Source organism: Choloepus didactylus, chromosome 8 (assembly GCF_015220235.1).
Source record: "Choloepus didactylus isolate mChoDid1 chromosome 8, mChoDid1.pri, whole genome shotgun sequence".
NCBI classification, from domain to species: domain Eukaryota; kingdom Metazoa; phylum Chordata; class Mammalia; order Pilosa; family Megalonychidae; genus Choloepus; species Choloepus didactylus.
Genome location: NC_051314.1, coordinates 49,890,627 through 50,134,918, shown reverse-complemented (window position 1 = coordinate 50,134,918; position 244,292 = coordinate 49,890,627). Strand labels below are relative to the sequence as shown.

The 244,292-nt window shown below is 34.4% G+C and overlaps 1 protein-coding gene across 3 annotated transcripts; it reads left to right on the top strand.

The window, feature by feature from the left end:
* Nucleotides 1-9,989: 9,989 nt before the first annotated feature.
* Nucleotides 9,990-227,488, top strand: PTPRQ (protein tyrosine phosphatase receptor type Q). Of its 3 annotated transcripts, XM_037845991.1 has the most exons (45): nucleotides 13,862-13,941; nucleotides 14,272-14,383; nucleotides 15,061-15,287; nucleotides 19,130-19,199; nucleotides 24,147-24,346; nucleotides 27,435-27,684; nucleotides 29,254-29,382; nucleotides 32,204-32,350; nucleotides 37,847-38,019; nucleotides 49,043-49,223; nucleotides 50,650-50,811; nucleotides 50,916-51,095; nucleotides 51,687-51,794; nucleotides 51,943-52,224; nucleotides 66,906-67,088; nucleotides 67,500-67,601; nucleotides 70,616-70,736; nucleotides 85,736-85,896; nucleotides 86,626-86,771; nucleotides 90,830-90,998; nucleotides 92,565-92,855; nucleotides 93,126-93,401; nucleotides 93,761-93,912; nucleotides 97,044-97,185; nucleotides 99,718-99,987; nucleotides 126,698-127,021; nucleotides 141,654-141,775; nucleotides 147,594-147,780; nucleotides 150,645-150,889; nucleotides 153,794-153,860; nucleotides 156,937-157,095; nucleotides 157,628-157,850; nucleotides 159,513-159,586; nucleotides 180,438-180,537; nucleotides 182,830-182,958; nucleotides 195,032-195,058; nucleotides 195,694-195,775; nucleotides 199,275-199,365; nucleotides 204,803-204,879; nucleotides 214,209-214,343; nucleotides 214,536-214,661; nucleotides 215,486-215,634; nucleotides 220,080-220,215; nucleotides 225,823-225,946; nucleotides 226,192-227,488. In XM_037845991.1, the coding sequence occupies exons 1-45, from the start codon at nucleotides 13,885-13,887 to the stop codon at nucleotides 226,227-226,229; spliced, it is 6,906 nt and encodes a 2,301-aa protein (XP_037701919.1). In that variant the 5' UTR covers nucleotides 13,862-13,884; the 3' UTR covers nucleotides 226,230-227,488. The 3 variants fall into 3 exon arrangements, with proteins under 3 accessions (XP_037701918.1, XP_037701919.1, XP_037701917.1); XM_037845990.1 differs by lacking the exons at nucleotides 13,862-13,941; nucleotides 92,565-92,855; nucleotides 93,126-93,401 and adding exons at nucleotides 9,990-10,038; nucleotides 187,882-187,926 and having other exon boundaries at nucleotides 14,346-14,383; XM_037845989.1 differs by lacking the exons at nucleotides 92,565-92,855; nucleotides 93,126-93,401 and adding an exon at nucleotides 187,882-187,926.
* Nucleotides 227,489-244,292: the final 16,804 nt, after the last annotated feature.

Here is a 244,292-nt window from a genome sequence, read left to right as displayed (position 1 = left end):
GGGACATATGGAGTCCCTCAAAAATCGCTCCACTGGATCCGAACCCTTTTTCCCCTCTCTGTCTGATTCTGCTTGGAAAGACTGCATGTAAGCTGGGTAAGAGCAGGAGCTGCGCCAGCTTATCACCTTCTGCAATGACTAAGGTGCCCCGCTGAGATTGAACCATAACTTGGGCACGGCCTGTGAAATCTGAATCTACAAGTCCTGGTATAACTGTTAATCCTTTCAGGGCCGTGGATGCTCTTCCCAATATGAGCCCTACAGTACCAGCCGGTAAGGGCCCCTTGAAGGAGGTCCCTACTAACTGGACACCCATGGAGGGGGTTAGTACGAGTCTGGAGGTGGCACAGAGGTCCAGTCCTGCTGAGCCGGGGGACGCACGAATTTGATCGGATCCTGTGTTGTCGAATGGCATGCAAGGGGGTCCGTCGAAAGGGCGGACCCCCTCTTCCCGTTTTTTGGAATCTGCTCGGGGCGGCCAGAGAGGCGTCTACCCTGCGCATCGAAAACCGATTTACAGTCTTCTGCGCGGTGGGGGCCTTTGTGGCAACGGCCACACGGCCTGGTTGCTGCACCTGGTTCGCCAAACCGTTGAGTGGCAGGGGGTTGACGTCTATTGGGACAATCTCTCTTAAAGTGCCCTGATTGGCCACAGCCATAGCACCCGTTAGACTTTGCCCCTAAGGTTCTCGGGCTTTTTGTAGCCACCTGTAGGGAGCTGGCTAGCATGGCAGCTAGACCTGCATTAGTTAAAGGGCTGCCAGCATCTCTACAGAGCCTGACCCACTCTGTCAAATTTTTTGCTCTGTTTTGTGCCAGGATAACTTTGCACTCCTTGTTGCACTGCTCAAAAATCATTTGCTTAACCACAGTCTCTGCTACTCCTGGATCTGAGAAGATTCTCTCAGCTGCGGTTTGCATCCTGGCTACAAAATCCGCAAATGGTTCTGTGGGGCCTTGGTGTATATTGCTGAGTGAGGCCTGAGCCTCTCCCTCACCTGTTAGCTTTTTCCAGGCACCCACAAAACAGCGGAAGATCTGGGCATAGACCTCTTGTGGGAAACCCGTTTGGTTCTGGGCATGGGCGCCTCTCCCCAACAGCATGTCAGCATTCCACCCGCCACGTCTCCCCGCCGCATTCCTTGCGGCCTGCTCTTCAGCTAACTCCTCAAACCATGCTTTCCAATCTATGAATCGGCCTGACGGCAAGCAAGCACGGGCTAGCTGAAAAATATCTGCGGGTGTATGATTTAGAGCAGAGAGGTTCTCGATCATGTTCAAGGTATAAGGGGCATTGGGGCCGTACTGATGGACGGCCTGCCTCAATTCCCTCAATAGTTTGTAATCATATGATTCGTGCCGATTGCCACCTTGGGGATTGATAATAACCGGGTACATTTCTGAGACTGGCTGCGGCTCAAGTGGCTGGTAGCCACCCAGCATGCCAAAAGGTCTAAATGTTGTGAAAGGGTTCCATCTCCAGAAATGTCTCCCACCACTACCTAATGGCAAAGGGTCCTGAGGGCCTGTATACTCGGGCGGGGGGTACGGCAAAGGTTGCCCCTCCCCTGACCGACCCATCGGGGTTTCCGGGTCTGGCAGCAAAGGATAATTACATTTACTGGGCATGGCCACTAGAGGGAGCTCTCGGCAAGGTCCTTTGGTGGGACCGCCCAAGGCGTCAGTTGGGAGCTGGGGTGTCCCTGGGGGTGCAGCGGTAGACATTGGCGGGGCGGAAGGCCGCACGGGTGTGGCGGGAGGCTCCTCCCACTCAATTAGCGGGGATGCTTCCGCCTTCTCGCTATCTGACTCTGAGTCAGAGTCACTGGACTCCGGCGGTTTGCCCTTACAGGAGCCGTCCGCTGACGAAACTGACTGGGTTTCTTGGAGCGCGCACCGTGCTTCTTGCAAGACAGAGGACGGGCTTAGGCCGGTAGCCGATTCTAGTTCAAGGACCGCACGGACGGTCTCCCATACGGGTACTAGAATCGGGTCCATACACACGCCCGTCTGGCGCGCTCGGTCTATGTCGCGACCGAGCTTCATCCAAGAGGGTAGGCTAAGGCTGCCGGTGCAGGCAAACCAAGGGGCAAAAGTATCAACATCATCAAGAAAACGCTGAAGGGAGCTTTTCCTGACCGAGATACCCCGTTGTTTCAAAAGGTTCTTTAAGGGAGCTAAGAGAGGTGAACTTCCAGACTGCCCCATGATTGCAGTCGGCACTATACTTCAGTCACTCGGAGAGCTCTTCCGAGTCCCCCGGGGTCACCTGAAAACCCACGGGCCCTAACTATCATGTAATAAGACGCACTCACCTTCTCGCGTTGATCAGGCGCGGGAAGTCCGCCGTAAGCTCGACGCGCAGCGCTGCTCTCCTCACAGAGGGACCGTCGAGAGCGAGGCAGGAGGAGGAGCTTCCCCGTACGGGCCACCACTTGTCCGGTGCTGCCCCGCTCGGTCCCCGGTTCCCGGCCGGCGAGGGGAAACAGGGAAGGAGAGAGAGAGATGCAGACTGCGCAAACTAACCTGGTCATGAATCACGACTCGAACCACACGGCAGTTGTGAAAGCAAGCCCTTTACTACAGCTAGATGAACATTCTGTGTTACTGGTTCCCACACGGGGCACGGCGCCTCGTGGGAGAGCAGCCTCGATGTGGCCGTCAGGCACGGCTCCTTGTGGGCTGTCTCACCCTACCCCGTCCGGGTAAGACCTTTTATACACAATTAACAACCAATAAGCTTCTAGGCTAGTATCGCGTATACAGGATTTCGATTGGTAGGAGCGGGTGGCGGATACATGCGTCACTATGCGGAAACAGGATGCAGGCGCCATCTTGGCTCACTCGATGGGCGGGGGTAACTCTAGAGCAGGCTGCAGCGCATACGCTAGGCCCGATTCGGGAGGCGGCTTTCCACACATATCTAACTACTCTCTGTAGTCACCCTTGACCCACAGGAGACCCTGGCATCTTTATCAGGACAAAAGTGGGTGTACAGATTGTTCCACAGTTTAGATCAGAACAGTAAACTTTCTTTGCTCTGGTCTTTCTTTCCAGTTTTCTTTTTCTCTATTCGTCTAGGCACAGGAGCAGAGCAGGAAGTCTGCTGCCTAAGTACATGTCCAACTGAGAGGTGCCAGTCACTTTAGCAGGAACTGTCAATTTATGGTACTGATACACTTGAGCCCTTCTCCTTTAGCTGGAGTGTGGGGTGTGGGCAGAAGCACCGTATTTCCCATACCTTGGCAAGCAAGGATAAAGCAGTGGTATTTTCTAATAGGCCAGGAACTTGGGACTCCAATGATCCCTTCTTTCCCCTCTCTCTCCCTCCCCGAGTCTTCTGCTTACATGGAATTGGGAGAGTAGGTAGTAGGTACTGGCCCTAATTAGCTATCTCTAAAATGCAACTTTACATTTTTTTTTTTTTTTTACGTAAGCAAGAAAATACCACTCATGTAGTATATATAATTATTTACATATCTATACATAATGTAAATTATATATAATATATATAAAAGAAAATTATAAAATTTTGAGACTATTGGTCTTTTAATGCCTAAGCCTGTGAATCAGCATGCCCTGCTTATTACTATGTAAACTTCACTAAGTAATTCAGTCTCTCTTAGCCCTAAATTCTTCCTTGGTGAAAACAGGAAAAATCAAACCATAACCTTACAGTGTTATTTTTTGTGACCATGTTTAGTTCAGAATTTGTGCTCAGTAAATCCTTTTAAGTTTTTTAAAAATTATGTTTTTAAATTAATACATTTTTTTGTTAGAGAAGTTGTAGGTTTACAGAAATATCAAGCATAAAATATATAAAATACAGAATTCCTGTATACCCCACCCTATTATTAACACCTTGCATTAGTGTGGTACATATAATTCATGAAAGAATATTTTTATAATTGTACTATTAACTATAGTCCATTGTTTACAATAGGATTCTCTGTGTTATACAGTCCTGTGTTTTTTCTTTTAATTTTTATTCTAGTAACATACATACAACCTAAGATTTTCCCCTTTTAACCACTTTCTCATATATAATTCAGTGCTGTTACCTTCACAATGTTGTGCTACCTTCACCACCATTCAGTACAAAGACTTTACAGTCAACCCAAACGAAATTCTGTGCAATTTAAGCATTAGCTCCCCATTCCCTACCCCCAACCCAGCCCCTGGTAACCTGTATTTTAGATTCTGACTCTATGGATTTGCTTACTTTATTTGTTTTATATCAGTGAGATCATACAATATTTGTCCTCTTGTGTCTGGCTTATTTTACTCAACGTGGTATCTTCAAGGTTCATTCATGTTGTCATATGAATCAGAACTTCATTCCTTTTTATGGCTGAATAATGTTCCATTGTATGAATATACCACATTTTGTTTATCCATTCATCAGTAGATGGATAATTGCGTTTCTTCCAACCTTTAGCAATTGTGAATAATGCTGCTATGAACATCGGTGTGCAAAAATCTGTTCAAGTCCCTACTTTCAACTCTTTTGAATATATACCTAGTAGTGGGATTGCTGGGTCATATGATAATTCTATACTTAGCTTTCTGAGGAACTGCCAAACTGTCTTCCTCAGTGGCTACACCATTTTACATATCCACCAGCAATGAATGAGTGTTCCTATTTCTCCATAGCTTCTCCAACACTTGTAATTTTTTGTTTTTTAATAGTAGCCATTCTAGTGGGTGTGAAATGGTATCTCATTGGGGTTTTGATTTGCATTTCCATAATAGCTACTTATGTTGAGTATCTTTTCATATGCCTTTTAGCCATTTGTGTATACTCTTAGGAGAAATTAGTATTTAAGTCTTTTACCCATTTTTGAATTAGGTTTTTTGTCTTTTTGTTGTTAAATTGAAGTATTTCTTCATATTTTCTGGATATTATACCTTTATTGGATATGTGGTTTCCAAATATGTTCTCCCATTAAGTATGTTGTCTTTTCACTTTCATGTCACTAAATCCTTTTCAAACTGTGAAAAACAAATTTATTTTTCTTTCTCTAGATATCCTATCATACACTATCTAAAAAGGAAAAGCTACTTCAAGTATTTGTTTTTGGCAACAAGGCCAAAATAAAAGATTTGACTCCAGGTGTGGACTATATGTTTCAAGTGAAGACACTTAGAGGCAAAGATTACAGTGTATCAGTAATGGAAAAAGTGACTACAAGTAAGGAAATATCATTAAAAAATGCTTTGTAGTTTTATAAATCTTGAAAGTATTTTGAATCAACATAATTAAAACTATTTTAAACACAAAGCCTCATAATTAAAGGAAAATGATAAGAATATAATTAAAAGAACTCAAAAAATATGTGAGCATTTTTTAAAGGCTTTGTATGTCTAAATGTGTTGGGAAGTACACATTTAAAAAAAAATTCTGAAGCCAACATGTATGCATATATAAATGTCAGAATACTTTTTATAAGTAAGATATATGAAATATATAATACATATCAATATAAATATATATTATATGTCATAATGACAAAGACAATTCATTTTCTACTGAGCCTAGAGGCTTTATAAACAGAACCTTTTTATAGTCTCTTCTCTGATGCTTGTAAATCAGTTTTATAATGTGTTGGAGTGGAGTGGAGCAAGAGAAGTTGTTAGTAATTGTTGTGAAAATTTGTGAGATCTATGGGATTCCTCTCAGTTTGAAGAGAACCTATGGTGTAATGTAAGGATAGTATTAACTCCATCAATAAGTGGATGAAAAATGCAGGGAAATAGGAATGCTGAGAACTTTGTTGTAACCACAAGGGCCCCAGAAAGTAACCTTACTCCTGGTCTTTTCTCTCTCTTGAATTTATTTTTTGGATCTACCTTCATTTAGCATCTAGTTATCTATCAGGTGGTGCCCAGCCAAACCTGTGATTATACTGTATAAAGATACTCTGGTTCCAAACACTCAGAAGGCACAAGTCTAAAGGAATGACTTTATTTGGGGTGATTTATGATTGATTAAGGGGAGGACTTTGTGGGGTACGGAAGATGTTATGGTGCCACTTAAAACCCACACATGATGTCCTATTCCTCTATTTTCAGAGCTGAGCATGTAGAACATTATACATCAGTAAATTCAAGGATTATTACATTGGTGTTAAATTTATGTTATTCATGTTTTACTTTATTTTCACACATATATATGTGCTGTTTTTATTTGCATATAATTTATCTTTTCAATAGAACCATCCAGGATATGTGGCTTAACCTTAAAAGCTGTGAATACCTCTTCTGCAACTTTAATGTGGAATCCGACAGAAACCAACTTCACTCATTACAAAATTTATATATCAAACAGAACATTTACAAAAGAATATCTTCTTTTGGGAATGATGACTGAGCACACAATTACAGATATGACTCCTGGTGGAATATATAATATCACAGTACATAGAGTGAGAGGCAATGTTGAAGGATCTGGCACGTTTATCAGAGTTGTTGCAGGTATGCAAATGCTTCTTGATGTTTTAAAATTGACATTTATATTGCATACAGTACTGTCCAAGATACAATTTCAATGAATCTTAGAGTCCATAGAATATTTGAGAGGATAAAAATATTCATCTTAATGGGATATTCTGAGGACTATTGTGATAATGTATATAAAATACAAATTAGGTAGAACTGTACCTGGCTAATAGTCAGTGCTCAATAAATGTAGCTAATACTATATTCAGTTTCACATCAAATTACGTGTCCAGTTAGTGGAAAATTAAATGGAAGGTTTTCTGATCATCCATTCTCCAAAAAACTATGTTCAATACACTGGGGCTATACACATGGAAAACTGTAGGGAATCCAGAGAGTAATAAAGAATATAAGCATGGAAATGCATTTAGTATAAATAAAAGCAGTTGGTGGAGCAGTGTTCAAGCTTGCTGTGGCAGCACAAAAGAAGAAATTTAACTCTGTGGTGTGATAGAGAAGGCTCTCTGGGACTGATAATATCTTAAACAGGAGTAGGAGTTTCCTAATCAGACTAGAGGTCATGTAAGGTATGGAAAAAGGATCATGGAAAGAAGGAACCACCTATGTAACATTGTGAAGTTACGGTGACTAAGTATGATGTATTTGTGGAACTACAAGCAATTCAGTATTGTAAGATTTTTTGTTTTGTTTTGTTTTTTTAATATCGGAAAAGAATAAAATTCTATTCTGTGTAATGCAAAGCATAATTTTTAAATCCAGATGAAGCTGAGAGGCATTTAAACATGATCACAACATGATTGCCAATAATTTAAATATGATTGCAACAATAACACATGAGAATTACTCTTAAGTGATCTGTAAGACCATGGATTCTACAGATGACCAAAGCAGACATATGATGATAAATCAGTCTATAGCTGTGTTCTATGTGGTTGTTACACCCTATATTAGTTTTTTATTGCCGCTGTAAAAAATTACCATAAACTTGTTGGCTTAAAATAATGCAAATTTATTATCTCACAGTAATAAATCCAACATGGATCTCACAGGGCTAAATTCAAGGTGTTGGCAGTACTGTGTTCCTTTCTGGAGGCTATAAGGGAGAATCCATTTACTTGCTTGCCTCAGTTGATGGCAGAATTCACTTCCTTGTGTTTGTAGGACTGAGGTCACCATTTCCTTACTGGTATCAGCAGAGGGCTGTTCCCAGCTTCTAAAGGCTGCTTCATTCCTTGGCCTGTGATCCTCTTTGTCCAGCTTTAAAGCCAGCAAAGGCAGGTTGAGTCCCACTCACCCTTCTAATCTCTCTTGCCTTTTTTCCTGTCACAACTCTGACACTTTTGCCTTCCTCTTCCACTTTTAAAGGCCCATGTGATTAAAGAAGGCTCACTTGGATAACCCAGAATAATCTTCCTATTTTAAAATTCATAACCTTAATTCAACCTGCAGTGTCCCCTTTGCCATGCAATGTAGCATACTCACAAGTTCTAGGGTATGTCCAGATATGTGGACGTCTTTGGAGGGCCCTTATCCTGCCCAACACACACTATTATTCTTCTAAGTGTGATATGCATATCTTAATGGGAAAAAATGCATTTAGAGTTCATATGCCTGCTTTAATCCTGCACTTGATACTTATTAACTGAATCCTATTGGGTAAGTTACCTAATATCTTTGGGCATCAAGTTTCTGAGAAATTTAGATTAGATGATTTCTGAGAGTCCTTTGAGGTCTTAAAGATTGTATTGTACTTTGTAGTTATGTATAGACACTATATATCTTTTCTGTTTTTTAAAAAAACACCTATCTTTAATAATATGAACGTCTTTTTCTTCGCGTTGTTATGATAATTAAAGTACACAAACACATTAAAATTGCACCCACTCTACAAGTTTTAGTCCCTGGGAAGGTTTCTAAACCTCAGCACTACTGACATTTTGGGCCACGTGATTCTCTGTTGTAGATGGCTGTTCTCTGCCTGTAGGATATTTAGCAGCATCCCTGGCTTCTATTCACTAAATGCCAGTACCATTTCCCAGTTGTGACAATCATTTTCCCCAGAAATTGCCAAATGTCCTCTAGGAGGCAAAAATCACCAGTGGTTCTTACTAAACACTGGTCTGTGTAGATGGATACAAAGATCAAATAGACCACTGAGAAAAGACTGAGAAAAAATATGACAAATAAAATGATTTGCTTATGCACAGGTACAGACTATAGAGTAGTCAGTATGAGTGACCAGATTTGCTCATTTAGACAGAATTGGGTGGGGGGAAAGTAACCATGGTAATGTCAATATCAGGAAAGTTTCATAGAAGATATGGAATAGCAGTGGTTATTTTAATTAAAGAAAAGAGAGTTTTATGAAATAGTAGGAACCTACTATTCTATGTTTAATTGATTTAGGTGAAGGTTTTAAGAGAATTGGTAGGTAAATAAAGTCACTGTGGGAGTTGAGCAGAGAATTGGCAAATGAATATGATAAAAGGAAGTGGGAAAACATGCTGACATGATGGTTTTACTAACTGATGACTGGGGTTTATAAAGAAAGATAATAAAAATAACAATAGCTATTAAGCTATGTAAATAGCTTACATTGACTAAGCTCGTGCTATGTACCACGTGGTCTTCTAGACACTTTACACGTCTTAACTTTTATTCTTGAATTTTATTCTCATGATACATGAGGTAGCAATATTACTACCCCTACATAGAGGAGGTCAGTAATGTACAGAGAGGTTAAATATTTTGTGTAAGTTTTATTTATGTGGTAGAGCTGGATTTGCACCTCAGTAGTCTATCTCCAGAGCCTGTGCCCAGTTCCTCTACTAGAAACTGACTTTTTTTAGATCCTTGTGGCACCCAATATAATGATGACTTCTTAGAGTACGTTTCGTTTATTTATAATTTATACCTATCCTATTTAGAAAAGGCAAATGAGGAAGCTATAGGCACTTGATAAGTATATGTTGCCTTGACATAGGACATATTTAGATAAACTCATGCTTAAATTCGGGTTACTTCAAATCATAATCTTAGACTTGACAGGAAAATTATAGATTATCTGTTTAGTGCTAGAATCCCTGCTAACATGTTAATTCATTCATTCATTCAGGTTTTTTTTTTTTTTAATCAATTGTTATTTGTAGGCCACTTTGTGAGGGTTAGAATTGCACACAGTTATTGTAGTCATTGAAGCTTGAGCTCTGAGGACAGTGCATCTCTGTTCACATCCCGGCTCTACCCCCCATTAGCTATGAGGCCTTGGTGAGATTACTGAAAGTCCTTGTTCCTCTTTTTTATCATTTTTAAATGGAAATACTAGTAACCAAATTGTGGAATTGTTGTGAATGATACATAAATTAATACTTGAAAGTGCTTAGCAAGTGAATAGTATATCATAAACTTGCCAAGAGTTAGTTCTCATTATTTTGTATCTTATGTTTGAGTGTCTCATTTTCAGATATACCAAATATTATGTCCAACCTCTGATATAATCACAGAAAGATTTACATGAAATATTCGAAGCTTAGCAGATACAACGTTGACACACAGGAGATATAAATAAAATTAAGAATGGTAATGAAACTTTTTTTTTAAGTCTTAGCATTTAATTTTAAAATATCTGTCCATCGTAGGTTTCTGTTTTCTTGATACTGTTTTGATAGATATGTGCCACTTATTTGGGGATATTCTGAGGCATGTGACATTTTTGTCTAGCTTTATATATAACCTTTTGAGAGTCAGAATGTTCTTCCATTTTGGATCTCTTCTTATTCTCATTCTCAAAAAATAATGTAATGTAGTTTGTATCAGAATTCTGTTTTTGAGGTCCTCCCAACTCTTTTGAGCTATTTTCTTTAAATACACTAACCATGGGATCATATTTTTGTTTTTTTTTTCTTTCAGCTTCTCAAAATACAATTTATGTAAGCTAAGTGAAATGCCAAGGAAAAAAGTTAGGAAATGCTCTAGATCTGCACTGTCTAGTATATAGCAACCAGCAACATTTTGCTATTGGGACTTGAAATGTGGCTGGTCTAAATTAAGATATGCTAAAAGCATAAATTTCACACCAGATTTCAAAGATATAGTGTGAAAAAAATATGAACTACTTAAATAACATTTTTCTATTGATTACATGTTGAATAATAAGGTTTTTATATATTGGTTAAATAAGATAGATATTAAAATTAATTTCAATTATTTCCTTTTTTTACTTTTTAAAATCTGATTATTAGAAAATTTAAAGTTACATATGTGGCTCACATTATATTTCTGTTGGACACCAATATTTTAAGAAATCACAAGTACGTTTTTATATTTAAGGCTCTGAGAAATCTTGCACAAAAGCTGTTTAACTTAAAAAAAATTGACAAAGTGGTTTGATCAGAAAACATCTATTAAATGTTCAAGATTTAGGGTTCTAAGATTAGCTTTTGGGAAATTCAGGTCTTGAGTAAACATCTAACTAAGACTTTTGTTAGTCCTACTGAAATTGAAGTACTGTGATATTTTTTCTCTTATAACTCCAGAAATTTCCTCTTCAGATCTGATTTTTATTGGTTGATAAGAATTAGGTTGAGATTAGTATTTTTGTCTTATATTTCCCTAACTTCTGAGAGGTTAAACTCCATGGAGTGTAAATCATATGTCTATCATGGACTCTGTTTTTAGCCAGTTGAGTCTCCCAGCTCATGTCCAGAAAGCTGCACTTTTCTGTAAGGATCTAAGCATCATTCATCTCCACCACCTTCATCTGAGGCCAAGTTTCCCTCCTCTCTGCCCAGACTCCCACCGTATCCTACCAAAGAACCTTCCCACTGACATTATTATCTCCCTTCAATTCATTTACCATATTCCAGAATGATCATTTAAAACAAAAATCCAAGTCAGACTTCTTTCCTGCTTAAAATACTTCCATGGCTTCCCACTGCATTTAGGAGAAAAAGAATCTACAATCTTTATTTTGGCTTTTGTGATCATCAGACTATTCTCCCTCTTTTTCATTGGACCCTGGAAACTCATTTTGGCTTTTCTCACATCCTCCAGATTATTTCCATTTCCAAAACTTTCATCCACTCTGCTTTGAAAGATCTTGACCAAATAAATTCTCCTGAAGCTGCTTTCTGTTCATCCTTTCATGTCTTTCCTTACCCATCATTTTCTCACAGAGACTTTCCTCTTGATCAAATTGGCAAATTTTCAGACAAATACATTCTTCTGCCTCTTGGTGAGACATACTCCTCCCCACCCCACCAGCTGAGAGTCCTTCAGTGTGTGATCCCAAACCACAGTCCAGGAAACCACATCCCACATTAACCACTGATTTGGTTACCAGCCCTTCATTTCTCACATCTTCCTTTTTCTTCCAAACTCTCACCCCAGGTCTTTGTAGATTTTAGTCATTTCCCAGGATTTCCTGGTTAATCTTATCAATCGTCACATAAATCAGCCCATGTGAATAGTTGTTGGTTGGGCTGATGAGTCATAGTAGACTTTTGTCTATTTTAACATGGGCTGGTGAGGAGAATCAAACTCTTTTCTCTCAAGCTTGAGAATGCAGAGCACATAGATATTTGTATAGAATAATCCAGGAAAAATGCTAGCAGCTACATACAATAATTCCACCCTTCTTAACCTGGGTATTTCTTTTATCTTTTACTTTGGGTTTACAATATTTGTAAAGAGTTATAAACAAACTTCAGTGTTTGCTACATGGACAATTTGGTAGTGATGCCAGGGAAATGTTTGTATTTAGAGGATGTTTGGGTGGAAACTGATCAAAGGATACCAGGTTAGAGTACTGAATAAAAGGTTGCATATTATAAACAATAAAGAACACTCTCAAAGGAGGTAAAGAAAAAACAGTTTGAATACCCGCTCCCAACAAATACTAAGAAATAGACCTGTTACAAGATTTCTATTTATGCACTACACTCTATTAATTTTGTTAGGAAATGTATTTTTTGTTTTTTACTATATCCTCTTTCAAATCATCCCTGGTAATGAGGTTTTAAAATGTTAAAGAGAGTTCAGTGATTAATGCCAGACTCTTTTCGTTTGGGAATAGTGTTAGATTATTGTAAAAGGTATGTTGTTCCCTGCTTGGCTCTGCAGTCTCTCCCCCTGCTCATATATTCTTTGTCTGGAATCTGCAATGAAGATAAGGACGAGTAAAAATCTGGCTTATTGGCCACCAATCAGAAGAACTTTATGTGGAAAACTCCCTTCCCGGAGGTACAGGCAACATAAACAAAACCTTAGAAAAGCAAAAAACCTTAGAAAAGGTAGAAAAATGGTTGTGATGGCCGGGACAATCAGTGCTTCTTTTAAATCAATCATATTTCATTTCCAATATACAAACTTATCTTTTTTACTAGAGAAACATCTAGCCAACTATTTTTTCAGGAATGTTTACCCTTTAGATAATTTGACAGATTTTGGTTACACTTTTTGTTTTAATTATCTTCTTCTGTTTGGCGAATGTCTGAATAATAAGATAAATCGTTTGTACTTTGTTTTCAAAAAAATTACTTTTTCAGTAAGAAGCTTTCAAAAAAAAAAAAACAACTAGTCGACCAACAGATTTTTGCAGATAAGAAATATCCTAGAAACAGATACATAAATTGATATATTATTTCTGATAATCATACTTAAAAACTCGGCATTGTTAAAGACATATATGGTTAACACCTGCATGTAGTTAGAGATCATTTAAGGGACTCAATGCTTTCTAACAATGAGGTTATTTTGTAACCTAACCGTTAGAGTATTGGTTTTCATTTTCTCTTTGAAACTTTAGAAGAATAATTATATTTTAAACCTCTATTTTCCAATATCAGAACCGGAAAAACCTGAGAAACTTAAAGCCTTCAATATTTCCGCACATTTCTTTTCTCTGCATTGGAGCCTGTCCTCTGGTCATGTGGAAAGGTATCATGTAGATCTTGTTCCTGACAGTGGCTTTGTTACTATCAAAGATCTTGGAGGTGGAGAGTATCAGGTATAGTTTTCATTATATCATACTTTCCAAGCCAGCTTGTTAGTTATATTTGGTCCTAAGAGGAAATTTCTTTATGAAATTCATCCACCATGAAAACATACTCCTTTAAGTTTTTTTTAAAGCACAAGATGAAGGCAAAAACATTGGTGCCAAATTGATGAGTGTAGGTTTCAGCCATCATTGGACTGTTACCTTAGCAACGTCTATGCCTTTTTTTTTTTTTTTTTAAATCTACCCTGAACCTACAGCCAGCCATCCAAGGGTTCATGAATAGTTTAACAAAGAAAGGGCAGAGCTATTGAGTAATCCAGGCTCATTAATTGTGAACTTGCCAGGAGGATCTGTCTTTAAATCATTAATGCAGGCAACATTTCTCTCCAGAGCCATCAACGTGATTCTACTGCCTGAAAAATGTAATAATGATGGATTTTCTTATCATTTTTCTTTTACTTTTTATTGGAACTTCAGAGACACAGGTATTTCAAATACTCTCTTAAAAGTAAGGGATTAGCAATGGGCTGTAGACTTCTTAAGACTCAGCTGTTTCTTAGACAATGAACTAGGCTCATTAGAAATATTAATTTAGTCATTGATAAAGCTGTTTTGTAATTTTTTATTACATAAAATTTGTTAGTTATATGATATAATATATTTATATTTTACAATAATATGGATTTTATTATATTTTAAACAGTTCAGAGCTATATGATTGTTACTTAACCTTTTAATAGTGATAGATTGATCATTTTAGCCCTTTTGCTATCTAGAAAGAGTTTTAACACACCTGATTATTTTTGGTGTTCTAGGTTGATATTTCCAATGCTATTCCTGGCACTAGGTACAATGTAACCATTTCTTCTGTTTCTGCTACAACGTACAGTTTACCTGTTAGTAGAGCAGTGACAACAAATACAACAAGTAAGTATGCTTTAAATTATTTTAAAAAATGAAGTATTTTGAGTCAGAATAAAGCTATTGGATGGAAATACTTGTTGGCAATATGTGCATTATATGCATGGGAAACAGTTTAGTAATTGAAGCAGAATGGAAACTTAAGAAAGTGATCTGTTCAGAACCTCTGCTCTACTTGTTCTTTAGCTTCCTTTATTTTGGAAGAGTAAAGATAATTACTCTATACCTGTTTGTGAAATGGATCAGAGAGTCCATTAATGTTAGTATTTATATAATATTATATAATACAGACTTATGAAAATATTAAGCTTGCTACACTTGCTTAGGAAGAATTACTCAATTCATAAGGCTGTTTCTTATTTTCTTAGCTTTTGTGTGTAAGCCTGGCATGAAATGAGTTTCTTTTAAAAAAATTATTTGGCATCAAAAGTTTATTTGGTATGTAGTATTTCATAGCATTCCATTTTTTACATTCTTACAAAAGAATGTTTCTGGTATTCCCCAAAATATTTACTCTTTTTGTTTTTTTAGTAGCAGAAATCCAGGGAGGATAAACTCACAATAAGAGATCTATAGAGTTTGGGAATTTCAAAAGTCTACATTTGAAAATACTTTTCTTGCATATAATTGTGAAAGTACAACAATCTTTTTTACCTTTCTACAAAGGAATTTTGTTTTTATAGAACCAGGGCCTCCAGTCTTCCTAGCAGGGGAAAGAGTCGGATCTGCTGGGATTCTTCTCTCTTGGAATACACCACCTAACCCAAATGGAAGGATTATATCTTACATTGTTAAATATAAGGAAGTTTGCCCATGGATGCAAACAGTGTATACACAAGTTAGAGCAAAGCCAGACAGTCTGGAAGTTCTTCTTACCAATCTTAATCCTGGAACGACGTATGAAATCAAGGTAACTATTTCGTAAATAATTACATAGTATGGAAATATTTCATCCATTTTCAAAGTAAAGGTGCTTTTCATACCTGGTCAAGCCTTTACAGCTGAATGCAGAAAGTGACAAATGATTTTCTGAGTCACGGCCTTAACTCCTACCTGGACTCATAAAAATGATCAAATGTAATCTCTTCTCATTGCAATTTTTATGTTTATATAATTTATTTTAGAAAGCTTTAGCTTAGTGACTTTTTAAATGTCTTTAGGCTTTATAAGTGAAAGTATTCCACTTTTTGATTAATCTTGCAGTTAGCCTTGTTATTTTTCTTTTAACCCTGTTGCATTTGCAAACCTATTACTGGAATTTTGGATGTTGGTTTGAAAGTTTCTAAAGAATCAGTTTCTGTAAGAATCATGAATTCAATTCAACCAATATTATTGAGCACTTACTGTACTTTTTTGTTTACAATTTTTTTTAGTCCTTCACAAAATATTAAATAGGCAAAATATCAAGATATCATGTTTGAAAATTAAGTGAAGAAAAGCCCATCTAAAAACTCCTTAATCAATTAGGCCATATGAAAATATATACAATTAAGATATAATTATGATATTTCTAGGGAGTGATAAGGAATTTAGATTTATTTCTGGCCTCTACCTCTTTCAACATAATATCAATGTGTTCTTTGAACCTTGAATATACAGAGTATAGAGAAGAAAATCTGTAATATCAGTGTACCTGTGTTCATACAAACCTGGGATGGCTTTCTACCGTAGAAATGGTGACAAAGAAAGACTTTCTAGGGAGATTTTTGTTATGGGAAATACAACTATTTGCTGAATCAAAGAACATGAGCTGAACCAGGGAGCATATGCCAATAGTACAGATCCTCCAAATGAGGAAAGAAAATACAACTTTTACTTAGGCGAAGGTCAAGATCAAAGATCTGTGATGGCCATTTCATTGTAGAAACATGGGTTAAAGAGTAGGCAACCTTTCTCTAACTTTGCCTTATCTAAAAAGTCTTAAGTGTAAATATTTTATATCATATGCACATAATCAAATTTATTTATAGGATAAAATAGGCTATAAGAGGGTAATAAGTAAAAATTACATTTTAATGTGATTTAAGAAGCTATTGCTGATAGAAAGGTGGCTTAGCCAACCTGGTTCTGCTTATATCTATCTTTATGGAGTTTATTTTTTTCATTTGAATTCTCTTATTTCAGGCCTATTGGGAAGTCCCTATTCTCCTTTTTCATCCCACAGCTTATAAATCATTGTTGTGACCTTTACTCTGTTCAAATAAATGTTAGACCACATAGAATTCCAAAGGGTTTTTGGTGTGTGGCATTTGATATCTTCAGTATAAGTAACACTGGAGGGGAAATCCTGTTATGTACTTTACATGTGTTATTTCACTTAGTCCCCCAAACAATCCTATGATATAGATACATTATTCCCATTTTAAAGACAAAGAAAATGCGATTCAGCACAGTTAGGTAAATTACCCAAATCTCAGTTAAATTGCTAAATTGCAATTTAAACTCAGTTTGTCTGATTCCAGTCATGGCACTTGCAAGAGCTTAAGATTCTTGACTGTGACTTATAGTGCTAAGGTCTAAGTGTGCCTTAACGTTTTCACCAGTAGGTCATCACCAAATGCTTTTATCACTCTGGGTGGAGATGTTCTCCAAGTTTCCTCCAGAGCTAAAATTCTAGATTTTATGAATACAGATTTATTGAACACAATCTTTGGCTATCTTTGGCATAGTACCACTGTATCAGCAAAGTTGGAATAAGGAAAATGTCGGAGAGTACCTGGGACAAGAACATTATGAGAAGGTGATAAAGCCTAAAAATATACAGGATGTTATTAGAAGGTTGGATTAGTGTAGGGTGGTGTAGACTTTCAACTGTGTTAGGTATTTTTAAGTAAAATAAGTCTTAGGTAGTAAGACTGGCTATTGTTTGATAAGAAGGTGAATTATAAAGAGAACTGACAAAGGCAGTCTCTCAGTGAGTAACTTAATTTTGTAGTAATGTCAGGGATAAGATAACCTTGTCTATTTTGTTCAGAAACTCTCCAGAGTCCTAAAATATCCATTTGCTTTTCCCAGAAAGTCTTCCATCCAAAACGAGACCCCTTTCAGCAAGATGACTTGAAGGTTTTATTTGTTTACATGCCTGTGTCTTTTGTCAGACTATGATCCTCAGACATAGATGCTCAAATACCCAGAACTTTCACATGGTCTGTAACACAAGAGATTTTGCAAATATGTGTTTGCTAGATGAATTAACTATATTAGGTAGTATGTCCAGAGGTTTTCCACTCTGTCAAGTGATGGCAACCTTTGCGTGTTTCTCCTAATTGTGACCATATTGGATTTTCCTCTTATTTTTGCCTTTTCCCTTCTCTCTGTGTGCAAGGAAAAGAATCCAGCCCAAAGGAAAGGATCCCTTTATATTCGTTTAGGGTGATAAGGGTTCTATATCAGCAATCTTAATTTCTGAGAAAGAGATGCTAAATAGAAAGAGACAAAGGAAGAAGTTACATATTCACATTCTTCCATTTATTTGAGTGTGAAAAAATTCGTGTTAAGAATACTAGACATTTTTTTAAATGGAGGGGAGGGTTAGGGGAATGACATAAAAAATGGGAAACCTGTAGAAATCTGACTGGGACCTAGAAATACTTGGTACTTTACTACAGCTATTCAATGATAGGACTAGAAATAGAGCCTTTATCTCATGATTGCACATTTTAGTACTTTCATTTTCAGTAAGTTAATTTCTAAAGAGAAAAATTTGCTTTTTTGTCTTCATAGGTAAGGACTTCCATGCTCCTGAAACAGTTGTACACATTTTACCTTCCATTACTCCATTGCTGGACATTGAGACAGTATTGGGAATTTTTTCCCCTATTCTCAAGAACAACAGTCTAACACGAGATACAGTCAGGGCATTGCATTTCACTTAAATTTACCAAAACATAGTTTGCACATTTGTGACCTCTGTGTTCATCTTCCACACTGCCCTTTTCTCTCCTCTTAAAGCTAGGTCATCTCAGTCTGAATTAGGAAATCAGAGCCCAATTCCCACTTTTTCTCATTTATAACACTTCCTTTGCCTGTTTCAGTAGTTTGACTAGACTATTCTAGTAAAAAAAAGAATTTTTGCATTTTTAAAATTCCAGAATACTTAGTTTAAATTATTAATTAGACCTACCTAATGTTTTAAAATAGTTTTCTCAAATATTTATTTGCCTGATTAAATTGTAAACTCTGAAGACAAACATTTGTATGGTCTCCTGTATTTATTGCAGAAATAATTATAATGTCTTACACATATGGATATAGTAGGAAGAGATTGATTTTTGGAAATAATCCCAACGTCAACTGAATTCTGTTTCTACTTCTTATTTTTACGTCATCTTGAGCAAGTTCATAACCTCTCTCAACTGATCTCTTATCTGTAAGGTGTTGATAATAATACCTCATTTATTGGTTATAGGCATAAAATGAGATGCGTTAATGTCCCCAGTAGATTGCCTGGTACACAGAAGTTGCCAAGTTAATAGTTATTGTTATTATTATAATTATTAATAGACTATAAATACCTGATTATTAATTTCTCCATTAGGAATCTGGGGAAATCTGTTGAATCAAACTGTGCTGCAAATATATCCTTAGGGAAAACGGAAATGTGTATCTCCATTTTACCTTGGGAGTATTTTAGGCATTAGTGGAAAAAGTAGCCTTAGTATACACCTTACAAACAAGTCAAGTTTTATTATTTCAGATTCTGTGTATTTAGAGAGTACAGTGCTTGAATTTAACCGTTTTTGCTTATTCTAGGTTGCTGCTGAAAACAGTGCTGGCATTGGAATGTTTAGTGAGCCATTTCTCTTCCAAACTGCAGAAAGTGGTAATTTTCCTAAATCATTTATTCTAAATTAACTTAGTCATGAGTTTTTCTTAGATAAAATAGATGGGTATACAAACAAAATTTAATATTAAAATGCATAAAATTCCTTTCCTCTTCAATGACATGGCCACTCAATTACTTGTAGCATCTTCTTGGATAGTCAATTTATTCATTAAAATATTTATTTTTTCTGTCTATGAATGTGTTGTTACATTAGAAAACAATAATGAAAGTAACACAGTGAAAATTATTCATGGCCCTATTATGTAAAAAATCCTGTTACCATTTGGAACCATTTCTGCCTGTATGTCTATTTGACTACATATTAACGCAGATAAGCTTATACCAGGTACACAAGTTTATATCCTGCCTTTTCATTTCATGCCTTAACTTTAAATCAGAAGCATTTTATGACATTGGCCTTTTGGAAAAATGGTTTTTAATGGGTCATTGTGTTATTCTGTAACATATAGTCATCCTAAAGCAATTTAAGGCACTTCCATTCTTCCAGTGAGTAAGAAGAAAAAGCTTGATGTCATCCTAGATTCCTGTCTCTCACAGGCCACATCCCTCCATCATTATCATCAAAATATGTCCCAAATCTCACCACTTCTTATGACTCCTATTACTAAACACCCTATCTAAGCTCTCTTAGTTTCCTAGAGCTGCCTTAACAAAGTATCACAAATGGGGTGTCTCATGGTTCTGAAGGCTAGAAGTCTGAAACCAAGGTGTCAGCAGTGCCATGCTTCCTCTGAAAGCTGTAGGAGGAAATCCTTCCTTTTCTCTTCTAGCATCTGCTGGTTGCTGTAATCCTTGGTGCTTGGCTGCAGCTCCAGCACTTCAGTCTCTGCCTCTGCTGTCACATGGCCTTCTTCTTTCTGTGTTTATCTCTCTCCTTCCCTTCTAATAGGACACTAGTCATATTGGATTAAGGTCCAGCCTACTCCAGTAAGAATTTGTGTTAACTGTAATTCCATCTCTGATGACCCTATTTCCAAATAAGGCCACATTCATAGGTACCAGGAGTTAGGACTTTGACATATCTTTTTGGGGAACATAATTCAACCCATAATATAGCCCTTACCATTTTTTGCCTGAACTACTGAAAAAGTCTCCTTGCTGGATTCCCTATTTGCCACTTGCCTTCCTACAGTGTACGTTCCCCGCAAGAGCTACATCATCCTCTGAAACATAAGTCAGACTGTGTCACTTCCCCATTCCTTTCAGGGCCTTTGCACTTGCTATTTCCCCTGCCTGGAATGATCTTTCACTAAATAACCATAGAACTCTCTCCCCCACTTAATTCAGGGCTTACATGCTTCCTTTCCTGACAGCACCATCTAAAATATCCCCTACCTCCTCCTGACACTCTGTATTTTCAACTCAGTTATTTTCTTCATTGGATTTATCACCAACCTGACATATTACACAGTTACTTGCTTATTTTTTATTGTATATATTAGCCTACTAGAATATAAGCTTCATGATAAATGCTCTCAAATGAAGGTGTTTTTACCTGTTTAATAATTGTGCTGTTTATTTATAATAGCAAAAAATTAGAACCAACAAATAGAAAATGGTTATATAAATAGTGGAATTTCATTCAACAACAAATATTTACCGTAGAGCTTATATTCCAGTGGTATAAGATAAACTGATAGGTGAGTTAATAAGTAATATTTCAGGTTGGTGATAAGTGCTATGGAAACAATTTCTATAATTTTTTTCAAATTTAAATAGTGTATGTATAAAGATAAAAATCTTCTGTTGGTCTACTTCCAAAGGGATAAATTGAAACGGACCCTGTATATTTACAGAGGATGATGAAATGCTCAGTGTTTGAAAAATAGCATATAGCTTTATGTACCAGCTAGTAGATGGGACCTCATGAGAGAAGCTTGCAAATAAATGCTTTATTTATTCCATAGAAGAAAGAAAGAGAAAATACTATGTTTAAGAATCTGGAGTTTATCTAAAAACAGAAGTGAGTGATACATGAGGTCTACTTACTCTTGTGGATTTTAAATATATTGACTTTTAAATTATTAAAACAACTAATAATCAAATGGGGAAATTATCTTTTTAAAATTAAATATTTAGTAGGATATAAAAGAAAAAAGGATTACTTATGTTAAGTTTCAAGTTTTAGGGAAAAATATTTTTGATGATATAGCAAATAGTTTTGATTTGTTTTAATCTTGATTTTGATTCAGCTTCTGATAAAGCATGGTACATGCAGATTCTATTTTCAATTTGACAGTTTTTTGAACTTTATGTATTTAATATTTCTGCTAACTGGCATACTTTCTAGAGTTTATTAACTCTCTTGGCAAATGATGATTGGGAGAAATGAGGAAAACTCTAGGATGTAGTAAAAATAATACTGGAGCTTCACTTTATTACTGACTTGATGTGTGTTCTTGCACAAGTTGCATAATCCTTCTTGTCCTGTCTTTCTATATTTTTGTTGTTGTTGGGTTTTTTTTTTCCCCATAAATTTAAAGAGGTTCAATTAGAGAAGCAATTCCTAATCTTTTTTTTTCCCACCAAAGGCATGGTTTTTTCATTTATGCTCCATAAAAGGCAAGTTTAAGAGAGATTTCTGTGGAATAAATGGGCTGCATTTAGTATTACTAAATCAGAAGTAATTTGTTTTCATATGAATAAAAATACTCCTAAGAAGAGTATACAAGATAATCAGTGACACCATCAGTGATACCATACTGTTTATATTACCCATAAGCCCCCAAATTTCAACATTTTAACTTTCCATGCCGCGTTGTTATAGGTAAATGTAGAATTTATTTTAGCCTTTAATTTATTAGCTATACCACTTGAACTTTCATTTCTAACATTATGGATCCCTGGAAATGCAGAAAAATAATTTTGAAAATATCTGTTTTAGATATATAAAGTTCTTTCTGGCTTAAGTATGTATTCTTTGTATATTGTATACTTTGTATACTGTACACTTTGAAAAGTTGTAGGTCCTTTCACATACTTATGTATTTATGTATATCACTGGTCTAGACACACCTTCAAAGTGTGTGCTAAGACACCTGCCTGAAAGATTAAATGAATTTATAAAAACAGAACTTTTTGCTACTTCAGTATTGAATCTTTACTTGGATCAAGAAGGATAAATTCACTCAAAAAAAAAAATCAAGAGCCAAAGAGATTCTGGTGTAAAAAAGTCCAGAAGTAGAAACTAGAATATTTAGGACAATGAAAGAACTGCCAATTACTGAAAAGAGCTAGACTTAGTCTTCAAACACAATGGAGTCAGACAAGGAAAAAAAGACATGGACTTTTACTGAGTCCAAAAATAATTCAAAATGAGTTAATAAAAATATTCCATTTTTCAGTAAATGTTTTTAACAGATTTAATTGATTTCCATCTATCTAATGTTTATGGTCTACATTTAATTGTTTGAAAACTTGCTTTGGAATTTAATAAATGTTTAATTACCTTATAAATTCCAAATTTCTCTGCACTTGACCATTGTTAAGGCCCATTTGGAAATGTGTCAGCTTATATATAATTTTTATATGTATTTAAATGTTTTGCATAATTTTATATGTATGGTACATAAATTTGATATTCCAGGCATTCTTATAAAAATTTGTATAGCATACCCAAATATGAAATTTAAAAGGATGAATAAGGTTCATGATATAAGTTTTGTTTCTTATAATTCCATGCCATCATATATTTAATAAACATTTTCCTTTTTTTATAGTGTATCTATTCATAAGAAATTCAAGTATTAAATATATAGTATTAGAGAATAATCATGTTGACATTATCTTTCTTAAACTTTAATTAATTCCATTGTTTTTTGCAGAAAAAATATTTTCCTTCCATTATTTCATACATTATTAATAATTAATCATTCCCAATAATTATTTAATTTTTATTTTTGCCCTCAAATGTACAAACCCTGAAGTTTCTTTCTTACAGCTGTCTAAATAACATCACTGACACATAACCCTCCTTCTCAGGACCTAACTTTCTTATATAATTTACATGACTTTTACTTAATAAATCATATTTTGGCATTTTCCATACAATGTGCACCTAAAGTCTAGTTGCTTGGCATCTTAATACTAGGAACCTTTATCGTGAATTACATTGCCTTATTGTAAACATTTTGTTTTGCTTTCCTTTGATTTATTTCAACAGTGAGCTCATATTTTCCTGTATTCGGGAAGATTTTGACTATTTATGCAAACTTTGTCAGTTACCCTGAAACTTTGTTACCCTGAAATTAATAGACATACTTTTCCTTCATTCTAGCTCCATGTTGGTCTCATTCCATCTAAAGGAATATTCAAGTGACTTTTTTTAGGGTATTGATTGATTGATAGCAAAATATCATAAAAATCTGAAGAAAGTTGATTGTGAGGGTGTATAAAACTCAAAAATGCAGCAACTACAGCCTGTTGGGTGGGTGCCCACTTGATACTAGGCAAAACGTATTTACAAACATTCCAGAGATGTGCTTTTTGGTGCACATGATTTGGTAATTGTTTTAATTTTCTACTTTGTTCATTATCTGAGATTTTAATCTACAGAATTCCAAAATATATCCAGAAATAAGAAATTTATTATTCAGACATCTGTTTAGTCACAACAACTAATGATTGAATATTTTTTCATAATTATTTGAAACTTTTCATCAATGCATGTATTTACCCAATAATCCTGAGATAAAGCCGATTTCCCTCTTAAACTCCTATGGCCTAGATTTCAAGTTTTTGTTTTGGTCAAAAGAATTAAAAGTGTCTATACAAAGACACTTCAAAGTAGATTTTATCCAAATATTGTATATCTGATTTCAAATAACATGCAAAATTTAACATTCCCAAATTATATAAATGCCATTCTAAGTTTTAAGTTTTATAATGGTGTTTTCCACCTCTCAATCCCTTTTACTGCTGCAGCTCCAGGAAAAGTAGCAAATCTCACAGTTGAGGCCTTCAATTACTCAGCAGTAAACCTGATTTGGTATTTACCTCGACAACCAAATGGCAAAATTACTGGCTTCAAGATAAGTGTCAAGCATGCCAGAAGTGGGACAGTAGTGAAAGATGTCTCAATCAGAGTAGAGGACATTTTGACCGGGAAATTGCCGGAATGTAATGTAAGTATCATGAGACATTTTCTAAGCCTTAGAGATTTTAGGTAAATTTGTATCTTGAAGTTGCTAGCATCTAGGGGCCATACATGTTACCAAATTTCTTACTAGCTATTCAGGTACTTATATTATTGGGTTATAGTATCATGGTATAATAAATGGCTTTAGTCAAGGTGGAATCAAAGGGTGGGGGTTGGGAATTCAAGAGTGAGTGATCAAAATCACAATGGAGTTTCTGGAAAAGCTTTATGAAAGAAATAGCATGTGCAGTAGGCCTTGAAGGAAAGAGGAAAGGAAGGATAGATAGGGATTTTGTGAGGGGGACCTTCAGATGGAGGGTACTCTATAAAGACCAAAGGTGGAAAAGCCTAGAATATAATTGGAGAAAAGATAATCCATCCATGTGACAGAAGGGGAGTGTTCCAGTTTGCTAATGCTGCTATTACACAAAATACCAGAAATGGATTGGCTTTTATAAAGGGGGTTTATTTGGTACAAAGTTACAGTCTTAAGGCCATAAAATGTCCAAGGTAAGTTATCAACAATTTGGTACCTTCACTGGAGGAAGGCATGTGGCTGGCATCTGCTTGCTCCCAGGTTGCATTCAAAATGGTGCTCTCCAAAATGTCTGTATCAGCTTCCAATGGCCATCTTCAAAATATCTGTCTTTCAGCTTCAGCTACTCTCTCAGCTTCTGTGCGTTCTTCAAAGTGTCCCTCTTGGCTGTAGCAAGCTCGCTTCTTCTGTCTGAGCTTTTATAGGGCTCCAGTGAACTAATCAAGGCCCATGCTGAATGGGTGGGGCCATGCTTCCATGGAAATTATCTAATCAGAGTTATCACCTACAGTTGGGTGGGTCACATCTCCATGGAAACACTCAATCAAAGAATTGCAATCTAATCAACACCAATACGTTCGCCCACATAAGAATGCATCAAAGATGATGGTGTTTGGGGGGACAGAATACATTCAAACTGGCACACAAAGCTTACATAAATACACACGTGCAACATGTGCATACAACTTTATATTTATATGGGATTGCCTCCTGTTGCATTAATTTTTTAGATATGTAAATTTAGAATTATTTGCTGTATGTTTAAATGTATTTAAAATCAACTAACACTCTGAATATGGCTGATAAAATTGTTATATATATTGTTCTTATCATTTATTTCAACAATATTGTCTATAATGGCTGGTTCTATGGACTCAAGATTTTAGTTATCCTCCAACTGCCTGCTTCTTCCATCTGTGTAGGATTGATACTATTGACTATATGTTTTATACACTTTGCAGATATATCTTCAACTTTGGACTTTGTACAAAATAATTAAATAAGACAGCACAAGCATTTCATATACTGTAAAGTTCCTCTTAGGAAGTAAAGGAAATCTGGCTATGAGTCATCCAATTACTCACAACAGTAAAACAATAGACAAATAACTTTCAATATATTCTAGATAGATGAAAGTGATAGATATTTTTAAAAGTCATCACCTTCTGTTAAAGAAATGAGATTTTTAAATTTAAAATGATTCATCATTTATGGGTTTTATTAAGAAGATATCAATTTTAATGAGGTAATTTATATAAAATAACTATACATGAGGAAGAAATAAATATCTCATATGCTTCTGCCTTCTCTTCAAATTTTCCAGTTGAATGTCTATTAACATTCACAGGGACTAGTTTGGTGGAATGACACAACTGTCTGTCTGTTAACAGTATTTCCTCCTCCTCCTCTTCTATTTCTTGACCTATTCTCACACATTAGGCACTGTACGATGGGATTTACCTGACTGTTCTGGTTTGCTAATGCTGCCATTATGCAAAATACCAGAAATGAACTGGCTTTTATAAAGGGGGCTTATTTGGTTACAAAGTTACAGTCTGAAGGCCTTGAAAATGTCCAAATGAAGGCATCAACACAAGTATGGAAGGAAGGCCAATGGCATCCAGAAAACCTCTGTTAGCTGGGAAGGCATGTGGCTGGTGTCTGCTTTCAATGGCTGTCTTCAAAATGTCTCTCTAAGTTGCAGCTCCTCTCTCAGTTCCTGTGCATTCTTCAAAGTGTCCCTCTTGGCTGTAGCAAGCTTGCTCCTTCTGTCTGAGCTTTTATAGGGCTCCAGTGAACTAATCAAGGCCCACACTGAATGAGCAGAGCCACACCTCCATGGAAATTATCCATTCAGTGTTATCACCTACAGTTGGGTGGGTTTCATCTCCATGGAAACATTCAATCAAAGAATTACAATCTAATCAACACTAATACAACTGCCCACACAAGATTGCATCAAAGATAATGGTGTTTTGGGGGACATAATACATTCAAACTGGCACAGGGAGCATACGTGTAGAAAAAATATTCAAGACTAAGTTTGCAAAGATAAATTGTTTTGGTTGTGCATATCCATGGTGAAGGACTTGTTACTCCAGTCGTTAATGGAAAACTGCTGGAAGTACTCCAATAGTGCTTTTTCAAAAGCCATTTTGATGATCTTTGTGGTATAATTGATAAAGAAACAATCAAAGTTAGTTGTAAGTGCTTTAATTTATAGATGTCTCAAAGTCCTCTTTTTCAAATAGGATATATTTGTTTTACACACACACAAATACACATTGTACTTAATACATGTGCTATTGGGTTTATCTTTTGAGTACTTATGAGAAAAAAATAAAATAGTAAGAAAATGAGATATGCTTGACATTTCACAAATGTGAGATATTGCAGCTCTTTGGTTCTTACTCTTTTAAGATGAACATTTTAAATTCTTACTTTAATGATTTTTCTGTATTTTTACCTTTATCCTATGCCATTTGAAATCCTTTTCATAAGATTGAGGTATAAAGAATACAGTAAACATATCCTTCCTGAACTGTTGAAATAAGTGGGTACAATTAAGATCTAGCAGAATGGTCCATGATTTGAATGGATAAATTTGTTAAAATTGTATAGCAATAAAGTAAAAATGGCATGTAAGGAATAATATTTATAATATAAGGAAAAATAAATGAATTATACTTCTCATGTTCACCAAAAGATATGACAACATTTTTCCATTAATTTATCTTGTTCCTTTTTTTTTCACTAGGAGAATACTGAATCATTTTTATGGAGTACAACCAGTCCTTCATCAACCCTTGGTAGAATTACGTCTCCATCACGTACCACTTACTCGTTGAGCACGCTGGCACACAGTAAGATAAGCTCTGTGTGGAAAGAGCCTATCAGTTTTGTAGTGACACGTTTGAGACCTTATACAACGTATCTATTTGAAGTTTCGGCTGTTACAACTGAAGCAGGTTATATTGATAGTACAATCGTCAGAACACCAGAATCAGGTATGAGTTCAATTTGGTAGGAAAGAAGTTAAATTATTTACAGAATAACTGTTCAGTTTGTTTTCTTCATATAGATCTTTTTTTAACATTCCTTCTTTTTCAAGAACTCTGTTTTTGCTTTGTTTTGTTTTGCTAATTACAGATAATGGGCGTCTCACCTGGGGCATCTTCAAATTGCTACACTCTTACTAAAATAAGCATCTGAAAAGAGGGGGGATTTGAAAGAAAGGATTTTTGATCTGATAACCATGATCCTAGAATCAGCTTTAATCATTCTGTGATCTCAGCAGTTTCTTTTATGATCATCTGTGCCCTCCTACATCTTCCCTAATTATCTATACCCTTCTCTTACTGATATTCCTATTACCAAGTATGAACGTAACACCTGCAATACTAGATCTATTATGTGATTGACATTTCAGTTATCAGATATAAACAATACTTAAAAATTTTCCTACCTATATCTCCTTTGCACTGTAGTTTCCTCATCTGAGAAATAGAGATAGTAATTGTACTTCTCATGGGGATTTTAGGATTAAATTAGTATAATTAGCTAGTATTATCATTATTACTAAATTATAAACACACATATGTCTAGGTGTGGGAATTAATGTATTTCATTATGTGCTATGTCAGTATACATCCAAATTTTATACATATATATATTAGATATTCATTTGTGAATGATAGCTTTTGATTTTACTGGAAATTATAAGTGAGAGGTTAATTTCACTAAACTACTGTTCATTTTTCCTAATGACATAGCTGTAAGCTATTACTATATGACATTACCTATATGTTTGATATTTGTTTTGTTTTATTTAAATAGCCATCTTTGAATCATACCCTTTCCTTCCTCTATACTTACTTCTTATGCAATAGATAAAGAAATAATTTCATGTTATACAAAGTCAAATTCAGTAGAGAAGAAATTTTTTTTAAAAAATGGAATTGCTTCATTTCAATTAGAAGAAAAATTAAAATATAGAAACACATCCATAAAAGTAGTCTTTAAAAAATGTCTATTATTTTATATGCTACTAAAGTCACATTAGAAACTTTTAACTGTAGGTTACAAGTTTCTTCTCAGAAAGAAATACAAATAATGATACAAAATGTAAAGGACGCTGCCAGTAGATATACTGAGGGTTGTTTTAAATCCCTGACCCTTCCACCTATGCCTAACAGAGAGAAAAAGTTTATCAAACTGGATAGCCAGACCTTGTTGAAATCAATATATATGCAGGTATAAATGCTTTTAAAAAATGTGATAGTATAATGAACTATATAATAATGAAATTTGCACTGTGCAATCATGTACAACAATAATAAAATTAGGTAATTATTGCAAATACGAAGCTCACTTGATGATCCAGGATGTCTTACTCAGATTTTTCAGATACATGCTTTTTTTCCTTTAAGCTAATAAATACTTTGCTATTCTGTTACTGTGACATTTTACTTTCTTTTTCTGACTTTGTGTTTTATTATGTGTATTAAATAGGATGATATTTTGTTTTAGATCTATCTCTATTATATATTCATTTTTTTTTTCTATAATTATTTCAGTGCCTGAAGGACCACCACAAAATTGTAGAACAGTCAACATCACAGGGAAGTCTTTTTCAATTTCATGGGACCCGCCAACTATAATAACAGGAAAATTTAGCTATAGAGTTGAATTATATGGACCATCAGGTAAGTATTAATCAGCTTTGTTTTACCTTTTGGGGTAAGGATAATATAAAATGTTACTAGTAGCAAACTCTTTCTTAAAGACCCTACAATGGAAGCAAATTATAGAAAAGAAATGATGTTCTTTGAACTTCTTGTAGAAGACAATGAATGGGTATGAGGACAACCAAAACACTATTTTCATATCTCATGAGGAAGAGCTGGAAGAACTAGAGATGGTCCCTTGAGGAGGGAAGTATTAGAGGAGATAAATTTCTTCAAATATTTGAATAAGGAAAAGGACCTTGACTTTGCCTGACGGCAAATATATTCATGAAGAAAAATGGGCCAACATTGTATTAAATCATATTTCCACTTTGAACTAGGAAAAATTTTTAATAATAGCTTTGTGAAATAATATGGGCAGCTTTATAAGATGACAAGTTCTCTATCTTTGTAAACAAGCTGAAGCTTGGCATTCGACTGTCAGACATATTTGGGGGGGATTTAAGTACTATAATGTTGGGAGTGAATTAAACAAACTCTAAAATTCTTCCCAAATCTGAGATGATATGGTTGTACAAAAAAAGTTTAATTCAAATAATAATGAGATAACAAAAACCAGTAAATGTCATGCATTTGAAAGAATGGGAAAAGATAAAAAAATTCCAAATCACTCCATTTAGATAGAACTACATTATGAGTCACATCAGTAATGCCTTTCTCTCTCATCACTAAGTGAGTCATAATATTTTCAGTTCTTAAAAATGGTAGGCTCCATCCCCCCAACACCACAATTTACAGAGATACTACATAGATGCACAGACACATTTTTTCTATCTGATAATATTTTCCAAGACTTGGCTGAGGCACTCTTTCTTCCATGAGGCTGACAGATCAAGTAAGATGAGAATTGAGAATCAACAATTGCATTTTGCTTCATGACAGTAGCTGGGATCTTAACAAGAGCAGTTAAGGTGGACGCCGATCGGAATGAATTTAAGATAGAATGAGAGAAGAGCACTGGGGCAATGAGTACAGACAGCTCATTGAAGTTTCACTTAAAGGGGAAGCAGGCTGGGACTGGTGGGCTTAGCAGAGTCAACAGGTTTCTTTTCAGTGGGAACAAATAAAGCATGTTTGTTTGCTAATGAGAATGATCCAATAGAGAGGGAAAAAAAGGAAAAAAAGATATAAGAAAGGTGAGAATTACTAGATGGGTTTATTGTATAGGTTAGGGGATCTTTGGTACGCATGTAGACATTTGTTTGAGATAAGAGCCCAGATGGTATGTTCATAGTAATTGGTATGAAAGCAGAGCATATGGTACAGATGCTCATAAATAAGTAGTTGTGATCTTGGGAGTCTGGCAGATCTTTTCTGATTGATATAATTTTTTCTTTGTAATGGTAAGCAGGACCATCATCTGGGAATGATGATGGGGCAGGAAGTGTTGAAAGTCTGAGGAGGGAAGAGAAAGCATGAAAAATCATGTAGAAAAAAAGAGTGACTAGGCCAGGGAAGGCAAGTAAGAAGGCTAGTAAGATGCTCATTGTGGTCATGAATTTAAAGTGATAGCAGTCAGAGTGGTTTTGTGCTTTTCTCTAGCTCCCTTCAACAAGAGAAGAGCAAGGGAATTGAAGGCATGATTAAGGCAGTGATTATGATAATTGACAATGACATTGAGGCTGGATAAAGAATGAAGAGTGGAAATCAAAGAGTGAGGGAGGGAAAAACAAAAAAAAAGGTTGTTTAAGAATAGAGTATTGTACTGATTCTGTTGGAGATTCCAATGGAGTTAATAAGTTGTTGATTCAGGGCTCTAGAGTAAGTAAACAGGAGAGGAGTGAGTGGTCAGAGAGAGCTACATGAAATTGAGATGTTGGAGGAGATTGGTAATAGTGAGGTCTAAGCTCTGATCATGAGGGCATGGCTGAGATGGAGTGGAGAACTAAATGTCTGATGTAGAGGTCAGCGTGATTTAAGGATTATCTCCAGGGATATTGTAATCGCTACAAATTAAGAACGTAAAGTTGAAGAGTGACATTAAGTCAGTAGCTAAACCGTCAAAAATGAGGGAGAATAGCATCTTGGGTTAGAAGTTCTCTACAACAATAAGGCTAGTGGATGGCATTGTCTCATGACATGGTTTTAAAGCTGTGGGCTTTTATAAGAAAGAGGGAGAATAGCCAAAGATGGGACAGTGAGGTGCAGGAACACCTACCATACCTGACTGCCTAGTGATGGGAAAACTAGGGGGTGGGGTGGGAAGTAGAGAGAGCCACTGTTTGCAAGGCTGCGGGAGAACAGAAACAGTGTTCTTAGTGGAGGGCCAGGTTTCAGTTAAAGCAAAAAGGTGAGGGAAATTTCAGAAGTAAAGTTGAAATTTTAAGGAATTTTGCTGATGGAGTATTTAAGGAATTTTGCTCAGAAGCTAAACAGAAAATATTTTCCTATCTTTTTATAGAAGATAATGAGAATATATAACATTATAATCAAATATATTTGAGTATAAAATAGTGTCACTAGCTTTCTACTGGTAAAATCTGATGTTTTCCTTTTAAATAGGTCAAAAATAACATGACAGCTTAGAGGGCTTTGTGATTTGTAAAAATCATTTTAGACATTGGGAAATGGCTATGTTCTTTGCATTGTTTTAAGTAAATTGGTATCGGTGTACTGCTAAGTCAAATATTTAAAATATATTCACTTTTAAAATTATAATGACAAATTTTAGTGCATTGGTTAGCACTTTAATTGCTGTCCTTGGCTCTGTATTTAAATGTGACAATGAATACATGCTTAGGGAGAGAATAATCCACAGGTGTCTTCTGTTTTCTTGTAGGTCGGATTTTGGATAATAGCACAAAAGACCTTAAGTTTGCATTCACTAACCTAACACCATTTACAATGTATGATGTGTATGTTGTGGCTGAAACCAGTGCAGGGATTGGACCAAAGTCGAATATTTCAGTATTCACTCCTCCAGATGGTGAGAACCTCTCCTTTGGATTGTCAATGTGATATTTTTCTGTGCTTGGGAAGTTTGTTGAATTGACTAAATGTATTAAAAGCAATTCACTTTATATTTACTTATGTTATTTCCTCACCAATTTCCTTATTAAATTGTTTCCATTATGCTTCTTAGTAAAAGGGGTGTAAGATCAAGCAGGATTAGGAAACACTACATGCATTAGAGCCTGTTAGAGATTCACAATGAATATTAGCAAAAGTTCAAGAAGTCTTCAAATAAACTTATTTACTAACCCAGAATATTTGTTTTTTCATATATCTAGTATTCAGAGGAATCCATATATTCCCAATGCCTATTACAAAATATGTTTATAATCAGAAGGATATTCTAAACAAGTGCAATTCCCAAAGGGTGCATAATACAAATTAACCAGCATTTACTGAAATTATTAAGACAGTATTTCTCCCTAAGAATCTTTTTATTTGTATACATTAAACATCACATTTTTGAGTGAACTGTATGTTTTAAAAAAAATTTTACCATATAATTTCATAACATATTCTCCTGGCTGAAACCAGATTTTGAAATGTCTTTATTTCTATTTAGGGACTGCAGTTATTGAGAAGAATATAATAAATTTTTACAACACATTAACACTTGAAGACTTTTCCAAATTTTATTTGTTTGGTAGTTAGCATCCAGTAACCATAAATCAAACACACACACAAAGATTGGGCTTTATTTTCATTAGACACAGTATTCAAGTATTTGACCATTAGAGGGCAGCAACTATTAGGAAATTGTATGCTTCTTCATCAAGCACAATTAACCTTTGATAATGGTTTGCTGTCGAAAGAATGTAGAAACGATGTTTTGAATCTATTTCAAATGGAAATTCTAATGTGCATATAATTTCAATATACAGATTATGAAAGAGATGCATACTCATTAGCAAATATCCTCATTTTTCATATTAAATTATGCCATTGTGTTTCTATTAAAATAGCCTTAGCTTTGTGTGGCTTCTCCATTAGATTTTTAAGTTTTCTCCTATCCCCACCTAAAAACCACTTGCTCTTAAGCATTTCCAAGAAAACTACACAGATTGATGAATGACTTTCAAACACAGCCTAGGGACCTGGCTGTTATCAGACTGAAACCCTTGACTTTGGCCTTAACAGCATTTTACCAACCAACCCAACTGACTAACCGCATTCTATTCTTATGGAATAAAATTAAGTAATATCTTAACTTTTAGTCTTCACATTGTTTATTTTGGATATCACTTAAACATTCATTTCTCTTTATTTCTGTTTTTCTTCATTCACAAAATTAAAGATAGAATTTTAAGGGCGCTGTTCAATGCAGTTCACATGGGTTATTTTTCACACCCAATTGTTTTGAATGGATGACTATATTTGTCAAGTATAAAAAGCTGTTTATCCTGGGTTTCACCCTCCTACCTGCCTGGGCTTCTATGAACATGCCCAGTGGGCGATTGGTGGGTTCCACCCAGGGCAGGAGTGGCATTGTCCTTACCCCCGTGTGCCAGCCTCCCTCCATGGAGTTCTCTGGGGATAGTGAAGCCACAAGAGGTGCTTCCATGGATTTTTTTGGTAAATGAAGTGAGTGCAGTTTTCCATTTCTGTCAACACTAATTAATCCTGGTCCCACTAATTAAAATTTTGCAGTAAAGGAATCTTTGAACTATAAGAAAACAGCCTAATAACTCATTAGAATGTTCTACTTCCAATTAAAAATTGGTATGTTTATATTATTCTTTCTTATTTATTAATCCACCATGTTTCTTTGGCATTTTAATCAAGGATACTAGTATTTCTTTTCTTCTTTATAGATTTAAAAGTAATCTGTAGGCTATTTAAAAATTAATTTGGACTAGCTGGCTTCTTTTAAATCAATGCCTTAAAAGAACAATCAGCATTCTAATAAATGTCCAGATACTCATAGAAAAATGTTGGTTTGAGTTCTTATAGAGAGTGATTTGTGCTGTCCCATTGTAGAGGGCTGATGTCATTGACACTGAGGATGTTATGGTCAAAGTCTACTGCTGCTCATCAAAGAAAATGAACATTGTATTGTTATGGCAGCTCTCCTACTTATTTCATAGGGTTCCTATATATTCCTTAATATTTTACTGAGCAGGTTTCTACATTGGCGCGAATAAGGAATGATTTGGGGAAAAAATTGATAATCTAATAATCTCCAGTGTTAGAAGATGACATAGAGTTACCTCTTCCATAATTAAACAATGCTGATGAATGTAACATAGGCAACAACATTTTATTATTTATATGGAGGATTAAAAACAAACAGTCTTAAAACTTTGTTGCTTCAATATGCCCTAAAAGCATTTCTGTCACCAGATATCTCACAAGGACAGTAGCAACACAACTTTTTAAAGAGCAAACAAAGTGTTGAAATCCACATTTACTTCCCCTTAAATAGTCTATAGAAAGTGAGGATTTCTGTCCTCCATGATTTCAACTTGTTACTCTGCAAATAGTAATAAAATCTTCGTAGGAAAACCACAGAGAACTTGCTAACTTTGTGTTTTTTTTGGAATTCTCAATGGCTTTTGTGTTTTTAAATACATATTTTCAAAATGCACTTCTAAGGGAAGTTTAATTTACAAGATAATGACAAAAATTATTTTATTTTTTACCATGATGCCATTTGTCTCCATTTCATTTCTTCTAAAATTTTTCATTCGAAAGCATCAAACCATTTGTATTATTTTTTTTTACCCATTGTGTGTTTACTCTTTCTCACTTATTAGTAAAATTTATAAATGTATTTGTCTTAAGAATGACTCTTAGACTACTGCTGTTGACAACATCTTAAGAATTGCTGCTGAACCATGAATAATTGCCCAATTTAATTTTCTTTCATTAATTGCCTATCAGTATTAAAGGATTTGATCTAATCCACATTTCTCTGGTTTCCTCATAAGAATTTGTGATGTAACCAGATCAAGTATATTTCTAAAGAGAAGATACAGTGCTTTCTACTCTATTTCCCTAAGATTTTTCTTCTTTCATAGAAAAAAAAATATAGATATACAGTCATTATTCTTGTACAACTTTGGGGCACGTTTTTAGGGTAATACAGAACCACTTAATCTTTCCTTGGATTGTAATTCAAGTATCAGTGTCATGGAGCAAGATTAATTACCTTATATTGAAAAGTATCTTACAAGGTAAAAGATAAAGAAACAGGATCTGCTTTTACTCTTAGGTTTGGTTAGCAAAATAATAGACTGTAAAATATATTTTTTTCTGCTTTACTGAGCAATTTGTAGCACCCTGCTACATTAAAGTATTGCATTAGCCTAAACTGAGCATTTGACTTATTTCCCAATAGGCAGGGTTTGGTTGCCTGATTAATCTGAGTCATTAAATTTGCTTCTTCAATTGAGAGTCTACATCAGTCAAATTAAATGAGAGAGATGCCAGATTTCTTCTACGATTTATGTTATACACTATTGGCTAAGGTTTTGTCTAGTGACCTCTAATAAAATTTAAAACAAAGGTGGAATGGGGGCTTTGCTATTCAAGTGACAATGTTATTTTCACACTACACAGTTAAGTAGAAAAAAAAATTTCTCTTTCCTTGAAAATGTATATTGGTGAATATGATAATAGAAATATTATCTATTGGACAACAGGGACAATATATTGTGATGAAGTAAACTTGCACAAGAGATGAACTATGCAATTGTCTTATCCCTCCCTCTGTTCTCAGTGCCTAGAACGGTGACCTTATGATGAGCGCTGGATGTGTTGCATGATGAGTGAATGAATCAGTCAATGATTGCAGGATCCTATCTGGGCCTCTTTCCCCTTCCTTCTAAGGTCAAAGTGTTTTTCCTTCAATTTAGGAGACTTGCGGGGAGATAAATCTAAAGAGTTATCCTTCTATTTAGAAATATCCAAAATGTTTTTACAAAAGTAGATTTGAAGAATTAGCAATTTACAGGTGTTTCCATGTTCTGTTTATGTCCCAGTTTGAGCACAGTACTTGAATTTTGACAGCAACAATCAGATAATGTACTCTCAGGCCAGCATGATTTATTAATTGATATAATATTCAACAAATATTTATAAATATTTCTATTGTTACAATACCCAGGGGGCTCTCTACTGGTAACTTTATGGAGACAAAGCAAAACAAACTCTTTATCTATTGGATGAAAATGCTATCCATTTTACTATATGGTTAAGTTAATCAAAACATGCTAAATATATATTAATATTTACATTAATATTTACATTAGCAATTAATTATATGCCAACAGTCAATCATTGTTAATAATTATGTTCCTCATAATTATAAATAACATTTGTGGGAGTTGTGCTATTAATTTTCATTTCCTTTCTGTTGCCTTAAAAGGGAGGCAGGGTCTCTCTCCATTTTTTTATATCTCTAGTGCCTCTCTCTTCTAACAGGAATTTGCTAATCCTGTTCTACTGCCAAATGTCTGTTTCGGGAAATGAATTTAATGTGTTACTCCACCCTGATCATAAGAGACAGTGTTTTTATGTCACGTTCTGTATTCTTTCTTTAACTTATGTTTTATAAATTCTCCTCACTTCTATGTATATGTTATATTCCACAATAAAAAAAATATAATAAAAAAAATTATTTTCAAAAATTTGCTCCTCAATTAGCCTTTTGTAGTGGTAGGACAGATATAATTCCACTCATTTTATAGATGAAGAAAATTAGGGTTGGTAGGGTGAATTGGCTATTTATAATCACACAATGAGCCAAAAACAAAAAGTAGACCAAAGCCCAGGTCATGTTTATTCTTGGTCCATTACTCCTGTAGCACTGGGAGATTTCCTAGAAGTCAGTCTTGGTAACTTTATAACTAGCACTTGCATTAAGATCTCAGTGCCTTATCTTAACCAATTGTTAGTTTTTCCCTGTTTTTCTTTGCTGCTACAAAAAGAGAAGGCCCCTGAAATTTGAGACTCACATAATTAATTTTAAAAGTCAGCAGACAAAAATCAATCAATGGTTCAAATAATTTCATTTAATGAGTTAAAAGATGGACTAATTGAATTTACTAACTACATTTCATTGCATCCAAAGTCCTCTGGATATTTTTGCGGGGATATGTTGTTATAATTTTTATGCAGCTTTCAAGATTTCAACTGGATATTAATCATCCACAAACAGCTTCTATAGGAATTTATCTTTATTAATTAATTTGTTCTGAACAAGGGCTTCAGTGACATGTTGTGACATTTTGATTTTGGAATATTATTCCATGTTATCCTATTACTAACTTAAGTTTTGAGAAAAATATATAGAAATTAAAATTTAAATATCCTTGTATGTAAACCATCTTATATTTAGTTTTAAATAAATTAGTAAATTGTTTTAGTCTATTTCCTAAGAGTTGTTTACACATTTAAATCATCTCAAGAATTTAGGGAATTTTTTCATTTGAAAATGTATTTTTAAACACCCTCTTTATTCTTTTTTTAGTTCCAGGCACAATATTTGATTTACAACTTGCAGAAGTAGAAGCCACACAAATAAGAATTACTTGGAAGAAACCACGGCAACCAAATGGAATCATTAACCAATACCGAGTGAAAGTACTGGTTTCAGAGACAGGAGTAATTTTAGAAAATACTTTGCTCACAGAAAAAGATGAGGTACTGCCCTTTTCATTTCACATCTTAGTGAGCCCTTCTTGCTTGGTTCTGGCACTAACTTTGAAGATTTACCAGCACTCAAACAAAAAATCTTTGAGAAGCTTTATAGTACCAAGTGAAGAAAATTTAGACCCCGTTGATCATTTAGCTAGATCATATTTCATTCTAGGCTATATATTATTAGTTAAGTGCTATTATTCGTTTCTAGTTTATGAAAAATGTTAATTTAACAATTAAGCAAGATTAAAAGTACCTCCACAAGTGAATATTATTATGGTAATTCAGTTGATGAATTGTTTGGAAACCTCTTTTATGATTTAAACATGTCTAAGGCTGTGCTTGTAATTTGGAACAGTTGCCATTGAAAGGCGCAGTGATTTTTTGTAGCCATTGTTGACAAATGATTATGCCCTATTTGGTCCTGGAAAGCTAAATTTCTCAGAGCTGCCTCATTAAAAAAAATAAATTTGATTAAAGGAGTAAAATGGCTAAATGAAGGATTTAAACCATTTCTTAAATGTAAAATAAGGGGTCCTGGATCCTTTGACAATGTATTTGCTTCTACTCATACTGGAAGTCTAGCTTTTGCCCCCTTTGCTCTACTAGGAAGCATAGGCAGCACTGATTTCACTGTCTTCTTCATTGCACCGAGCGAGCTCTTCACATTTGAGGGCTATCTAGGCTCCAGACTACTCATATCCAGATATTGGTCCTCCCTGAGTCACAGAAAGAATAAATATACTTAGGACCAGTGCAACCGTAACTAGGCCTTTGGAGATGTTACCTAAGGGTTATTCAACAACTGGTTTCTGCTGTTTTGGTTCAGAATGATTGCTGCTTCTGGCTGTGCTCATATTTTCCCCCATGGATACTATCCACTCTATTTCTAGTCCCAATTTTCCTCTACTTCTGGAATCTTCTTGCAAGTTGACCTTTCCATGTTCTCAGTGCACTTTGGCCACCCAGGACTTATCATTTCAAGTTGTTCACCATCTCCAGTCTAGGGTTAAATTATAATCCTATATTTACTCTTTTTCTCTTGCAAACAATGTTGAATTATGCTTTATTTGATACTCTAGTTGACAACTCAGGCAAAGGGCAGAAGCTTAACCCTTGTTCCTGCTGAGAAGGTCTTAAATTAGATACTTAGCTTTCTTAGGACTAGGTGACAGGTCTTCCACTTCTGCTAATGATGTCTGCTGAATGACTAGCCACACTTGTTTTTATCTTTATGCTGAGACAGTCTAGAAAGGCTTCCTTGTGGATCTGCCTCTGTCTCTATGGTCTGAAATCCTTATGACATAGTAGAAAGAGCATGAGCTTTGGAACCACACAGATCTGTGTTTAAATCCTGACTTGGTTGTTCACTAAGCTATACAGCAGAGAGGAGAAGAGTGTGGACCCAGGAGACAGAATGCATGGGTTTAAACCCTGGTTCTACTGTCAATGACTGCATGCACATGGGAAATTCAGCCTAAGCTCTCTGAATCTCAGTTTCTTCTTCTGTAAGATAAGGATTATAATAGTTTCTAAGGCAGAGGGTTGTTGATGAGGATTTCATGGGTCAATGTGTGATAAAATACTTAGAATGATACTTGGTATATAATAAATGTTGTGCTGCATAATTATGAGCTGTTGGATTATCAGTCCTAGCATTGGGACTTTCTTCCTATTTGGCACTCGATACTGGTTGCCTCATTGTTCTGGTTTGCTAATGCTGCCATTATGCAAAATACCAGAATTGGATTGGCTTTTACAAAGGGAGTTTTTTTGGTTGCAGATTAGCAGTCCTAAGGCCATAAAAGTGACTAGACTAAGGCATCAATAAGAGAATACCTTCACTGAAGAACGCCCAATGGTGTTTGGAACACCTCTGTCAGCTGGGAAGGCACGTGGCTGACATCTGCTGTTCCTTTGCTTCCGGGTTGCATTTCAAAATTGGTTTCTCCCAAATGTCTCTGGGGTTTGCTTAGCTCCTCTCTCTTAGCTCCTCTGTGTCCTTGCTTCTTTCTCCCAGGATGTTTCTCTCTAAGCATCTGGGGGTCCTCTCAGCTTCTCTGGGGCAAACTGTGGGCTTCATCTCTTAGCTTAGCATCTCCAAACATCCTTCTGTCTGCAACTCCAAGCATCTCTAAGCAATTAGCAAGCATCTGTGTCAGCTCTTGGGTTCTCTTAAGTACACCAGTGAACTAATCAAGACCCACCCTGAATTATTTCCTCCATGGAAATAATTTAATCAAAGGTATCACCCACAGTTGATTGAGTCACATCTCCATGGAAACCATCAAAAGTTCCACCCAGCAAGACTGGATTAAAGGATCATGGCTCCTCTGGGATCCATAGCAGTTGCAAACCAGCATTCTCATCTTCTTTCAATAAGAAGAGATATTATTCTTCTCTGTATTTCTGTGATCGTATCTTTCTGCTTTAGAATGGTCCAGTTCTGAGGTTTGGGTTTGCCTTTTAGGAGGCTGATGTGGGAATACAGAAATGGCAAAGGCTCTAAATCCAAATAGACCTGGGTCTCAAGCCTGGTTCTCCCATATTCTAAATTTATGACCTTGGACAAGTCAGCTTTTGGAGACTCAGTCACGTCATATTTATGATAGGGTTTACATTCTCACTGTTTGAGGTGGGGAATAAATGAGATAATATATAAAACATCTTTCTTATTGTATTCATTTATGACTCCTTTCCTTGAGCTTCATGCTCCTCTCAAGGTAAGGACTCTCCTCTTTCATTCACTCTTAAACTTCTCAAAGAGTAGTCTCCACTCCATGTCTCAAGTACTCTTTAAATCCTTGAAATCTTGTCATAAGTCACCAATGACCTCCAAGTGTCAAATTCAATGGCTGTATATTTTTAGCCATACTCATCTTCCTTATCCTTTCTCAAATCCCTTCCTCTGCCTCCCTCTCCAACTTTTGACACAACTGACTGTCTGTTTCTTAGTATTTCCTCTACTTTACATACTATGACTTGCAGTACTTTGACCTTCACTCCATTAAAAATAAATTTATAAAAAACTACCTAGCTCTCTCTTATTATTCTAACTCTTTCTGTATGAAGTTTTGCCAGAGAATTCTGTTTTCAACCATTTCCTAACATTCTCTTTTTCTGATCTCAGTTTCAATCACTGCTTTCTATTTGCATGGCTCTCTTGCCTTGCTTTCCACTCTTTCTGACACACCAGATTCCCAATTACAGCCTTTTGTGGAAAAGTTCTTCCAGAGTTGATCACATCTAAGCTCATCTTCCCCCATATTACAAAACAAAATAAAACAAAGATTCTCCTCATGTCATCAGGGCCTGGTTCATGATGAAAAGGTAGAGGTAAAATTGGGATGAGGAATAGGACACTAGAAAGAGATCCTGGCACCATGGTGAAGGTCCCACAGAGCACACAAGAAGGATGTCTGTCTAGGCAAGAATTTCATTGTTTTAAAAGCAGCGTCTGAAGAGTGGCTGACTAAGAGGCCTAGGTACCAAGTAACAGGTTAAAATTCCCTAATCCCTTGGACTGGGTATACCAAGACTCCAAATAAGAGTATGGTTAATCTAAAGGCCAATGTCTAAGCAGCAGTTGTTTGGAAGGTTTTGAGGGTGAGCTTCATGGCTCTTGTTATTCTCTTTTTGGATAATGATGACATCATCTTCTTTCTCATGAAGGCTTGAAACTTTGAAGTCACTGCTGACTCTTGTTTCTATTTAGCTCACCATAATGATTCAGTGTTATAGCCAGTCATTTCTGCCTTCACAGTGTAACTTTCACATATCTTTATTCTATTTTGGCTGTGCCCGCACCAGCTTACTATTGCACAATCTCTTGCCTAGAGTACTGTCATTATCCCACTGTATTAGTGTCTCTTGCTGTGTAACAAATTGGCATACATTTAAATGACCCACCTTTATCTTCTTACAGTTTATGTGGGTCACAGTCCATGCACAGCTTAGATGGATTCTCTGTTTAGTGATTCATAAGACTGTAATCGTGGTGCTGGCTGAGCTGTGTTCTCATATGGGGGCTTGACTGGGAGGAATTAGATTTCAGCCTCACTCAGTTTTCTGGCAGGATTCATTTCATTGTAGCTGTAGGAACTGAGTGCTATAGTTTCCTGCTAGCTGTTGGCTGGAGGCTGCTCTCAGCTCCTAGAGGCATCCCACAGCTTCTTGTTGCATGGGCTTTCCTAAATGGCCATATACTGCATCAAGCCAGTAAGGAAAATCTATAATCTGCATAATGTAATATAATCATGGAAGTAACCCATCACTTTTGTTTTTTCTGTTGGTTAGAAGCAAGTCACAATCCCACTCATACTCTACTGGAAGAGATTGCACAAAAGCATGAACACCAGGAGGTGGGGTTAGAGTGGGACTTCCTTAGACATAGCCCACCACATTCTCCCAGCTCACTATTTTATGTTTTACCCACCTACAAAAATAATACTACTAGGTTTAAATGTGTTATTTAAATTATAAAAATAACCAAACAATTAAAAATAGGTGGGAGGGTATTTTTGTGTATATGTTAGTAATTAACTCCTTACTATCATAGCATAAATTAACATAGATACTGTCCAAAATGAGTAGGTCATAACAGAGCAGTGTGCCAGTTTGGATATAGTATGTCATCCCAGAAAAGTCATATTCTTTAATGCAATCTTGTGGGGGCAAACTGATTAGTCTGTTGATTAGGGTGGAACCTCTGATTAAATTATTTCCATGGAGGTGTGGACCCCACCCATTGAGGGTGGGTCTTGATTAGTTCACTGGACTACTTAAGAGAGCTCCAGAGCTGGAACGGACAGAGAGGCTTAGAGATACTTAGAGATGCTTGCTGATGCTTAGAGATGCTTGGAGTGGCAAACAGAAGGATGTTTGGAGATGCTAAGCTAAGAGATGAAGCCCAGAGTGTGCCCCGGAGAAACTAAGAGAGGACCCCCAGTTGCTTAGAGAGAAATTTCCTGGGAGAAAGAAGCAAGAACACACAGGAGCTGAGAGAGAGGATCTGAAACACAACCCGGGACCAGCAGATACCAGCCACATGACTTTCAAGCTGACACAGGTGTTCTGGATGCCATCGGCTTTCTTTCAGTGAAGGTATCCTCTTGATGCCTTAGTTTGGACACTTTTATGTCATTAGACCTGTAAACTTTTTACCTAATAAATCCCCTTTATAAAAGCTGATATTTTGCATAATGGCAGTATTAGCAAACCAGAACAAGCAGTATAAGGCATATTTTTAGCAATTTAGAGGTAAACATCATAATAACTGAAAACAAAAGAGATTAAAAGTGTTATTTCTGGGGAGTAAGGCATGGAATAGGGAAGATATGGACAGGGGCCTATTTTCATTGTAAATCCTTCATTTGCCTTATTATTTTTTTCTTTTGGTAACCTTGTGTATGTTTTATGATGATGAAACTTTTAATGTTTTTTTATAAATATTAAAGTATCATCTTCCTGTCTTAGTCTTGATCTGAGTTCATCACTCTTATTGATTTTTTTTTTTCAGTAGACCCTCATGGTCTGTTATGTAAAGTTCAAATTCCTTGCATCATACATGATCTGATCTGCCCACAACTTACTTTAGACTATTATCTACAAAATTTATCTTTCTGTGGATAAGAATTTTGTTCCCTGTTGCTTATTAAGTAGTAAATAAGAGTAAAATAAAATTCTGGATAGTTAACTCTATAAATTAATCCCATCAGTAGTGGTAAGAGTATTAACTGAATGTGTGAATAGATTTAGATTTTGATAATTTACCATAAAAGATTAGAGAGATGCACACATATTCTTACACAGATTAAAAACTTAAATTTCATTAGACTATGAAAATTCTGATAGGTCTTTCTCAGATTTTCACCTATATCACTTTCTTAATATATTAGGGTTATTTAATTAAGTTAAAACATGTATAAGATTTTAACTTCAGTATTTAAACAAATATTTGAAAAATGCATTAGAAAATTGAATCTCAAGATTTAAAGAATTTTATTTCAACTTTCAATCATATATGCATCTCATCTATAACATTCTTGATGAATGATTTAGAATCCAACCTCTGCTAAAATATTTGCTCTATTCCAGCAGCAGGATATCCACTGCCACAAAAGCATCTCTGATTCTATAAGGTTTTTAAAAAAAATTTATCACAGCAGAAAAAAGTCATGCAAAAAGTGTAGTGTTTCCATACACTTCCCCCTGCACACACACAGTTTCCCTACTGCTAACATTTTGCATTAGTGTGGTATTCTTCAAGCTTCGAAACAGTCTTCTTTGTCATCACACAAGCATGTAATTATGAAGTCCCATGCACTCTGTGTTTCAGTTTGCTAAAGCTGCAAGAATGCAATATATCAGAAATGGGTCATCTTTTTCAATGGGGATTCATTATGTTGCAAATTTACAGTTCCGAGGCCATGAAATGTCCAAATTAAGATATCAAGAGGTAGCTACCTTCTCTGAGGAAAGGCTGATAGCATCTGGGTTTCCTCTGTCACATGGGAAGGCACATGATGACGTCTGCTGGTCCTTCTTCTCTTGGGTTCTGGTTTCAAAATGGCTTTCTCCAAAATGTCTTTGAGCTTCAAAGTATCTCTGAGCTCTCTCAATTTCATCCATCCTTTATCCTCTCATAGAGGACTCCAGCAAGGGGATTAGACCCATCTTGAATGGGCTGAGTTATATCTCCGTGGGAACAACATAATCAAAAGCCTACCCACAATAGGTCTGCCCCTACAAGATTGTATTAAAAGCATAGACTTTTCTGGCCTACATAATAGATTCAAACCAGCACATTCTGTTAGGCCTAGAATACATAAAGATGAATAAGAAACCACCCACACTGTCCTTTAATTGTATTGATCTGAAATATTTGCCCTCTAATGTTTACCAGTTTGTCCCATCTCTTCCCTCTAGACCTGCATGATAGATTATAGTGGCTGAGAGTACGAGTTTTGGAACTAGGAAAATGTGTTCCAATCCTACCTCTGCTATCACTAGTTTTGTGAAATTGGACGAGGTAATAATGGATGATATTAAAATTGATAGTGAAGTGGAGATATATATTTCTTTGGGCTATAATTTTATAATTATAATTTTTAAAAATTTTGCATAGGTAAAAGCGTTTAGCCTTGTGTTTAACATGTAGTAGTTCAAAACATTAGTACTTATGGTAATAATAATAATAATGCACACCTATTTAATTTCTGTTTATCATTTGAAGACGATGGTTATGATTTCTTGCTGGGTTAACATCCTCAGTTTCTTATCAGTCACGGTTTCCAGGTCCTTTATATTACTAATTACTCTCTGCGTATATTTCAGTTTGCCAATGATCCTTTTACTCAGCTGAAGACAATCTACCATATGTAATTTGACCAAAGCCAAATTGATAAGAATTATTTTATCCTTTATTGTAACTTTTTAATTTATATCAATGTCATCAAAGAATAAAATTGATTTCTTAAATTAATTACCAATTAATTTAAATCAATTATTTCTTTAAAAGATATTTTATTACCTCATTCCATTAAGAATGAAGTCTGAAAATCCTAAAGTCATCTCTTTATGGACTGTTCTTTAGTTGAATTTCACACCCAGATTTCATTCTCTACTCATTCTTCTATTGCAAGCCTGGGACATTTTTCTGTAACAGACTAACTTGCTGCCTAGTGTTACAAACTTCTGAGATTTTTAAAGATCCATCTTTTCATCCAATGTATTTCTCAGGTGTATCAGTGTTTGTTACTGGTGAACATAAGAGCAGACAGCTAAGGGTTTGACTAACTGCTATGGAATGAAGCTGAGGACAGGAGTAGTTTAGGATTAAATTTTCTTTATTGAGCATTAGGAACACAAGTGATCTGTTCACACAAATAATGTATGGAATGGTATAGTATCCATTAAGAGCTTTCCAACCATATATTCATTGCAAACTTTCATTTTACTAGTTTCCAAGTACTACTACTTGATAACCACATAAATCGTGTTATCATCTATAATAAAATGTAGAAGCATTTCTTAAGAATTAGTCAAACTTTTCAGTAATTCAATTCACGAAATCCCCAGCAAATCTAAATTGATCACTATAATAGAGTTACTTAAAAAGATAAAGTCACATTAAGTATAATGAGGATTATTACATGTAAAGTCAACTTGGTTTATACAGGTGGATTAAGAATGTAACTCTGAAGACTTCTAATTCTTTCCCATCTAAATTCCAAGGATTCCTCTGCAGCATATGAGAGGCCTTTCATGTTGATGAATTGTGACATTCCTGAACTCAGTGGTTCTCAACTGAGTGAGGTTTTTTGGCACTCCGAGGACATTTGCCAATCTCAGGCAGTTTTAGCTGTCACAACTGGCTTCTACTGGGTAGAGGAGAGGGATGCTGCTAAACACCATGCAATGCGCAGGACAGCCCTGCACAACAAAAAATCATCCAACCCAGAATGTCGATAGTGCTGAAGTTGAGAACCCTGGGCTAATTCAATGAAATTTTTAGGAGTTGCAATGGGCCTTTTCCCCTTCTGTTTTCTCCATTTCCACTCCAGCTTCTCTCTGCCTCCTCCCGTTATTCTCTTAAATCCTATCTCTTTCCCAACATTTTTCTTCTAAAATTATTTCATTTTCATCCTTTGAAAAACCTGACTAATATATAATGCCTTTTTTAAAGAGGTAAAGAGTAAGGAATATTCACAGCAAGGCACATCTGGTGATAATTAGTAGCATTCTGGGTTGTTACGAAACTAAGGTTGGAATAATTACCATAGTTATGGAGGGTTTCACCAGTGAGTATCAGAATGTGAGAGGAATTCAGATAGTCCAAAGTGTTCAGGGCAGTACTCTGTTTGTCAACAATAATGCCTAATCTGTTAATTGATGAGTTGTGATGGTTTAATTTGCAGTAACTTATCTGACATGGGGTAGAAAATATTGAGAGATGTGGTGCAAAATCATAGTTCATGGGGGAAATTCTATGTACTACTCTATAGTACCTTCTGTAGAGCTTTATAAACAGATTCTCAAAGGGTGACTGATTGGTAGTAGAACCAGCTGTGTTGTTCAGGCATAAAAGATTGTCTGGAATACCAGAGCATCTCTGAATTATGTGTTTGTGATTCACAGCCCCTTGATTTCGTTGTGGAGGCTGGGCTGATGTGAGCTGTTGGAAGATGGAAGACCTTTAACTGTCCTATATAAGTTTCTCTCACTAAACTTCTTTGTCACAAAGCTTTCTAGAGTAGACCTGATGGGTATTCCCCTGCTTTTCACCCAACATTTTTCTGGCTATAGGTGTACAAAAGTTTAGGTAGTTCTATTTTATAAATATCATTTGGAGGACTGGAGGTTTTCTTGAATCATTTGGTTGTTCTTTTCTCTCTTAGGAAAGTTAATATTTAAATGAACTACCTTTACTGATTGTTAAAATAACTGAATTGCCCTAAAATTTCTTGTCTTCCTGAACTTTTCTAGTGCATCTGCTGTTTTATTTGAAAATACTAAGGGCTTTGATAGTAAAAAGCATTAGAAAATCTGTTTTAGGCACTATGTGTGAAGACAACCCAAACACATGTAAGATAATTAAAAGACAGGTGTATAGAAAGTTATAAACAGATAATAAGTATGTTATGAATTAATTATAAATTCTCAGGATATAAGGGCATAGAATTGATGAATAATAGAAGAATAGTTTTTTTAAAAAGAGGGCTTTGAGGTAAGTTTTGAAGCAGAATTTTAAAAAGCATTACCTAAAGGAGAAAAATTTGATTTTGCAACATTTTCTCTTCTTCAAAAATTACTTTATTTCTTAAAATTTTAAACAGGTACAAAAGTAGAGAAAAAGAGAGTAAAATGGACCGCCAGATTCAATAATTATCAACATTTCCCCTCTTGCCTCATTTCTTTCTTATTATTGCTGCTGCAGAATTATTTCAAAATTAATTCCATACCTCACCTCATTTTGCTTCTACCTGCCTAAGCATGCATCTCAAATTATAGCCAGTTTTACCCACTCTGTAATGCCATTACCATAACTAATAAAATTATTAATATTTTCCTGGTACCCTCTAATATATAGACTATATTAAAATTCCCCTGGTCTTCTCCAAAGTCTACCTACATTGATAGGTTTGTTTTAATTAGAATCCATACATTGTATTTGGTTTTTAAGTCTCTTAAGGCAACATTTTCTATGATTAATGTTCAGTCTTATTTCCAAGTCCACATTTTACACAAAATTATCTAGTATTGTTATTTTCCCACTCTCTTCGAATCAGTTATACTGTGTGGAAAGGGGAAAGGAGGAGAGTCATCTTGTTATCCCAACAAAAATTTCTGCTGTATACATTTGTAATCTGCTCCTGATGTTTTCTCTACAGTATATGCCACTTTGGTGAACTTGGCATATGTGAGGTACATATGGGTTGTAGGAACAGATGGAGCCAACATATTCCTTAGGTCCAGGTCCTTGGATAGATCTGCCATGAATCCTGTTTGAAAAACTTGTCACCATGCAGTTTTGTTCACGTGTGTAACTTCACTCCGTTACAGATAAATTACTATCAATGATATGTATCAAGAAGGCATACAGGCTTCTCAAACATGGAATACAAATAAGGATGCATACGTAGGGAAACAAGACATGTTTTACTAAGGCAGTATGTCTAGAGCGCTTACATTTTGGGGGTGAACAACTAAAATTACTTCAGTCATGCTTAATTTTACCATTAAGAAACTAAATCAAGTCAGAAACAAACAAGTCTGGTTCTTCCCCCGATACAATGTTGGTTTCTTAGGGTATAGTAATCATCACAATGTGTTACAAGAATGCAGAATTTTAGTAGATTGAGAATGCAGTCTTGGAATGTGAAGGAGGCAAAAGTTGTGTAAATAATATTATCATTTAAAAAGCGTGATTCCTACATCACAACTTTGTAATCTAATAGTTGATTTAAGCCACTATTAAGTATAACTATCACAAGGAGTATTTGTAAATATCTATTTTTGCTTACAGTACATAAATGACCCCATTGCTCTAGAAACTGTGAACATAGTAGAGTCAATGGCAGGATTATACGAGGGTTCAGCAGAGATATCTTCTGACCTGCACTCATTTGCTTCAGTTGTGTATAACAGACTTCCACATAAGAGTTTTCCTGCAAGAAATAGAGCTGAAGGACAGCATACAACAGCTGGTAGGTAAAAGTTTTATTTTCTATAAAGTACATCTAAACCACCAGTACTTCTAGCACATACATGAACTTTAGCTTAAAGTTCAGCCAAATTATTAATGGTTCATAGGCTGGAGTCAGATTATTTTAACTGTCGGGTAACCTCGAGCAGCAAATGGAAATGCCACACAAGCAGGAGCTGGCCCCTTCTAACCCATTTGACCTTCCTCCTAGAGAAAGTAGCACCCTAGAGTCTCTGGCCAAGCTGCATAGACAATCAGTTATTACAGTTGCCAAAGCAGGTGTGATGGGTAGGGATTAACATATCTTCAAATCATTTACAGGCCCCATGCTCTCTGCAGCTTTTGACTAATAGGTTTTCAAATGTCAGTAAAGGCAAATAGGTCAGAAAGTTACAACTCTAGTGCGTGGGTGATAAACAGGTGTAGGTGACCCATTGATGTGGTGATGTCATTAGTGTATACACTTGTGCTTCAGGGTCAGCGGACCTTATTGTTTCTCAAAGAAGAATGGTCATTTATAGCAAATGAAAATACTTTGTTAGCTGACACAGATCTAACTTCTCTCTCTGGTTTTCCTAAAATGTTGTGAGAGAAAGATTATATTTCATTGCCTTTTCTCTAAGTCATATTTGCCACATTCAAAATTAAAAATGTTATTTTATTTTTGGTCGTCTTAATCCAAATGGTGTATAATAACTAGAATTTGTTAATTTAATACATTGATCCTTTTCTATTGTGAACAGTACAGTGGGAGCAAAATTAAAAACTAAGAGGCCTAAGGTTTTTGATGCAGATGTTTTCTTAAATACTTTGATGGTCTAAAAAGCTAATTGACATTTTTTCAGAAGTATAAGTTCTAAATAAAGTAAAAATACTGATATTATTTGAAATCTTGGTTCAGATATGTGTGTGTGTGTCTGTCAGTTATCCAAGCTTTCTTGCTTTAAAGCATTATTAGGTTTAATGAAGGCATGCTAAATTTTGAATCCAAATAAAAGTCTTATATCTATAACTCAATTAATTAGAATATATATGATTTATTTCTATAATTTGATTGGCTATTATTGCCTACTCCATCTTTTCAGAAATAATTCTTACAAATCTCTTCTAGAATGTTATGTTTACTAAAAAACTATTCTTGTGTTCAGGAATAGTGTTTAAGAATTAGCAGAACTATATTATGAGCACAAAGTATTTATAGGTATTGTTGAGGAGGTATTCAGAATTCATCACAATATTCAGTATAATCTCTGAGTGCAAACAATGCTTTTATAATTATTATTAATTATGCACTTTTTTCATATAAAGGAATGTATACAGAGATTAACGAATAATGTGAAGTCAGGTTTAAGATATCACTGTGTGGGCAAAAAATAGTTTTGATTATAGATCCAAACATATTTTTTGTTTTCTCTGATTTCAAATAGTAGCTACAAGAACTCAGTATATCACTGACATTGCTGCTGAACAGCTGTCCTATGTTATCAGGAGACTTATACCTTTCACTGAGCACATGATTAGTGTATCTGCTTTCACCATCATGGGAGAAGGACCACCAACTGTTATCAATGTTAGGACACATGAGCAAGGTAAGAATGTATTTTCTTTGAAATAATCACCTGAAACTATTGCTCCTGAAATTGTAATACTTTTTTCTTTTCATTCCTATTAATTGTTCATTCTTCTTTTCAAGTGCCAAGCTCCATTCAAATTATAAACTATAAAAATATTAGTTCTTCATCTATTTTATTATATTGGGATCCTCCAGAATATCCCAATGGAAAAATAACTCATTATACAATTTATGCAATGGAACTGGATACAAACAGAGCATTCCAAATGACTACTCTAGTTAACAGCTTTCTCATAACAGGTAGAGCAAAGTTTTATTTGCTATTGTTTTTTAACATTTCTAATGAAAAAATATGCATCTCTCTATTGTCAAGCACTGCAGAACATGTGCTGCATCATTCCAATTCTGCGGTGCTATGCTGCCATGGATATCTTGAATAATTCCTTCAGAAATATCTTTATTAACTGTGTTTTCCTTTAACCATGTTTATCCACAAAGAAATTAAAATCATCATCAGAACACAAGTTTCATAGGAATATACTTAACCTAGGGGATTTTATGCCTGGTACATCAAGAGAACTCAATATTGAAGGCCTGAATGAATGAGTGTAAATATAAATTGAAGTAATTCAGCTGAATGGTGTTTGTCAAGTCAACTATACCCCTTGCAGTGTGCCAAACATTATTTGAATATTTTTAGAATATTGTCTTAATATTTTAGGAAATAACTAAAACTTCATCAACATGGAAAGACTCTCAAGCCCAAGGAATTTGGGGAGATTGAATAGCCAGTTCCCAAAATAAATTATTTTCACTAGGCTGATGTTAAATGGCACTCATCCTGGACTGTTATTTTAAGAATTTTAAACAAATTTCCTGTTGTCCTTATAGGATTAAAGAAATACACAAAATACAAAATGAGAGTAGCTGCTTCAACCCATGTTGGAGAGAGTTCTTTGTCCGAGGAAAATGACATCTTTGTGAGAACTGCAGAAGATGGTAAGAATATCAGGTTCAGTTTTAATACATAGAAACAAGTGATGTTGAGTGCTTGTGCCATTTTTCCTTATGCTGTGTTTAGTGCCAGAAGCAACAAGCATGGAAAAAAAAACCCATATGTATTTAAAATTTAGTTTTCTTCCCCCAGAGCCAGAGTCACCACCTCAAGATGTTGAAGTAATTGATGTTACTGCAAGTGAAATAAGGTTGAAGTGGACACCACCTGAGAAACCCAATGGGATTATTGTTGTTTATGAAGTGCTCTGTGAAAATATAGATACTTTATTTATTAAGAACACCTCAACAACGAACATAATTTTAAGGGACTTAAAACCTTACACCCTGTATAACATTTCTGTAAGGCCATATACCAGATTTGGTCACGGCAACCAGTTATCTTCTTTACTTTCTGTAAGGACTTCTGAGACTGGTAAGTTGTTTGTTTGTTTAATAATTTACAGTAACACACAGTAAAAACAGCTGACAGTTGGCATATTGTTCATATTTCACATTACCTGAAAGCCCTCATTATTCCCTTTTGTATAATCCAGAAATTTAATTGCTTTTTCTGGTAAAAGTGTAGGAAAAGGCTTGCTCTGCAAAGTTTAAAAGTTTGATGTACATGTAAGGGGGCTCCAAAATAAAAGTCAGTGAATTTTTCAAATAAAGGAACTTGAGAAACCAAAAATTCCTTCAGACGGAGTACCTGTAAGTTTTGGGTTAAATAACTGCTTGCTTTCAAATCAGGTGAAAACAGCATAAGAATAGATGCTTCTACTCTAGTGAGGTACGTACATAAATAGAAGTGTAGAGTGGGAACACAGACAAGGGCATGTGTGGGAAAGCCTAATGAAGGAGGTAGCACTTCAGCTAGATCGTAATGAGAAGGACAGAGTGGGCAGGAAGGTGTCATAGAAGTTATGGGGTCAGGGTAAAAGAGAATATCCAATCTAGAGGAAATAATACAAGTGAAGAATTTCTCATACTTCAGTTTCAGTGGAGCTGGAGCATACAACACAAGGCAAGGGATTCTTCCTGATGATCTTAGTTTATTGTTTATATTATGTTTAAAATCATATATTGGGGGCACAACTCTTAGGCCAATTCTCTAATAAATTCTAAGAATTAGTATCCAAATGTAAAGTTACTATTTTATTTCTAAATTTAAAAGAATAAATGTAAAGAGTGTGGGAAGATGGCAGAGTAGGGAGCTCTAGGACTCAATCCTTTGACCAGAACAACTATAAAAAGGCAGAAACATCTGTTTTGAAACTCTGGAGGCCAGAAAAGCTCTGTACATCCGAAGAAAAGTAGAAGGAAAAGGCTGATAAATTATGGTAAAGAATAGCAAATTACTCTCTCTACGTGGCAGCTACAGGTGCTCATACGCCCCTCACCCCCCAACTCTTGCACAGGCCATTGTGGAGTCCAGCCCCTGGCTAGCTGCTGGTGACAGAAAGGGATGTAAAAATCTTCTTCCCAAAGAACAGAAGTGGGCACAGTGGATCACCGATCATAGCTTTTAACTGCAAATTCTGATTGCTGGGAACCTGGCTCTGAGGGGAGCCATTGCTTCAACCTATCCTAATAAGAGTGGTGGCAGCCATTGTTTCAACCCACTGTTTCACATTGGGGTGGTAGCAGTGGAGATTTAAAGATGCTGTACTTCTTCAGGTGGCAGGGGACAGTTAGCTGAAGGGCTACATATGCTGGGAAGGCCAGGGAAGCTCAGCTTTAGGGATCTATCAGAGAACCTCTTGATCCCTTTTCTGATCCCCTCCTAGTGTACTCTGGAGTTGGTCTGCAGCCCCTTTCTGGGTCTCTGGCCTGTTTTGGCTGGGAAAGACTGACTTGGGAAAGGCCTCTCCATTGTGTCCTCCTCCCAGAACTTGCCCTCCAGGCAAAGCAGTTAGACAATGAAAGGAGAGTAAAAAGCTATAAAGGTAGACTGTCTGGCACAAGGGCCTGCTGGCTTCAGACACCCTGGAGAAGGAGATCTGTCTCCTGTGAAACAGAGGAGACAACCAAACTTCTGTAAACAGGGGAACTCTGAAACAACTAACAAGCAAAAGACCAGAACAAAATAGAGCCCCAGAAAGACATGGAAAACTCTGCACACTACATTTGCCTTGAGCAGACCTTCCTGATAGGAGGGCTGAAGCTCCAGAAAATCTCTGTCTTATCACCAGCTGGTTTCAAAACCAATGAACAGACAACTCGGGGAGTAAGTCCCAGAGTTAATGGTTTAAAATATTGACAAGTCCAATGTGCAACAAAATAGTGCAAGACAAAGAAAGAAAGAGGAAGTGATGAACCACCCAAAGAAAAAAGATAAAAATCCAGAAAATACCAATAAAGAAGAAGAGAATGTGGACATACCAAGCAAAGCTTTTAAAAAATGATCTTAAAAATGCTTAAGGAGATGAAGGAAAATGCAGAGAAAGAAATAAAGGATATCAGGAGAAAAACAATGAGCAATATGAGAGTCTTAATAAAGAGATAGATATTTTAAAATGGAATCAAACAGAACTACTGGAGTTGAAGACTATAATAACTGAAATGAAAAACACCCAGGAGGGTTTCAAGAACAGATTGGACCTGGCAGAAGAAAGAATCAGTGAATTTGAAGACAAAACACTTGAAATGAGTCAGGCTGAGAAGCAGAAAGTAAAATGAAAATTAAAAATGAAAGTAGCTTAAGATGCCTTCCATATGCATACCAATATATGCATTATAGAAGACCCAGAAGGAGAAGAAAGAGAAAAGGGCAGAAGGAATATTCAAAGAAATAATGACAGAGAATTTATTTCCCAAACTTAGCAAAAGATGTGACTATGCATATCTAAGAAGCCTAGAGAACACCAAACGGGATAGACATGGAGAAAAATACACCCCAAAATATATTGATCACACTGTCAAATTCAGAGGACAAGGAGAGAGTTCTGAAAGCTGCAACATACAAGGGAACCCATGGGAGCAAGAATGCAGTGGGTTGAAAAACTTAAACTGCTGAAGGAAAACAACTGCCAACCAAGAATCTTATGCCCAGTGAGACTTTCTTTCAAAAATGAGGGTGAGATATAGACATTCTCAGATAAACGAAAGCTGAGGGAGTTCAGCATCACCACTAGCAGTACTAAATAGAGTTCTTCAGACTGAAAGAAAAGGACCCTAGACAGTGGTTCAAAGCAGCATAAAGAGATAAAGAACTGAAGTAAAGACAACCATTAGGGTAATCATACGTGCCAGTATTATTGTAGTGTATTGTTTGGTATGTAACTCCACTTCTTCCTACAAGTGCTAAAATGCAAATGCATTAGAAGTAATGGTAAATCTATGTTTTTTGAATATGCAATATACAAAGATATTGGTGGTACCAAGTACAAAAAAAAAATGTTGGGGAAACAGAGAGGTATAGGAAAAGTATATGTGCATGGTATTGAAGTTAAGTTAGTATCAAAACAAATTTGATTGTTTTATATTTAGGATGCTGAATTTTAACCCCATGGTAAACACAAAGAAAACACCTAGAAAATATATCCAGATAGAAATGAGAAGGCACTCAGTATGGTACAACACACAGTATCAAATAAATTTAAAATAGGCATTAACAGAAGTGAGGGACAAAAAGAGATGTGACTTACAATGGATAAACAGCAAAATGGCAGAAGAAAATTCTGTATTATCAGTAATAACTTTAAATGTAAATGGATTGATCTCTCCAGTAAAAGGCAGAGAGTTTCAGAATGGATAAAAAAGCATGCCCCTACTGTATGCTATTTGCAAGAGACTCACCTTAAATTCAAATATACAAATAGGTTGAGGGTGAAAGGCTGGAAAAAATATATACCATGAAAATAGTAACCAAAAGAGAGCTGGGTTTGCTGTATTTATATTGGATAAAGCAGACATTAAGTAAAAAGCAGTTACAAGGGAAAAAGATGGTCATTAAATACTGATAAAAGGGACAATTCAGCAGGAAGATGCAATAATTATAAATATATATGTACCTAATAGTAAAGCCACAAAATATTTGAAGCAAATACTGACAGATATGAGGATAAAAATTAATAATTCTACATTAAAAGTACCACTCTCAATAATAGATAGAACATCTAGTTTGAAGAGGAATATGGAAGTACAAGACTTGAATGATACTCTAAACCAACTAGATCTAACAGAATATATGGAACATTTCACCCAACAAGAACACAGAATATACATTCTTCTCATTTGCTCATGGATCATTCTCCAGGACAGACTATATATTGAGTCACAAAACAAGTCTCAATAAATTAAAAAATATTGAAATCATACAATGTGCTTTCTCCAACCACAACAAAAATCAGTAATACAGGGAGCAGTGGAAAACTCACAAATATGTGGAAGTTAAACAACATACTCTTAAACAATCAGTGGGTTAAAGAGGAAATCAGAAGTAAAATTAAGAAACATCTTAATGCTTAATGAAAAATGAAATAAAATTACAAAATTTATGGGCTGCAATTAAGGCAGTGCTGAAAGGGAAATTTATAGCTCTACATGTTTACATTAAAAAAAAAGAAAGACTTCCAATTAGAGACCTAACTTCAAAACTGGAAGAACTAGAAGAAGAAGAGCAAACTAATCCCAAAGTGAACAGAAGATAAATGAATTAGAAAACAAACAAACCCAATAGAAAGAATCAACAAAAACAAAAGTTGGTTCTTTGAAAAACCAATAAAATTGACAGATATTTAGCTAGACTGACAAAGAAAAAAAGAGAGAGGATACAAATATCTAAAATCAGAAATGAAAAGGGTGACATTGCTACCAATCTTGCAGAAATAAAAGGACTATCTATAAGAGAATACTATGAATAACTATATGCCAATAAATTAGATAACCTAGATGAAATGGAGAAATTCTTAGAAACACACAAACTACCTACATTGACTCAAGAAGAAATAGAAGATCATGAAAAACCAATTACTAGAAAAGAGAATTAATAAGTAATCAAAAACTTCCCAACAAAGAAAGCCCAGGACCAGATGGCTTCACAGGGGAATTCTACCAAACATTCCAAGAAGACTTAACTCACATTCTGCTCAAACTCATCCAAAAAGTTGAAGAGGAGAGAACACTTCCTAATTCATTCTACAAGGCCAACATCACATTCATACCAAAGCCAGATAAAGACACTATAAGAAGAGAAAACTACAGACCAATATGTCTTACTATTAGTTACAAAAGTCCTCCATGAAGTAGTAGAACCAAATATAATAGCATGTTAAAAGAATTATACACCATGATCAAGTTGGATTTATCCCTGGTATACAAGGATGGTTCAACATCAGAAAATCAATTAATGTAATAGACCTCATTAACAGAAAGAAGAAAAAAAAACACATGATCATCTCAATTGATGCAGAAAAGGCATTTGACAAAATCCAGCACCTCTTCATCATAAAAACACTTAATAGGAATAGAAGGAAACTTCCTCAGTGTGATAAAGGACATAGATTAAAAGCCCACAACTGACTTCCTATGTAAGGGTGAAAGTCTGAAAGCTTTCCTTTTAAGGTCAGGAACAAAACAAAGTGCCCACTGTCACCACTGTTATTCAAAATTATACTAGAAATTCTAGCCAGAGCAATTAAGCAAGAAAAAGAAATAAAAAGCTTTCCAAATTCAAAGGAAGAAGTAATATTTTCCCTATTTGCAGATGATATGATCCTATATAGAGAAAATCCTAAAAAAATCCACAATAATACTCCTAGAAATAATAAATGAATTCAGCAAAGTGGTGGGATACCAGATCAACACCCAAAACTAAGTGGTGTTTCTATACACAAGCAATAAACAATCAGAAGAAATCAAGAACAAAATTCCATTCACAATAGCAACTAAAAACATCAAATACCTAGGAATACATCTAACCAAGGATGTAAAGGACTTGTACACAGAAACTAGAAAACATTGCTAAAAGAAATCAAAGAAGACCTAAACAAGTGGAAGTACATTCTGTGTTCCTGGATTGGAAAACTAAATATCATTAAGATGTCAGTATTACCCAAAGCAATTTATATGTTTCATGCAATCAAAATAAAATTTCCAACAATTTTCTTTGCAGAAATGGAAAAGCCAATCATCAAATTTATATGGAAGAGACAGGGGCCCCAAATAGCTAAAACCATCTTGAAAAAGAAGAATGAAGCAAGAGGACTAACACTTCCCTATCTTAAACTTATTACAAAGCCACAGTAATCCAAACAGCATGGTACTGGCACAAAGACAGACATATAGACCACTGGCATCAAACTGAGAGCTCAGAAATCCATCCTCACTCTTATGGCCAACTGATTGTTCATAGGTTGGTAAAGACCACCCAATTGGGAAAGAACAGTCTCTTTAGCAAATGATGCTATGAAAAATTGGATCTCCATTTGCAAAAAAAAAAAAAAGAATGAGGGCCCCTACCTCACATCATATACAAAAGTCAATTCAAAATGTAGCAAAATCTTAATATAATAGCCAGCAGGCTATCAAACTCCTAGAAGAGAACATAGGGAAGCATCTTCAGGACCTTGTGTTAGGCAGTGGTTTCTTAGCCTTTACATGCAAAGCACAAGCAGCAAAAGAAAGAAAATAGATAAATGGGATCTCATCAAAATTAAAAACTTTTCCATCTCAAAGGACTTCATCATGAAAGTAAAATGACAACCTATACAATGGAAAAAATATTTGGAAGCTACATATCTCCAGAGTATAACTAGAAATTCTTCAACTTAACAACAAAAAGACAACCCAATTAAAAAATAGGCAAAAGACTTGAATAGACATCTCTCTAAAGAAGATATTCAGATGACCAGAAAGCACATGGAAGCATGCTTAACATCCTTACCCGCCAGGGAAATGCAAATCAAAACTACAGTTGAGAAACCATTATGCACCCATTAGAATGGAGAAGATGTGGAGAAACAGGAACACTCACTCATTTCTGGTGGCAATGTAAACCTGAGAATTGCTGTGGAAGAGTTTGGCTGTTCCTCAGAAAGCTAATTATAGAACTACCATATGATCCCACAATCCCACTGCTAGGTATATACCCAGAAAAATTGAAAGCAGGGACTCGAACAGATATCTGCACACTGATATTCATAGCACCAATTTCTTACAATTGCCACAAGATGGAAGCAACTCAAGTGCCCATCAACCAATGACTGGATAAATAAAACGTGGTATATATACATATGATGGAATATTATTAAGCCATAAAAATGATTGAAGTCCTGATACATGTGACAACCTGGATGAATCTTGGAGACATGTTGAGTGAAATAAGTCAGACACAAAACACATATTGTATGATCTCACTGATTTGAAACAATTAGAATAAGCAACTCGCAGAGGGAGAATCTAGAAATAAGTTAAAAGGGGACAGATTGGAGATAGGGAATGGGAAGTTAAGGCTTAAAATGCACAGAGTTCCTATTTAGAATGATGGAAATGCTTAAGTAATCTGTGGTGGTGGTGGTAGCACAGTATTGTGAATGCAGTTAACAGCTCTGAAATATATATCTGAATATACTTAAAAGGGGATAGATATGTTAGATTGTATATTTGGTAACAGAATAATTTTTTTTTAAATGCATGGAACTACACCTCAAAGTGAACCCTATGTTAAACCATGGACTTTAATTAATAGTGCAATTATAACAACATGCTAGCATCAATTGTTTGAAATGTTCTACACCAATGTAAGTTGTTGGTGTTGGGGTAGTGTATGGGATACTGTATTTTATGCACGATTGTTTGGTAAGCTCACAACTTCTCCAATCAAAAGGAAAATTTTTAAGTGTAAAAAATGAATAAATATATATTGACCAGCTGGCTGAATTATACACAATTGCCATTATTATAGGTCATAAACAAATATAGGCAATTTCATGTGGTTCAACCAGACACCAAACGTGAGGCTCCTTTGACCTTGAGGATGCAGTAGTCTATTGAGGTCTACTAAAGCAATTCACCTTTGAGTGAAGTTGTTCTCTTGAGGCTTTTCACAGAAGTTAATACAATAAGATGCCAAAAAAGTACTCCTAGAGAGTGGCTAATACTCTTAATTTCAGGAATAAGAGAGTGATGAAAGGAGCTTCAAGAGTTACCCCTCAAAGTGGAACATAATTGATATGAAACTATACATTTGCATGTTTCTTTGATTTTATAGATATTGTATTTTACATAAGTATTTTTTGAGAATATGCTTACTCTTTACCTGATCCAGTTTTATTTTACACCACTGCAAGGAAGGGTAAAATTGTATTTTGAATACCTGCTAAATGCCATGATCTCTGCTAATGGCTTTCAAACAAACTGCCTTGTTAATTCTAGAGTAAAGCATTAAGATATTATCTCCATTTTCTTTAATGAAAAACCCTGGCTCTGAGAGTTTTATCCTTCAACAAATATTCAACGGAATATTTATAACATACCAGAATCTACTGGGAATACAATAGCATAGAAGAAAACAAATTCTCTGCCCTCCTAAACTTTGTATTCATTGAGGGTGGTGTTTAATACGCTCTAGGTCATTTAGCTGGTAAGTGCTGAAGCTGGAATTGGAACCCAAATCTATCTGACTGCAAAGCTCATTTCCTTTCCACAATACTATGCTGTTTGGACTCCATTAATAAAGCTGGTAAATTATAAAATATATCTAGGATCTTTCTGTTCACTATCTGTTGCAATGATATTTTGCTGTTGGACTAATTTACAGCAAGGGAAAAGAAATTGATAACTTTCAAAGACACTGTTATGAAATTAAACACCATCATATTAATTGGTGCTTATCAAGAATTTCATTTCTTAAGTGGTCACAGCGTCAAGAGCAATTTATCTTTAATGATCATTTGTAAAAGTCTTTTTTTTGTAGTCATCAATTGTAATGATTATATCCATGTAATCTTTGCTTAATATTGAAAAAGTAAATTTACTGTCTGTTCCATTATTAGTTAGGTGAGTCTAATTCTAAACCAGGATAATAAACCCTAAGTGAATAGAAGAATTTAACTTGAGAGGTGATTTAAAATAAGAATTTTATTTTTGGATGGTATCTTTAAAAATGTAAATGTCCCTTCATTTTACAGATGAGGAGACCTCAGACTATTTGAGTAAAATGACTCATAAGTCATAATAGTTAAGAAATAAAGTTGAGATATGGCTGTAAGCTTCCTGATCCCTTTTCAGGGTTTGTTTTAGAGGCCACTGGGTTAGCGAGGAAAAAAAAGAGAAGGGGGAAACAACTTATCTCAGAGCTTACTAACCCGTACCTATAGGCAGGCATATTGGGCAGTGTTGACACTAGACTCTTTAGAAGAAAAAGAGGTCTGTTAACATATATTATTCAATATTCATCCTCCTTATTTCCTGCTCTCTGCCCTAACTTAGGGTACTCACAAGGTCTTTGCATTTTCCATGGGAATAGAAATACTGTGCAATAGAATCTACTTTACTGACTTTTCCTAGATCGCATTTGCCAGCACTGAGCCACCAATGTTAGCCCCTCTTGCTACAGGAGGAAGCTAGACTTTATATAGGGTCTCAAGTTGTCATCTGAAGCGGGATGTGCTCAAGAGCAACTAGCTGACATCTGTGACCAGGGCTCAATTTTCTTATTGTATTTACCCTCTACTCTTGTGATAGTAACAAGGGTCTACTCCTCAATATTGTAACATGAAAAAATGATGTTTAGTTCTCAGTAAAGTTTCAGTACTGCTAATTACAATATGGGAATAAATTATTTATTCAGTGCTTTATCTTCTTTAGGGAGTCAGAGCTTACTAATGCTTGGAAGTAAACCAGTCTTGTGTTAAGACAGCAAAAATCAATACCAAATTGATCCTGTGTGTGTGTGTTTAAATCATAAGGTGTACAAAGGTTTACAAACAAACTTGTTAATAGTTTTTTTTCTTTTCTCATTTTTAGTGTGTAATAATCACACAAGGAGCTTTAAGAAATTCTCATGCAAATCACCTCTTGATGCTCTATGCCTGTTCCCTTTTCTTTTAAGATTTAACTTTCTTAGAGCAAGCCTTTATCAAAATGCTTTGAACAGGTCTGATTTTGGGCACCAACCACTAGTGGATAGTAACTTGGATGTTAAACAAAATTTTGTGCAGGATTCCAAATTTATTTGTATTAACAAATAACATTTCTTAGTTTCTTTATATAACCTTAAAACAACGTATGCCAAACAACGTATTTTGGCATATTCAAAGTTAACTTCCCTTTTTAGTATCATCATGAGCTACATTAATTTTTAAATTTTATCAATTTTACTTTTTTAAATTGTACTTATTAAATAGATTCCAACTGATTACAATGATTCATTTTTATTTGAGTTATTGATTTTACAAAATGCTTCTATAATTGGAAACACTCTTATGCCATTTCAATAAGTCATTCAAGTCTGTCTTGCTTTATCTTCCTGAAAATCCAGCACTGGTTATCCCCTGAGGATAAGTGAATAAGAATACAAAATCTAGCAGCCTGGAACCGGGGAAGTTTATTTATATCCTGACTACTGGTGGTAAACAAGAAACTCAAGAAGGACAACTCAGTAAATTCCAATGATAGAATTTTTCAAAATAAGAAGTTATGCTGACTTAGGAAATTCAAACATGGCATCACTAGTTTTTTTTTCTTTTCTTACAATTCCAGAGATTTTCAATCCGATCTTCTTTTCCCTAGCTGTAAATTTCTCCCTTGTTTTTAATATATTCTACACAGAAGATTTGTATGACATTCATACTCTGCTACCATTGTTCTAGGCACTTGGATACAGCAGTAAAAAAGGCAAAATTAACATTCTAGAAGCGTAATAGAAAATAAATCAGGAAACAAATAACATGATATATGATTTTTTATTGCTTTCAGTTCTATAAAGAAAAAAATAGCAAGGAAAGAAGTGGGGACGTTGCTATTTGAGATAGAGGAGTGGGAAACGGCCTGTGGAGGTTGTATTTGTGTAACGATATTAATGATATATAGGATTGAATTAGATGAAGATCTGAGAGAAAAGTGCTTCAGAAAGAGAAATAGTAATTTTCAAATTCCTGAAGTGGGAAGACACTTGATGTGGTCAAGAAAAGAAGAACATTTCTGTCATTTGAGCAAAAAATAGCAGATGAGGAAAGGCAGGCATGCGGGGACCATGCTGATTCTTGAGTGCCATTCCAAAGAGTGTGGTGTTTAATTGAATTATAATGAGAAGCCATTGGAGAATTATGAAACAAGAACAGGATATATTTTACATTTTTAGAAGGAAAAACAAGATTGACTTACTAGGTTTTTGCTCTAGGATCCTGGTAAATGGAGGTGCCATTTATTTAGATGGGGAAGAGATAAGTTTGGAGGAAATTCAGGAGTTCTCTTTCAAAGTTGTTTGAGATATCCAAGTTACTGTCATGAAGGCAATTGTATATAAGTCTGAAGCTAAGAGAAAAGATCCAGAATTGAAGGCATCTTAATTTGTAGGCAACTCTATAGCTCTGGTATTCAAAGTCAAAAAACAAGAGATATTCATATACGAGTGAATGTAGACAGAGATGAGAAAAAGGAAATAACTATATTCATGGGGCAAAATGACATGTGGCGCTTGGGAAGTCAAGGGCTAAGTGGAAGTGGCCAGTGAGGTATGAGGAAAATCAGATCATCTCTTGGAAGTCAAGGAAAGAAAGATTTTCAGGTAGAAGGAATTTATTTCCTTTGTCAATTGCTGCTGATGAGTGAAGTAACATGAAGGCATGCAATTGATTAGTGCTTTGGCAAGATGTAGGTTGTTGAGGAGTTTACAAGAGTAGGTTACATAGGAAAAAAATGGGGGGAAATGCCCAATTGAAATGGGTTTAAGAAGAATGATAGATAAGAAAGTGGGAAAACTTGGATAAAGACAAATCTTATTTCAGAATTTTTATATAAAGTGGAAGATAGAATGGGCCAGTAGCTAAAGAGACAAGTGGAATCAAAAGAGATCTTTATTTTTAAAATGGTAGATATTATATTATGTATGTATCATGCATAAAGATAGAACTAAGTCTATGAAGAGAGAAAAAACTAATAGTACAGCAGAGAGAAGAAAACTTCAAATGTAAATTCTTTGGATAGACAGGAGGAATGGAATTCAGTGCAGAAGTAGAGGGCTAGGCCTTGGAAAGGTGTAAGGAGGACACACAGTTAAAGGAAAATTGGTGGTAGGGAGATACAGGAGTTCCCTTCTGATTGTTTTTATTTTCTGAATGAAATGAGAAGTAAGGTGATCAGCTTAGAATAAGGAGAGGGAGGGATTGAGATTTGTGGAGAGAGAAAGTTGTGAAAACACACATAAAAGTGTGGGAGAGTGAAGTAACTGAGAAAATATATAGGCTTCCAGGCAGTGCAAAACATCCACTTGAGATTTGAGGTTATAAATTTAAGTGAGACTAGTCAGCATGAAGTGTTTTATTTAATTATTTCCAGCTGTTTTATTGCAGCTGCAGAACCAGCACATATTTGGTTTAACTGAAATTTGGATTTTGCAAGAAAGTAGGATAGAAAGAGAAGGAATTGATGGGGATTTCTAGGAAGTGATCATAGTGATAGACTACAGACTCTAACCTGGGTAAGTAGGGAAATGAGGACATAAGAGAAGTGATGGATGGTGTGATTTTGATGAGGGTCAAAGGATTTTTGAGTTAGGAGTACAAGGGTCAGTGAGCTGGAAATACAGGAGGTAGCTACCAAAAAGAGGGAAACTTGAAGTTACTGGTAATGACAAGGTCTTAGGTGTAGCCAGTGATTAAAATGATATAGAGGAAAAGATTGTTGGAATTATGGCGATATTATATTGCTATATATAGAACAATGCAAAACTAGACATTGAATTACAATCCTTCCCACGTCTTCAAAAGTATCATTCCAATGTCAGTTTTTGTCCTATTAAGTTTGCCTTAGATGCTACGTACCTATCACTGGTAACAATTTAAGTGGTCACTGCATCAGTACTTTCAAGGCTTCTGAATTTTACTTCTCTACTAAATTTATTAGTAGCAATTTTTATATATCCAATGTATTTAGAATACTAATAGCAAGGTTTGATTATTTCCTTTTGAAAATAAAGAATCTTATCCAATCAAGACTCTGTAAGGCAATAATGTTTACACTTATAGCTCATATTGTTCAACCCTCTGTATTAGTTATTAATGTTATTGTTCTATGCAGGCTATTTTTTTAAACTGATTATCTTTTCACCTGTAGCTTTTCTTCTCTGGTAATTATTTTTCTGCCTAAAGTGAATTTCATTTATTGAAGATGCAATGGTGGTATTCACTTGTCTTCTGATTGTCTGAAAATTATTGTTATTTTTCTCTTGTTAATTTTTTGGGGAATAGAATTCCAGTTGCTTTCCAATGATGTCGTTTGTCAGTCTAATTGTCATTCCTGTGTAGATTATCTGTCTTTTTCTGTCTGCTATAAAGATCTTTTCTTGTTTGGTAGATTCCTTGAACTGAAGTTTGTGCCTTTAATTCCATAAGTTTCAGCCATAATCTCTTCAAATATTTCTTCTTTCTTATTCTCTTGATTTTCTTAATCTAGAAGCCAATTTTAGATGTGCATATTCATGTCTTTTGCTGAGTTTGGGATATTTTCTGTCATTATTTCTTTGAATATTCTTTCTGCTCCTTTCTTTCTTATCCTTCCTGGACTCCCATAATGCATATATTGGTAAGCTTGATGGAGTCCCAGAGACCTCTGAGACTAGTTTTGCTTTTTCTAATTTATTTTTCTTTCTGCTCCTCAGCTTGACTCATTTCAATCATCTTGTCTTTGAGTTCACTGATTCTTTCTTCTGTCAGCTCTAGTCTGCTGTTGAAACCCTCCTGGAATTTTTCATTTCAGTTATTATGGTCTTCAAATCCAGTAGTTTTGTTTGGTTCATTTTAAAAATGAATGTCTCTTTAATGAGATTCCTGTATTGCTCATTCGTTGTTTTCCTATCCTTTAGCTCTTTCTCTGTATTTTCCTTCATTTCCTGGAGCATATTGAAGACATTTTTTAGAGGTCTTTGTCCAGTATGTTCTCAGTCTGGTCTTCTTTGTTGCTTTTTTTTCTTATTTTTATAATAATGGATGGGCCATTATTTCCTGTTTCTTTGTTTGTCTTATAATCTTGCACATTGAATGTTGTAGTATTTTAAAATGTTCACTCTGGGATTTAGTCCCTGACCTCTCTGATTCTTGAATTTGTATCTAGATAGTGATATGACAGAGATTTTCTTGAATGACAAGAGTTAAGAAAACCAAACAAAGCAATGCAAAGAACAATTTTCACAGTCTTTGCAAACTGGCTTTGCATTGGCCTGTGGGGTGTTCACCTTCAGAGTTCAGCCCAAGGTGAATATAAAGTACAGTGTCCTCCTTGTCTTTTCTGAGCCTGTGTCTAGCCCAGGGCTTGTGCTTGCTAGTGGCCTTAGGAATTCCGTTTACAGGAATTTGACTACCCCTTTACTCCCTATGAAATAAACTTTCTCTCCCTCCCAGGTGTTCTATCGCATGATTTAAAGCTGGCAATCCTTTGTCATGGGCCACTTTTGACTTCATTGTTTCATACACTGCTTTGGCTGTTTGCAAGCTGCTTTTGTTTGTAGGACAGGTTCTGGGAAGATGAGCCAGAGAGATGTTCCTTGTTACAGTCTTTTAGCCTGCAACTTGATAGATTGGTGCTGTATATCCATGGGCACCCAGTATGCACATAGAGGTCACTCTCCCTCTGGAATTGGGCCAGAGACCCACAATGGATGCATAGACTAACTCACACTGGATGGGGGAGGGAGAAAGAGAGGTGATAGCAATTGTGCCAGGAACTTCTACCATTTTTCAAGCTGCAATTTTTTTTTTTTTTTGTTAATTTGGCCTTCTCTCATACCTTTACGCAACCCTGTTTTCTGGAGTTTTGAGTAAGATGGCTCTGCCAGTTTTTGCTAGTTGTTCAGATTCTGTGGGGGAACAGCACCCTGGAGCATCTTATGTCATCATCTTGATCAACCAGAGGGTGGGATTGTTTTATACATTTATATTTTTGTTTTTTTTTCAGTGCCTGAGAGTGCACCAGAAAATATTACTTACAAAAATATTTCTTCTGGAGAAATTGAGCTATCATTTCTTCCTCCAACTAGTCCCAATGGAGTCATACAAAAATATACAATTTATCTCAAGAGAAATAATGAAAATGAGGAAAGAGCTATAAATACAACCTCTTTGACCCAGAGCATTAGAGGTAAAAAAGAACATCTAGTGTTGGGTATTTATATTTAAATTGTCAGTGTCCTTTAACCCATGCAAGTATATTCACACAATGGTCATAAATTATTAGGTTGCTGTTAGGTTATTATAAATGTTAAGTGAAATCATTTTATAAAGACTATGACAAATTCGGCTTTTTATTTAAATAAGCTAAGAGACTATTGCAGGTCACGTAAAAGAATATTCTAGGTCATTTGTCTTCCATATTACCCTACATTATCTGTCTTCATAATAGGAGCTTCCATTGCCAAAGACCTACATTTCCATTTAGTTTTCACTTTTGGAAGATTGTTGAGTTGAAGGTCATTTCACAGCTTATCACTGTATATGTATAAGATAACAGATATTTTGTGAGCTTCAATATATCTATTTTATTTCTACTTAGGGCTGAAGAAATATACCAAATATATGATTGAGGTGTCTGCTAGTACAATCAAAGGTGAAGGAGTTCGTAGTGCACCCATAAGTATAATGACTGAAGAAGATGGTAAATATATACATCAGTGTATTGATTCTGTCACACTCCAAAAAATGTGTATATAGAATGAATACCTAACATAAAAATTCCACTAGCCTCGGGTATCAGTTTTCTGCCATATTAGCATTACCCATAGATTGCGGTGTCATGGTGTAAAAGAAGCTAGCAGTCAGATTTACATTCATTAGAATCATGTATAAAATACTTTTCTTGCATCTTATATCATCAGTACTCCATAAATATCAGTAATATTTTTGCCATGGGAATTTTTAAGGCAAAAAATGTCATTTGAACATTGATATTTGTTATGACTTTGCTTTTCAACTTTTACATTCATAAAAATAGCCACTTAATATAAGTTTTGTATTAGATTCTGTTATGTCACCTTTCATCATTTTTTTTTAATGGTATTAGGATTAACATGATAATGAATTCAGGCTCCTTTCCAGGGCTCTCTGATTGGCCTGGATGCTATTGCTGAATGTTAATAGACTTCATATTGAATATTTAAGCATACCTTTCCCTAAACTGAACAAAATCAACTTTATTACTAAGACCGCTTTACACTGTTTCCTTACCAATTTATAGCATGTATCATATAGCATATATCATAAAAACATTGGCTTTTGAGATATATACATTTGGGATTCATATTTTATGTTTTATAAATCTTATATTATGAGAGCAATTATTATTCTTCTGTAAAAGTATATCATATTGCCACAATAGGTAAGCTCAAATGTATGATGAGTGTCTATAGGGTATCTTTTTTTTTTTTTTCTCTCTCTCCCTTTCTCTCAAGTTTCCCCACCTTCAAGTTAGGTTGCACCTGTAAATGTTTAGAGTACAGAGTCATTCACCAGGACTAGACAGTTCTAGAAGAAGGAAGTCTTTTCTCTGGATTGCTCTTATTTAGTTCAAAATAATAAAGTCATTGGAAACCTCTTCCTCTTTTTCAGACCACTCCTTATTTTCAACCTCCACACCTTTTTGTAGGGGTTCTGGGTTGCTCTAACTCCAGATGTCTCTTATGGGTTAGTCTTCCCTAGTCATTGCCTATTTACAATTCTTGCTCCCCATCACAACATATCTGTCCTAATTTTCATAATTAGATTATTCCTGCTCAGAAAGTGAAAATTAACTTAATAAATAAATGGATAAAAGGTAGGGGAGAAGATTATCTCTCCTTTCTAACATGGGTAATAACTAAGATAATATCTATTAAATCATTTCAGCAAAGCCCTTCTGGAAATAGTGCCTACTTCTTTATATTCTAATCTAGTGAAATAGTCCTAATGTTGAGAATTTGAAATCTGATATGAAGTTTTAGATATAAAGAAAATAGCCAAAGGTATACTAAGGTTTAAACATAAAAATGCTAGGAATTATCTGATATTTTGTGCAACATCTTTTTTTTTAATGTAATTTTATTGAGATATCTTCACATACCATACAGTCATTCAAAGTGTACAACAGTTGTTCACAGTTTCATCACATAGTTGTGCATTCAACACCACAATCAAGTTTTGAACATTTTCATTACTCCAAAAAATAAAAATGAAAAATAATAAAAATAAAAATAGAAGAGAACACTCAAAACCTCCCATACCCCTCACCGTATAACATCTTAAGCATATAATAAAATAGAAATGCTTAATGACAAGATACGATGTTCCAAATCAATGCTATTTTTTATTAAAATCCTTTTGCCTTTTCAATAATAAAAACAAGTTATGTTTTACAGAAATATTAGGAAAAAAATTCATTCATTTATGTCTTGACAAATGAAAGAAAGTTGTCAGAGGTAATTCATATTCTAGGAAGCCCACATCTCAAAATGATAAATGGATTCTTATGATAATCAATATTTGATAGCATTATGCTTTTAGTACCAGTGAGGATAACAACAAGGAAAGTAATAAATACAGCTGTCACCATTATTCCTGAGAACTCATCTCATAAACCTTTCTTCAGTTCAATAAACTTTTTCTGGAAGAATGTTGTTACCAAAATAATTAACACACACACACATAAGTGCATGTGCATGAGTACACACAACCGTATCTGAGTTTATCCAGGGAAACAAAAATAAATTAAAATAATTCAGCTGGCATTTTCTCCAAATTGTTGGAATTACTGATTTATGCATATATGGTTCTATAAATTAACATAGCTCAAAAATCTGAGCAAATTCTCAGGATTTCTATTAGCCACTTTCCATGCATAACTGTGCCTATGAATTTAAATTTTAGTAAGTTATGTTTTTTATATGCATGAAATTGTATTTTAATAGTCTAAGACATTAATATGCTATTATACTGAGAAAATATCATTTTAATTATTTTATAAATGGAAATATAAATGTGGCTAATTAGTTTACAGTAATTTTTACTCTTTTTCAATGTGAATTGGCTAATGTATTTTAATCTTTACAGTAGAATAGCAGAATTAGAAGTAGATCCTAAACCGTCCATTTTCTGTTTTTGTCTGCATGGTGTTTCTTTTGTAATCCGTTAAATTTTGAATACTCAGTAGAGGGATTTTGATATTATCTTACGGTTTAATGACACAATTGAATTTGAGGAATGTAGTCTTCATTTGTGAGGTCAGTCATTTTAACTGATCTTCCAGTGTTATGCTTATCACTTTCCCACTTCTTTTTATTGTCTGGAGAATATTTCACTGTATGTTGTATTTCTTCACCCCAATAAAGCCTTTATTTTTATATGACAAGTTACCAAGATGTATTTGAACAGTAGGTGAATCACTGGTGACATACCCCTTGCTCTATTTTCTCATGAAATAATTTTTCCATGGATCACAGAAACAGATGTTCTAACACCACCATGCAAAATCTTCTTTTATCATCTCATTTTGAGAGTAAACAATACCTCCTGGAGAAAGGCACTATGCCTGAGTCATTTATCAGAAAGTTTATAAGAAAGGTTTTGGTAAATTTCCATTTGAACCTTTTCTTATATATGTTTAATAAAACTCATTAATCTGCACTCTTAACTTTTCAGCTCCTGATTCTCCCCCCCAAGACTTCTCTGTAAAACAGTTGTCTGGTGTCATGGTGAAGTTGTCATGGCAACCACCCCTGGAGCCAAATGGAATTATCCTCTATTACACAGTTTATGTCTGGTAAGAATTTTTTTTTTTTTTTGGAAATGGTTCTGAGAACAAGTATTAATCTGCAACATAATAGGAATGTAGGTTGTTTCTTTTAATTTCAAAATGTGATGCTACATTAGGAACCTGATTATTAATATAATTATTAATATGCCTTTATTAAAAAACAAGTTTTCCCCATATTATATAGAGGTCCAAGTACAGTCAAAATATAATTTTTATAATTAAAATTAAAACATAATTAGGTATTATGAATAATAATTTCTGCTCTTGAAAGTCATTGACTTATCAACTTATATAATGCAAACATATTATTTTTAAACTCCAGTAAATCTTTACACAAATACTTCATATCACTGTCTTTTTAAAAGTTTCCTTGAGCAGAGTAATTTTAACTACATGTAGAATAAAAAGACATTTCAGAAGTTCCCTTATTTAAGTTCAAATTTCCATTCTAGTGTAAGCAGTATATATTTTTATCACTTTTTCACCGAATACCTACTTATGCTTCAGTTGTGAATAAGATGAAATCCTGTGATGCATATTTCATTTAACAACATGGCTATGTCCTGCTTCATGAAAATTCAGTAGATAAAAATCCTCCCTTTGATCTAATTTAAGCCCTTTAAAAAACTTTCAACAAATATGTAACACATTTCCTAGTAGATTTTAAATAACTCAGAAAATAACAGTTTGTGCACTATTTTATAACAGTTTCTTACTTTTGTATTCCTGACTTTGAGGGTCTGGCACTGAGTAGAATCTTGAAGCCTTTACCTCCTGCTATTTAATGTTATACTTCCCTGTGTTCTCCATTGCCTGTTTGCTTAAACTAGGCCATGGTGTATTTGGGAGTGTCATAAGTGATACAAGTATAAAGGAGCAGTGGGAAAAAGGTTAACCTTTTCATTCATTCATTCATTCATTCACTTGACAGTATTGCTAGGGTATTTATATACCTGTGGACAAGACACACATAAGACCCCTACCCTCAAGGAACTTATATTCTCAAAGGCTAACTGAATCATATCCCCATAATCCAAAAAATAAGACAAAGTCAGTAAGGAGGGCTATTTTTGATGGAGTGCTCAAGGAAGTCCTCTTTGAAGTGGCATTTATCTGAACTCTGTATGACAAGAAGGAGCTTCTTGTCATGTAAAGATCTGCAAGGCTGAACTTTCCAGGAGGTGGGAACATCAACTTCAAAGGCTCTGGGGGAAACACAGCTTAGCATTTTGAAGACAGGAATGAATGAAGCCCAATGTTGCTGAAGGGTGGGGAACCAGAGAGTAATCCTGGGATCCAGATAAAGGTCAGGTGCCAAGCCACAGCAAGGATTTGCTTTTCATTTAAAATATAATGGGAGACATTGGAGGACTTTAAGTATATTGGCCTCTCATGGAGAATTAATTGTAGGGTACAAGGATGTTAGCAGGGGTACTAAATAGGAGGCTGTTTTAATAGTTTGGGCAAGAGATGATACTGACAATAGAGATTGGGAAGTAGGCAGCTTTGAGTTACATTTAGAGTACTTGAGTTAAATTTTATCTGACTGGACTTACTGATGGGTTGTCTGTGGGGATAAGAAACAGGAATGAATCAGGCGTGATTTCTAGATGTTTGAATCAAGGATAATGACTCCTAAATTTTTTGCCATCATTTACTAAGTTAGAAAAAAATTGAAAGTGAAAAAGGTTGAAGACTACGAGAATCAAGATTTCTCTGGTTAGGGTTTCCAGCTCCAAATTGTGAAAACAATCTTGCTCCTTTATACAGTGATCATACTTCTCTTCTTAGAGCCTCATGATAATTTTAGCATAATGTGAAGCACTCCAAGAGAGAAACACACATTAGGTAGCATTCTGTAAAGGATCTGTAGAAAAAAAATCTAGTTTTTTAATTCTGAACTTTATAAAGTACAGGATTTGTTGAGACGAAATAATGGAATTTGTATACATTGACTACATGTTAAGAGTATAGCAAGTTCTGAATGTTAAGTGCCATTCAGATGTGATATAAAACATGAACTTTTATTTTCTGTAATAAGTTCCTTGTTGTGTCCCCCATTTCAGTGATGGTGGGGTTTATAAAAGCACTGATTCAAGGTAGCTCATCTCTTTTCAAACTCTCGAGGTTTGGTTCAGTCTATTTTGGGTAATATTTTGTCAATTCAGATTTCAAGTCCCCAAGAGTCCTATTTATCTTCTCTTTCAAGGGGTATTCTCTTCCCTGTCTTTCTTCTTAAGTTGGCTTCTAGATGCAACAAAAGTCCCAACAAAGTGGAGTGAAGGAATCTCAAGTCTGTGATATTGTGGCTAATTCCTCCTGGCTCTTTTGGGAATCATTATGGCACCAACCTGCAATCATAGCTCCTAATTTCAAGATTCTTATTTTGTTTCATCTGTAATCCAACCCCAAGACTTATTCTAGCCCCCTGATTTACTTAGCACATCTGTCTCAACTCCCAGGTGTGTAGACAATGTTGACTTTCTCTGCACCAGTGTTTGGTGTGCCAGATTTGGGAAGATGACTTCCTCACCCTTTTCTTGTTCTGGCCTGCTAAAGGAGCCTGTCTATCTTGCTGGACATGGTGCCATACCGAACACAGAGATTTTACAAGCAGCTTGCCATTTTTCTCTCTATCCTGAGAAAAAGGAGCAAGCTCTCTTGCACTGGGATTTCCCTCCCAAAGCTCTCGGGTGTTTCCATCACTCCACCCTCACCCTAGTATCTCAGGACACAAGTCTGACTGCTTTGCCCTTTTCTTCTTCTCACTTTCTTGATGGTGCAAAAGCTTTTTCCTTTTCGTGACTGAGAATTTTCCTTTACTTCATGTAATCCTTCCTGCCTATACCTATGACATTGTAAAATTCTGTGGTCTGAAATCATACATGGTTAACTCTTGATGTGTAAAGGAAATATCGAAGCACTTCTCTTTCAACAAACTAGGCTTCCTTTTACACACACGTGTGCATGCACGCACACAAGTACATGCTATCTGCTTCAAGATCTAGTTTTTTCACTGCTGTATCTGGAACAACTACTTAAACCTAATCAAAATTTAATTAATATATGTTGAATGTATGAATAAATGAGGAATATATTTTAAGAGCTAAAAACTTAAAATTGACTTTTTCTCTTTGAATTTCTACCATAAGAGTAGCAGTAGTGTTTTTCCAGAAAATGGTTGCCTCAGGCTGAGGAGGGTAAGATCACAGGAAAACACCTTAACATGTTTAAAGAATATTATCTGTGATATGCTTAAATATATATAAATGATAAGGAGGTATATTCAGAGTTTTTTCTAAATCATTTTTTTACATTGTTGGAAGCTTAGGCATTTTAGTTAAGGGAATGGCCATAATTCTGGGCCCTTTGAGAATAACTAGTGCTTTTTAAAGAACTCTTAACATAATCAGTTTTATTGGAGGGATGAGTTTTGAGTTTGAGAGACATTTGAATTCTGGCTCTGCCACTTACTGTCTATGTGGAACCTTTAAAATGCTGACTAAATAGTGGCTGTCATTCTTGGCAGATCCTGGTTTCTGGGGTCCTGGTGCCTTGTGATTCTTAGTTTCCCTAAATTTGTTTTCTCCAATAATTACCAAGTTTTTAAGAACAATTTCTATGGATATTTGCTCTTTTTAATATGTCTGCAAAATGCAGGCTGCCTATCATATTTGTTAAACTGGGATCACTTCTGTCTTTGCCATGAATGCTTCTTTACAAAAGTAAAATGATCACAAATATGTATAATCATTTTATATCCACTTCTGTGTGAGCTACTTTTGGTGGTAGGCAATGTGGTCATAAATCTGCTTTAATCCACTGCATTTCAAAATAATTTGCCTCCTAAAGTATACTTTGTGAAGTAACTTTTTGTCACCTATCAAGATGATAAAGTAGCATTTTCTCTCTGTTATATTGATGGATTATACTCATATGCTTTGAAATAATACAGGGTCTTTGCATTCCTAGGACAACCACCATTTAATAAGTGGGTTTCTATTGGAACACTATAAGCTTATTCTTTTAATACCGTGTGGTATTGAGGAGAAGTGTGCTAGTAGATTGATGTAAAGCTTATTCATTTGTTGTATCATTGAATTCAACTTGGATTTGTTTAGCAATGTTGCTTTTATGTGTCAGTAAAATTTAACAGTAGTTTTCTGTTTATTGTACTTCTAAATTAATACCTTATATGTTGTAGCTAAAAGACCGTGGAATAAAAGTGATGCTGAAAATTCTTACTTATATATGGATATTGGCTTTTAAACCACTGCTCAATTTTCTAAGTAATAATTAATGGCAACTGTTTCTGAATTAGTCTGACAAATGTTTATACTCTGTGGGAAGATACAAAATACATAGAACTTTAAAGAGAACATACACAAATAGGAGTAAAATATGCACATGTGAAATAACTGAATGCTTAGCAATATATTAGGAAGTCAAAACAATTCTAATGCATCTCTCTAATAGATGTTATTGATCAAATAATCCTCTCCTGTAACGTAAAAGCTTACCTTTGGAATGGACATCTATATAGTCCTGTTTCTTCCAGTTATAAATGATTTTCACTCTATTAAAAACTGATGGTTGGAGCATATAAAATGTATCAGTAATCGTAGTAAGATGGAGGACATTTCAGATTTTCTGAATCTGCCTCCCATTTAGACTGAAGGTGGTAAGGTGATGAGTCAAGAAAGCATTATCAGTGGAAGCAATACTTGAAGGCTTGGAGGCAGCATGAGTTAATTGTGTCAAGAGGTTGATAAATAGCACTGTAGAAATGGAATATTGGGGCTAGGTTGGGGTGATTAAAGAAACAAAGACAAATGAGTGTTTGAGTACAAGGTGCACTTTATGGTTTAATACGGTGTTTCTAATGGGCTGCTCAGCCTCAGCTTTCTACTGCTGGTCATTTCTATGGATGGCTTACATGAAGCTTGAGGTAAAAAAAAACAGGGTACTATTGGCCCTGGTATCATGGAATTGAGAGTGCCGTCTTGACCAAAAGGGGAAAAGAAATGTAACAAAATAAGGTTTCAGGGGCTAAGAGATTTCAAATGGAGTCGAGAGGCTATCCTGGGGATTACTCTTGTGGAAGCCTCAGCTAGATATTACAAATGGCCACAGTAAGCCCAGCCCAAACCAGCAGTATTCCCAGAAATCCTAAAGAATACCCAGGTCCCTATCTGAAACTCTATAAAATTTCACTCACTAAGTTTATTTTTCAGAAACTTAAAAACTCCAGATTGTTCCTATGCCAGATAAGTCCCCAAACCCAGAGGCACCAGTCTCTTCAAGATCATCAACCAGCTGTATCCTCCTTCCCCCTAATATTGACATTGTCAGCATCTAAAATTGAGGAGATATCTGGTAAATTTTTAGATTCCTTTGTTTCTTATAAAAATCTGAATACTTTGCCACATCCCTCATGGCAAAAATCAGCCAGAGCTGAATAGTGGCTGTCTTCTTTCGATTGGGGCATTTGCTCAGCAGTTTACCTCAATTCCTGCCATACCTTGTCTTAAACCCAGTCTTTGTACTCATTAATTTTATTTGTCTGGATCTTGAGTCTTCAACCTTGATTTCACGATCTGTTCATCATGTTTGTGAAATGCACAAAGCTGGGAGAAATTGTGACTTCCTTGCATTACAGGCTTGTGGAGCAAAACATTTTGGAGCGCTAAGGCAAAGGACTCAAAAGGGATGATGTCATAGTTACCATTTGGGAGCAAGTGGTGCACTAGGTTTTTTTTTTTTACATGTATTGTCATTTATTGTTCACAACAATTCCACAAAAAGAAGAAGACTATCCCCATATTATAGTTATGGAAACCAGGTGTTGATGAGGTTAAGGGCTTGCTTAAGATCATAGAGCTACAAGGTGACAGAGTCAGAATGCTTACTCCCAAATTATGTTTTCTCCCACCACCACTAGGAATAAGTTATAATCAGCCTTTGTTCTAAACACTCAACAACACAATTATAGGGGAGTCTCGGTTTGACGACAACATGTGTAATAACATTAAGCTTGTTACATCAACTCATATGGAATATCTCTACCAAAAATCACTGGCTTGATATTGGTCTGTATTAGTTGATTGTACTGTATCCATCATGAGAGAATGATAATTATACTATTGTTACAGGTTCACCTCTTTACACCTCAAACCCATGATCTCCATTAGAAAAGACCTGAGCCTTATCAGGTTGTGATTCAATCAGTTTGGGTTTCATCAAGTAACCTCCTGCTTAAATAAGAGTATAGGGACAGACAATAGTTTAAAAGTAAAGAGCACTCCATACAAGAATTCAAATTCAACACATATTTACTAAAGGAGCGCTTAAGGTAAAAGGAACAAGTTTACAATGCAAAAATAAATTAATATGTTACCAAGCCTGGGGACTTCTGTCCCTTCCAGATGTAGTTGGATATGAGATCAGAAGAGCCCTCCAGTCTAAGTTACAGCATATTTATAGAGCCTTCAATTTAGGATACATTCAATTAAATTATATTCTATTGAACCATGGGTGGTGAACTATAGGTGGTAAACCATGGGTGAGTCAAAAACAAAGAGGTTATTCACAGCATTATCAGAGATTCAAATTTAACTTTGAATGTCTGCAAAACTTTACTGAAAATATTTATATTAATTAAGCTATGGCTTTTGTTAAGAGTAATATAACACACCTTTTACTTACATAAAAACTAAAAATTAGAAGAGAGATTTCTTTTACTATTTCTAACTTATTAGTATAGTTTCTCCTTATTTCATTCTATAGTTTAACCATTACATCATGTTGATAAGCATACATTTGATTCAAACTGTATTCAGCCTTGTTACATTACTTATGATTTATCTGTGATTGAAGTAAGAGCTACAGGTTTGTCCTGTTTTCTTTTTACACAGAGGAAAGATAGTTACAGTTATCTGTATTTAAGAAGATTGAGAGGGCTTTTTGCTTTCTTGAAAATATTCACAGCAATTACCAGGCTCTGCAAGACTGTCTTTCACTTTTCCTTTTCTTGCTTGGCCCTGCTTAGCTTCTCCTGTAGTTACGATTTTCTACTATAGGACTTGAAGGATGTGAATCATCTGTCCCAGTTATTACATAAGGCCTTTCCACTTTCTATCATTTGGAAATTGTACTTGAGTATTTTTGGGTAAAAGTTCTGTTAAAATATGCTTTGCTTCTGTGTCAGAAGGAATAACTGGCTCCTCACTCTCAGAACAGAAGGCATCAGGTTGTGTATGAGAGAGCAAGGCTCCTCAGCTGATCCTTACGTAGAGAGAGGGAGACAAAGTCCTCCTTATCAGATTCCTCAGTAGAGATATTACCCTGCAACACTATGTGTTCATATGTTAAACCAACCAGATTACTAGGAACAACAGTTTAAATAATACATGGACAGAGTAGAGCTTGTTTAGGAAGGAGTGATCAGGAACTGTTGAAAGAATTGGAATAGGTATTAGTCAAGATTCTTTTAGTTTCAATAGATTGGAACCCAACCTAAGTTGGCTTAAGCAAAAATGGAAATTTTTTGACCCATGTAGTTTCAAGGGTTATACTGGCTGGATGTAGGAGCTCAAATAATTTTACCAGGTGTGATGAACAGCAAAAGCTTGGTGTGGCCAACAATAAAAAGGCCCTTGTGTCTGGAGTATAATGGTAAGCAGGAGGAGATGAAGCTAGAGAGGACGGAAGACAGATACATGGAGTCTTGAAGCCATGACAGAGAGTTTGGATTTTATTCCAAATGCAGTGGAAACCCTTGGGGTATTTAGAAAGGGTGTGACCTTTGCATAATATAGTTACAACAAAAATTTTAAACCCTGTACAATACTGATACAATATTGATATTACAATTACATTTTTCAGATAATATAATTATTTACCAGCAAATTTTTAACTGAATTGGTGGTGTTACTTCTTTCCTAAATAAGGTGGATGCTACACAGACAATGGGATCATACTACTGGTATTACTAGACTAGAACAAAATCCTGACCCCCTTATTCAGTACAATTTTTAAATGAGAGCATGAACAATCTGGAAAAGAAAAAAATCACAAGGACACATTTCATGATATTGGGGGTCAATTTTAATTTAATCTTTCTAATGCTTTTGATTACTGCAACTCTATGCTGCCTCTGTGCTTTCTATGATATCTGGATCTCCACATGAAAAATAAAAATCTCTGGAGAGAGGATATGAACTTTGTCACCTCAGGGAAGCAGAGTCTTTACAGGAGGTATTAATTATGAAAAGCTTGGCTTTGAGAGTTAAAGTTTTGGTTGTAGGAAACTAGGTTGGAAAACCAGTCCAGAACTTTGGAATACCGGAATCTTTCAAAAGATTTAACTGGACATATGCCCAAGTGCTTTTAATGTACCTTTTGCATAGAGATGTAGGGACCAAAACAGGAAGTGATAGGCATTTCCCCTCAGAATATATAGTTTGGTGAGAGTGATTTCACAGAAAATGAAGCCAAGTACATAATATACATTGCTCTCTGTAGCTCCTGCTCATTTGGAGGCTAGAATAATAAATTAATTTAGAGGTTTGCTTATCCTTCAAATCTTTCATAAGCAAAATAAAAATATCCTCAGTTTTTTGTAGGAACTGAAGAGCAGACAGTTGGAAATTCTGCTCTTTGGTGATTAACATTATTGTAAGTTTCAGGCTAAGACAAAATTCATGTGTTTTAAAAATTAAAAAAAAAGCACGGGCTAAGGTTGATATCATTTGGTTAAATTTAGGAATCCTAACCAGGATTCACTGTGAGAAATGGAAAATGATGAGCACTTGCATTTTTATGTTGCCTCATTATGAAAAATGAATGTGGTGACCAGGTATTTGGAACTGTTGAAGAAAGAATGGAAGAAAATGGCTTTAATACCATGCAGGGCACCAGTTTATGTGAAAAGATTTTGATTTAGGTAATTTCTTTTCAGACTTTTCAGCTTTATGATTATAATTTTAAATTCTTTACTAACACGCAATCCACTACTGATTTTATTTTAAGGCTTGCTATTTTGGATCACTTTAGCATTTTAAAGAACATTTATCTCTAAAGTGCTTGGCAAATCGAGGGAGGAAAGGTCAAATCGTTCTTCTTTCTTGATTAAATACGTAAAAACACACTTTCATTCATGAGATCAATGAATTTTATTATATTTGTAGGACCTACACAATTCTTTATTTCCCAGTAGAAAAGTATTTTCAGAAAAATTTACTCTAAGCTCTGCCAAGTAATTGTTGACCTTCTGCTCATTTGGACTCCATTACATTTACATCAAATGTACATTTTAAATCACTATTATGTTATACTATTACATATACTAAAAATGACTCTAATCTGAAAAAATTATGTTCCAACATTTAGTGCATGATACCATAAATTATCAAGTATTATGCTTTGTTCTCTGTTTTTACAATGGGTAGATACATTCTCAAGTGGATAGGAGAGACAAGTCTCATAATTATCCATTTCATTATTATCTTTAATAATCACATATAACAATTTTCATGTTTGCAAACACTTCCAAAATTGAAAAGCTTATAAAGGGATAAGTCAAACTAATAACTTAACAAGTGAAATTAGGAAAAAATTGGGAAGATTAATTCAGAAAAAATAGAAAAGGCATAAATTAATCTTAGAAATGGAAAAGGAGACATAACTATAACTGAAAAAATTAAAAGATAAGATATTTTGAACAACTTTATGGTGGTACATTTGAAAGCTTGGGTGATATCATAAATTCTTAATAAAACATAGCTTACAAACTGACTAGAAAGGAATAGAAAACCTAAACAGTTTATCATAATTAAAGGAAAGGAATGAGTAGTTAATAACTCTGTATTTATCCTACACTCCATTCACATAAGTCTTTTACCCGGATTTCTGAGCCCTGATGGGGTTATCAACCTTTAACTACATGTATATAAACTATTTAGAGCTAGAGTGTGTCTTTTTACTATTTTATTGACATCATAATGCTTAGTACCTGATATATTTTAGGCTCTCAGTAAGGATTTATTGATATAATGATAGAAACAATAAACTGCACATTAAAAATCCTTGCTTTTCCCAACTTCACTTAGCTTTGAGTATCTCTAGGCTGTCATTTTACTTGTTCTTAATTATTTCCCCTTCCTATTATCCTCAGAAATGATTCCAAATTGTCTTCCCTGTCCTCAAGCCCCACACACCTCAATCACAGTAAATGAACTCAGCTTCCATTCTATACTGAAAATTGAGGTGACCAGGTAGGAACTACCTCAACTTCCTATTTCTGGAACCTGTCAATTCATTTACTTCCATAACCTTTGTGTCCATTCTCAGGGGACAAAAGATCTCTCCTCCATCTCAAGCAAATTCCTCTGTCCATCTTCTGGACCCCAATACCTTTTACTTGCTCCAAGACCATGGCTTATAAGTGTATGCTTCTTTAGCTTCAACTTCATTTTCATAAGTGGCTTTCCTCCTAAGTTTGTAAATGTGTCCTTCCTGCTGAAAGCAAGTAAACAAAACAAAGCCAGACCAAATCAAACCAAACCAACCAGCTAGCCAAATGACAACAGTAACAACAAATGAACACCCTCCTTTGACTCAGACTCTTTCTGACACTCTAGAATAACTTTAGAATCATAAATGGTACAACAGTTTACTCCTTGCTAGTTTTGGGTTGCTTAAAACATAATTGCTAGCATACTGATATTATGGAGCTGTGCAGAGTTCTTGTTCTAGAGTGAGATGCCATATAGTTTCTTATAGTGTGAAAGTTAGTGAAAATCAGTTTCATCTGAGGAAGAAAATGATTTGATAAAGAGTTAGTCCAGTGAATGGATGTTGCTATTCTTTATTTTTGGAAGCAGTAGTTGGTGAACACAAAGAATAATCTAGAATGTTTAGATATCAGCATATTGAAGGTTTGGGAAAAAATTCATAGTGACAGATAGAGATGGATGTATCATCAGGTTAGATTACCCTCATGGTACAAAATATCAAATGATGAAAATAAGAATTAAGATAATGACTTGTAGAAGTGTCTCCATCCTTGTCCAGAAAATCATTCATATGTATGCTTAAGGAAACAGACAAATTTGTTTAAGTCTTTCAGGTGTTTTCTGGAATTCAAGATTCCTTCATAGCTGGTTGGTTCTTGGTATGGTCTTGATGTGATAAGACTTGTTCTTATGTTCTAAAATTCCTGTCTTTTGAAAAAATAATAATAAATTAACTAGGAAATAACTATGTCTTAAAGACTCCATTAATCCTAATTCAAGACATCTTTTGGCATTACCAAAGAGAGAAAGGAGATAGACAAATTGCATCTTCTATTTTTTGAGAATAATTTCAAAGGAATTCTTTTTTCGTTTCCTAAATTAAAAAAAAAAAATCCTTTTAAAATGTTGTAATAGGTTTGAAGAATTAAATCAATAAAATGATTGCACTGAGGACACTTCTCAAGTTTTTTTCTCAGTTTGAAAATTTGTACTGATTGAGAGGTTTGGCTGATGTTGGAAAGTTATCTGTACTATAGATTAATTATTGTGTGACATTTATATTCCTTCCGTTTCCACACAATTTATTACTTATGATGAGTAAGAGTTAGACCTACCTTGTCAGGTAGACCTCCTCTCTTCCCCTCCCCAACCCCCAACTACCCATTCTACACTCAAACCTTACAAACAAGCCTTCTAGTGAGCAATTTCTTGAAACTTTGGGGCTAACCCTTATTCTCTGTTCCTTCACTTTGGTCACCAATTTCTTTGCTCATCTCTTTTTTTTTCTCTGCTTTTAGACACTGAAATGAAAGTTATTGTCTTTGTCGTTAAGGAGACTGTATTGTTATTACTGAGTTATTCTATAATGATTTACTGATTTGTCTCTCTGTTTTCATGGCAGGGGTTGTGTCTTCTTCATGTCTATGTCTAACATAGTACCCAATACAAAGTGAATGCTTAATTAGGTCTGTTGATTGATTGTGTGCATATCTTCTCCAAACAGAGAGACAGTGGGAAAAGTATCTACCTTTGTTTGATGGCAGTAACTAAAAGAACAATGCCCCCAGCCCCATCCCTGACATACAGTGCTTCCCATTTAAAACACTAAATAAATACAAAAGTAAATGTGTGAAGAATTTATTCAAAATAATGTATTGCAAATGACAAATAAACATTTAAGAAGACATTCAGTCTCATTTGTGGTCAGAGAAGTGCAAATTAAAATGAAATATTTTGGGTCAATTAGATTTGAAGAAATTAAAGAGAATAATAAAATACAAATTACTCATGAGAGTTTAGGGAAATGGGTACTTCCATATACTGTTTGCATGACTCTAAATTATAATAAATTACAATTTGAAATAGTAACCATTTTGAAGATTAATCATTAAAATGTAAAAAATTTAAGTTATTTGACTCAACAATCACACTACTTGGAATTTACCTAAGAGATATAAAAAGTACCATTTTCAAAAGATAATTTGTGTCAGGATGATTGTTACACTGTTATTAAAAAAAGAAAAGAAATGGCCTAAGTGTTAACTCATAGAGGAATGGTTGAATAACCATCATACATCCAAATTATGAAGCTACAAAAATGATATATATCATTATCATTAACTTGATAAGAGGAAGAAAAAATGAATTAACAAAGAAATACTTTTATAAATAAAAACAAAACACTATAATAGAACACATAAGAATTCTATTTTTTTTAAGCTGATAAGAACAAAACATTAATTTTTAATGTAAACAAGCTAAAACCATCAGTACTCATTACAGCATTGTCAGGGCTGAGTTTCTCATGTGTGGAAGGGAGCAAACCCTCTGAAATGCCGGATTGCTCACGGAGAACAATCCTTGGAGAATAGAGAGCTCACACCTAGAGGTACATGTGTGTTGCCTCCAATCTGTTGAAAACAATGAGAAGCAAAGAAGATCAAGTCAGATCCTTAGGGATATCACTTATCTCTTCTTTGCTTCTCTCTCAATTCTCAGTTTTATGGCAAACCACTTCTGGTTCACTTTCTGAACTATTTCAATTGAAGTTTATTTATACCCAAATATTATATTTTTCTACCCCAGTCATTAAAATATTGGCCACAATTCTATACTCCTAAAGAAAAACAAATTCCAAGCAGTCAAAACACATCAGTATTTGTCAATATTTTTCTGTAGCATTGTTCTGTCTTGGGAAGTAAACCAAAGGAGATACAGATATATAAGCATGCTGACAGAAATGGATAATTGAGTCTCTTATTCAGATCATTTATAAGGAATGACTTCTTTTATTGAAATATCCAAAATTTATTTTGGACTTGCACCATCCAGGTGATTGCCTTGATTCTGGGTTTTTCTTACAGTAGGCAGATACTTATCTGCAGCATTTTGCTGTGAAGATTAGAGAAAATAAGTAGTGATGTGAGGTGGCAGACAACATTGGAATGTGTTTGAAATGTATTTTTAAACTAGTTGTAAAGTAATTAGTAATTATTGCTAATTTCCTATCTTTAGAGATTGGATTAGCTTATCAATAGTATTCTGATGACCTGTGACCAATGAGGGAGTATGGAATTGGATAATTTCTATGACAGGGCATCTTGCTCTGGAACTGATAGCCACAGTATTAAGTGTTTTAAAAGCCTTTCTCCTTTGAATCCCTTCTCAGTGATCTCAAAGAAAACTCCCCCTACTGCTTCTGAAAGATGATGTCAATGAAACTGTTTCAAATTGCTGAATAGCCTGGCTAATCCTTCCTGTCTCCAATCACATATTCTAAATCCTTATATATATATATATATATTGTACCATGGTAAGCTTTCCCGCTATTTTTCAGATAACAATACTTATGTTTGGCATGAATGGATGCTTGTGTAGTGGTAGCACACTGGCTGAAACTTCTCTTTGGTTACCCTTAGTTCACTTAAAATCTATTATTCCTCTTAAAGATAAAAGGATTTAAATATTTCCATAGCATAGAAAGAACATTTTCGATACAGAGAGAGCATCCATTTACTAATTGGATTCTTTGTTTTCTTAATAAGAAAAAAATAAGTGATTACATGATATATCTACTTTTCTCTGTGATATTGATCATTTTCCATTATCTAAATTCTTTAATAATTAATAGTATTGCTCTTTTTTTTAAATGCAGTTTTCAACACCTCTGTATCAGTGCTCATTCTTTGGTTCAGGTCTAATGTATATCCAGTTCACAACAGTGGAAACTGAACTAACATGACTGAAATAAAATAATTTTAGTGCTATATTACATAGCAATACATTTTGTCTTTAAAAGTCTTCTCCTTTCCTGAGGTTTGGGATTTATTTCCAAAATTTTGAGTCAATATTTGTTTTACTTAAACATTGACTTGTCTAGAGTAACATTTTAAATACTTTTGTGGTTTTGATTGAGTCGGAGATGCAAACTCTACTTTCTTCTTTCTTGGGTGCTGTACATCCATTGCTTTCAATCTCCCTTCTATTAAAGAAGAAAAGGATAGCCCACAGGCTCACTATTTGCCTTAGTTTTTTAGGGCTGCTATGACTAAGTACCACAGACTAATTGGCTTAAATAATAAGAATGTATTGTCAGACAGGTATGGAGGCTAGGAGTCCAAAATCAAGGTGTTGGCAGGGCCATGCTTTCTCTGAAGTCAGTAGCATTCTGGTGGCTGCTTGCCAGCAATCCATTAACTCCATCTCTGCCTCCGTCATGTTTGTCCCTCTCCCTGTCTGTCTCCTGCTCACTGTGTCTGAACTTCCTTTGCTTGTAAGGACTTGAAAGCAAAGAAGTTCATTATTGAAGTGCTCTGAAATTGATTATTGTCATTATTTCAGGATAAGTTGTATGCTATCTTACTAGTATGGATTAATAAATTTCTGTAAATAGATATTGTTATTTTTGATATACGTGTGCTCAAAATGTATATGGTAATTTTTAATTTATTCTAAAAAATCAATTATAGAGATATTCTTTTATTCTCTCAGGGATATTTCATCACTGAAAAATATTAATGTAACAGAAACATCATTAGAGTTTTCAGATTTGGATTATAATGTTGAATATAGTGCCTATGTAACAGCTAGCACCAGATTTGGTGATGGGAAAACAAGAAGCAATATCATTAACTTTCGAACACCTGAAGGAGGTGAGTTTTTTTAATTAATGTAAGCTGATTAAAAGAATAATTCTATTCAGATAAAGTGTTAGATATCAAAAGGCAATATTATTAAAGATTACTAAAGTCTAATATCTTTTACCAGTTAGATGATAATGCAGTTTGATCCCTTAACAGTTGTTTGATGTTGGGGAAGCTAGTTAATTTCTCTGTGCGTCACTTCATGGAAACAATGTATAGCGACTTCACAGAATCCTTAGGAGGATTGAATGAGTTTATTCATAAATGCACTCAGCACGGAACCTGACATATAGTAAACATTTCCTGTGCTTGTTAAATGAAACAAAATAAAATGCATGAAGGTCAGCTTTCTGTTACCTTTTGCTCTATATTATTCATTTCCAAAATGCTAAGTTAAAGTAGGATTTCATGTTGTGTATTCTAATTGGCAACTTGCTATAATGTTGTTTTCAAATCCAGGGCAGAGGGACTATTTTGCAGCAGTGATAGTGCTAATGATTGAGAATCCACCTGTCCTCTGCTTGGATATTGCTATGGTAGAGTGTTAGAGGGATAGACCAGTGAGTTTTATTAATTTCATTTTTGACCTCTAATTAGATGTTATTCTTAATATAAGTTATCTTTAAACACTTCTCATCACTTTAACTTATTAAAAGCAGGTGTAAATTTAAGACATTTATAACAGAAACCTTACTTTATGCTACAAGTACAGTTTTTGTCCAATTGCTTGTATTATAGCACCAAGTGATCCTCCCAAAGATGTTTATTATGCAAATCTCAGTTCTTCATCAATAATTCTCTTTTGGACACCTCCTATAAAACCTAATGGGATTATACAATATTATTCTGTTTATTACAGAAATACTTCGGGTACTTTCATGCAGGTAAGACCTGAGTTTTCTTTCTTTATGTACATCTTTCAGTTTTGTTGATAATGCAGTCTTGGCATGGTGGAAGAAATTGTTTGCCTTGCATTGATAATTATGCCCAGACACATATTTTACAAAATTTCCACTGAAGTTTTGTAAATATATCTATATATATAGAATATATATAGAATATATATATAGAATATATATAGAATATATATGTAGGATAGATAGATATTAAAATGTATCTGATATTTCAGCACAATTTACTTCATGTTAATGGAAATTTTGTAAATATATATATATATATATATATATATATATATATAGAGAGAGAGAGAGAGAGGGAGACATACATCTATATACACAATTCATTTCTACATCAATACATATTAACTGCAATGAAGTTGCCACCTCTTTAAAATTATGTATTTAAACATGTTGCACAATTCTGCTTCCTCCATAGTGTTCAGTGAAGAGTTGATGGTTTCATTTATCCTCAAACTTATTTCTCAGCTAAAAACTTTCTTTCATTTGTATACTATACAAATAATTTTAGTGTTTGTGTGTGTTTGTGTGTTTTTCTTCAATTTTAAATATATTTTCACTTTTTAGCAGGTGTTATTGTTATTTAGGGTCAGATTAATGAAGACCACAAGGAATGTAGCCGTTTAATTTGTGTATGCAGATTCTAGTCTACCACAGTTTTCAGATGGGCTCTTTCTGGGATGTGAATGATAATGGCTATGAAAGTAGCTAAAATGCATTTCGTTTACAAAAATATTTTCATTTTTTTTTTCAAAAGAACTCTCATTTCTCTGAAGTACATGTTTCATGGAACTCTCTATATGGAAAAGATACAATTGGAGTGGTTGTGATTGAATTAGAGATTGGGAGAATTGGAATATAATTTTTAAAACACTAATTTAGAAGACATACTTCTATAGCATATTTTTAGAATATGTTCCTTACTCGAGGAAATTATTGACTACACGTTAATTGGGATTGTGGCCATTCTTATTTCCTTTTTATCATTTTAAGTAGTAGGAGAATAAAGATAATTCTTGGTAATTCTGAGTTAGCTGATCCCTTTAATGAATGACAACCTGACTTTAGTTCCTAGAGTTAGTTCTTGAGAGTGGAAATCCCTGGGAAGAAAGCATCGCTTGCTTTAGTGCAGCTGTACTGCAGGCTAATGAATAGGCTGGGAAAGCATTTTGCAAGCTGTGTCACATCTAACTTAGGAGTAAATAGAAGTCTGAAGACTGGTTTAGTTTTTATATTCTGTCATAGGTCTTCTATGAGTGGAGTTGAAGTGACTATTTAAAACTTCGTGCCAAAAAGAGAATTACTTTATAATAGACATGTAGTTATAGATATAGATACTTTTTTAGCAGATGTTGTAAGAGCAGAAGGAAAGAGAAGGGTCCAGTTTTCTTCTACTTTGTACATCAAATAGTTTATTGTTGCTCCCTTTTGTTATGCTCTGTTTGGGAAAGAGAAATGAGGATTACAGATGCAATTTATTTTCACCACAATGCTGTTCACAAATTAAACAATGTGTCATTTTGCTATAGAAGCCTTGAGAATTGTACCCTTTCCTTCTTTCATGCATTTGACAAAAACATGACAAAGTAATTTCAGTAGTTTGAATCTTAGCAATAGTTTTGCCTCTGAACAATTTACTTTATGATGTATACATTATTCTATTTTTGTTCTTTTTTTTTTTTTGTCTGCATCTAAATAATCAAATATAGCATCTAACTATGGTTTAAAGATGAGCATATGGACCTATTTATTCAAGCCTGGGTATATAATATGATCCTAGCTGAAATTTATGTATTTGAAAACATTATCATTTGTTCAATAATTTTAAGAATGCTTTGAAATGTGACTGCTCAAGAGGGCATAGATTGATAATGTTAAAGCATTTCAGGAGTATAGTCTCATATTGCTTGACGTTCATCCATACTTTATTCCTAAAGTTAAGGTCAAAAATAGCAACAATATTTTCCCTAAATTTCTATTTTGGGTTAGGAGAATAGAGGACATCTTCAAAATGAGAATTATACAGCAGAATAGAAGTGTAGCGTTTTTCTTGCTCCTTCTCTTCCTTCTCCTTTCCACATAATTCTGTGTAATATCCCATGCATGGCACATCATATTCTGCTTCCCATTCCAGGTATCTGCTGCTTGTCTTAGCTCTCTTATCAGGTGACACTTATCCTTCCATCACTTGATATCCCCTTGCACTGTATTGTATAAAGGCTTAATGCCCAATATTTTAATTGAAAGAATATGAAATTCTTATAATAGTCTAACATTATTTTTGGTACTTTGTTATAATTTGGGGGCACTTGCATTAAGTGTTCTTTCCCTCTTAGACTTTGGCAAATTTAATCTCTCTACTACTACTTGACATTCCATCTTGTTCTTATTTTGACTGTCTTACATTGTGTTCTGCATAGTACATTAACTCTTGTATCTTTTAATTTTCACCCTCTTATGTCACATCCCCTCAGTGTGTCTAGAATAGTGTCTTACGAGTAAAAAGTGCTAAATGAATATTTGATTGATCAAATTTAAAAAGCCTTTACTATATACTTTCTGACTGCATTTATACTCACAAAAGAGGAAGCTTTAGTTTGATAATTTGAGCCAAAGACGTTTTCCAAGAATAAATAAATAAATAAAATAGTCATTGGGACATTGATCTAATTTGTCAAATTTACTCAGCAGGAACGACTGCTGGTGATTCATAATAATTTGTTCCTTAACAGTTACCAATCCCATAGCAAAATAGAATAAATTCTGTAACAAATCAAACTAAAATTTACAACAAAAAGCTATATTACTACTTTTAAGTACTTTATATAAATGTTATTCCATGTGTAAAGTAGAAGGGCTGAAATGTATTAAAGTTTGTGCATCATATTTTATGTGAGATTGTTATATTGCACTAACTTGTCTGCACCTAAATGAGTAACCACAAAACTAAAATAAATCTTTTATTATTATACTACTCTTTTCTTCCCCTGAAACTGGGAAAAAAATAACTCAAAAATTTGCTGAATTTATGTATTGATACATTGCAAAGCCATCAATTTTGTCAAATTGATGATCCTATGTTATTTGTTTCGGTGGAATTAATTACTGTTTATTGGTTCTTTACTGTGTGCCTGCATGGTATTAATTGTTATATGTGCTTTGTCTCATCTAATCCTCAAAGCCTCTCTGTGAAGTGGATATGATTTTTCCCATGTTACAGTTGAAGAAAGGGAAGCTGTGAGATTAAATAAGTTTATCCAGGGCTACTCTGCCAGAAATGGAATGGACGCCTAGAGGATTCCAAGGGTGTAATGCGATTTGGAAGGATGCAGATTTCTCAGTGTAGACGGATGTTACTATAAAACTGTTTCTAGCAATTGTCTATGTTCCTTTATTTTAGAATTGAAATTGTTTGCCTATGTGTTTATTCTTAAAGTTTTGTCAGAAAGAAAATGATCTTATAAATTTCCTAATAATTCCAAAAATGCCTCAGGACAGATACAACTAGGAGACAGGCAAGAGATTTAAAAAAATTTCCCCAATTCTACATTGCTCTTCACAATTGTAGGAAAAAAGACAACCTGGGGAAGATGAATAACCATTTGAGTACATAAGAAATTTCTTTAACATTAACAGGAAGAAAATTTTGAAATATCTACACTGCCCAAAACTTTTAAAAAAATACATAGTCAATACTTTAAAAATATTTAAATGTTTCATAAGGAAAACTGACACTGATCAAAACAGTTGTAGCATTTTCAGTTTGTACTTGACCATCTGCTGCTAAGCTTAGAGTTTTTGATTTTTGCTACTCTGTGCATTGATTCTGTAATAAAAACTGCTGCCATCTATTCCTCTTTTAGTACAGTTTTCCAGTTAAATTATTGCAATAAAAATACTTTATATTGATTTTCCTCAAAAATTAATATTAACATGAAACAACCTATTCATAGATAATACTTTGATGTGTTCATACATCCTTAAAAATACATCTGAACAATTAAAACGATATGTTTATTTTTCAGAATTTTACACGCCATGAAGTAACCGATGACTTTGACAATATGACTGTATCTGCAATAATAGATAATCTGGCAATATTCAGCTACTATACATTTTGGGTAACAGCAAGTACTTCAGTTGGAAATGGGAATAAAAGCAGTGACATAATTCAAGTGTACACAGATCAAGACAGTATGTAAACAAAAGCTATTCAAATCTTTAATAGTATTGTTTCACAACTTTACATTATTTCAGAAACTTTTCCTATTTGTATGTATTGATAGTAAAATCTATATTTTAATCAGGCATTTGAACAAATGCATTTAATATAGCTATAAACTATTACTATAATAATGGTCCTTTCTAGTCATGAAAATGCTGCCAAATATTAATGAAAATCCCATTGCTTTTATTGCTTTGAAAAGTGTCATAGCTATCCAGTTGAGGGCATTGAAAATACTGCTGCATATATGGTTGAATTTTCCAACAGTTAAAATGCCTATCCCTTTGCTTTAAGAATTACTTTTTTTCCTTTAACTTGTTTACAGTGTTTGGATACACATAGGACTCTAGGCAGCATCTTTGTTCTTACTGAATTTGTCACTAATAGCCCCAGAATACATTTATTTTTGTGTGTGTGTGCCACTTCTGCAGTGTCCTGTCTGTGCTGAGTATGCAGAAAATCATAATGGTTGAAGCGCTTGATGTTTTTTGTGTTTCAGCTTGAGAATTCAGTGCTACACGGATCATTGTTTCTTTTGTGATTGTTTCTGTTGTCCATTTGTTTATTTTTTAGGGATTAGTCTCATTGAGAAATGTTATTGGCCTAAACTTCTGCTGAGAGTAAAACTCCATGTTTGTTATCTGAAGTGTACAAATTGACAGACATCATGAGCATGAGAGATGAATGTTTTCCTCAATGTTGGAACAATCTTTTGAATAGCTAACAAGTTGATCAGCATAAAAAATTCAAAACAGAATAAAATATCATAAGATAGGTGGTAATAGGTTGTTGGGAAATGTTTTATTGTAAAATGGGTACAATATCATTCCAAGCATTCTTTAAATGCAGATCTCTCCCAAGATTGTTGCCAACCTATAATATTTTATCAGTTATAATTATAGCCCCATGAATAATAAGCACTTACTATGCACTGTCCCAGGTGTATATCAAATTTACATTAATAAAGAGGGCCTAGTCTTACAAATACCACTGATTTTCCAAAGATTGGCATGTTGATAATTGAGGTAATTTCTTCATATACATATGTATGTTGGCAGCCTGGTGTGTGGAAAGATGCTGAAATCCTTCTACTAACAACATGGCTTAGGCAAATCACTTAAGGGACTTTGAGCATTGGTTTCCTCTTATGGACAGTAAGGATAATCTCTAAGAGAAAGAAACCGAAAATATCATTTAAATAACATATAAGCTGTCAATATAAATATATGTGTATACATATGTGCACACATGCATATATACCCACAAATATAATAAAGATGTTGCCGAATAGAAAAGCTAAGAGACTATTTATATAAAACAATTCTCACACAAATTAAAGACGATTGGGTTTATTTTAAATAATTATTTAGAAGATATTTTATAATGGGTGGTGTTTATAACATCTGCATTTAAATAATGTAAGAGCTAGTGTTGTAATAGATGCCTTTTCAAAAGGTATCCTTAGTCTATTAATTTACTTAAAATTTTTTAGAGTAATTGATAATATTTTATATTTTGCACATTACCTATCATAGTATCTGAAGGGCTTGTTGGAAATCTGACTTACGAGTCCATTACATCAACTGTGATAAATGTAAGCTGGGTCCCACCGTCTCAACCCAATGGTCTAGTCTTCTCCTATGTTTCCCTGAGCTCACAGCAGACTCCTCACCATGTGAGACCACCTCTAGTTACGTATGAGAGAAGCATATATTTTAATAATCTGGAAAAATACACTGATTATTTATTAACAATCACTCCATCAACAGAAAAGGGATTCTCTGATACCTATACTGCCCAGCTACACATCAAAACTGAAGAAGATGGTAGGCTAGACCCTTTTATTTCCTATTAAGCAGATTAATTTGCTCTCTTAACTTTTGTATTGCTTTCTAATAGAAAACATTATTCTTATAATTTTTTAGATTCTGTTTATTCTTAAGTAATTAACCTTTTAATAAATACAGTTGGCTAGTGTTTCTTAACACTAAAATAATTATTTACTAATAAAATTAACTCCCATTTTTATTGAAGCCTCTTCTTTTTAATGCTAATTCACTTTTTTTTTCATTTAATATTCTCTTTTTCTTTTATAGTCCCAGAAACTTCACCAATAATCAACACTTTTAAAAATCTTTCCTCTACCTCAGTTCTCTTATCATGGGATCCCCCAGTAAAGCCAAATGGTGCAATAATAAATTATGATTTAACTTTACAAGGACCAAATGAAAATTTTTCTTTTATTACTTCTGATAACTATATAATATTGGAAGACCTTTCACCATTTACATTATATAGTTTTTTTGCTGCTTCAAGAACTATAAAAGGACTTGGTCCTTCCAGTATTCTTTTCTTTTACACAGATGAGTCAGGTAAGCCAAAATCCATATTTCCTCAAATGATTTCATTGTTGCAACACTCTTTTTAAGGAACAGCATGGAAAATTAAAGGAGATTTGATTGTCTTTTTGTAACAGGCTTAGAACTATTTATTTTCTGAATATTTTTTTTAATTTTTATTGGAGCTTCAGAACAGTGTTCTGTTTAAAGCCACTTTGGATCTGCCATGTTCAAAGTACAAAGGCGTGATTACTTATAATATTTATTTCTGAAATTAAAATGTGATCATTTTATAAATCTTTCTTAACTAGTATCTTCAAGAAGTTAGAGTCACAATGCTATTTTTGTGTTAAAGTTTTATGAATGTAAGTTTTATAATGTGTTTTCTGCAGTGCCCTTAGCACCTCCTCAAAATTTGACTTTAATCAACTACACTTCAGACTCTGTATGGCTGAAATGGAGCCCAAGTCCTCTTCCAGGCGGTATTGTTAAAGTATATAGTTTTAAAATTCATGAAAGTGAAACTGATACTATATTTTATAAGGTAGGTTGATTATAACAGTATATGTTTACTTCAGAATGTCAGAAATTGAATTAACTTTCATGACATATGGAGAAAAAACTGCTTTAATTAGACTAGGACCATCTTTTAAAATCCTTTATGTTTTCTATCTTTTAAAGATGCTTGTGGAAAACTCAAGAAAGTATCTGCTAGATATGTAAGCTGGATATTTTATAGTGATTTAATTAGATTTATAATTTCTACATATCTACAATTTAAGAAATAATTGTACTATTATGTTAATCCTGGAAAGTAACAGTAAAAATTTTTCTCTGACTTGTTTAAAGTGTTATTATCTGAAATATAATGTTTCTATTTATTTTTAGAAGAAGAGTGATTTTTTAATCTTTTCAGAAAGTATTTTTATTTGTCTTCTATTAATATTCTCTGAATGTATGTGATTCCATATTAATTGCTTTTTAAGACATATCATATTCTTTTACTTTCAATGCCAGTTTGTCTGCCACACTAAATATGCTTTCCTTCCTTCATTTTTAGGATTCAGAATCAGGGACAAATGCTCACAGGGTCTCAAATATACTCCTATTATTTCTAGCATTTCATTGCCAAAATTTGTTATAATTAATTAGCATTCAAGAAAGATTTCTTATTTTTTCCCAAAGGCAAATGAAGTACTGGGATACTCTCTTTAGTTACAGCCAGAAGAGTGCAAAAAACCTGCAGTAAACATTTTATCCAATATTATATGTAGTTATAATTTATTACTGATGATAAATCATTTTTATAGGATTTGTAGCTTACAAAGTGAATAATAAAAATCAAGAGCAGTAATTAAGGTTATGTCATGAGTTATAATGACTTTCTTTCTGGAAAGCAAGATATTACTTTAAAACCTGATAGGCTGGGTAGAATTTGAATTATATTATTCCATAAATAGGGGATTTGTTTCCCGGAATTGTCAAATTAGATTAATGACACTCAGCCTCTAAGGGGATAATATCTATCCCCTGTGTAATCTTAAAATTTCACCAGTTTTTATTCGCTTTGTCTGTATGGATCCTGAGGAAATGGCATTCAAAAGGAAAAAGAATCATTTTCTTAAAGTAGTGGCATTCCTGAATAGTGTATGCTATTCAGTTTGGGTGTGCATGCATGACCTTTTCATTGGAGAGCAGTGATCTCTAACACAGACATGGTTAGTACAGTGATAGAGCAAAGTCTCAGACATTAGATTGCCTGGTTCAAATCCTGCTTCTGAGACTTATTGTACCACAGTAGGAAAGTTGCCTCACCTCTCTGTGACACAGTTTCTTCAAATATAAAATGAGAATTAATAAAGAAGCATACGTATAGAAGTGAGGCTTATAGGGGAAAATCTATATAAATCATTTAGAACACTCTCAGACATATGATAAACTTGTTCATTATTGTTTTTATTATTGTACATAGGTGAATATTAGTACATTGTAAAAGCACTAAGCATGAAATGACAGTTTGCCATTGCCCAACTATGAGAATAAATTATATTCTTCAAGTTTTAAACACTATTCTCTAATAGAAATGCTACCATTAATATTTAACTGGTAACAAAATGTAATCATTATGCTTTAAGGTATTTAATATGTCACTTTTTGCAAGTGGAGAGGAGAAACGGTAGTTTTATATTTTTTATAAACCTGCTACTTACATTTATTCCTTTTTACATTTATATTTTCATCTATTATTTTTCATGACCTTATTTTCTTTCAATTTCCTTTAAATGTACTCTCATGAAATCTTTATTTTTCCTTTCTTAATAACTAGTTTGCTTTATCTGCTTTCTTCCTTCTTTTTTAGGTTTCTCTCATTGTGTTGTCGTATTGTCCTCTCCCTTTTAACTATCCTTATGTCCCAACAGTATCAGTTTCTATTATTTTCTTTTTCTTTCCCTTTTTTTGCATTCTTTCAAATTATGTATGCATTTGTTAAGGCAGAATAATTCTAGAACCATGACTAATGTAACTGCCAATCTCAGTCCACACAGTGGGATCAGTAAGTTCCTGGTCTGTTGGTAACTCTGATCATTCAAACATGGTAAAAGAAATTACTTATTTAGCAAAAAGTTATGTTTAAATATATTTGGATATATTCATCACTCATGTCTACCTCTCACAACTTACTCTTGTATAAACCTTCACTGCCCAGTAAAGACACTTCACACTTTTCATTAATGTCTCTTGGATTCTGTCATTTCTCTGGGCACTCGTTTTTCCTAACACAAATTAAATTTACCTGTTTTGTGTCTAATTCCTTCTCAGTCAGCACTTATTTGTAGATTTCTCTAATTAATATAAAAATTCTGTCATGGCAAGGACTGTGTCTTGTATGTCTTTATAATCTCTAGGTCATCTAATACATGCTTTGTAAATAGTAATGTTAAGGAAAATTGAATAAATAGAAATAGTATGATATAGTAAGTCAGTAAAGGATATTAATGGCTTCCTAGACATTATTTTAAAGTATGTTTCTAATTGTAAATTCCTCGTGCGTTAACTTTCTTGTTAAATTTCTGCTACTGAAATGTTGAATAAACCAAGTCTATGTGGCTTATGTTTTGAGTCAGATATATTGCAACATTCCCAAAATTGTACTACTTGGAGATTGTCTTTTTGTAAGGATGACTGGCCAATCTTAACTATTCTCTCAATTTGGACAATTATATTTAAATAGAGACTTTATATTAATGCTAAAATTTTCTGTAAGAAAGCATATTTGTCCTGAGGTAACTTTGATAACTGTTTTGTTCCTTTTCTCATTGTTTTCCTAACAGACTTTATCAAATTAGAAATTTAGGAGTTGTCTGGGAAAACTCCTAACTTAAGCTCCATGGAAGCAGAGATTTTGTTTTATTCACTGGTGAATTCCTAGTGCTGAGCATGCAGTAGCTGTTGAATAAGTTAGTTTACACAGCAAAATTACTGAGTATTAAAAAGTGAATTTAGATGAATCTGAGAAAGGTCAAGCATCGCTTACTACCTATAAAGTTGAATTTAAATTAGAGACTTTAATTAAATTAGGGATCTTAATAACCTAGATCTACTGGGATATTTCTTCCAGTTACAAACAAATTTTTGATGATGCATTGTGACTAAGATTTTTTTTCTGCTTTTCAGAATATTTCAGGTTTCCAAACTGAAGTGCAACTTGTTGGACTAGAACCAGTCAGCACCTACTCTATCAGCATATCTGCGTTCACCAAGGTCGGAAATGGTGATCAATTTAGTAACGTAGTACAATTCACCACCGAAGAATCAGGTTAGACACAGTTTTTGAGCCTACGGATGTTTCATTTTACGTTTAACACTTTCCCTTTCCCTTTCTCAGTTACATGACAAGGTATCATTATTTAATGATCTTGTCTGAAATCATATATATGCATTCAACGTATTGAACATCTTTTCCCCCTTTTGGACTGAGGAAATTGAAATAAGACAAAGTTTGGGAACAAAGTATGCTTCTAGATGTCTGTGAAAATTACCTAATTCTTAATACCATAGGAGACAGCTGGAGAAAAAAGGAGACATACCAGAAATCACTTTTAATAGGTGGTTTTATATTTTTATGAAACAATATCCATTCTTTTCTTTAAGAAGAGGAGTTGAGACATTTGAAGAACAGTAGTCACTACATAATCCCCCTACTTTCCCCTTATACCATTTGTGACATGAGGAGGGGGCTCTGAAAACCATTAGCCTCATTAATCATGTCACACACATGTACATGCCATATCTTACCTTTGGCCGCGTACTAAATAGTTTTCATTTAACCTATCTCATTTGATCTATTTAATGGCGGTTTAGAAATGTCCTTTTCCTTCTCTCAACTGGCACGTCTTCCTCCCTTTTTTGTCAGTAATTATTGAATGAGCACAAGATCTTGTGCTAGTAATTTCTCCCCAGACTAACTTTCTCTCACTTAATGAATCTCTAAATTGACATTGGAGATCACTTACTGCTAATTTACTTATGTTTGCATTAATTTATGAATACCTGATAATTTTTTTCACAGAATACCTATAAGGCAGGCTAAATAAATAATATTTATGGTAGATAAAATGCAGGCTCTGATGTCAGAGTGTCTAGATTTGAATCCCAACTCCATAACGTATTAGCTGTATAACTCTGGCAAAGCCTCATGACTTCTCTGAGCCTCTATATCCTTAACTGAAAAGAAACACATTAACAGTAGCTGTTCTTAAGGCAGTTGTGAAAATAATTGAAAAGACCACCTAAAGCACCAATTAGAGTGTCAGACACACAGTAAAGCCTCAATAAATATTAGTGTTGCCACCATGCCCATTTTACAGATGGAATCATGGTTCAGGCAGATTTGATGAAAAGATTTAGAGAAAATTAGTGAAGAAATTTAACTTGAACATCAGTCTTCCACCCTTTAGTGAAAAGTGGACATAACTGTAGGAATTGCATATCATAAATGAGTGATAGAATATAAAAAATAAAACCTATAAAGAAAAAATATTTTAACAGTATTTCTGTATCAGGTTGATAAAATCAAGTCTAATCTTGTAGAAAGTGTTCTGTAAACCAGTAAATATTTAAAACAGTAAAATAAAATTAGACCACAAAATTTGATGCTGTGATTGGCTAAATCAAATAAAATTTTCATCTTTGCTGGTGATGATACCAGTGGGTTAATTAATTGTTTTGAGGTTCATAGAGTTAGTGAAATAAATGTTCAGAGAATCCAAACTCATAAACTGAATTTAAACAAATTATCAAGTCTCTTGTTTAACTTACTTTATGAAATTATTGCTACATATTTTGAAAATCAGACAAGTAATTAATGATATTTAATTTCCAGTCCTTCTCAGCCTAGAAATTGTTCTTTCTCTAATTTGTAATTAAAATTTTAAAGCCACTTTTAATGCCACATGTTCCCTAAATATTATTCTTTAGTACTGATGCTTTTATCCTACAGAGGAAGAATGATTTGTAAGACATATTTAGGCCATGAGAGAGAACTGTATGCAGATCAGAGATTACTAGCATATTCTTTGTTAACTATGTTTTGCAAAATGACAGCAAGTTGTTTTCCCATTTGTCATCTGTGAATTGACTGTAACAAGAAAAGCTACTCTTCTATATGCTACTCATTAGGGATCATTATGTAATCAGTCGTTTTTATTGGAAGTAACCAATCTCTCCAATATCTAATAACTTTGGTGGTTTGGTTGATGTTTTACTCCTAAACAAGGCTCACTAGGTATAGTGGATCTCTGAGAAATGGGTGACTTCTAAGTAAATTCAGAGAAGTCCTGGAAAAACTGGGATTCCTTAAACCTTCCCTCAGATGACTTCTAAAAAATAGTAAAGGATGAGGTTTCCATGCTTCCTCTAAAGAAGCCATCCCAATACAAAAGCAGAACCTCTAAACTGGTTATGTAATTCCCTTTTGTGCCACCTTAGGGAGGGTGCCTACATCAAAATGTTCCATTAAAAGAACAGGCATCAAACACTGCCTGGGCTTGAGGCTACACAGGTGTTCCTGAGGATTTGGCCATGTGATTGCTGCTTGTTCCTAAGAAAAGTTCATTCAGTAGTAGTTCAATATTATAAGGATTAATGAGGTAGCATAGAAAATGGGCCAACTGTCATTTGATTCAGCCTATGTCAAGAACTATTTAAGCACCCATTGAAAGGGGGTTATGTTAAAATTTTATCCTGTCTCTACCCCCACACATGAATCTATCCAGCAAGCACATAATGCAATTATTTGTCTACTAAATGTATGTACATTTTAACTTTGGGCATTTGTTTCTCTCTTAAGTTCCAGATGTTGTGCAAAACATGCTGTGTATGGCAACTAGCTGGCAGTCAGTTCTAGTGAAGTGGGATCCACCCAAAAAGGCAAATGGAATAATTACATATTACATATTAACAGTTGAAAGGAATTCGACAAAAGTCTCTCCCCGAGATCATGTGTACACTTTCATGAAACTTTTTGCCAATACCTCATACGTCTTTAAAGTGAGAGCTTCAACCTCAGCTGGAGAAGGTGATGAAAGCACATGCAGCATCAGCACACTACACGAATCAGGTAACTCTAACATGAACAAGTAACTATTTGTGTCATACATTTGTCATTACCCTTTTCGATCTTTATATCACACTTGTATAAAATACAAAACACATACTAAAAATATGATGCATGCTTTGTCTATCCCATGTGTAACTTGGGTGCCAGCTGTGTAGCACATTGATCCCTCCCCACAACACTGGGAGACTGAAAAGAGGGAAATAAGAGAGAAACATCTGCTTTACTGTGTTAACACAAATATCTTTCATTACACAAACCCCCAACTTATTGAATTGTGTTTTACCACAATTTAAAATAGGGTTTGAGCATGTAAACTTTTCAGTATATTTGAGTGTTGTTTCTTAATTATTTTTATGGAATTCTAGATAATTCCCTGGACTGCATAGCTGCAATATCAAAGTGCCTTTCATCTATTTCCTTCCCTTCATACCAGCCTTTATCTTTCATAATATTTGAACAGAAGTACCCTGGTCTCTAAGTTTGACAAAGAAGAAAACTCTCACTGTCCCTAACAGTGCTCCTTCCTATGTCATAATCTCTATATTTCTACCTTCTTAATATGCAGCCTGCTTATGTGAATTTTAACCTGATTCCCCTTGATAACACCACTTTCTTGAAAGCTCTCCTACTAGGGATTGTTGTTTCTCTTTGTTTTGGTTTGTTAAAGCTCCCAGAATGCAATATATCAGAAATGTGTTGGCTTTTACAATGGGGATTTACTAGCTTGCAAGTTTACAGGTCTGAGGCTGTGAAAAATGTCAAAGTCAGGGCATCAACAAGACGATACCTGGACCCTGAAGGCTTGCTACCAATGAGCTTGGGCTCCTCTGGCACATGGGAAAACACATGGTAATGTCTGCTTATCCTTCTCTCTTGGGTTTCATTGCTTTCAGCTTCTGGCTTCTCCATCTCTCAGCTTCTCTGGGTGCTTCTCTGAATTTTCTCTCTTATCTTCTGTATTTTATCCTCTTATAAAGGACTCTAGTAAAAGGATTCAGACCCACCTTGGTCACATCTCAATTAAATAACCTAACCAAAAGGTCCCACCTACAATAGGTCTACACACACAAAAATGGATTAAAAGAACATGACCTTTTCTGGGGTACATATAGACTCCAAACTACCACACTGTCATTCCTCCACATTATTAGTATGCAGAGGAGGTGCCGGCATAATTGTTTACCTCTATCACATTCAGATTCTTTATCTTGGAAACATCTTTCAACCCCTTGCTCCTTTTAAAATCTGCATTGCCTAATTTTACTATACTTTTCTGTCATTGAGGCTATAAACCACAGAATGTCAATACACGGTCTGCCTTCTCCCTGATTTTAAGCATCTAGCTCAGCATCCTTTTCTTCCGATCCTTCCATTGCAAAATCCTTTCAGACTTCCGTGTTCTTCCTATCCACGCTGGAACAGATTCATTAAAACAACGTCATCTCTTGTCCCTTACATCTCAAACCAAGTTGATTCATCTTCTGGGAAGATTCCAAACTCTGAAAGGATCCTGCTGTTTGCTTTTCCCCAAATGCTGCTGATGATGATTGATAGGAAATAAAAAGAAATGATTCTACCTGGCTCAGCTATAAATTCATCCTTCCCAACCCCCCTAGCTGCTTCAAAATCTTCAATGTTTATACTCTACCGATTTCCATGTGTTTCTCATTCTGAACTTAGTCTATCCCCTCTCTCATCTATATTTGATTTGTTATTTATTTACTAATAACATCAAGATATTGATTTGTCTTTCTTCATGTCAAAATTAGTTTTATCGTATTTATGCTTTCCAGATCATCTTCTCGGGGAAGCTATTGCCTTGCTCTCTTCAGGGACCTACCTGTTCATTTTTTCTTTCAATCTCGTCCCCTCTGGAATTGCACTCATCAATTTATTCTAGTCTCTCCTGCATTTTGTCCCTTATTTCTCCCCCTTCTCTCATTCTCTCTCCCCCTTGTTTTGAACCTATTATTCTATCAAAGTAAAAATAATTAACTCAAAATACTTTCATTGATTTGATGCTACCTTGAAATAGCCTTTATTTTGCTTCCATCATTTCAAAATTGTTAAGAGTAGCAAACACCAACTATGTTTCACTGCCTTCCAGTCTTTTGAAATTGCTTTCATAAACCAGCTCTTCTGAGAGTGCACTTAAGGGACACCAGTAATCCCAGCCTTCAAATCTTTAATCAGTTCTCATATTCTCTGATACCTTTGTGGTGTTGACCTTGTTGATACCCTTCCTTTGTAAACCTCTCTTTTCCTTGATCTTCTTCCTATTTCTCTAAATGCTTTATTGTATCCTCTTTTTTGCTCTCTTGCCCTAAGTTGGAGGCTTTCCCAGATTCTGTCCTCAGCATCTCTATTACTTCTCCAATTGAACTTAACCATTTTCTCTGTGGAAATGACTTTTCAACCTGTATTTCTTATTCTAAGACCACTGTCCTCAGCAGTGGTCCATTTCCAGCAAATTGTTAGAAATTTTCAACTGAGACTCTAACTGGCATCTCAACCCCTACGTATATTCAAAATGGAATTTTTGTTACATGAATCTTCTCTTCATGACTTTTCCATGGCTGTTTTTGAAATCAATTGGACCTCAAACCTCATAGTTTTATGTGATTTTTTCCCTCATCTCTCCTACCTATAATAAGATATTGTTTCGGTTCAATGTCTGACATCACTCTGCAATTTGTATCCTTTCCTCTAACTTGACTCCTACCATTGTATATCAGACCCTTGTTGCTTCTTGTAATAATATCCTAACTAACCTCCCTGTCCTACCACCCACACTCATCCATTACTTGTCCATCAGTCTCATCTTTCCACTTCTGCATTTTAATTTCATTGGGTTCAGCATACAATTACCAAGAGCTTATGTGTTGGGAGCTGAAGTTTGTTATCTGAAGGGTAAATGTTAACAAAGATTTGGGTATCTGAAGCACAGAAGTGATAAGGAAAGGCACAATGTGTAGAAGATTTCCCAGAATACTCTGTTTTACTGATTCTCTTTTCCTATAGAATATATCCTGGAATTCATCACCAATTAGAATCTGGCTCCTCCCTAGCTTTCCATTCTATGTTCCTCCATTGCATCCCTTCTTATAACCTTTGCCTCTAGCCAAACTTCATTAAATCAGCTCAGTAGATTTCATTTATTCAAATCAGCAAACATTTATTTAGCACCATTATTGGCTAATAATTGATTAGATTCTGTTCTTTAAACATACCCAACTCTTTCCCACCTTCATATTACTATGCTTCTTTTAGCTGTATTATTCTTGTCCCTTTCTATGTCACACAAAATAGTGTTCATTCTTAAAATTCAAGTTTAACTGCAACTTTTTCAGAAAGGCTTCAATGGCATGCCAAGCTTTACAACTACAGATCCCTGGACTTTACCCCAAACTTGCTGAATCATAACCTGAAGGGGTAAAACCTCAGAATCTGTACTTTTAAGCTTCTCTTCAGGTGATTTGGATGCTCTGCGAGTTTTGTGAAGTACTGGAGTAGATTACCCGGAAGTTTGATGACAGGTGATATGTAGCAGTGGGGACCAGCAAACAGTGTCAGTGAGGTCTAGAAAGGAGCGACAGGTGCTTGCCTAGTGGGTGGGCAGCAGATCATGGCTATGTGGAGTCTGAGAGAAGTAAATGTGTTCCAGTCCAGGCAGGTGGTCTGAATCAGGGTGGTCTGGCACCAGGTAAGATGACCTTCATCACTGAATGGAGCTAAGTCTTAGAGAACTGACAAACAAAAGACAGGACGATAATTCTGAAAGAAATGAGAAGCTCAGGACACAGAAAACAAAGCAGAGGACTCATTTATTGGACGTGGCATTCAAGGTGATGGCTTAATCACAGAAGGAAGCAGTTCATTCTGTAGAATGTGGATGCAGAGTCAAAGTGGTAGTGTGCAGTTGATGTAGCATCATCTGAAATTGATGGGAATTTGAATTGGACCTTAACAGGATTAAAAAGTCACATGAGTGGAGATGGAAGGAATTTTAACTCAATGAGTTAGGTAGTTATTAAACATATTGTGAACATTATAAACAAGGTAGATGGGTGATACAGTCACTGAATTTTGAGAACCACTCTATTCCGTTGTAAGTTTTGCTTGAGGAGACTATTAGTCTATTTTAGTCACAATTCCTGACAGAGAGCCTCGGGCATTGTAGGTACTCAGATATTTGTAGAAGAAGCTAATGAGCTGTTGTCTTTTTAAATTCATCATTTTTCATAAGGGTTCTTACTCCATTGCAATATATTACTTCTGTATTTCTATCAAGAAAAATAATAGAAATTTTCTCTCAGGCAAAGGTAAATTAATTGCTACTTCAAAATATTTAAATAGATTTTTTCATCTTTAAAATTGTTTCAGGTCTAGTATGTAATTCTATTTATGATTACAATACTTATTAGGCAATTAATTTACTTTTTCCTGGGTTCACATGAATTGCTTGCTGATGAGAGGTTAATAAGATCTGGGGATTCATTGTTCATAATGGAATATAGCTCTTGCAAACTTCTAATTTATGGTAGTCTAAGATTAGTCACAGTGTATAGCCAGCTCTAAGTCACTGACTCTGTACTTATTTTTGACATAAAGTGAAATCAAATTTGGCTCACTCACCCACTGCCTAGTGTCTGACCTTAACATTCCTTCCAGGGATTGTTGGGTATTTTTTCATTGTAAACTTGGACATATCTGGGCAGAGCCAAACATGCATCATGAAGATTGAATTTATGAGGAGATTAGTGTTTGCTGTCTAAGCTGATTCCATTGTCACATTGGAACAGGGCAAGGTAGATAAAATCAGCCAAACTTGGTACTTTTAACAGCATATTATGTCAAGATATATCATATGTACCTATGAAAATAATATAGTAAGTCCATGTGCATGCAAGATTTAACTTTTAGAATCTGGAATTGGTTCAAAATGCATGCTATTATCCATATTATTATCAAATCCTAGTAATTGTGGTGATTTAATATAAGTTTTTAAATTTTACTCTTCTTAGTAAAAGATAATTTTACAATTTGGATTTTGTCAAAGCTCTTCCAAATTCAGGACCAAAAGAGAAAAATAAGCTACATTCCTTGGATGCCCAATATGTAATTGAAAGCAAGTGAAATACACAGTTGTAGGTTTTGGACTATTCTTTTCAGCAGTGATTTGTTTATTAGCTTTTATGTTCAATGGGGGATAAGGGATACATGCAGGGACCCACTGAAAGTCCACTGAAACTGCAAATATGTTAATGATACAGTGTGTTTGAAAGAGAAGGTTTCCATGTTTGTTTTTTTCCTACTCTTTGGTTCTTTTAAATATACCAGTACTGTTTAATAGCATACGTGTAAATTCTTGATCTTCATCTGCAAAGCCTTGATTATCATTCCCCTAAAAACTGTAATAAATGTATTTGTTATGCATTTTATGTGGGCCTCATTTTTGTGGATACCTCCCCTCTATGCAGTGCAGCGATTACCAGACAAACTATGTTTGTGGCTAAATCTGATCTCCATTTTCTAGCTTATTTTGTATAAAATATTTATTCTACTTATAAGAATTTGTACCGTTCTTAAGTACCATTTAGTAGGTTGAATGTGGGTGGTTAAAGTGTTTCTTATGGCTGCAAATTAATACACTAATTCAAAAGTTCACTTTTCCCTTTGTCTGCATCCCACTTACGCTGCTCTCCTCCACACATTGCCTGGTTTGAGATGAGAATTCAAAGATGCAGGAAAATGACACGATTCTGTTTGTTCTTAAGCAAGTGAATTGACATTCTATTTGCCAGTAATTATTGAAAACACAAAAGCCATTATAGTTATCTGTCAAACATCAGAAAGAAATAACTGTTAGCATTGCTAATCTAGTTGAAAACTCAGATGTTTCACAAAATTTCTTTCACCTAGACTTAAGTATTAAATACTTTTCTTAAAAGTAAATGTCTTATGAGTAGTGCTTTTTTATACCTCTAGTGTAGTGGGTTGTTGACCGATAAGTACTTATGTACAGCTTGCTATGTGCAGGCTCTGGATTTAGGGTTTGAGACCCAAGTTTGAGTCCTGTTTGGCATTGAAGATCTCTGCTCTGCACATCCAAATAATTCCACTGTAATTGTAAAGACATAACCAATAAACACAAAGCAAATAGAGGAAAACAAGTACATAATATGTTGGTCAATTGTGTGGATAAAAGATTGTATCAAATAGAAATTCAGGAGAAATAGATTTTATTGATGGTTTTATTTTAGAAATGGCATATGGTTTGGATGTGGCTCATTGGAAGATTCAGTATTGCTTTATAGGAGAAGCTTAAGACCAGTAACCTAATTGGAAGACATTAACAGGGTATTCATACACTAATGTTTGCTTAGACTGATCAATAAAATAGCCAACTTGTCAAAATATTCTTTTTTTGTTTGTTCTTCAATATGTTATTTAAAAATGTCAATTGTACATATCAAAGACTATTCTTTTTATTTGAGGCACCTTGGGTGATAGGGGGTGGGACCTCAAGGAGATTGGGTAGGCTAAAACACTCACCACAAGCCGTCCTGTGGCACCATCACTATTGATAAAAATAGTACTCTCAATGCATATAGGGAAGAAAATGGGAATTCTAAGATACAGCAAAAGACAACACATAGTGGAAAAAAGAAATATAGTACAGAGGGTAAGGCTGAGATGGAAGCATGACTAGAAGGGAGGGCTTTTGGTTGGAGGGAGCATAGGAGGGAAGGCTGAATAGCTTAAAAGGACCTTACACCAATCTTAGTTTTCCAAGACTGTTGCAGAAGTTTGAATATGATATAAGGGAAAACTGGAAACTGTGTTAAAGTACTCTTTACTCAGTTTCCCCAATGATAATATTTTGCAAAACTCTAGTAGAATATCACAACTGGGATATTGATGTTAATACTGTCAAGATTCAGAACATTTCCATTACAAGAATCCCTATTGTTGCGTTTTTATAGCTGTATTTAATTCTCATGCACCTTTCTTTTCCTCCCCTTATAATAAACCCCCTGGCAATCACTAATCTTTCTCCATGTTCTATAATTTTTGTCCTTTTGAGATTGTTATGTAATAGAATTGAAAAGCAGGTAACTTATTTTCACTCAGCTTAATTCTCTGCACATTCATCCAAGTTTTGTGTGTATCAATTGTTTCTTTCTTTTAATTGCTGAGTAGTGTTCCATGGCATGGATATGCCACAGTTTATTTAACCATTCACTGGTTGAAGAACATCTGGATTGTTTCTAGTTTTTGGCTATTACAAGCATAGCTGCTAAGACATATGTGTATAACTTTTTGTTTAGACATAAATTTTCCTTTCTCTAGAATAAATGCTGAAAAGTGTATTGCTGGATTGTTTGGTGGTTGTATGTTTGTTCTTTTTTAGAAACTGCCAAACTGTTTTCCAGAGGGCTGTACTATTTTAAATTCCCACAGCAATGTATGAGTGATCCAGTTTCTCCACATCTTTGCCAGCATTTGGTATTGTCACTATTTACTTAGTTTTTAGTCATTTTGATAGGTGTATTGCGGTGTTTTCCTTGTGGCTTTGTCATTTCCCTAATCATTAAAGAGGTTAACCATCTTTTCAAGTGCATTTTTGTCATTTGTATATCTCTTTGATGTACTCTCTGTTCATGTTTTTGTCCATTTTATTGAGTTTAGGGAGTTCTTTATGTCCTCTAGATACTGGTCCTTGTCAGATACATGGTTTGAAACTATTTTTTCCTAAGCTGTCACTTGCATTTTCATCCTATTAATCAAATTTTTCACAGAGCAAAAGTTCTTAAGTTTGATGAAGTTTCAATTTATTAATTTTTCTTTTTATGATTGTGTTTTGGATGCCAATTTGTTCTGGTTTGCTAATGCTGTCATAATGCAAAATACCAGAGAATGGATTGGCTTTTATAAAGGGGGTTTATTTGGTTACAGAGTTACAGTCTTAAGGACATAAAGAGTCCAGGGTAAGGCATCAACAATAGGGTACCTTCACTGGAGAAAGGCCGTTGGTATCTGGAAAACCTCTTTTAGCTTGGAAGGCAAGTGGTTGGCGTCTGCTTGCTCCCAGATTTCATTTCAAAATGACATTCTCCAAAATGACAGTGTCAGCTTTCAATGGCCATCTTCAAAATGTCTCTCTCAGTTGCTCTCCAAAATGTCACTGACAGCTGCAGAAAGCTCCTTCTGTCTGTGAATGCTTTTATAGGACTCCAGTGATTCAATTAAGACCACCCTGAATGGCTAGGGTAACAACTTCATGGAAATTATCCAATCAGAGGTCTTGTCCACAGTTGATTGAGTCACATTTCCTTGAAAAACACTTTATCAAATGATTCCAGCCTAATCAACAATAATATGTCTGCACCCACAAGATTGTATAAAAGAACGTGGCTTTTCCTGGGGGACATAATAAATCCAAACTGGCTCACAACTCTATGAACTCTTTGTTTAGTTCTAAAATCTGAAAATTTCTCCTATGTGGTTTTTCAAAAACTTTTAAAGTTTTATGTTTACATTTAAGTCCAGATTAATTTTGAATTAATTTTGTATAAGATATGAGACTTAGGTCAAGGTTCATTTTTTGTTACCTACAGATGTCCAACTGCTTCAGCATCATTTTTTGAAAAGATATGCTTTCCTCAACTGAATTGTTTTCTTTTTTCCAGCTTAAATATTTTTTGTTTGCAACAAAACTATTTAAAACTTTATAATGAAAATGTGTAAAGAACAATTTGCAGTTTTTGGATAGCTTTATGTCAAATACATTAATTAATAAGGAATTTCTGGATGTGAATATTCAAGAATTTCTCCAAATTATCTTACCAGAACAACTGTCCATAAATATTGACTTATTTTGGAAGTTATTGGCATACATTTTTAATTCAGAATTTTTCAAAAAAGTTTTAATTTAAATAAAACACTATTTTGCATTTAAACTAAAACAATTTTAATAGACATTTCCTTTCCAGAAATATTTTGTAAAATGTGGTTCTGAAAAAGTCACAGTAAAAGAACAAATGTACCCATAACTTCCACCTCCTCAAAGCAGAGACTATTTTCTGTTCCTGAGCCTTGGAAGGAGGTAAAAGACAGCCTAAAAGTGGCTTCTGTCAGGGGATTGCCAAGACAAAGCTCAAGCAGCCAAACATGGATATCTCTTAAAAGAATGTTGGGGGACTTGGCCAAAGGATCCAAATTCTATTTTTAATGATTGTGTAGAGGTGAAGTCATCTCTCCCAAGTAATAATGGTGCCACAGCCTGGCCCAGTCTAGTCCTCACCTGTTATTCACCCCAGCAAGCCCTGATGCTCCTGCTCCAGGGGAAACCTTTGCCTTGGAGAGATTCAGTATGCAAGGAGCTCTTGGGTATATGAATGCAGTAAATACAGACTCTATGTGGGTATTTTAAGGCTTGGAGTCAAAGTAATTTTCTAACATGGCCAGGCAGACTCCATGGGTCAAATGGCCTGACTGTCTTTCAATTCCTCACCACACATACGTAGACCTAGGACTGCAAACTTTCACTATGTTGTTGTAACCACATCTAAAGCCTGTCCTAATTTACAATTCATGCTCTGTGCCTGGAATTTAATTTTAATACCTGCACATAAAATAATCCAATGCTATAATCTATATGGCTACAATTTATAAATGATCTGATGTGGACCAAGTAATTATTTCAACCATAATTGCTTTGCATCAGATTCACAACCAGAATCACCAAGGTTCAAATTTGCACAATAAAAACAATAATTTAAAATACACATACATACATATACACACAGTCCCACATACTGTTCTTACCGAGCTCTACTTGGTGCAGCTCCATTTGTTGAGTGTTACTGAAGGCATATTTAGCTAAACTGTTGCTCTGGGTATTTTTGCTTAGAAAATTTATCATAATATGGTACAGCTGCTTAGTGCACGAGTAGGAAAAGAAAAATATTCCTGTAGCAACTAGCATGCAAGTTCTTTCAAGTAGTATACAAATGAACCTGGAGAAACGTTTAAGTGCTCTCAGGATGCAAAGCTGGAACTAAACCATGTTATCAGACCAGTTGCAAAAAGTGTACAGCAGCCATCTCTTGAGGCCAAACCTAAGACCTAATTATGCCAAAAGCTTCAGGACATGTGCTTGTTCACCTTGTCTAAATGCTTGCATTATCTAACCATGTTTGAATTATACAAAAGATCCATACCCTGTTAGTTTGGTACTGAGGATTTTATCATACTCCTCAGGTTGTTGAGTTCATTTCCTTGTGGTCACAGGATTGACTTTCTTGCCAGAGAATGCCCTCACTCAAAAAGGCTAACCACAGTTCCTTGCCATGCAGGCTTCTCTAACATGGATTCCTTACTTTGTGGTAGCTTGCTTCTTCAAGGCCAGTGATGGGGATTCTCTCTGACATGTAGACTAGCAAGACTGGTAAAATTTAACCTTTTATATTTAATGTTATTATTGAAATGTTAAAGTTTAAGTCTGCCATTTCATTTTTTGTTGTCTGTCTGCTTTCTCTATCTTTCATTTCTGTTTTCTTTTCCCTGTCTTCCTGTGGGTTACTTGAACATACTTAGAATTCCATTTTGATTTATTTATAGTGTTTTTGAGTTTTTCTTTTTCTTTAGCTTTTTTAGTGGTTGTTCACGGTATGTTGTGTGTGTATAACATCACAGTCTTCTGGTGTTACCATTGCATCATTTTTTTTACTATCCAGGAGCTAGACTTTTGTCTTGATATAAATTTCTTTGGGTTTACCATGTTTAGAGTCCATGGACTCTAAACTTCTTGAATTATAGTTTATGCCTTTTGCAAAATTTGAGAATGTTTCAGTCATTATTTCTTTGAATACTGTTTCAGTCCTATACTCGTTCTTTTCCTTCCAGAACTCCAATGACATGAATGTTTGATCTTTTATTATAGTCCCATGATGCCTGAGGCTTTTCTCATTTTTCCTCAGTCCATTTTTTCCCTCTTGTTCAGACTGGGAAATTTTTATTGTTGTATCTTCCGATTCACTGATTTCTTCCCTCTCTCTCCCGTATTTTGCTGTTGAGTTCATGTATTAAGTTTCAAGTTTTGGTTATTGATTTTTTTCAGTTCTAAAACTTCTATTTGTTTCTTTTTAAAGTATTTTTTCCCTAAGTTTTCTGTTTTTTCATTTGTTTCATTTGTAATTGGAATTCCTCATTGAATCATTTTTATGATAGAGCCTTTAAAATATTTTCAGTTAATTCTAAAATTTCTGTCATCTTAGTGTTGACATATGTTGATTGTCTTTTTCATTCAGTTAGAGATCTTCCTGGTTCTTGGTATGATGTGTGATTCTCAATTGTAAAAAGGACATTTGGGTATTATGTTATGAGACTCGGGATCTTATTTAACCGTCTGTCTTCACTGGCTTCTGATATCACTCAGGTGGCTTTAGTAGCTCAAGTCCCCTGCTTGGCCTCCAGTGAAACTTGAGCAGGGTCTTCTCGTTAATGCTGGTTGGGAGTGGGAGTTCTGGCTCCCAGTAAGCCTCCTCTGATACTTCCCTGGTTGAGAGGAGGAGGATTGTCTCATTACTGCTCCCCACATGTTCTTTACTGACATCATGATGGTGATAGGGTTTCATTATTGACTGGAAAGGATGGAAGTCCTGGCTTCCTATTTAGTCTTCTCTGATACTACCCTGTCAAGGATAGTTGGGGCTCCTCATTACTTCCTGGTAAGCACAGAAGTCTAGGCTCATCACTCAGCCTTTGCTGGTGTGGGAGGGGATGGGGATCGAAGTTTTTTTTCTGTGTTTTTTTGCTCGAGTTGAGCAGTTTGTCTAAACTATTTGTCTTGATGGGCTGCCCCTTCCTAGTTGTTGCCTGGATAGAGCAGGCTTGATGGGGGGCTTTTCATTCTCTGGTTGGTATGTTCAGGTTTCTGACTTCTGGGATATTTGAAGCAAAAACAAAACCCAGGGAACTCACCACCATGCTGTTCTTCAGGTCCCAAATTCCCTAGTCATCTGCCTCTACCCTCCAGCTTTCATAGTCTTCTTATGTTTATTTTATATATAATGTCCAGAATTTTTAGTTGTATTTAGTAGGAGAAATAGGGAAAAATATTTCTACTCCATCTTTCTTGAAGTAGAAGTCCCTCAATGGAGTATTTTTATTATCATGTGTGATACCCTTTTCATTCATCCATTCAAGATCAAGCTATATGATATATAGAAAGCCCTGTGCTAGGGACAATTGCAAAGTCAATGATAAAGCTAATACATTTCTTGCACTCTTAAAATTTAGAATGATATAATTTTAGATCTTCATTGGATCTCAGAGATTAACTTGTTCAGTCATTTCATTTTGCAGATACAGGAAATGAAGCACAGAGGTTGGGAATATTGTTTGCTACAACTAGTTACTTGCAGAAATACTGCTAGTCCAGAATCCTTTCTACTATAGTATGGTGCCTCCCCTACCTTAGCAACTCAATAAATCATTTGTATTTGTTGATAATAAAATAGTTTTCTTCCATTATTTCCATAATATCTATATAGAGTCAAAGCAAAGTAGGGAAAATCAGTTCTAAGAAGTTTCCCATTAATTTGTGCAGATATTCCATGATATGATTATATATGGATGCCTAAATTATTTCTTTAAAAATTCATAAAAACTAAATTACCAAATCTGTGTTTAACCTATATAACTAAAAATATTATGTGTTAATAGAATAGAGTCTGCAAAATACCAAAGCCATTCTGGGAAACTTTTAAAGTTCTTAGAATCATCTCATTTGTTATCCTGGATCAGTTCCAAAAGTGTAATGTTTGCTATTTTGAAATTCTCTTAGGTATCAAATTATAAATTATAAATTTAATAGTATTTTTAAATGTAATTCCCTTTGTAAAAAATGCATTTGGGTTACTCTGCATAATTCTCCTTGACCCCATTGATGCTCTAATACCTTTCATTAAGCAGACTCCAGGCAGCCACTCTTTCCTTCATCCCCACTCCAGCTAAAGCCAGCTGTTCTTCAAGCAGCATTTTTATTAACTTATTTAGGAACTGAGGCATATCCTATTACCCTACTTTCCATTCCTGTCCTATGCAGCTGTAGCCGATACTTTCCATAACAGGCTTTACATATCAACTTCCTCCTCCCACATCCCCCACTTTTTCTCCTTCTTGTTCTCTTTTATTCCCCTTTTTAAGTAAACTAAGCATGTGTTTGTATGCATGCCAACATCCTCTTTCTCTCTGGTAATGATTATTATTTGAAAGCATCAGGAATGTGCTTATTATTTGTGTGAGATTATAAACTTAATGAAAAAATATTAACTGATGGTACAAAAATTCTGAAATGTAGAAAATGAGTTTTATTGATAGTAAATTTTTGTAATAATATTACATTAATTTAGACTCAATTTAAAATGAATGCAACACCTATATAAAGATATTTGAATAGATAGCAGATTGTGCAAATTATTGTTAACCTCAGCCTAATGAATCCAAATATTACAAATTTCATGGCACACAAATTGCAACTTTTGAGGAGGAAGCTGTTTTATAAATATCAGCTATGCATAAGCAGCAGCCACTGCAAGATTAACACTTTAAAAATCCAAATAAAGCAATGAAGTGATGACCCTTAATATATTAATAAACTATAGTTGTAATTTAAATTTTCTACCACCTACTCACCCAGAACTTGATTAAAGACCCATTAATTCTTTTCCTAGAGAGCATATTCTGAAGACATATTATTTTAAAAATAATTTACAATGTTGGAAAGATAATATATGTTATTCCATATGATTACGATAATGAAATTTACACCAGTTAAAGGTAAATTAAAAATCAGTAGCTCAATTTTCTGAAGTTTGTTACTACTTAAATTAGCCTACCTTAGAAAAGGTTATTTTTTTTAAAACTAAGATCCCACTTTTTATTCAACTACATTAATGATATTTGTTTTGGATGACAGGCAAACATTTTAAAAGTTTAAACTTGAAATTTAAAACTACTTTTGGATTTAGGATACTATTACAGAGAAATAGTTAATTGTATATAAGACATTTTCCTTAAAAAAATGAATAGGATGCAATTTTCAGAAGTACTAAATGCAGATTCAGTGGTTTCCAAAAGTTGGCTGAATATAGTGGTTCACATATTTGGGCTAATATGAAAGCATTCTTTTTGATATGGATAAATGAGAGATACAGTAAAACTCCAAATCTAGTCATGAGTGTTTTTCTATAAAAAGTGCAGAATTATAAAATATTTGCTAGGAAGCACTAATGTCTAGTATTTTAAAAATCTCCCTCTGTGTAGTTTTGTGACTATTTTGAATAGTATTGTGACTTTTTTTATAGAAAAGTTTTTTCTTTTTAAATTTGCCTTTTTTTTTCTTATGGGAAATATACACGCAGTGAAATGCACAGAATGTAGGTGTACAACTCAATGGATTTTGACAAATGTATACACCCATGTAACTGCCACCCACTCGATATATAGAACATGTCCATCTGCTACAAAATGTTCCCTTATACACCCACCCCAAAAGTAAACCACTGTCACGATTTCTATCAATATTGACATTTCATTTGTTCTTGAGCTATATGTACTTTTTTGTATGTCCTATTATTTTAAAACAATTTTTGAGAAAGTCGTGTTTTGAGGGTTTTAGTAAGTTTTTCATTTTTTAATGTTGCCATTTCCTTCATATGAATATGCCATTATTTGTGTGTCTATTTTCTTTTGATAGATATTTGGATCTTTCCAGACCAGAGTATTGTGAATAAAGTTGCTGTAGATAGTCTTGTAAAAATCTTTTTTTTTTTTTTGTAGAATTTCTGGGTCATAGGGCAGATACATATTTAACTGCTAAAGATTATGACCGTTTTCTAAAATAGTTGTACTATTTTGAGTGCATTCCTGCCAGCAATATATGAGAGTTCTAATTAATTCTCATCCTCATCAGCATTTGATGTTATTAATCTTTTAGATTTTAGTCATCCTAGACTATGTTAAATATCATGATTTTATTTTTCATTTTTCTGATGACTAATGATGTGAATACTTGCATGTAGTTATTGGCCATTTGTACACAGGCTTTACAAAATAATGCTGGACCATAAAAACAACTTTGAAAGCTGAATTCGTGCAAAATAATCTTAATAACCTAATCAGGAAAATTAGGATTGTGATCTTTAAAAAGTTTCATCACAAAAAACTATTTCACTGTTAGTTATAAGTGTTATAAATGTATAAGATTATTAATGTAAAACAATGCCCATATTTATTTAGATACTGTAATTTAGAATATTAGAATTTTTGTTAAAAAATTATCAAGAGTAGTTGCTGACTTTTTCTCATCGTTTTGCTTTTGATAGGGAACTAGCATCTTTCCTCTGCCTTTTTATACTCCTTTCAAAGTCCAAATCAGTTGCCAGCATTTTATCCTTTGCACTTTGAATGTCATGAAAAATCTCCAAGAGTTCTTTTAAGGTGAAGTGTTTGCTGGCATTACATCCTCTGGGACATATTCATGCTTTCATTACAACCATTTTCCTTTTTTATATCCATAAATTCATCTTTAGTAAGTTCCTCTGGCAGTGTATCTAGAGCATTTACTTTGCACTGATTCACTGCACTTTCATCTTTGTTGGTCTCCTGGGTTTCAAGGACGTAACACAGCTATATGCTTTGCTGCCTGTGCAGGAACTGTTTAAGAGATGTCCAGTGAGCAGTCACCAACAGACTTCACTGATAATGATGTGCACCTGTTATTTATTTAGTGATTTTTGACCTGAAGAGCTAGCAGAAAAGTTTTGTATCTTATGTAATTGCTCACAGGTAATATAGTGTGGTAACAATTTGAACACTATTTTGGGGGGATGGTGCTATTTCACTAAGCCATGGCATCTTAAATTCAAGCCTATCAGAATGATGCCAAGTGAGGGCTTCTTTATCTTCTTTGGGGAAGTTCATGTTCAAGTATATAGATCATTTTTATTGTCTTTTTATTATTGTGTTTTATGAATTCCTCATATGTTTTGGATATAAGCCCTTTATGACATATATGTATAGCAAATACTTTCACCTAGTCTGTGACTTGACTTCCATTTTCTTAATACTGCTTTTGGATAAGCACATGATTTTAATTTTGATGATGTTCAAATTAGCAATTTTTTATTTTGTGTTTAATACAGATTGTGTCCTCTCTAAGAACTCTTTGCTTACTTCAATATAATAAAGAAATTATCATGTTTTATTCTAGAAATGTTATAGTTTTAGCTTTTACTTTTATGTCTGTGTTTCATCTCAAATTTTTTTTGTGTGTGTATTTTGAGTGCAATTCACGGTTTATTTCCCCCCATATATTTATACAAATTTTCCAGAATTATTTGTTGAAATAATTTCCTTTCCAATTGAATTTCCTTGGTAACTTTGTCAAAAATTCATTGATGTTTGCATTTGAATATATTTCTGGATGCTGTTCTCTACTATTGATTTATTTTTCTATTCTTATACCAATACCACATTGCTTTCATAACTATAGTTTTATAGAAAGTCTAAATCAGGTAGTGTAAGTCCTACAAATTTGTTCTTTTACACAATGGTTTTGATTATTCTTGTTTATTTGCATTTCCATATAAATATTAGGATTAGAATCATTTTCATTCTGACAAACATATGTATGTATGATTGTTATATCTTCCTGACTAATTGACCTCTAATCAATATAAATTGTCCCTTTCTATTTTTGGTAATATTCCTGATGTTAGAGTCTATTTTGTCTAGTATTAAGACAGTCACACCTTCCTTTTACTGTTTGGAGGGTATGTTACTTTCTAACTATGGAATTATTTATTTGTTTTATTATATTTAAAATGTATCTCTGGTGGGCAAAATATGTGTCTCCTGTGGGTTGCATAAAATTGGTTTTTTATCTTTATCCTGTATGATGAGCTGTATCTTTTAAGTGGAGTATGTGAATAGTTTGATTTAAATTTATTATTGATTTAGTTGGGTTTGGATCTACTGTTCACTGTGTGTTTTCTGTGCATCCTATCTTGTTTTTAGTTCCTTGTTCTTTCCTTCCTGCCTTCTTTTGTGTAAATTGAATAAATTAAGCTTTCTATTTTAGTTCTTCTATTAGCTTTTTATCTATACTTTTTGTATAATTATTTTTATTGTTTGTTCAAGGGATTACAATATGATTCCTTAGCTTATCATATCTGCTTAAGTTAATATTGTCCAACTTCACATAAAATATATGAACTTTGCAAAATTATCATTCCATCTGTTTATCCATAATATGTTGTGCCATCTTCATTCTGGTGTTAAGCAAATCCAGTGAATTTTCCATTTCTGGTCATGTATTTTTAATTTCTAGAATTTTCATTTAGTTCTGTTTTATTACACCCATTTCTCTTCCGAAATTCCCTATTTTCTCTCTGATTATGACCGTCTTTTCCATTAAGTCAAATAAAAGATTTATAATGCTGTTTAAAGTCCTTTTCTGTTAATTATTACACCTGAGTTATCCTGTGATCTGTTTCTATTGACCAATTTTTTCTCTTGACACTGAATCATATTTTCCTGAGACTAATAATTTTCCTGCCTGCCTAGTAATTTTTAAATTTATACTTGACATAGTTGGTGATGAGTTGAAGAAACTCTGGATTTTGTTATATTCCTCTGTAGAGTGTTGGCTTTTGTTCTAACAGGTAATTTAATTACTGGCTGATCATCCTTGTTGAGGTGTGATTTAATGATTTCTTTTGGTTCCACTTTTAGTTTTAGAGTGACTATCTTGGTCCTAGGACAGAAAGTAAAATAAACTCATCTATCTTTGTGATTTTGATAAAAGTCCTTATCATACTGGGTACTTCTGTGTATAATTGCCTTACTGAACATTTGGTGATAGGTACATGGAAGATGGATTTACATTGAAATAATACCCACAAAATTAAATTGAACCATAGACAGTTTTGGTCTTAAAAATATTTTGGCATATATCATATATATGATGGCTTTACTCCATATAGTTCCCGACTTCATGCCATCGTTTGCTCTTTTCTCCACTACTGATTGCTTCTTTCTCTCTGTCACTCAGAATCCATGAAAAATCCAGATTCTTCTTTCTATATTATACAGCTTTCCCCAAACTTTAGTCAAGGACTCCTTTTGTGTATTTGAATCTATCAGGATATTTGGAAGGCCACAGTCCTTGGAAGAGAGAAATAGTTTTAATTACCCTTTAATTACAGTCAGCATTGGTGACTCTTGTCTTCTTGAAATCCATCCATCCATTCCTCTATTTATTTATTCATTTATTATTTGTTCATTAGTCATTAAGTATCTTCATGTGCTAGGCATTAACAGCTTTGCTGAGTTTCTTCTCATTTCCTTTTCCTCTTCTATTTCAACACCCACTATTGACTTGACCAGAGACTCAGTTCATCATCTGCTCTTTGATACAAGAAGCACTCCCCCTTGATGTTCATTTACTCTCATGGTTTTGAATGCCTTACATATGAAGATAGCTCCCAAATTGGTTTTGCCTGACTGCTCTTGCTAACTGAAGCGTTCCCTTCCAAGATATCTCTATGTGTCCATGCTGATAAGACAGGGAGCTAACATTTTATTTCATCATATCTATCTTTCAGCCAATCTTCACAACCCACTATATCTTTCTAATTTTTTAATGACTGTCAATGGTTCAATTTAGTATTCAGGTATTCTAGCAATGGTCTTAATAGACAATTAACTCTGCTATCAAATTACTCTTCTAAGAATTGCTTTAGCTGGACTATTTCTTATCAAAGTTGTCACTTTTTGTAGTCTCATATGGTGACTTACTCTATAGAGCTGTCTAACTAATGGCTGTTTAAATCAACTCATTTTGTCTTCGTACAGAATATTGTGTAACCAGCTTTTCTGGTAGCTATCCAGAAAATGACTCTTTTTCCAGAAGAAATTTTACTGAAATATTTTTATAAGTAACTTATGTGTTCAGTAACACTTGGTTTAAGGGCTGAACTCATTATAAGTATGGCCCATTGAATTTGGGGGCTGCAGTTGTCCATCTCTTCATGCATTGGAACAGGCACTTAATTTTTTTTAGGAATTCTTATTCCTGCTTTTGGATACTCCTCAATTATCTTTCATACAAGTGGAATAAACTTCTATTATAAAATAGCTTAATTTGAGTCATTCCTCATTCCCAGCTGTGTGGTATAGTATTCATGCAGAATATTTGGAAAATGCTGTTCCAGATACTTGAAAATCATCTCTAGATTAAGCCAAACCATCAGAGAGAAGTGTACCTAAACTCCATGTTTATAACCTCTGAAATATTTTTACTAAAATGTGTTTGAGATTTATGCCATTCAAACACACTGAGAGACATCATAAGAATCACCAAGTTAAAAATACTTAGTATTTACTTTGTTAGGATATTATTGAGGACATTGCTCTTTAAAATAGATGGTATCCTCTTTATGAGAATCCTCAGGAGAAATTCAACATTGAGCTCAGTACCAAAGATTTTTGCATTTTTGTTATTCATTCAATTTGTCTTTACTTACGGTCACAAAGATTCACAATCTTGATTTTCTCTTTGTATTATTTGCTATAACACTTAGAGTCAGATTCACAGCCTACCTTCAGCAAATGTACAACATACATTTTGTGTATTAACCTAATGCCTGTGTTCATCCAGTATTTCTCACTCCTTTTTCCTCTCTTCCTAATAAATCATCACACTCTGCCAATATTCCTTTGCAGTTTCTTTTGTGCTAATCCTAATTGTTCTTTGGTATCATTGTAATCTTCATTGTACTTAATGTATATAATATACTAATCGATTTTTATCAAATTTACCTTCTCCTAATACAAGCTATATGGAGACTCAGTCTCGTATGCCTATGCTTTTCTAATTAATCTCTGCTGCTTATTCTCTCTTGCCTTCAGTAGCCATCTAAACTTCTTTCTCAAACATTCAGAGGCTTTCAATAACACCACACCTGATGGCCTCTTTTTTCCCCTGTATTGCTTCCTTTGCTGGACTTTGTTCTCTAGGGAAGGTTACTTTCCAGTCCTTAGCAAACATTTTGTGTCCGCTTATATGTCTCTCCCCATACTAACCTACTTGAACTTTTTTCTTTCAATCTCCACTAATCCTTACTTTTTCCTTCAAATTACAGATTTTCTCCTTCCATTTAGCCTTTCCTGTTCTCATTGCCTCTTTGAGCTATTAGCTCAATTATTTTTCATATATGTACAATATGCTTACATCTTTAGACATGTAACTTGCCCAAACAACTCAGTGTGAATGCACAGTAAATTCTATTGGTTAAATGGCAGTTAGTGCGAAATTTCTATTTGACATGCTGAAATTTGATTTACACTCAACTTTGCAGGAATTCAGTTTTTATATCATTCCATATTTTGTTATTAGTATAAAACTTTACTTTCATTTGTGTAATCTAAGATTGAATGTCTTTACATTGTGTTTCTAAAAGATTATAGATTATTGAAAATTTGTGGAGACACAAATGTTCTTAATAAACTAGGAAAGATTGTGTTGATACTTTTGTATGCTTTATAAATATGCTTTATAAATATAAATTTCAGACATGTGGTTTGCTTAACATGTTACACCTGTGCTTGAAGATAAAATATATAGTCATAAATAGAGAACTGAAGAAACTTATTAGTGTACTTAAGCAGGTCAGTGAGTAATCAATACAGAGTACCAGAAGTCTATCATTGGAAGTTGGCAACTTATGCTAATTATTATTCAGAAGTTTACAGAATAATTATATTTTATACACATTTTTATCCTTAAGTGTAATGCTAAACAGTAAAAAGTGGCATGCATTTAACCTGTAACAAATATTACTTACATGGATCCACAGACCTTCATTTCAACCGTGATGAAAGTATTTCACTGATAAATATAATTTATGAATAAAAATATAATTTACTGAATACCTTGCCAGTGAATGTTGATTGCTTCATCACAGTTCAGTCATGTTTTGAAAATCTAAGCAAGCTGCACGATTACTCCAGGAAGCATGGAATGATGTGTTCAAATTAGTACCATCTGTGGATAGAAAAAGTTTGGGGTCTTTAGTCATTCTTAAAGAATGGAAATCTGATTCTCCATGCTAAAATGAGTGTAATCCTTTTTGTATCTGTAATTCAATAGGGCTGTTGCCTTGAAGTAGTCTAGTTCAACACATAGTTCATCAAAAGAGAAGATACTGGATATAAATGAGGGTTACTGCTGGTCACTTACGAGTGCTTCTGAGGTAGCCCTGCTTTAAAAAAAATAAGTCTATGAGTTTTGCTGTATGTTTGGCCTCAGATCAGAGTTATTTCTGGTTCATCTCTCTGCATACATGATTGAAAATAGTGGATTAGATTTTGTGCCTCATGAAAACCAAAGGACTGTTTCAATGAGGAGTAATTTATTTATTCAGACAGCAAACGTTTATTGCGAGCCCATGTGTTGCAGATACTGTGTGTACAAGGCCCGTCACTGAGTCTGTCAGATGGCAGGCATCCCCGATTTCAAATATGATTTCCTAAACCCCATTGAAAATAATTTGCCTGGGCCTTGTTTCTTTGTCAAGTAAAGGTACTACTCTATTTAGATTTTTCTTCATTGCAAAACTTATTGAGAGAATACTAGTCTGTGAACTGGTATTAGACTGATGAAAATTTTTACTTTGCAGCAGTTTGCCATGTAAATCTGAACACTGGAGGAAGAAATTAATGCTGTAGAGCCACAGTCATCTACTTGCCCTTCCTGATGGGATGGCAAAAAGGGAGCTTCCTTTGCCTTTCCCAGTTCATTGGCTAGAGAAGGTGTCCCTTTTCTTCCCCCTCTATGTCAGTTGCTTAGCAAACCCTAGGTTAATGAATTAGCAGTAGACCCAAGAGAAAGTGAAATTTCTGGGTCATCCTTCCTGGTCCCTGTAGGAAAAGAGCAGAGTTTAAGGTTTTAATTTAAGCAAAAATGCAATCTAAAATAACTCAAGTGTTGCCATTTTACTTAGGATAAAACTTAATATCTTGAATCTGGTCAAGAAAGCTTGATATAGTGTGATTCCTGCTATTTTTCCTGCCTACATCTGAGAATTAGTCTAGACACTGAGAGAGACAGTCTATTATATGGATTGACATGTGAATGTGCATATAACGTATAAATAAACATACATATTTTGGAGTAACTGCTCAAACTTTGTTACTGATATGGGGACAGAATCAAAACCTTCAGAGATCTGTGATGTCAAGTGTTGGAGTGCAGGGGAGATGAAAATAGGATTAGGTCTATTACAGGTGGATTTCAGAACTAGGATTTATAGGAAGGTAGATTGTAGTTCAAAATAAGGAAGACTGTATGAACAAATGGAACTATCTGAAAATATATTTTAAAATAAAACTCCTCAAGATTTTGAGTTTTCCTTTCCTCTGTGCATTTAAGCAGTGGCTGAATAAGCAAAGATTTGCTCATTTTGTAGAGGGAGGTTATATTCATTTTCTATTGCTGTGTAACTAATTACCACAAACTTGGTGGCTTAAAATAACACCCATTTATTAACTCAAGAGTTCTGAAGTTCAGAAGTCCAGGTATGCCATGTGTCTTAGTTTCCTAGGGCTTTTGTAACAAAATACCAGAAACTAAGTGGCTTCAACAATAGGAATTTATTGTTTCACAATTTTGGAAGCTAAAAGTGCAAATTCAAAGTGTCTGCAAGATCATGCTTTCTATGAAGTCTATAGCATTCTGGTGGTGGCTTGGTGGCAATCTAGAACACAATCTTCTCTGTCTCATGGTTCTCTCTCTCCTTGTCTGTCTCCTCTTCACTGTGTCTAAATTTCCTCTGCTTATAAGGACTTCAGTCATACTGTATTAATGCCCACCCTAATTCAGTTTGGCCTCATCTTAACTAATAGGATCTTTGAAGATCCTATTTACAAATGAGTGCATTCATGGGACCAGGATTTAGGACTTGAATGTGCGTTTTAGGGGGGTATGATTCAACACATAACCTTACACCTGGGTTCTCTGCTCAGAGTCACAAGGCAAAATCAGAATGATGGCCAGCTGCATTATTGTATGGAGCTCAGGGTCCCTGTCCAAGCTCACATGGTTGTGGCAGAATTGAGTTGCTTGCAGTGTAGGAGTGAGATCCTCATTTTCTGTCTGGCTGTTAGCCAAGGGCTGCTGTCAGCTACTAGAAGCTGCTTTAATTCTTTTCCACATTGCACCTCTTTATTAAAAACTGGCAATGGAGGTTCTCCCCCACACACACACACATCAAAGCCTTCTCCTGTTTTGAGTCACTGACTTCCTGTTTTGCAACTAACCAAAGAAAACTCTGCTTTTAAAAGACTTATGTCATTAGGTCAGGCCAACCCAGATAATCCTCATTTAAGGTCAGTTGATTTGAGATCTAAATTACATGTAAAAAATCCCTTCATAATAGTACCTAGATTAGTGTTTGATTGAATTACTGGGAGAAGATGTTTGTACATTAGGAACTGGGAATCTTGGGAACATCTTAAAATTTTGACTGTCACAGAGGTCAGACATAAAGAGTTGGGTAGACCAAGATGATCTCTAAGTCTCCTTCAAATTCTGAGGTTCTCTGATTTTCTGATTTATTTACATTTTTTTATGTAGTCAATCAAAAGAATTAATCTAAAATTGCTACCACCTTATTTTTTTCTTTCCAGAGCAAATCAAATGGTCTATGAACTTGTCGTCTTTCCTGTTGTACAATTACCAGATTGGATTTGATAAAATGTACCTCTAAACATCTCATTCTGACTCCTGGTAACTTTCCAATGCCTGACAAGCTATCTAAAAGCCCCTCTGGCACAGTATGTCTTCCAGCTATTGTGAAGCCTTCCTGTTTATTATTGACAACATGTATTATAAGCCATTGTTGAACTTAACTTAGCTCCCACCTCATGTGCTATCCCTTCTCTGAAAACTGTTCCTGATCACCCAAATCGTATTTCACCACTTTGTCTTAGAATATGTCAAAAATTTGTCTTATCTCAGGTTATCTGATTTAAAATTTATTGGCTGAGGGATTTGTATAAATTATTAGAATATGCTTTTTAGCCAGTTTTAAAGCTTTGCCTTCTAGAAGTGTAAGTTCTCCTTTTGCTTTTCTCAGCTATGGGTAACTTAGAACAAGGAGGTATTGTAAACAGTATATCAAATGTTTGATTGCATTTCTACTTTTAAAGTTTATGTTACATTAAATGCAGTAGGATTTGATGATAAATATTAGTATGTGAAACCAGAACAATTGGATCTGATCACATGACTTTAAGTAATCTCCTAATTGTTTCTCATTACTTCAAACTTCTCTTTCATTATAAGCAATTGGTCTGTAGATAATTCAGTAAAAATTTAAGGAAATCCAAATTTTTAATTTAGGTCCAGACCTAGCTATAGAATTCCAGACTTGTGCACCTGTCTACTATTTGACATCTTCCTCTTGGTGTCTAATAGGCATTTCAAAGTTAATATATTCAAAATAAATTTGTAGTCTTCCTCTTCAAAGCTTACTCTTTCCACAGTCATCTAGAAACCTTAGAGCTTTCCTTTACTTCTTTCTCTCATACCCCACATGCTCCACATCAGCAAATTCTGTCAGGTCTCCTTCAAATTATATTAGGAATCTGAATACTTCTCTTCACCTCTGCAGCTGCCATCTCCTGGTCTAGGCCACCGTCAACTATTTCATTGACATTGCAGTTGTGTCGCTCTGCCAACCTGTTTCCCTTCAGTCTGTCTTCAACCAAGTAGCCAGTGATTCTGTGAAAACATCTTAGATCCTGTCACTCCTCTGCTCAAAACCATTCCACATCAAATGAAAATCATAATAATGCCCTACAATGTTGTGTACAATTAAGTCTTCATTGCTTCTTCTAAACCTCAACTACTGCTATCTGCACGGCCTCCTTGTTATTCTTCGAATATACCAGACATGCTACCAACTTAGGCCCTTTAATCATGTAGTTCCCTCCACTGGAAATGCATCTCTCCCAAATATTCATATAGGTAGCTCCCCTTCCTCCATCAGGAATTTACTTAATATCTCCTCATCAATAGCACCGTCTCTGCCCACCCATTTCAAAGTTCAATATCCCTGAAACTATCTTTATTCTCTGCCTTCCTTTATTCTTCATGACACTGATCATCATCCAAAATATAAAGTTTGATATTTATCTATACTTTTGTTGAATGTAGGGCCCCATGAATGTAAATTTCACAATAACAGGGATTTTTGTCTATTTTGTTCATTTTATTCCCAGTACCTATGACAGAACTTGGCACACGGTAGATGCTTGATGGATTCTTATTTAATGTTCAATTCATATAAGAGGTTTAGGAATGAATGAGCTTTCTAAATATTAATTTTATTTTTTGAACATGAATATTAGCATATTTTTTCATGAATTATGTAATTTTCAAGAAAGTTGTTATTTTCTCTATCTTAGTCTTGTGAGCAAAGGCCTTTGATATATATACAGGGAAAGATATTGTTAGATAAACAGCCCATATCACTTAGTTCATTTTCCTTTCATATGTGTGATCATACAACACTTATATTAATTGTCCAACAAACTGCTCTCCCTTGAAAACAGGAATTGAGTCTAATATATCTTGAATCCCTATCTTTAGGCACAGAGCCTAGCACATGGCATTCTTATAGCAAATCAGTGGAATCTAATGGGCATTTCCAAGTAGGACCATATGATTGTAGGTGATGTACAGATACCTTAGTCTCTGTGTTAATATTGGTGTACTTCACGGTTTCTAGAAAAGGTGTGGTTAATTTTAAATATATATAAGATAAAATAAAAGTCAACTAATTATATAAATTAATTCATTTAGTAATATTGTTTATCTTGTATTGTATTATAAATCAGCATTTACTATATACAAGATTTACTGTGTCTATCAGATATTTAAATATTAAAAAATGTTTTTCTAGGGAACCAAATATTAAAATCTCGGCCCATACTAAGGATTATACCAAAATGACATTTTCTTTTGTACTAGTAAAATTTTTGCACATATATGAAGCCAAAGTTAAATTTATATAAGTCACTTAGGATTTGATTGGGGAGCAAGGCAAGGAATAGAAAGAAAACCACGATAATTTTGCCTTCTCTTCCTTTGAACTGGTGGCTCCCGAAGTATCACCTTAATATTCTACTTATTAAGGGTGGGATTATTAATATAATAAGAGCAGTAGTAATAGAAAGATCTCCACTAGGTTCAAGATAATAGCATATTTTAAAATCATATTTCCTCCTGCTGTAGCTTTGGTGCTTATACGAAGATGTTAGGAGTGGTCCCAGCTAATACAATTCCAAGAGTTGCCCCTGGCTCCCTATAAAGAGAATAGCAGGTGATTAGCCTCTTAGATTTGCTAGTGTAGACTGCTCTAATTTTGGGGCTTCTTATGTTTTCCATCTGATGGTTTATTCATCTTCCATGCCATCTCACATTGCCAAACTTGAGTAAGCTGTGTTCTGTTCATTTGGAGTTCAATATTTATTACATATTAAAATCTGAGAGTATAAATTTGAACTACATAGGATTTTTTAAAAATATTAGGTAATTCTAATTGTTTTTAATTTTTTTCCTTTTAATTTTTAGTTCCCAGTGTTCCCACAAATATTGCTTTTTCTAATGTTCAGTCAACTAGTGCAACATTGACATGGATAAGACCTGACACTATCTTTGGCTTCTTCCAAAATTACAAAATTACTACTCAACTTCGTGCTCAAAAATGCAGAGAATGGGAATCTGAAGAATGTATTGAATATCAAAAAATTCAATACCTCTATGAAGCTGACCTAACTCAAGAGACAATATATGGATTAAAAAAATTTAGATGGTATAGATTCCAAGTGGCTGCCAGCACTAATGCCGGCTACGGCAATGGTTCAGATTGGATTTCTATACAAACCCTGCCTGGCCGTAAGTACAGATTTTAGTTTTCTTCTTAGAGACACACACACACACACACACACACACACACACTCATACATTCTACTTAATCCAATTTTGTGTGAAATCATCAAACGTATGAAATTACCAAGTTAATTACCAAACTAACAGCCACAATAATACATTTATTTTTAATTTAATTGAAAGCCAAAGGAAAATTCAATTTCAGTCATTATTAGGGCTTTTCTCAAACTCTCAGAGTTGTGCCAGAGTTACTTTGCAACAAAACATTATGGGAAGCATCTTTTATGGTTTATCTTTGGGCCATAATGATTGCCATCTGCACCTGGCTTTTACTCTAGGTATTATAAGGTTTTCAGCGACTTGAAGCTTCCTCTCTCTCTCTCTCTCTCTCCCTCTCTCTCTCTCATTCTTTTCTTTCTTGCTCTCACTTTCTCTTTCTTTCTTTGTCTCTCACATTCACACAACACATGGATCTGTTGACATCAAGGGGCTTCTGCTTTCCAGGTAAACTGATTATTCCCAAATCTATATCTTTAGCTCTAACTGCTCCCTAAATTTCTAAATCAGCATGTTTACCTTTCTAACTGCCCTCAATGGTCTAGCAAGTTGAATGTAACTCTTAAAATTTACATGGCCTTAACACCAGTTCTTCTCATGTTCCAGTCTTCATCTTAGTAAGATGCATTTATCTGAATGCAGAAAGTGAAAATCTAGACAGTATCCCTTTCTTCCTTTCAACCACACCATGTAAACCTTTCTCTCCATTTGCATTGCTGTCCTATTAGTCTAACCCTTCATTATCTGCCACCACTGTATAAACCTAACTGGCCTCCTGAGCTGCCAGGTTGATCAGATGATGTCACTTCTCTGCTTAATGGCACCCAGTGAAATCCTACTGCACTTAGAATAAAATCCAAAGTTCTTAACATGGGCAACAAAATCCTACATGACTTGGTTTGTACCTAATTCTCAGACTTCTTCTATAACCACTTTTCCCCCTTACCATTACCCTCCACTCCTGTTGGACTTCTTTCTGTTGCTTAAACACACTAAAGTCCTGGAACTCAGGCATTTGCACTACCTGTTCCTTCTGACTGGGATGGTTTTCCACCTCCATCTTCTCACGAGCAGCAGCTTCTTGTCATGTAGATCTCTACTTAAATGATCCCTGTTAGAATGAATTTCCCTGACCGCCCAATCTAAATTAGCCACATGTTCATTTTCTATCACATTACCCTTTTTTAATTACCACTGATAATCATCTGATCATTTTCCTACTTTGTTTGATTTTAGAGTCTATCTTGATCATTGCTCTTTTCTTTTGCCTAGAACAGTGCTTGGTAACGGTAGGCACTCAATATATATTTCTTGAGTGGCTCAAACTTGATTAAAGAAACTGTAGTGGGTAAAAGAGAAAAAAATGCTGCCAGTGCAGATGATGGGGAGGATGACATTGTCATTAACAAAGAAAAGATAAATATGAGAATTGAGTTTCGGTTGGAATCGGTCAATAAGTATATATGTATCTGTTGTTATTGAGAGGTAATATCTATACTAATCTATCTAACTAGAAAACAGAAATAAATAGGTGCTTGGGAATTAGAACACAGATAAAACCAGGGAATTTAACTGCTTCAGCCAACTAGAGTAAATGAAATCACAAGTACAGATTTGGTAGAAAAATGGGACATTGATTGAATGGGTAAACCTTAAATCTCAGGGGCAACAGGCAGTTGCCTGAAGAGGTCAGGCAGGTGCCATAATGAATGAAGCTCGCTGATGTAGGCAACTGGGAGTGGTTGACGAATTAAGAAGGTAATGGGCTGTCTAAAGGGGTAGTCCCTAATTACCTGTGGTTGACATTGTCTATGTAAATCCATGCTATTAGACCTTCTAAGTTTTTCAGAGAAGCAGGAAAGTTAGAATTATTAAATGTGAAAAAATTCAATTTCTAAATGCTAGCAACTAATTTTTAAAAATTTAAAAACACTTAGTGTTCAAGCCACACACATCTGTAGCCCAGATTTAGTCTATGGGCAGCTAGTTTGCAGGCTGTGGTTAAAAGAGACCTTGTAATTATGTCTCTGCTGTTATGAAAGATTCTCATCCTGCTCCTTGTAAATATTTCACTGGATTGTAACTACTATTATAAACTATGCTGACCCAGGAAGTGGACTTTCTAAATGCACCATTTCTTGCAAACATTCCAGAGAGTATTTTAGATGTTTAATTAGCATAAAATGGCATAAAACATGATCCCTCCAGAAGCTGGTAAATGAAATTGGGAAGTTAGATTTTTAAATAATCACATATTCTCAATTTGAAAATTTGGGAGGCTTTCTACTTGAATGATCCACTACTAGAGTTTAGCTATTCTCAGCTCTCTACAGATATCCACTGTGGGAAGAGGTTGTCTCTCTTTTTTTTCATTTTTTTTAAAAATTAGAGCAGTTGTAGGTTTAAAGAAAAATCATACAGAAAGTACAGTGTTCCTATATAACACCCCCTACAAATCACACACATGGTTTTCCCTATTATTAACATTTTACGTTAGTGTGGTAACTTTGTTACAATTGATGAAGCAATATTTTTATAATTATACCATTAACTATAGTCCACAGTGTACATTAGGGTTCAGTCTTTGTGTTATACAGTTCTATTTTTTAAAAGTTTTTATTCTAGTAACATTTATACAACCTAATATTTACTAGTTTAACCACTTTCAAATACAGAATTCAGTGGCATTAATTACATTCACAATGTTGTGCTACCATCACCACCATCCATCCATCACCACCATCCATCCATCACCACAAATAGGAACTCTACAAATTAAGCATTAACTCCCCATTCTCCACCCCTATCCCACCCCTGGTAACCTGTGTTCTAGTTACTGATACTATGAATTTACATATTCTAATTATTTCTTATGAGTGGATCCTCACATAATTTTTCTTCTGTCTTTCTTTCACTCAACTTGATGTCTTCAAGGTTCATCTGTTGTCACATTTATTATAATTCAATCTTTTTATGTCTGAAAGACATTCCATTTTATGTATACACCACTTTTTTTAATTGACATCATTTTCCTGGTTCTACCTGCTGCCACAGGTGGATTATTTGTTAGTTTTTTGGTGCAATGAAGAAAGTATTTCAACATACAAGCTCTACTTGATGACCATTCCACAGGCCACTCAGTATGGAGTACCAGCTTGTCTTTTATTAGGTATATTTCTCTCTGAGTCTTTATCTCCTCGCCATAATTTGAATTCACTATCTGAGAATACTTGGGTATGTGACATTTTGCAATACTTAACCCAAGTACATTTTCCCTCCTTCTTCTATCCACTTTCCTTTCCTTTAACCTTGAGGGCTGATTTCTGACTCTGCTATATGTCAATAAAATAGAAAAAAAATTCCTATTTTATTTTCAGAGAACATCTGGAAACTTGCCTTTCTACCACCATGTTAAGAACAGAAAGGTGAAAGGATTTATTTATTTTAGGATCATGATAACAGAAATTGATTTTTGTTGCAGTCTCAAACTTGAATAATTCTGTTATCATGTTCTCAACTAAATAGTCACATTTGGGTGGCCATGATAGCTACTTTAAGTGAGGAGAATGAGTTGGTTATTCTTTTAGTCTCAGTAAGGAAGAGAACATTTTTCTAACAAAAATATATTTCAGTTTCTAAATTTCATAATTGTACAGTGAAATAAAATTGTATTTATTATATTAAGTCAAGGATTGAGAGAATCTGAGATTGCTTTTTATATAAAAGATAAAACAGTGTTACATACATTACTGCAAGAAAATATAAATGATAATATAGCGTGGTATGAGAATAAAAGAAATTAGAATGATGAAGTGAAAATAATCTTGAAATCAGTAGTGTTTTCCCTATTAAAACTAAGTCATGCTTAGACATTGATTCAGCAAACTGAACATCAAAAGTATTTTGGGGCATTTTGCAAACATAAAAAGTAATCTGGGTAAAGAAATTTAATAAGTTTATATTACCTATCATTGATCAAAAATGTATGATATTGTTTTGCAATATCTATAAGAAGATAAAAAGATGAAAATGAAATAATTCTTTTGTTTTGAGAAAAGACAAAGCAACAGTGTAAACAAGTATAAAGCCTCTACCTCAGATACATGTGTATTTTGTTCTAATGTCATCAATTTCTGCCCAAGTTCTTATTACTGTAACTTCTTATCAAGATCTAGAGCTTCTTGATTAAAGAGAATCTGATGGCTTGATTAAAATGAAAGTATTCAAAATTTGAATAACTCAATTAAAAGATCAACCACTTTGAGTAATATTATAAAAGGTTCTAAAATAACATGTAGAATAAGAAAATACATTTGTATTAATCTGACTCTCAGCTCATAAAGAAGAGCAACAAAATTGAAGAGCCAGGGATCAAAGTCAGAATGCAAGCTGAGAATTAAATTGGGTTACTGTCTGAATCTACAACTGTACAACAGTGTGACTAAGGGAAGCAACATTTAGCCAACTCAAGCTAACATTTCTTTCTCCTACATTCTCTGATTTAGATTATTTAAGCCAAATTGGTTCTATCCTTAAATTATCTCTATAATAGCCATTACTCTTTACTTCATGTTGAGAATGTATAGATTTAAGTCTAGCACAAAAATTAAAAATGGCAGAAATATATCACTTAAACATTGAGGTCTTTAACATTATTTTACTGATGTCTTATATTTCTTATTATCCTTATTCTCAAAAGCAGTTTGAGTATCGTGTCTGTGGTAGAATGTAAAGTGGAAAGCAGTTAAATTTCTGTTTGGTGCACCATAAGTATGTATAATTCTGAGGAAATGTATGACTTTAAAGGAGTGTGGGTGTGAAATTAGTATGGAACGAAATGGAACTCTCATAATATGCATCTCCTATAGACCACCAGGACTGGAAGACAGCAAGAAAGGAAAATTCCTGGACTAACACTTAGGTTGTGAAAACCACAGGATACCATACTCATGAGGAATTTTAACTACCCAAACATCTGCTAGGTTAAAAAAATTCAACAAAACATGCCTCATCAAAGAAGTTTCTAAGGAACTCAACTTTATGATCTAAAAAGAAGAAAAAACAAATAGAGGGCAAAATGTGCTTTAACATTTTTTTAAAATACATTGTTGAGTTACTATTTTTCAATTATTTTGTTTTATTTATTCTAAATTGTGTAATGCACTTATAAAGTGATAAATGCTACAGTAACAAAGATGGAAATTATTCTTTCTATAACAAGCTATTATATAATGATAGTAAAAGCTATATTGGCCATAAATAAATAGGAAAAGATGATCCAAGAGATATTTGGTGGCAGTGCATTTTTAGTATAAGCTCTATCCTGCTGCTGCAAGAGGAAAGGAATGTAATTTATTCTAGACAGTATAGGTGTACTTCTGTGACATTAATTTGATGCCAGTGAAAGTCGACTAAATTGGGTATCTGAGACTACCAAATGAGTAATTCAGACAACATCCCTTTCCTCTGGACCTGTATATTGAAATCATTGAAATGATAACTTGGGTTTCCATATCAATTTTCTCTATATCCCCATTGCCCCTGCTCCACCACAAACCTTTTCCTCCCTATTTAATTGTATTATACCACTGCTCATCTGATTTTTCATCATTTTTGTCCAAGACAGAAACCTAGGACTCACTGTTAATTCTTTCTAACTACCACCACTTACCCAGTCAATATCTGAATCCTATTGAATTTAACTGACAAATATATCTTGAATTTTCTGCTCTTTCCCTGTTATAGACCTCTAAATGTGGACCCTTAACATTTGTCTTCTGGATTACAAAAGTCATCCAAATGGTCTTTCAATTCCCATTTTCTACCCTCCACTTGAACCCAGCTTTTGAATACACCAGTCTGACCATGTGATTCTCCTGTGTGAAATCTTTTATGGTGTTCTCTTTGCCTTCAGTGTAAAAAATCAAAACTTTTAGTATGCTCTACAAGGTCATTTATGATGATTCCCCACACATGCCTCACTCCTCTTTTATGCTCCAGTATCTTTTTTTTTTTTCTTACTGTCTTACTGTATCTATTTTTTCTACTGTCCTCCTCTTTTGGGCACCAACTACTTTTACTTTATGTTTCATATCAAATAACTCCTTTGTGAAGCCTTCCATAAATCCCTCTTTCCATTCTGTCCTCCCAAAACTTATTTTGAAAATATTGAATACATTTCTCGTTCTCTTAAGGGACTCTGATTTCCTTAAAGGCAGAAATGACAAGATTACCAAGTCTTACGTACATTTACATCCTACCTACCTATATATGAGACTGACTGAATATGGAAGGAAGACATTGGATTTTGATATGAAAGTACTTCAATGTCAGAATTATCCAAATTGCAAAATATTGCATACTAATTTTCTCTTCTTAATTTTTTCTAAAACTTACCTGTGAAATATTTGCATGGTTATTGTCAACATTAAAATTCTCCTTGTCAGTTACTGTCCATTTTTGGCATGTTAAGCTTCTTTTATTTCACGAAACCAATCTATCTGATATTGTAGATCACTTTTATAATTTTTCTTTTCATCAATTAACACATGAAATATAAACTGATGCAAATAGGGAAGAACTTTGCATATAATAAATTGAAAAGGATTTCAAACAGTGGATAAAAATAATAAATGTTTATGTCAGAGTGGATTGAGCCGTTAACATCTAAACGATTAATGGAAATAATGAACTGGCAATGAATTTTAATAGTGAAGTGGTATCACTATGAAAAAAACAAAGAACAAGATCTAAATTCAGGATGCTAAGTATGATTACAAAGGGAAGATATTTGGTGAAATCATAATTAAAGGTAAAATAGTAGTCTCATCTAAATTAAAGTATTTAATAAAACGTTCAACCATATATTTATGCCAAAGAAACTTTTGCCAGGTTTTAAACAAGCTTTCCAGAATATAAATAAAATATTTTGACATTTCATTTGTGTAAGCAAATAGAATATCTTTTTCAGCAAAACATTAAAAATTGAACAGTAGAGGAAACTAAGGAATATCACTATGTTGTTTTTGTTTTTGTTTTTGCTTAATGGCCAATATTATAGAAAGCCTGGTTTTTGTAAAACCAGCTGTTTGTCCCCAGTAATAACTCAGCTACATTTTATATTCTTAAAATTAAGATGAATTCTCTCACTTTCTCATCTCAAACTTCCAATCTCATGTTGAATTGAATTCATTTTGTCAGTTCTAAGGATCTTCTTTTAATTGGCTAAAAAAGAAATTTGAGTAGGCCCAAGGCACTATAAATTTTTGGCCATTAAAACCAGTTCAAGCCTGCTGTCAACTTTGAGCCCTGCATCAGCAAAAATCCAGCTCAATTTCTTCCACATTTACTAATACTGAGAATTCCAATTTGATAATGGGAAACTCCCAAAACCGTGGGATTCCTAAGCTTGGTAGTTTAGGGCACTTTTTGGACATGCCCAGTAACTGAACTGAAAGCCCTGGGCTAGGTAGTTACTACTAATAAAAACAACAACAGCTGGGCTTATTGAGTGTTTACTGTGTGTTGGCATTATTCTAAGTACTTTACACACATTGATTCATGAACTTTCACTTTTCTAGGTAATGTGCATACAGTGCTCTTAGATCTTGACTAGATGTGAGTAAAATCTCAGGGGTCTATGAAAGTACCAAGGTGGGGGTGTAGTTTTAACAACTGGGACCAAGAAATACCTTAGAATATTGCATACCAGTTTCTAGTACATAACCCAAACATCTCCTTTTTCAAACACATTGCTTGGGACTTTCCCGTGATACTCATAATCTCAAACTACAGTTTTGGTTTCTTTTCTCTTTAGTACCTTTGATATTTATTTACCCTGATAATCCTTGCATGCAAGTGGATGAGGGGATAAATAGACCATTTGTCTTAGTCCTAACACTTCATTTATTGTCATGCCCTTACCTGGATTATTCCCATGCAGAGCCTCCAAGTAGTACAGAATTAATGATGATATTTTCTTGTTTTCTTATGTTCATCTTATGATGACCTGTTATCCTTCTAGGAACTTTGGGAATGGAAGGCAGTAATGGCAGGGGAACCCTCTTCATAGTTTATCCAGAGCTAAAGTTAACGTAGGAGACCATTCTGTGGAGTATCTGTTGGCTTGACGCACCTGCTTCCATGTTAAGCACTAGTTCCAAACTTCCTCCACCACTACTTCTCTACCCTTCAAAGAAGCAGTACTTTAATCACTTTCTTCTCCATTGTTACCAAGAGTTATAATCCCTGGTGACCTAATCTGAAGAGCAATATCTTATTTCATATAAGGATATAGTACAACCTTTAACTACTTTTTCAAGTATTGTTTTGATGCTGTGGAGAAGCAGTTCTTAAACTTGAACCACATGCATTAGAATTATCTGGGCCCACATACACCTAGAGTTTCTGAGTCAGTATGTCTGGGATATGGCCTCAGAGTGTCCTTGTCTAACAGCTTCCCATGTTATGTTGATGTTCCTGGTCTGAAGACTACACTTGAGAACCACTATGGTTGAGAGTTGTTGTATAAACAGGATGCTGTTCTAGGAAAAGAAGTATAACTTGACGCTGAGTGATAGTCTAATATTGGAATTTTTTCATTCTTACTTGGCATGGCTAATATTGGAAGTGAAAGTGTTTTAGTATTTTGCATTCTGGTTCCTTTTATCTAACTTAAGCTAGTCTGGAATGAGTCAGAAAAATACTCATTTCAGCATCAAATAACATAGCCACTCAGTAAGGTCTATTATAATGGCAACCATGAATTATTCTTAGTACTCATCAAATGGTCTAATATGACAAATTCTTAGACTTTTAGTACTTTCCCTTTCTGGAACCCCCTGGCTGTTGAGAAATCTAACTGCAAAACAAAATTAAAGACTTAAAATGTTAGGAAATATTTCATACACTAACAGTAGTATATCATGCTGGGCAGGGAAATAACTGAATTCTGGGGAAACATCCAAAAGTAGGGAAGGGCAGCTGATTACTACAGAGGACAGGGATATTCTCAGCCTGCACAAACACGGTGAATCTAATTGCTGAGCTTCTTCTGTGCCCATGATGCTCTGAGTTATTTAAGACCCAAACCACCCAGCGAATTAGATTTCCTTCAGTCCCAAGAGCCACCTACAACTAAAAGCTAATTCTTCCAGGTGTGCTGAATCAAAGTCAACACACCATCCTAAAGGCCGCTAATACTTGTGTTAGTTGAAAACCAACAGACTCCTTCATTTAGTGATAACAGCCAGTAGGAATCTGGTTCAGTGCATTTAGTTGTAATAAATCCTGAAATTAAAAAATTCAGGGCTTAAATTTAGATTACAGATGTGCAGAGTTTAAATCACATGCATACAGAACTCAAGATTTTCTGCCTTGCAAGTTGCTTTAAATTAATTAATTTATTAATGTTTATTCTTTTAGGAAAGTCACCATAGCATGGTATACTAAAAACCATAGAGTGTTTCCTATAATTTTTTCACCAGTAAATTAAATTTACAGGGATCTGCAGAAGGCAAAGTTGCTAATAATTGTTTGCACTTATTCTGAAAATATAGTAGTAGGCACAGCAAAATTTGGTGCTTCTTAATGAAAATGGCATAGACTTGGGGGCATTCAAGCTTTCATATGGACTAGGCAAAATGATGGTCTATCCAGACTCACCTTTCAGCTAACACACTTAGCGTTGGGACACAGATGGATGGGAAAGATGACCCTGACCCACATAAGACTCACATTCCTGTGCAAGGATAGAACCATGATAATCAGGAAATGATGGTTGTTAGTTACAGAAAATGCATTATTGTGAAAACCAGAGGTAAAGTGCTTATGAGAGGAAGTGATTGGATTATGGGGAATGAGAGAATAAGGATAGCTCATTCCTACTGAGTAAATTGCTGTGATTTATAAGAGAAAGGGTATAGTGATACCTTGGCCCATTACTGACTAGACTCATTTCACAAACAATCCTAAATCAGAAAGTGACAGTTTATGGGGAGACAAAGTCTCCTGAAACTGCTTACAATTTACTAAACTTTTAAAACACCATATATTCAACACCCCATATCCTACCGCCATTAGCTTCCTTTAGTTTAGTAGTTTACATTCATGATTGTAATTTGGTATTCCCGCTTAATGATTCCAATGATAGTTTACTATACATGTGATAAAAAAGAAAAGTAATGCTGGCTATATTTTATTATGCATGGATTTTTTTATAAATTCCAAGGAAATTTTTCCTAAAAGAAACTTGAAAATTTTATATGCCTACAAGTACACCATAAAAGTTGGACAACAGTAAAATAATTAGATATTATTTTGTAATAGACTTGAACACTTTGATGTTCTAAATATTTCTTTTAAATGCTCTATAAATTAATCAAATTATTACTTTTTTGTTTAAATGAATAAAGTACATATTCAGTTATATATATTACCGTTATTTATGTAATTATATATCTACCGAATTATATTTATATTCAGTTACACATTGTATGCACATTTTGTAGGTGTGTATGTATGTATATAAGTCTATGTATATATAAATATATGCATTTTACTTTCATTTATTAGTCCAGGTTTAAGAGTTCTTACTCTATGATATTCTAATCTTCCAAGAATACAAGTTGATATAAGGGGAATTTTTACAAAGGATTCAACACATGGAATGCTTGTGTAACAAAACGAGCAATTTCATCAACAAGTTTACTAAAATGAAGAAGTTTACAATGATTGTTTCTTTAAAAAGAAGGAAAAAAATTAAAAACTGGAAAAGTTAAAAGACATGAGTGCCCAGTGACATGACAACAGGGGCCAAGAATCTTGCCTTTTTATAGTGATTGATAAGAAAACAGAACTTAAAATATTTACTAGTATGGGTGGCTAATAGGTGTCCCAAATGATCTTTAAATGACACTTTTCTCTCAGCTTTGTTTGGAGTAGCAGACACTCCCTGACAGGGCTTTGACTGCTAGTATTAAAGGAATGATCCTAAGGTTGACATTTTACTGTGAAAGATGAGAAGTTGACACAAGGCATCATAGTGCTTTCTGACTCGGTCTACAGTTATACTTGCAAGACTAACCAAGATTTTCCTTAAGAAATGGCTTTGGATCTGTTCTCAGTTAAGACCCCAAAATCCACATGACAGAGCAGAGACACTAGCTACTTCCTTTATCACAGAAAACTCTGTTTGCTGTCCAATTGTCTGGGCACAGTAATGTGCCACCCTGCATGCCTGCTAGAATGAGTTAGGTTAGAAAGTGTGGTCCCTGGCAGCCATGGAGTGGGTATATGTTATAGAAGTATATGCATCAAGTGGATTCTGTTGGTGCTCTGTCCTCTTTTTGACCTAATTAATTTTGGCCTATCTTGCTGATAGGAGTTATATACCAAGAACCACAATCTGTCAAGGCTCCTTCTAGAACATGATTATAAACTATGTCATTTATCTTTTTGTCCATGTTAGCAGTTCTTGCAAAACCTTAACAGTGGCCATAAATGCCCTACACCATCTGGCCCCTCTTGACTCTCATTCCCACTCCCTTGATTCTTCCTTAGTGGAGTCCTCGGTATTCCTAGAACCCTCCAGGCACAATCCTGGCTCAGTGCCTTTTCACAGGCTGTTCCCTTCCCTGTGAACTTCCCTACCATCCTTTGCCTCATTCAAATCTGTCCTCAGATGTCATGTTCTCAGTGTGTTAATCTGTGAGGGCCCCCAAAAGCAATTAACTTGGTGGCAGGAGACCTCTCATAGCTCCCATCTCTTATGTGTGATTATCTGAATGGATTATGCTACAATTTCAGACACTTTTCCTGGGGTCAGGAATCTAGAATTGATAAGACTAAGGATGTCAGTTTATGCAGGTGTTTGTAGGTGCTGGGATTCCATGAGATCTTCTACTTTAGGCATTGGAGCAACAATGTACCCACCTCTGTCCATCCTAATTAGCCCCTTAGAGCTCATCAAATCTGTGAACTCTGGAACATCCCTTTTTCACTCTATCCCATGGCTGCGGTAGGGACTGGACTTTGCTCAGGGAGTGTCAATATTCAGAGTATTGTGTAAGGGCCAGAGGAAGTAGTTAGGAAGGATATAATTGGACCCCAAAGGCATTTTCCCATAGAAACTTCCTTATACACATTTGCTAGATTCTTCAATAGTAACATTTATATACTATTATTAAAATATTTCAAGACCGTTATTAAAATATATTTTTACAGGCTGAATTGGGCACTTAAATTACACACCTAATATTATTTCTCTGGAAAATGTATTCCATTCAGCAATTCATTCAGGGTTTGAAGAAAGTCACTCCTTTAACATCTCAAATACCCATCCGTATTGAAATATACCCTTTGTAAAACTTTTGGCTTGCTTCAGATCATATGACTCATTTGAACCAGATATAGCAGCCATATTTATACAATCCCAATTTGTAAAAAAAAAAAAAAAAAAAAAAATTATCTGAAACTTTTAAGGAAACTTGTTCCATCCTGGTCCTATCTTCCTAGTTCTAAGCCTACTTTTCTAATTGCCAAGTAAGGATCTCACTCCTCTAGAGGCTCTCAGACTCAGTAAGTATGCACCAACATTTACCACTCCCTTCTATAATGTTACTCCCACCAAGACCAGTATCCATTCTCAAATGTGCTACTCTATGTTGTGAACCCTGCCAGCATTCTGTCAGTCTTAAAACATGTTAGATTTTCCTGCTCCCTTTCTCTCACTTTGCACCCACATCTAATGTGGTCCAAGTTCTTTGTATAAATATTCTAAATGTCACTAGCATTCATCTTTCCTTTTCTATATCTACAATAAATATTCTAATTTAGAACCACCTCCTATTTCTCCTGGCTTTTTGGAAATAGCCTAGCTGGACTCAGACCTCAGAGAATTTACTTTTTTCCACAGCTACTTAAATTTTCTTTATAAATCATTGGAAAGATATGTCCTTTCCCAAAAATGTTCAGTGGCACCTTATTGTTTAAAGAATGGACTCCAAAACTCTTGAAGCTAATAATCAAGTGCTCACTAACTTAATTCTCAAAGTATTCCTTGAAGCTCACTTCCCACCATATTCTTTCATGAACACTAGACTCTCTAGGATGTCTCTATTCCCTGAATATACCCTTTAGGGATTCTGAATCTGTTTTGCATTGTGGATCCCTTTGGTAGTTTATGAACTCCTTCCTAGAGTAATATTTTTAAACATGCAAAATAGTAAACACGGTATTACCAAGGAAAGCAATTCTACAATAATACAATTCTGTCTGTCCATAGACTCTGTTGTTCGTATCTTACGGCTTTGCTTGTGCTTCCCTTAGCATGGTGCCCTCAAGCCCACTTTTCTGATTATTGAAATCCTCCTCATCTTTCAAAGCCTAGTTCAACTTTACCTTGACTCCCTGAACCATCGGTTTTCATCACTTTGCCCTTTGCCCCCTCACAGTAGATTATTTGTATTTCTACTTAGCCTTTAATTTTACTCTGCCCTTTATTATAATATATTTTAGTAATCAACTAAATATAGTAGTGAACTAGCCACTTTTACATATCTTAGTAATTGTTTTTTAAAACATTATGCATATAATGGGGAAACTGAGGTCCAGAAATTTTATTGTTTAATTGAGATCACACAACCAGTCACTCAGTAGAAAAGGAGTTTTTTTTTGTTTTATTTATAATTTCTCTGCATCTAGGGGATTGTAGTTGCTCAGTAACATTTACTTATGTAGATTTAATAATCAGAAATTTTGGAAAATATTTATTTCCCAATATTTAATGTGACTAGTATTGACTAGGTACCCTGGGAGAGCCTAAATGTGTATAACAGTGTTCCTAGATTGTGCCGATTTAGCTGTGACCAAATTCCTCCCAACATACTATAAACCCTTCTAATTCCTAGTGGTTTCACAAATTGAAAACTTATACAAAAGGGTTTTTGACAGTTGATTCCTCAAAATATTACCTCTTATTTAGCACTCTTGAAAAACAGTAACAAAAATGTAGGATGAATTAAAGAATGTGTTTGGAATAGTAATTAATTCAGGAAATATTTCAAGCTTACATTTGTAATACCAGCAGTTGGATAGTTCACTTCCTCTTTTACATCCACAGTAAAAAGCAGTAAGACCAACCCAAGTAATATTTGTAAGAGAATACATTTTAAATATAATTCCCTGGTACCAGTTTCAATTTTTGACTGTGCTGCTTTGCCTGTTTTTCTGTAGTCAAATATGATCCTTCAAGAGTTTTTTAAATGGCATTGTTAGGTTATCTATTTTAAAACAAAAATATTTATTTATTCAAAAAGATTTATTTCAGAAATAATAATGTGTTCTTTCAAAATAGTATTTCAACTTTAAAATCGTGTATATATGATCATCAGTTGTTTTATGTATAGGTAACTTTTAAAGGAATTAGATCTTTTGATTTGCTAATACCTTTAGTATTCTATCAACTACAAAGTAATGAATAATTAATTCATTATGACTTTCAAATTTTCATGGTCTTTTCTATTGTACTGTTTCAAGCACTAATTCAAATGTAGTAGAGTAATTGATTTTATTATTTTCATAGCCCCAGATGGTCCTCCTGAAAATGTGCATGTAGTAGCAACATCGCCCTTTAGCATCAACATAAGCTGGAGTGAACCTGCTGTCATCACCGGGCCAACATTCTATCTGATAGATGTCAAATCGGTAAGATGTGTCTCAGCTTCTGTAAAAGGCAGTATAGAGCATGGGTAAAAGTACAGATTTTGGAGCCAGACTATTTTAATTTGAATCTTGGCTCTGTTAGCCCTTAGACAACTTATTTAACCTCTCTGTATTTCAGTGCCCCCATGTATAAAATAAAGATTAATAGTATCCAAGGTATAGGGATTTTGTCAGGACTAAATCAGCTACTATGAATAAAAGATGTAGAACATTGCCTGACATATGGCAAGCACTCAATAAGTGTAATTTATTATTTCCATGATTATTATTTATTCTCAGTGTATAAATGTTGTACATAAACAAGTGATTAAATTGATACTGATATATTGGTTTAAAATACAGTGGAAAAGGACTCATAATACAAAGTAGGAAGGGAGAAGGCATTAGAGGAGATATACCCCAGAGAAGATATCACCAGAAACAAATCTTGAAAAATAACTGAAGCAGAACATAAGGACTTAGGAATAGTTGTGTGAAAGAGTAAAGATCGTTCAAGAAAAAGAAGTAGTTTAATTATCTCCACTCATAACTCTCAAGAAGAAGAGTGCCGAGAGATGAGGCTAGATTGGGAGGCAGAGATTGTAAAGTATTCTACAGAGTTTAGGTTTTATTTTAAGGGCAGTGGAGTTACAATTGAGAACTAAAGCAGTGAAGTGGTTTCTATCTTATGGGTCAACATGGTTTCATTGTAGAGGATAGTCTGGGGTCAGTGTGATGGGGTTCAAAATTAGGAAAGGAGACAAGAAACTTTAAGAGTAGACTAAGAAAGAAAAGATAAAAACAGAAGTAATGAATTGAGGGAACAGAATGAAATATAATTTAAATCTACAGGTTTGGTGAAAAAATCCGTGGAGGGTGAGTGAGAGGAAGAATCTAGAATGACTGAAGTTTTCTGATTTGGAAAATTAGATAGAAAGTGATGCATTTTTAGATCTAGGGACTATGTGAGGCAGAACAGATCATAGAGGAAAATAATGGGTTCAGTACTAAACATTCTGAGCTTGAGATCCCTTGGAGTTATCCACGTGAAGATGCCCCAATAGCAGTATTATATATGAATCTGGAACTCGGGAAAGAAATTCTGGATTTGTAGATGTGAGAACTATTTGTGTTCATATGATTGTTGAATTTATAGGAATAAGAGTGTGTAAAGTAAGAAGAGGTCCTGAGGATAGTATTCTAGGCAATGTAAGCATTTAAATAAGAAGTCCCAAGGGAGCCTGAATTGGAGTAACCAGACAGATAGAAAGAAACCCAAGCATGAGAGGCAAGTTTTTCACCTAAGACGAGGTTCTCAACAATGTAAATAATGTAGATTTGTTAGCCAGGAGAGGATTGGAAGGGTTTCCTTGGCACCCTGCTTGGGTTTTACTGTCCTTGATGACTGCTCTCTCTTCTGGTGGTGTCTGATATATTGAGTTAGGTGTCTCATGTTTATTCTTCCCCTTTCTCTCTGCCTCTGTCTCTGGTTGAACTTCTATAATTTTGTTATGTCTTTATGCTATTTTTAATGGAGATACTTCTATCTCAAAGGACTTGTAATCTTTTAAAAAATTTTAAGGAATTTCTTCTCCCATCCTCTTATTATATTCTTTTCCTTTTTTAGAGCATATTCGTGAAAACTTTAGTACGTAATTAGCCAGAATGATCATCGTGCATTCTGGTGAATGCCCTTGGAATGTGCTTTACAAGCAAATTATAAAATAATAAAACTGTGCTCTATCAAATGAAAGGTACTTTGTTAGCTGAAAATAGTTCTTTTACTGGAATTTGGTTGTGCTTAAAGAAAAAAAAATAAAACATCCTTAAAAGTGATTTTATAATCTCATTCTCTTAGCCTCCTTTTTTTTTAAGGACTTGTGCCTCTATGTTCATAGGTGAGATTGGCCTATAATTTTCCTCTTTCATACTCTCCTTATTTAGTTTTGATGTAATAGTTATATTAGCATCATTAAATGAGCTGGGGGTTATTTCTTCCTTTTCTATGCTCTGGAACATAAGAATGAGATAGTCTATTCCTTGAATATTTGCTAGAACTTGCCTATGAAACCCCTTAGGTCTACTGTTTGTGGCATTTGCATTGGGGTAAATAGAAGGGGGTAGATTTTTGAACACTGAAACACTTTCTTTAAAGGTTTTTGAGTTTTTTTTACTGCATTTTTTTATTGTGAACTTTAAGATATATACATAATAGTGATAACTTTCAAAGTATGATTTAACAAGTAGTTAGAGAGCAAATTTCAAAGAATGTCATGGGTCGCAGTTCCACAACTTCAGCTATTTCCATTATTGTAAAATATAATATACATACAGAAAGGTGTTAACTTTCGATGTACAGCTCAACAAGTAGTTATATAGGCAATTTCAAAAGTTGTTATGGGTTATAGTTCCAGTCTCAGTTCTTTCCCCATTACACAATATGAATATATACAAAAAGATGAAGACTTTCAAAGCACAATTCAATGAGTAGCTATAGAGCAAATTTCAAAGGATGATATAGGTTACTGGACTTTAATATATATATACTGAAACTTTATATATATGTGTATGCATATATGTTTTTAGATGCTGGGATGTTGGAATAGCTGGAAGGAGGTAAATGACATGGTGGAACTGTAATTGTAATCTTAGCCTTCTTAATGAGATTATTTTATGAGGAACAGAAAGAAAGAGGGAGGGATGAGTAGGAAACTAATATTTTAATTGCTTATTTTATACAAAATATATGTGTAACTCTCCACATGCATTGTTTTATCTTATCTAATAGCATTTGATGTAGACATTATTATCTTCATTTTACAGCATGGGGAGCTGAGGCACAGAGAAGGTAACTATACAGTGTTACATAGCTAAGATATGGCTAAAACCACAAACTGTGGTGTAGCTGGTAAAAGGAGAAGCTTTCAAATAGCAAATACAATTTGCCAAATTAAAATATAAGCTCACCAAACCCCTTTGGACCAAAGATAGTAAGATTTCAAACAGATTTTTGCACTTTAGAGTTTCCTTGGGACTCTTGGAACTAAATAGAGTCAATACATTTCTTCCTTCCATCTGTCACTCAACATATATTTTAAAATACCTCCAATGTAGCAACACTGTGCTAGGTGCTGTATATGTAGAAGTGGACAAGTCTGACATTGTCACTGTTCTTATGTAGCTTTACTGCAGTTCATTTCATAACTATGTAACTATCTGCATCCAAAAACCATTGGCTCCCAGATCGAGTAACATGTGCCCCTCCTAAATACTAGCCACAGGGACACTGACAATTTTAGATAAAGGGATATGGACATAGATATCATCCTAAATGATTCTGCTATAATTAGTCTAATGATCTTTGTGGGTGTTTGCTCACTGTTCCTTTTATTCTTTTATATTGAGAACCTTCTAGTAACCAAAACAGGGAAGGAAAAAAAAGTTCTACTTTCAAGTAGCTCACACTGATGAGATACACAAGAATAAAAATTGCTAATTATAGTATCAGGTATGAATTTGGGGAGAATATAAACTAATTAAGTAAGTTCCTGTTATGGGGGATGTAGGATATAGGAAAGGCTTCACAAAGCAAGTGAAATTTATTCTGGGACTTGAAGGATGAGAAAGAGCAGGCCAGATGGGGAAGGGTGGGATTGGGGCAGAAAGCAGAAAGAGGAGTGAAAATTGAACCAGAAAGTCTAATTATTGACTTTATATATATGAGACCACCACAATTCATAAACCATGAGAGACAATTCATAATAATAATAATAGATCCTCAAACATAATATGAGCAAATAAACTTGAAATTGATTGAAGGGAAATGAGAGGTCAAAAGTGCCTGAGATTTCAGTCCTTAGTAACTTAATGAATAGCAGTTCGTAACCATATTGAAGATGATGGGTTTAGTAAGTTTTGTGCATGCTAAATTTAAGGACCCAGCATCTTTTCTTTGGATTTTGTTAAGTAATTTTTCAGGATATAACAGATCATATGCATGCAATGTCATATTTTACTACTTGCTATTTGTGATCCATTTCCTTAATAAAAGGCTTTGGTGTAGTTTTAATTTCACTGTAAAAAATCAGGCGCTGTGACCTTGCAGTAGAGGAGAGAGTTCTGAACTCTTGGAGGACTTGGGTTCAAATTCTATCCTAGTTACCAAATGGCTATGCAATTTTGAGGAAATCACCTCAACTCCATAAAATCAAAGTTCAAATAGTTTCAGCAGTTAGGCAAGTAACATAAACTTGCAGTCAAACTGAAGCCAACTGAGTGAGGCTGTGATGAATTGGAGATCCATACCCATTATAGGAGTCGACTATCACTCATCTCCAGGTAACTGTTACCCAGCATGAATCGAAGTCTACTGGTAGGAAAAATTCAGAATGCCAGATTTTTATGTGTAATTCCCTTATATTTAAATGTTGACTACTAATTAAACACACACACACACACACACTTTCCAGCAGTGAGGAAATGCCCCTGATCTATAGGATTCTTATCATAATGTTTTTCTGCCACTTTAGATATTTTTCTACATTGGTCTGTCTTAAGATGGGAATTATCCCTGATAGCTTGCAATGCTGACATTATTTATCTATCAGTCTTGTGCTGTGTTTCTCATAGCAACATCTTTAAGTTTAAAAAATTCTTAGAAAAGAGCATTTAAAAAACACATTGAGTAGAAGAATAAACTCCTTTCAAGTCTATGAGGGAGAGTCAAGTTAAAAGTGAACTTACAAATGCTAACAGCATATGCAACCAGGTTTGAAGTGTTTCAATTCTGGTATCCAAGAATAGCATATGTAATGGCACTTCGAATTTTCTGATGATCTTCTCAAGAAAAATACTTCTATTTAGTGCTGGAAACTTTAGCTATGCTTAATCCTTGAAGTGAATAAGCTTGAAACTCTATCACAAACAGACTTATGTTTAGTACCCTAAGGATACTCATTTATGCACATTTAATTATTATGACATCTGCAAGTAATTGAGTCCTTATCCAATGCCAGGCATAGTGGTGTAATGCTAGATCATTTTTTCAAATTGTAGTCATGACCAGCATTTTAAAAATGAATTTGAATAAAACGAAAAAGAGCAGAAAATATCAAACTTCACAATGAAGTTTTATTTAGGAAATGTGTTTCAGTTGTAAAGAAGTACAAATGCACGAGTATGTTTGTGTGTGTGTATAAATACATACATATCCTTTTTTTTAGTATGTAATAAATATATATCCTATTTTTTAGTATATAAAATTATAATCCTGATTTATGTTTCCTATTGTGGGTCATAGTCAAAAGAGTTTGAAACTCTCTAAACCAGCTACTTCACATCTTTTCTTTCTAACCTCAACGAAACACTATAGTAGGTATTATTACCCTAATTTTACATACATAGAAATTAAGAGACAGAGGGAATATGTGACTGGTTGAATGCTAAACAGGAGCTATTACATGGCCAAGCTAAGATTTTAATCCTTGTATTTGGACACCAAAATCTACGTTTTTTCTTGTATACAGCATTGGTATAAAACGCAGAGATTCATTGACAGCAGAGATGATTTTTGCTTGTTTATTTGATGGGTTGATTGAAGTTAGTTGATTTTTTTTCTTTTGCTTATCAATTATTAAAATAATCACAAATTAGTAAACTAAGTGTTACAAAAATAAAACTTCCCAGAATAATCTGATCGTAAAAAAATAAAATTGAAATCTTGGTGAGATAAATATGCCTCATGTAGTTTTGTATTATCATGCTTCAGTGGTTTATATTTCAAGTGCTGCTTCTTTAATTGTTAGCTATTTTTTTCCTATAGGTAGATAGCGATGAATTTAATATTTCCATCATCAAGTCAAATGAAGAAAATAAAATCATAGAAATTAAAGATTTACAAATATTCACAAGGTATTCTGTGGTGATCACTGCATTCACTGGAAACATTAGTGTTGCTTATATGGAAGGGAAATCAAGTACTGAAGTGATTGTTACTACTTTAGAATCAGGTAAGGCATGTTTTTTGTCATTGCTAAAAATTGAGTTTACTATCTTTCTTACAGTTCTCAGCCCTCACTCGAAAAAAGAATATGTATTTCCAGAAGTTTTAAAAGCTTATAAATAAAAAAAATCCAAACTCCCTGCAAATGACAAATTGAACCTGTATATTTACATTTTTGAGGCAAGGTGGAATTATATGACTTATTTAATCCCTGTAAATACAGAAACAAATTAGTTTAAAATAAGTACTCAAAGTATTTTTTGTCAATTTAAAGTGCTCAGTGTTTCAGAAACTGAGTTACCTTGCTTAAAGATGATTTTTCCAATTGTCTGTAGCCAGTAATGCTTCATCTAAAATTTCATTTTAATTAATTATGTCCCATGTTTTAAATGCAAATCAGATATAATTCTCTATTCTTAAATTATCTGGGACTCAAAATTAGAATCCAGGTCACTTTTTATGACAGCTGTTTTCTTCATTTAGTGAATTCACAAGTTTTATTTTGTTATCTGTTTGATGAATGTTAGAATCCATACAGCTTTTCTCAAGTTCCTATGAACAGTCTGAATGAATATTAAAATTGTAATCATTAAGAATTAAATGTGGGAAGTCACCTTCCCAGAACTTGCCTGCCCCAAACTCCTTCAGCCTCCAGATGTTCTTTGCCACTAGCTGTGTCACTGGATAGAACAGATGAAGAGATGTGTTGGTACAGTTTATTTGTTACTCTCTGGAAGGTAAGTATAGGAGGTAAAACTATTTTTCAGACAGTTTTTTTTCATTCTGGTATATTCTTTATTCCTTTGCCTCTAAATTTGTGGTTCTAAATCATAAGGTACAGTTTTGTATGACTGCGTGGTATGTGAATATATCTCAATAAAATGAATATTTAAAAAAAATCATAAGGTACATTGTATCCTCAGCACCCTGAAAGTCCACTTGTTTCCATATTGGTCCAACATATTAGCCATTACCCCAGGCATCTAGTTTCTTCATGCTTCCTTTTCTTCTCCCCCAACCTACCTGTCTTTGGTGAAGGGTATGAATGAAATTATTCAACTTTATAACATAAAGTATTGATTGTCGAATCTTAAAATGCTACGTCTCCTGATCAAAGTTTAATAGCTTTTTACTGAATCTCCAAGAATGGAATTTTAGATGTAAAATCAAAGATATTTGGGGGATGAGCTCTTTCCAGCATATAGAGAATCCCTTCACTACCAACTTTAATCCCAGTATTTGTAAGAAACATCTCTTATGAAAAGAAATTATATTTCATGTGTATCATAAAAGTTGATAACAGAAAATATGAAAGTATGTCTGTTGAACCAACTCAATATTTTAGCTATGCATTTTTCCACTTAAAATATGATATTTAGCACATAACGTGTTTATCTGCTTTCTCTCTTTTGCTTTCTTTCTCACTAGTTATATACTTATATTTGCTTGCTACAGGGCACTATCTAGAAAGATGTTTGCAAGTTAATAAAATCTGACCATCTGAACTATTGAAAGCCAAATATTAACAGCCTTCATGGAAATTCCTTACTTAGTATGGTATATTACAACCATTTTAATTTGGTCAAAATATAAATATTTATTCAGTCCCTTAGTCATATAAAGAACACTAATTATGTGTATAGCAAGAACTAGCTTCTATACTCATAAATAACTTACATCTTAAAGCATATTATTTTCTTTCGTTAGACATAGTTATGATGTTAGGCTAATTTTTATCTTTCAAAAAACTGAAAATATATAGAATATATAAAGAACTTTCAAAACTCAGCATTTTAAAAAATCGATTAGAAAATGTGCAAAATATTTGAACAGACATATCACCAAAGAGGAGATACGGTTGGCAAATAAGTATGATAAGAGCAACATCATTAGCCATTAAGGAAATGAAAATTAAGATTATAATCAGGAATATACATCTATTAGAACAGATAAAAAAATTAAGTTATTGTACCAAATGCTGGTGAAAAAGTAGAGAGATTTTATCTCTCCTGCATTGCTAGTGAAAATATAGAATTGTACAGCCACACTGGAAAATGGTTTGTCAGTTGTCAATTCTGGTGCATCCATACTATGGAACAATACCCAGTTTAAAAAAAAAAAAGGCAAGATCTATATACAGCAATTGGATGGGCATCAAGGGCATTATGTTAATGTTATTTTTTAAATGAGAAAACTGTAGAGATGGAGAAGAGATTTGTGCTTGTGGGGAGGCTTGGGAGTGCAAATACAAAGAATTAGCATGAAGGAGTTCCTTTATAGTGATGGAACATTTTTGCGTCTTGTTTTTGGTGGTGGTTACAGGAATTTATACATGGGATAAAATTGCATGGAACTACACACAGGAACACACTCACACAGACATACACACATGAAATCATGTAAAAAGCTAGTGAAAGCTAAATAAGATCTGCACTCTAGTTTACAGTATTGTACCAATGTCAGTTTCCTGGATTGATATTATACTACAATCATTTAAGATGGTTACCACTGAAGGAAATTGGTCGTAAATTATGTGGGATGGATATACTATTTTTGCAATGCTGTGAGTATATATTATTTTAAAATGAAAAGCTCAGTAAGTCACTCTGTATAAAAATAAATGCACATTAATAGCAAGATAAATATATAAGCACACAAACTGGATCGCCATTATGGTTTCTGTGATCTGTAGATGCCAAAGATTCTACGATGTGGCAGCCTTTTTGTGTCCATCATAATTTATATCCTTTAAACAATAAACATAACATTCATTTTTTAAGACAGAAATTTGAAGCAAACAAAGTTTACATGGAAATCAAAAGGAACAACACAACTTTTTAAAATTGGTAATTGCTAAATATTTCATTTTAGCCCCCAGGGACCCACCTAATAACATGACATTTCAGAAGATACCTAATGAAGTTACAAAATTTCAGTTAACATTTCTTCCTCCATCTCAACCTAATGGGAATATCCAAGTGTATCAAGCTTTGGTTTACCGAGAAGATGATCCTACTGCTGTCCAGATTCACAACCTCAGTATTATACAGGAAACTGACACATCTGTCGTTGCAATGTTAGAAGGACTAAAAGGAGGACATACTTATAATATCAGTGTAAGTATCTGTCCTAGTTTGCTAATGCTGCAGAATGCAAAACACCAGAGATGGATAGGCTTTTATAAAACGGGGGTTTATTTCACTACACAGTTACAGTCTTAAGGCCACAAAACGTCCAAGGTAACACATCAGCAATCGGGTACCTTCACCGGAGGATGGCCAATGGCATCTGGAAAACCTCTGTTAGCTGGGAAGGCACGTGGCTGGCGTCTGCTCCTAAGTTCTGGTTTCAAAATGGCTTTCTCCCAGGACGTTCCTCTCTAGCAAGCTTGCTTCTCTTCAAAACGTCACTCACAGCTGCACTCTCTTCAGTCTCTTTGAGTCAGCATGTTTTATATGGCTCCACTGATCAAGGCCCACCCTGAATGGGTGGGGTCACACCTCCATGGGAGTATCCCACCAAATCACCACCCACAGCTGGGTGGGGCACATCTCCATGCAAACAACCTAATTCAAATGTTCCAACTTAATCCCCACTATTCTGTCTGCCCCACAAGATTGCATCAAAGAATATGGCTTTTTCTGGGGGACATAATACCTTCAAACTGGCACAGTATCCATAGCTTTTAATAATTTACTTAAGTTACAAAGTCCATTTACAATCTCAGCATTCAAAAGTAGTGAGGTTTATGTACATATTTCATTTTCATGTCTTTTGTGGAGTTAAGATATGCCAACAAAAATATAGTTAGAGAAATGAAATAGCCAATTTCCTATTATAAAACAGCAAATAAAATTAACATATATAGATAACCAAGAATTTTGCACAATAATAGTGGAATAGAAGAAATAAAGTAAAAATGAATTTCATTTTAAAAGTGCAGTCATATATAAAGAGAAAACTCTGCCGAAAGAAAAAGTGTATGTGTGAGTATGAATGAAAAATGTAAAAGAATATTTCAAAGGAATAACTTAGAAATAACTATTTGCATGTTTGAAATTCACATGCATTTCACAAACTAAGAGCTGATACTTTATATTTTAATTCTAAATTATCCGCTTTAAAGCATAAATATGCATGTGAGTTTATACATACGCAGACATACACATACACACAATTGTTTCTCCCGATGCTTATTTTTGTATCATGCCTTGGAATTTTCATAACGAATTATATAGTTCAGAAAATCAGCTTCTTAGTAACATAGATTTCACCTTAAACCTTCAGGTAGCTTAGTAAATAATCTTATTAACAACTCTTTATGATATTCAATGTGATTAGGATAACATTGTTGTTAATAATATGTCACCCCAATTTTATTTATATATTAGATTTTTTAATTTGCATATTCATTCTTCCCCTCACTAACTTTATAACTTTATATAATCTTTCTGTCTTGCTGGGATACCTATTGTACTTCCCAATAAATGGACCACCATTATGAAAGATCTAGTACAGTAGGGTGGTGGATAAGAGATTGAACTGCCGTGGCTTTGCTACTTGCTGTGTCTGGGCAGTGTCCTCAAACCTGTACCTCGGTTTCTTTTTATGAGTAATTGGTTAAAGGAAAGTAACTTAAGTCATAGGATTGTTGTGAGGATTAAATATTTATAGTTATGGTAGGTATATCCATTTGTCTGATTGTTGTGAGGATTATCTATTTATAATTATGGTAGGTATATCTATTTTGGCTATTGCTAATAAGAGAAAAGATAGGGAAGAAATGAAGTTTAACAAATTCATAACTTAAAGAAAAATAAATATAACCTGTACCTGATTGTTCCCAAAGTGTGATTTATGGCATCCTCAACACCTAGAAACTTGTTAGAATTGTACAACCTTCACACCAACACCCCAGACCTTCTGAATCAGAATCAGCATATCTGCGTTTCAAAAGGTTCCCGTCACTTCGTTGCATACTGCAGTTTGACAAGCACTGCCCAACTTTTTCATTTATTTCACTTAAATGTTAGTTTGCACTATAGAGAAAAAAAAATCACTTTTCATTTTGAATACTTCATTAAATTTAAATACTCCAATAAATGTCTCATTTACACATTTTAAACCACATTTTATGTACTTGGTTTATTCATCAGTCCTACCATGTTATACGTATTATTATACTTTTAATTCAATGAAAAATATTTCTAAAGTACTTACAGTGTGAAAGGCACAGTGCTGTGGCCCAGCAGTGTATATAACAAATTAATTCCAGTAAACATTATATTCAGAATTGTGCTTATCACATACAAATGAAATTGGCCAAAAACATGATCTTTATTTTAAAGAGGAAGATAAAATGGATAAAAGAAGATTCTTTGTTTACAGATTCCAAAGCACAAAGTTAATTGAAAGGATTCGCATTCATGTAAATCACACTGTATATACAAACAGAAATGTTTTATGTGTATATGCTGCATTATACAGGCTATAGCGTCAGACACTTTGGGGCAGGGGTGAAGAAGGGCATAAAGGCCAACTTTCAGAAGGATGATTTAATACAGGAAAACTGGGAGGCTGAAGGAATAGGATTTCATCTCAGAGAAGTAAAAAACGAGGATCTTGAATATGGATTTAAAGATAGCGAGAGTTACCTAGCTACAGAGGGAAGGAACAGATATTAGAGTAGATTAAGAGAGAGTGTAGACATAGTGGCTTTTCTGCTTTGTTTCTCCTATGGGTTCAGCTCGAAGCCACAGTCCTTTCCTGGTTTCTGTAGCAGGGCTGTTTAGGTCACTCATCCTTTGTTCTTAGGGTATAGTACCAGGTATCAGTTTTAAGAAATAATTTGCTGCTAATGTTTTTGCTCTATATATTGTATTCATTTAAGTGTTTGAAAGGAAAATATTGCAGACTATATGCAATTGTTTTTAAAAGTGTAGTCATTACATAGAAACATAATTTATATATAAACATAATTAAGAATTAGCCAACAGTAATAAGATGTTTCTTTGTTTTAGGTTTATGCAATCAATAGTGCTGGTGCAGGGCCGGAAGTTCAAATGAGAATAACCATGGATATTAAAGGTACATGCGTGAGCTGCCTTCCCATGAAATGCTGTTGCCTTAATCAAGATATAGTTGTAATTTGAAATCCATATTAGAATTAAGGCTATAGACAAGCATATTAATGATGCATATGCTTGTAATAAGCATTTACTATAAATGCTTATAATAAGCATATATTAAGTAATAACCTATGCTTATTAAATATACAATTAAAATGTCTAATAATGCATCTTATTTTTTTAAACAAAGAGAACACCCATCTCCTGTTTATCGCATATTTCTTTTCCTCTAAATGTGAGCTTTCAGAGTCAGATGTTATGATCTGCTTTTAAGTTTCTCAGTTTTTTTAAAAAGGAAAATTTGTTATTTAAATTATACAAGTAGACTTTGATTAGTTCAAATTAGATTCTTTGACAACTTTTATTTTGGAAGTCAGATTTCTTTCAGTTAATCAAATAGTGTTTACTGAATTCCTACCATACCTTCAACTTTGTGATTCTGACTGTAGTATATTGATTAAATTCATTATTCTGACAGACATTTTTAGTAGAAAATATAAGTGATATTCAAACCTCCTCACTTCCTTTGCCCCAAAAGAAAAAAAAAAAATTGTTGAGAGGAATTTAGAGACATTCAGACATTCTGGGTGCCTTCTCTTCTTCAGACTGAAAACAAGCAAATAATTGTGCCCTCTCTCAAAAAATATGTCACAAAACCATGGAAAGATTAAATAAATGGACATGTATGAACCTTAGGTAGAATTCTCCCAGAGAATTCTCTTTCTGAAGCTTAACAGTAACTTTTCCCAGCCTGGTGAGGACAACAGAGCATACTGATTAAAAGTGCCAGCTTCAGGCTGGCTCTAGGGTTAAGCTCCCTGGGAGTGAATCCTGAATCCCCCGCTAGAGATCTGTTTAACTTTGGGCAAGTTTCTTAAGTTCTCTATGACTTTAAAATGGAGATAAATACCAGTTCTTATCTCACAGGTTGTTGTGAGGATTAAAAGAGATAATCTTTGAAATATCCTTAGGATGGCTCCTGGAATCTAGTATTATAAGGAATAAAATAGTAAAATGAAGCTGATACATTTTATATTTTGATCAATGGGAAGTTGATATAATTGTAGTGCTATATACTCATGCTATTTGCTTTAATTATTTGATTTTAATTGATAAATTATGTACTTTTAATGTATTAATATATAAAGTCTTTAAAACATCAATTATTTTACAAAATAATTTTATAAAGAAGAGCTTGAGTCATACTATCTTAATTTCTCTTTTTTATTCAGCAGACAAATGTAGTTCTGCAGGTAGCAATAAATACTTTACATTTATGCTTTAGTAAAATATCCTGTTTCAAAGGCTTTACTCATCTGCAAGTAAAGATGATTGGTTATGACTTTTATAGGGTAGGTGGATCCATAAGTCATCTAGAGATGGTGGCAGTGTTGGGGTCCTAGAGAAATTCCTTTCTCTAGTAATAGCATGATTTTATTACTGATACAGAGTATTGAATGAATAACATTCTCAGTAAAGCTGCATTTAATAGATGAGATAAAGTTTGATGGCCATGCTGATGTTGGATTCCTCTAACAGGAAATCTCTGCTGGGGGACTCCCCAGTGGCTTGGCCAAGAATTTCTCAGAACTGCCCTGCTACCTGAGGTTCTTCCTGCTAAATCCTTTCCTTCTCCCACTACTTCTCTATCAGAGCTGCATCATGGTCCAAAGGCTTCTCACACCTCCTCATACTACCTCTCCATTTATCCTTCACAAGCATTTCCCCCAATAAACCTCTTAGAGATCTAATCTCATCATAGCCTTTATTTCACAGGGCACCCAAACTGACACATCACATTAAAAGTTTGCATCTGAATCTGAAGCTCAAAAGAGAGGAGTAAGCAAAAGAACTAAGTTAAGAAGATTTGGTTCAAATCTTGATATTTCTCTTTGATAGTTGTGTGACATAAGCCTATTTTCTCATCTATGAAAATGAAAATAATGTTGCTAATTTTATGGCATTATTGAAAGGCTTTTTAAAAATTACAAATCTGGAAATTGAGGCTAAGGAAATTTGGTGAAATAACTTACCAGTGCTCAAACAGCTGGTATATGTAGCTATAAGATGAGACCAAAGAAGCAGAGTTTCTACGAATATTGATTTTGGAATACTTGTATGTATTGGTAGCAAAATACGAATTGAATTATCATGGCACTTTTAGAAATTATTCTGGCAGTATCTATTAAAGTTAAAAATACACATGTCCCTTGTTCCAGAAATCCTGTTATTGGTAATCTATTCCATAGAAATAAAAGTATCAGTAAATAAGGCTAAATGTATAAGGCTATTGCAGCAAATGTTCAAGAACTGGAAGAAAAGTGAATTCCCACCACTAGAGAAATGATGGAATACATTTTGGTGCAGCCAAACCATGATATTTAATATAATCATTAAAAGAATGAATCAGCTCTATACCTGGTGACTAGGAAAGACACAAGTTAAATTTAAACAAACAAGGAAAAGCAAAATGTGGGATAATTATTTATAATATAGCCCCATTAAAATTCAAACAGTAACAAGAGTCCATTATATATGACTATTTATATGTTTTATACGATTATGTGAACATGGAAAGAAATATGTGAGGCTATCATCCACATATTTGGCATGGATTAACTGTGGGAGGAGGTTCTGGTGCTGGTATGACTAGATTGAGAAGAATAGAAATTGTTGAAAAAGCTAAAGACAGTGAAAAACACATGAAAATATTATGATATAATCATATGTGTGCATTTATGAAAATTCATGTAATAGGATATAAAATTTGATTTTTTTAATATGTGAAGGGAAGTCAGATGACTAAAAATCACACCTGGGCCCCATTCTCTCAGGCAAGTCTCAAATATGTAGTTATACAATTAGGAGATAAAAATTGCTGAATTTAGGCTAGGCTGTATCTAAACAAAATTCCATTTCATTTGTTATTTATGTTTGTCATCACTTTATCATTACCTGAATAAAATTATATTCTAAAATTATTTTTATCTATAGAAACAAAAACAATTACAGCACTATTTCTTCTTTACTTATAGCTCCAGCACGACCAAAAACCAAACCAACCCCTATTTATGATGCCACTGGAAAACTGCTTGTTACTTCAACAACAATTACAATCAGAATGCCAATATGTTACTACAATGATGATCATGGGCCAATCAAAAATGTGCAAGTGCTTGTGGCAGAAACAGGAGGTATCATCAAATGTCAACTTAAGATTTGCTGAATGCTTAAGAAATTTCAGTTCAAAATTAGTAAATTAAGGTTGAATCCCAATTACCACACAACTCTTTAGCTTATTGGATTGTCAATATTATCACTATCATAATCATTTAGTTATCTCAAAATAGTTTTCCAAAATAAGAAAAGGTATAGTTAAAATATATGATATATTTATTCCATATGCTAGTAGGATTTGTTTAGAGTTTGGCAAGCTACTTTGCAGATGTTAACAAGAGAGTCACCCTTGATTGAGGAAGGTTCCTTTTCTACATGAGACCTCATTCTCCACAATACATATGGATTCATAACTCTCTTGTTAACAGTGTGATGGGAAAGGCTGGGGTTCCCTGCCTATCCAGATGGATCAGCTGAATCATCCCTGTGGTTCAAAAAAGTTACAGATGTATCCAGATTTCCCTCGTGCAATTATGAAACACTCTTCATAAATCTGAAAATACATTCCTATATGACCTTAATCATTTTTAACTTATTTTCTGAAAATAGCTCATCAAGATGGAAATGTCACAAAGTGGTATGATGCATATTTTAATAAACCAAGGCCATATTTTACAAACGAAGGTTTTCCTAACCCTCCGTGTACAGAAGGAAAGACAAAGTTCAGTGGCAATGAAGAAATCTATGTCATAGGTACTGATAATGCATGTATGATACCTGGCAATGAAGACAAAATTTGCAATGGCCCTCTGAAACCAAAAAAGCAATACTTGTAAGTATAGATACATCTACCATTCCTCATGTTTGCAAGCTAGTAAACATTTTTTTGCCCATCCATCTACCTATCCTCTCATCCCTCCAATAAACACTGGGCATCCACCATGTATCATGACCTGTTTTAGGTACTAGGAATGTAAAGATAAATAACACATTGTCCTTACATTCCATAAACACACTGTTCTATCAGGAAAGCAGGCCAGACTAAAAATAAGTATGATTCAACATGGTAAATGATATAAGAGCAATATGAAAAATGTGCTATTAGAGGACATAAGTAGAATTTAATTCTTCCTGTCAAAGATAATGTGAGTAATTTGTAATATTCTGTGTGTTTTACTCATTATTTTGCCTTGCATGCTGATGTACAGGTTTTTAGAAACACTACTCTATTTTTATCATTAATTATGACTTCAGTTTATCTCAGACAGAGCAATTTATTCTTTTTACCATCAAACATATGAATGAGTGATAGGGATATTTACTACTCACTTTAATATTTGGTATTTTGTAGCCCTAATAACCTAATATCATATTAAAAACCAGTGCTGACATTTTAATTTCATTAATTCTTTGGTAAATTGACTATACTATTTTGTGTCATAAGAGTATAATTAAAAATAATTTTAACTTTATTGGATTTTCAAAACATAATTTTACCGTTAAATTTGAAAAATGCAGAAAGTGCCATTTTTGCCTACTTGTTAAAGCATTAGTGAATTTTTTTATAAATTTCATAGGACAAGATGCATTTGAAAAGTGAGATTAAAAAGTTAGACAATTGATAAAAATATTATCATCTGTTATTAAATGCAATTACTGTAGTTCAAATTCTAGGTTACTGTCTGCATTTTAATCATACATATGATAATTATAAATGATTATCATGCTACGTGATGTCTAATATTTATTAAAATATTATTTATTTTGCATACTTGCTTTAATAAGACACTCAATATAATCAATACAATCATAAAAATTTAAAAATATTAGGAGTTAAGTTATTTAGTGAAATTTATTAATGTGAAATGGTTTTGTAAATTCAAGTGCCTTTGTGTCTTTACTTTTTAAATGAGGTGAATTTCAGTTGTCTCTCAGGATATTAGAATCACCTAGTGATTTTGAAGCTTGATTCTCTTCTGCACCTTTTTTCAATTTCAAATGTCAGAAAAGCATAGAAATGTGTAAAAGCATACAGATGTGCACACACAGAAATAAGAAATTGTTCTCAATCTGTTTACATGGGAACAAGGTAAGTTCCATATTCTCATACTAAATGTTTCACTTGTGTTTTCAAAGGTGCTTGAGATACAACAATTATTATACCTCATGTTTGCAAAGTTTGTTAGTGCAACACACACTCACAGAGACATTAAATCATTTCATATTTATCTAGAGGGAGGTGTTCAGTACTTTTAAATTGCTGATTGCTTGTGTTTGCCCAAACTTTTACTCATTTCCCCATCACAGTCAAAATGTTCATGTGCAGGATAATTACTCATCTCATGTAGAGATAGTATACGTTTGTCCTGATGGTGATTGGATTCTGTTTCCATCTTCCTTTCTCTGTACAGTTTTTGTAATTATTTGTTAAAATATTCATAGAAAAATGTCATGGTATATAAATTATTGGTTTTTAATTGTATTTATTTTACAGATTTAAATTTAGAGCCACAAATGTTATGGGACAGTTTACTGACTCTGATTACTCTGACCCTGTTAAGACATTAGGTAAGAGATATTTTTTCTTTAATTTAAGTTATAATTTCAGCATGTTAATCACAGTTGGGACATTTATTAGTAAATATAATAGTCCACTACTGAATGTTTTCAAGTATAAATTCATTTCAAGGTTAATCAGTGACTGACAAAAAAAGTATTCATAATATTCTTTTTAAAATGCAAGTGGAATTCATTCAAATTTGGATATAGTTGTTATTATGGTATTGGTTCTGTGCTGACATGTACTAACATTATATGAAATAAATATTTATTTGTCTATTTTAATATATTATTTTAATGTAAAACATTTTTATCTAACAAGAGAGAAAAAGGCTCATGGAAATCTTTCTGAAATAATCCTGAAATCCATAAGTAAGCCAGTCCTCTTTATTTTCTATCTGGTGAACACTTTGATGAGTTTCTTTCGATTTACCCACCCAGTCACACCTGAATACAATGCAAATATGATTGATCCGAAATGTGTATATTTCATCATTGTTTTCATGCTTAACATTAATTATTCTGTGCCAGATATACTTCTAGGCCCTTTACATGTTTTAATTGATGTACTCTTCAGAAGTTTCCTTTGAGTTTGGTCGGTGTTTCCCAGTCAGGGTGATTTACTCTCAAGGGGATTTGGAAATCTCTGGCACTATTTTTGGTTGTCACAGCAGGCAGTGGAAGTCGAGGATGCTACTGGCATCTAGTTGGCACAGGCCAGGAATTCTGCTGAACATCCCACAATGCACAGAACAGCTCCCACAATAAAGAATCAACTGGCCCCAACTGTCACTAGTGCTGTGGTTGAGAAACCCTTGGTTAGATGCCACCATTTGCTCCACTTACTGATGAGGAAACCAAGGTATGGCTTGTTTATGTAATTAAGTGGCTGGACCAGCATTCCAGCACAGGATTCCAGAAACACTACCCTAATAAATACAGGCTCTAAACCTGGATAAAAATTCTGGCCCTGCAACTTGGGAAAGTTAAAAAAAAAAAAGTTAAAAATTTTAATTTCTAATAACCTCAGTTTCCTTATCTGGAAAATGGTGATGATGGTATCTACTTTGAATGGTTTTTGAAAGGTTTAAATAAAATAACTTATGTAACTATATTAATAGTTTATAACTAGTAAAATTTTAAATGTTTAATACCTTGTTTTTGAATAGGCTATAATAAAAGATTTTAGAATTATCCTTACTTGGAAGAAATCATTTCACTAGGATTTCACTGAGTACATCAGCCATTTCTCCTGCACCATGCCCTCAAAACCTCCAATTCATCCATAGTACCTTTGAAAAGAAACCACATGGGTGATATATCTCTAGGAAACCACTAGAAATTGTGGAGCTTTGTTTGTTGCATAGCATATTGTGATCTGCTATAGATTTCAGGATAGAGTGCTCTACCTTTTTACCTTTTTCAGCCAGAAATTGTCATCAAGCTGTGGAACTATTAGATGCATAAAAGTCATTGTATTGGTCAGGGATCTCTAGGGAAACAGAACTAACAGGATATGTGTGTGTGTGTGTGCGCGCGCGCGCGTGTGTGTGTGTGTGTGTGTGTGTGTGTGATTTGTAAATATTAAGCATTTTTTTAATAGGAATTGGCTCATGTGACTGTAGGGATGAATGAGTCTGAATTCCATAGGGCAGGCCACAAGCTGGGAATCCTGATGAAGGATTTCAAGGAATTCCTCAGGAGAAGCTAGCTGGCTGAAGTAGAGATGGAAATTTTCCCTTACTGCTGAAATCATCCCTTTTCTTTTTAAGGGCTTCAAACTGATTAAATGAGACTTCTTTCATTGTTGAAGGCAGTCTCCTCAGTTGATTGTAGATATAATGAGTCATAGATGGAATCAACTTACTGATGATTTAAATCTGTGAAATACCTTCACCATAACAATGAGGCCAGTGCTTGCTTAACCAAGCAACTGGACACCATAACCTGGCCAGTTTGACACATAAACTTAACCAAATCACAGTCCACCCTTTGTCAACTTGGCATCCATTCACATCTCCTTAAATACTTAATCTCTAAATAAAAACAATAATAGTAATGTTTTCCCCTAATAATACTTAATTGTCCTGTGTACATCTGGAAACACACTAACTTACTCCAGAATAGAATGCAAGTTCTTGGGTAATATTCACTCTTAAACTTGATATCCTATATCTTAAATATCGGGACATGAAATTAATACAATTTATTTCATATGATAAGGTGATAAGATAGGGAAGAAAACAAAGACATTTGCTTTATGTGTATATACAAACATACTCATAGCAAAACAAGGAAGAAATATGCATAACCATTACAGTCCTCATTTCTGTAATTCATCAAATGGTCAGAGCTTCTATTTATAACTGCCTTCTTCTACTACCCATTCCATATACCCTTAGAAACTCTGTACAAATTAAGTATAAATTCCCTTTTCCCTTCCCCCATCCTGGCCTTTATGTCTTCCCTTGTGCAGGTAACATTCTATTTTGATTACTATGGCATTGTAATGGGTTTTAAGATCAGGAAGTGAGAGTCTACCAACTTCCTTCTTCTTTTCAAAATGGTTTTGGCTATTCAGGGCCCCTTACCCTTCCATATAAATTTGTTAATCAGCTTTCCATTTCTGAAAGAAGATTGTTGGAATTCTGATAGAGATTGCATTGAATCTATATATTGCTTTGGATAGAACTGACATCTTAGCAATATTTAGTCTTACAAACCATGAACACAGAATGTCCTTCCATTTATTTAGGTCTTCTTTGATTTCTTTTAACAATGTCTTGTATTTTTCTCTGTATAGCCCTTTATATCTCTGATTAGATCTACTCCTAGATATTTCATTCTCTTATTTTTTCTACAGAATGTTCATTACTAGTATGTAGAAACACTACTGAGTTTTGCATTTCTATTTTGTACCCTGCCACTTTGCAGAATTTGTTAGTTCCAGTAGCTTTTTTGTGAATTTTTCAGGATTTTCTACATATAAGACCATGTCATCTGCAAAGAGGGAAAGTTTTACTTCTTCCTTTCCAATTGGATGCCTTTCATTTCTTTCTCTTGCCTAATTGCTCTAGCAAGAACTTCCAGTAAAATGTTGATTAACAATGGTGACAGTGGGCATCATTGTCTTTTCCAGGTCTTAGGGGGGAAGTTTTTGTGCTTTCACCATTGGGTTATGACGTTAGCTGTGGCTCTTTCATATATTCCCTTTATTGTGTTGAGGAAGTTTCCTTCTATTCTTAGTTTTTTAAGTGTATTCATCAAGATGGGGTGCTGGATTTTGTCAAATATCTTTTCTGCATCAACTGAAACAACCATGTTTTGTTTTTTTTTTTATTCCTTCACTCTGTTTATTGTGATGCACTGCATTGATTGATTTTCTTATGATTAGCCACTCTTTGCATACCCACTTGATCATGGTTTATACTTCTTTTAATGTGCTATTGGATTCTGTTTGCTAGTATTCTGTTGAGGACTTTTGCATCTATATTCATAAGAGATATTGTTCTTTGATTTCCTTTTCTTATGTTGTCTTTAACTGGTTTTGGTATGAGAGTAATGTTGGCCTCAGAATGAGTTTAGGAATTTTCTCTCCTCTCCACCTTTTTTGGAAGAATGTGAACAGAATTGGCATTAATTCCTCTTGGAAGGTTAGGTAAACTTCACCAGTAAAGCCATCTGGTCCTGGGATTTTCTTTTGGGGTAGGTTTTTGATTACTGATTCAATCTCTTTGTTAATTACCAGTTTGATGAGATTTTTCTATTTCTTCTTGAGTCAACATAGGTAGTTTGTGTGTTTCTAGGAATTTGTCCATTTCATCTAAGTTATCTAATTTTTTGGCATGTAATTGTTAATATCCTCTTATAGTCCTTTTTATTTCTTTGGGTTCAGTAGTAATCTCCTCTTTTACATTTCTATTTTAGGGTTTATTTTTGTCCTTTCTCTTTTATTTTTTCTTTTGTTGGTCAAGCAAAAGGCTTGTTGATTTTATTGATCTTTTCAAAGAACCAACTTTTGGTTTTGTTGACTCTCTGTTTTTTTTCCCCTCAATTTCTTTTTTCTCCACTCTAATCCTCTTTATTTCTTTCCTTCTGCTTGCTTTGGTTTCAGTTTGCTCTTCTTTTTCTAGATCCTCCAGTTTTGAAGTTAGGTCTCTGATTTGAGATCTTTCTTCTTTTTTGATGGAAGCATTTAGAACTATACATTCTTTGCCAGTTTGAATATATTATGTCCCCCAAAAAGAGCCATGATCTTTTAACCCAATCTTATGGGGTGGAAACTTTTGATTGAGTGTTTCCATGAAGATGTGACTCACCCAACTGTAGGTAATACCTTTGATTAGATTATTTCCATGAAGGTTTTACCCTGACCATTCTGTGTGGGTCTCAATTAAAACACTGAAGTCCTATAAGAGCTCACAGACAGAAGGAGCTCAGTGCTGCAGCTGAGAGAGACTTTTGGAGAGACACTTGGGAGCTGATTGCTTTGCCGATGCTAGCCCAGAGTTTGCTCTGGAGAAGCTAAGAGAGACAAGCCCAGGAACATTTTTTGAAAAAGCCATTTTGAAACCAGAATCCTGGAGCAGACACCAGCCACATTGTCTTCCCAGCTAACAGGTTTTCTGGACACCATCACCTACTCTTCAGTGAAGGTATCTTCTTGTTGATGCCTTAATTTGGACACTTTTATGGCCTGGCCTTAGAACTGTAAATTTGTAACTGAATAAACCCCATTTATAAAAGCCAGTCCCTTTCTGGTATTTTGCATAATGGCAACATTAGCAAATCAGAACACATTCCTTCTCAGCACTGCTTTGTTGCATCTCACAAGTTTTGTTATGTTGTGTTTTCATTTTCATTCACCTCAAGAAATTTCGTAATTTTCCTTGTGATTTCTTCTTTCACCAGTTGGTTTTTGCTTAATTTCCACATATTTGTAATTTTCCATTTCTCCTTCCATTTTTGATTTCTAGCTTCATTCCATTGTGGTCAGAGAAGATACATTATATGACTTCAATATTTTTTAATTTATTGAGATTTGTTTTGTGACCTAACACATAGTCTATCCTGGAGAAGAATGTGTAATCTGCTGCTGTTGGGAGAAGTGTTCTATGTATGTCTGGTAGGTCTCACTGGTTTAGAGTATTGGTCAGGTCTTCCATTTCCTTATTGATTGTCTGTCTAGATGCTCTATCCATTTTTGAAAGTAGTGTATCAAATCTCCTACTAATGTCTATTTCTCCCTTCAAATCTGTCAATATTTGATCCATATATTTTAGGTCTCTGCTGTTAGGTGCCCATATATTTATACTTTTATGTCTTGTTGAATTGACTCATTTCTTGGTATATAATGACTTTCTTTGTCCCTTGTAGCTTTTTTTTTACTTAGTCTATTGTACCTGATATTAGTATAGCTACCCCGGCTCTCTTTTTGTTATTACCTGCGTGGTATTTTTTTTTTTTCCATACTTTCACTTTCAATCTACTTGTCTTTGAATTTTAGGTGAGTCTCTTGTAAACAGCGTATGTTTGGGTAATGCTTTTTTTATTCATTCTGCCACTCTCTGCCTTTTGACTATAGAGTTTAATCAATTATTTAAAGTAACTCTTGATGATGCAGGACTTTCTTCTGCCATTTTGCTGTTTTGTCTTTGTAAGTCTTATACCTGTTTTTCACCTTTAATTCTTCCATTAATGCCTACTTCTATATTTATTTAATTTGTTGCATTGTACTATTGGGAGTCCCTTCTCATTTCTTCCTGAATGCATTTTTTTAGGTATTTTCTTTGTGGTTACCATGGCATTAAAATTTAATATCCTAAAACTATGACAGTCACATTTTATTTGATGCCAACTTATCTTCAGTAGTATACACATACACTATTCCCATGCCTCTCTGTCTCTTCACCTTCTTTTTGTATTTGTTACACATAATATCTAAGTACATTGTATATCCAAAACCATAGATTTATCATTTTTATGTATTTGCATTTTAGCACTTTTACTGGAGGTCATTTCTTTAGGCCACTTTGATCCTCTGTCTAGTATTCTTTCCTTCCAGTCTGAAGAACTCCCTCCTTTAGCCTTGTTTGTAGGGCAGACCTAGTGGTAATGAACTTCCTCAGCTCTTTTTTTTCTTTTTTTTTAATCTGGGAATCTCTAATCTCGCTCTCGTTTTTAAAACAAAGTCTGATCAGATATAAAATTCTTGGTTGGGAATTGTTTTCTTTCAGCACTGTAAATATTTTATATTGCTGCCTTCTTGCCTCCATGGTTTCTGATGAGAAATCAGCACTTAATTTTATTGGGTTTTCCTTGTACATAACTCTTTGCTTTTCTCTTGTAGCTTTCAGAACTGTCTCCCTGTCTTTAGCATTGGACAATTTGAATATCATGTGTTTGGACATAGTTCTTTTTTATTTTATCCTGTTGGGGTTTCTTGGGTTTCTTAGATATGCATAATCTGGTTTAGTCCCTGAACTAATTGTTCCTTAAATTTGTATCCAGCTAGTGATATGATGGAGATTTTCTTGAATGTCAGGAGCTAATGAAAATAAACAAACCAAAGCAAAAGCACCTTTCACCCTATTTGCAAATTGGCTCTGCTTTGGCTGGTGGACTCCTTCAGAGTTTAGCCCTCCTATCAAACAGATCAGCCTGAAGCAAATTTGCAGTGCAGGGTCCTCTCTGAGCCTGTGTGGAGCCACAAAGCCTACTTTTTTTCCTGGGCTTGTGCTGGTTAGAGGCCTTAGGAATGCCCCATTTATAGTTTACAGTAAATATAGTTCAGGTGAAAGTCCCCTTTCCTCTCTTTGAAATAGACTTTCACCTCTGTATTAGTCAGGGTTCTCTAGGGAAACAAAATCAACAGGAGATATCTGTAAATTCCTTAGGGCATGATGCACAAGTCCAAATTCTGTAGGGCCAGCCATAAGCTGGCAACTCCAATGAAGGTCTTCGATGAACTCCCCAGGAGAGGCTGGCTGGCTGAAGGAGAAATGAAAGTTCCCTTTTCTCCCTTTAAAGTCTTCAACTGATTGGATTAAATCTAACTGATTGGATTCGCTCATTGTGGAAGATACTCCCTTACTTGATTGTAGACATAATCAGCCACAGATGCAATCCATTGACAGCCTTCCGGTTTATTAACCAGCCACAAAATGTCCTTGCAGTAACAATTAGGCCAGTGTTTGCTTGACCAGCCAACTGGACACCATCACCTGGCCAAGTTGACACATGAACCTAACCACCACAACTCCCCCTGAGTTCTCTCCTGAGTCACTAATGCAGGTAGTCCTTTTCACCAGGTGCTTCAATTTCATTGTTTCTCATACTGCCCCAGCTGTCTGCCAGCTGTTTCTCTGCCCTCAGAACAATCTCTGGGAGGGCAAGCCCGAGACAAGTTCCCTGGCTTAATCTCTCAGATTTGCACTCAATAGATTGGCACTGATATACATGCATCCCAATATATGCACAGGGGTCACTCTGTTCCCTCTGGAACAGGAGCTGGCTCTACCTTGTGTTTTGGAGGGGGGAGGGGAGGAGGCCAGCAAGGGCACCAGAAGCTTCTATTGCTTTTGAAGCTGTGTTTTCTTGATTCTGCACTTGCTCATTTAATGCAGCCCTTCAACTGTTTTCTATTGTTTTAAGAAAGTCTTTAAAGATTCCTCTGCCAACTTTGCCCAAGGAGGGGATTGGAACAGTGGTGATCCTCAGAGCCTGCCCCCAGTGATTTGAAGTAGCAGAAGTAATGATCTTCGATCAGACCACATACTCCTGGAGTTTGGAGGACTAGGTCCATATTTCCCACCCCAGCTCCAGCAAGCTATGCCAGGAGCCTGAGCCTCAGTCCCCACTACTGCCTGCCATGAGGCTTGGGGAAGAGGGTAGAGGTTACTGCAGGGAGGGGGAAATTCACCAGTATTTATCGCAACTTACCATCCTTTTCCTCCTGCTCCTCCCTGAATGCTGCACAGTGTTCCACTAGATCCAGTGTTTCAGAATAATTGGTTCAGACAGCTTCTACCAGTTCAACAGTTGTTTTGTGGTGGGTCTGATTTCTGGAGCCTCCTGCTCTACCATCTTCCACAATCCTCTCCTAAACTATTAAATTCCATAAACGCATTGGTTTGATTAATTTTACCCAATAATTTAATCATTTAGACTTGTGGTTTTGAAATCAGTTAGACTTGTAGAAATATTTTCTCATTTGACAGGTGAGTCCATCATATCCTGTCACCACCAAAGTAAAGTAAATGTTTTTTCATTGACATAATTTCCTATAGGTTGCAGCATTTGAGAAGCTATTATCATAGCTAAGTAGTAATCCTGAGGTGCTCAATGATAGAAGACAAGACACATTACAGAAAAGAAGGATAGCTCATATTGATGTCCTTGGGACGTGGTATCCTGAAGGAGCAGTGCTGGGAAGCACAGACTCGTTGTGTTGTCTGTTTCACGCTGTCTCTCATCAGTGGACTACCTCAGAGAGATTTTTAAAACCTCTTTCATCAGAGCAGATGGGATATGTTCTAAATGAATATTTTCTAAGTTAACTAAACTATGCCACTCTCTGCAGATACATGATGCAGGCCTCCTGTGTTATGTCTTCGGGGAATAAAACATTCTGGAATACTTGATGATTAAGGAAGTATCACTTTGCATTTAAGCACATCGTATTTTTAAAATTTCAATTCCTTCAGTCACTATCTCTGCATTAATAGAAAATAATTGGCAACAAAAGAGGTTAAAAGGGCTGTGCTCAAGTTTAGAAAACTATTCTTGCTCTCTTTGCATCTTATGGAGGCCTGGGCTCAAGAAATTGTCATTTGGAGTGAGCCTTGAGAAATCTCCTTAAGGGAAGTACTTAGACCTTATAAGCCACTGAAGAGAAAAGAGACTGAACATGATGAATCTTGTTTCAAGGGCAAGATGACTTTGTCTGGCACTGACTGGAGGGACTGGAGAGGAAGGGTTAGGTGTCATGAACCCAGAAAAGGACGATGAGACCAGAAATTAAATATGGTATTATCTCAAGGCATGACGCATGAAGTAGCAGCAGGGAACCAAAAGCTGGGGAAATTACCCGGGAACTAGAGCTATGAGAAACTTGAGCTGCTTAAAAATTGAATATGGTTCTCTTAATAGTATATAGAATTTTGGGATAATCAGAAAATACTAAGTTTTAGAGTTAATACCCATTTAGGTGGATTTATTAATTCTCACTGTACCTTGAAATGAAAACAATTCCATATTTCTAATTCATTAAATTTCATGTGGTTTATATATGCTTAGACTTTTGAAAGAAATGAAATTGATTGTTATTTGTGATTTTTTTTTTTTGTCTCCATGATATTCCTTGGTCTTTTTTCTTTGTCATTTATTTAGAGAAGATTTTTACCAAGTGAGTTTTTTATAAGACTTCATGTTTGTACTGCTGTAAATAAAAATCCAGTAAGACAGGATCCCTTTCCTTAAGAGGTCTACCATCCAATAAGATGTAATAGAATAAGTAGAAATACAAAGAAAGATCTTTTGGAATTCTGAAAAGACAGATCTCTTCCACATTGGGGGTTGAGAGTAGGCAGGGTAGGAAATATGGAGGATTTTTTTTGGCAGAAGAGTCTTCAGTGTGGTTTGGGGGAACAATAGATTTGGTAAGGTCCTAAATAAAGTATAGGAGTTGTTAATGCAGATTCAGCAAAACCAACCAAAATTAGTTGGTACATTCCATGTGCCAGACACTACCCTAGGCCCTTCTGTAGTGAACAGAAGAGACATGGTCCCTGCTTTCATGGATTTTATATTCCAGGGAGTTGTGAGGATCTAGTTTGGCTGTAGGTAAATATAGGAGGGCATTGAAATTTATGACAAGATAGTTAGCTTGAGCTACCTTGTTTAAATTGAGGACCAGTTTTGAATTTGAACTTTATTTATTGAAAAGTATAAGACACTGGAGATTTTGAGCATGAGTTGTATAACCAAGCTACATTTACGAAGGGTATTCCTATTGTAAGAACAAATAATAATGCGCACATAGGCTAGGAAAATGCAAGTAGAAATGAAAGGGAGATGTCAGAAATAAGAAAATACCAATAGAACTTGGCAACTGATGAGATAGTGGGCAAGAGGATAGGGGAGGTAAAGACCATTTGAATCACTGAGATATTGGTTTTGCTATTGTCTGTGATTCAGCATTCCATGTCTGAATTATATGAGTTAAAAAGACAGGAAATTAAGAAGGGAAGTAACCTTGAGTGGCAGCTCATGAGAGGCCAGTCTGGGATATTTTAACAGGATGCCCATGTGCAGATTGCCGGGAGTCCATAGGAAATATCTTTGAACTCAAGTGTTTAGAGAAAACAAATTTGAAATAGATGTAAACTTGGGAATTATGCCTATAAAGTTGATTGTTGAAGCCACGAGAGCAAATGTGATCACCAAGGGGTAGAAAGAACAGAAGAGAAAGAGAGAAGAGAGGAACGGGGAATAAAGGGATAAAATTAAAGGGGGAGAATGTTGACAGAGAGAGCATTGTATTTTTATAGTGGTAAGAGGAAGAAGAGCCAGACAAAGAGAGATAGTAGGAACAATCAGAGAGGCTGGAAGAAGACATGGAGGAAATATTGTTGTATAAATCCAGAGTGAAGAGATTTCCAAGAGTAAGTAGTGCATCAAAACTTAGTGATGTAAAACAACCTCTTATGTGGGTCACAAATCTGTGGGTTATCTAGGAGGGTCCTTTGGTCTGTACTGGTTTGTCTGAACTCTGCTAGCCTTTTGGACTTTCTCATGTGTCTTTGGTCAGCTGGCAGATCAGCTGTTGGCTATATGATCACTCTGTTCCCATGGCTGGCAGTTGACATGTTGTTGGCTCAGCACCTCCATTTTATTACATGTCCTCTAATCATCCAGCAGGCTAGATCAGGCTCATTCAGATGGTGATCTCAGGGTTCTAAGCATGGCAAAACCAAGATACAATGGGCAATGGCTTTACATTCCTCTTCTTTTATCACCTTTGTTAAAGTTCCATTAGCCAAAGTAAATCTAGAGTCTGTGTGGGGAAGGTCTTTGTCAAAAAGCATAGACAGAAGGAAGTGTAGTAATTTATGGCCAATTTCACAATTTATCACAGGAAGTCAATAATATTAAAGAATGCAAAAAGGTGAAGTAGGGAAAATATGAAACACAATTGAATTTCTTGATAATAAATAAGTTGTTATTACTAGAATAGCAGATGTCAGTAGACCTGTGGAATAAGAACACATATGGAAAGTTTTTAGAATAAGTAGTGACAAAGAGTAGACAGTGAGTTTTGACTACTTGGATTTTCAAGAATTTGGTCCTGAGGAGGAGAAGAAAAATTGTTGATTGAAGGGACTAAGGGGAAGAGCTCAGAATTTCATTAAACTAGTTAATGAACACATTAGAGAAGAGAAAGCTGATACCACAGAAGAGAAGGGGGATAATTATTGTATCAAGGAACTAATGGAAGAAGATATACAACTGAAAATAAATGGAGAGGAATTATCCTTTTAAGCTTGAAAATTTTTTCCTTCTTCTGAGATAGTGAGAAAGAAAAGACAAAATAGAGAATGTTTTAGATAGAGGGAAGAAAAGTAGAGGTACTATTATCAAAATACCTCAGTATTCAAGAAAGTAAGTAGAAGATATAAAGTAGAGGGAGGTGAAGTGAAAATAAACCTTGAGAAGAAAAAAATATGTGGGATAGCTTTCATGGAGAAATTAATGGGGGATCAAATACAAATGAGTTTTCTGAGAGCTGTAGTGGGTGCAAGTAAGAAGAAAGCCTGATATTTCTAGTAAAGCAAAGTGGTCAAATATTGTTTTTCTCTAGCGTTGTTCACCTGCTTGGAAGAAGAAGAAAAAATGAATAAAATTGGATTTATTTAATATTTAGAATTGAAAATGTAGTTGCAATGGAAGGCAAGAGATTTAGAAAGTATAGAAGTACTCTTGATTAAGTCACATGGTAGTAAAACTGATGGACTTATAGACAATTCAGGCCCTGGAAGTTATGATGTTGCCACAGTCCCATATATTTATTCATAACATATGCCCTCACATTTTTAGTGCTTACTATATACCAGGCATAGAACTAGACAATTTCATACAATAGTAATAAAGTATGTCCTCAATACTCATTCTAAATTGGTGTTAATATCCTTATTTTATGTGAAGATCAAGCTAGAAAACAGTAAATAATACCAACAATAGCTATTTACTTCTAATACTATCTGAATAGCAACTGTGCTATGTATCAGGGTGTGTATATGTATGTACACACATGTATATTTACATGTATATTTTATAATACCTTTTACTAAACTGAGAAGCTTGAGATCTTTTTATATTGTCTCCCATCTTTTCTTATTTTTTTAAGCCTCACACAAACATGATGATCTCAGTACTGTTATCAGCCTCATTTTACAAAGAAAGCAAATCAATACCTAGAGAGGTTGAATGACTTGCCCAAGTTCACACAGCCAGTAAGTGAAAATGAGGTTAGACTTCAAAGCAGGAAGATTTGAAGTGGGTTATGAAAAACTATGCCAATGTAATGTATCTGTGAAAAAAACTTGAAATTGGAAACAGGCAGGGTATGGACATAGTGGTTATAATTTTATCAGGAAATTGAGGATAAGAGAAGCAACTGAATTTGAAAAAAAACTTAATTCCATTGGAAGTTCTAGCATAAAGGGAACTGTGATGTGCCACAAGACTTCTTTAACCAAAGAGTAGATTTTTAGAAGAAAAAAACATTTCCTTATTCTGAGAGAATTGTATTGCCTGTTATCCCTAGAAAAGACCATTGTACAGCAAAATAGATGTTGTCTTCAGAAATAATTTTCAAGAAACACAAATTGTCTATGTATGTCCACATTTTTATTTCAAACTTCATTTACAGTTGAGGCAAAATGTTAAATCACAGTTCTGGGCAACTAACTCCGTCCAGACTCTTGAAAATATGGTCCAGGAATAGCATTCCCTTGACCTGATATGATCCAGAAATCAAGCTTACAAAATAAGACTCTGAAAAAAAACATGTTTAGAATATGTCTTAAGCCATCACTGGCATATATGTTGTCAGAGCCATGCTTTTGACAAAAGTTGTCTAACACACAATTAAAATTTAAGGTCACAAATGGGTAGCTAGCATTTTAGAATTCTGAGTGATCACCTGAAGGTAGATCCACACCTCTATGTCCAGCATGATTAAAGAAGGGGATTAAGATCTTGCTAGTTTGAAGGGGATTAAGATCTTGCTGATTTCAAACACATTGTCAATGGGAGGACACATTTAGTCAGTTGTCTGAGAGGCAAAGTTGATACATATAGGGCAATAATTGTGAGAAAAAGAAGCCATAAGCTAGGAAGAAAGCCTAGCATTCTTCTTCCTCACATTCTGACAAATGGCTTCTCCCTGGTCAAGGATGGGGCTCAAACCACACTTTGACCCTAAGCAGTCTCAAAATGCTCTTCACCACAGGTCTGCTCTTTCTTCCCTCCTCTCACAGCCAAAGTTGTAGAATACAATAACAGATTCTGGAATGTAGCAGAAATATACAGTCGGTTGTCTGGTTCTTCTTTGGAACCATAATCATCACCCCCAGTAAGCCAGGTACTAATATTTGTGTGCCTTGGTAGCAGCAGGAATCTAAGTAGGTTTATGATGTGGAATGATGGGGACAGGGCAGGAGCCTGCCAGTTAGGAAAGGAGACTCGACACAGTAAGTGGAAAGCTTTGGGTCTGTTAAGGGGTAGAAATTAGGAAGGGTTCCCAGAATTTAGCATATTATTTTAGCCCAGTGACAAGGAGATAGAGTTATCTACTGATAGAGAGCAGTTTTGTAATTAACCTTTGCCCTGGAATACTTATTCTGGATTGATCACATAGAGTTCTGCTGTCCAGATGGTCATTTATAGCTAGTAAAACAGTGACAGATATGAGTGGAGGAAATTACCAAGGGAGCAACCATTAGTTATGGTGAAATGGGATGTTCTGACTTGAGTATGGAGTGCACAGTTTGAGCAGAATTTCTTGATGATCAGCAAACTGGCCCAGCCATTTTGCTGGTTATTGTATATAACACCATCAAAATCTGCAATTGTATTAGTTTTCTACCAGCTATTGGGTGTTGTGGTTCTGTATGAGATAGGCTTCACCTTGATGAGTCAGGCACCAAAGAGCATCTTCCAGAAAAGATCCTGTCCATAATTTGAAATTAAGAGAAAATCATGGAGTCAAAAGAGTTCTTGGAAAAAGAACATTGCCAAAGAAGATACAGTGGAAGGACACAAAAAGGAAATAAATCTGAACATTTCTATAAGTAAATCAATGGGGACAACTGTTTCATAGCTGTGAAAATGAGGGTATGCTGGTTTAGATATATTATGTCTCTCAAAAAAGCCATATTCTTTATTGCAATCTTATGGAGGCAGACTGATTAGTCTTGATTAGTGTGGAACCTCTGATTGAATTGTTTCCATGGAGGTGTGGACCCTGCCCATTCAGGGTGGGTCTTGATCAGTTCACTGGACTACTTAAGAACTCTGTATTGCTAATGCTGATGCTTGCTGACACTTGGAGAGATGCTTGGAGATGCAGACAGAAGGATGATTGGAGATGCTAGGCTAAGAGCTGAAGCCCAGAGTTTGCCCTGGAGAAGCTAAGAGAGGACCCCCAGGTACTTAAAGAGAAATGCCCTGGGAGAAAGAAGCAAGGACGCACGGGAGCTGAGAGAGAGGAGCAAAGACATTTTGGAGAAAGTCGTTTTGAAACACAACCTGGGAGCAGAGGACCAGCAGATGCCAGCCACATGCCTTCCCAGCTGACAGAAGTGTTCCGATGCCATCATCCTTCCTTTAGTTAAGGTATCCTCTTGTTGATGCCTTACTTTGGACATCTTTATGGTTTTAGAACTGTAAATTTTTACTCGAATAAATCCCCTTTATAAAAGCCAATCTATTTCTGGTATTTTGCATAAAGGCAACATTAGCAAACTAGAACAGAGGGCAAATAAATAATAAAGTACATTGATGTAATACCCCTGGCATTATCAAAAGATGGCAAAGTATATTCAAGTCCTTTGGTCTCTCAAACATATGTTGGGATGCATCGTACCATTTGTAGGTCGATGGCCTCCAGCATTCCCAGAAGGCCTGCTGAAGACTTATGTGTGTATGTGAACCCAGACTTCAGTGAAGGAAGTCTAGACCCTATCTAGGTCATCTAGCAAAATACCATTCACTGGTATTTTGGACACAACAGGCAATGAGCTCTAAGCTGAGATGCCCATCTATAAAGGATTTTAGAACCTTTGCATGGCTGTGTAAGTTAGTGTAGGGCACGTACTCCAAGACAGATCATTTTGGTGATAGTTGTGCCTTTCAAAGATATTATGATTTGGAAGTTAAAATTAGGAACAATGAATCACCAGAGATTGATGAAGTAAAAAATTTAAGTTTAATGAAAGGGATTAACAGAAGCATAAGACACTGGGGGGTAGCCAGGGCTTTGCTGGAAGAGGAGTTTTCATTTTTAGGGAAGCCTTTATAGCCTGACAGAATCATCATGAGAAATGACATATGCCATTATTTTCATCCTCAAGGAACACTTAGAACTTATTTTATCTTGTTTTCAGTCAGGATTGAGCATTAGCATTTTTATTAACAAAATGCACAAGTATCCCTCTGAAAACTCTTTTAAAAAAATCTTCCCTAGGAGCGTCACTTATGGAACCCTCTTGTCGGCAATGTTTTAATTACAAGGTTTAATTATAGAGGATTCCTGTGATTTGAAAACGAGACACTCCTTTCTACACCTTACAGGGTTCTCATTAAATTTGAACAAGATGAAACCTTAAACCCCATGGCAAAAGCACTCTGATTGTTTTCTTTTGTCATAACACTTCTCATTTAATTACTGTACTAACAATGAAAAGTTCCAATATGCTTACTTGGAAGCAGCAGTAAGCTATGCGTCTTCTGCAGCAAAGGATCACTTTCCCAAAGGGACCAGAGGAACAGAAGAAAGTTTTATGATATTACTGAGACAGACTTTGGAGACAGACATTTTCAGGTGGTTTTAGCATATATTGATGTGTGTGACCTTGAATTAGTTACTTAACAATTTATTTAACCTCTGAAATCTTGTTTTGAAAATGCAAGTAACTCACTGGGAGACTAAATCAGATGAATGAATGAATGAATGAGAAATGTTTATTAAGAAACATTATTTGTGCTAAGCCTTGTAAGTGTTTTTATTTATAAGCTCATGCGTTCTTTACTACATTATATATTTTTGTATATAGATACCCCCTATTTTTAGGTTTTTTTTTTTTTTTTTTTTTTTTTTTACCTCCTATTTCTAGGTAAAAAATCCAAAGATTACAGAGCTAGGATGCAGCAGCACTAGCTTTCAAATCCAGGCAACGTGACTCCAGTTAGTGCTGTGTTTAGAAGCACTGGACCACACTACCTAGAATTGCTAAGTGCCCAAAGAGCTTTCCTTTTCATTACTGTTGGTGATGTTTCTGCTCCCAAAAGTTTTATTTCTTGCTGTACCATTTTCTCTTCTCAATAGTTTTCATTGTTTCTAGCTACTCTCTTCTCTCACTTTATTTTAGCCTTATTAGATTTACATTCACAAATGAGCATGCTTTATTTTTGTGCATGAAGATACAATAATTCATTTTCTCTTTTTAAAACCATGAATGTGTGACTTTCTCCCACACTCTGACAAATACTATTTATTGACTACTTTTCAAATTTTGCCAATCTGATGGATGAAAGTATTGTCCCATCAAGGGTGTTTTAATTTATATGTCTTGAATCATGAAGTTGAGTAACTTTTAATAAATCTTTTGTGCAGTGTTTGAATACTGCAGATGACTAGCACTGCACCAAAAGAGAACTCTATATTGTAGTCCTGTTAAAAGAACTGTTTTTCTTTTAGGAATCATAAAATAGCAGTAAGAATACCTTCCACTTAATCTATATCGGGAGCCAGACATTACACTATGAACTTCATACCTCTTTTAATTCAAGCTTCTTCTAGAGATATAAAAGCAGCTTAAAAATTAGGATCCCTATGCTGAGTTTAAAGACTGATGATGTCAGTCAGAAGATAACATGAAAAATTAATTAGTGCTTTATAATTATGATTTGTTTAATGAGACTAGTATGTTTTCTTGTTTAAAAAAAACACAATTTAATTTTATCTGCTGCAGGATTTTAAGCTTAGTCAGGAAACGACTTGTGCCTATTCCCACAATAATCATGTTTATACTTTCAAGTGGAAGAATTCCATTTTCTATGAAAGGATTTGAAGAAGTGACTCCATTTTGTACCAGTAATGCTCTGTGGGTGCATGCATAGCAGTGAATCAGAAAGAGTACTTGACAGTCACGGCACATTTTGTCCTCTCCTAGTGGTACTTTGTAATACATGTGCCCAAAGGATTACATATTGTTTATTAATACATTATATGTCATTTCCTCACTTCACTTGGACAGTGCTTTGGTGTAGTAATTTAATCTGAAAATTTTTGTGTGGTCTATGAAAACATTTTTTCCCGCTGAGTTCCCTGGGTATAGTGATTCAGTATTACTTGATAAAGATGATTCATCATTCATCTTCATGCTTCCTTTCCCAAGCATATCTAATTAAAGGCAGCATATGAAAAATCATATAACCATTAATATTTTAAGGTATAAAACAGGTGTTTCTAAAATACTTCACAAGCTATATGCTGCTTTGGCATCTTCTAAATTTAGCTGGCGTTCTAGAGGCCCATGATGCTCTGATCACTATTTAAAATTCACTATTCATTCAAATATACCACAGAAAATAGCCACAGGAACCTATTCATATCTGGTAACATTTCATAAGTACCACTCCAGGGAATAAAGAAGAAAAACTAATCCCTGCATATTTTACAGATAACTAACCTATTTTATTTTGTCACTTGACTGTAATACTTTTTATAACAAAATTATAAATTATGTAACTTAAAATTAGCTACAATTATAATTAGTAGTTGTGCCTAAAATATATGTTGAATAATTTTTATATTCTTATTCAATTCACTTCATGATTTAAACCTGAAAATTTTTAATATCATTTTCAAAATTTGTATTTTTATCCATTAGCATATTTAGGAAATGTGCATTTATTATGTGCCTGGTACTATTCTCAGAACTCAGAGTGCAGTATTGAATAAAACAGGCTAAGATCCCTGTCCACAAGGAGTTTACATTCTATAGGGAAGGACAGACAAAAAAACAATAAGCATAATAAATAACTGGGTTATAAGGTATATTAAAAGGTGATAAGGACTGTGGAGAAAAGAAAATGTAGAACAGTGTGTGGGGGGTGTGGAAGGGGGTGGAAGGAGGCAGGAAGTGACGGAGTTATAGATTTCAATATTAAATGGGGTAGTCAGAGTAGACCTCATTGAGAAGTGGATGTTTGAGCAAACCCTTTAAGGAAATGAAATGGCTCCCCATGCATATACTGAGAGAATGACCTTACTGGGCAGAGGAAGCAGCTGGTGCAAAACAAACAAACAAACAAACAAAGCTGGTGACATGGTGTGTTCAGGAAGAGCAGTGAGCCTGTAGCTCCAGAGGAGTGAGCAAGGTGGGGGCTGGTGGGAGAGGAGGTCAGAGAGTTAAAGGGTCCCAGTTCACACAGGCCACTGGAAGGACTTTGCTTTTCTCTGTGTGAGATGAAGAGGATTTTGAGCACAAGAGTAATGTTTTAGAAGGATTACCCTTACTGCTATATTGAGAATAGATGCAAGGAGGACAGGGATGGACAGAGGGAGACCTGTTGGATGTCTAAGAGGTGTCTAGGCATTAATTAATGTAAGACAGGATGGTGGCCTGGAGCAGGGTGCTGGCAGCAGAGGTGGTGAGAAGTAAGTGGAGCATACATAAATGCAGAGGAAATGATACAATGACCCCCCAAAAAACCTACTAACTAGATTTAGTAATCATTGACATGTTATCATATTTGCATTATTTATTTATGCATTCTTTTATTTTAAAGTAAATGACAGAAAACATGGTATCCCATCCCTGAATACTTTAGTATGCTTCTCTAATAGGTATATTTTAATTATATTGCTACAGTTAAACAAAATTATAAGTCCTTGAAATTATTTAAATTATATATACATATATATATTTAAATCATCCCCAGAATTTCCATGAGAACCCAAATAAAAAGTTAATAACATTGTCTTTGTTATATCTCTTCATTCCTTTTAATCCAGCACAGCCTTCTCTTCCTCCTTTTTCTTTTCTTTTCTTTTTTTTTTTTTTTTCCCTTATGCCTTAGACCCATTAAAACAATGAAGTGAATTGCCCAATAGCATGTCCCCCATTCTGGATTTGTCTAATTGCTTTCTCTTGGGTTTCATTTTATTTGTTCCTCTCTCCCTTATATCTTATAAATGAAAAATAAAATCTGAAGGCTTGAATATTCACAATCAACACATTTGGCAGCAATAATTTACAGGAATTGCTGCTTAGATCATAATGCCTCCCATCAAGAGGTATATAATATCTGGTTGTCATAATTAAATGATGCTAAAATTTATCAGTATATTTAGTGGTAGTAACAGCATGATCCTTTATTTAAAGTTTGCTTTAACCCCCTTATTACCAGCAGATAATCTATGGGGTGGTAATTTGGTATTCTGTGTATATCCAATTCCCTATTAACCTTTTGCCTAATGTTTAAGAATGCATTTATGATTGTTACCTGGATCAATTATATTGTTAAGGATACAAAATGGTTATTTTCTAACTTTATCATTGTTCCATATTTAATAACCAGAATTCTCCTCTAACGAGGAGCTTTATCTCCTAAGGGCTATTTTTTAAACACTTAAATATAGTTCATATGAGAAAGCTGGGAGAATTGCTTAATTTTCTCCCTTTAATTGCAGATTTTCAGAGAAAGGAGATGATACACTAACTATAAACAGTGTTTAGAAATGAGTATTTTTTTGTTTAGTCTCGATTTCTCCTTGATTAAATAAATTAGGTGAATAAACTCATGGACTTTTATGTATTCAACATGTTTCTATCAATTTCTGCTTTTATGTATTATAATAATTAAATAGTTCTTTCTTTGGTGTAGGAGCCTCTTTAAAATGATCTTTTGGCCTTTTTAGACCACTAGTCTCTGTTACATCCTATATTTTTGGCACCATAATATGTCCCACATTCATTTTGTTCCCTACTCCCAATCTGGAACTACCATCTCTCCAAGATGCCCTGAGAATTGTGTAACTTTTGAAGGTAGACCCAACAGAATTTCCTCAGAGATTTTGGATGTGGCATGTGAGAGAAAGAGAAGTCAAGTATGGTTCTAAGGTTTTGGCCTCAGCAATAGGAACAATGGAATTGCTGTCAACTGAGAGGCGGAAGGATACAGTTGAAAGGGGGAAGTCTAGGAGTTCAGCTTTGGGCATTGTGATTTTGACATTTTAATTAGACATCTAAATAAAGATGTCTAGTTGGCAATTGGATATACAAGTCTGGACCGTTATAGATAAAAATTAAGTGGTCATCATCACATAGATGAGATTCTAAACCATGAGACTGAAGAGGCTCACCAAGAGAATGAGTATCAGTAAGTCAAATAAGAGGACCAAGGACTAAACCCCAAAGTTAGGAGATCTAGGAGAAGAGGAGAAACAAGCAAGTTTTTATGTTTTGCCAGCATTCTTGAGCAGCATGCCAAGAAAACATTTTTCTGTGTTTTTGATGCCCAATAATCCATAATAATATTTAATGTTAATGTCATCCCTCTTCTACTCCAGGTGAAGGACTTTCAGAAACAGCTGTAGAAATTATTCTTTCAGTCACTTTGTGCATCCTTTCAATAATTCTTCTTGGAACAGCTATTTTTGCATTTGCAAGGTAAGATTTACTTGTGCTCACATTCCTAGCATGCTTTCTAGGCATTATGTCAACCGGGATCCAATCAGGAGGGAGAAACCACAGCAGTTATTTTAATAGGGAAAATTTAATATAAAGAAGTGTTAACTAATAGAAATGGTTAACTGCTAAAGGGGTAAAAGAGAACTCTAAGGAGTCCAGAAGTGGCAAATGCAATGTAACAGCTGCTCTTTCTAGGTTGAAAGAAGAGAGGTCAATAAAGGAACTAAGAACCAGAAGAACTCCCACCTCAAGGCTGACAAATATATGCAGCCTATCAGTGAGCAAAGAAATACAACAGAGAGCCAGGGCTGGGGCTGGTCTGTAGAAGTTGCCCACCAATGTTGGACAGTATGGGGAGGCTGCAGTTGGTCTGTAGAAGCAACCCACTGTTGCTGGATGGGGTAGGTAGACTAGAGTTGCTTGGAATCATGCACAGATGGAAACGTATATGCTTAAGAGGCAGCTGTATCTCATCGGGGTAGCCTTCAGGGCTCCCACAATGAATAATAATGATGCAGGACTGGAACTCAGAAGGGAAGTGTCTCTCTATCCCTACTACCTGCCAGGGTCACTCTACTTGCCTCAATTGATGAAGATTAACGTTAAGACAGCTGGCAAAGGAGAAATGTGATAATACAAAAACAGAAGCTGCCTGGCTTTCTACATTTTTTAAATAATTCATAATGCTGATAGGTTTGACTTAGAATATTTTAACAAAAGCAACATTTAATATTTATTCAGAAGAGAGAATTTGTACAATTAGGATGATGCATTAAAAATGTTAAACTTCCTTCTATGGTAGGACCTCTTCTCATGTTTACTTTACAGTCATGTCTTTTCAAGTTTTCCAAGTGTCTTTTCAGATTCTCAATATCAGGCTCTTAATCCCCCTGTTGTTTACAGGACCTTGGGGGAAATTTAGTTGTGACCCCCAAATCTAGGTTCATATGGTAGATTGACAAGTTAAAGAGACCTTTCATTTGCAAACATAACCATTCTACTAATTTCCTAAATAGCTCAATAGACTCTTTTATTTTAACTGGAGTGTTGTACTGTATTGTAAATGCCATGCGTCATCTATTTCATCTTGAATCTCTTAAATCATCATTTTGATGGATAATTTAAAAGGCTCTTGAATTTTGCCACACACTTTTTTCAGATTCAACCAGAAGAGAGTTAGAGAACGTCATTATTATAGCCACTTTAAAAGATATATTTTTGTGTAAGATATGGGTTTCGTCCCTAAGGGGCATGAATCAGCCATGTTAATATTGTCTCCCTATTCTAAAATCTTCTCTGACTTCTCATTTCCTTACAGGATAAATTCCTTATGTAAGCAGGAAATGCCCCACCCCTTATTCCCTGTAACTCCCTTACACATTTATCTTCAGCCAAACAGGTCTATTCTTTGTCACCTGAACATTCTTCAGGCTTTTATACAACTCTGCTTTTGTTCAGTCAACTGAAAATATGCATCTTTTGCCTTCTTGTACGGGAAGACCCAACTCAAATTCCCCTTATTTATTTCATCTAAATAGTAATAGTTGTAATCATGTATAATTTACTTTGTAACTAATCAAGTGCTGTCTTGCAAGTTGTAATTTGAATATTTTTTGTCTCCTGCTATGATTTTCTAAATTTAGTATTCAATTATAATGCCTTTGAGGATAGGGTCCACATTTTATAGTTTCTATATACTCTCAGTACATAAATCATAATAAATAATAAAAATTTTAAATGATAAACTTAAAGTAACTATATAATACTTTGTAATACATTGCACCATGTCAAAGTGAAAGAAGCATGTACAAGGTTTAAAATGAAAAGACTGGCTTGACTCTAAGTGCTGTTATTTACTAGCCATGTTGCTTATTTTTGAACCAGAGTTTTCTGATTGAAAATAAATATATTACATACTTCATAATAAGGTCATGAAAATTCAATAAGATAATTCAGAACATCTTTATGTGCTTTAATGTATGTAAAAATGTTATCTATATATATAAAACAATGTAACATTATTTTTTAGCACTGGTGTTGATAGCACTGAGATATTTGTACTTGGGCAAATTTGCCTTTTGTGACAAATTTATGAGACAGGAGGAAAAACTAGCTCACTGCATCAGTCTCATTTGCTTTGTATTGTAAATATGCCAGTGGCTCAAGGCTTAAATAACCAAGTCTCATTAAAATTTGGAACTTCACTAAACTAAATCTAATGTCATACTGCATATGACATTCCCTTTTTGGGCTTTACTGCCCTTGTTTTAGAATTCGACAGAAGCAGAAAGAAGGTGGCACTTACTCTCCTCGGGATGCAGAAATTATTGACACTAAATTCAAGCTGGATCAGTTCATCACAGTGGCAGACCTGGAACTGAAGGACGAGAGATTAACGCGGTGAGCACACTCCTCTGTCGAACAGTGGTCCAGAGGGCTTGGAGCCATGACCCTATTCTGACCTGTGCTTGTTGGAAGTGTTTGTGCGGCTCTTATTTACACAGGTCACAGAGATCTTCTTTCAAAGGGTGACCTCCATTTTCTACACACTTTTCACTGGTGTTCGGAGAATCACTTAATCTTCCTAATATTTAGAGTTCAATGTGAACATTGGACTACAATGTTCAATAAAGAATTTTTTCTTAGCCAAACATTTTTATGAATAATTTTTTTTAATTTGTGTTTCATATTCACTTTATATGATAGTTAAAAAAAAATCACATTATCTGGAAATAACCACATTTTTAATCCAAAATTTAAATTAATTAAATTTATTACTACTGGATATTAATTCTTTATATTCTTTTCATAAAAGTCTTTATTATGCTCCTTATTTCAGTATAAAATGACATAAAAAAGTGAAAATTGTCACCATCTTCATTTTCTTTTTTAATGCCTGATACTTAAATGCAAAGTAAAAATTACCTTCAGAAAGAAAAGTAAAAGCATATATACCAAATATGTGCCATCATTATGTGTTGGAAAGAGTGGGGTGCTCAATTTTAAATAATAAATCATTTAAAATCCCTTTAAAAGCATTGTAATTTATTCAAAATGTTGGCACATTTTAAAAACTTGTGTCTGTGAAGAGAACTCATCAAATGCTTTATAAAAACTATCATTAGGCTGTCTTAAGTTTATTTTCTTACAAGATCCAATAATTTGTGATGCTATGTATAAGCATAAGGCAATTGTTACAAATTGCTTGCACAGCTCTGTTAAACGTTCAAAAATTATTATTGATTTTGAAAATATGGTACCAGAAGTCTTGGGCTTAAACAGGAGTTAGTCATTTGTAGTCATCATTTACCTAAGTTGGTCATTGCCTAAATAGATTAACTTTGCAAGCACATTACCCATATGTCTAAAAATATCTAATACATGCCATAGAGGGAAGTGTCAATTAAAAAGCAGAGTCCTTCCAAATGCTGCAAATTGAAAGTTTATCTCTGTTATCACTAAATTCCAAGAAATGTGATTGTTGGATATGAAAATTTACTTCCTTAACATTTAGATATTTATTTATCTTTGTTGATATTCTAACAAAGGTTGTTCCGTCTACTAATGGACAATGATCTAAAGACTTATATGTAAGATAGTTGTATATTACCCAGAATATATTTTTCCACATAAGAAGTGTCAAGTGTGAAAAGTCAATAACCCACCAAAGTCAAGTTAAACCATATTGTAGGAACCATAGAGCATTACTAGTACCAGCCTGTTTTTAGTTCCAGAAGTGTGCTGCAAGTAGAAAAAAGAGTGTCTTCTCCTACCTCCCTGTGGGCCAGGTGAATTTCAATAGAATCCTCCTAACTCCTTTTCTGCATTCCTTTCTCAATTCCTTGTGCCCTGTCCACATGCCCAGGGTCTTAGTCCCTTTTACATACAAACAAAAGTTTACAAGGAATAAAGCTTCAAATTTCTCAGTGCAGTTAATTTCAGCTGTTGAGACAATTTAGTTGAATCTTTTCAAACTAAAATGTGAATTTCTAAGAGCTCATAACACTTTTAGAACTTTCTCATTTTTTAAAAGAATCTTTATTAACCCATCAAAAATCCTTAATAAGTAGATATTTAGGACAAAAGTGATAAAACCCAATCAGTATGGGAGAAAGTTTGCTTAACAAAGAAGTTACCATTCAAGGCAGGCCAGCCTAAGCCTGTGAGGAGGCTGTAGTGGGGTCAGATCCTGTTAAGCTTTGTCTGTTTTCACAGTTTGCTTGTTCCTCTACTTCTCAACAGAGCTATTATCAAGAAGCTAAAAGTATTTTTAAAATGACTGCCATGCAGCTGCAGAGAAGTTTCAGATAATAGAAAAGGTGGGCAAGGACTGTATAGATTGTTTATAGGCATTTATACTTGTCTGTCTTAATTAACCTTAAATCCTCATTATTAATTTCCCTGCTTCCAGGTTTATTTATTTATTTACATTGCTTTATTTGTAAAAGGATGTGTGTTTTTCAAATGTACATCAGATAATTTTTAGTTATTTTTGCACATAGAAAATTAGTATATTTCAATCCTAATAATAGAAAAATTGGAAGTTTTAGTTTCTATACTTTCACTTTCTTGTTTGTTATTATTCTGGTATTTGTGACTGTAAAACATACTTGTTTGTAATGCCCATGTCACATAATAATATGCTTTGTTGAATTCATTACAGAAATTCATTAAAATAGCAATCAAGTGGCTTGGGTGTTAACTCTTCATAACAAAGATCTCTTTCACAAATTAATATTAATTTCAAGATGTTTCATATTGATGACATTGCCTATACCTTAGACAAAAAGGCTATATTAAATAGTAACTAACAGTTCCATTGTTAGCCACATGCCCACATGCATAGGTACTGTCCTTCCATGAAGCAGTTTCTCCACCTGTCTTTAAGACACTGGAAGATCCAGACCCGTTTAGAACCAAGCAAGTTTGATGAGGGAGAGCTGTGGATACAGGTGGTAGATTTTGGGAGTGAAGTATCAAGGAGTTTGGGTTAGTTTCCTGAATCGTTGGGTAACTTACCCCACACAACTTTGTTTTCTACAGGAAAAAACATAATTATCTTTAAATTCACCCATCTGACATAAGTCCTTTATACTTGAGGGTTAGGCATGTCTTTTTCCTTCCAAACTGCACGCTTTCTTCTTGCTACATGGAACTTGTAGTTTTCCTTCAGTGCTGTATGTCTTTACATGTCCGTAAGAGAAAATGATAAAAAAATATTTAATCAAATGAAAATACTATTTTAAAGTCACTTAATTGGCAAGAAAATCATTATAGTGCTTACTGCTTCATCCTTTCAAGGATTTGGGGTTTTATATTTAAGAAATTAGTTAACTATTTTATGCTATCTGCCTGGATATTTATATATTTTAAAGCCATCCTGAAATTTTTTGCATGTTTAACTCTTGTTATGTAATTTTATTCCAATTTGGCTTCAGAAATGATTTGAAGAAGCATTTTCTCACTTTATACTTTTTCTTCCCTAAGAAGAAAGGAATTCAAGTATAGATTAGTACTCTATAACTACATGAGAACTTTCTTGAATATGCTGATTGTGTTCTTAAGTTTTTGTTTGGAATGATGATAATATTTAATTACCCACATTTTATACTTAACTTTAGACAACACAAGCTTTATTTCTCAGGAAGAATGTTTAATTTTAAGGCTCATTTATACCACATTCACCAAATTAGAAAATGATCCTTGAGTTTTGTTATTTGAGACATGCAAAAAAAAAAAAAAAAAAAAAAAAAAAGGAACCATCTTGTGATGGCCCGTTCAAAACACATCCATGTAGCTATTTCAAGTGAAAAAGGTTTCTAGAAAAACAGTGTACACACACAGGTGAAATACAGAGTTGCTTCTTCAAGATAGCTGAGACTGACTGACCCTTTGGATTAACTAATTCAATAGCAAGATACTACCGTTCCGAAGAGTTGTAACACTTAAAATGAAGTAATCCAACAGAATTTTCACAAGTTAAAGATTCTATTTGCTAAAAATGTTTCGTTTTCTCTAGTTCCTTTCCACGTTTAATTTGCGTTTTAGAAGTTCCATATGGTAACCATATCAGAAAAACGTAGTAGAATAACATTAATCAGTTACTAATATTCTCACTTGACAGAAACTCAATTTCTTTTACTCCTGTTTTTTTCCCCAAGAACATTGTGCCTCAACCCATATTAATTGTCTATCTATTTTAGTTGTGTGAATGTAATGGAAAATTATTTTAAGCCTCAAGGCTTAATCCAATAATCCTGAATGGAATTTAAATTCTCAATAAAACAGAGCAAACAATTAAATGATTTTTAAAAATTGATATTTTAAGAATATTTTCTTCAATAACTTAGAAGTTTGTATGTTTAATTTACATTGAAATAGATCATTCTTTATATCTACTGGAGGCTTACTAGTAATGACTTTTACAAATGTACTTTGTAAACTACAAATCAGCATATAGTTTGCATTGTTATTATTTTTACTTACAGTATTTTCAAGTAAAAAATTACCCCAAATTACTTTGACATATAGGCTTTGGTAATGTAATTATTGCTTCTGTTTATGAACAATCACTGTGTACTAAATTCTGTCTATAAGATCTCATTTAACTCTTTCAGCCCTTTGAGGTAGGTACTCTTTTCCCCGGTTTACAGATGGAAAATGTGAGGGTTAGAGAAGTTAAGTAATTGTCCAAGTTCATGCAGCTAACCCAGGTCTCTTTGCTTCTGAGATATTGAGATACACCTGCTGTGTGTGTGTGTGTGTGTGTGTGTGTGTGTCTGTGTGTGTGCGCGCTTGCATCCATGAACATTTAACTCTGAAGCATGAGATCAATGAAAATCCTATTAAACAGTTAAGAACCCATGGTATCCTTCTCCAGCAAAGAACTTTCTATGCAAAAAATGATTCTAAAGAAATAACTGCTTCTTTTGGTGTATTTATTCTCTAGCCATGTGGGGAAAAGAAGTGACAAGTGACAACATTTTAGTGCAGATTCAAGCCTCTGGAAACTAGAAAACCTTTAGCAATTCAATTCTTATTATGGCTCCAATACAAATACATAATCTGATATTTAAACCCTACATAAAATAGTTTGCATTTTAATTGTAATCAATTCTTTGCCAAATTCTGGTCATTAGTTTTACTTCTGTCCTAAACTTAAACTATCTTTGCAAGCAATGACAACAATATGTAAATTCAGAGTACAAGAAATGGCCTGCAAGTAGAATGAAGTTTAAAATATTTAATGCTGATGTTCTTATAGTGGCAAATCAAAAATAATGCAGTGTATTTGTATACTAAATAATGAATCTTTATTTCCAGATACTCTTCATTTTTCTTTAGACGCAAGGAGATATTTGTCATCCAGTAAGTTACTGTGGTGATGCAGAGCTCTGCTGTGATTATTTTAGTCTTGTCAGATGGTGTGCTATATATTTAAAAATGTGATTATTTAGCATCTTTTTGTTTAATATGCTATTTTATCCAAAGCCAAAAAAAAAAAAAAAGCTGCGCTTTCTACTTACAGTGTGTCTTCTATAACACTGCATGCTATTGATATGGTAAAATTAATCTTACCAGAATGCACATTGACTCATAATGTGCATGTCTAACAATTACTGTTGGGTCATGTTGTGTTAGCTTTGATAGTACAATAAGTTTTCATCCAGGTTTTTTCACATCCTTATTGTTCTACTATTACCATGAAACAAGAGCTGAGTTCTTCATCTGATAGGGAGAGTCTGGGTTTAACATTTCATACAAACTTATTTCAGCTACTGTGGGTTGTAATCTCTAGGGTCAGAAATGATACCGGTTCCTGGTCCCTGACTTGCTGCTGCATGCACAGAATGGCACATGTCATGGGACCTTTACTTCTGCCCTGACCATTGGTGGCCAACTGTGCATTCTTCCAGGTGCTTGCCTCATGCTCAGAAATGCCATTTGTATCCTGGTTCAACCAGCAGTTGATTGAATGGACATGAGATAGTTAATTCATGCAAAGAATATGAATGGAGGCAGAGAGAATGAAGATGTGTTTGATTTCAGAAATCCCAAATCTACTAAAGAGGAATAAGTCTTCATGAGTCACAGTACTCGATGGGGCCAAGACTCCTGGCCTTTCGTTTGACTATGTGTAGTCCTCAGCATAATTACAACAGGAAAAGCCAGGGATATTTCTACTCTAAACACATTTAGCATTTTAGAATCATAGATAACCTTGTTTTACTTCAGATTACTTTATTGCCGAGATTCCTCGTGATTGAATTAAAATAGTTTTATGAAAATAAATTTTCCTCCAAGGACTCTCTCAATCAGATTCAAACAGTTGTCAAAGTAAGATGCTGTTGAGCTAAAGATTTAAGCTGTCATATCACACATGAAATATCCATTTCCAACCAGCACTCAAAGCTGACCTCTCAGCATTAGACTCACAAGTGGTCTAGTTGAACAACTTGTCTGAATATACTTCTTCTTCATCATAAAACAGTATTAATTTCTTTGCTTTATGCCATTAGAACCTCAGGGAAAATTGCCTCCATTTTTCTAGAACCCTCACTGTCTGCCCCCATCACCAAATTTGCTCTCCTAAAATCACTGAGCAATGTCCACTCAGAAACCTTACCTTGAAAGAGCTAAACTTAATAGTTTGGGGTAATCAGAAATGTTATAGAGCACCTCTACATAAATTCTACCTGTTAAAGTAGATGTGGTCTTCTAATTCTAGTTTTCTGAGGTTGTCTTCTAGCCCCTAACAGAGAAACTCCAGTGGTTGCCTGCCACCCTCTCTGAGTTCAGGCTGAAAGCAGTTATTTTAGATGGTGTTAGATCTTCCGTCTTCTCTTCATCAAGTCCTCAGTGAGAACTTTTGTGTCCACCTCATTCATTCTCTGTATCTACTGCTTCTACCCTGTTACCCCTAAGGTAGCTAAGCTTATGTCCATAGTTAAAAAAGTTAAAGAATCAATGATTGATGAAATAAAACCTTTGTCAGGAATTTGTTGTCAAATGTGGCAATTTGGAGAAGCTTAGTAATATGGAAAATTTGACTCTCCTATACTGGGAATCTTACCTCAGCTCTTTGACAACAGCAAGAATGATGCTTTTCTATCCCTATCTAAAAAGCCATTTCACCTTGTTTGAGGACATCAATAGACATATACCAAGTGGGCACCTACCAAGAGCTGGGCACTGTTGAAGGCACTGGAAATACTGTGATGAAAATGGAAAAAAAAGAAAAGGACATTGCCTCTAAAGATATGCCTTTCAAATAGCTAGCTCTCCTCCTAACCAAATTTGTCCTTGACAAGCACAAGGAGACATACTGAGAACTTACTTAGATATCACTTACTAATTGATTTTTTTTCCTAATTAAGTAAGAAAAGTGTGACTTTACTCACTTATTCAGGTGGTATGTTTTCCTTATAAAATAAAGTTTTAGAGACATATGTATAGTACCAGACATAGTCTAGGATAATGTTTATATTGAGGACAACAGAAAAATTATTGGTGATGTGGTAAAAGAATGAAGTATCTGAAAGGATATTTTTGTTAAGCCTAGAGCAAAAACAATCTCAAGAGGAGAGAGCAAACGGTAAGAGACCGTTAAGAGCATTACTGTGGGTGCTTTGGATAATAGGATGTCATTGTAGAAATAGATGTAAAATTCTGAATAATTAGTGACTTTATGAAATATATAAACCAAAAACTCACATTCAATATTTCATAAAATTTGGAAAGACAGGGAGATAGATTTTTCACAAATTTGTTATTTGGATAGCAAATACGTAGTATGGTGAACAAATACATAATTATATATCGAGGCAACAAAATTTGAAGTTCTTTTTTTTTTAGTCTTAATTGTTTATGTAGAAAAAATAAAGTTTCTCAATTTGTCCTATACCACTAGTAATGCTGTTTTAAGCCGTTCATCTATAGGCTATCATCCATGGCTCTTTATTTGGACTATATTTTAGTTCCCTATAGATTTCAACTAATTGACCTTGAGGGAAAGCTGAGTCTCTGTGACAATACGGTCTTCAATCACCACTGCCAACATAAATAAATGGTTCCTCTCTGGATCTATCAAGAGTAATCTGAGTAGAATTTTAAGTTTTTGATAGACTTTAAAAAAATGAGCCCAGACATGAAGTAATACCCTTTTCAACAAAAGGACATCGAATTTAAAGCAGCTAAAATGGATGCAATAAAAAGTGTTATAGCCCTTTATATTAGAAAGTGGTCTGTCATCTTATTGAAATCTGCACAGTTCCTATTTTGATTTATAAACTGACAATCTGAATATAATTTGACAGTAACATTCACTATTATAAATAAATTAAATAAAAATGCCATACCAGTTATGAATGTTCTCCATTTAACCTTTTTTAAAAACAGTTTTTTTAAAATGTTATTAAAAAGAAGTTTGCTATTTGACTTTGTGTTGTGTCTCCCCAGATCAGATATCTATTTGAAAATAGTTATCCTTCTGAAATAGTATTATTGATTTTCATGCACATTAATTTCTTTGAGGCTTATTTATACCTAGTTAACCAAATAGTTTTCCTACAAGGAATTTTATTACCTCATTACCGATAATTCAATGCATTTTCCTCAGAGGATGACTTGCCTTCTTTTCTAATTCTTTGTATAAATTGTCCATATTAATGTTTTCCCTATTTTTTAAAAAATAAAACTTTAAAACCTCAAGAAAAAAATAGTTTAGAACATGACCAATACCGAAGGGATAGATACACCAATAGAACATGAGGCTAAGAATCAAAACAATGAAACGGATAGAACAGACAACAACAAAATCTAACTTTTATTTGAGATAGCCAGGTAATTGATGCCAAAGTGTCTTCTTAACTGGAGACATTCAGATAAGTATTTCACAATTTCAGTTCACATGTAATTGTGCTATAAACATAGACTGAACAATTACACATAGACTATTTGAAGCCTTGTTTCTTACATTATATAAACACAAATTTTGAACAACAGATTATATGAAGTGGTCAGGTTTAGGTAAACAAAGCTAAAACCAATCCCACTTCTTTTTTTTTTTTTTTTTTTTTTTTTAGATTGAGGCCTGGTTTTTTGTTTTTTGTTTTTTGTTTTTTTTTTAAATCACTTCTGTAGTCAAGAGTGATTTTATTGTTCTATCAAATTTCCTAACATAAAGTGTCTAGCACCTGTTAACTTCTAAGGTTAGGTGATTTAATATGGCATCTCTTTTGAATCATATACTTTTTATTAATGAATCTACTGATCATATTTATCTAAAAGCTTTGAGTTGGGACCTTCTGAGAATTATTAGTAGGTTAGTGGGAAAATGCTTAATAGGTTAGTGGGAAAAAATCAATTACATTTGGATATTTTCTCATAACAGCCAGAGCACTTATATTTAGCTTACTTGTATTTGAGTTTCAATTCATCAACAATGTTTACTATGAATGAGGTTATGAGGGATTTGGGATAAGCCAAGGGTGGCCCTGCCCCTGTCTTCAAATACTTTACTCTAAATGCATGCATCCTTAATTTATGTGCAAAAATAACCATAATACAAGGTAGAAAGTGATTTGTCCTTAGAAATGTGATTTCACAGAAGGAATAAATTCTTTTATTTGTAATAGGATGGGGTAAGGTCCATGAAGGAGTTAACATACGAGGCAAATATTACAGAATCAATAGAGTGTAGTCATGGGGAAAACACCTAGAATGTTACAAAACTGAGAGGGAGGGACACTAAAAGAATATCTAAAGCAGAAACAGGGTATGTGAAGGGGAGATTCAAGAAATGATGTCAGAAATGCGAGCATGAGAAGAAATTTTTTCATATGATTATATGAAAACTGAATTATTAAGGTCATTATTTAAGAGATTTGTTTGGGATCCTGGATTCTAGACATTTGTGACCACTCTATGCAAGGACTCTGATTAGGAACAACAAAATAGGAAATCATGCTATTTAACTTAGCACAATGTAGTTTTCCCACTATTGCATAAAATTAAGATAGAATGTGTATTTTGAAACAAAAATAATTCCTTCTCTATATCAGGATCAATTTTAGAACACTATGGGTAGGAAGAACTGGAGTAGTACAAAATAAACTAGAAATCAAATTAAAATAGTAATGATAGTAACTAAAATTTACATATTGCCTAAATAAAGCCAGGAACTTTTTTAAGCCCTTGACATATATGGCCTTGATTTACAAATTAGGAAACTGAGTCACAGAAAGATTAAGTAGCTTACTCAGGGTGATGTAGCCAGTACTTGTTGGAGCAGATGTTGAAGTCAATAAGGAAATCTTATAAGGTAAGAATTCACAAATGTCCACCCAAACCCAATAACTAACCAGTTATAGCTTAAAATTAGTAACTTTAGAGAGAGCTTTGAAATGCAAAATTTTCAATAAACAACAGTAAAATAAAAGCAAATTTCTGTAGAGTTTTTCTATGAAAAAAGACTTTAAAATATATATTTTATTCAATTATCATTTCTAAGTAAAGGAGAGATCATTAATGAAAGAAGAGCAAGAATATAAATAATAATGTTATATATTATTCATTTATATTTCAATATGATTATTCATATTTGATGTCTCTTGACTATTTCACAAAAGTATGATGATTCTTCAAATGAGTTATTGTTGGCTGCCCAGAAACTGGCATCCATTTTAGATTATAGATATTCCAGTAATAATATTTTCCAGTATAGCCACAAATAATCCTGTCCTCTGGGAAAAGAAAGATTCTCTCCCCTATAGAAGGCAGTGTGACTGTCCTTAAATAGGTGAGTCATGTCACTAAATCATAGTCTGTCACTAAATCAGATATAGCGTGCTGGAATTTCATCAATGACAAACTGAATAATGTTCCCTGTTGCTATAAAAGTGATCTCCGCATAGCTCAAGAATTTCCATTTCCATGTGGTAACAGGGAAATTGATCTTGCTAACTCAGGTAACTGAGTCATTTCTACCTTCAACTTAGTTCACTAGAATTTGACCACGCAACCTGTTTTCCTTTCCTTTTCCTGAGGAACATCATTGCATAGGAGCCCTGGGGCACTGGGTATCTAAGGGGGGGCTGGATAGTGTGGATCTAATGCATGGTTGTCTTTTATTCTTGCTGATCTTTGCTGAGAGATAATTGTGTCCAACAGGAATTAATTGCCTCAGTCCTCACCACATCTTTTGAGGATGACTGCGGTACTTCCAAGGTCTCCAATTTCCAGGCATTCTCTTTTCCTGTTCCCAAATCAAGGATTCTTCTGATTCAATAACTTAATCAGTCATCTTTACAGTCATCTTGTCAGAGTCAGGAATTCTCTGTTGCCTCCTTAGATCACTCAAGATTTTGTGGGCAGCCCAAAAGTTTATCCAACAAGACTCTTTGCTCAGCCATTACTCCTTTATCACTACAGTGCCATTTTAGGGATGTTCTGCCAAGTTATATCCTGAGAAGCTAGAAAATATCTCTTTCTGCTTGGAGACACCCACAATTTAACTGGGGACTCTATCATCCTGTTTTATATGCCTGTTCCAGCACCCCCATACTTTCACCAATTCTTATATTGTAATATATTTCTTCTTGCTTCATGTTTTCTTCATTGAACACACCTTTTCCATTTTTGTAATATACATTATGCCAGGTTTTCCAGTCTAATTTATTTTCTTTCATTCATCCTTCACTTCAAAAAACGTATCCTCTTATAGGTATTCTTCACTTAAGGAATATAGTAAAATCATCTCTAATAATGTTTAAAATTGAAAACTTTGAAAAAGTTCTGTACTCATTTTATTTCATTGTACTTTGTGCCTTTTGTGTTTTTTTGCAGTGCTTAATTTGTTTTGCATGACAAACATGTTATTAAAGAGGCGTCCATCTCTATATTTGCGTGTGCTGCATAGTCTTTTTAGTTGTTAAAAAATATTTTAGTTTTTTCAGATTCTAAGTAATTTGACCAATGAACTGTCACAAAAGAGATGTATAAAGTAACTGAAATGTTTGTGATTTTTTTGTGGTTGTATATACATCCAAACCCACTCATGAAACAAGAGTTAAGCAATATGATGGCATTTTTCAAAAATCCATTCTCCCTGGTTCTGCACTCTTTGTGGATAATGAAAATATATATTTTTAAATCCATATTAACTCTTTTAGACCACTAAATTCCATTAAATGTTTTAATATGTAATTCCTGTTACTAATGTAGTGCTACAAATGCCTAATAAAATAAAAGAGTAGCTTGAGAGAGAAGATAAATTATTATTTGGGCATATTTGAATCTAAGTCATATAATACAATAATGATACAGAATTTAAAATAAAGATCACATAACAGTTAAAGGCATAGTACATTAAACATTACTGATTTATTATATTTTTCTGATTTTAATCTAGAATTCTTTCAGAATGAGCTGTACCCTTCAACTCACAATGCATTTAACACAATCTCTGTTGCAGGTTACTTAGTTATAGAAAATCCATCAAGTAAGTTTGTTAAATATCTTTTCTTCTTTTTGAATATCGACTTTAGATTCACTGACTCAACTTTTTTTGTATGTTTGTTAGAAAAACCTCCAAGCTGGATATAAATCATAAAAGCATGACTAATTGCATGGTAACTGGAGAAATGCTTTCTCTCTCTCTGGAGTGAAGTATGCATGTCTGTATTTTAGCTTGGGAAGTAATACGGGGATATTTAAACTCCTTGGGGTTTAAAAAGCATGTCATTATGAGAATGAGATCACTGCAATATTTTATGTCTTCTAAAACCTTCTAATGTGTAAAATGTTTTCTGTATGACAAAGAGGTATTGTATGCTTTAGGATTCAATGATAACTTTATGCCCTTACATTTGCTTGAAAGGCTTTCTCCATTAAAATGTTGTTCATTTAAAGTCACTTAAAAATGGAAAGAAACGTTTGTATCACGAAAACACAGAAAATGAATTTAAGGGGGAAAGTCAACTTTGTAAATATGACAGAGTGACCCAAAAGGACTGTGTTGCTATGGCTTTTTAAATGCCCATTAGGTTCTTTAACTTTCTATCAAGCCAGTGTGCATGCTAAAGTGAAAGAAAACCATCTAACATGACTCCATTTTATATCTTTCTTTATTTGGAGGCCAATAACCAAGAAATCCTTCCTGCAACATGTTGAAGAGCTTTGCACAAACAATAATCAAAAGTTTCAAGAAGAATTTTCGGTATGTTACTAGCAGTTGTCACAACATAGCAAGACCTCCAGCCGTTTCATGTGTCACATTTCATGTCCATTTTAAGCGTGCAAGGCCATGAAGAACTCTGGCCTTGATAATCAATACCCAATTACCAGGTTGATTGTTTGGGTAGTAATGCTACACCAGGCAGCCTCTGGTGCAACCTGATCAGAATTATTCACCTGTGTGTCAGGGAAAGGTGCTCTTCTTCAGACCCCCCCTGCCATGCAACCTGCCCTCGTTTTCTTCTCATCTTCATCCAGATGTAGGGGCAAATTTGGAAAGCTACACTTATTAGGTTTTGCTCGTATATGAGGTTTAGATCGTATTGTAAATGTGGTTTTATATTTAAACAATTATTTTACAGTTGGGCAGTAAATGATTCTGTTTTATATTTGCCTGCTTGGTTTAAATTAGTGGTATATTTGAACCTGAGAACAGAACTGAATATTCCAGAAACTGTAAAAATGGTGTTATTTCTAGGACTGACAAAAAGTAAAAAAAAAAAAAGGCAAAAATTAAAAAAAAAAACAACAGATAAATAATGGCCATACCATACAAGTCCTATTTTTAAGTTGCTGTGGAATCCATGCTATATTACATTATAAAAAATTACATATAAAAATTAAGAATTGGTACTTTAAACTGTTTCAAAGCTAAGACTAATTATATTAGGTTTAGCATTTTATATAGCTATAAAATTGAAATTATTTTAAAACAGAACTGAAATTATTTTAAAACTTGGAAGTACCGCAGACATCCTCAAAAGATGCAGTGAGGACTGAGACAATTAATTCCTGTTGGAAACAATTATCTCTCAGCAAAGACCAGCAAGAATAAAAGCTTTTAAGTATTTAAAAGCAAAATATGTATTTTAAAAAACAAATGCATTTTTTATGCATATATTTGATAATCCTATAATTTAGGTCATATCAGATCTGCAAGCTGTTATAAGACTTACAAGCATCTTTCCTAATTAGATGATTATTTTATATTTAGAAATAAAATAGATTTCTAAATGACACCAAAAACTTTATTTCTATTTTGTATTTTTTCACAAAATTCTTGGTATGTGAACTTATGAAAAAAGAATCAAGCTATTGCCTTAAATAATTCAAGATGATAGTATTTCAGTCTCTAGGGGAATAATAACAAAAAATGTGAGAAGATTAATGATATTTCCTACAGCTTTTTGGTTATGCTACTTAAGTAATATTGGTCTGTACAAACAAAATCAATTGGTACCATAAAATTCTTCTTAGCATTTATACAGTGAGAACTCAAAATTTTCAGGAGCAAAAGTGTATCTTCACTAGAATAGGAGTGAATACAATTACATTATGTATGACTGAGTAGATAAAAAGTTTTATTAGCAATAACATTTTCACATATTACATATTATATTGAGAAGGCTTCTAGTTTAACATTTTGGAGATCATGGTTTTAAAACTTGTTTTTTTAAATAGATTTTAACCCTAATTCTTTATTAAGTATTTAAAGCAAAATATGTATTTTAAAAAACAAATGCATATTTGATGCATATATTTGATAATCCTGTAATTTAGGTCATATTCATTTATGCCTTAAATATTTATAAGCTTCTACTATGTCATAGGCATAGATAGATGACAGATAGATACAAATAGAGAGACACATACATATATACATATTCCCACCACTTCTTAGCTAGGTGAACCTTGGGCAAATTTCTTAAACTCTCTGTATCTCAGTGTCCTCATTTGTAAAATGAAAGAATCTACCTTATTGAGTTGTAACTACTAAAATGATGGAATATGTACAATACTTAGAACAGTGGACGGCACAAAGTAATCTGTGTTTAATTATTATCTGTTATGATCACAATTCCCACCATAAAGAAGCTCATATTATGATAACTATATACATATATTTAAAAATCCCAAACCAACTGTATCATGACCATGGTGGAGATAAAGATAAAGAAATGAGGGTCAAGTCTGTTGTGCATTGCAGTCAGAAGAGACTTCCTTTTTTTTAAAAAAAGAGGTGATTTTGAGATGAACTTTATTGAAGATAAGCAGAAGTCCAACATGTAGAAAAGGGAGAAAAGGTATTCCACAGAGAGGGAATGGCTACAAAAGAATTAGGATGCAAAATAGTCCAACTCACCTGTAATCCCATTGAAAGGAGAGGAAACAGTAGGAAAAAAAGGCTAAAAAGGGAGGATCGTTGAGGCCCAGTGTGCCCTAATAGTAAGGTGGCGGCCCCTTATTATTATTAACAGTGTATTAATATTGATAGTGTAATATACTATCCAAACAATTAATCTGATAACTGGATATTGATTATCAAGGTCAGCATCATTTAAATATATAAATGGAAATTTTATGTAAAATAGTTACAAAATGTAAATACCACATTTTAGTCAATTTCCAACTTATCTTACTCTTCACCTCCCATCTATCTTTTTTTCCCACAGATATGCTGGCTTATACACCCAAAAACTTGACACAAGAAAGCTGTTCTAGAATTCCTCACTTGGTATAAAATGATTTTTTCTAAGTCTTTGGTGCCAACACACTAGAATTCAGATGTTTACACCATCCCTCCTCACTTCTAACACACAACCACATTCAAATGACTGTCCGGATTTTCTTTTTGAAAAAAAAAATAAGAAGGAAGGGAGAAGTATTCAATTAAAAGAAATAGTTTATAATGATGTTGAAAAAAGATTTTTTTAACATGCATGTTTTTAACACTTTTTAAAAGAATTTTGCAAGTTGATACATTTCTAAAATGGAAAACTATAAATTTCCTAAATTTAGATTTCATAAATGCAAATGGAAATTTAGCTGGACTAAACAATGAACACATTTTCTTGCACCAGCTTTCTTAACGATACTTACGTTACAAATGGCAAGATAGATAGATAAGACAGTATCATCATTTTTGACCAAAATGTCAATAATAGCCCTTCTGGAGACTTCATCCATGTCTGATAATTCTTAATAGCACCTTTGCATTCCACTGTCAATTAGCAATGCATACTGAGAACAGGAATTGACCTTTGACATCTTCTCAAACTGACCAATGTTGTACCAATTAATAGGCATGAAATCACTCTGCCTGAGGAGAAAAAACAAAAAATAAATCACTGAGCTCCCTTCCTCCTACTAAGTAGACATTAAAATATTAAATAATAGTCACTGTGTGCCTAAATAAGGTGTGGAAAAGGGTCACTAACATGGCTGCCACATCTTAGGACTTCTAGAAGTGCAAAGAAATTATCTCAGAGAGAGTAGTAGCCCAATTGACTAACTTTATTCAGGATATTTAAGGTGAAAGTTCATGTAAGCTCATTACTGTTAATTTGAACTTCTTTCCACAGTTTTGAGAAATGTTTTTGACTTAAAAATAAGAGGTTTAAAATAAAGAATTGTCTTTTACTAACTGGAGTTTCTCATTTACCTCTAAAATAAATGTAAACTTTGCAATGATTTTTCCATAGGAATTACCAAAATTTCTTCAGGATCTTTCTTCAACTGATGCTGACCTGCCTTGGAATAGAGCAAAAAACCGGTTTCCGAACATAAAACCATGTATGTGCACTTATTGTTTCTGGTTTGGGGCTGAGAAGTGTTTTTAAATGACCACAAAATGCATCTTAATGCTTTCTGTTTTTTCCTTAATATATTTTACTGCATATCAATATAATCACAATATATTTCACTAGCAGGACTTTCAAATTGTATCTCTTTTGTTTTGTCCATATTTTTAAAGTTAATATATATGGCTTTTAGTTTGTTCACACAAGGTTCACTTATGCAGGTGCAAGAAACTGTAGACCTAATAGTTTCTTCACTTTGTAATTTAACCCAAGTAATTAACCTCTTAAACATCTTCCTATAGACTTAGTAGTCAAATAAAAAGAGAAAATTCATACAAACTTTGTGCAGTAGCTTCCCTTAAGAGCATGGAAATGCTTTCTTATCGAATATAAAAAGTGCACTGCACTTTATCTTGAAAGTAAAATGACAACCTACACAATGGGAGAAAATATTTGGAAACCACATATTCAATAAAGGTTTACTATTCAGAATATATAAAGAAATCCTTCCATTTAACAACAAAAAGTCAAACAACCCAATAAAAAAATGGGCAGAGACTTGAATAGACATATTTCCAAAGAAGATAAACTAATGGCCAGAAAGCACATGAAAATATGTTCAATATCACTAGCCATCAGGGAAATGCAAATCAAAACCATAATGAGATACCAGTTCATACCCCTTGAAATGACTGCTATGGAAAATAAAAAAAAAAAAAAAAAAAGAAAAGAATGAGTGTTGGAGAGGATGAGCAAAAATAGAAACATCATTCATTGCTGGCTGCAAAGTAAAATGGTGCAGCTATTGTGGAAGACAGTTTGGCAGTTCCTCAGAAAGCTAACTTTAGAAATACCATATGGCCCGGCAATTTCACTACTCAGTATATACCCAAAAGAATGAAAACCAGGGACTTGAACAGATATTTGCACAGTGATGTTCGTAGTATCATTATTCACAATTGCTAAAAGATGAAAGCAACCCACATGTCCATCAACCAACGAATGGGATAAATAAAATGTGGGATATACACACCATGGAATATTATTTGGCCATAAAAAGAAAGAATTAGCAGTGGCATGAAAGGGAGAACATGGCATCCCTCTGTTAATAATAGCTATATATTTGATATTACATTTTTTGAGAAGATGTTCCAATTGCCTATATTCTGATTCAAAATGTTAAATGTTGTGAAATAAAATTGATATTTTGCTATTCTGCAACACTATCAGTACCATTTCAAAAACCTAGAGTTTTTAAATATTCCTAATTTTAAAGTTAAATATATTCTATTTTCTACGCTTTTTTCAAAAAGACATTGGAGAAAATTCCATACTTCTTAAAAACTGAAGTATTTTGTCTAGAAAGACATGGACTTAGAGAAGCATAAAATCACAGAAAGCAAAATCATAAGGGATATGGCTAGGAAGAAAATGGCCCTAATTCTGAAGTTCTAGTACTAGAAGTTAACTGATAAATGATGGTAACAAATTTAGAGAAGCATGATATAGGGAGTAGTAAACAAGTGGAACTTGTTAATTCCCGAGAACTATAATAGGATGAAAATACAAACATCTTTAACTACCTAAAATCCTCTCTGGAACAAGACAAATCATAATAAAATTACTTTAAAAACAAGTTGACAAATAAGATATTGTTATAGGAAATAAGGAGTTTTAGTAATACATCTCTGAATTTAAGACCATGACCTTTCTCATTATGTCCTTCTGTTGTCCCTTTCAGAGAGTTATGGAAATCCTCTTGTTTTTATATGTTTCTATGCCTAAATTTCTTCTAGACTGTCTATTTCATGCTTATTCAATGGTATTCTATGAAATAATATAATCTGATTGAAGGATGGTTGCTATGGAATGTTTCGTTATATATGTGGTTGAAGTAATTCATATATATTAGTATATAGAAAATAAATAATTTTAACATGTTCTAAATTCTAAATAATATCTAACATATTATTGGCATAAAGGACCAAAGGGCATGTAATTTAAAATAGGTGAAAATATATATGTCAGCTTAGAAAGAAAGACTTGTTTTAAATGCGACTTTCCAACCTCTTGTTATTAAATCTCAGTGCATTATTACCTGGATTCACTTAATGATTATAATAAAAGTCAGACAATGCTTGGTTATTAATTATAAGATGGGAAGAAAATAAGAGTGGTTGATGGAACCAAATAAACAACCTGAAACAAAGAAAAGACTGAGGAGAATCATTACCTCAACTCTCTATATCTCAGGCTAAAACCAACCAAAAAAATTGTTAGCATAATGATAAAATTGTGTTGTAAATCAAGGATGTTCTAGAATAATAGAGCAAGCATTGCATGCATCTTTTCACCCAGAGTCAAATGGATAATGTCCTTCGTCCTCTGCTTACTTCTTGATTTCAGTGCAGAAGAAGTTACAGTAATTTTTTAAATGATATATTACATTTACATCCAAAATCCTTTAATGGATTTATAGGTAAAAACTTTCCCTTAACTACTCTTTCAAAGAACTGGAAGTCCTATAAGAGAGAATTTTATTAGGTAGAATTTTAAATATTCAAAGAATTATATTTTATATTAATATTTTTAAAATTTAACAAATACTGTCTACTGTATAGCTAAAAGACTAAGAACATGTATGTATGCTCTAATCAGACTTCTTGTGCTGGAATCCTATTTACCTACCAATTATCTTGGTGACCCTAGATATGTTATTCATTGATCTCTACCTCATGAGATTCAATTAGATGAAATAATCATGAAACTCACTTAGCCTGTTACAGAGAAGAACTCAATAAATATTAGCTCTTATGATTGTTAATAATCAATAGATCTTTTAATTTTAAAAGCTGTTAGCTTCCTGAATGAATATGATTAAGTTACAGGCCCTTAGAGTCTGCGGTCTGGAGATAATGAGCCCACTTCCCTATCCTGGGTTAGAAGCCAAGCTGTAAAGTTACAGCTGCCTCTGTGGGCGAGTACATCAACCCACACCCCTCCCCCAGACACTCACACAAATTAGGAACAAGCAAAAAAAGGATATTTAGACTATGTTCTCCCTTTGTGCTTGCAGAAGACCTATAAACCTGAAGAAACACATTTTTTTTTTTCCTGTAGAGAATGAACTCATTTTAATAGAGCCAGAATTTTACTCAGAGTCAGCTAAGTGAAGTGCATTGTTTCCCCTGACTAATGTGGGCAGTAGGATTTCAGATATCACAGTGCATTTCTAGAAGATATTAGTTTACAGAGCTTTAAGATACTAGAATTAGCAGCAAATGCTTGGGAAGGAGATTTCCAGATCTCTATTTGACAGAGCACTCCATGACCTTCAAGAAGGGTTCCAACACATAAAGAAAAGTTTAACTTGTTGTCGACTCAGAGAGATATAAAAAGTGTGTCAAGTGAATAGAAATAAGAAGGCTTCCCTTCATTAGTTACACGACTAACCACAGGTCTTCAAAATAGTTAGACATTCAAAAATCAAATCTCTGGGACATACATATATCATTTGTAAAACTTTTGGTTATACACTCATGTCCTTAAATTTAAGCACATTGGTTCAGATAATTGTAAATACTAACAATAAGGCTCATTCATTTAAACATATAGTATGTATTTAAGTTTAAGAGCATGAAACACTACTATGTATTGATTCCCTACTGTGAGCTTTGATATGTTTTCCTCAAGAGGACTTTACAAAGTAAATATTATAACTGCATTTTATTGTCAAGGTAGCTAGGAGCAGAAAAATTGAACAATTTACCTACAGCCATACATATGATAGGCAGATCATCTGGAATTCAAGTTCAAACCCATTTACCCCTCTTTTTCCTCCACTATTTTTCCTTCCTCCACTATTGAATGCCTCCTCATTGTGGATAAAAATAACAATAACAAAAAATAAAAACTTTAGAATAATTAAGAAGTGATATATTGTTTCCTATATCTATTTAAAATTAACATCAGACATTCCAATTATAATACCTACTTGATAAAATTCTCAGGAAAAAAATTTTTTACATTATTACTTAAATGAGAGAAGTAATGGGTGAGGGATGTCTAATTTTACCAGATCTTATTCTAAAGTTCAGTAATTAAAACTTTGGTATTAAAAAAAGAATAGGCAGATAAATTAATAGAAGAGAATAAATAGCCCAGAAATAGACCCGTATAAATAGAGAAATCTAGTTTATGATAAAAGTGGTGTTTTGAATTATGAAGGGAGGGATGGAATGTTCAAATAAATATTGGGATTGTTTGTTCCTCCAAATGGCCAGGAAAAAACAAACAATAAAAAAATCCATCTATGCCTCCTTTTTTAAAACACAGTCTATCCTCAATGAAGCAGACTGAAATATTTATAAATAATAAAAATAATAGTATTGGAATAACAAATTTTTCTGCACAAAATTTGGAATAACAAATTTTTCTGCACAAAATCCAGAAGCCATAATGAAAAATAATGGGAAATTCAGTCAAATAAAAATATAAATTTTATGTATGGCAAAAAGATAGATGATAGATAAATAGATGTAAAATACAAATACACTAAAAGAAGAAAATTTTAATATATATGACAAAGTGCTATATATCAGCCTTTCATCTTCAGTATAAAAATATATTTTAAAAATAGAAAAATGGAAAATATGAAAAGGTAATTATTATAAAAGGTATTACAGGCAGCCAATAAACATAAGCAAAGAATCTGAATTTTCCTCATATTTAAGGAAATCAAAACAAATATAAGACATCATTTTTATCTATCAAGGAGTCATATATTAAAATATTTAATATCTTGTGATAACGAAGTTAGGAGGAAACAGAATTGTCCTCACACTTTTGCTCAGAATATGCATTGACATCAGAAGCCAATTTGGCAATATCTTTCAGAATCTGAAATGCACATATTATGTGATTTAGGAATTTTACTGCTGGGAATGTATTCTACAAATACATTCCTACAAATATGCAGAAAGTTCAAGGAAGTTTATTCAGCATTCCATAATACAAGATACTGAGATCAATTTAAATCATTAAAAGTTTAAAAAATATTTTATATTCAAACAATGGAATACTGTATGGTTTTTTAAAATAATAAGCTGGAGATCTCTGTTTATGCTGATGTGGAAAAATAAAGGTACATGAAAAAAGCACTTTGTAGAATAAAGAGTGCATAGTTCCATTTGGGGTTAATTGTCTATGAATATGTATAGAAAATTCTGGAAATATAGAGAATATACAGAAGAATATTAATCAATATCACTGGATAGAGGAAATGGGAATAAGAGGGAACTTAGACTTTATTTCCATTTGTAATGTTGGAATGTTAAACCATGAACATCTTTTTATTACTTTTACAATAAAAAAGCAATATGGCAATTTAAAAATTAAATTATCATTGATTACATATATTTTTCTCCTAGATAATAATAACAGAGTGAAGCTGATAGCTGATGCCAGTGTCCCAGGATCAGACTATATTAATGCCAGCTATGTTTCTGTAAGTTACTGTTTTTTAATATAATTTATGTTTTCAGAAAACACAAAGCCTGAAACTACATTACTCTTCCAAATATTTAAAGTAACAAATTCATTACAACCTCCATGAATCTTAATGTGCCGGTTCCTTACTACAATTCTTTGAACCCCCATTTTATAGAGGGGTAAATGGAGGCTCCTAATAGAGATTGTGACATATCGATAATTATTTAGGTAGTGAGCGTCAGACTTACACCTTCAGACTATGTACTCCTAGTCTTTCCACAATTCCATATCCTTTATCAGTGTATTCCCTGTGCACCTCAAGGTCTGCCAATCTTTCCTTCAAAGAAAAATCATGCCCATACATATAATATAGAAACTTACGCTCTTTTCTTTTTATCCTCTGCTACTTGTAGAATGTGGAGGCGTAGTAGATACTTGATTAACAAAACTGTCTTAGTTTTCCACTGCTGCTCTAACAAACACCACAGGCCGGTTGGCTTAAATAATGATTTGTTGTCTCACGATTTGGGAGGCTGGAAGTACAGACTCAAGGTCAGCAGAATCAGTGCTTTCTCTGAAGTCTGCAGCAGTCTGGTGATGGTTTGCCAGCAATCCATAACTCGGTCTCTGCCTCCATTAGATGTACGTCTGTCTCCTCCTGTCTCCTCCCCACTCCTTTTACTGCTGGTCCAAATTTCCTCTGCTTATAAGGACTAAGGTCATGTTGGATTTAAGCCCTGCTCCCATTCAGTTTGTCTTCATCTTCAAAGATCCTATTAAGACCTTTGAGTTCACATCCACAAGACTGGGGTGAGGACTTGAACATGTCTTTGTAGGGGACATGATTCAATCCACAACAGTATTTTATATTAATCAACTCAGGGGAAGTGGTGACATACCTAATGTACTACCTCACACATCACAGATAATAAATGCTTGCTGAATCGTTTGAATAAGGATTGAAGCCAAATTGTTTTGGGCTCTCTCTCTCTCTCTCTCTCTCTCTCTCTCTCTCTCTCTCTCTCGCTCTCTCACTCTCTCTCCCTCTCCAGGGCTCTTTTGTTGTCTCAATTCTCATCACCTTCATGGGTGCCTGGAATATATGCACCCAAGCACTGAACTGGCATTCAGACAATTACAGAATATTAGGGTAGCAAGGGCCTTTATGGTCATTTAGTTCAACTATTCATCTTGTAACTCTTTCCATAAAAGTGCTGATAATTGGATATTAGCCTCTCCTGGAATCTACCCACCCACTTCCTCCTAAGGTAGGCAATTCTATGCCTAAGCGACTGTATTGTACAATTTTTTTTAACCCAAATAATGTTATATTTTCACTTGCTGGCCTCAATTATAAATCTTGGCTTAACATACAGCCAGGCTAACCATCTTTACCATGACGATCCTGCAGATACTTGAGAGTTTCTTCTGCCTGCCCACCCTCTCCCAGGTGTTTTATTCCTTTCTTACTCAGGGGCCTTCAGGCCCAATGAGGCTGTATGGAGGGGATGCTCCCTCTGCCCCCCAAACATCAAACATGCCTGTCCTGTGGCCCATTTTCTCCAAGCCCCAGTGAAGGGAACACATGAAAAACTAACTCTTTCTAAATTCTATATTGGTTGATAATGATGCCAATCAGATATTGTCTTAATATAAAAGCAGTGAATAATATGAAAATTTAGGAGTTGTTAACAGAGGAAGTGGGGGAGGGTTTGGAAATGTTATGGTACCCTTTGAATTTCGCCCTATTTTTATGCTACATCTAGATTGAAAGGACCAAGCGCATAATTTACTATTTTGATAATACTTTATTATTTTATAAAATAAATGATTCCCTTGAAAATGTAATTCTTTTTTAAACATTTTGGTGAAATCATGTGCTTACTAAGTTTCACTAAAGCCTAAACTCTACAGCAAGTTGAAATTTTACTTTGATTTGCATAGTGAAACATACATGCATTTAGGTGTTTAAATTGAATCATTGCTCTAACAATGAGATGTCTTGTGATACTGAAGAACAAAATGGGGACAATTGGTTGTTTCAGTGACCTATTGATTTGCAACAGTTTTTTTCACCATTTAATAAGCACAAATGAATAGCTCACATCCTCTAATGGTCCTCCTAGAATAGGGTGGCAGTAGAGGACATGAATATGATTAGCAAGGAAACCAGACAGTTTTAGTAAGTGTAACTGAACCACATGGATTATACAAGCAAAGGAATATCCATGAACTTCCAGGGTTCCCTCTAACTATTGTAGGTTGTCAGGACACAGCCAGGAGTGATGGGAGTGCAGTATGAGCAATAAACTAGGAAGCCTGAAGATGTTTATTCTGCTGTAATCAAACAATATTTTAATATAATAAATTGTATACCAAAGTCACTATGACCCACAGGGAATGACATGCATAATCATCACTGAGTTTCATAGTAAACAGGCCCAGAGGGAAAGTACTCTACATTATGACAGGTTTTGTTATTGGGGTGGGTGGTATATATATCGCTCTTTTCAAGGAAATCTCCTTTGCTTGGGATGCCAGAAAGAGATGGGAATAGAAAAAGCCACAAAATTGTAGTAGTGCTCATTTCTCCACCATCAAATTCGGGCAAACTCTTCTCCAAACACTTCACCTCCAAACTCAGAAAAAATGTCTGACCCCTTAATGCCAAAACTCCATGAACAACATTTTCCCCAGGAGCAAAAGCAGAAGACATCTACAAATGGATTCTGAAATCCTCTTTCTTTGGAAGTTGAGGGAAAAGGGAGAAATATTAAGGGAGGTAGGGAATCAGTGATCAGATGGAAAAGCAAAAAGCTAAAATCTGGGGAAGGGGGCGGGGAGGACCAGCAGCTAGTCTGAAGGATGTTCTAGGAAAACTACAGGACCAGGGGCTGTAACTAGGTGAATATGCCACTGTCTGTATTTCTCTGCCTTCGGGCATTAGAACTCAGAGAACGCTTGGAGGAATTTTGCTGAAAGATGGACTAGGCGAGAGAAAAATGAAAGAAAGGAGATACTGCATCCCTCTAAATACCATACCCACTAAGTGTACAATTGAGTTCGGCAGTGTTCTTAGGAGAGAAGTGACTAAGAATGTTAAGGTTTTAAGAACAAGAGGAGGGCCCCAAACACTCAAAATGCTCTCTTCTGCCAACCTGAGATACCAGAAATTACTTTAATCTGAGCTCATCTTTTAGCATAATTAGAGATTAAAGCCTAAAATGCAAATGAGTTGTAGCAACTTCAGAAACATCCGATTTGTTCCCACCTGGATAGAGGACTATAGTACTGAAGGGCATTGAGTCCCTGAAAAGGTGAGATGCAAACGAACAGGAGAAATATTTTATAAACCAAACGTTTAAAACTAATTGTCCTGTCCTCTTCTGTCCTTCTGCACTTAATATATATAGCATAGCCCTTGTTATGTTCTTATTTATACTGCATCTCATTCGTTGATTGATTTTTCTGTGTGAGGAAGGAAGAGTGTAAGATATGAGGATGGATGTGTATGTCTTCTCTTATCTTAGTACCTTAAGGGTAGAGGTTTGGTCTTCATGATCTTAGTATCAGTCATTCAGTATGACATGAGGATCCATTAAACACACACCTATAAAAACATATCCACACACTCACAATTGTGCACACTGTTCTCAAGGGTATGCTAGGCAGTTTGGTAGATATTAAGATAAAGACTCTCTGCCCTCAGTGCCTAGCACATTTTCGTTAGCAAATAAACAAAGCAATTGACATGTTTTACTGAATTAAATACAAGCTACACACTTCACATTTTTCTCCCTAGAGCTAAGCCTACCTACTTTTTTATATACATAAATAAAGAGAAACTGTACAAAGACATTAGTAGGCACTAAGATGTTTTAATCTCCTGTATATTTTACCTTTAATGTAAAAATACTGTTTATTATTTTTTTATTTTTAAAACCTTTACATTTATAAAGCGTTTCTAAATTTTCAAATGAATTTCACATTCACTGATTCATAAATAGTTCTCAAAATGACTCTCTGAATTGTATAAGAAAATAATCATCTCTGATTTACTATTGGGAAAGTAAGATTGATTATTTACATGGCCTGCTCAAAGATGTGCACTGTTAAGAGAAGGAAAGCCAAAACCAGAGTTCTGGTCTCTAGTCCTGTACATTGCTTTCATTACTCATACTTACTGCCCCTTTTTCATACAGATTTAATGGAAACTCTTATCTTCACTAAAATTAATATTAGAATGATTGAGAAAATATAGTTATAATTTAGGTGAAACATAATCCAGATTTCAGGATAGTTAAATCTCAAAGCAACAAGGAAATGTTTGATTGGTATTACCTTACCTATGTTCATCTGCTACATTAAAAGTAATTCTACTGTATATCTTCATTCACTAGTACTAAAGCTGATATAAATATAACTCACAGATGAAATTAGATTAAAACAAAAAAAAATATTGATTCCCAAGCAGTATGGTATGTACTTAAATTTGTTTTATAGCATGTAGTCCTACAACACCTGGGTTGTAATAAGCTCTTAATAATTGTTGATTGAGATCATAAAAAGGGGCATTATACTTAAGTGGATATGTGCATATGCTTCAGAGCCCAGAAGGACCTAGGTCCAGATTTCTTCTCTAACATCTTGAAATTGTATGACCTTGAACCCTCTGAGTTACCTTTCCACACTCATAAAGTAGGCTAACAATAGCTTCCTTGAAGGTTGCCATGGGGATTAAAGAAGCTAATGTATGTAAGGGCTAATCACATTGCATGACACACTAGAAGCACTTAATAAATACATGCTATTTTTATTGTTGTTAATGTTTAGTAGTAGCCAACTCTTCACTTTCTTGGCTGATAATCCTGAGGACAAACTTTGCCCTAATAAATGACTACACTGGAAAGTGCCATCTCTAGTTAAAGATCATAATGAAAGTTGACATGTGGAATGAAACTCGTACATTGTTTCAATTATCATAGAGTTTTGAAAACTAGCTAAACTCTATGTTCCAATAGAAGGAGAAAATTCCAGGCAACAAAGGTAGTCTTTTCAGAAAAATAAAAACAAGATCTTACGTGCAGATATTCAAAGGTAGAGACAGAAATAGTAAACAGAGCTGGCATTTCTCCCCATTCTCATAAAATTATTTGGAACTACCTCTTAGAGTATAAGATCTATTTGAATGTGTTTGCCTTATATTAATGCCAAGGTCACTTTACCTTTCCCTAAAATAAAATTGCCTTCACAGAAGAAGGATATATATGTATCTTCACATCTCAGCATGGAAATCGAATAAAAAAATAAATGTGATCTTGTAAAGATATATTTAAATGACATGTAGTACATCCATGAAAGGCATATTATAAAGAACTTAAAAAGTATTTTGAAGAATGTTTACCATCCTGAAAAAATAGAGATTATGTAATGTTAATTTTATAGTATATAGTATGTAATATTTAGTCTACATTATTGTAAATGGAATCTGACTCTCCCCTAACAATATTACTTTCCTGGAAGTGTTCACCAGTGGGGTGAATCCTCTCCCACACCCCTTGTATCATTCAGTATAGAGGTGGGATAAGTTGCCTCACTCATTGTCACTTCCAAATCATTCTCCATGTTCCCTAAAATTGGCAAGCTTTGAATTTACACCAAGTATGCAACCTATTATTCCTCTTTTTGGATGTCAAGTATTATCTCCTGAATTGCTCCCAATCATTTGTCAAATATTTTAGATCAAGGCTCACTACTCTCCTTCTTTCAGCACTACTCCTTGTAATACTTCCTGGTGATGTCAAAATCCATATAGAATATCCATACGTTAACCTGTCAATCACTTCCTTGACCTCTCATCTTCCAATGACTCGCCCTCCACTCATCCTCAGCATTTCCTCCCTGTTCATACTCTAGGCTTATTGCTACCAACTTTCTTTCCAGATCACTGGATTCTAATAATTAATTCTTCAACCCTGCTGTAAACTGCAGTCCATCAATCCTATCATATTTTCATTTTTTTCACCTCACTCAAGACCTCACTTTTCTCCTTGCTCAATTTAAAGTTCATGTTCCTTCATTTTGTTCTCTATTGTATATACTTCAACTCTGAAACCTCTCTCTTTTAATCTTAATCCCTTGATAAATCTACAACCTTGGTTAAATCGCCTCTGAACAGATTCTTCTCTGTGCCATTGGATCTTAGTGGAAAAAACTCATGGACATGTTGATGTCCTTTAAACCCATAGCCACTAACCTCTAAGAGACCCTTAATCATGTTATATCCCCATAATCCATTCACTTTCCCACTTTCCTGAAATGCTATTTCATTCCTTTTCCCTCCTCTAACCTCCACCATCTCATCCCTCATTTTCATTTACATCTGATGATCTTGCATGTTATTTTACTGGTAAATTGGGGCCATTAGAAGAGAACGTCCACAAGGTATTCTGCCTATAGTCATCTGTGTCCATAATAGTCAATCTTACCTCCAGTGGCTATAAATGAATTATCCATGCCCCAGGTGACAGCCAACTCTTCCACTTGGACACTCTCTTGTCTCTCAAGGCCATGACTTGAGAAATTCTCTTACTCTTTTCTGCATCATGAATTTTACTCTCCCAGAAAACAACATTATAATTCTTTCATCTTACTTTTTTAAAGTCTTGATATAAAACTCCCTCTATCTACTTCCCTATTGTTGTTTCCCATTTACAGCAAAGCTCCTTTAAAAATTGTCTATACTTGCTATTTCCAATTCCTCTACCCTCATTTTCTCTTTGACACCTTCAAATCGAGTTTTCATGCCAAGCAAGCACTACATTCAAACTGCAGTTTTCAACATCCCCTATTAACTACTTTAAAAACTAGGTTCAAGTATCAATCTCCACTTGACCTATCAGCAGCATTTGAATTGATTATAGTCTCACCCTTTGAAACACTTTCTTCATTTGGCCTTCAGGATAGCACTCTCTTGATGAGTCATCTATTCCTCCTCCTCAGTATCATTGGTTCCGTCTTACCTATTCAACCTAAAACATTGAAATGCTTTGGAACTTAATCCTTGAATTTATTTTCTCTTTCCAAATTCATTTCCTTGGTGATATCATCCATTCTCATGACTTTAAAATAAAATCTATGTGCTGATTACTTCCAAATTTATGTCTCTAATTGGACTTCTCTCTGAATTCCAAGCCCATATATACATTTACCTTCATGACATTCCTACCTGCATATCTAATAGGGATTTCAAGTTTAATATGTCCATAATGGAACTCCATATTCTCCACCCCACCCCAGATCTGCTCATCCTGAATTCTTCCCCATCTTCCTTTGGAGTTACTGTTGAGTTCTCTGTTTTTCGCATATGCAATGTCTAATCTATCAGCAAATTCTGTTGACTCTACCTCCAAAATAAATCCAAATCTGATCACTTCTCACCATCTCTAGTGCTACCACCCAAGTTACCAATGACCCTTGGCTGGACTATTGCAATAACCACCTAAATATTCTCCCTCCTTTCACCTTTAAACCCTTATAGTCCTTTCTCCTTATCAAAGCAAGAGTGAACCTTTTAAACCATAAATTATATATGTTCAAAACCTGTCAGTGGTTTTCTGTATCATGCAGAGTAAAAGTCAAAGTCTTATTACTTACCCTTAAGGCTGTTGCTCTTGATTTTCCTTCTGCCTGGAACTCTCTAGCACCAAAACATGTAGGGTTCACTCCCTTCATCATTCCTGATATGTCACTAATGGGCCTATTTATAAAAGCCTTATTTTCTGAAAAACCTCTCATAGAACTTATCACTTTTTAAAATTCTACGTGACTTGCCTATGTATTTGCTTATAGACTTTTTAAGTAGACTTATTAGTAGACTTAATGCCTATTTCCCCTAACTAGAATATAAGATAAATGAAGGTAGGCATTTTAATCTCCAAGAAGAGTGTCTGGCCCTGGTACCTAGTAGTAACTCATAAATATTGATTGATAAAGGAATGTGTATATTTTTAAAAATCTACAAATAAACAAACCAGAATATTCATGGTGCTTCACTCTGGATAGTGATACTATAGGTGAATTCTATTTTTATTATATATTTTCCAAATTGCCAATATGGAATATATGTTACTTTCATTAACCTAAAAAAATACACCTTAAAATTTAAAATAACTACATATTCAGGTCTTTCAGCTGAGACTGAACAAACAGAAATGCTCTAGTATAATAGTGTATTTAAGAAGATCAGGTTTAGCCCAGGGACTATCACTGGCTAGGTATGTGATTTGGAAAAATCATCTGAAGTGCCTCAGTATTCATTAAAGTAAAATAAACTTGTTGGATTTAAAACTTAGAATGTATATTATTCTTGCCGATTACTATCATCTCTGGCTACTAAGATAACTGGAATTTTAAAAATTTCCTTTTATTCTCCATGCCCTACAATATCTTGTTGTATGGAATTAATATAATTCCACCACTACCTTTTTATTTATTCTGTAGCTGTCTCTAAGAAAATCCATAGATACCACTAGCAATTATATAAACCCAAGTAGAATGCTTATGTTCCAGGTGAATGAAGCATGTTTTAGATTAATTTGATGATCTGCACAAGGACAGTCACAATAGATTTGAGACTGATCTCAGGTCTTATGAGTATATGATCAAAAGATCAAAACGAACCTTCATATTATTTTTGGTTCAGAGTTCTGAAGAGTAAATGCTAATGCCGTGGTGCAAAGAGATACGTACTTTCTCGAAGGAAGAGTATTAAAATGATAGATAGATAGATAGATAGATAGATAGATAGATAGTACAATAAGAGAGTGGAGTGGTTAAGAGAGATGGCTCTGAACTTAGCCTATCTTACCAACTTTGAGACCTTGAGCAAGTTACTTCATATCTCTAAGATTCAGTATCTTCATCTGTAAAATGAGGAAAGTAATGGTACTAATTTTCAATATTTTATAAGAAATAAATTAATTGGATTACTAAATATAAGATGCTTTGCATATTACCTACCATAAATTGAGCACTTGATTAAGGCCTGATATTATTGCCGTTGTATTCGTATTAATTTTTATGTAATTTTAGTGTTTTATTCTAAGGTTAGAACTAAAATTTAAGACAGTTGTAAAGTGTATCCATTTGTAAGGTTAAGATTATATATTTTGAAACTTTTCTAAGATTATTTAACAATAATATACAATATTTTAAAGTACAAGATCATTTGACAGCTAGTGTACTCTTGATGTATTGATCAAAAACTAAAAACATACTATGTTTATGTCTATATATGTTTACTTTGTAAATATTGATGCAATGTATATGATTATGTCATTCTAGGGCTACTTATGTCCAAATGAATTTATTGCTACTCAAGGTCCATTACCAGGAACAGTTGGGGATTTTTGGAGAATGGTGTGGGAAACCAGAGCAAAAACTTTAGTTATGTTAACACAATGTTTTGAAAAAGGACGGGTAAGTTATGTGAAAATCTTTTCACAAAATGTTATTTTACAATGTGTTAATACAAATGCAAATATTCTGTCTAGTACTATGAGTCCTCAATAACTTGGACATCTAAAAAGCAGTTTTAACTTAGTGGCAATAACTGTGATATATATCAAGATTTCAATGACTCTTATGACCATTGCTTTTCTCTGACTGCAGATCAGATGCCATCAGTATTGGCCAGAGGACAACAAACCAGTTACTGTCTTCGGAGACATAGTGATTACAAAGCTAATGGAGGATGTTCAAATAGATTGGACCATCAGGGATCTGAAAATTGAAAGGGTAAAATAAAAAAAGGAAAAATGATGGAACATACAGATGATCTAAATATTTAAAGTAAAATTAATTTCCAGACCTATCCCTTGCAATGATATTGATATATTCAATAATACATTTCTATTATTTTCTAAACAAAAGTTTTGAATTGATATCTGATTTTGGTATCTATGTCACTGCATTTAATTCTAAATCACATGGTTAAAGTTTATATTCACCAATTAGGAACAAATTTGTAGGTTTATTAGAGCAGAAAAGGGGGGTGGTACATAGATCAGTGGGTCTATTTGAAGAAGCTGTAATATTTGATTGATGCAGGAATTTTCCAAACCAGTTGTCTCTGCCTGAGTCATAATATCTTCATTTTCTACTTAATCCAGAACCAAGAGAAAGATAGTGTGGGGATCCCACTTTTTCTGTTTATATGAATGCCTATACATACAGAAAATGATAGAAGGATCTTTATACTTTCTGGCATATCAGATACTCAGTACCTGTGTTTGAATGATTGACCTGAGTCAAAATTTTTCAAAATCTACTTTTCTGAGTGCTATACTGTTACACTACATTCTGAATTTTAATACTCTATATTAACATCTGTTTTCAATCTTTCTAATCTCTTCCATTCATATTGAAAGGCAATTTTCTTTATTGTAGCACTAATAAAAGACATCTCTTATGGGAAAGAATGAAAACAGTTTGTTCAGTTTGTTAAAAAAAATCATTTTTAAAAAATCCATCTTTAAAAGCTGAAACATCAACTGTCTTCGGCCTTCTTTGTGATATTTACACACTTTTATCCTGCTTCTTTCATCTGTCACTTTGTCTAGCACGGGGACTGCATGACCATTCGACAGTGTAACTTTACTGCTTGGCCTGAGCATGGGGTTCCTGAGAACAGTGCCCCTTTAGTTCACTTTGTGAAATTGGTTCGAGCAAGCAGAGCACATGACACCACACCTATGGTTGTTCACTGCAGGTAAGAAAGAGACATTTTTCAGAACCTTCTACTAAACACAAAAATGATCTTTAACCCTAACGCAGCCTTTTTATTCTCATGATGACATTATTTTCTCTCAGAATGCCATGTAGATTCATTCCAGCTTGCAGTTTTCAGATAGTTTACTGGTTATAACAAATCAAAATATAGCTTTATAAAAATTTATGTGGCACAAACAGAATGAGTGATTAACGCCTCTAAAAGCAACAGAGAATATATACACTGGTAAAGGAATTTTTTTTTTTTTTTTGCATTTTTTGACTGGATTATGCATCTCAAAGGTGTTTTTAAAAATTTGAATTTTTTAGCCCATCATTGCTTTGTGTGGGGATGTGTTTCTGTAAGTTCAGGAATTTTTATGAACAAATATCTGATCTTTCATTATTTCAGTTAATGTTAGACTACTATGAAAATTTAAATATTATTTGATACCAAATTTCTAGATTTCTGAGTTATAGAGAATAAATTAGAGGAAATAAAATTTTAAATAAAGTTCTAATTAAGTGACAAGTATGATTCCAGATTTTAAAAAATTTTTGGTTAACCAAATATCTTTCTTTGGCCTAGGCCTTTGAACATGGTAGCAGAATATCTATAAATTGAGATTTTCCCCTCATTGTTTTCATTGATACTTAATATTCTCAGCCATAAAACTCAAGATTACTTAGCATTCAGAGTTTTTTGTAGACATATTGGTATGATTTATTTTTTCTAACATGACACATCTAAATCCATCTCAACTTGACTCTGTCAGCAGTTAGGGTTGGGGAATGATTAAAAGAAGAGAAGTGGGTGATAGTGTAATGTGTAATGTATAAAATAAAAATAACAATGTCTATCTTTTAATAATTTTTCCATCAGGAGTATAATATAGTTAATTTGATAAGCTATATAAGGAAATATTAGTCAATTCAAGGTTTTTAGTTTTATTTTGAGGATAGAGTCAATACATAATTTTGAATGATTTACATTTTCTAGGAATATTTTGGGATTGCATTTTTTTGTAATACAAAAATAATACATAAATGCTTACTGATAATAAAATATCTAGACAATGTTTATATTTATACACCATATAGAACAAAAAGTAAAAGCCTCATTCTTACCCTTCTAATTCCATTTCCCTCCATATACATAAAAATTTTAACAGAACAGTGTATATTTTCCATACTATTCCTTCGCATTTGTCTATCTATATCTGTATCTATGAAAGCATATTAGAGTTTAAAAAAATAACATAAAATGGGATCACATTACAACTCTGAATCTGCAAGTTAATTTTTTAATTAAAATACATCTTAAGTTTTTCACAGCAGCTGATATAGATGTACTATATTAATTTTAACAGCTGCACAATATTCCATAAATAAGAGTATAACATACTCTAAATAAACTATTTCTCTTTTAATGAGAATTTAAATTTTCATTTTTTCTTACTGCAGTGAAAATGCCTTTACACACTTTAAGTATTTCTATGAATATTTCTGTAGGATAAAATCCTAGAATCAGAATATCTTAGTTAAATATGTCATTTTTAATTTCAATAAATGCACCAATGTGGCTACACCATTTTATGTTTAAGCTAACAATGTATGATAGTGCCCAATTTGATGGTTAAAAAATATTTTCCTTTGCCTTTCCTTCATTACTAATGAAATTGAGAATCCTTTCATCTGTATGTTGGAAATTTGTGTTTGTACGTCATTAATGTGAATTAACTTCTCATATACTTTGCTCATTTTTATTACTTGCTTGTCTTTCATATTGATTTCAGGAAATTTTAATGTATTATAGATATTAATTTTTTGTATCAGTTACATATATTTTAACCTGTTTTTGCTGTATTTTTCATATAGAAAATTCCTTAATTTAGTAAAATTAAGTAATATTTTGTTTTATTCATTCCTGTTTCATATCTAGCTTGCTCACTGAAAGATTATAAAAATAATCTGCAAAATCTCTTCTAATACATTTTTAGTTTATTAACTCTGCTTTGCCATATAATAGCAAATTAATTTGTCCATCATATTTCCTATTGAATAGAAATATGTTTCATCATATACCGATGTCAATATTTGGTCTGTTTAGGTATTCCCATTCTGTCCTACTTCATTTCTGTATTTATTCTTGTGTTAATATGCTATTTAAATACTATTCTTTATAGTATATTTTGTTATCTAGTAGTGCAAATTCTCCATCTTTTTTCAAAATTGCCTTGACTCTTCTTAGATATACTGTTCCACAAAAAAAAAAAAAAAAAGTAGACTTGGCTTGCCAAATTCATAAATGTTTCATTGCTGCTTTAAGGAAGATTCATTGAATTTACACATATAAAGGATGAAGGGGCCACTCTTCTACAAATACTCCCTCCATACATTATATGCTAGCCGAATAAGCGTGTGCATTTCTTGAAACGAGTATTTGTTAAGGCACATAGTTTCTACTGGCTATGCTTTGTTTTATACTGTCACAACTTCTGACAGAAATGTATGTTCTCACAATTACAAGGTCCAAAAATTGTGATTCCTTCTTCATAGAGTTTCTTATGCAACATGATGATCCCTGGAATGAGTGCCTGAGATCACGTCACTGGCTTTGCTTTTCTAATACTGTTTACTTCTAATGTAAGGGACTGATTTTAAGCTGGCAACGTTGCCGATTAAAACCTTTAATGAACAGTAGCAGCCTTTGGCTCCTCATATTTTGCATTTACACTGCCACTGGCACTAAAAGTCATTGAAAAAGAAAAGCATTTCATTTTCTCCTGTTCAAAACGTGTCAAGACTCTTTCTTTTTTGATTTAATGGTACCTAACAAAGAAAAGTAATGCACATATTAATAATCATCTATAAATATTATTTATAATGCAACTACTAATTTTTTATCTCCAGCCCCAACTTCTCACCTCAACCTCAGACATATATTTGCTAACTCAACATATCAATCTGAATGACTGAAAATTGAATGAGTCCAAGACAGAACACTTGATTTATCCCCAAGCTCACTTCACAGTTGTCTGCATCTCGGTAAATAGCAAGTCATTTCTGCTTGAACCAAAAACCCTGGGGTCATTCTTGGCTCTTCTCTTCTCACATTCCACATCCCACCCATCAGCAGATCCTCTGATCCCTGTTCACCTCCCACCTCCTCACTGCCTGCTCGCCAGCTGGTCTCCTTGTTCTTCTTCAAACACCCAAACATGCTCCTGCTCACATCTGTTCTCATACTGCTTCCTACAGCTGCAGTGCTCTTCTCCCAGATATACACACAGTCTGCTCCTTAACCTGATTCAGGTTTCTGCTCAAATATTACACTATCACACGCCATCTCCTGACCCTGATTTATCTTTCTTCATAGCATTTCTTACCACCTGGCCCATTCTATGCTTGTTTGTGTATTGTCGTTCTCCTTCCTCTAGCATGTAAGTTCCATAAGTGCTGGAACTTCTTATTGTCCACTACTCTACTCCAGGTGCCTAGAAGAGTGCTTGGCACTCAAAATTCACTGGAAGAGTTCATGATTACTCTGTTCATGCATAAGGGTATCTGTGTTACCATAATCAGTTTTATGTTGTTGGAATGTTCACTCTTTATTAGGTTGATTCATAGGAAATAGCTGCTATTTGATTGCCTCTGACCTACAGAAATAGCAGTTTTATGTGATTCAAAGTAGTATGTGGAAGACTAGTAATGTTTCAAATGTCTTTTTTCATATTACCTCCTGAATTAATCATTTATGTATCTAGAGGATCTTGTCTTTCTAATGGGAATATCTTAATCTTTCTTGTGAAGCTTATCCATTAGCTGTTTCTATGGGGAATGTCTTAATCTTTCTTGTGAGGCTTATCCATTAGCTGTTTATATGGGGCACGTGCCTAACACTGGGTATTAAAATGATTTCTGGAAAGCAGATAACTTGTCAATTTAATTATTTATAGGAAACAAAATTTTCTAGGGAAAACAGGCAAGAAGAATACGAAAGACTATTTTTCAATATGCTGGAGAGGAAATGCTCTATGGCCTAAATATTTGACATATTTAATGTTTAGCATTTCTATTGGTAACTGAAGATATTTGTAATATGAAGTTTCTGTTGTTAAGAATTTTAAATGGTTTTTAAAAATCTTCTCTATGTTTCTCCAACTATTCTCCTGAAAATATTATGAAAGAAGAGGGTAATTTCAACTGGTTAAAAAACAATCAATGGTAACATTATTAATAAACTTCTTGCCCTGTCTTAACATAGTCTTGGTAATAATGTAAATCCAAAGAAATTCCAGAATCTTTGGAATTTGGAAGAAAATTCTTCAAAGAAGAAAAGAAACTGTTTAGAATGTATTGCTATCATAATTCATTATCTTCATCACCTTCAGAATGCACAACCCTTTGCTGCATAATTTTCACATAGCTTCACTCTTCCTGCAGTGCTGGAGTTGGAAGAACTGGAGTTTTTATTGCTCTGGACCACTTAACACAACATATAAATGACCATGATTTTGTGGATATATATGGACTAGTAGCTGAACTGAGAAGTGAAAGAATGTGCATGGTACAGAACCTGGTAAGATATCTAAACCTTCACATGGTATCAACTCTAGAATTCCTACATTGTAGGATCTTAGCAGTGTCAATCTAGTTTTGCATGGGTTTGAAGCTGTATTTGCATACTTTGGGATGTCTTGAGGGTAGCAGCTGATAGAGATTATGAGGGAATTAAAGCCCAGTCATTCTTTGGCACTGTTACCAACTGCTCATCCTAGCTTGTTTATTCTGAAAGGCACGTAGAAAAATAAATCATGTAATTCTTTTAGCAAGTTTGGGCAGCTTAGGAAATGGATTCAATTCAATTCATTTTGTACACTGCTAAAAGCGGTTATTGGGAAAGCAATTTAAAATATTGACTCTAGTCTGGCTCTGTGAATTTCACTGGCCTATACTACTCCTATTTAACCCAATTACATATTGGTACTAATAATGATTATAATAGCACATTATCAACTAGCTAACTAGTAGGTTTTTGCTTTGTTGTTTTGGTTTGGAGCCAAAAAAAGTGTAAAAAATTTCTTTATTAAAATTATACAGTGTAATGATAATGAGACAAAAAGTCTAGTTACTTTCTATTGAATAACTAGTGGGTTCTAAGTACTATGCTGGATTCCTTACATGTATTATCTTATTTAATCCTTTATTTGTAAAGCAGGGCCAATAAAGCCAAGCAACACAGTGTGTTTCATTGACCCTTCATTGCAAATAGGGAAGCAGATATGCCAAGAATTTAATTTATATTACAAAGTCACACTGTTAACAAGGGTCAGAGCCAGAATTCAAACCCAAATCTTTTCAACTATAATATACAAAATGCTCCCATCCATATCTTTGTCTCTTGCCATAAAAATACAGATCTGTTATACCAGTATTTTCCAGGCTATGTGCTAGAAAATTCGAGTGGAATCAGAGTTGCCTGCTAAAAGCATGAGAAAAGAGGGTTCTTTGCTAAAATAAATTAAATAAAAAATTAAATGGATTTTTAAACCCAGAATTTCTTAGTCTTTAATCTGCTAATGTGCATTTACAATTACAAATAGCCCTTGTGGGCAGTATTTCCCAAACTTATATGATGTGGAACCCTTTTAAACCCAGCACCTGTATTACCAGGTCATGGAACTAGTTAGTGTTCTAAGGAAGATGCTGCTTTAGACCAGGGAGAGCCAAACTTTTTGGCTATTTCAAGATGTTTGAGCATACAACTACAATACATATATGCTTAATTTTAAAATGTCAATGTTTATATGTAAATCATAAAACATACAAAATAAGAAATTGAAAAACATGAGCTAAAGATCAAATAAGCACTATTTTGAAATCCTTGCTTATTGGATGGTTTCATGTTATCAATAGGTATTTTCAAAAGATACAATATGCACTTAGGACAAGATATTTCATTTTCGATAGTGGTTTTGACTACGTATTTTAAATTATTTATAATTTTTTAGAAAGTCATCTAGCTTTTTGTCAGATAAGATTGCATTGTGGTTTTTACCTTGGAGTATGGCTACAAAAAGCTTCTCCCAGGATTAGGAAGAATGGCAGTCCTGCTCTTTAATTGTTATTCATTTGGGCTTGCATGATGCATATTATCTTTAATCCACAGTGCCTTTGTGAAAATCTTTTTGAGCCACTTCAATTCTATGAGGGTTAGTCACGTTATGTAATGAGGTAGCATAATTCATATGTATTTCCTTTTATGCTGAAAAGGAGCAAATAAGTGAAGCTTCACTCTTCCCTCGGGATATTTCAGAAATGGAATATGGCCCTCGTGACTGCACAAGGAATCCAATGTGTGCAGTCACACGGGTCCCTGCATTCAGAAGGGTCCTGTGCTCAGTTTAATGCTCACTATTACCATCTTGAAATTCTTAATACTTTTTGAGGAAGGGGCCCAGCATTTTCATTTTGCCCTGGGCCCCCCAAATTATATAGTTGGTCCTTATTTAAGAGTCTTTTTGAGGCCTCCAATATCAATCTGACAATTAACCGTTATTAATATTCAGTTTATTTCTTATTTTTAGCTAAAAATAAAGCTAAATAGAAAGCTAACATTTTCTTCCCATTTCGCTGGGTATACACATGTACACTAGAGATCAGTGGTCTAGACAAATTTAATGGCTGGCTCTCTTGAGTAGGTTAGTGGGTGGTTCTGGATGGGATAGTTTTTCCTTCTAGAACAAGAGTTAATCCTCAAATAATTAAACTTGAAAAACATCCTTGCCATGCTCTACAACTTTTGAAACTGAACTTTGTAAAGAATGTATTTGAGAATGTTAGTTAATATTTTAGCACATGTAGAGGACGCGAAGAAATAGGAACATTATTCATTACTGGTGGGAATGTGAAATGAGGCAGCCGCTGTGGGAGACATTTTGGCACTTCCTCACAAAGCTTAGTATAGAACTGCCATATGACCTGGCAATCCCATTACTAGGTATATACCCAAAAGAATCGAAAGCAAGGACTCAAACAGGTATTTGCATACCAACATTCTTAGTGGCATTATTCACAATTACCAAAGGATGGAAGCAACCCTAGTGTCCATTAGCCAATTAATGGATAAATAATATGTGGTATACTAGACAGCCATAAAAAGGAATAAAGTCCTGATACATGCAGCAACATGGATGGACCTTGAAGGCATCATATTGAATGAAATAAGCCAGGCACAAAAGGACAAATATTGTATGATCACACTGATTTGAAGCAATTAGAATAACTCATAGAGTCAGTGTCAAGTATATAGGTTACTAGAGGACAGGGTGGGGATAGGAATGAGAAGTTTATGCTTAAAATGTACAGAGTTCCTATTTGTAATGATGGGAATGTCTTGTTAATGGATGGTGGTGATGGTAGCACAACATTAAGAATGCTGTTAACAACACTGAAATATAAATGTGACTATTATTAAAAAGGGAAATGTTAGATTGTATAGATAGCAATAGGATAAAAAATTTTTATAAATCCTTGGAACTACACTACACAAACAGTGAACCCTAAGTTAAGCCATGGACTTTAATTAATAGTACAATTATAAAGATGTGCCACCATCAATGTATCAGATGTTCCACACCAATGCAAAGTGTTGGTAGTGGGATGGTGTATGTGAGTCATGTGTTTTATGCATGATTGTTCTGTAAATGCACAACTTCTTTAATTAAAAAAAAAAAAGAAATGAAATGAAAACAGAAAGTATATATATTAGCACAATTCAGTATTCAGTGTACATTATAAACTTGATACATTATGGTTGTTTAACCTGCCATAACAAAATGTTGGGGACAGGTGGGGAGATGGAAACAGAGTAGGTTTTAGAGTCAGAGAACTGAGTTCAGAATTCAGCTTTCCTAATTATTTAATCAACCTCTCTGAGGTATTTCTGTTTTGTAAAATAGTGCCGATATGACTTTAACAAGTTTGTTGTCAGTATTTGATAAGAGAAAGTATCTAAAGCACCAAGCATAATATCTAGTAAACAGTGTCTTGACGCCAGGCCTTACCCACCAAGACTGGATGACAAAAGAGTGGTTTTCTGTTTTCTCCCATGGTACAGCACATACTACAGCAGCAATGAGCAGGAGTGGAGAAGGAGAACCTCAGCACTATACCTCCACACAAAGTCCCCACAGCGTCATGGTCCATACCCAGGAGAGAGCTTAGAGTTCCTTCACTGTCTACCAAAAAAATCAATTCATTAGTAGCCCCAGGATATTTGAAAGAACTTGGTGAGAGAATATTCAGCAGTGAGATAATATCCTGAGATACTACTGGTGACTCAGTAAGGGTTAATCTGGATTAGATCCTTTTCCTGCTCTAGAATCTCCAAGAAATTCACTGGTATGAACTCATAAGGTGAAGGGGACAAAAACAAACAAATGTATTTTAGGAACCTATTTTGCCAAGCGTTTTACATACATTAAATCCTTTAAATCTCAACAGAGATTTTATGGTCCTCCAGATGAGGAAACTGAACATAGAAAGTTTAAATCTAAAGGCAACACAGCAATCTAGAATAAAAACTGAGATTGAGACTCTTTTCACAACACTACGTTGCCTTCTTGGCAGTAACGCACCGTGGTTGAGAGACCTTGGGACATGTGGTACTTAACTGCCTTGTGGAGCTCAGCTTGCTCTGCTGGCAGGGTTTACACCTCTCATTCTTTCCAGTGGAGAAAATGAGATCAGGACAGTCAGAAGCTTCACATATCAAATGTGACTTCAGATTCAAATGTGATTTTAAAAATTACCAGAAATCACAAATCTAAATGACTGTTATTTCTCAAAGAAATTACAGTAAGTGGCAATATATTTCTGGCAATAATGTTTTTCATCAAGAGATGTATGTTTGAAATATTCTTTTGGAGTTATGCTGAGAAGTAATTTCCTAGGAATTCCAATAGAATTTTTATTAATTTGACACTACTTCATTTTTTACCAAAATTGAATCATGTAACTCAATCTCCACCTCACTTACAAATTAAGTCTCTTAATGGCTTCTCCAAATTAAATCTGTCCTTAAATGATTAAAGTTGAGTAGCAGTGAGAATTAAATGAGACTAAATTAACAAACATTTATGCATCTACTATCTGCCAGTCCCTTCTGTAGGTATGGAAATATAGCAGTGACTCTGTCTAAGTTCTGTCTCCATGGAACTGACATTCTGGTGATGAGATATTTCAGAAACATTCTCTAATCCTCAGAGAAATATATACTCCTAATAATGGGCAACAATTTCCGAAGGTAGTTTCAATAGAAGAGTTCTAAAAAGCTTTTGAGGTATAATATCAATAGATAAGAGTATATTACATATCTCTCAAGATGACTAATTTCAAGGAAATTCTACTTAAATCACTTATCAATCTGTATATGTTTCTTGAACATTCAGTGCTATTCCTTAAGTCAGGCATGTTTCTTATGAGCAAGTCCAGCTGATTTAAAACATTGTTTTTTATCCTTAGCTGCTTTTGGGAAAGCCCAAATTCAGAAATGCTAAAATGTTACTGAATTATATTGAATAAATTTAAAGAACCCAGGTTGTATTGAATTTAGGCCAAAATATTCTGATGAAATGATAGGAATCCTTGCAGAACACCTGAACTCTGGATACTGCAATCCCCAGCATATTTACAAGCACCAAATACTTGATATTAAATAGGCAAAATGTCCAGGTGGTTAGCAGAATTAAATGTGTCAGTGGTATATAGATGTGCTCACCCACAGATTTCAAAAGTAAACAGTATCTGCATTTCAAAAGTCATTCTAACTAGAAAACCATTCATAAGAACATTCCTCAATTAGACCTAACAAGAAAAGGGAAACTTATCAACAAATTTAAATAATATAATTTGTCATTTTTTATAATCACAGCAAGAAAAATACATCAGCATTTGGTGTTCAATGATAAGTATTAAAAGAAATTACTTGAAGCTACAAGAAGCCACAGCTTAGAAAACCTCGCTCAAAATGGCACAAAATTATTTATATAAAATGGCAAATTCTGTCTTTAAGCTATTTAATATTTGTTGCATTCAATATTTTTTTTCACTGTAACAGTATACCTCCTCATATGAAAGAATCTCCTCTCCATCCATTGTCTACCACTCTTTCTTTGGTGTCTAGGCTCAGTATATCTTTTTACACCAATGCATTCTAGACCTGTTGTCAAGTAAAGGAAGTAATCAGCCCATCTGTTTTGTGAACTATTCGGCACTTCAAAAGATGGACTCCTTGGATGCCATGGAAGGTAAACAGAGATGGCATACTCAATTTTCTAGTGTACTGCCTGTAACAAGACACTTAATTTAATATTAATTATCAGTTAAAAAGGTTTTTAGGGGTGGGGTTAGGGCACATATCCATTTTTTATTTCTATTTAATCCAAGTTAGGAAAACAGACTTTCCATTTGTACTGTGTTTTGCCGTGAAACGTATAAATGTTTTGAATTGTTAACTTAGTTCTCTTTAGTGACTGGTTACTTTATATTACAGGTGATGTTGAGCTTGAATGGGAAGAAACCACCATGTAAATATTCAGACCAAAAATTACAACTGGAAGATATTTTCAAAACCCAGGCGCCAAAATCACCCCTTCTTATTCTTCTGAGTTGAAAGTTGTAAGCTTAAAGAAATCTCCACACTTCCCTTACCGTGCCTTATTAAACATATCAACCATTTTATGAAGAGTCAGGAAATAGCAAATTCAGGATACATATTTGTTTTGTACAGAATAAATTTTATGCATTTATAATGTTTAAGAATAGACATCCCAGGGGTTTTTTAATTCCTCCATGCTTTTGAAATGAGCCAAATATGTAATTATTATATATTAGCATTAATGTTTCAAAGAAATTTTCATACATATTGGATTTAATTTTGAGCAAAAGTTGTAAATATTGATTCAGTAGTGTTATTTTGGCCTCCAGGGTGTTGACGTTTCTTGTGGCTAACTTCCAGGACTGTCATAATGTTCTGTACTTCCATGTATGCCTCTGTGTTTTGAATCCTCTGTTTTATGAGTGCTGAGATACTATCTCATGATCCTGAACAGCTGAACAGTAACCCCCTGACACTGCAGGGATTACTGAGCCTTTATACAACACACAGTAGCTCTTCAGGGACACTGAGGGCTATTTAAATGGCATTGTGAACTTCAGTTTGAAAAAAACTACAAGAAGAATTAAACAGTTCAATTACACACACAAAGTTAGAGTATCTTTCTAGCCTGCCTACATTTATATGTTTTTAGGCACAAGCTGTACCACTGTATTGTATATTCAAATATATAGTAAATATATCAGAATATTTGTCCATTGTATAAATATTGAATTTAATTTTAATAATTTTGAAAAGTTTCTTTAACAGTAATGTATAAAAACAGTAATAAAAACATGTAGTATGCTGGAAACTTGTAAACTAATGATGTGCTTCTGGGGTGCCAACAGAGACTTCTAATATATTAAATGGTCTTTATTTCATTTCCCAAGGTTTATTATTGAAGAGTGTATTTGGTGGAACTGAAAACAAAGGCAGTAGTGAGATTTAGCAAACCAGAGAGTTTTTTTTTAATAATCTTTCAGCCTTCATTTTATTACAAAGTGACAATGTACTAAGTTTTGAATTACATGAAATTACTTTGTCCAGATTCCACTTAAGGTTCATAAAACTAAATAATATTAATTATTCTGTTTCTTCTAAGATAAGAGTTATGTCCTATTCTTAATTTTACCATAATATAAAAACAGAAATGTGATGACCAATAAATTGAATTTTAATGAATTGAGTTATTTTGCAGCATGATATCAGAGGTCCCTATATAAATTTAATTTTGTATTACATAGAAAGAAGAATTGATCTATCATTTCCCAAGGCATCCATAGATCATAAATAATTTTAATGTGGAATTCATTAGCCAAGAAATCATATCCTTCAGCCTTACAAGTAGTCCCTGGAAAAGTGTGAAATTTGCTTTCTGTTTCTTCATGGTTAAGAGGTGTAAATAGATACAATCCACTACTCTGTTGCAATCAAGTTTACTCTCTAGAGAGTTATAAAAATGTAAATAATACAATCCACTGATGCAATCAAGTTTACTCTATGGAAAGTTACAAAAAACAATAAGAAATGATGGGAACTCTAAAAGATTCCAGTTGGAGTTGGAAGTTCTTTAGTTGGCTTCAGTGCTTATGAATATGGAGTTTTGCATTCTTGAAAGCTAGATATATAGCCTGTGGAAAGTACTGCTGAAGTTATTTTCAGCAAATATACAGGCCTTCATATTTTCTATAAAATCTATATAAAACAGGCATGGAACATAGAATTTTAGGTTTAACCCAGAATAAATATACGTATGCATATGTATATGTGAATATGTGTGTGTGCATGTGTATGATTTGTATACATATATATGTGTGTGTGTATATATTATGTGTGTGTGTATAAAACAGAGTTTTAAAATTAGGTCTCCTCTGAAACAGTGCTTTTTAATTTGCATATGAATCAGCTGGGGATCTTGTTAAAAATGCAGATTCTGCTTCAGTAGGTCTAGGGGGGGGCCAGAGATTCTATCTTTCTAGCAAGCCCTCAGATTATGATACTGCCTGATCTCAGGCCATATTTCGAACAGCAGATCTCGACATTAGGCAGGATCAGAATGATTTTGGTCCAACCTAAAATTATTTGAAACTTGTTAAAAATATTTGGCTTAACTATCAGGAAAAAAAAATGTAACAGATGGAGCACCTGTTAAATGTGCATAGTCACTAGCTATGTCATGAAACTGTAATAAGCCAAATCAAAACTCATATATTGATATCAAAGTGTTATCTTAATTATATAGTAAAAGGACCAGTTTCTAGCCATGTTCTATATGTGGCTACTAAGTGCAAATTAGAATAATGAAGAACATCTGTAACATTTTTAGATCAGATTTGTCAAAATACATTGAAGCACATGTACAATAAATGAGCAACATGTGTTTCATGTGCACAGATTAAACTAGAGCCTCTCAGACTGGTTTGCCAGAAACAAGAACAGCTGTGGGTATCACCTCTACTTTCATCCTGCTTTAAAATGCATAATTTTCTTCCTTATAGTTTATAGGTAAAATGTATAATAAGTCTTTTGCAAAAGAAAGAAAACTAATTGAGCCTTGTCCTCTTCTTAAAGAAGATGGTGATTCACTTTCCCCATCTAGTACCAAATACTAGATTTTAAGAATGGAATTTAAGTTCAGCAAAGTATTCTATAAAGCCATGCCATTATTGTAATAATCAAGCCTATTTTCACGGAGCAACTTTTAGAAGGTCTGCTAAAACCTGGGGCACAAAATGATCAGAAATTCAGTACTGAGTGGTATTGAAAAGTGGATATACAAAAAAAAGGCTTTGTAAAGCATACTGCTGGCCAACAGCTGGCCCTCTTAAGACAAGTAATGATTCATGCTATCAACTTCAGAAATATGGATAATTTGCCATGTGGGATTAGGCATAGAACACCCCCAGCTCATGGAGATATTCTTCTGAAGGACAGATCAGATCACAGGTATGAAAGTGTTACAAAAATTAAAATGAACTCTACAAAATTAAGATCATATTTTACTTGAGCTGGTTAATGTGTAGTGTTTATCAGTAAGGCAGTGCATCCCACTGAAATATTGTATGTTGTGTACCAGTGTCATATTGGAATGTCAGTTTCATATACATATTAAAGAGAGACATGGCTGATATGTTGTCTTCTGCTAAATAATTGGCACTTTTTGTCTGTGTGAATGATTGAAAGCAATTCTTACATTCTCCAGTAATTTTTTAACTAAAATCGATAGAGAGGCATGTACCCAAAAAAACATCAAATGTGATTTGGGATACAAGTCAAGAAAATTTCTATTTAAGAAGGCTGAGCCAGACATTCTGAGTCAATCTTCAATACAGTAATTTGAAATAAAGCTATAATTTAATAGAAGAGATTGTAAAACATTATTCTCCCCTGTTACCAAGACACAAACCTCCAGAGCCACAAACTTAAATTATTTTAATATTCACTGAAAGTACTCCTAGATTGGCAAGACATTTTGCTAAATTATAAACTTTTTGGAGTACTTTCATATTCATAATACCAAAGACTCTCCACAAAATCCCTTAAGATCCACAGGAACCCCAGATTACACAGAAAGATATTTAAAGCTTAATTGTTGGGCCCAAGACCACATTTACTAAGAGTAGGAACTGCAGCTAAAACTGAATTCTAATGGTTCCCCCAAAATTATTCTTTCCACACTCCTATTCAGGCTTTCCATAAGTCATACAAATGAAATGCAATTAAATAATGTGGTATGCTCACTATAAAGAAAGGCCATAATTGTCACGTGTTTCCATAAGTTATACAAATGAAATGCATTTAAATAATGTGACATGCTCACTATAAAGAAAGGCCATAATTGTCATGTGTTTCAATTACTAAATGGGCATTTATAGATTTTCTACTAATTATAGATTTCTAGATTTTCTGCAAATCATAGAAAGCTAAACAAAAGAACCATAAAAATTTCAGAAGTAACTGAGCTTTTAAAATGAATTTAAGGGAGTGGATTTGAAATGAATTTAGGGAATCTAAATGTCCAACCAAGGAATGAACCAATTAATTTTGGTATAATTATATAGCCATAAAGTCAATCAATTATTTAACATAGCTAATTATCAAAAAACCCAACATTAAAATGGGTAGACATCTATGTCTGACCATGATGAACTAGCTGGTACCAGACTAAACCTCCAGCTTTAAAAACTAGAAAAGTAGTCAAAATATAGTTTTTCAGTATTAGACAATGGGCATGGCAGGACTGATTCCTGAGAGGAGGGAAGCAGTGGAGGTAAGCTTCCGTAATTGCCATGACTTTCTACCCAGATAAATTGAGCCTGTCTTCAATATAAGTAAATATGGCAACCTTGTGAGTGCAGAGAAAAAGAAAGACGTTTGGGGAGGCATAAAATAGTTCCATAAACCTGCATAGATATTTCCTTGGGTCTTTGGCTCAGTACTAAGCCATGCATGCATAAGGAAAGACTCCACAAGTTCAGGCCAAGAACAACTACTAAGGAAAGAAAAATTACCAAAGAAACAACAACTACTAGAGAGCCCAAAGTGTTGGAAAAGGCTTCAGTGGCAAACCAGAAGAGGCCACAGAAAACTAGATTCCAATAATAAAGCTTTCAAACATGACTTGAAGCATCAAGTTAAACTAATTAACCACATTACAGGGGAAGAAAAAAACACCTCAACCCTTTTGAAATGAAGTCAAGAAAATTCAGAAGCTATAACATTCACAATACCCAGCATCCAATTACAGATTGCTAGACATGTGAAGAATCAATAAAATGTGACCCATATCCAGGAGACTGATACATTAATAGAAGCAGATGCAGAAATGACAGAAATTATAGAATCAACAGAGAAACAAATAAGAACCTATAATATAGCTATTAAAATATGGTGATGTATTTAAGAGACACATTAATATAAAATCACTAGAAACTGTATAAAATTAAAAATCTGAAAACAATATCTGACATAAAAATTTACAGGATTATATTAAGAGCAGAAGAGACATTGCAGAAGAAAAGATCAATAAAGTCAAAGACAGGATGTTGGAAACTATCCAAATTGAACCACACAGACAACAAAGGCTGAGAAAACAAACAGGTATCCTAAAAGACCTGTAAGATGATTTCAGAAAGTTTAATATAATCAGAGTCCCAGAATTGGGGGGTAGAAGATTGCAAAACATATTTGAAAAAATAATGTCCAAATATTTCCCAAATTATCTGAAAAATATAAACTTACAGATTCAAGAATCTCAGTGAAACCTAAACAGATAAATGCATCCACACACATGCATACACATACCACCACCAAGACATAATGTAATCAAATTACAGAAAGTAATGATTAAGACAGAATTTTAAAAGCAGAGAAAAGAGACATCTGTTCAGGTGACCAAAAGTAAGAAAATCTGCTAGCTTCTATTTAGAAACAGTGCAAGCCAACAGACAATGAAATAACATTTTTAAGGTCCTGAAAGAATTTCCTCTACTTGATTAGGGACAGCTACAAAAAAGCTAATGGTGAAAGAATGAAGACCTTTACCCTAAAATAAGGGAAAAGGCAAGAATGTCCATTCTCATCACTTCTATTCAACATTCCGCTGGCAGTCATTTCTATTCAACATTCAGCAAGGTGAAGAAATAAAAGACATAAGATTGTAAAGGAAGTAGTAAAATTGTCTTTATGAGCAAAGGACATAATCATGTATGAGGAAAATCCTGAGGCATATAAAACAAGCTGCTGGAAATAATAAATGGATTTAGGAGGGCCGAGGGATATAAGATCAACATATAAATATAAATTTTATTTCTACATACTAGCAATGAACAGTTAGAACTGTCATTTAAAGCACCATTAACAATAGTATTCATAAACATGACACATGAAGTACTTAAGGATAAATTTAATAAAATATGTCCAAGAGCTATACACGAAAAATACCTAAACATTGATGAGAGGAATTAAGAAAAACCCAACTAGTTTTTTTTAAAAAAGCTTGATTATCGATTGAAAAACTCAATATTGTTAATATGTCAATTTTCCCTTTGTTGATATATTGGTTTAGTGGAATCCCAGTTAAAATCCCATAATTTCTTTTTAGAAATTGATAATTTGAATTGATAATTTATATGGAATTGATACAAAGACCACAATAACCAAAACAATTTTGAAATAGTACATGGTCGGGTGATTTACACCGTTGTTTTACAGATTCAACATGAGAAAGAATATAAAGTCCATAAACATATCCACACATAAAAGGTCACTTGATTTTTAACAAAGGTGACAGTAATTCAATGAGGAAAAGATAGTGTTTCCAATAGTGTTTGGAACAACTGTATTTCATATGGAAAATAAATGAACATCAACTATATCTTATATAGCAACACAAAAAAAATTGACTTGAAATGGATCAGGAACCTAAAAGTAAAAGCTGAAACTATAAACCTTTAGAAAAAAAAGTAGAAGAAAATTTTCATAACCTTGGGATAGACAAAGACATTTTTAGTTTACAATGAAATACCAAAGAAAAAATTGACAAATTTTACTTCAAAATAATAACCATCTACTCTTCAAAAGACACCATTGAGAAAATGACACATCAAGCTATAGGCTGGGAGAAAATATTCATCACAATACACGTCTGACAAGGGACTTCTATCCAGAATACACACACACATACACATATGCACTTACATACATATACACGCACGGCCAGTACATGAAATGATGCTCAACATTTTATTCAGCAAGGAAATGCAAATTAAAATCAAAATGAGATACTAAAACATAGCCAATAGAATGGTTAAGATTATAATGACTTGAAATACCAAGTGCTGGCAAGGAGCAGCTGGAATTGGAAGTATAAAATGACACAATCACTTTGGAAAACAATTCGCCAGCCTCTTATAAAGATAAACCTACTCTTGCCATATCACCCAGCATCCCCAGTCCTACTCATTTATCCAAGGTAATTTAAAGCTTATTTCCAGAAAATAACTTGTATTAATGTTCTTATCAGCTTTGTTAATAATAGCCAAAAAATAGAAATACTCCAAGTGCCCATCAATGGGAATGGATGAACATATTTGCACGATGAAACAAAACTTGGCAATAAAAACAGACTGAAATACTTAAACACACGAGAACAGAGACAAATCTCAAAATGATTACCTGAGAGAAAGAAGACAGACACAAAGGAGTACACACTGTAAGAATGTATGTATACGAATCTCAAATACAAGTTAAATTAGTCTTTCATGATGGAAATCAGATCATTAGTAACCTAAGTGAGAGAAATGTGGGGAATTGACTGCAATCAGCAAAAGGGAACTTTTTGGTGGTGTTGGAAAAGTTCTCTATCTTAAATGGAGTGATATTCACACAGCTGTATTCTTTGTCAAAATGCCTTTAACTGTATGCACAAAGTGGGTGCATTTTATTTTACATAAATTATAATCCAATAAAGCTGATTAATAGAGAGATGATTAATAGTTTCACAATGTTTACAATATGCCCTTTATACAGTGTTTTAAAATACAACAAGTAGTCCATATTTTCAGGGATGCATGCATTGTAGTACAAATATAAAGTCAGGAGTGGGACAGTAAGCATCCAAATCAGAATCATGGTTTCCCTGGGAAGGGAGGATTCAGACAGGGAGATGGATGGGATGGAATCAGGAGGACACACAGAATTTCAAGTGTATTTGTTTTGAAATTTGAAGCATATATGGCAAAAGTTTTAGATTTTTAAAATTAGGCAATAGGCAAAAATAGATTCATTATATTATTCTGTATTTTTTTTTTGTGATTGAAACATTTCTTAATTTCCAAAGCATAAATACATTTTAAGCTTGTCAACAATTTTATTAAAATATATGACTGGTGGTTTGAAGCTGTGTACCCCAGGAAAACATGTTCCTAAACTTAATCTATTCCTGTGGGTGCAAATACTTGTAAAGAGGACCTTTTGATGAGGGTCCTTCAGTTAAGGTGTGATCCACCTGAATCAAGGTGGGTCTTAATTCTAATCCTGACAGCCTTCTAGAGAAGAGCACAGAGAAAGAGAAAGCCATGCAGAAAGCCATGACTAGAAGCTGGAAGTCAATGGAACTGAGAAGCCAACAGAAGCCACCATATGCATTGCCATGTGACAGAAAAGCCAAGGACCAAGGATTGCAGGCACCCAGCCCCAGAATACTACTGTCTTCTGAAAGAAAGCATCACCTTATGACACCTTGATTTTGGACTTCTCCTAGCCTCAAAACTGTGAGCCAATTAATTCCTGTTGTTTAAGCCAACCCATGACATGGTATTTGCATTGGCAGCCAGGAAATTAAAACAGTGACATAAAATGTTAATGTATTATTTTCACTAATATAACAAAGTACCTTTCTCTCCCACTTGAATGAGTGCAATATGGAGAGAAATATTTACTTTAATTTTGTTAGCTACTTATTCCATTACCAATATTAAAAATCAAATATTAAATATTAAATATAAAAAAATAAAACTTGACATGCTGCAAGTACTTTCCACAGAATTCGTTAAGCTCCTATTCACTTATTTTAATAACCACATGGATTGCAATGAAAGATAGTAAGAATTGACTTGGTTGGCTCTTCCGCTGGAACATTGAATTTTTTTCATCAATCTGAGTGTACCACATTTATGATGCACAATAACAGATTTAGCACCTACTCCCTGGGTTGTTACATCAGAATTTTCTGCACTTATGCTTTGAGGAAGATAATTAAAATTACGAAATGAATAGTTTCATAAAATTGACTATTACAATTATATTTTGTGTAACTAATAATAGCTTTCTCTGTCAAATGATAGTATGCCAAGCACTCTTCCATGGACTTTATGAATATTAATTCATTAATCACATGACAATTCTCAAAAATAGGTGCTATTAGTTGACTTTTTCAGAGGAGAAAACCAATGCAAAAAGAGGTTAAGTACCTGCTGAAGAATACATGTTAAGTGGAAGTCTAGACTTGAACACAAGAAGTCTGCTTTACATCCTGCGGTGTTAGCCACATTACACAGACACCACCAGATATATCTAAGATCTATGATCTTAGCTATTTGGATATTAAGACACATGAACTCTAATTACCCTCATTTCTAAAGAACAGAAATTTCCTAAGTTTGTTTATATTAGTATAGTTTGTGTAAATTATTCATGTCACATAGTCAACCACGGATGGTACCAAATTTTGAATTCAGGTCTCTACTGCAAATATTCTTTCTGTTGCTACCTCCAGAGATATATATTTGTTCCAAACCAAATTGTATTTTTTGTTAGCTTTTCCAATTCCCTACAATTTGTTGCCAGATTTATCTTCTTTATTCTCTTTCCCACAGAATTCCTCTTTTTGTCTAGACCTAAACCAAACTGGAACACTCTCTGCTTACTAAAACTCACCCTATGCATTCCCAATACTGTGCTTTGGCTCTAACATTTCCCTCAGTATTTATTATCTTTCTGAGTATCTCTCTGAAGGCATTTTTTACAGGTTCTGATCCACTGGTATTCCCCACTTACTAGATTGTCAGCTGCTTATGAACATGGACTAAATTTTTCCCACCATTTTATCCATGTAGCATTTAATATAACATTTTACACAAGAGGAACTGAAATAAATATGTTCAATTCAAAGTTTGCCTTAGGAGAAGAAAAATAATGTGGCCTGTGTGCCAGTATATTTTCCTACCAATTCTCACATATGAGAATATCTTTTCTGTCAGGAATCAAACAAACACCTCTGGATCAAAGATAATTAAAGGTGGGAGAGCAGGGAAAACAGCAATGTATCATTTGCTCAAGATTATCAGTTATCCAGGATGAAAACAAGAACTCTGAAAGTATGCAAAAACAAAACTTTTTATCAACCAAAGTTGACAAAAAGGAATTCTGTATGATGGACAACTTACTCATTAAAAACTAGCTTTTATGTTGTAGACACTTCAACAAACTTGTTTCTCAGTTCAAAACAATTTTGAAGCAGCAAAACTGATGACTTATATTGTGCATGTATACACACATCCAAACTCACTTCTATAAAAGAAAAATAAGCATCACAACCAATGGCCTCGCATCTTTAAGAAAGCACGAAATTACATTATATTTATTCTTTAAGGAGACAGGGACGTGCTCAACATATTTTTAAAATGATCTCATCAAAACTAATTAAACTAAAAAGGAAAGGTAAGGAAATTTCAGAAGAAACTTGGAGCAATATATCCCACAAGGGCAAGACAGGTGCTGGAGATGGAGAGTCAGGTCTGGATTCAGCTGCCAACGTGCATATCCACAGAGACAGACACCCGGTCCAGAGAGTACAGTAACAAGCAACAGGTGGTAATCCAGGCTAACAGGACACATGAGGGTTGGCGAGTAAGGAGTAGCATGTCATAACAGGCAGGTGAAGCAAGGCTGAAGGGAATCCAGGAACTGGCTCTGTGCAGATCCAAATAAAACTAGTGACAAGGAAGTGTGTCAGCAGAGAGCAGGGTCCTATTCACCAGCCAGATTCAAAGGTGGCTCCCTTACTCAGGGGCATGTACAGAGTAGAGAGCCCCAGGCAGGGTTCACCAACCCATCAACTGTATAACACACATACACACACTCATATATATGCATACGCATACACACATGTATACATATACCTGTACATACACACATATATACACATTTACATATATTATTAGTACCCAATAAATGTTAACTGAATGAAAATCTATCAATTAATCAATCACTGCTTTAAATAACTAGGGCATTAGACAGATTTTCAAGACAGAAAACTATCAAAATCAGGTATCAAAAAGTATTCCAGTATTCCAACTAAAGCAAAAAAAAAAAAAAAGAAGCCAAAATCTCCATTATTTGGTATAAAAAGAGTATATATGTAGAAGGCAAATGAATAAATTGAAAAACTTTAGAAATAATTCTCTAATATAGATGACTACAAAATAAATATACAAGACACATAAACAACGATTAATGAGTGAGAAGAAAATGGGAAAAATTTGTTCACTGACAACATCCAAAATATTATAATATACCAAGAGCTTTAACTTACTAGGAATTTCTGAAGAAAACTATAACAGGGAAATCTAAAGTATGTTTTTCTTTTGTGTGGGAAACTGTGGTGATTTGAAGCTGTGTGTACCCATGAACATCACATTCTTAAATTTAATCCATTCCTGTGGATGTAAATCCATTGTAAATAGGACCTTTTGATGAGGTTACTTCAGTTAAGGGGTGATCCTCCTCATTCAGGTTGGGTCTTACTCTTACTACTGGAGTCCTTTATAAAAGAATAAAATTCAGAAATGAGGAAAAGAAAGCCACAGGAAGCAAGAAGCTGAAACAGAACCCAGAAGAGACAGACCAGGAGAAGCTACGATGTGCCTCGCCATGTGTCAGAGGAACCAAAGATCACAGGCAGTCAGCCCCAGAATGCCACAGTCTTTGGGAAGTAAACATCATCTTGATGATCCTTCCTTGATTTGAATGTTTTCCCAGCCTCGAAACCATGAGCAAATAAATTCCCATTGTTTAACCATACTGATTTCATGGTATTTGCCTAAGCAGCCTAGGAAACTAAAACAGAAACCTATTACAAAGAACATGGTTCTTCTTAAATTTCTTCACAGGTTTAATATGCCAATTTAAAAATCTTAATATAATTTGTTTCAAACTTGAAAAAAACCTTCTTAATTTCATCTGGAAGAACAAATAATGGAGAAATAAGTTTGAAAAGTTGTTGAGCATTAAGAGTGATGAGGGGAGAGCAGCTCTTTTATGCATCAAAGTGGTTCACTATCTAAATAATGTTAGAAGTGCATTATTGAAATGAGAAGCAGCAAGTAGCTCAATGAAACAGACAAATATTCTAATGCAGACCATGCTATCAAATTTTAATATGCCAATAAGGCAATATCACCCATCAATGGAGTAAAGCTATGTATTGAATAAATGATGGTGGGGCAATTAGCTGCTGGGGATAAAATGAAAAAAAAAAACGTTAAATTTAACCCCCTCACCATAAACCAAAATGAATTTTGAAGAGGTTAAATCTTAGCATGAGTCAGGGTCTTGTTTCCCCCTAAAGTCAATAAAATAATTTTATCTTTTTCTGGATAATTGCTCACTCACCTTCTATGCCCAGTGGATACTACTACCCCAATGTGAGACATTTATATTTTCTCCATAATTTATTAAAATTCAAAGATGTATGTTCCAGATTTTGACTTCTAGGCTACTTTGAGTAACATTACTTCCCAGTCCAATAAATTTAATTGAAGTACCGTATAATATAATGTATTATAATTAGAAATGATGGTGTGCCAGTTCGAATGTATTGTGTCCCCCAAATGCCATTATCTTTGTGGTCTTGTGGGACAGACGTTTTGGTGCTGGTTAGATTTGCTTGGAATGTGCCCCACCCAGCTGTGGATGGTGACTTCTGTGGGATACTCCTATGGAGGTGTGACCCCACCCATTCAGGGTGGGCCTTGATCAGTGGAGCCATATAAAACATGCTGACTCAAAGAGACTGAACGGAGTGCAGCTGTGAGTGACGTTTTGAAGACGAGCAAGCTTGCTAGAGAGGAATGTCCTGGGAGAAAGCCATTTTGAAACCAGAACTTTGGAGCAGACGCCAGCCACGTGCCTTCCCAGCTAACAGAGGTTTTCCGGACGCCATTGGCCATCCTCCAGTGAAGGTACCTGATTACTGATGTGTTACCTTGGACACTTTATGGCCTTAAGACTGTAACTGTTTTGCTCCTGTTAACCCCGTTTTATAAAAGCCTATCCATCTCTTGTGTTTTGCATTCTGCAGCATTAGCAAACTAGAACAGATGGTATTCACATAACTGAATTCCCCAGAAAATTGAAGCTTATCATTTGAAGCAAATTCCCCAGTTCCCTGCTCCCCCAGTCTTCCTCTCTGTATAACAGGAGCAATTTAATTTAACTAGAAAAGTTATCCTCACTCCAAACTCTGGGAAGAATTTAACCCTTATCCAGGACATTTTAAGATACACTGCTTCAATATTTTGTTCAGCATCAAGTGGTCCTTATTGCATGTAAGGTACAGGTCTTGTTTTCTGGCCCTTAAAATGAAGATTCTGTCTTATTTCCACATGCATTTGTTCTAGTTGAGACTAAATTCCTACTTTTACTTTATTTTCTTAAGTGATATTTATATGATGTTCTCATAATAGAGTATGCTATTTATAGAATTTCCCATTCTACCAATATGTTTTTAAAAATAGATTTATATCAACCACAATTCCATAATCTAAGGATAACTATTATTAACAATATGGAGTAGTGCTTCCCATTTCTTTTTTCTGGTCATGGTTGCCAAAGAAAGGCATCAATATTTCATGAAGATAGCTAATTAGTTATTTGGGGATATATAGCATTGGCTAGCATTGTGATCATTTTGCTTTCAGAACATGGACTTGAATTATGTGTAATTTACAAAAAAAAATTGTAAGCAAATGTATTAAAAATTCTGCTAAATTAAGTCAGATGAAAGAGAAAGGCCTGCTCTACTTTTCCATTCTATGGTCCCTTCTAAGTAACTGATTGCATCATATATTTTTTTAAAAAAATGGATGTTTTTGCATTAATATAGATTTGTGGGGATTTTTTTTTTTTTACAGTTTTCCTAAGTTTTTTAAATACTACTTTATTTTTTATAGCAAACTATAAAGGAAAATATTTTATACTTCCTTTGATGGATTATATGCATATTTAATAGAATCTAAAGCTACCAAACAAGAACCTATTACTCAATTTTTGAACATCTGTATAACATAGATTTTATGCTGCATAGTATATCAAAGTAGACATTATTGTGATGTGGCAAGTTTGTACTTCAGCTTCCATAGTTCTCATAATATAACAAGGTAGGTCCTTATACACCAAGAAAAGTACCATTGTGCAATTTATCAAGGGGGAAAAAACCCGTAATTTAAGAGTTGTGTAATCAAATTTAATTCCAACAAAGAATTGTTTATAAAACAAACAGCTTATAGATATAAGCATTTCTTCTCCCTATGTTTGTTTTCACTTAGGTGTACAACGTGAAGATTTGGGGGTAATATTAACTCTCTCAGGGTATTGTAAAAATCAGATGAGTTAATACAAGTAAAGGGCTTGAAATGATACCTGGAACACAGTAAGTACTCAATAAATATTAGTATTTATCATCATCTTTTTTATTACCATAGGGAATTTTGATTTTACAATAATTGAATCACAGTTATATTTCTTCTTGTCATTGTATTCTAGAATCCATATTTTAAAGTAAAAACATTACTGAAGAGGGGTGGGGCAAGATGGTGGAGTGGTGAGGTGTAGATTTAGTTACTCCTCTGGGGCAGTTACTGATAGCCAAGAACTGCATGGGCCAGACACTGCAGAGGAATTTGAGGTTGGACACATGTCATACAACACTCACAAATGCGTGGAGCAGCTGAGATCAGCAAAATCTGTAAGGTCTCATAGCCAGGGAGCTGGCACCACTCCCTGCCAGGCACAATCCCAAGGGAGGAGGGGCCATCCATGCTGGGAACAAGGAGGGAGAACTGCAGTTGCAGCACTGACTAACAAACTCAGACTGCTGAACAAAAACTCCAACTATAAATAAACTGAGACCAGATACAAGAGCATCTGGGAGCAGTCAGCCCTGCGGAGAAGAGATAGGGCTAGCAAAAACAGCAAAAAAAAATTAAAACAGAGACTTTCAGAGTTGGGGTAAACATAATATGGGGAAAGGTCAGGCTCAAACAGAATCAGGCACATATGCAAACCCAGGGGGCCAGGGCCCTTTTCTGAACAGCTACTATTTCTGGTTTCTTGATTGTTCCATAATCACCCTCAACTCCTTGTCTTTTTGCATCTCAATTGCCCATCAGAACTGCAAGGACTATCAATAGTCTATACTGGGCCCTTCTTTTTCTATTTTCCTTTCTTTTTTTTTTTTTTTAATCTTTTTCTCTTTTTTTTTAAATAACTATCCTAAGGAGCCCATTACAGAAAGCCTCAAAGACTTGCAATTTGGGCCCAGGCAAGAGCAGAGCTAAGATAGCTCTGAGAGACAAAGCAATAAGTCTAGTGATGGAGAAAATTCGCTAAAGACAATAACTTCCCAAAAAAGGGGGGGTGGTGTGTGGCCCAGCTCCAGTGACAGCCCTCATTTGGGTAACTCAGACCCCAGGGGCTGGAATTCAGAAGCCAGCTTCAGTCAGCCATACTGCCAACAGGGTCAGAGTCACCAGAACTAAAGGCTCCATATCTCCTCACACTGGTGGGGGAGCTGTGGGCTGGCAAGCACCACCTGCTGGACAGCATAGGAAGAGCACAGAGTCTAAAGGCCTCACAGGAGGGTCTCATTCTCAAGGAAACTCCATACCCTCCTCCTGAGACCTGGGCCTCTCTGGACTGGGAAAACCTGACTGGGGTTGACCACATCTGAGGAGACCATCACACAAAAAGAATACATAGAGGCAGGGCGAGAAACAGAAAAACAAGAGGTGAAAAACTCTGATCAACTAAATGTAACCTAAGTTACAGACCTAGAATAAGCTGAACTAAACACCAAAGGTTAAAGAACAAAGACAACCAACAAGAAAACCCTAGGTAAAAGAGAGAAAACGAGCTCCAGAATAAACTAATCAAGAAAGTCAGATGCCTAAAGAGCTCAAGATAATGAGCCATACTAGGAAACATGAAAATATGAACCAGCCAAAGGAACAAACTAATAGTTCAACCAAGAAAAAGGGGTTGAGGCAACTAATGCTAAATCAATTCAATGAACTGAAGGAAGAACTAATTAAAGATGTTCAAACAAATCTCCTAAATGAATTCAAAAATCAGTCAATAAACTGAGGAAAGATACAACAAAAGAGATGAAGGATATAAGGAAGACACTGGATGACCATAAAGAAGAAGTCATAAACTTGAAAAAACAAATGGCAGAACTTATGGGAATGAAGGGCATAATGGAGGAAATGAAAAAGACAATCGAGGGATACAACAGTAGATTTGCACAGGCAGAAGAAAGGGTCAGTGAATTGGAAGATCAGACATTTGAATTCATTCACACAAAAGAACAGATGGTGAAAAGAATGGAAAAAATATGAGCAGGGTCTTAGGGAGCTGAGTGACAACAATAAGCACACAAATATATGTGTTATGTGTGTCCAAGAGGGACAAGAGAGTGGAAAAAGGGCAGAAAGAATAATAGAAGAAATAATCACTGAAAATTTCCCAACTCTTACGAAAGACAGAAAATTACAGATTTAAGAAGTACAGCACATCCCAAACAGAATAGACCACAATAGACCTACTCCAAGACACTTATTGATTAGATTATCCAATGTTGAAGACAAAGAGAGAATTCTGAAAGCAGCAAGAGAAAAGAAATTCATCAAATACAAGGGAAGCTCAATAAGACTATGTACAGATTTCTCTGCAGAAACCATGGAGGTGAGAAGACAGTGGTATGATATATTTAAGATACTGAAAGAGAAGAACTGCCAACCAAGAATTCTATATCTGGCAAAACTGTCATTCAAAAATGAGGGGGAGATTAAAATATTTTTAGACATACAGTCACTGAGAGAATTTGTGAATAAAAGACCAGTGATACAAGAAATATAAAGGGAGTGCTACAGGCTGATAGGAAAAGACAGGAGAAAGACGTTTGGAGAAGAGTGTAGAAATGAAGATTATCAGGAAGGGTAAAAAGAGAGAGAGGAAAAAAGAAGACACGACATATAAAATCCAAAAGACAAAATGGTAGACGAAAGTACTTCCCTTACAGTAATAACTCTAAATGTTAATGGATTAAACTCCCCAATAAAAAGACGCATACTGGAAGAATGGATTTAAAAACAGGACCCATCTACATGCTGTCTACAAGAAACTCACTTTAGGCACAAGGACAAAAATAGGCTGAAAGTGAAAGGTTGGAAAAAGATATTTCATGCAAACAGCAACCAGAAAAAAGCAGGAGTAGCTATATTAATATCAGACAAAGAAGACTTCAAAAGTAAAAAATTAAAAGAGACAAAGAAGGACACTATATATTAATAAAAGGGTCAATTCATCAAGAAAACATAAAAATCATAAATATTTATGCACTGAGCCAGAGTGCCCCAAAATACATGAGGCAAACACTGAGAACCCTGAAAGGAGAAGTAGATACCTCCACAATAATAGTTGGAGACTTTAATACACTGCTCTCATCAATGGATAGAACATCAAGACAGAGGATCAATGAGGAAACAGAGATGTTGAATTGTATGATAAATGAACTAGACTTGATAGACATTTACAGAACACTACACCCCACAACAATAGGACACGTGTTTTTCTCAAGTGCTCATGGAACATTCTGTAGTATAGACCACATGCTGGGTCACAAAGCAAGTCTCAACAAATTGAAAAATATTGATATTATAAGAAACACTTTCTTGGATCATAACAGAATGAAGTTGGAAATAAGTATCAGGCAGAAGACTGTAAAACTCACAAATATATGGAGACTAAACAACACACTCTTAGAAAACCAGTAGGTAAAGGAAGAAATTACAAGAGAAATTAGTAAATACCTCGAGGTAAATAAAAATGAAAACACAACATATCAAAACTTATGGGATGCTGTAAAGGCTGTTCTGAGAGGGAGATTTATTGTCCTAAATACCTATATTAAAAGAGAAGAGAGAGCAAAATTTGAGGAACTAACTGTCTACCAGGAGGAACTAAAGAAAGAACAGCAAACTAACCCCCAAAACAAACAGAAAGAAAGAAATAACAAAGATTAGAGCAGAAATAAATGAAACAGAACACGAAAACAATAGAGAAAATCAACAAAAACAGAAGCTGATTCTTTGAGAAAATCAACAAAATTGATGGATCCCTAGCTAGGCTAACAAGAAAAAGAGAGAGAGAGAGAG

Bases quoted from the DNA above. Each gene is read 5' to 3' on its own strand.
- PTPRQ (XM_037845991.1), top strand. From the start codon at position 13,885: ATGATGGATTTTCTTATCATTTTTCTTTTACTTTTTATTGGAACTTCA. The intron at 70,737-85,735 runs GTAAGAATTTTT...TTATTCTCTCAG, and splicing joins TATTACACAGTTTATGTCTG to GGATATTTCATCACTGAAAA. The intron at 180,538-182,829 runs GTAAGATTTACT...CCCTTGTTTTAG, and splicing joins GCTATTTTTGCATTTGCAAG to AATTCGACAGAAGCAGAAAG.